At 39.6% G+C, this 246753-nt stretch overlaps 1 protein-coding gene and 1 long non-coding RNA gene across 4 annotated transcripts; one reads left to right on the top strand and one right to left on the bottom strand.

Moving 5' to 3' along the window:
- Window positions 1-10643: 10643 nt before the first annotated feature.
- Window positions 10644-120752, bottom strand: PARM1 (prostate androgen-regulated mucin-like protein 1). 3 transcript variants are annotated; one of them, XM_028848067.2, is made up of 5 exons: window positions 120465-120719; window positions 100031-100098; window positions 44245-44970; window positions 24150-24228; window positions 10644-14622 (listed from the first exon to the last, which is right to left on the bottom strand). In XM_028848067.2, the coding sequence occupies exons 3-5, from the start codon at window positions 44906-44908 to the stop codon at window positions 14538-14540; spliced, it is 828 nt and encodes a 275-aa protein (XP_028703900.1). In that variant the 5' UTR covers window positions 44909-44970; window positions 100031-100098; window positions 120465-120719; the 3' UTR covers window positions 10644-14537.
- Window positions 118977-203047, top strand: LOC114678321 (uncharacterized). The gene is made up of 4 exons (XR_003729665.2): window positions 118977-119260; window positions 121058-121238; window positions 121328-121378; window positions 202396-203047. It is a non-coding gene; the product is annotated as an uncharacterized LOC114678321 (long non-coding RNA).
- Window positions 203048-246753: the final 43706 nt, after the last annotated feature.

Consider the following 246753-nt stretch of genomic DNA (forward strand, 5'->3'; position numbering starts at 1 on the left):
ATTTATGATTACCTAACAGTTGAAACTGATGTTCTCTCAGAATAAAGTCAATGCAAATAATTAGTGATAAGACAATGTGATGTGCTAATTTGAGAGGTGGAAAAATTGTGATGATATGGATTCATGATTGGCTAAAGAACATGCCCTTGAACTAAGCTATAAATTTTGGCAAGGGCAGTAATTATCTCTTTTTAAAACTCTTACAAACAGAGCTTGTGAAAACATCACAGAAACATGATAAATGGAGTAAAAGATGGTTTGAACATTCCAAAAGAGAACCGATTATCAAATTATCAGATTTTAGCGCAAGCTGAAAGGGTTGATATAGAGAAGTTAGCTGAAGTCTTTGAAAATGAGCTACTGTTCAAGATGGGTGTTTAATTTTTGAAAAGGAAACAGGAGATCTCTGTAAGAGAAGTCACCTGAAAACTCCTCCCTTAGAATTGGCCATTCATCTTCACTGGCTTATCAGTGGAAAATTTTGCCCCAGGCAATCCAAATATTGAACATTTCTAGGTCCCTGGAGCAAAGAGAATTTGCGGATTCTGACTATTTAGAAACCTAGCAGGAAAAGGTGGCCTCTTTAGTCCACTGGACTCTCATTTTCAGGAACTAAACAATTAGCCTATATCCTCCCTCATCACAGATATTTTCAAATGCAGATTTATGTCACGTGTTTGGTTTTACATACTAAATATATTTTTATGAAAGCGTGTATACAAAGTGTAGGGGTTTTTCTTTTCATGAGTATTTGGCATTTTAATTAAGCGAAATGGGATTTTAGGGACAAAACTCAAATTTATAAAACTTCAACTAATTTAGCTGTCATCCAGAAACTTTATTGTAAATAATTTGTCAACAAGATCTGCATTTCTAATTTCAGTTTGTCATTCCTTCTGAGGCACAGAGAAAGGAAAAGAAAAATGACGGTTAATGTTTGTTGAGCGCTATGCACAAAGGATCTTATTTAGTCCTTAGAAACAACAGTGCCAAATAAGACTTATTATCTGTGGATTTTTAGGTGAGGAACTGGAGGCTATGGGAGATTGAGTTATGTGCCCAAGGTCATTAAAGACAGTAACTTGCAGACCTGAGACTTAACTGCGGTTTTATGTTCACACGCCAATTTGCCAATGATCTATCCAACACGAAGATAAAGGTGTGGCATGAAGTTATTAGTTTGAAAGTAAACGTTGTGAGTCTAGACTGGGCACGGTGGCTCACGCCTGTAATCCCAGCACTTTGGGAGGCCGAGGCGGGTGGATTACCCGAGGCCGGGAATCTGCGACCTGCCTGACCAATATGGTAAAGCCCCGTCCCTACTAAAAATACAAGAAAATTAGCCGGGCGTGGTGGCGGGCGCCTGTGATCCCGGCTACTTGTGGCTGAGGCAGGAGAATCGCTTGAACTGAGAGGCGGAGGTTGCGGTGAGCCGAGTTGGCGCCATTGCACTCTATCCTGGGGGACAGAATGAGACTTCGTCTCAAAACAAACAAACAAACAAAAATCATTGTGAGTTTTACTTTGTTTTATACTACAGGATGCCTAGCTTAGGGCTGGATACATAATAGATGAACAATAGGAAGGGGAGGAGATGGATAAAGCATGGACTTGGGAACTATAGCACTCAGGCTCCAGAGTCAAACCCTTGGGCTGAAATCCTTGATTCACCACTAACCAAACAGGTTACCTTGGGTGAGTAACTTTTACTTCCTAGCTGTGCCTCAGTTTCCTCCATGGTAATGTCATGGGATCCTTGGGGTGTTGTTTTGCCAGCTAACCTCTGTGGCTGGTGGCACCTTCTGCCTGAGCATTGCTCACGCCTGCTGGGCTTGTTCCGCCCACTCGGCCTAGTGGGCTGCGCTTGGCTCATGCTACTGGCTCAGATCCCACACCTGCCAAGGGTGAGCCAGGCATGGAGCTGCAAAGAGTGTGTGGGTGAGTGAGTGCGTGGTCTGGCCACTGTGCACAGCCAGGCATGCTGGCTGTTGCGGCAGGGCAGGCTGCTCCTTGCGCCAGGACAGGTGCCAGCCCCGTGCAAGACTGCGGCTGGAGATGGACCCCATGCAGCTTCTGCTGTGGACACCTGCATCTGGACGAGCGGGATGTGTTGATGCCCAGAAGCTTGGAAATGCCAGGAACTGCAGGGACTCAAAGAGGGTGCCACAGTCCTGGCTCATGGAGCCCCTAGGTCTGGGCTCCCTGAAGGACCCCAGCTCTTCTCTTCTTGTTGCCCACAGCATGGTGAGGTGGCAGGGATATTTCAGTCCTGTTTGTGTTATGATTCTTTCAGTCCTGCCATTTGACAGGTCCTGAGTTCTTGTCCTGCATCCAGGAAGAAAGAGCTATGTAGAAAACTGGAGGGTGAAAAAGGCAGAAAGGAACTTCATTCAGAGGCAGAACAGCTCTCAGGAGACCCACAGTGAGTAACTCCTTTCCACAGACAGGTCGTCCCATTGAGTGTCCAGTTCTCCGTAGAGAGGAGACCTGCAGTGGGTAGCTCCTTTCTGCAGGCAGGTTGTCCCCATACCTGTTGGATGCTGGTGAATCCAGGGTTTTTATAGGCTCAGAAGGGAGGAAGTGCATGCTGATTGGTTCATGGACGGCCATGGGTGGGCCTGGAAAAAGTATAAATTCTCACTCCTGGCCGGGGACTTCACCTGGAACTGGCCGGCCCTCAGGCTTCAGGCCATCCCTGGCTTGAAGGTGGGGTTTCACAAGGGACCCACCCTTTTCAGCCCAGGAACCTATCTGCCTCCTGCCATCAATGTGCCATCCATGGTGCCCAGGCTGTTCCTGCCAAAGGGTGCAGGCCCACCCCAAGCAGCCCTCAGCACCCCGTCATCCTCCCTCCCATGCTGGTTAATGCCCAAAGTCCAGAGGAGGCTGAGGTGGCAGGGGGCTAGTGTTTCAGTGCTGCCCTGAGCACGTGCACACCCAGCCAGGTTGCAGTAGTGCCTGGGCTTGGCCACAACTTTGCTCCAGCCCAGAATGGGCACCAGGAGCCGGAGCAGGCACTTTCAAGCCTGTGGGGGGAGGGAACTTCCTGGATTCCGGAAAGCGCAGTGATGCCTGGGTCCAGAACCCTGGCTGGGCGGCTGCAGCTGTGCCAGGGATTGCGGGGCTCCTGTCCCACCAACTGGATAAGGGCCGGGGCTCCCGCCTGTTCCCAGCCCTGCCAGCTCCGAGAGCACAGCCCGGGCCATGCCTCCCAGCCTGCAGTTAGCATCCCCACAGGGGCTGCTCCAGACAGGCCAGAGCCGCCATCAGTAGAATGGGGATAAAATACTTATCTTTTAGGGTAGTTGTGAGGATTGAGTTGATCCTGATAAAACACTTAGAATAGTATCTGGCACATAATAAGTGCTCAGTGAATATTAGCTTTTATCATGATTAATCAGATTTTACTACACTGTGGCTGTGTTCAACTTGACTGTCTCAGTTTCGTCATCTGTAAAATGAGGAAAATCATTTACCTTACATGGCAATTTTATTTGGCAATAATATGCTTTTATTATTTCTAAATAAAATATTTTATTATGCTGTGGATCTAATGAAACAATATTTGTACATTTGCTCTGTGCCAGGTACTATTCTATTCATTTCATAACAGCCTAATAAGGCAGATGCCATTCTGATCCCCATTTTACAGATGAAAAAACTGAGGAAACAAGAGATTAAACAAATTTTTCAGGGTCACACAACTGGCAATTAGCTCAGCCAAGATTCAAACCCAGACACAGTAGCTCCACAGTAGTCTAAGTCTATGATGACTACACTATGCTATTGAGCTAATGAAATAACATTTGTAAAGAACCTGCCCAGTTCCTGACGCAGAGAAGAAGCTTAGTAGATGCGAGCTCTTTGCCTATCTTTTCAATAAATACCCTTTGAAATTCTCATGGAATGCAAAATGATATAAATTTTTCAGCTGGCCTACATGGTTTATTAAAATGTCCGATTTTAAGTAATAGTGGCTTCCCTGTACTCTTGGAAGGCACACAGACATATGTGAACACACCTCTCTCTGATTAGGCCCACCTTGGATCATCTTTTCTGTTGACACTTACGAATTTCAGTTAGCAAGACATCAACATGCACTCATGTGTGTGCAGTGATATCCTGCAGAGCAGCTGTCAATGATGACAGTTTGGAACAGAACAGCTGGAGGGCAGACCTGGGTTTCTAATGACTGAGAACAAGTCATGGAAATAAGGCAGCCAAAGGGCTCGTGGCTGACAGTGGTGTGCACCTCTCCACGTTGCTGTTCTGGGTTTCTTGATGGGGATGCTATAAAAATTGTAGGTGGTACAATTCTGGGTTGTGCAGGACTGTCCTGAGCAAATCAACCTGGACTATTTCTTCCACTGTAGCATTTGCAGCATCCTTGACTCCCAGATACTAAATGCCAGTAACTACATCAGTCATAGTAACAACTGAAAAACACAACTAAGAGATGCTGCCACACTTTGTTGCCCTGGGGGAAGATATGGTGTTATCACCCCTATTAAGAACTGAATCCTGTGGGGTCTTTTGGGTTTACCTAGGCTTATGTGTAGAAGGTTGCGTCTTCAGTATTATCTCCCTTCTCAAAATTGGGTGCAGTATCCCAGCATTAGCACCACCTGGGAGGTTATTACAAATGCAAATCTCAGACTCCACCTGAAAACTATGAATTAGAATCTGCATTTTGACAAGATCTCCAGTAATTTGCATGTGCATTAGAGTTTGAGAAACATTTCCATACTAGGTAGAACATAGATTTTGGAGTAAGAAGGTCCAGGGTTAAAATTCAGACTCTGACTCTCACTAGTTGTGTAACCATGGGAATGTCACTTAAACTGTCTAAGCCTCAGTTTTCTGCTCTCTGAAAAGATCTTAATTTCTCATGTGTAGGCACATAACAGGCATTCAACAAATGTCATTTCTCTTCTCTTCAACCTTTCATCAGAAAACATAGTCAAGAAAACCACTCTAGCTCTTTGGATATCATTAGGGAATTATTACCATAGGATAGTGTGGCAAGATAAAGAAAGACGCCTACTTTCTCTCTTTTTCCACGAAGACATACTATATATCAAGTTCCAGTTGTGGCATTGCAGACACTGGAAGAGGGGTTCTTCTGGCTGTGACCAGGGTTAGAAAAGGCCAGTACACCTGGTTCAAACAGGTCAGTTAGGAGGAACAAATCAAATTTCCCAGATGAAATCTGAGACTGATGGCAAAGGATAGATCTTCACAGGGAGAGCCCAGAGAACAAATTCAGGCCCAGGAAGTCAGTTAGGCAGATGGTGGGGCATGAGTATCAGAGAGACATCTGGAAAAAAGGAAGAGAGGAAACACTTATCAGGACGCTTTCATATCCTTTGGCCTTAACCTCTTCTTGTTCCTTGTGTACCCTGCACGTTGCTCTACCAAAAGGTGCCCATTATACACTACAGAATTGTAGATTGGACTGTTTCATTAACAGATTCAAAGCATTTTGAGGATGAGTTTTTGAGAGGTCATGTCTTGTTTTATTGTTTCACCTAAATATTGTATGCAATGTCTAAGAAAGTATCTAGAACGTGTAAAATAATACTGTTTGTTAAGTGATTGAATGGATGAATGAATGTATGTTTTACTTCCAACGTTGTAATTTCCATCACAGGCTGTTCCTTAGAGAAATCCATGGGGCTTTTAGGAGAGTAAACATTGAGACTCTGTGAACAAACGCATCCTTGTTGGTTTCAACTCGCATTTGCCTGTAATCAGGTAGCAGCCTGGATTTCCCACCGCCCCCTGTCTTCTTGCATCTAGTGTCTCAAGCCTACGCTTCTCTATAGGAGAAACCAAGGGAAAAAGGATATAAAGTTGTCAGAATTTTCAGTCTACCAGTTTTTCTTTGCTCATGGTTTTGGCTATGGTTAGATTTAGAGTCTGTTACTTTTCAAGGACCAGCTGCCTAAGTTTCTAGGAGATCAAGGAGACTAGGAAAGAATGATTGTGCCATTCTTTACTGAAAAGCCACCTGCCAGCCCCCTGGGATTGCTCAAATGGTCAGTGCCCCAAATTCTTGCTCAGGGATTTACCTGAACTGTGATAGATGAAACATTGAAACTGGCCTATAGGAGACAGACATGAAATCCGGCCTCTCCACCCTTTGGAGGAGAAGCCAGCAGCCAGGTTACTCTGGAAACCCTTAGAAGGGGACAGGTAAAGGCCTCAGGTTGTGTTCCCTTGAGTAGAGCTGCTTGATGAACTTGACTTCTTTCTAGAAATGGATGTTCAGAAGGAGGATGCGACAACCCCTCAGACAGTCCCTGGGCGTAAGGACATGAGATTAATTGTCATCGAGGATTACTCATCCTATAAAAGTTAAGTGTATTTCATTTCACTGCTTATCAGCTCCAGAGCTTGTTATCAGTGGCTCAGTAAAAGCATCTGCAGCCTGACATGTGTATGAAATGGCTCATGGCACTTCTAAGTTGAAAGTGAATACATTGAAGAAAACCTTGTTCTTTCTCTCCCCCACACTTCCTGGCATGTCTTTTATCAACTCTTCCCTGTTTGAAGGATGCATAGGTCTTCTCAGAAGAGCTTAAGCAGAGATAGGAGAGCTGGGGGGAGTTAGTGGGCAGATGGGGGCTTGGAACGGTCCATGGTTCTTCAGGCAGCAAGCCAAGGGCTGAGAATGGTTCTGAATCCCTTCTCTATTTTCTCCCCCACTTTTTCTTTACCTTTTTGATAAGGGTTGGTGAGGTGGGCTGGAAGGATGGGGGAGGAGAGAGAGAAAAAAACAATGAAAATAGGAAGGGGAATATATTTGGAACATTACATGCAATGTGAGCTGGTCTTTCTTTTCAGTGGTAGAAACATTATTCAGTTTACTAACTCCCTTTTTCTTTCCTAGTACCCAAGTGTTAGCTGTATTTTGAAGACAGGTTTGAGTCACCCTGCCACATAAAGAACCAGGACCAAATGAAATGTCGACTGAGGACAAGAGGAACACGCAATGATTAATGGAAGAAGAAAGTTATAAATACCAATATGGTCATATGACTAGGGGTAAAAGGGAATTTTTAGTAACTATGCATATTCTCTTGCTTGCTTTGATATGTATATGTGTGTGTGTATAAATCAGTTCTTTTTTCTGTCCTTTCTTATCCCCCCCTGTCCAATATAAAGTGAGTTAAAGTGGCCAACCCTATAATTTGGTATCAAAGGAAGATTGCATCTGAACTGGGAAAGGCATGAATATTCCTGGAGATAAAGCAACAGATGGAATGATGTGTCTTTCTTTTTAGGGAGAAGGTGTGTGCATCCTCAGTTGTGTAAGGAACAGTTGCATAATGTTACAGATAACATATTGTTGTTATTGACTTTTTGCCAAGTTCTCATTTGTGGTAACAGAGGTGGCCTGTGATTATTTGCTTACTTTTAGCTCAGCATTATCACCTTTCTAAGATCTTTGTCATACAGAGGAGAAGCCAGATATTACATTTCTCGGAATGCTCTTTCCCTTATGGCTCTGGCTAGAGTTTGTCTATGAGAGGTTCTCAGGCAAGATATGGAAGATGGAAAAAAGGCAAAGCCATTCTTCTTCAGAAACAGTTGCCATCAGGTGTGTGGGCAGGTGTAACTTTCCAGTGAGCTCTTGAGAACCATTCACTTTACTGTTGTAGCCTGAGATGGTGGCCGTTTTCCAGAAACCCTGGCATTTTAGCAATTATCTACCGGTGGTTTCCCTAACCTTTTCTCCTGCTCTCTCAGTGTCTGTATAAGAAACTAAGTTTTATACCAAATCCACAACTTTGTATCAATACTTTAACATATATTCCAGAAATACACAGAGCAGTGTCTTGGTTTCTCATGTCAAACCTCTGAATGTCCTGGCACAGGGGCTGGCAGTGAGCATTTGTCTCTTACCACCTGACAACACTTGGCTTATGACCGATGTGAACTTTTCAACACTCTTCTCAGTGGTGTTTGTGGCAGCAAATTCTGTCCAAATGCCAAGGGAGAAATGGCTAGTGGGAGAACAAGACAGTAGTCTAGACTGTCTCATTACAGCTGCTGTATGGATCTGGTCACAAGGGAAGGGTCAGCCTGGAGTGCCCTGCTGTTGAGCTGGTGGTTATCGGATCAGTGACTTTGACTGGAAGTGCCATGGTGTAGACAGAGACAAGTCAGAATCTGCCAGGTCATCGGTTCTGAGGGTGCCACTGTTTTCAAAAAATCCCAAGCCACCATCCTGACAAACATGAATGTGTAAAGGCTCAATCAACCACAGAGCTGCCCAGTTGTGGGTGCCCTTAAAATAGGCCCTTTGGGCCACTCTAGAAACCTTTCTTCAGGGAGAAAGCTGCTTCTGCATTGGGTGCTCAACTTTGGCTTCAGGTTATCTCACATGGCTGGGCATGTTTGATGGGCAGCAGTACGTACATGTCAAGCATCTCTGGCATGGAGGGAGAATTTGGCTTGGGAGTGGTCCAGAGCATGGACCCTGGAGACCCACTGCTCCCATTTCAATTCTGTCCCACCGCTGTGTGACCTTGGGCAATTTTCTCCACCTCTTTGGCCCTTAGTTTTCTCTTCTGTACAATGGAGATGTTAATAATATCTATTTCACAGGGATGTTAAGCCAGGTAAAGTTCCTACAGCAGTATCTAGTTCATAGTAAGTGATATGTAAGAATAAGTTGTGATTATTATTACTACCTTGAGGAAAGACAAGTTGGCCCAGTGATGGAATCTCAGGGTAAGATCAGGGAGTGACTCTGAGGGCAGCATCTCTAGCCTAGGCTGTCATGAATTCACATCTGATTCCTGGGAAGAGCAGGGAGGCTGTAAGTTGAAATTAAGAGAAGTTTTCACCAAAATTCTGTGAGACAATGGGGCTCTGTGCTGGCGTCCTGACAGGAGGGAAAGCAGTCTCCCCCTTTGGCAAAGAACACAGCCATAGATGTGGGAGTCAGCAGAAAGCGACAGTGTCTGGCAGGGGATATGTGCTTTAAGAGCTGACTGGGCTTGCTCTGGACTGCATGCTAGACACCCTTGAGACTGCCTGAAATAGCTGAGAGGGACTTCAGCAATTTCTGCAAGGGGTGGAAGGTCTCATATGAGCAGGAGGTATGAGGGTCTTAATACCCAGATAAGATTTACATTGGACACTTGTCCTTTGGGTGATAAAAGACCAAGGGCTCTGGTGCCAGATGGACATGGTTTGAACCCCACCTCTGCCACTTACTAAACTGTAAATACTTGGAGGGTAGGGACTATTTTGTTCATTACAGAGTACATAGAAGGATTTAGTACGTGGATGAACACATTTAACATTCTGGAACTTCAGTTTCCCCATCTGTAAAATGGAGATAATGTAATGACCACTAAAGCAGATGCAAGGATTATACTAGATAATGCTCACAGACACCCAAGTTCCCTAAAGAATATTATACTCCTTTTTTTTTGTAGTAATTATTGACTATCTTGCTTAGGATAAAAATTCAGTACATTTGTTGAGTCAAACTGATTAATGGTGTTTTGGTGCAGTAAATGTAGTCTACATCTGCCAAAGACTAGATCCTTTAAAGGAAGCGATCATGCCTCTTATAGGTTTTTCCCAATATGATCAGTGCTTTTAAAAGTCATTTATGATTCAGTGCTTTCTGACAAAAGTCAAAATGTAGCCAGCTATTGTAGAGTGCTATCGAATTTTGGGGGAGTAAAAGATCACAGATATGTTACTAAATAATCTAAATAGATTATTGTCTGACCTAGAAAACCTATCCTATAGGAAAAATTAGATTTGGACACAAAAATTCATAATATGTAAACACCACACATTCTTATTAAGCCTTTGCTTTCTATGCCCATTTAAGGTAACTTTCTGACCAATCCTCATTCAGGCAAGCTTGGAATAATAGGGTTTTTAGTTGCTTTTGTGCCCATGAAATGGCCCTCAAGAAATGACCAAATAATTAATGGAAAGGGCCTGTTTCATGCTCAATCTTCATTCCCTATCTTGACTCTTTCCAGTCAATCCTCCATGCTATGTCACTGAAAGCGAGTAACTAAACTTATGAAATCTGACCAAGTAACTAAACCTATTAAACTAATCAACAAGTTCTAGTTTGTAGGTGATCCATTCCTTTCCTATGGAACAAAATGAATGGGTTTTGCTGCTGCTCTTTTCTTTGGAATCAGAATCATCTTAGCTTTTGGGGGTTGAAATTATATTTTGGATGACTGAAATTGCCTGCTATTTAACTGTCAGATAAGGATGAGTATGCTGAATTTAATTTTTAAAGGGGAGTGAAGCAAGTGTCAAATGTGTCACTAGTGCCAATATGCCTTAATATGACTTGATTATGTATTGCTATCAACTCATTGAATCAAAGTGTTTGTTTTTACATCTATTTTATAAGGCCCAGAGTATATTTGGGAGTAAAATCACTGCTTGAAAAGTTTCTTCAATTCTGACATTCTTCAATTCTGTTTTAAGGTCAGAGAGCCCTTTCTGCTATGCAGAAAATATTTACTGGTGTGGGATACATTTTCTTTAAGAACAAGTCAGAACTACTTAATATGAGCAGTGTTGAGCATATCAATCAAGTGGTTTAAATAACAAAATATATCAAAATGTGAATCACCCACAGCCAGACGGAAGCTTTTATCAACTTTAATTGATATAATTATAATTGGTATGCAATATGTCTTACAACAAATGTGGATACAATGACATCAAATATCAAAGAAGTTTCCCATCTTTCCATCTTTAAATGACTTCAGCTAACTCACCCCAAGAGAGAAATCTGGCATTGATCTCTTGGTTAGCATTATTACCAACATCAACTAGCACTATTAAAATCAAAGATGAAATGGTACATTCATTTGCCAAAAAAAAAAAAAAAAAAAAAAAAAGGTTAAAGGCAAAGAAGGTGAATCAACGTGCAAATTAGCGTCTGGCCCAATTGGAAAATTCATTTCCTGGATGCGAGGGATTGAACCATGCACACTTGCAACAAGATGAAGGGCAAACAGATGACATCAAATCAAAATCAACCCCACAAATAATCCAGAAGACCTCAGATGGTAAAGGCCAGAGGTCTACGTCTACTGCTGTTAGTGCTCAGGTGTCCATCCTGTTTTCCCTAATCTCCTGATTCTGATTCAAGAGTCTTTGAGACCTATGTCCTAGGCCATCCTTTCATCTAGAAATGGAAACCATTGCTGTGACCCCAGGCATGGTCAACCCTGCAGTGATTCAGCTGCACAAAGGGGTAGTCCAGAGCTTAGATAGCTGTCTGATGTGGCTAGGACACAACTGTCATGTTAGAGAATAAGTAAAAACAACACACTAGTATCATAGCAAACAAGAAACTGGGATCACTTATACATCTACGTAATAGTCAAACTGTCTATAAGTATTTTTCTCCAGAAACTGAAAATACCGTAGACGTAATTTTATTAATCCTCACAACACATCTGTGAGGTAGTATGGGGTGAGATCAACCTGAAAGCATCACCCCCATTTTAGAAATGAAGACACAGACGTGCAGGGAGGGCAGGAGATTTCACTGTGGCCACAGAAAAAGAAAACAAAGTAGAATCCCGCTCTTTCATCATCTGCGGTCGATGGTCGAAAAGAGGCAGCTTGCCTCCCTCCTGCTCTGACATTCTCTCTAAAGTGTTATGACTAGACCTATCCACGGATGGGACATGGTTGTATAGACCCACTGGAGCCATTTCCCTTAGGTAGACCTGAACAGGTGCTCTCCCTGAGGTCAAGGACGTCGATTTTCGGTATATATTTCAGATATGTGTGTGTGTGTGTATGTGTCTGTGTGTGTGTGTTTTAAGTAACATTTGTAGAATATAGTTGCTAAAATCCTTTGGCCAATTCAAAAGCAGAAAAGATACATTTGGCAAAATAAGGTTCAACCCTTACATATTTTACACTCACATAACATAAGAAGTGTTAGAATTGTTATGGGAAACTGTCGCCTTGCTGAATACATCTGCTCTAGGCCCACATCTCTCTCTTTGCCACACACATTTGGAAGCCAATAAGAGCAACAAACCCATTATGTGCCCTTGCACAGTAGCAGCCTTCAGTAAGAAAAAAATGCCTGCTTGAGTTCACGGTTTATAGAAGGCCGTGGTTCCTGGGAAGAGGCTTGCCCCAGCATTGACGGCAGAGGCAGCCATCAGAAGTGCACCTCTCCAAAGGTGTTTCACAAACACTGTGTCAAAATGTTTTTGGCCAAGGGAGAAAACAACACATGGAATGTCTTGTTTTTATCTGCTTTTCCTTTGCCAAACTGAAAGCCCTATGATGGGGGTGGGGAAAGAGAGACAGTTACTCAAGCCAAGCACGGCCAGAAGGGGCACCCTTGGTCATTTGCTGCCCTTTTTTTCTGACAAGGTGACTTTTTTGGTTGTTGTTTTCAATATTCAGAGATATCACGATTCCAGTAAGCCCCCTCCTCATTACCCACTCTGGTTGTTGTAAAACACTGCTGGGGCTTGCTCATTCTCCGTTTGCACTTACAGAATTTAGGAATAATTTTTTTTCAGAATTACTCCAGTGCGTGGGTTGGCAGGTTGTAGAAAGTGGCACTGCCCCTATTGTCTCTGAGACCAGAGGGGTTTAGAAAAGCAAGGGTGGTTTTCATGTCAGTGCTTTGCCGGGCCACAGCCAGAGACAGGACGAGCCGGGGTCAAGTTTCTGTAAACTAAACAGTCATGACAGCATGGTCCAACTTGAGAAACAAAAGTCCATTTTCAGGTTCTTTATGACACCGTAGGACAATATAACACATTTTGAAGTCAGACCCAATGTTTGTTTTCTACTACATGAAATCAGGACATAGATGCTGCTTGCTAATGTCAGCTGTTACAAGAAGACAGAGTTGTAGCCACGAAATAAAGCTCTCTAGGAAGCACACAGAAATAAAAAGGTCACCATGCATACCAAGAACAACCCACCAGCCAATAAACTAAACGCTTTGGAGATAAAAACTTAACAGATCATTTCACTTCATTAACAGTAAAACGTATCACTGATCTGTGAGTGTCTTGTTCTGTCACAGTGGGCACTGTGATAAATCAGGGCTTCTCAGTCTCAGCACTATTGATATTCTGGGGTGGATGATTCTTTGCTGTGGCAGGTTATGCTGTGCATGGTAGGATGTTTGGCAGCATTCCTGGTCTCTAGTAGCACCCCCAAGTCATGACGATGAAAAGTATTACCAGACATTTTTGAAAGTCCCTAGGGTGGAGGCAGGGGGCAAAATCACCTCCTGGCTGAGAATGATTGCAATACACGGATGCCAACAAAGAGGAACAATTCTTTCTCAAAATTTATTGTGCAGAACTTTATACCCAGAGTTGCTCATTTATTAAAGGGAAGAATTAGTAAGGTCAGTGTGTGGGAAGAATAAACGGATTAATCATAGTCTGTTTCCTATGAAAATGCCTCATTGAGTAATTGCAGATAGACCAGTGCCTCTTTTTTGTTTTGTTTTGTTTTTAAGCAGTTTACAGCCATTATCCAACAGACAGGAAAGCAGTGGACCAGTTGCTGTGTGGGTATAAAGCAAAGAGTTTCTGGGCTCCTCCAAGCTGTGGATGTCTCCGGCCATTATCGACAGCTGATTCTCACTAGTCCTAATGAGGTACTCTGCAGGTTAGCCTCCTTCTCCCCCCGCCAGCTTCTCTTCCACTTCCCCACAGTGTACATGCCTCTCCCTTTCTCTCTATAACTCAGCTCATCTCATAGCCTTTTTCTTTGGAAATGCAACTCTGCTGATCATTTGTGGGCTGGGATCCCAGCTGCCTTTTGAACAGAGCAGACATCCTTTACAGAGACAGCTGGCCTGGAGGGGAGAACAGGTAGGGGCACACTGAGATCCCCCAGCAACCTGCGAGATTCTGCCCCGTGACCTGCTGGCCTCCTCCAGGGCACTTCCTATTTTCATCTTTCATTAATTAGGCAGCTAAGAAGCTGCTTTCCAGCTTGTAGAGCCAAGCAGGCAGCATCCTGTCAGAAACAACCAGATAAATAGAGATGAAAAAGGAATCTGAGAAAACCCTGCTCTCTCCCATGCAGGGTGAAATCCTCATAGAGCTCATTTCCTTTTCCCTCATTAATATTTAATGTAATTTCCTAAATAGAAGTTTAAGAAATAACACAAATGAAATGTTCCCCTGAAAGTAACCCCTGACAAAACAACCCAAATCCTCCTCCTCGGTCCTTCTCAAAGTGGGTCCTGCAGTGGGGAAAGAAGCCTCCACCATGGTGGTCTGGCCTAGCTGGTGCAAGGCTGGCCCACTTCAGCGGCAAATCAGCCTCCACTCACCTTTAAAGAATGGTTTTTTGTACCAGAAAGGGGAAGTTGTAGCAGCCAGAGGAGAGGGAGGAAAACAAAAACAACCATACCAACAAAACAGGACTTAAGATTGTCGTTCAATGCGCATCAGGTACTTATTAATTCTACTGGATAAGCACTTATAAATAAAGAACAGTTCATCCTCATCCCAGGCCATATTCCGTTGTTAGGAGTCATCGTACAGGGGGTTGTTGTAGTTTCCCCAGGACCCGTAGTCGTGGTCGTCCAAAAGCCTTCCATAGGAGGAATGCCTGGTGGAGAAACAGAAGAGGGTGGTGATTACTTGGAAAATCATCCATCTGAGGACAGCGTAATGCCCTGCACTGAACTGGGGATGCTTACGGGGCAAAAGAGAGGCAAAAGTGTGATGCTGTCACTAGGACAACAGACCAACCCACTGTGGAGGTCCCGGTCTACCAAACACCCTGTCAGTGACAACTCTTCCTGCTAGGATCCCGACTGGCACGTTCTCTTGGGATCATCTGAGTCCTTGTCTTCTGGATCTCCAGTGCTGGGGAAGGAAGAGGAGGCTCCATTTCCATAGTAATTTAATAAGAAGAGATGGGAAAGGGAAGCTTGCATTCCTAACATTCTCACATAGGTTCTGGGCTTAATTTTCCCTGAAATAATGGTGACACAACCACAACCACTGTTGCTATCACCACCTCTCCTGACATTTATATTGTCTTATAATTTATGAAGTGCTTCTATATTTAGTTTTTACTTGATCCTTAGAATAAAGCCATGGGGCAGGTATAGTTTATACTTATTTCTCTGACAAGGAAAATGGGGCTCAGAGATGTTACTTGAAGAGCCCAAAGTCATCCAACTAAGCTGTCAGCCAAATCCCCATCTCCTGTATCTAAATCCAGCACTCAGAGTTCAAGTTCCCAGAGTCTCATTAGCACCTTAGTTGCATGGTAATATGGGTTAAGCAGAATTTGATGGATAATTAATTGTGAGACCCTCTCTCATAATTAATAATACATCTATAAGAAATGAAATCAGATTGTTATCACTCCTCTGTTCAAAACCTTTGAATGGATCCTCCTTTCAGAGTAAAAGCCAAGTCATTAAAATGCCTTGCAAAGCCCTATGGGGTCTGGCCCCAGGTACTTTTCTGAGCATACCAGCCCCTATTAAAGGACCCTTGCTCCCTCTGCTACAACCATACTTGTCTCCTTCTCCTCACTCTCATGCCTGACACAACTTTGTCTCAGGGCCTCTGCACTGACTATTCCCTTGGCTTGGAACAATTGTCCTCCAGTTCTCCACACAGCTCATTCTTTCATTTCCTTCAAGTCTTTGCTCAAATGTCATCTTTTCAGTGAGGCCTTCCTTAACAACTTGATATGGTTTGGCTGCGTCCCCACCCAAATCTCATCTTGAATTGCAACTCCCACAGTCCCCACATGTCGTGGGAGGAACCTTGTGGGAGGTGATCAAATTATGGGGGCAGGTCTTTCCTGTGCTATTCTCATGATAGTCAATGAGTCTCGTGAGATCTGATGGTTCTGTAAGCAGGAGTTTCCCTGAACAAGTTTTCTCTTTTTTTGACTGCTGCCATCCACATAAGATGTGACTTGTGCCTCTTTGCCTTCCGCCATGATTTTGAGGCTTCCCCAGCCACATGGAACTGTTAAGTACAATTCAACCTCTTTCTTTTGTAAATTGCTCAGTCTCGAGTATGTTTATCAGAAATGTGAAAACGGACTAAAACACAATTCAATTTAAGTTTTCAACCCCCACCCCAGACTCCCAGCTTAGTATTTCTCATAGTACTCATCACCTTCTAACACATGATATAATTTACTTGTTATTGCTTCTCTTTCCTAACTAGACTATAACCTCCATGCAGGTATGGATTATTTGCCTGTTGTGTTTATTCTTAGCTCTAACTCCAGCACCCAGAAGAATATCTGACACATAGTAAGTCCTCAATATGTGTTTATGAAAGAAACAGTGATTGTAAAAAATAAATCCAGAGTTCCCCTCAAAACTGATCTGTTCATAAGACGGGAGCTTCCTGGAAAGGAATATGGTCATTTTAAGACTAAAACCAATGGCAGGATTAGAAGAACATCACAAAATGAGCATTTGTTACCTCTAAGGCTCATGCTAGCATATAAATTATTATACCTTGCCAATGGAAATCATGTATGCTAGATACAGCACAAAAAATGACCACTCCCACTAATTTTTATCTCAGCTAGATGTGAAAATTAAACAAAATGAAAACACAATTCGAAGGTGCAAAAGCATTTGGTGTACTTTTGTCTGTGCTAAAATAATTGCTACTGCACTTTTGAAGCTTATTTACATCTGCCAGGTATTTGCAAAAAGATGATTTTTTTTTTTTTTTTGCAAAGAACTAGACCTTGGCTGTGCTCATTTCAAACTCTTAGCCTTCAAAATTCTGATTTATGTCCTGAAGGCTGACTCTGCTGACCTAATCTAAGTACCCGAAAACCTGAAGATGTTCCACAATTTACTTTGCTTTCCATAAAGGCTCACATTCATTTCTGTGGGTGTGGGAATGAAAGAGACCACAAATAGAAACCCAGAAACACTACTGCTTCTTTGATCTATAGAAATAAGGGAGGTCGTTTTGGTAAACAAAGGTCATGGGCTGTCTATGGCCCAAATTTAAAACCTCCAGTTCCAATCAAGTCCTTTAGCAGGATAGTTGAGAAATGGAAACTATAGAATGAACAAGTTAAAACCTTGTAACTAAAGCCCTGGAGCCCTGCCTAAATTTCAGCATAACTTACTGCTGCAAGTCTGGCAAACATCTACTTAATAAACATGCTGCTTTATTGATAGGGTACTCCTGCTTCACCTTTGTATGGTAATTGAACTTCTCACAGAATTTTTATATCTATCACATAATTTTATTCCCATAAAATTTAAGTTTGGTCAATAAATGTATGTCCTTGAATAAGTTTTTAACCCCCTGTTTCTTCATCTATATAATGGAGAAACTTTTTAAAAAGTTGCTTTATGGTTGTTAGGAGGATTAAATAAGGTAATTAATATAAAAGGCTTGCCACATAGTAAATGCACACTGAATGTTGGCCAATATTGTTTTTTAATTTTTAATATGATAAATCTTATACAAGCACATGGTGAATCTGCCAAATAGTAAAAAATGTCATTGAATGAAAAGTGAACCTCCCTCCCAGTAGGAACTCTTGAAACTATATCCCAGGCATAGTTATAAAACCAGTTTCTTACATGATTGTTATTGTATTTGAATTTTTAAAATTTATTAATATGTTGGAATGGGGATTAGAGGTTTAAAAATCTTCGGGCTATCAGGTTTTACTGGCTATGGTTATCTTAGGCAAGACTATTTGGTTAATGTTATATCTGAATCTCCTATATTGTAAGACACATCTATACAAACACTAGTAAAATAAAGGAGAAAGACTGGCCTTTACTTTCCATTTTTTTTTGTTCTTGTTGTTGTTGTTGTTTTTGTTTTTTGTTTTTTTTTGCCTTCCCATTGAAGAAACAGTGAGTTGAGTAAAATGCTGATAAGTGAGGAAAGATATACAAGAGATATGGATGAACCAAAATTGGGAATGTACTGAACCCATAGGGCTTATTTACCACATTAATGAGCTTAAACAGGAAAAATTGGGTGTGCAGGGATTCCAGCCAGGTTTGGATAAATTGGATACTATTGTAGTAAGAGTAAGACAAACACATTTTTTTTGTATGTGTGATAAGAGGACAATAATTAGTGAGCATGTTAAACTTTCTCTCTAGGTCAGATGGCTTACTATTGGCAGACAATCATCACAGAAAAGGTCTACACATTGGCACATCTGTTTATTTGTAAACTAGTTCGGTGCCACGAGGTAGCTAGTAAAAGTCTGTGTGGTTTAACAGATTCCCATGGCTTCCCCTTCCCCAAGCCCTGGTTCTTCTTGATTAGGAGTAAACAAATGTTATTGCTGCACCTCCAAACTTTCCTATTCAGACTCATTAACTCATCCAATAAATGTTCATTAAGCAACTACTATGCCAGGGACTTGATATTGTTCTAGTGGAGGAAACTGGTAGAGAATGCACTGATTCCAGTACAGGGAAGCACATGGTAAGAGAGAAGCATGCACAGCAAGGAACTCAGTATGGAGAGGTGGGAGAAGGCTTCCCAGAGAAGGTCTCTCTTGAGCTGGACAACTTCAAAATTAGCCAGATGAGAAAGGGGTGAACCAAACACCTCTCACAGAAGGATCAGCATGTTCAAAATTACAAAGGCGATATATCTGAAACAGGGCAACATATCTGAAATATATACGAAACAACAAGGCAATCTCTCTGAGAAACTCTACAGCAGAGAGTGTGTCTGGAGTGGGTAAAACACTCAAAGTGTGATCCTTGGACCAGCAGCACTGGCATCACCTTTGAGCTAGTTAGAAAAGTAAGTGCAAGGGCCCCACCTGGACCTACTGAATCAGAATCTATGGGGATGAGACCCAGGAAATTGTGTTTTTAATAAGCTCTCCCATTGATTCTTATGCAGTCAAGTTTAAGAACCACTGAGGGAGAAAATGGAGTAAACAAGACCTACAGAACTCCAAAAGGTGACCTGAAAAAATCAACTGTGTATAACAAATTCTAGACGATCTCGGCCTTTATGGCTGGCTGGGCCTACTCTAACAACCAGAAGAAATCCAACTGTACAACATGCAATCACTAGAAGACATAAAGTAAAATAGGTGACGTCTAACAAGAGATCTTAAAAGACAGGTCCTGTTGTGTCTATAAATCAAGACTGCATTTATTTTTGTGAAGAGAACACCCCATGTAGTCTGTCTGGGTCACTAGCACACCTAATTATAGCAACATCCACATCACCGGTCTTAGCAGATATGGTCTCCTGTGCAGGGAGATTATCTCTTGGTTGAACAGTTTTGAGCCAATTTAAACAAATCAAAACAGACTTATCTCATTCTTCAATCATCACTAATTAAAGACACTTCTGCAAAAGGCAGGCAGGGCCTTTGCTTTCTTTTAAAGTTGCAAACAAACCCTGGCATAAAGACTGCTCAGAGATAGTTTCCATTTATAAATGTGTAACATGGATGCAACTTCACAGGCGTTTCAGAACAGCACTAACGAAACTGCCAAACTGGAACATGGAAGACCGCTATATCAATATTCAATTAGGAAATGAGCTGTTGTACCATCTTTCTCCTCCTCCTCTCCCCTCTCCTTTGAATTCCTATGCCTACTGAATGGAAATGGTAGGATGCACACTGCGCTCCCAACCTCACAGCCTATGTGTTGGTGGTTACCAGTTTACTGAGTCCCTATTTGCTAAGCACTATTCTAACAATGACTACAGCAGTAACAGTAATTGCCCTTCCATCATCCTCACCTCATACCAGGCACTGAACGTTTATATGTATCATAATTTAATCTTTGTAACAATCTTGAGTTAGGTACTACTATTATTATAGTCTCATTTTACATGAAGAAACTGAGCACAGAGTGATTAAAAAACTTGCCCCAGGCTGGGCGCGGTGGCCTACGCCTGTAATCCCGGCACTTTGGGAGGCTGAGGCAGGCGGATCTCCAGGTTAGAAGCTCGAGACTATCCTGGCCAATATGGTGAAACACTGTCTCTACTAAAAATACAAAAATTAGCTGGGTGTGGTGGCGTGTGACTATAGTCTCAGCTACTCAGGAGGCTGAGGCAGGAGAATTGCTTGAACCCGGGAGGCGAAGGTTGCAGTGAGCCGAGATCACGCCACTGCACTCCAGCAGCCTGGGCCACAGGGTGAGACTCCATCTCAAAAAAAAAAAGAAACTTGTCCCAGAGTGCATGTTCTTAGTCACCATGCTACAGTCACTCCAGTTACTCTGCATTCATTACTTCATTTCATCTTTAAAACAACCTTGAAAGATACATATTATTAGCTCTCTTTTTTGCAGATTAAAGAAACTGAGGATCAAGGAGTTAATAATTTGCTCAAGGCCGCCTAAATAGTAAGTAGAAGAGTCAGCATTAAACTTGACTGCAAAGCTCACATTTTTCCCTCCACACCACACTGCTGCAGGTTAAAAGCTGGGGTCATAAACCAAGAAGGACCCTGCATTCAGGGCAGTTCATTTTATAAGTCACATCCAAAAGTGGCTCAGGTTACAAAAAGATGTGGTTCTCCAGGCAGGGGTCACTGTGACAAAACTAGGGGTCATGGGTCCCTGGAGAAAGGGAGTATGAAAAGCAGATGGCTCTTAAGTTTACAATGTCTTTAGAGGAAATGAGGATTTGGGAAGAAAGGTGAAAAGTCCCAACCCACTGTTAGCAGAGCTTGCCAAGCATTCTATTTTTCTGGTCATGAGGCTGCCTTTTCAAGCAGATTCTCCCCTTGCATTTGCAGAGAACTTGGCTGGGCCAGGGCCATATCCTATGGTTGCAGGTCAGAAGCTAATGGCTCCCTATGGGTTGTGATTTTAGTCACTTGCTGCTCCAGCCAAACCAGCTAAAAGACCACAGAAAACAAACTTTTTGTTATGTTATTGTTTTTAGAAATCTGGAATGAAGAAAGAAGAGTAAGTTCCCAGCCAAAGCAAAGCCTATCCTTAGGAACATACATGCACACACACATGTCAATTGAAGTATTTTTGATGAATGATTAATGGGGCTTTCCGACAATCTGGCAAAATAACAGTTGAAGGGGTTTTAGCATAGCCTTAAGATTCATAACAACGATTAATCTCTTTATGTCATCATTTTACCGAAATAATTAATAGAGAAGCAGAAAGGGGCTTTCCTTAGGGGGTTTCTGAAACCCCTTAAGGGTCTAATAACTGTATCCATTCATTCTTAAGTTTATAGTGCTTAAACTTAAGTAGCATAATAGATAAATAGCAACCTTATATTTATGCCACTGTGGATCTTACTATATTTAGGAGACAGAAGCTGAATGGGGAAGAATAATAATGATTTATTCAATTTAATCATTTACTTAATTTATCTGGTGCTCTGAAGGCCTGGGGAAAATATGGCTTAAAATAAAATTTTAATCAGCACTCATCAGAGCAAATTGTAATGGCCTGCTAACAAAATTTTCCAAGCATGGTAAGTTCTGTGATGGCAGAACTGTGTCACATCACTGATGTGGCCTGGCACATAGCTGACGCTCTACAGCGGTTTATCAAGGACTGTCTTCCCAGGGCTCCTTCCAGTCTACCACTTTGATGATGATGATGATGTTGGCAGTGCTATGTACTTGCTTCCAAACAAGGCTACGCGGTAGAAACTACTGCCCTTATTTTACAGGTGAGGGAAATGAGGGTGAGTGGTGCTCTATGACATGCCTATGTCACAGTGCTGGAAATAGTAGAGCTAGGATTTGAACTGAGGTCTCCCTGCTTGTGGAGTCTGAATTGTTAATCACTGTTTTAGACTGCCTGCGTATAGCCAGTGTGGGTTTAGAGGTGGTAAACTTGAATTCTTGCCAAAGTGAAGAGGAAGAGTCCTTCCAGTTACTTCCGCACCGTTTTGGGGAAGTGTGTAGCAAGAAGGAAGTGTTTCTATTTCACTCCACACGTCAGTGAAGGTTGTATTTTTGATACTGTAGCCCGTTAGGAACTCACCATTGGTGAGTCTAAAATGACTCTAAAATGTATGTGTAAGTTCCTTTTTGGGGAGGAGGGGCAGAACATATTTTTCAACAGATACTTTGTTATAAAATGGAAACGAGGTTCCCAGAGTAGTTCATAAAAGCCAATTTAACTCATAATTAAAATACGGTGTATCTGCAGCAATAAACTAATAATTAAACCAGATGGAAAAAGGTACCATTCAGTAAGACATAATTTATAAAATTAAGTTGAGTGCTCAAGGACATGCAGACTTAATGAAGAGAAATATTTTTTTAAATCTGGGGGAAACTTCTGGATGCTTTTATAAAATGTTTTATTAGAAACAGATCATGTGGGCCCTTTCATTCCAATTTCTCTTCAAAACCTGGCTTTCCTGTTCTTTGTATCGTTGATGCAGGTGATATTGCAAGGCACTCTCATACTTGACATTATCAAGATTGATTTGGTGCACATTTAGAACACAAGATGGAGGGAGATGAAAGGGAAGGAGGAGGGAAGCGCTCCCAGTGGGCACTGGGTGGGGCTGGGCGATGAGTGGGGATGAGACGAGGCAGCAGCAGAGTGGATGTGTGGTCTGAGATGAGGAATCATATCCATGAGCTCTACATGGGAACAAGGGCAGGAGGGAAGGACAGGGTGGCACAGCTTCTTGAGGAAGAAGCATGGCTGCTGGGGGTACAAGTCACGGGTGTCTGTGTGTGTGCCACAGTGCCCATGGGATTGTGTATCTTTATGTTTCATTGCTTATTTGTTCAATATATCAAGCACCGTCTTGGTCCCTAGCACTGTCCTCACAGACAAATCCAGGTCCTCAAGGGCCATACATTTTTTGTGGGGAAAAGAGACAATAAATAAGCAACACATATGCAAAAACAAAATGATAGCTAGAAAATAAAATAATAGACAGTGGTCATAGCCAGGATGGACTTAACAAGGCACTAAGAGAGTAAATAACACGGGCCCTAAACTGGAAAGGATATCTCTCAAAGGAAATGAGATGAAAGTCAATGTACACAGCATGAGAAGGAGCTAGAAGAAGAGCATCTCAGGGAGGGACTAGCAGGATCCCAGGGCCTGGGGAAGGAAGGACAGAACCTGATGTGTCCTAAGAATTGGAGGGAGCTGGAGTGACTGGAGCTCAGGGCTTCTGAGGGAGAGAGGGATGTGATGATTGGAAAGAGGGAGGCAGGCATGGTCCAGGATGACTGAGGGCCATGCTGAGGAGTTACAATTTAATTCTCAGTGCAAGGGGAGCCACTGGGGTTTTTCAGGAAGGGAGTGACAGGGCAGAGGAGCTTACATAGAAATAGTTCTGGCTGCTGAGAGGAGAACGAATTGGAGGTCAAAGGTGAGTGTCCTCACCATGCAGCCTGTGTCTTTCTGTCCTTTGTTATGGGCACTGCACAGACTGGGAAATAAGACAGTCACTTGCCATCTGGCATATTACAGCTGGAAGGACACTCAGAGACTGTGAGTAATGTGGTATTGAGACTTGATTTCACAGAGCAATAGAAGACATAAATGGAGGACTCACAGAGTATTGCAATTTCCTATTAGGCTAAAGAAAGTAAAATCTCAGCTACTATTACTTAATTTCATAGGAGAAAAGATATTTTAAAACCAAAAATATAAAGACATAATCACAGGGGAAAAGATAGTTTTATAGGAAAAGCCACACCTTCCTTATATTTTTTACATTTTGCATGAGAATCAGTGGAAACCTCATTAACAGATTGGGTACAAATCCACAGTTCGGTATTCAGAACATCAGAATTTAGGAACCATTGATCCCACCCTTCTACTCCCTTTCACAGATGAGAATAGGTGAGCTTTAGGAGGCATGTGGCTTTCCCAGGGTAATGAGGTACATTCAGGACAGAGAGCCTAGGCTTCAGTCTCCCGACTCCACGTTAATTCTTCTTCCATTGCATCATCATGCTGTATATCTCAGCTTACTTCTTCTACTTTGCCAAGGTACATCTATACCTGTGTTGTGCGAAGTAGGAGAACACCCACCATTTTTCACTTCTCTGCCAATATTTCTGAGGGCTCAGATACCTATTAAGGAACAAGTATCCAGCAAAACAGCGCTCAGAACCAGAGCCCAATAACACAGAATCCTTTTCTTTAAAGAGAAGACTAAGCTGCGTCTCACCTGATCTTTAGGTAGGCCGCAACTCCAAACACCAGCAGCACCACGGCGATGACTGTCACGGTAATGGCGGCGATGCTGCCTGTGGGGGAGGAAGGGCACAGAAAAGAAGATACATGAGGATAAGGGCCATCACGTGACTTTGGCGTGCATCGTATCCACCTTCTGCCTGATCCCATCTTTTCTTTGAAAGGGGAAAAAGCTACTTCAGATCATTCTGTATGACATTCACAGTTAGAATAAAACCCAGGATCTTAACTCTGTTACCAAAACACTTTTTATGCAGGTAAAATTGGGTAAATGATCAATATTTATCAAGACTTTTTGGCTGACCTGGAATTCAGAGAGGAGTACTTAGTCATATTTTGATTATCTTTTTAAGAATGACATCAATCTGTTGTTGTTGCTGCTGCTGTTGTTTGCAGGGGTAGTGGGTTTTACATTTCTTTTTGTCCTATTTTCTTCTTTTATGGGCTCTGCCTCTTCTTTCTACTACTTGTGAAATATTGAGAGACTTAGGATGTTTTATTCAAGGGTCACTACAAAGTAATGTGGTTGGTTTTTTCATAAAAATATCAGCAGTATCCACTTTAAAAGGGTCGCCTTGGTAGGAAATACACTAATTTTCATGAGGCAATCAAGTCAAAGCATTTTAAAACATTCCTCTGTGGGAAATATGTTCAGTTTTCATTCTTGAATAGTAAACTTGGTTTTATAGAGAATAAAGCAAAGTTTGATATATAGAATAAGGTCAGGTCTGATAGGTAACACTATTTTGTGTTTGTAGAAATATCCTGGTGCGATATAAAGTAACGTGAATGTTTTATTCTGTAGTTTGAAATCTGGTTCCAAAAGCAACTTTTAATGGGCAGTTTAAAAAAACTCTTTGAGCATGTACCCATGTAAGAATAACCATACCTCCTTCAAATACTACTTTGAAGCACAACATGCTTTTTGTGTGAGCTTTGCATTAATAATGAATATACTTTAGTATTTCACCTTAAAAATGGCAAGAATCAATTGGGTTCTTGTCCCCTACTACTTAAAGTGAGTTTTTGGCACTAAAGCTGGTGTTAGGGACCCCATTTACTCTTTTAGGCAACTGGGAAATTATTTACTAGTACTTCAACAAATGAATTGGACTCTTTTAAACACACTGCAAAGAGCACAAGAGATTTGGAGTCTGAATATGTGGATTTGAGTGTGGTCCAACTATTAGTAGCTGTGTGACCATGAACTATTTACTTATCCCTGATGACTCTTACACTACTTACCTGCTGAGACAGAGGAATAAGAGTGATCTACCCATCTTGCATGATTTTAAGGGGATTAATTGAGATGCCAGGTGCACCAGTTTAAAGCACTATGCAAATATATGATCCTGGACCAATTCTCATCTCTCGTGTACTAGGTCTCAAAAGTGATGACTCTCCCCCACATTTTTGGAGATTTATCACTGTAGATTATTTTAGTATCTCTTCTTTTATTTATTTATTTTTGTCTGCTGGTTATGAATGGCTCCTGTTACTGTTCGCTTTATTAGCCTTCCCACCAAAAGAATTGTAGCACAGTTAAGAAGCCAATCAGTCCACTTGTTAATTCTTTAGTAAGTTCTCAAAAGCTTTGGATGAAAGAATGCTACATCAGACATCTATGCTCCTGTTGGTTATAATTTCTAAAAGAGAGATTAAAAAAAAATCATTGCTAACATTAAAACTGAGACGAAGACTTATCATATTTAACCATTTCAGAGCTTACAAGCTTCTGAACACTCACAGATCCATTTCTTTGCTCCTGGAATCATTTTGAGCCAGATTAATATAATTATCATAATAATTCTCTTTCCCTTTTTACTATTGTAAAGACAGAATTACGGCACTGAATGATCAAATGTGCAGACTGGGTCAAGTAGAGAACATCCGAGGTCAGTTCCCCTTATGGAAAACCTCCACTCCTACTTCGAAAGACTCCTCTTGGCTTCTTGGCCTCTAAACTGTGTTGAAATTAGAACAATTCAAAGTTCACTGAAGCCTCGTAATAGCTCTTTTAAAAGCTTATGAAAGGAGGGTTATAACCACAGGGTAAGGTGATAGGAGTATTTTAAGATACAAAAAGATACAGTAATTGCAATTAAGAGAAGCGTAAAACACTGACCTTTTAATTTAATTTTTCTTTTTTAAAACTGGAAGAAAAAAGAAGGAATATAGCTGATTTTCCTGCAAGACTCTTCTTTCTTCCTCCAGGGATAGCTTAATATAGGAAATCACAGGTTTGGCCTTTTTCAGAGATTCTTCTCTAACTTTAGCAGTTGGGTCCCCTCCAACTTTGTGATTTACTGAGTTTATTTATATACCACCTCTTTCTAAAGATAAATCAGGCAGGTTCTCCAACTAAAGTGCATTCTTTTTTTTTTTGGATTGTAAGTGATAGAGTGACCACTTCTCCTCCATGTAATGGGTGGCTCTCTAGCTCCAAGTTTACCCCCAATCTTCAAATGGGGCTCTTCCACGTCACCCTACCATGTCCATAGAAGACAGCCTATATGACCAGAGCTGGAATTAGCCAGTTATTTTCCTCCTGATGGGCCCTTGAGGGCAGTTAGGCAAAGGGGCACTTCTAAGAGTTTGTACAGCCCAATATAAGGCCAAATGGTATAAGATAAAATAGAGAGTACTTAAATATTTGAACCACTGTATTAACTATTCTGCTACCCACTGACTCTTCTCAGTGGATGCCAGCCATGGGAACAGGAGTCCTCCAGAAGCAGAAAACCTTTATCTGGCCCTGAGCCTAGGAGATCTTGTATCCTGAGCTTGCTGTTTACCTCCACAGCAGTGGCTACTTTCAGAAGCAGCTGGTAACATCAGCCCTGGGAAGTTCCACACCTGAGGGCATCACAGTTTGAGAACATGAAGGGGTTGCTGAGCCCATGTTAGCACAACTTTATAGGGTGACTGAAAAGGCTTTATTTCCTCCTTGTGAAAACAAATGCCATTTCCCCCTGAGTTCTGTTTAAACTAAACTGGAATTCCCCTCCTCCTCCTCTTACATTTTTCAATATGAGGAAGGGAGAGAAAAAATGAGGAAGGTGTGGCTGGGGGGCAGGGGAGCCTCTGCCTTATGAGGAAGGTGCGGGACACTGACAGGCAGTGCACTGGGAGTGGAGACACGGGGAGGGTGGCTCGCATTTCATTTCTTCCTCATTGGGATTTGTAAGTTAGAGAGTGGGTGTGACTCATGTGATAAAGCCCTGGAATGGGCAGAAATGAAGAACTGGAGGAAACTTATCTATATGTTTTATAATCCAAGATACAAGAATATTCCACCGTACTAGCACATTTCACTCTACCAACATGTTCTGCCTATCCAAAGGGTTGGTGAAGGCCTGTGAACCAAAGCCTCTCTGAATTTTGGTCTCCCTGAAGTCTGGAATTCCTCAGGGTTGCATTTTGCCACTTTTTTTTAATGGCCCAGGACCAGAATAAACGGGCTAAAGAATAATCATAGCTACCGTTTGCAGGCGATTACTTTGGGCTGAGACTGTGCGCAAAACTGTACAGCTATCATCTTATTTAATTCTCTTTACAAGGTGGAAGAATTGTTCCCATTTTATGGATGAGGAAGTTAAGGCTCAGAGAGATTAAGGTTTTACATGAGGTAAATGATTGAACTAGCAATTGGACCCAGTACTATTTAATCTAGGTTTTGCATTTTTAATCATTAACTTTTCTTAGCTTGGCCAGTTCCTATTCTTCTTCATCATCTAGCTAAATATCAACTCTTCTGAGCTGTTTTCCTTGACACCCCTGAATAAATTACAGTGTCGTGTGTTCTCAGATCTCAGCATCAACTTCTTTCAAGCATTCTGTGTTATGTTCATATGCTTCCCTAGGTCAATTCTATTCATGGCCATCTTGCATCTCTTCCCATTTCTTTGTGCACCGTTAGCTTAAGGCACCATCTTTGTCCCACAGAGGATACTTAACTGATTTATTTAATGTTGAATAAACAAATATAATTTTAGCTTAAAAAAGATTACTGGAAATTTTTTTGTACCCTAATAGTTGTGCTAAGAAAGTTTCCACACAGCTGACTCACCACATATTCACCTTGGAATCACCTGCTCCAGTTCTTACCTGAGTACCTACTCCTACGACTACATCTGTGGTCCCACCTCCCCAGCCCCTGCCCTTCTCACTGTGCACTTGAAAGTCCCCATCAGTGACCAAGGTGGTTAGCTGGAGGAGAGTTCATTTAGGAATGAATCAGTCCATTCTCATGCTGCTAATAAAGGCATACCCAAGACTGGGTGTCATATATATATATATATATATATATATATAAAGGTTTCATGGACTCACAGTTCCACATGGCTGGTGAAGCCTCATAATCATGATGGAAGGTGAAAGGCACATCTTACATGGCGGCAGGCAAGAGAGCATGGGTAGGGTAACTCCCTTTTATAAAACCATCAGATCTTCACTATCATGAGAATAGCATGGGTAAAACTCACCCCCATGATTCAATTATCTCCCACTGGTTCCCTCCCATGATGCATGGGGATTATTACAATTCAAGGTGAGATTTGGGTGGGGACACACAGCCAAACTTTATCAAGGAATAATTGTCTAAATAGAGTCAGATAACATCCTTGAAGCAGCCAGAGTAAACTCCTGGTCAGCCTGGTCGGCCACTACTCCACTCCCCTACAACCCTGAGGAAGGAGGCTGCCTTCGGGGTTATTCCTTTCCCTGTTTTAGCTCTGTTCTATACCCTGAGGCAGTCCAGGAATGTGTGGCATCATTTAAGAGTCTCTCTCCCCACACTCACACATCCCCATGGGCCCACACGCCACACACATGGGCCCCTTTTCTTTCTCACACACTCAGAAGGGGTTCTGTTCACATCCAAGCCTCCTGCCTCTCACTTGACTAAAAGGGTCCTTCTGTATTCCTGGGCTTAGCAATATTCTCAAACCTCAAATGTTCCTCTAGGGACTCTTCTCATTGAGGGATTTTCTTTTTATTTCACTTTAAACATGAAATAAACATTTTATTTGAGCTCTTTGGAAGAAATATTAGTATTTGCCCAATTGTATCAAAAATGTAAATATTAGGACATGATGGGATGAACCCAAACAACCTCTGAAGAAAGAACTTTGCTGGGCTCTTTAAAGAAGTTTTTGTTGCTCTGAGAGAGCTAGGGGTGGAGGAGGTGATGGTGGAAAGTTTCCAGAGGTGAAAAAGAGGTGAGTGTCTCACTGCTATCCATAGATGACTCCTGAGCCACATTCTCCTTGAAAATTCACCAGTCAGCTTATTTAGAAGGTACATGTAGATACTTGACCAAGTTCCTGAGTATGTGTGCATGCCTCTGATCTATTTTGAGAAGAGTCTTTAACAAACCTCTTGACTGTTTTTCAATATTCTTGCTCTTTTCTTTCCACTTCCTGGTCCAGAGATTAGGTAAGAATCGGAGAAGAGGAGCAGGTGGCCACTTCAGAGTGTGTGGCGGCTCTTTCAGTCAAGGTCACCAAGAGGGAAGGAACATTTTGTGTCAGAGGAATTCTTTCTCTTTAAAAGCATGTGTCTGTGGATGTGCTGGAGGAGGGAAGTGGGTCACTGGCGAGGGCTTGACAGTTAGAACTCTGTGCCTGCTGAATCTCTATATATTATGCTAGGCTCTTCATTTTCACAGCAAGAGTATCAGATCATGTCTCCTTCCTCCAAAGAACAACAGTAATAGCAAGAGAAATAAACAACAACAAAAATAAAAGCAACTAACATTTTCCAGTTACTTACTGTGTGCCAGGGACTGTTCTATGAGCTTCACTTATTTCAGTTCATTTAATCCTCATGAGAACTCCATAAAGTAGGTATTCTTGTTATCTCCATTTTACAGTTGGGGTAACTGAGTCACAGAGATGCTAAGGACCCAAAGCCACAGAACTGCTAAGTAGAAGAACTGGGATACAAGCACAGGTTCGAGAGTCCATGTGTTACCCACTAGGCTCTCCTGCCACCCTGGGCTCTAGTACTAAATCTTCAACTGTTTTAAAATAAAACCTACAGCTCTGGTGCATCCTCTGTCTGCTTTCTCTTAGCTGCCCTGGAATCAGGGCTTGCCTTAGGCTGTGTGATGACGTGGGTCCTCTTGTACATACTGGTGAAGGAAGATTGAAACTCAATAATTCAAATTAATTGGAAAGAGGGCTAGTTAGAAGCAGACTACAGTTCTAGAACAGCAGCCTTAGATTGTTCGGGTCATTGGTTTCTAGTGTGTGTTGTGGTGCAAAATAACTGCTCAGAATGCTGCCAAATGCTGTTCATTTCAGTATATTAAATAACCCAGGGTACATGGTAACTGCAATTTGCTTCTAGTGGGGTGGTAGTGGGAGCAGGGTGTAGTTTGTGAGATGGAGAGAAAGTTAGAAAAGAAAACCTCAGTTCTTAGACACTGCAACCTAGGTAGATCCTAATTTTACCATTATTGAAAGTCTCTTTGTCTTCTGGCCTTGTCTGCTTGGATTTCATTCCCATTCTTCTTTCCATTCTACCCCATGCCAGGGGAAGCACATCTTGCCTCCTCCCTCTTACCCCAAATCCACCCTATAAGCTTCTCCTGAATGAACTCCATGGGCTCACCTTAAGCCAGGACAGTGTGGGGTACAGAGACTGAATAGGCCAGGGCTCTGAGGTGTCACCACTCCATGGCAGAGACAAGTGTCAGGCCCCAGGAACCATACTGGGGTGTGCAGGATTGGATGGATAGACAGGCAGGGAGGCAAGAGAGGTGAGTAGTGCCAGCCTCTGTATTTCTGCCTGTAACTAAGGTGGGTGGGCCTGTAAAGTCTGGAGCAGTCTTGGAAAGAGCTGGGAATGAAGCTGTTCTCTGATGGATGGGGCAGGACTTGGACAGACAGCAATGGAGGATCAAGGCGGGAACCACCTCAGAGGAGAGCAGACACCCAACATTTATGGGCCTGAAGGGTTTGCACTGGTCTTAAAGACAGAGCACCTTGACTGGTGTTCTTATCTAAAAAATGGACTAATCCCTGTCCTCTCCACCTCACAGGGCTACTGGGAGGATCAAATGAGATGAAATGCTTTGTAAATTAGCATGAACAAAGAGGGCTGTTGAGATCTTTGTAGAGGCCAGTGCCTTCATTTTATGGATTAGGAGACTGAAAGGCTGCAGGACTGACTAAGTGACAAAACGAGGACCACAGGCTATATAAGAAGGCATAATGGAAACTAACAGAGATCATGTAAATGGTTGAGTACTCAGGACCAAATCATAAAAACTCTGAAAGCCAGGGATCATGGTGTTTGGCTTGATAGTTTGGGGAGCAGGGACCATGGAAATGCTTTGGGAAGAAGGATGCACCTTTTATGCAAAATCCTTCTCAAGTCCAGCTTTCTCTTGGAACTCATCCCTGATGACAGTCACTATCTTGAGTCCTCTTTTTCTAGACATTTGCTGTCTTATTGTGTATGGGACAATTTAGTAAATTTATTTTAGTATGTAACTGATACTGCCATATGTAGCTGTGGGTGGTTATGCATATTATACATATAAGACGTAGATGTATGAAATACACTGTCATATCAGTGGTTTTATGGGAATACGTTCTGCCTACTCTCTAGACTGAAAGTCTCTTAAAGCCAGGTATACTACATTATACTTTATTATTTGTCTAGGCCTAAAGTAAGTGATTCACAAAATAACTCTGATTTCTTCTGAAGCACAGCTACTTTTAAAAACCTGAACTTTATTAGTAGTTACGTTGCAAAAAGAAAGCATCTTTATGAAGAAAACAGCTTGCATACAAGTATACTACAGAAGTGTTTTTAATTAACACAACCTAAGCTTGTCCTGTAAATAAGTAAATTAGCCCTTTTCCCCATTACTCCTCTCTCAAAATATTTACATCATTAAGTTACTAGTCATTTGTTTACACAGAGTGGCAGAGGTAAACTTTATCAAAATTAGCCAAGTATTATCACAGCTGGAATATTTTACCTCATGTTTGTACTCTTATCTACATGCTAGTTAGTGGGCAGAATTGGGATTCGAACTGTGGGGTAGGATCCCAACATCTATGTTTCCACTTCATGTTATCAGAAGACCTGGTTTAGAGACTGGCTTCACTTTTATCTAAAAGGATGTTACCTACCTAAAACCTGTAGTTAAAAATGTATGCTAGAAATATTAATCTTGGTTGAGATAATAAAATACTTGCTCTTGCACAAGCCCAGTGCTTGTTTCCTCTTTCTTCATTCCTCTCTCATAGGGGCACATCAGCTGTATTTTAAGGACCTGGGAAGCGTACGTTTGCAATTAATGCAAACCAGGCACACATGTCGGCACAGTTCTTGGTTACCATGGTTTTAAAGTTTCTTCACTTCACTTAGAATTACAATCTTTTCCCACACGAATGAAGCCTCTTTTCCACTTGGAATTTATTTTAACTGTGTGTTCAGGTTGTTCAATCTCAGCTCTCTTTTGACACCTGTAATGTGAACGATACTGGTTTTCTAAGAATAATGAGAGATATTCTTCATTGCCTTTTCTCAAGGCAAAGCAGCCATTTTCCACCTTAGAACAACCGATTAACACACAGCAACTCCAGCTAAGTGTCCAGGATCAATCCCCTCATTCAGTTGTGCTAATAGTGCTCCCCAGATCAAAAGAAGTGTGCCAGGAATGAGGAACATCAGAGGCCAGGCTGGGGAATCTCAACTCCTAGGTCATCTCTGTGAAGGAAGCTTAGAGGAGTGAATATGGACTGCAGGAAGCATGCCACCATCTTGCTCAGTAGGTGCCAGCATCTCCGTGAACAATGAGAGAGAAGAGCTTTTTGTTGTTGCTGTTGTTGTTAACTGTCTCCTCTATCTCTTTAGTATTTCAGTGATGAAAACAAGGCATGACCATGGATAAAATAATACTAAAGGGGCTGGGAGCAGTGGCTCACGCCTGTAATCCCAGCTCTTTGGGAGGCCAAGGCGGGTGGATCACCTGAGTTCAGCAGTTCGAGACCAGCCTGGCCAATGTGATGAAACTTTGTCTGTACTAAAAATACAATAATTAGTAGTGTGTGGTGGTGAGCAGCTGTAATTCCAGCTACTTGGGAGGCTGAGGCAGGAGAATCCCCTGAACCCGGGAGGTGGAGTTTGCAGTGAGTCGAAATTGTGCCACTGCACTCCAGCCTGGGCAACGAGAGCAAGCAAAACTCAGTCTCAAAGAAAACAAACAAACAAACAAACAAGAAACTAAAGGGAAAAATAAATGAGAAAAGTTAGCGTATGTCCTTTGCAAAAATCATCCAGTCTGCTAAGGTAAAGGCTCAGATTCTTGTGGAGTTCACCAACCTTGGCAGGTGAGAGCTTCCACACTGGTATTTTCTTGGTTCAGAGGACATAAGCAAGAAGGAAGAACTTCTAAGAGCCCAAGACAAAGTCCTAACCCTGGTTGCCAAGCAGTGTGCAAGTTTATCTTTTTTATCACAGAATATGGGCAGGGAACAGAGAGTCATAGTTTCAGGTTACCTATCCTGACACCTTGGCCAAGGGCAGTGACATCAATATAATTACTACAGTCCCAAGGACTCAGGGATCTCCTAGGAACCACAAGCTAAATTTAGCCTCACTCCATGTCATTAATCAGCAAGGCCACGCAGGATCTTGCTTTTGAATACTGTATTTACCAAGTGTTAATTTCTCCCAGACTCAGGAATTCAAAGTTTTGGAGTTAAAAACATTGGAAAGAAAAATAATTTCCAAACTTTGATGCAAGTTAAGGGAAGAGTACAACTTCTAGGTCTCAATTGTCTAACCTTGGGGGCAGATGGGACCCAGGCTAAATCCTGCAGCTCAGCTTTTGTTTCCCCCAATGCCCCAAGATTGCCTTTCTCTTAGCTAGAAACCTTCAGTTGTTTGGACTCCACTTTTCTTTGGATTTTCCAAGTTTTCTGAAACTGTTATTGTTTCAAATGTGAACATAGCTATTTTTCTCCTTTACACTTTTTGGATTATGCTTTTCTGTATTATGCTATAGGCGGGTACTTAAGTGGACTTTTATTATCTAATGGTCACAGTAATAATCCCTTTGGGAATCTTAAAGTGTTTTTACAAACATTCTAATTCTTCGAGTTAAGAAAATCAAAGTCTAGAAGAGTCAAAACTCTTGCTGGTTGGTATCCACACTGAGAATTAAGGACCCAACTGTAATAATACTAGCTAACATTTACACAGTGCTAACTATGTAAGAGGCACTTAATATACTTGTCTCATGTAACCCTAATAAGAATCCTGTAAAACAGGTACAGTACTATAATTACCCTCATCATCTAGATGAGGAAAATGGAACACCTGTGATAAACAAACTTGCTCATTTCTCCCATTTAGCAAATATTTTAACCAGGCAGTCTGATGCCAAAGCTTGTGCTGTTACTACCATTCTTGCCTTCCTAGAGCCTGTCTTTGAAATGACTCCATGATTTCTCCACATGGAAATATGGCAAAGTGTTTTTGATGGCCCACATCCATGGACCTACTGAGATTTTATAATTTTAACATTTGCCTTCATGAGTCTGACAATAAAAGCATTATACTGTTAAATAAAATATCATCTCTTTTTGGCCAATATTTTTGTATCCTAGGACCCGAGGGGGAACGAAGCATGCTGAGGACAATATTAAGTTAGCATCCATTTTATGCACTCTTAATGCAATATTCCTGACTTGACTCTCTGACATGGGATTTTTAGAACCTTTCTGATAAAGATGATGGGAGGGTGTTCATCCATTCTCATTTCCCTGCCAAATTATTTTATAACTAAAAAGACAAGCTTTTTTGAGTTGGAAGATTAGAGTAAGGGTTCAGTCAGGGTATGGAATCAAGCATATCCATATCCGACATATTAATGGTATCAGCTGTGTTTATAAGTTAAATCCCACCTTCTCAGTAAACCATTTCCACAGCCACTTTCATCATATGCGATTGGTGAAAGCGTTTGAAACAGAAAAAGAAAATTGCTCTGTAAAGACAAAAGCTTTCCAAATGTAATAAAAGGTGATGTTGGGACAATTAAAATATGTGATAGAGTTATATTGCTACTACATGACAAACTAAATAGATAGTAAATAGCTGATTTTATTACCTTGACATATATATCTCAAAAGATATTTTGGAAACATTTCAAAACCAGATTAAGATTTAGGTAATATAACTGAGCCAAAGGAGAAATATAAGAAGAAGAGACAATAATTCGGAATAATTTTTACTTAAATTAAAATCTGACAGTTGGATCCCCTTATGGGAGTTTATCTGGCTTTAGGAAACTTTGAGGTTTAAACTAAGTTTAAAGAATAGGAAAACAACAAGTATATGAAGAAGTGCTCAACACCACTCATCATTAGAGAAATGCAAATCAAAACCACAATGAGATACCGTCTCACACCAGTCAGAATGGCTATTATTAGAAAGTTGAAGATAGATGTTGGTGAGGTTGCAGAGAAAAGGGAATGCTTATACACTGCTGGTGGAAATTCAAATTAGTTCTGCCACTGTGGAAAGCAGTTTGGAGATTTCTCAAAGAGCTTGAAACAGAATTACCATTTGACCCAGTAATCTCATTACTGAGTATATACCCAAAGGAATATAAATAGTTCCACCATGAAGACACTTGCACATGTATGTTCATCACAGCACTATTCACAATAGCAAAGACACGGAATCAACCTAAATGCCCACCAATGGTGGATTAGATAAACAAAATGTGCATATACACCAATGGAGTACTATTCACCCATAAAAAGAATGAAATCCCATCCTTTGCGGCAACATGGATGGAGCTGAAGGCCATTAACCTAAGCAAAGTAATGTGGGAAGAGAAAACCAAACACTACATGTTCTGACTTAGGAGGAAGGTAAACCTTGAGTACACATGGACACAAAGAAGGGAACAACAGATACAGGGACCTACTTGTGGGTGGAGGGTGGGAGGAGGGTGAAGATAAAAAAACTATAGGGCACTATGCTTATTACTTCAGTAACAAAATCTGTACAACAAACCTGCATGGCACACAATTTACCCATGCAACAGACCTGCACATGTACCCTCCAAAACTGAAATAAAAGTTGGAAAGAAAGAAAAAAAAAGAACTGGGCACAAAAGAAAAAATATGAGTGAGAGTTTATAACAACCCATAGCGTTGGCAGCCCTGGAGTCTATGGGAAAGCCAAAGAAGGGAGTCAGAATGGTGAGAAGAGAGGTGGGCTGGGCTTGGGGTGGGCAGCAGAAAGTCCTTTAGACATCTACACTTCTTAAAGGCATCCGAAGGGATGTCTCTGTAGACACAGTGAGGATGTTCAATTTTTCTTCATTCTCATTTCAAAGCACAGGATTAATGAGGCTAACACAATATATGAATTTATTGTCTAAAGATTGATATTGTCACCAAAAATCACTGATTGATTTGATTGATTCATTGGACATTTATTGAAAACCTACCCTGAGCCAGACACTGTTAGGTGCTGGGAATATATTTGTGAGCCAAAATAGACAAGGACCCACTCTCAGGTACTTTAAAAGCAGTGAAGGCAATGAACAAAGAAATATAAGTAAAATGTGTTCTCCACATGCTGTGAAGAACAGATGTGATTGACTTGTGACAACTTGTAACTGGGAGGCCAACACTGGACAGGGGACCCCATAAGAGACTTTCTGACCAGGTGCTATTTGAGCTGAGACCTGAGGAATGAGCTAGAATTAACCAGGTGAAGTGATGGGTTGTGAGAAAGTCCCAGGTAGCGTCCAAGTGAGTGAAGGCCCTAAATCAAGAGGGAGATGTAGGCACTCATGGAACTGAGAGACAGCCAGTGTGGGTGGTGCAGAGAGCGAGGGGAGGGTTGTGGGATGACACTGGGGTGACAAGTGGAGCCCCCATAAAGTGAAGTTGTCTGGACTTTACCCTAAAAGCAGTGGACTGCCCCCAGAGATGGTGGTGGTAGTAAGGTTATGTAAGACTTGATCAGATTTGTGTTTAATTGTCACTCTGGCTGCTGTGTGGACAACAGGGAGTAGGGAGATGGGTGCAGGGGGGAAATGAGGGGCAGTTGGGAGGCTATTGCAGTGGGATTATGGGAGCTCTGAGATAAAAACAAAGAGCAGTAGATGAATTTGAGAGCTACCAAGAGTTCAAAATCAACAGTACTCAGTGACAGAGTAGAGCTAGGGAGTGGGAGAGAAAGAAAACTGAAAAGATGGTGGCAGCACTCACCATAAGAGGACCAGGCCTGGGCATGTACAATGATCTAATATTTGTAAAGTTGAGCCTAAGATACTATACTTGTTAGGATTATTGCTTTCTGATACATTCTGGCCATTTAAAAAGAATTTGACCAGGAAATGTTTACCATGGTCTTCTCACACCTATGTTGTTGTTGTTGTTTTTTTTTAAATTAAACAATTGTTTTCCCCTTTAACCTATTTTTAATATGTCAGTTAAACATGATGGTCATTAACATACTACAATATACATTTTTTCACTTCTGAAATTTTCTACATATCCTTTTAAAATTATTGTTTCATCGTTTCTACAAGTTGAGTCTTTTTTCAAATCTAAGGTTGATGGGTGTCTTGTAGAGCTGAAAGTCCCTTGCCGGTATGGACATAGAGATGTCTAGATGTCTGTGCCTGCTTAGTGCCCTTTATTTAAAGGTATTTATTGGCATAGCTTACACTGAGTAAATACTGCGGTTCAGATCAGCAATTTAATGTTCAATGGTCTTCACCAATTTTCACGGTTGTGTGTGCTTCTCTTCATAATGAAAATAATAGGATAGTGAAAGACCAGTGTACATGTGGATTTTACAGACAAAAGAGAATATCCACTTTACAACAAGCACAGTGACTATAATTTTAAAGTTTGCATATGCAAGAACTGATGATGTTTTGAATATTACTTGTTTTGCAATGTCAGTTAATCCCTCAAGCATGTACTGAGCACCAAATTGTTCATAGCACCATTCAATTTTGTTCAGGGAGTCAAAAACACACTGTAGTCATAGTTTTCATCCTTGAAGAGCTCTGATTTAATAAAACAAAGTGACCCAAATTTAATACATCACATCTTTCTCTCTTCCTTTAAGAGCCAAACAAAAGCTAAAAAATGAAAATCCATCAAAACTCTTCTTCTGCACAGCCAATTTTGCATGGCGGCTACCACCATCTGCTTCTCTTCTCACTGGGCACCTCCACCCCTGGGACCCAGCTGGCAACATCTGGCAACTAGCCCATCTAGCTCATTTCTGCAGTAATGCTGAAGCCCATCAGTTCTTCCCTAACTCTGTGTTTCTACTAATTCAGGTAGGATGAGCATTGTGAAAGGAACACTTGACTTAGGGTCAGTCAGAGGAACTGGATTTCAATCCTGGTCTGGTCACTCAAGTGAGAACTTAGTCTCTCTGGACTTGTTTTGTCACCTGTAGAACAGATACTGCTGAGCTCACGCTACTGGGATCAGATGAGGGCTACCTGTGTCAGTCCCTAGCCCAGTTCTTGGAACATACATATTCTCAGTACGCTTCATATGACCATGAACCTCATGTCTTCTGTAAAGGATAATTGTAATAAATAATTACCATAGTATAAAAAGCCAAAAGGACCTGAGAGATTGCTTCTCCTGTATTCAGTTTACAACCAAGCCCTTTTAAGTTAGAGTAGTTAAGTGATGTGCCTACTATCAGTGCACAACAATGACAAACCAGAAAACAGTTATAAACTGGCATACATGGTTCCAATTCTGAACTCCCTGCAACTTGACATACATATTACCATCAGTTGAATACTTTTAATATATGATTCTCAATATGTTCTTCCCCTGATCAAAAGCCCTTGGTGACTATCAATGGCCTAGAAAGTATAACCAATTGTCTTAGGCTGCTCCCTAGGGTTCTCTAATGCTTGTCCTGAAGGCATCTTCCTACATCTGCAGTGTCTCCCTCCATGTAGCTTGGGACCCAAACTAGGTTACTCACTATGCCGTGCACCATGTGCACACTACATTGTAATGTCCATGAGTAAAGTGACTGTATTACTCATGGCTATATCCTTAGTATTTAACCAGATGCCTGGCTCATAGTAGAAGCTCAATAAATATTTGTTGAAGATGGTGGGCATTCTTCAACATGATAAATAAAATAATAACAATGATAATCACACCAGCAGAATAGTAATAATGGTAAATAAATAATAAAGTAGCAACCATAGCCATTGATTGAGCTATTGCTCAATAGCCATATGCTATAAATTTATTATCTTACCTGAACCTACCAATAACCCCATCATGTGAATACTATCCCTATCCCATTTTACTGATGATAGGATCAAGGCTCAGGGAGATCTACTAACTTCCCTAGTATCAGTTGATTGACTGTTTTATTCATGTATTCAACAGATGTTATTGAGGGTCTACCATGTGTTGGGCTCTGTTCTAGGGGTTGGGGGTGTAGCCCATATCTTCCTATTTGCAAACAAGGTCCTCGCTTTCATGGTGACATGAAAACAGACACTGACTCTGTCTAGTGGCAGAAAACAGACACTAACTTATCAAATAAATCATATGATGTCAGAAAATGGTTAAGTGATAAAAAGAAAAATTAAATAGGGAAAGGGATCAGTAGTGCTGGGGTTTACTATTTCAGATGGGGGAGTGAATAAAGGCTTGCTCAGGAGGTGACAGGTAAACAGAATCCTGACTGATGAAAAGGAGGGAGCCACTGAAGATCTGGAGGGAGAATGTTCTAGACAGGGGGGATGGTAAGTGCAAAATCCCTGAGACAGGAGTATCTCCGGTATGTTCAAGAAGCAGTAAGACTGCCAGTGTGTCTGAGGGTGAGAGTGGAAGAGGTGAGGGTAGATGTCCTATGGTCAGATCCTGCTGAGCTTTGTAGGCATGGTAGAGACTTTGGCTTTTACTCTGATTCAGAGCGGGGAGTGACTGGAATGTGAGAGCAGACGAACAGTGGAGTCTGTTCTGAGTTTTGAAAAGATCTGCCCGACAAGGGTGCAGTGAATAGTGAGATCAGTTGCAGGAATATTAAAGTGACACGCGTGAAAGATGACAGAGGGACGAGAGGCGATCAGCCCTGATCTCATGGACTGGATATAGAGTAAATGAGAAAGAAGGAGTCTAGGATTGCTTCGAGGGTTTTGGCCTGAAGAATTGACAGAAGACAGGAAATGATCAAGGGGCACAGGCCGAGAGTTAAGGAAATCAGTAATTCGCCTTAGACATATTAAGTGTGAGATGCCTATGAGCCACCCAGTGGAGACGATGAATTGGCTGACAGCTGGCTATTCATGTCTATAGTTCAGTGAAGCAAAACAGGGGGAGAATTTTACATCTCAGTGTTATCAGTACACAGATGACACTGAAAGTCATGAGTCATCCACTCAAGAGTGACAGTGGAGAGATCAGGGAGAGAGGAGGCCCGAGGTACTTGACCTGGATAGTGAAGGAAAATGAGGAAGTGAAGCAAGGCAGCAGAGACAGAAGGTAGTGAAGATGCACACCCTGAACGTTGAGCAGAGCCAGTGCTTTAACGATGAGGGCAGTGATCATCTGAGTCAGACACTGCTCCAGGTCAGGTCAAACCAGGTCGAAGCACCAGAGAATACAAGAGCAAGGAGGCAGAATTGGGGAAGGGCTGAAAAACTACCTATTGGGTACTGTGCTCGCCAGCTGGGTGACGGGATCAGTTGTACCCCAGACCTCAGCATCACGCAATAAACTCACGTAACAAACCTGGGCATGTACCCACTGATCTAAAATAAAAGTTGAAATGATAAACAAATAAAATAGGTCTAAGAATTTACCATTAGACCTGGCAATGTGGAGGGCACTGGATTATTCAACAAGAGCAGCTTAAGTGCTTACAGCTTCTGGGTGGATTCTGAATGCAAGTGTGTCCAGCCTTAACGATCGTGCTCCTGGTTCCTTGCCTTTGTAAATGAGCACCTGAAACTCCCTTTGCCCCAATCTCCTTCATCTCCCTTTAGGCCCAAATTTGCTTTATTTCCTGCAACTCAGCTCCCTGCTCTCTCCATCATGGAGCCCTTCCTTAACATCTATAGTTAAATTTAACTCCCACAATATTCACCTTGTTTCAGAATTATTCATTGGTGACTATGTTTAGATATTTGTTGAGTGGGTGAATCCTTGGATTAATAGAAACATACTATGTGAACCCACACAGGATAAGACAAGATGCTATGCAAAATGTGGTGTTATTACTGCCACTACTAAAAGCAGTATAAAGAATCTCTAAATAAGAGCATCCCAAAATAGTAACCTGAAGCGCAAACCCACAGAATGCTGCTTGGTCTGCTAGCTAATAAAGGAGCAGTGCAGCAATTCAGAGTGATGAGAGAGGACTTGACTTGGCTTAGAGATCTGGGCCCTGGGCACAGGGCCCAATGCTGCCACTGAGCCGTGTGATCTTGGGTGAGGCACTTCAGACTTCTGGGACATAGTTTCTTCACCTTTGAAGTGAGCAGGTTCTATCATATCATCCCAAAGATCCTTCTGCCTACCAGGGTTCATTCTCATATTAGAAACTAAGTAGTGATATTAAGAGTTACTTGTCCTGTGTCCTTTCTCTCTACTTAAACGATAAAATCTCAAAGGATAGGTCTCGTACTTGTTTGCATGAAGAAGAGGGTCTTGGTAGATGCAATCTGAAGATTTTTTCATTTAGTAGATCATAGGGATAAACACTCTTTGGTCTGTGAAATGTGCACTGGTCAGTGATGTCCCTCTAATCTGCCACACGTCTCTTCCCCAGCCATTTCAACATTCTGTCGTTTCTTCTGAGTTTCTGCTGTATATGATATTCCCATGAACTGCAAGGTTTATGAGCCAACTGCCACCAATTTGGGGCCTCTTGACCCTGCTGGCCTAGAGTTGAGGAAATCAAGATATAGAGCCTAAAATCAAGCCAAGATATTAGAACAGAACTGTCTTGAATAATCCAGCCCATAAAACTAGGGTACTTGTAGGAAGGAGTAGATGTGTCAGTTTAGAGATTCATGTATGCTAAGCTTAGATTTTGTGCTCAGGAATATCAACCTGCTATGTCTAAGGTATCCTGAAGGGGACAGAAAGTGAAGAGAGGGTGGCCGGTTAAAAACTGAAAAAGTTGTACAGACAAGTGGTGGTGAGGGCCTGAACTAGGAAAGAAAAGGGATGGGGTCACTGTATTTTGATGCTCCCTTTGTTTAAGATGGTTCTTAAGATATCGCATCAAGGTTAACACCCACTCTGCTCCAGGTACCAGTGTCAGAGATGTTATCTTCATGCTGGGAGCCTGGGGTGCAGGGGTTGGGACAGAGACAGACTGAAGATATATATTCAAGCTCAATGTTTTAAGTGCTGGCCCGGAGATATAAAAAGGGTGCTAATGGGGTGATGGGCTGCACAGAGGAGTCAACAGATTTCCCTCCTTCACCTCTGCAGATCCACTCTCCACCCTTCTCTGTGTGGTTCTCTGACCAGCCCTCTATGAGGTCAACCTGCATGAACCACACCAGTGCGTCTCCTTGTTGGCTTCTGGCTGCGTATCAGAGGAGCTGGGAGAGGGAGGGCACAGTAGTCATTCCCTTCACTCCAGGGAGGTTAACCTTGAGATCATTGTGTCCGTCAGCCAAGAGTCACTGCTCCTGCTGGCGTGGTCAACTCTACTGGGCCTCTCCTTCTGGGTTCTGGTTACTACTCTCTCCTTTCCTCCTAGGTCTGGCCTGTAACAGCCCTGTTATCACGACCCCTGTGGTTCTCCCATTCCCCAGTCAGACCTTTGTCATTAGTTCCTTTATCCCAGTCTGAGTGTCTCTCTTTTTCTTGTCGAGATCCTCAATGATATACTGGACCTTTGAAATAAAAATGTGCAATTCTTTGGGACTTCTTCCCTTACTAAATTGTGAGCTCTTCCATGAGGAATCACATCTTAGTTAATCTTAGTTCTGTCTCTTCCTACCTCTGCTGTCAAGCACAGTTTCCATTCATGATGGATGTACATCAATTGTTTGTTAAAAGTTGTGATTCTCTCCTCAGTGATGGCCATTCCTTTGACCCCAACTGACCATGCAGGGTGCTGTCTGGAAATGACCTTCTCAGTCCACATCTCTCTCAGGACCACCCAGTGGAGGGGCTGCAGCTCCATTTCCCCCGCTAACTTCTGGCTCATCTAAAATGAGCTCATCTCCCTCTTTCTCAGCTAAGTGGCCAAATGCTCCCATGAAAGCCTCTTTCTGCCCAACACGCTAAATTGTATAGTCTTCACATCAATGTCAGATGCGGGTGACCTCAGAAAGAGCCCTCGATTTCTCTCCACCATAATTTCCAAGATTACAAAACAAAGATAAAAATAATACTAACTTCATAGAATTACTGGGAAAATAAAAGCAGATGTGACATCTTGTAAAATTTATTGTCTTTCCCTTGAAATACATCAGTGACTATAAAGAATAAGTAAGTTTTCTCCACTCCTACTCTACTTTGACTGGTTTCCAAAAGGGAGACACTACTTTAAAACGCTGAGCAGAATAATACAAATGACTTTTCCTGAGCATTTACTCCCTGCCAGGAACTGTTCTAAGTGCTTTATGTCATTTCAGTTAATCTCCACAAGAACTATATGCAGTAGAACCTGTTTTATCCCATTTTACAGATGTGGAAAAATAAAGGCACAAAGAGGTGAAGTAACTTGCCTAAGGTCAGGAGCCAGAGTTGAAACCTAGGAAGCTTGGCCAAAGCCATGCTGTTAATCCCTTTGCTATCTGGTCTTATGTGCTTACCTTCCCTGTAGCATCATTATGACTTGTGAAAACAGGCCATAAAGGTGCAATTGGCCACAGTGAATCATGAAAATTGTTAAGTGACTAAAAGTTTGCACTCTTGTGGAAATTCTTGTGAATTATAATTCAACTTACGTGTTACACTGCAAAATTCAAATTTTCCATTGTATTTGGTTCACTGAACTGCATTCTTAACGTGTGGATGTAGTAATGAAAACTAGTGGACTAGACAGAGACTCACCTGAACTTAATGCATGTTCTACTTCCTGCATGATCACCCTGGGAAAGGTGGTGGTGGTCTCCATGTCTATAAGCTCACACATCACTTTGCCTGACACAGTTGTTGGGGATGTTTTCTCCTGGGGCACTGGCTCAGCTGTGGCATGTGAGGTGGGTGTGTGATCAGAGTTGGACTCCTCTGTCGGTGACTCTGATGCAGTTGGAGCTCCAGTAGGTTGGGTGCTGGTCACAGTGGAGCTGTGGTTGGTAGTAATGGAGGCAGAAAAAACCTCAGGTGGTGAGGTTGATAGGGATGAGGGTGATGAGGCTGGAGCTTGAGGGGAGATGAGTGTGGGAGGCTCAGCAGCGGAATGCGACACTGTAGCTGCCACGCCTGCTTCAGGAGTGCCCGAGCTGTGTTCCTCCGAAGTGGTTGTTAAGTGGACTCCACCGCTTGTTGACGAGAACCCAGGAGGTGAGGGGTCTGTGTTTGTGCCTTCCCAATTCGAACCTGGGCTGGTGATCTCCTCTTCTCTGGACTCTGTGGAAATGTTCTTAGGAAGCAGAGATGTTGGGGCTGATGTTGTAACTGGGAGCACTGAGTTGCTGTGAGTGCCATTGGATGGGGAGGCAGTGTCTGCATCAGTGTTTTGTGGAGAGCTAGTCCAGATGGTGATCGGTGGCATAGTGTTTGCCGGAAGAGAAACAGGCAAAGGAGCTGATGTCGGCAGACTCTGTACCCTCCATCCTGTGGAAGAGCCAGTACAAAAGTGGTTAATACATGAAACACGGTAATATGTGAAATAGAGGCAACGCTCTTACTCCACAGCTGTTTTGCAGTATTTTCACAGGTATTTCTCATTTTGCATTATGCCCGCCGCAGTTGTGAAGGCAACTTTTAACGGATTTTCTTCCCACCAATTGCTCTGCAAGTCTCAGTAGGAACCTGCCCCAAACTCCATAAGAACAATTAGTAGGACTGTCAATTCAAGACTAGCCAATGCATGGTATGAACTAATCTTGTCCCCAACTTGCTTAAAATCATGTCCTTAGAGAGTAAGACCCTCTGGGGAATTGATTTATGGGAATTTGTCTGGTCTGTCGAGCAGCCAACTCCACAGCTCCAGTAGGAACGCTGTGAGTGTGGACACTGGGAGTGGGGAAGGAGTGGTTGGTGATGAGTGTGGTCGCTGGCAGGAGGGGGCTTCAGTCTCGTTCCATCCCACAGCTGAGGAGCTCACTGATTAGCTGTTCCATGTCTTGGGGGCTACCCATTCTGCACTTACGCACAGGGATGTAAGGGATATGGACCTGCTGGCTGGGATGAATAAATATGTGAACACATTTCCTGCAGAGAAAGAAAAAGGGAGAGGTCCCAGAATAAAGGCTAGAAAGAGAAATCTGAGCTTTGGAAATATTTTCTGAGAACCCAGTTGTCTGAAATTCTAGCCCAGGGTCCTTACCATCATATCATTTGCCAAATGCACTCCTTCATATGTAGTAAAATTTAGAGCTAGTTTCCATTCTTCCTTTCTCCTTCCCCACGCTTACGCATTTGGTTTCATTCACTGACTCATTCAATGATTATTTAATAAAGGGCTTTTATGTGCCAGTACTTTCCTGGACATGGGGTTTATGGTTTCACTTTTAGGTAACACATCTCTTGATTGCCTCCCCACACCCCCTTGTCATTCCCTGACTAGTATTTCCCCCAGTCATTTGCATCTCAGTAGATGGGAACCCCATTCACTAGGTTGCTCAGTTAAAAACCAAGATGTCACCCTTCAGGCATGTCTTTCCCTCACATCCCACATCAATTCCATTAGTGAATCAGGATGAGTCTACCTTGCTAATACAATCCTGATTCAACCACTTTTCACTATCTCTCCTATTATTTCCCATCCCCTGAGCCATTATAGTCACTAGCCTAGATGACTGCTGATTAGTCTGGATGTGCCCTCCAAATCTCAGGTTGAGATCATCAGCGTTGGAGGTGGGGCCTGGCGGGGTGTTTTTTTTTTTTTTTTTTTGTCATGGGGGCTGATCCCTCATGGTTTGGTGCTGTCCTCATGGTAGTGAGTGAGTTCTATCAGGATCTGGCTGTTTAAAAGCATGTGGCACCTCCCACCTACACTCCCTTGCTCCCACTCTCACCATGAGATGTGCCTGCTTCCACTTCCCCTTCCACCATAAGTAAAGCTCCCTGAGGGCATCACCAGAAGCTGAGTAGACTTGTTGCTATGCTTGTACAGCAAGTGCTGCAGAACCATGAGCCAATCAAACCTCTTTTCTTTGTAAATTAACCGACCTCAGGTATTCCTTTATAGCAATGTGAAGAATAGCCTAACACAACTGCAACAGTCTCTTAACTGGTCTTCTAGCCCCCAGGTTTCCTCCCTTTTAGCGTGCTTTCCACTGAGCAGCCAGCATGATCTTTTATAGCAGTAAATCAGCTCATGTCCTTTCACTGATCAAAACCCTCCAAAGGTGTTCTGTTGTACTTAGAACAAAATCCAGAATTGCTTCCCTATGTAATTTCATGTTCTCATCATCAATTTGATTGGTCTCTAATCAAATGTCACCTCTTCCTCAAAGGAATCATCCCAGACAAGTCTAACTAATTCTTTTCTCCTCTAGCCCATTGTCCATTTAAATGTTTTAAAAAATTTTTTATTGTGGTAAAGTATGCATAACACTTTACTATTACAATGAATTTTAAGTGTACAGTTCAATGGCAGGAACTATATGCATATTGTGCAACCATCATTATTCATCTGCAGAACTTTTTCATTTTCCCAAACTCAAACTCTGTGCCTATTAAACAACTCCCTTTCCACATTGGAATGGCATAAAAACAACCAACCATTCTACACTCTATTGTCTGTATGAATTGGACTGCTCTAAGTACTTCACATAGAATATTTGTCCTTTTATGACTAGCTTATTTCACTTAGCATAATGACTTAAAACTTCCTTTTTAAGGCTGAATAATATTCCACTGTATGTATATGTCACATTTTGCTTATCCATTCATACACTGATGGACACTTGGGCTGTTTCCATCTTTGGGTTACTGTGAATATTGCAGCCATGAATGTGGATGAACAAATATCTGTTTGAGTCCTTGCTGTCAGTTCTTTGGGGCATATTCCCAGAAGTGGAATTAATGAATCATATGGTAATTTTTTGCTTAATTTTTTGAGGAAATGCCATACCTTTTGCTCATTTTTGTTTTTCACAATAAGAGAAGGGTTTTCCTGAAATTATGTATTTATTTATTCACTTATGTATTGTCTCTCTCTTCTACTAGAATAGAAGCTCAATGAGGGCACAGTGACCTGGTCTTACTCATGGCTGTTTCTCCTGAGCCTAGGACAGCATTAGGTCATAGTAAGTGCTTAATAAGGACCTGTGGGAGAAATGAAGGAAGAGTAGAAAAATGAATTAACCCAAGAACCTTATTCATGAATACTCCAACATCTCTCCACTCTTTTCCACATGTCACTTTAGTTATGGCCACATCCATCATGGCTTCCTCAGGGAGGGCTGCCTACCTGGTACTATTTGAGGGCAAGATTCTTGCTTAAAGATCAGCTTTACTCATTTTAATTCCAACATGACATATGCCTATGACTGATGTCTAGTTAGGTCTTCAACTATTTAACTCTACGTACCCTGAGGATATTTCCTTGAAGGTGTCAAATAGGTAAAGGCCAATCATAATCAATATTCAAAAGGAATAGAACACTGCCTAGATGCCAGTCAGAAGAAGGGAGAAAAAATCAAAAGGGAAACATTCAGGTACTAGGGTAAAATCTGTTTACATCATCATTTGCCACTCAGCTGACTCAGGAGCTGATGGAAGGCTGTGCTACAGAGTTTATTCTGAATTTAACATATGGGTTATCATCAAAATAATTGGCTTTATTTTATTTAAAAGGAGTTCATTAAGGCCATAAGCTTAGGAGAGTTAATTTCCTGGTAAAGAAGAGGACAGACCTCCCAACTTAGGCCACATGCTATTCCATGCTGTTATAGTGGTCTTTTGGCAGCTGTGAACTGTCAACAGTTTTAGAATGAATCCAGATCAAGAAATCTTTGAAATATGGACAAAACAACAGTTGGAACAAATATTATTAAAACATGGGATCTTGTCTATGACCTTTGGAGCTTACTGGCTTCGCATCCTGGCAGCTGTCATGGCTGATTGAAGATTCTAAGGGCAAAAAAAAAAAAAAAAAAAAAAAAAAAAGACACCATTTACCATGCATAGCATCATATAATAGATAGGCAGATGGAGGTAGAGAGAGCCTCAGTCTGTTAGTTGAGTCAAAGAGTCTTGCCAAGCCTGAGATAAATGAGAAATCAGTCATCTACAAAGGAGAACCAATTCACTCGTTCATTCATTCAAGCATTTATTGAGCTTTTCCCTCAGAGAGCTCATACTCAGCTTCCTGTAATATGACATGATAAGTGCTATATAAAAGTAAAACCAAGTTGTAATGGAAACCCTGAGGAAAGATTAATAAGTTCTGTACTGATACCGTGGAATGTAAAAATATACAAATGTCATTTTTCGAATGACATTTAGAAAAGTCACAGAAGAGATGATATTTGAATTCATCCTGAAAGAATAAGAATGGAGAAGATACCACTTAAGATATGTGATGTTCAGAATGACACTTGCATTGTTGTTTCCACTGGAGCTAAAAGCTGTACCATGGAAATCATTATAGTGCTGAAAATGACAAGCTCTGGGAATTGGTTTTGTTGCTGGAAATATCCATTTTCTTGTTTAATTTTACTAATACACTTTTATAATTCCTACCTCGCCTGCTTCCAAAGAAGACTGGAAGTGGTCATTCATTTCCCATAGCTATCTACTGAGTACTTATTTAAAGAACTTTACTTTACAGCCTAGTTCAGGCAATTTCTGCTCCTATAAAACTAACAATGCATGAAATTGTGTGACAATGTTGGTTATCTTCGTTTGAATGAGGCTTTAGAAGCCTCTGCTTTGCCTTATTTGATGGTACATTCCATAATGCACTGACTCCTGGGGTAGGTCTTTTTCCAATGTAAAGATAGCCAAGGCTAAGGCACCACGATGATCCTAGAGAATGCTTGCTGTCTTAGTCTGCTTGGGCTGCTATAACTAAATACCAGATGGGGTGGCTTAAATAACAGAAATTTATTTTTCACAGCTGTAAAGACTGGGAAGCTGAAGATCGAAGTGCTGTCTGATTCAGTTTCTGGTGAGGGCCAACCCCTTGGCTTGCAGATGATCGCTTTCTGTGTCCTCACATGACCTTTCCTCACATGGCATGCGAGTGAAGACAGAGAGCAAGTTCTTTAATGTCTCTTATTATAAGGGCACTAATCCCGTCATAAGGGCCTCACCCACATGATCCCATCTAACTTTAATTACTACCTAGAGGCCCCATCCTCAAATATCACACTGGGGGCTAAAGCTTCAACATTCAGAATCACTGTAGAACTCGTGTCTCTGCAGGAATAACAAACTGCATAAGTCAAACCAGCAAGAATGTACCCTTTCTCAGTATTTCAAGGAAATTTTAGAGCTAGAGAGGGTCTAACTAATGAGTGAGTATAACCCTTCATTTGATAAATGAGGGCGCAGACACAGAGAGAGGAAGTGGTGTAACTGACCTTACACTAAGAAGAAGAATTGGACAGTGTCTACCTGGAAAGAACTGTGCAGGGACAGTCAGAACTAGAACTCCTGCTCTCTGATCCCCACTGATACCCTGTGTCCCAGCCTCAAAAAGGCTAGTGGAACTTACTTTAGCAACCACTATTACAGAGAATGCAATGAGGAGCCTATGTGAGACTGGGCAGCTAAAGAAGTTAAAAAAATGTCTACAGTCCAACCAACAGTGTAAAAGTGTTCCTATTTCTCCACATCCTCTCCAGCACCTGTTGTTTCCTGACTTTTTAATGATCACCATTCTAACTGGTGTGAGATGGTATCTTATTGTGGTTTTGATGTGCATTGCTCTGATGGCGAGTGATGATGAGCATTTTTTCATGTATCTGTTGGCTGCATAAATGTCTTCTTTTGAGAAGTGTCTGTTCATATACATTGCCACTTTTTGATGGGGTTGTTTGATTTTTTCTTGTAAATTTGTTTAAGTTCTTTGTAGATTCTGGATATTAGCCCTTTGTCAGATGGGTAGATCGTAAAAATTTTCTCCCATTCTGTAGGTTGCCTGTTCACTCTGATGGTAGTTTCTTTTGCTGTGCAGAAGCTCTTTAGTTTAATTAGATCCCATTAGTCAATTTTGGCTTTTGTTGCCATTGCTTTTGGTGTTTTAGTCATAAAGTCCTTGCCCATGCCTATGTCCTGACTGGTACTGCCTAGGTTTTTTTTCTAGGGTTTTTATGGTTTTAGGTCTAACATTTAAGTTCAACCATTGTGGAAGACAGTGTGGCGATTCCTCAAGGATCTAGAACTAGAAATACCATTTGACCCAGCCATCCCATTACTGGGTATATAACCAAAGGATTATAAATCATGCTGCTATAAAGACACATGCACACGTATGTTTACTGCAGCACTATTCACAATAGCAAAGACTTGGAACCAACCCAAATGTCCATCATTGATAGACTGGATTAAGAAAATGTGGCACATATACACCATAGAATACTATGCAGCCATAAAAAAGGATGAGCTCATGTCCTTTGTAGGGACATGGATGAAGCTGGAAACCATCATTCTGAGCAAACTATCACAAGGACAGAAAATCAAACACTGCATGTTCTCACTCATAGGTGGGAATTGAACAATGAGAACACTTGGACATGGGATGGGGGCCATCACACACCGGGGCCTGTTGTGGGATGCGGGGAGTGGGGAGGGATAGCATTAGGAGATATACCTAACGTAAATGACAAGTTAATGGGTGCAGCACACCAACATGGCACATGTATACATATGTAACAAACCTGCACATTGTGCACATGTACCCTAGAACTTAAAGTGTAATAAAAAAAGTAAAAAAGTCATGCCTCCATACACCTTCCCACCCAAAGCACAGCCACTTTTCTTTGAAGAAAAGAATTAGTTTTAGTATTTCCTTGAGAAGATAGGATGAAGAAACTGAACCCATTAATTTCTCAGTTAGAGGTGAATGAGCATTGTTTCAAAACACAGTGACATTGCCAGGGATGGTATGCCCTGCCCGGGCTGTGATAGGCCCACAGACGTGAAAGGGACAGATTCAGGGAAGGGCATCTCTTAGACTTAGCCCACGTGTGCAGCTGAAAAGCCTGATGACCAATTCAATCTGGAATTCCTCCTTGTAAGCTTACAATTAGCAGTGGTTCCTGAAGTTTGGTCAGGTTCAAGCTTTTTTTGTGGCAAGAATAGCTGACAAATTGTTGCTCTGAAGAAAACCAGATTCTTAGTGAGATAGAAAATTATTTGTTTCCATGTGTATTGTCCTCTATGGGGAGACCACTATTATAGTTTACATCTCTTCGATATTTAAAAGAGCTAGTGTGTGGCTTGGTCCTCAGTTTCTAGACCTGCTAGGAGGGATGTAGGGGCTGATTGTTGAGATATGCAGGCAAGTTCTTACCATGCTGAGAGGAGTTAAAGGCATTGTAGCGTACAGAGTCTGCCTTCTGTGCCTCCTGACCTGACTGCGTGTCAGGAATATAGGCAGTGAGTGCTCTGAACTCTGTCACCTTTTCTTGGATTCCATGAGCAACAACCTGGGTCAGTGGCAGAGTTGCAGACAGACTGATTTTCCGTGTTGCTCACCTATTCTTTTTTTTTGCCCCGGCCATGTCTTCCCCTGCTCTTAGCTTGTCAAGCACGTGAGAAAACATGTGACAAAGCTTTGGCAAACTTGGTGAAACTTGATCAAAATGCAGTCAAGCCCTTTCCTGTTGCTGCCAAGTTAGCCGGGAGCATTGCCTGTGGTCCCCTGGCAGAGGCCCCACGGCTGCTGAAGGTCTGTGTGCTGAGTAATTGCTACCAGTTTCTCCACCTGTTACGGCCACCATAGTGAACTGCTGAAAAGGCCAGCGGGACTGTTTAACATATATATTAACAAGTGTACTGAGCACTTTACATGCATCATCTCATTTAATCGAAATATAACCTCTGTGAGGTAGGCACTATTGTTATCTCAAGTTTCACAGATGATAAGACAGAGGCTCAGAAAAGTTCAGTAATTTTCGTAAAGTCACACTGCTAGTACACGGTACAGCTGAAGCTTGAATGCAACACCATTTGACTTTTAACCATCAGCTTTTTAATGATTCTATAGTATTGAATTGGGAAAAGCAAAGGTGTTTTCGAAGTCTGGGTTCCATGTTTGTGAGGCAGTCGGTAACCAGTTTGCTTCTATCTTCCCTAGTACATTCCGTAGTGTGGGCAACTAAGTGACTTTTAAAAAGTTATTAGACTGTATGAACCCTTCCCCTCCTCTTTAATCTGATCACAGAATTCCTACTGCCTTTGGGATAAAATCTGAGCTCCTTGGCACAAGACATGCCACCTTTCATAGTCTGTCCAGTTTACCCCTCATGAGCCTGTGGTCTTGTCAGTCTGAATCACCGTAAGCTCCTGAAGTATCCCATGGCCATCTGCCTCCCTGCCTTTGCACTGCTGCTCTTTCTACCCTGACTCCGCTCTCCAAGTCTCCCCTCTTGCCATCCCAGTTCTGAGAAATCCAGAGCCTTGCCTTCTCTACGAAATATTCTCCAACTTGATAGACCCTTCCTCCTGTGTGCAGCCACCTCACTTCCCACAGACTCTAATGGCAGCACACATCATATTGAGCCATAGTCTTTCTCCACGCTTGTCCCCATTCAGGCTGGCAGCCCTGATAATAAAAACTAAACTTGTTCTTTGTGTCTTAGTGCCTGGCACAGAGAAAGTGCTCAATAAATATTCATTGAGTAGCAACATGGATTTTCTACCCTTTGAAAACAGAAATGTTCTCTGGCTTATATGCTGAGTCATGGTAACAGAAATGTATCCTCCCTTTGAGTTGTCTGTAAGCTCCATGAAAATGACCTGTTAACACAAAATTGTGGATGGGCCTCCAGACAGACTTTTGTTATATTTGTTTGCTTGTTTTTACTTTGGAGACTGCATGGATTTCCTTTCTTTATGCATGATCTAGACCAAGGTCAGCAGCTTTTGGTGACCACCTATCAGTTGGGCCAAACACAGGCTAGTTTTAACATCTTCACATTGAATGAATTGAATTTCAGCAGGTATTTAAGAGAGAGAGAGAGAATGTTAAAATGATAATTATTTATTTACATTTCAAAGCTAGGTTTTAGTGTGTTTTAGGTTGAATCACTATTAGGGACCTACAAAAGTTTCGCACCTACAACGTTTCCCATGTTGTCTTTGGTGGGGTCTGCTGAGGGCAGCCAATGCTCCAGAAGTCTCATCTAACATCTGCAAAACCATTCCTAATTAAAGTGTGGTCCAACCATATGGTATTTGAAAGCTATCATATGTCAAAACAGAATGCGTATGCCCCAAAGCCATCAAACTGTGTCTAAGAAGATACTTGTTTGAAGTAGGAAAGCCATATTCTCCTGAGTATTTTGCTTATGGAAATGAGACATAATTCAATCCAAAAAGAGGAAAGAGCTTCTGTTTTCTAGCCACCGAATCACAACCTGCAGACCTGGTGAATGACTCAATTTCTCCATCCATAAAATCAGTTCTAATGATATCAGCAGGCTCCCCATGGTGCTGTGAATTCTAATGAAAGAATAACATTTGTGAAGAATGCTGTACTTCCTGGGAGAAAAATATGCCATTTTTCTTTCTTTCTTTCTTTCTTTCTTTTTTTCCTTAGATGCAACATCTGTCTTTGTCAGTCCCTTAAACTTACTGCTTCTAGGTTGGGAGGGACTATGGTGGTCATATCAGAAGGAAGCCGAGCTGAGCAAGGATGCCAACGAATGCCTGAAATCTCCATATTGGGGTTTCTCAGGGTGGGGCAATGGAGATAAAGAGAGACTATGCAGGAGGGCAAGTAGCTTCTCTTCCATCACTTTGTGGCTGAAGGTGGATATGGGCATGGTGGTGGGGAGTGGGAAGGAGATTTTCTGAAGGACAACATCAGGTTCTCTGATTCTTTCCTTTCATAGGCCCGGTCCCAACATTTGTGGGGCCCAGGGCAAGAGTACAAACAAAGGCCCACACAGAGCATGTCTAAATATGTAACTTACAAATTAAGATGTGCCCATGGCTCAGCCTGTGCTCCATCCTGGGCCCTGCAGCCCACTCCCAGGGTAACCCTCTGCAGACCCAAGGCTAATGGGACAAGGGATCTGCTGGGGCAGGGTAGGCCAAAGCTGCGGCTGGGTCCACCAGGAGCCAAGATGGAGACTGACCTGGACATGCTTCCTGGGCAGCTTTGGTGGGCAGTCTCCCTTCTCTATGCCTCACTTTTCTGGCAGAATTTTCAGGCATTTTCAAGCAGAAGGGAGGGAGAGAACTCAGGCAGCACTTTGAATGCTTTGCCAGTGACCAGCTTTAAACAAAGACAGACACTCTGATTCTCTAGAGCCAAGGTGGTGATTCTTTCCTTCCTACCCTCACTCCTGTGCCTGCAGGTCACACACACTGGCCTGGGGGACCAGTTTACTCCTTGTATACTTCTCCTGTTTGCTCAATCATTCACTGAAATTCAAAAAAAATTATCATGGGTTCAAAAAGATAAAAATTCTTTGAGTTTGGGTGTTTGTAAAATTCAGGTATCTGTTGCCTAGTCGAGGGGTGGCATACCCTTCTAGAAACCCACCTCTTATAAGCACAAACTGCTATCCAGTCATTTCTCAAGCCCTATAGCCCCTGGCAACAACCAGAATTTAAGAAAGCCCACATGTTGCCTTGTTTTGATTCTGAACCTCTTCCTTCAGAGGATCTTTTCTAGGCTTAGAATTGCCCAAATGGCTGAGGCTGCTCTTGTAGCCTAATGCTTTATTTGTAGCCACTTGTCCACTTCTTTTCCTGATGTCTCTACTTCAGCTAATTGCACCATCCATGACTCTTTGTTCCCCAGAGAGCTGGAGCCCTTTAAGTGGTCAGCTCCATGGCAATTTGCCTTTGAAAGGACAGTTCTCAGTGGCATCCCAGGCTAATGCATCCTGGCCTTCTTTTTGGTGAATCAGTAGGCAATTTGACTGATTACAGGATAATGTTCAGAAAATGCAAGCAGGCTTTGTATTCATGTTGGCTTCACTGCCAAAGTTCACTGCTGACCATCCAGGGAACAGGGAAGGGGACAGAGATGATTCCAGTGCAAACACATCTCCACAACTGGAAAAATGGCTCAAACTTAGAGGGTGTTTCCTCTGATGGGGGAGAGGAAACTAGGGACTTTCTGAGAGAAGGCAAATAATCTGTAATATTGATGTGCCCCTTTCTCTTCTCTCTGCCACCATTTTCTTCTAAGGATTTTCACCGAAGATGCCAGTCAGCATGAATGGGTATACTTCATGGTTTCTTTCCTTTATTTTTATTTACTATTAAAAATAAAATATAACTTGCATGCAGTGAAATGCACACGTCTTAATTGTACAAAACAATGAATTTTTACAGGTGTATACCTGTGCTACCACCACCAAGATCAACATACAGAACCTTTTCATCACCCAGAACACCCCATCATGTCCTCTCAACACTTAATTCTCCAAAGGTAATGCTTATTCTGATGGAACATTATGACTTTTAATACAATAGATTAGGTTTTTCTGTATCTGAACTTCACATAAATGGAATTATACAGTGTATTCTCTTTTGTCTCAATTCTTTCACTCACTGGGAGACTTACCTGTGTTGCTATGTGTATTACTAACTCATCATTTATCATTGATAACTTGTACTTGGTTGTATGAATATGCCTCATTTTTTTTCACATTCTACAAATGATGAGCATTTAGGCTGTTTTTGATTCAGGATTATTACAAACCAAGCTGCTTGCTTCATGGCTTCTTAGTAACTCTTTTCTAATGCTTATTACATGCCATGTTCTGTGTATTTTATAAGTAATAAGTCACTTAATCTTTACAATAAACCTATGGGAAGTATTATTATATCTCCATCTTACAAGAACCAACTGAGGCACAAAGAGGTTAAATAGCATCCCAAGATATACAGCTAGAAAGTAGTATACCTTGGACTAAGTAGTAGTATACCTTGAATTATCTCTTGCCCTCTTAACCACCAAGCCATATAGCTACCTGCAATGGTTAAAACTATAGGTCAAACCACTTATTAGCCTTGTGATCTTGGACAAGTTCATTAATCATTCTGCTTCCTCATCTACAAACATGAAATAACAACAATATCTCCAGTCAAAGCGATATTTTAGGAATTAAATAAATACTAAGGCAGATACTATTGCTTGGGTAATCCGACAGCCACTTCCAATCCATTTCCAAGCTAAATGGTCTCTTTGTGGCCTTCTTTGCAACTAAGGGCGTCTACGTGCCCCAGTTCTGTAAAATGAGATTGATGGAACATATGCTATAAGACATCTAGAAAAGTGTTTGCCTCTTTATAAAAGCAACGTATAAGAAAGGACACCCAAGAATAGTCTTGGTGACTATTCTTTCCTCCTCCTTCTCACAACCATGTCTAGCACAGTGGCAGCCATTCTGTGAAGCCAAGGATGCCAGTAAACGCACTAAGAATGATGAGAATGAAAGACAGAAAGAGACTTCCTCCTTGATGATATTGTTGCTCCACCAGGCCAGGCCTGGGATGCCTATCTCCAGACTTCCTGTTAAATACATGCTATATACCTTGGGAGCTAAGGCGTGGTTCATCAGGTTTCCCATTATTTGCAATATAAGTAAATGTTAGGCCATGTAAAGAGTTAATCACAATGCCTGACACAAAGAGCTCAATAAATATGAGGTTACTATGTTAACCTCTGTCTGATTGGAACCTGGGCCCAAAGACTCTCACCTCTTGTAATCTGCTAATGATTTTCTAAAAGTGCTTTGCGGCCACTATCAGAGGGAGATGATTACTCCTCATGGTATCAGCTGTGAGCGTCAGGAATGGAGTGCTTTCCACATCCTTCAACAAAGCAAGAGGCAGCTGGACCCGTCAGTGTCCCAGAGGTACTCTCTAAGCTGATGCCCAGGAAAGCCAAGCTGCTGCACACACCCACAGATGCATCCAGGAAGAAAAAGAAAAAAACCCAGATAAATATGATTGTGTTTTTCCACCTTATTAAAAAAAAGTTCAGAAACTTCTGGGGCAGTTTTCAAAATGAGTCATGGTATGACATGCATCAGGCTGAATGGCTCCTGGAGGCTGAAGAAGCAGAGGAAACAGCACTCAACAACAATCAGGGACCACACTTTGTTTTTAGAAAACCTGGCCTGAATTTATCAGTGCTGTGAGGCATAAGCTTGCACACACTGATTAGAATGGCATCCTATTATACTATTTATTTCATGCATTGCTTAGTTTACTTTTTAAATATTCTTTTAGATTTTCATTTGTTTAAGTTCAATTCAACAACTATGTATAGAGTGCCTGCTGTGCACAGGGAACCCAGGCATCTAAATTATATGAGGGAAGGTATACTGGAAAAACATATGCATTTGTTTTATTATATATTTCATACAATCTTTCCATGATTGTTGCAATTCGGCCCTATTTACCCTTCATGGATTTTGATGCTTAATGTCTCCTGCACCTGACCTCTCTGAATAAAGGTCTCTGATAGTGGAATAGTCATGTTTTCTCTTCTCCCACCTATTCTCCCCACAGATGGTCTGTTTCGTCAAGCATGCTGAGAGGAAGGGATTGGTAAGCAATTAAGTAATGCACCAGTGTAAGGTTCAGCTCTTTTTCTTCCTCCTAAACTGTCTTCTAAATAGCAGCTTTTAAAACTTACAGTGTTGGGATGTAGTTCTTAGAATCCGAGAGTCACTGTCCTCTATAGACATCTAAATGAGAATGAAGTTGGTTGCTCCCTTGAGGGTACCAGGCTGAATGTACTGAGGCAGAGTTTGGATCTCTGAAGTCTCCATCTGGCTTTGTGGGTCTTTAGGTAAGCAGCTTCTCGTCTATGAGACCCAGTGCCCCTGATAATTAACACTCTTTCCCGCCACAGACACTCTATGCTGTGTGGTCATTTTAAAAACTAGGATTGAGTGGAGGAAGGAGGCTGTGGATGGAGCCACAATGTACAGCAGGACCTAACTTATCACCAGGGACTCCAGGAGAGCCTTTGGGTTTTCCTTTCTTGTGGAATATTTCCTAAGTCCTGATATATCATCAAAGATAGGCAGGCAATCCGAGGGGCGTAGGAACCATGTATTCATTCTTTCCCTGAATAAAGAAAGGGGGCTAGAGAATGGAAGTCAATTATTGGGAGATTACTGTAATGCATGCATGCTTGTAGCTCACACCAAAATATGAATAGCATAAAGCTAAGCTGGAACAAATCTGATTTCCAGTTCAGATGTTATTAAGGTAACCTATTAATTTTGTAGGAATGAATACCCTCTGCAAAAATGTTCCTCATAATGAATTAAATCAGTTGAAATCAATGTGGGCAGCCATACTTTATGTAAGAGATGTTGTGGGTAATGAATTTTAATCAAATACTTTAAGTGACAAGGGAAACTGGACGTTTGAAGAAACTCCATGGTGAATCCTCATTTCGTGTAATTAATTACCTTCCAATTTGTCTCTTGTGAAAGAAGCTTTTAGACTTTTAATTTGCCTAAAAGTCCAGACTCTCTTATGCTTTTGTTACCTAACACATTCACTATTCCAGAAAGAGGCAACCTGCCCTTACAGAGTTTGCATCTCTGCTGAAAATAACATAAATCACTACTTGGGTACACATAGACACATAAACACCATCTTCGGTGTTTCATTTGTTAACCAACCTCCAACTGCTGCAACCGTCAGTATCTCTCAAACGCCTGCAGCATGGCCACCTCTGCTAAAGAAAGTGTTTGCAACGCCAACTGGGGAGTTGTCATTGGCACTGTGATTGGAGTACAGCACATTCTGATGAAAATCTGTGGGAACTATTAAAATGCTACTCTGCAACCATTGCTGACAGATGCTATTAAACACATCAATCTGGAAGGACAGAATCTGGCGACATGAGCTAACTTGGGTGAATTGCGGAAGCTGTATAAAAATTGGCTCTGTTGAGCTCAACTCAAAGAATAATTTTACTTTTGGTGCACTTATTTAGAATAAATCTATATGTGTCGCTGCTTAGAAAAAATATTCAAAAAATAACTCTGCCCATTTTAAACCTTATAAACCACTTTTTAATATATTCCTATGTTCCCTCTGGCAATGTTGGGAATATACAGTGACACCCCAAATATACACATGCTTCATCTGAGGCAGAGTCACCTCTACTGCTTGACTTTATTTTAAAGGTGAGTCTCAAATCTGGATATCCAGCTTTGTGTTCTCTCTTGTATTCCGGTCCTCTGTCTTTTGGGCTGTATATTCAAAGTCAGTAAATCTAACATATCTGGCTTATCTTTCCCTCATCATACCAGCTCCCTTATTTCTGTCATTATCCTGCACGTTATCCAAGTTCTAATTCAAAGTCAAACAGCTCACAAGAGGCAGAGCTGGGATTTGGGCTCAGATAGGTCTGACAATTCCAGTAATCCCTCAGGTCTTTTTGAAGGAGGATCCTACTTCTATAAACATGATGCCCATTAAAGAAAGCACTTCTTTTTCAGTGGGCTGAAATATTATCCACATATATACCCTTCTAAATGATCCATCAGAGAGAGAGAACTTTTTCTGTCCAGCCAAATGTGCACATTCTTCATATAGCTACCCAGAAGGCAATGGGTAAGATGATGTGATAAGCGTGATGCTTTTGGAAGATCACTCTGGTGAGGGCAGACAACTGATTGATGGAGGAGGATACATCTGGAGGCAGAAAAAGCTGCTAGGGGCTGACGTTGAGAGAAGACATTGTCCTGGCCTAAGGTAGTAGCCATGGAGAAAAGTGAATGCACTCAGGATCTCTCTTGGCCTTGGCTCCTTCTTTAATGGCACTCTGAGTACTTCTCATAGGACCCATGCAGAGTGAATGGATCCTTAAGAGGGCACAGAGTATGTGTGAAACTCTGGAGCCAGACTACCCCATTCAAACCCTGACCGGGTTCCTCACTAGCTCTCTCTTGTGTCTCAGTTTTCTCAAAAGTGAAGTAGGGATAATAATGGTATACATTCCATAGTAAACACTTAGTAAATGGACAGTTAATACATGTAAACATGAAGAACAGTGCCAGGCACATGAAAATACTCAATAAATGTTAATTAGTAGTAAATGTGTTCAGGATTGTACTGTCATTTCCTTTATACACAATCTCACCACATCTCACTCAATCTACCCCATGATGGCCTCTTAAATCACCTTTCCTTCTATTTGTACTCTGTCTAATTCTACTCTGCACATGACTTCTAGATTAATCTTAAAGACATCTTTCATGATGTCACTCTCTTTATTCAGATCTTATAAGACTCCCAATTAAGCTCCAAATCCTTAATCCAACATTGCAAACACTTCTCCAGCCTGGTCATATTTAATCTTCTCTAAGTGTATTTCACTTTACAGTTATATCCCAGGATATGCCCTTTAGTTTGCAAAAATTTAAATTTGTGAGGAGTTTTATATAATATCTGCTTTGGCCTATGATGCATGCACCCACATTTATGAGAGCTGTTTTGGATTGTGTGTACCTCCCAAGTAACTGAGCACCAGGAAACAACAGCCCTTATGAGGTCATCTTCCCAGTTCTGAAGTGTTCCCAGTATTTTTGGTTTTTAAGTTTATTGCAGTGACAATCTTATGCATCATTTACATTGTTATTTATTTATTCATATTTTTTGAGATGGAGTCTTGCTCTGTCACCCAGGCTAGAGTGCAGTGGTGCGATCTCAGCTCACTGCAACCTTGGCTTTCTGGATTCAAGCAATTCTCCTCCTGCCTTAGGACTGTAGGCAGCTGTCACCATACTTGGCAAGTGTTTGTATTTTTAGTAGAGACGGAGTTTCACCATGTTGCCCAGGCTGGTCTTGAAGTACTGACCTCAGGTGATCCACCTGCCTCGGCCTCCTAAAGTGCTGGGATTACAGGTGTGAGTCACCGTGCCTGGCCAGCATTGTTTTTTAATTGATTTATTTAGCTTTTTGTGGTCTAAAAAAGGACAGCAAAGGTTTAAGTTTATGTTATGCAGTAGCCATAAATGAGCTGAGCAAATACATTCAGACTTATTACAAGATAATTAATGAAGGGAAATTGCTTGGGAAGGCCATGCCATGCCGAGGAATGTTATCTGCTGAAGCAACAGTCTCCATTTTAAGGCAATTTGGTGTTGTTTTAGTATGAGTGGCTTAATTTGGGGTCTCAGGATGCATCAACATCTCTTGAAAATAACAGTAATTATGTTTTTGATTTATAAGAATTTGCCTCTTGGGGGTTTTCAGGAAAAAATTATCCTTGCAAGCTGGTTTTCTTCAGAAGGCATGCTTTGCTCAATGTTCTTTCCCTCTACACATCACACCAATTCCTCCTTCTTGGCCCTGTTAGTCTACTGTCCTCCACTTTAATTCCTTCCTTACATTTCTTCTGCCATTTTATCAAAGCCTGATTCTATTGGTGTGTCCTCTGTGAAGTCTTTTGTAATAATTACACCTACATCAACTTCTCTCTTTTGTAAACTTCTATTGTCTGTTCCTTAGACTTTTATTTATATTTTTGAGGTATAATTGATGTATAATAAAGTACATATTTGGAGTGTACAAAATGGATGGGATTTGACATATGTACCTACCTATGAAAACATCACCACAATCAATAATGAACAGACCCATCACCTACAAAGGTTTTCTCATACCCCTTTGCAATTCCACTCTTCATGCCTAGCCTTGTCTCAGACAACTAGTTATCTGCTTTCTGTCATCAAAAATAAAAAATGGTCATACATGTCACTTCTTCGTTTGTTATAAAATCATAATCCATTGTTATTATTTTTATCTTAAACACTCAATTATCTTTTAAAGACAGGTAAAAAATAAGGGAAAATATTTTATTTTGATCCTCATATATACATTCATTTCACTTCTCCTGGTGTATCAGTTATATATGGCTGCATAACAAATTATCCCAAATCTTAGTAGCTTAAAACAACATTTATTATTTCACAGTTTTTGTGGATCAGTAACTTGGGAGCAGTTCAGATGGATCCTCTCTTGGGGTCTTGCACAAAGCTGCAAACAAGGTGTAGCCAGGGCTTCAGTCAACTTTAGGCTCAACTGGGGAAGAAACTGCTACTAAGCTCATTGATATGGTGGTTGGCAGAATTCAGGTCCTGGTGACCTTGGAATGGAAGACCTCAGTTCATGGCTACTGGACAGAGGCTACCCTCAGTTCTTTGCCACATGGGCTTCCGTATAGGGCAGTACACAAAATGGTAGATGGCTTCATCCAAGCAAGCAAGCCAGAAGAAACAGGGAAAGAGTTTAAGCAAAATGAAAGTCACAGTCTTTTATAACCTAATCTCAGAACTGACATCTTAATACTCTTGGCATATTCTATTCATTAGAAATAAATCTCTAGTCTATCTTACACACAAGGGAAGGGCATTATATCAGGAGGTGGGGATAATTAGAAGCTATTTAGAAACTGTCTGCTACTATGTTTTATTCGTATATATGTTATAAAGTTTACAACACACTATTATTATTTTTATTTTTAAAATACACTTTCTGGAGCACTTCATTCCTTTGTTTAGATCCAGATTTTCATCTGGCGTCACATTCCTTCTGCCTGAAGAATTTCTTGCATTGCTTATCTGATAACAGTGCATTCTTTCAGATTGTGTATGTCTGAAAGAGACTTTGCCTTTGTTTTTAAAAACACATTCTTGCTGGGTATAGAATTCTAAATTGAATGTTTGTTTTCTTTCAGTACTTTAAAGCTGTTGCTTCACTTTCTTCTCACTTGCATTGTTTCCATTGAGAACTCTGCTGTTATTTTTCTTTGTAGCTCTATACTGTGGTTTTATTTCTCCTCTGGCTGATGTAAAGACTTCCCCTGCCCCACTGGCCTTAAAAAATTTCATTAAAATGTGCCTTAATGCAGTTTTCTTCATGTTTCTTTTATTTGACTTTGTTGAGTTTCTTGGATTTCTAAATTTATAGTTTCCATCAAATTTGAAACGATGTAAGCCATTAGATCTTCAAATATTTTTTCTGCACTGCCTCTTTCTTTGAGGATATGTGTCCTAAGCCTCTTGAAGTTGTTCAGCAACTCATTGCTGCTCTGTTGTTTTGTTTTTTTTTTGTTTTGTTTTCTTTGTTTTATTTTGAAAACGTTCTATTACTTTGCCTTCAAATTTACTCATTTTTTATTAGGTGAGAGACATTGTGACAATGCTGGTTGGTGTTAATTTTTTTTGTTTGTTTGTTTTTGCATTACTTTTACTGTTTTTGAACTTTGCTCTGGGACATGCTTAAGTTACTTAGAAACATTTTGATTCTCTCAGCTTGCAGTTAAGTTTTGTTATGTGGGGACCACAGCAGCTTTCATTAATTTGTCCCCTCTACTTATGTAATACCCTTTTGAGTACTCAACCTAATGCCCCCTGTATTACAAGGGTTCTTTCCTCTGGCTGCTGGAAATGTGAATTATTTCCAGTCCTGAATTACTGTCATGAATTGTTCTGTTAATTTTTTTCTGGTGATGTCTCTACATAAGCATGCGCTAATCAGTACTCAGCTTTGGACTTAAAAGGAATCCTCTTCAGGTTCTGGAGCTCGCTATCTCTGCATCTCTGGTATTCTGCCTCAGGAATCCTAGCTGCTTTAGGCTACCTTAAAATTCTCAACTGTGCCTCTCAACTCAGGAAGCTTGCCTGGCTCTGCCTAGATTCCTTTTCCCTGAAACGCTAGCCTGGAAACTGTCTAGGTATCAAGTTGAGGCAATTGTAGGGCTCACTTTGTTTTTCTTGTTAGAAATTGCTGCCTGTTGACCAATAGTGGAAAACCACTGATTCATATATTTTGTCTGTGATTTGTTTTTTGTTTAGCTGTTTAAGGTAGAAAGTTGAATCTGGTTTCCATTACTCCATCATGTTCAGAGGTGGAAATCTTTCCCATTTGCTTTAATAACCTGTAACACAACTTACCCCCCAAACTTTTTATATATCCTTTATGCTCAAGAAAAGGTGCTTCTGTAGGGCAGAACCCATGTTATCTGACTTCTTTTACACTTAACACAGTGCTATGTACATGTTGAAAGTATATATTTATCTTTACTTGGTCTCTTGGAAAAGTTGGCTGTGAAGTCTGTTTCCTTTGCTTCAAAAACACTACATCCTTTTGGTCTTTCTCTTATCTCTGTTTTCTTCAAGTCTAGCTCCTCTTACCATTCCATAAATACGAGAAAACACCTTGGAAATGTCATCCAATCTGACGGTTTCAGCTATTACCTTTGTCAAATACTGACCAGTGACTTTATAACACCGGAGGACCTCCAACTGGCATTTATGTGCCAAATACAGTGTTTTAAAGGTGAACTCAAGTGAAAAATTTTGCCATCTGGCAAAATTAGTCTGATTATCCTAATTTACTATGCTTGGTTGACACACATTATTTTGGCCAACTCCCTATTTTCTGATCCTCACATCCCACTCTCTGCTGGGATTTTTGGTGTCTTCCCAACTCAGCCAGTAGCAACTGTGACTTTCCAAGACTTTCCCTGGATGGTCCTAAGTTCTTGTCTCTTGGATCACAGACAGAGCCTGAAGTCCATTTGCTGTTTCTGGTACTGTGCCTGCATATCTAAGTTTCATCTCTGGCCAGCTCTGTGTTGTGCTGAAGCCAACAGTATTTTGGAGGAGCTCACTAATCCCTATTTACATTGCAGCTGCAAAACTCTTCCTCCTTCCGGCTGGAAACACTGATATTGTAGATGAAGATATCAATGAGATTACTATCTAATAGGTGAAAGTCACTCCTTCAAGGACCTACTGCAGTTGCTCCTAGGCCTTGCTTGCTTGAATAAATAACCCTGTGTAATGAATGTACTACACATTTCCATGTGCATACTCTGCTCTCATTTCAAGCCTAGTATGTCCAAAATGCATCTTCCCTGCCAATCTGATCCTTCCCCTGTGATCCTTATTTTCATTAGTGGTGCCTTCAATCTCCTAAACAGGTAACTGTGAAGCTCAGGAATCATCTATGATGCCTTGGTCTCTTATTATTACTTGATATGTCCTCTAGTTCCATAAGTTTTACATGGAAACGTCTCTTGTATGTTATAGTTTCTAACCCTCCAGTGTTTATCATATTCATATTTTTTTCTACATTCCCATGATCACTCCCTTGCTGCAAGGCCTCATTCCTGGTGAGGCAACCAATACAATCCACACAGCATTGCTAGGTGAATTCCTCTGTGATATTGTGATATACATACTTGGCCTTTATCCCATTTTCTGACATACATCTCCTAAAACACTTTGAATCTCTAGAGTGATAACAGTGTCTTTTGTATGCTCACGAGATGACTGGTGGCTGGCAACTCTAGACAGCAGTCAGCATGGGGGCTGGTTACCAAAAGACAAAGGCAGGGTTAGTGGGTTGGGACTTTCAGTCCTACTCTAAAACTTCTACAGAGGGTAGAAGGGCTGGAGGTGGAGTTGATCATCAATGGCCACTGATTTAATCAATTGTGCCTACCTAATGAAGTCTCCATAAAAACCCAAAAGGAACAGGTTTGAGGAGCTTCCTGACAGCTGAACACAGGGAGGTCCCTGGAGGGTGGCTGCCGGAGAGGGCATGGAAATTCCACATCCCTTCCTAAATACCTTGTCCTATTCATCTCTTTACTTGGCTGTTCATCTGTATCCTTTGTAATATCCCTGAACATAAGCTGGTAAATGTAAGTGTTTTCCTGGATTCTGTGGGCAGCTCTAGCAAATTAATTGAACACAAAGAGGGGGGATAGGAATCTTGATTTATAGCCACTGGGTCAGAAATATAAATAACAACCTATTTCCTGGGATTGCTGTCTGAAGTAGGGGCAGTCTTGTGGGACTGAGCCCTTAAGCTGTGGGATCTGACCCTACCTTCAGGTAGATAGTATAAGAATTAAATTGAATTAGAGGAGACCCAGCTGGTATCTGCGGGAGGGTTGGTTGCTAATGGGGAGAAATGCCCGCACATTTTGGTGACCAGAGGTGCTGTGTTGTGTTAAGACATAAGAGAGAATAGGAAAAAATACTTTGGTTTTTTCCTCTCTGTCCTTGGACACCCTCAAAGACAAACAGCTTATAGGACTTCTAAGTTTCAACAACTCTTCACTGTGCACAAAACTAAGTCCAAACTAACCCTTCAGCACCAAATGCCCTTTCCTCAGTGGTTTTGGCTTATACTACCTTTGTAATCTTAACTATTGTGCCTCACCTTACATCTGCCATCTCCAGCCAAACTTAACTTTGATCCTGGAATTCTCTCAGGCCCATTTTGCCTGTTTAAATCTATGAATTGGGACTTTAAGGTCTAGCATACCAACTCTAGCATGCCAACTCCTTTGTCATTTTCTAAAAGTTTCTAACCAGAAGTAATAGCCATATAGTTATGCTTCAAACAGCACCTGATATATAGTAGGTATATAAGAAATGTTTATTTAATGAGTGAATGGCTCTCTTTTGCACTTTTATGATATTTTGTGCTTGTCCAATAAAACTTTTATCATCCTGCCTGATGCACTAGTTAGTTTATTCACTCAACAAGAACTGAGCACCAATGATGTGGAAAGTTCCATGCTACAGAGTTTACAGAATTATGGTCATCTTTCCCATGTCTCTCTTATCTCTCCCACTAATCATCATCTCTCCCATATTTACACAGCAGCATAACTATGTATACTGCATACCTGCCATCTCTCCCACCATTATGTAAATGTGTCTACTCTATACGTGGCCGTCTCTCCTACAGTTGTGTAAATGTGTCCATTGTATAAACAACCATTTCTCCTATAGTTGTGAAAAGGTCTACTGTATACACAGCCATCTCTTCCACCACTGGGTAAATATGTATACTGTGCACATGACCATCTCCCACAGTTGTGTAAATTATCTGCTGTGTACATGGCTGTCTCTCCTACAGTTGTGTAAATGTGTCCACCATACACACGGCCATCTCTCAAACAGTTACATAAAGGTACTCATTGTATACACAGCCATGCCTACCATAGCTGTGTAAATAAATGTATCCCCTGCATACACAGCCATCTCTCCCATAATGAAGTCCCCAAGGGAAAAGAGCACATTTCATTCCTCCTGACCTCACTCACAAGCCTACTAGCCCAGGGCCTCACATGACACACAGTAAAAGTGAAATTGAGCAGAAATAAACTTTTCTGAATAAATGAAATAACACAATCAAGAATCAGAAGGATACTGATGATCTATTTGCTTGTATCTCGAATAATTGAAAGGAGAACAAAGATCACGTAGTATCCTCAGAGGAAGTAGGTGCCAACTTGTTTCTTTACGTCTGATTTTAATCTCTTTCAAAAAAAGAACAGAATTCTGTCCTTCTTGATCAACCATAAGAAAATACAACAAACAACACAGGATCCGTCGAGTTTAGTTACTTTAAAAGGAGATAAAGCAAACTGCATGGCAAACTTTAAAACTTCACAATTTCATCTCTTGACGTTGACATTACCTGTCTTAACAAACACCTTGAATATTTTCATTTTTAATATACAAAATAAATATTCAGTATGTTATTTCAAATTTAAAAGAAGTTTTTACAAATAATTTTACTTGATGATCTTCTTAGACACCATTTAGAACAGGTTTTGATTTACACGCATCTTTCCTTATATATTAAGATGTTCTACCATTTATAAACAGTAGAACATTCAATATCAATAACTATTAATATCTATACTGAATTCAAAAGTACCAAGGAAGTTCTCTGTCTCTCCTCATGCCCCCAGCTAACAAAGAAATGGGTCTCTGTAGTCACACCTGAACCCTGTGATCCTGTCCTCCAACCACAGCTGATTGGACCAGGAATAGAACCTTACCAGTGCCGGACCAGATTCTTTCCTCTAGGAAATTGTATTTGTGACTGAGGCACTAGGTAGTCTGTTAGAATCAATGATTAAATTGGGAAGACATCTTATCACATGCATAAAAAGAAGGGGAAGCCAATTTGATGATGGAAAAGGATAAAGCAAATATCAAAGAGAAGCGCTAATAATATTGAACATTTAGTATGTGTTAGGTCCTAGCTCAATTAATTCTCATAGAACTCAATTAAACTCAAGTGCTTACAGTTAAAGAAACTGACACAAAGAGAGATCAATGGAAGTGCACAGCAGGGGTGTGAATCTAGCTGTCTGACTCCAGAGCCCAGCTTTTGACTGACATTCTACTACCCTGGAGCAGTAGAGCAGGTGTGAGGGACCACAGGATCACAGAGAGTTGGTAGGCTTCCTTAGCAAGAGGTTTCCTGATCTTGTCTAAGACTTGTCTGAACTTTCTGCCCTGGATATTACAAGGAAGGCCATTTTTTTTTCCATTGATTTTTTTTCCCTTTGCTTAAACAATTTCACAGGTTTCAGTTACCTGAAACCCCAAAGTCCCCTGCAACAGCCCTGCCCCCTTCTTTTCCACCCCCTTGTGTTGGACCTAGCATTGCCACTAAGTTTCATGTGTATGTGCTGTCATTCTTGTTTTCGGCAACCTCTTCTGCTGTTTGTATTAGTTTTTCACAGATAGACACATATGCACAACGCCTCTCTGCACCTGTTTCTATACTGTGCATACAAATCAGTTACTGGTTTGTGGAAATGTAGAGACAGTAACACAAAGGGTATGGAAGAAGATGTCTGGGACTTCATTTAATTGATGGGCCTGGTTAAGTCATGAAGAAATATTTTATTGTGAGTTGCAATTTGTAATATCTGTAATTGGCACTTTGAGTATAATTAGGCAGTTCAAACATTAGCTAGAGAAAGATAATTAAATCTGTGTTTTGCCTTTCATACTGCAAAGGAAACTTTTCCAAACAACTGGCAAAGGTAAAATCTAGCCAAATCCTTTTATTTGTTAATCAGGAAAGATTTTAGCAAGCTTTTGCTAGTATCTGAACATATATAAATCTTAAAATTATTATGCACCAAAGACTCCATGTATTGTCAAAATGCCATCTCTCAGCATTATTATCATTAAAAGAGAAAAACAAAACAATGAATTATTCTAGGGCTGGGTGCAGTGACTCATGCCTGTAATCCCAGCACTTTGGGAGGCCAAAGCGGGTGGATCATGAGGTCAGGAGTTTGAGACCAGCCTGGCCAACATAGTGAAACCCCGTCTCTACTAAAAATATAAAAATTAGCCAGGCGTGGTGGCAAACACCTGTAGTCCCAGCTACTCAGGAGGCTGAGGTTGGAGAATTACTTGAACCTGGGAGGTGGAGGTTGCAGTGAGCCGAGACCATGCCATTGCACTCCAGCCTGGATGACAGAGTGAGACTCCATCTCAAAAACAAAACAAAACCACCAAACAAAAAACCCCAATGAATTATTCTCTCAGATACATAATTTAAGTCTGTTCCTTGTGGTTCTCAATTTCCTGCCAAATGGAATGAGGCAGTTGTATGTTGTCTGGGCCCTGCATTCAGACAGAGTAGGGTTAAATCACTGCTCACTCTCTACTAGCTTTGCAACCTTAGGAAAGTTACTTTTGACCTTGGGCAAGTTGCTTATGACCTTAAGCAAGTTGCTTTGTTACTTCCCTTTCACTGAACCTCAATTTCTTCCATTGTGAAACTGGATAATAGTAGTATCTTCTTCTCAGGATTGCGATAAGGAAGAAATGGACAGCCCAATGTTGGAAAAGGCAGTCTGTCATGGGCCCCAGCATCTGCACCCATCCTTGCTGAGTATGCCAAAATGCAGGGCCTAGCTGTCCTATGATGCTGAGCCATTTCTGTAGCTAATCATGTAGCCAATTAAGTAGGTCATGGTGACACAGACGAACAACCATATGACTACTAACTCCTCAGGGGAAAGATTCTGGCTTGTTCATTACTTGCCGTAAAAGGTACTGAGGGCTTGGTCCTAGATTCCTCAGCTGCAGCACAACTGCCTGCATAGCTGCCACCTGGGCCTTTTGTGTTATGTGGGATGTAATGGCAGAGGAACTGGCAGTATCATGTGATGTTCCTGCTGCTTTCTGTGCTGTAAATAAAAATGGTCTTGCTCAGATCCATTGAATCTCATTGTCTACTTTTGGAATCTATGGGGCTGTGGAAAGCCAGCCTTCCCGATTGCTTACTCATGTCCTTTGGATCTTTTTTGGAGCTTTGTCACTCCCTGCCATCCTCTGTGACAAGGGTTGGCAAACTTTTTCTCTAAAGGGCCACAAGGTAAATATTTTAAGCTTTGGGGCCACACATAGTCTCTACTGCATATTCTTCTTAGTGTATTATTTCTTTAACAACCTTTTAAAAATTAAAAAAAAAAAAGTTTAATTCACAGGTTGAACAAAAATAGGCTGAGGGCTGGATTTGACCTTAGCTCTTAGGAGGCTGGTATCTTCCCTGATATCCATGTAAAACACTTAAAACAGTCTATGCTATGTTAATGACATTTCAAAAAAACATTAGCTATTCTTACACTTAATGCTTTTTTATTTTGTTAATCTCCAAGCCTAAGGAAACCCTCCTAGTACTCCAAATAACGTTAGAAAACAATACAGAACCTTTTGGAAAACATACAGTGCACAGTGACTAGTTATTCTCACTCCTTTAAGTAAATTCTGTGTCTTTGGAAACAGGGCAACTCCTTATGTCAGGCTTCCCGACATGGTGCCAAGAATAGGTTACAGGTATGTGTGTAGATATTGAACTCCTCCACCTTCAGGGCAGATGGTCACCTTCATCTGTTTATTCCAGAGCACTGTGCAAATATTATCATTTTCTATGTGGGTCAAGGCATGAAAAAGGTTGTTAAACCCTGTTTCAGGTCATTAAGTTACTGCTTAGTGAAGTACAGTTGGGTGTATAACAGAACAGTTTTCAATTTTTAGACCACTATCTTCAACTAGAGTGTGGTTGGTGTGGAATTCAGAGGAGCATGCAGTTTCCTTTACTGATTCCAGGTGACTGTAGAATGATTTCTCCTCACAGGACAGGAGATAGTAAGCCACACTAATTGGTTAACTCTTAATGGTCCAGACACCCTCTGAGGAAAAAGATGATAAAAATAGCCAAGAAAGCCAAGTGTGGTGGCACACACCTGTAGTTCCAGCTACTTGGAAGGTTGAGGCAATTTTTAGAGATGGGGTCTTGCTATGTTTCCAGGCTAGACTTGAATTCCTGAAATATTTCAAGTGATTGATCACTTGAGCCCAGGAGTTCAAGTCCAGCCTGGCAACATAGCGAGAACCCCATCTCTAAAGATAAACTTTAAAAAACAGCCAAGAATACATCAATGATACAAAGAATAAAGACAACAATAAGTTTTGAAGGACTGCTGAACTGGAAGGTGAAGGGGTGAGGTGGAAAGGGAAGCCAAAAGGAACTACAATAATAATTGAGTGTCAAAAACTGTCCAAGCACTCGTTCTGGTTAAAAAGGTAAACTCTCCAGGGCCAAATCTAAGAAGAGAGGAAAAGTAGTGGAATAAAGTACATGGGAGCAGGAGGGGAAGTTGAAGGAATAGAGCCATGGGCTGCAGAAGATACAGAAGAGAGAAGCATTGACAGGGATGATATAAATCAGGTCCAGTCACGGTCACCAGAATAGCCAGCTTTCCAGATAGGACGAGAAACTCCTACTGAAGTCTCATAACTGGTAGTGCTATCCACTGTACCAGCATCCTATGACATCACTCCATCACTGAAGTTCTGTGACAATGACCTTGAGTCATCCACAGATGCAAGAATGATGCACAGTCTGTTTCGTCTCCTGAGTCAGAAAAGCATACGTTTAAAAGATCTCCCCCTCAAAATAGTTATAAGATTTCAGACATTCTCTCCATAAAAGGATATTTTAGTTTTCTGAAAAACCTATTCCCAGACCATATTCAGTGACTGAAGCCACAACAATCCACTATCTACTGAGATATATAATGACTCTCATAGTACATGAGGGGCGGGTCAGATGAATGCTCTAGAGTCTCCTTGTAAGACCTGTCCTGGTCGTGAGTTGAAATCAGTTCCTCTAATTTTCCCTCTAACTTAGTATAAGACTCTGAGTTGTCACTATAGATACAAGGCAATATCTGGTCCCTGGAACAATTTTTCAAATGATGTCAGTGGTGAGGTAAGGCCGTAGATATTCAATTTTTTTTTTCCTTATTGCAGTGTTAACATAAAAGTATGAAACTAGGAAGTGTACTTCATGGGGTCAGGGAGCTGTCCTCTGAATAGTGAGCTGATTGACTGAAGGAGTGATAATGATTTTGTGTATAAAATGAATTAGGACTAAACGGTACGTGTCATGGAATAGTGACAACTTAATTCAAGCATATCACTAAGGAGACTGCTTTAGAATGTTTTCTTTTAAAGAACTTCTCTGAATATGTTCCCGGAGGGAACTGTTTCTGAAAGTTACCCTGGAAATAAAGAGCCCTGCCTCTGGAATACATCCATATTCAACAATGGTGGCACAGTTTCAAACCCTAATCTTAGGAGTCTCTGACTTCATTTTAAAGATATACTCAAGAACTAAGGTTGTACAGTGGTGATCTTTGGGTGGTGAGAAGAGAAAGTTGCTACTAAAAAAAGTTTGTTGCTTGAATTTTCCTTTTTAAAAAAGTTATGTGAATGTGTTTATTATTTTATTTTCTTAATTTTAATTTTATTTGTTTTAAGTTCTGGGGTACATGTGCAGGATGTACAGGTTTGTTACACAAGTAAACATGTGCCATGATGATTTTCTGGACCTACCAACCCATCACCTAGGTATTAAGCCCGGCATGTATTAGCTACTTTTCCTGATGCTCTCCCTCCCTCTTCACTCCTGACCCTGACAGGCCCCAGTGTGTGTTGTTCCCCTCCCTGTGTCTATGTATTCACATTGTTCAGCTCCCATTTATAAGTGAGAATATGTGGTGTTTGGTTTTCTGTTCCTGCATTAGTTTGCAGAAAATAATAGCTTCCAGCTCCATCCATGTCCTGGCAAAGGACATGATCTTGTTCCTTTTTATGACTGCATAGTATTCCATCATGTATATGTACCATATTTTCATTATCCAGTCTATCATTGATGGGCATTTGGGTTGATTCCATGCCTTTGCTATTGTGAATAGTGCTGCAATAAACATATGAGTGCATGTATCTTATAATAGAATGATTTATATTCCTTTGAATGTATACCCAGTAATGGGATTGCTGGGTCAAATGATATTTCTGGTTTTAGGTGTTTTTTTTTTTTGTTTTTTTTGTTTTTGTTTTTGTTTTTGAGATAGAGTCTCACTTTGTTGCTCAGACTGTTGTGCAGTGGCACAATTTCAGCTCACTGCAACCCTCCACCACCCAGGTTCAAGCGATTCTCCTGTTTTAGCCTCCTGAGTAGCTGGGATTACAGACGCCTTCCACCACACTCAGCTAATTTTTGTAGTTTTAGTAGAGACGGGGTTTCATCATCTTGGCCAGGCTGGTCTTGAATGCCTAACCTCATGATCCACCTGCCTCAGCCTCCCAAAGTGCTGGGATTACAGGCATGAGCCACCGCACCTAGCCCTGGTTCTAGGTGTTTGAGGAATAGCTACGTTGTCTTCCATAATGGTTGAACTAATTTACATTCCCACCAACGGTGTAAAAGCATTGCTATTTCTTCCCAGTCTCACCAGCATCTGTTGTTTCTTGACCTTTTAATAACTGCCATTCTGAATGGCGTGAGATGGTATCTCACTGCGGTTTTTATTTGCATTTCTCTAACGATCAGTGATGTTGAGCTTTTTTTCCATATGTTTCTTGGCCACATATGTTTCTTGGCCACATAAATGTCTTAAAGAAGTATCTGCTCATGTCCTTTGCCTACTTTTTAATGAGGTTGTTTGTTTTCTTCTTGTAAATTTGTTTAAGTTCCTTGTAGATTCTAGATATTAGACCTTTGTCAGATGGATAGATTGCAAAAATTTTCTCCCATTCTCTAGGTTGTCTGTTCATTCTGATGATAGTTTCTTTTGCTGTCCAGAAGCTCTTTAGTTTAATTAGATCCCGTTTTTCAATTTTTGCTTTTGTTGCAATTGCTTTTGACATTTTCATCATGAAATCTTTGTCTGTGCCTATGTTCTGAATGGTATTGCCTAGACTTTCTTCTAGGGTGTTTATAGTTTTGGGTTTTACATTTAAATCTAATCCATCTTGAGTTAATTTGTATATAAGATGTAAGGAAGTTTCAATTTTCTGCATACGGCTAGCTAGTTTTCCCAGCACCATTAATTAAATAGGGAATCCTTTCCCCCATTGCTTGTTTTTGTCAGGTTTGTCGAAGATCAGATGTTTGTAGATGTGTGGTCTTATTTATGAGTTCTCTATTTTGTTCTATTGGTTTATGTGTCTACTTTTGTACCAGTACTACTTTGGTACCAGCCATTTTGGTTACTGTCACCTTGTACCATAGTTTGAAGTCAGGTAGTGTGATACCTCCAGCTTTTTTCCTTTTGATTAGGATTGTCTTGGTTATATGGGCTATTTTTTGATTCCATATGAAGTTTAAAATAGTTTCTTTTTAATAATTCTGTGAAAAATGTCAAAGGTAGTTTGATGAGAATAGCATTGAATCTATAAATTACTTTGGGCAGTATGGTCAATTTCGTGACACTGATTCTTCCTATCCATGAGCATAGAATGTTTTTCCATTTGCTTGTGTCCTCTCTAATTTCCTTGAGAAGTGGTTTGTAGTTCTGCTTTCAGAGATCCTTCACTTCCCTTATTAACTGTATTCTGAGGTATTTTATTCTCTTTGTAGCAATTGTGAATAGAAGTTCATTTATGATTTGGCTCTCTGCTTGTGTGTTGTTGGTGTATAGGAATGCTTGTGATTTTTGCAAACTGATTTTGTACCCTGAGACTTTGCTGAAGTTGCTCATCAGCTTAAGAAGCTTTGGGGCGGAGATGATGAGGTTTTCTAGATATAGGATCATGTCATCTGCAAACAGAGACAGTTTGACTTTTTCTCTTCCAATTTGAAACACTTTATTTCTTTCTCTCGCCTGATTGCCCTGGCCAGAAAATCCAACACTATGTTGAATAGAAGTGGTGACAGAGGGCATTTTGTTTTGTGCCAGTTCTCAAGGGGAATGCTTCCAGCTTTTACCCATTTAGTATGATGTTGGTTGTGGGTTTGTCATAAATGGCTCTTATTATTTTGAGGTATGTTCTTACAATAGCTAGTTTACTGAGAGTTTTTAACATTAAAGGATGTTGAATTTTATCAAAGGCTTTTTCTCCATCTACTGAGATAATCATGTGGTTTTTGTCTTTAGTTCTGTTTATGTGATGACTTAAGTTTATCAATTTGTGTATGTTGAACCAGCCTTGGATCCTAGGGATGAAGCCGACTTGATCACAGCAGATAAGCTTTTTAATGTGCAGACGGATTTGGTTTGCCAGTATTTTATTGAGGATTTTTGCATTGATGTTCATCAGGGATATTGGCCTGAAGTTTTCTTTTGTGTTGTTGTTGTGTCTCTGCCTGGTTTTGGTATCAAGATGATGCTGGCCTCGTAAAATGAGTTAAGGAGAAGTCCCTCCTTTTCAAATTTTTGGTATAGTTTCAGTAGAAATGGTACCAGCTCTTCTTTGTACCTCTGGTAGAATTTAGCCATGAATCTGTCTGATCCTGGGCTTGCTTTGGTTGGTAGGCTATTTATTTCTGCCTCAATTTCACAGCTGGTTATTGGTCTATTTAGGGATTCAACTTATTTCTGGTTCAGTCTTGGGAGGGTGTATGTGTCCAGGAATTTATCCTTTTCTTCTAGATTTTCTAGTTTGTTTGCATAGAGGTGTTTACAGTATTCTCTGATGGTTGTTTGTACTTCAGTGGGGTCAGTGGTGATATCTCCTTTATCACTTTTTATTGTGTTTATTTGATTCTTCTTTCTGTTCTTCTTTATTAGTCTAGCGAGTGGTCTGCCTAGTTTAACATTTTTTTTCAAAAAACCAGATCCTGGATTCATTGATTTTTTGAAGGTTTTTTGTGTCTCTATCTCCTTCTGTTCCTCTCTGATCTTGGTGGTTTCTTATTGCTGTTAGTTTTCGGGGTTGTTTGCTCTTGGTTCTCTAGTTCTTTTCGTTGTGATGTTAGGGTGTCTATTTGAGATGTTTCTAGATTTTTGATATGAGCATTTTAGTGCTATAAATTTCCCTCCTAACACTGCTTTAGCTGCATCCCAAAGATTCTGGTACATTGTCTCTTTGTTCTCATTAGCTTCAAAGAACTTCTTGGTTTCTGCCTTAATTTTATTATTTACCCAGGAGTCATTCAGGAGCAGGTTGTTCAATTTTGATGAAACTGTGTGGTTTTGAGTGAGTTTCTTAATCTTGAGTTCTAATTTGATTGTGCTGTGGTCTGAGAGACTGTTATGATGTCAGTTCTTTTGCATTTGCTGAGGAGTGTTTTACTACCAATTATGTGATCAATTTTAGAGTAAAGTGTCAGGCAATTCTGAGAAGAATGTATATTCCATTATTTTGGGGTAGAAAGTTTTGTAGATATCTATTAGCTCCACTTGATTCAGAGCTGAGTTCAAGTCCTGAATATCTTTGTTAATTTTCTGTCTTGGTGATCTGTCTCATATTGACAGTAGGGTGTTAATCTCTCCCACTATTATGTGTGGGAGTATAATTCTCTTTGTAAGTCTCTCAGCACTTGTTTTATAAATCTGGGTGCTCCTGTATTGGGTGCATATATATTTAGGATAGTTAGCTGTTCATGTTGAATGGAACCCTTTACCATTATGTAATGACCTTATTTGTATTTTTTGATCTTTTTTGGTTTAAAGTTCATTTTGTCTGAAACTACGCTTGTAGCCCTTGATTTTTTCTGCTTCCATGTGCTTGGTAAATTTTCCTCCATCCCTTTATTTTGAGCCTATGTGTGTCTTTGAACATGAGATAGGTCTCTTGAATACAGCACACTGAGAGGTCTTGACTCTTTATCTTTATCCAGCTTGTCATTCTGTGTCTTTTAATTGGGGGCATTTAGCCCATTTGCTTTTAAGGATAATGATGTTATGTGTGAATTTGATCCTGTCATCATGAATCTAGCCAGTTATTTTGCAGACTTGTTAATGTAGTTAATGTAGTTAATGTAGTTGCTTCACAGTGTCATTGGTCTGTGTACTTCAGTGTGTTCTTATAGTGACTGGTAATGGTTTTTCCTTTCCTTCAGGAGCTCTTGCAAGGCAAGCCTGGTGGTAACTAATTCCCTCAACATTTATTTGGCTGAAGAGGATTTTATTTCTCCTTCACTTATGAAGCTTAGTTTGGCCTGACATGAAATTCTGGATGGGAAATTCTTTCCTTTAAGAATGTCGATGTTGGCCCCCAATTCCTTTTTGCTTGCAGGGTTTCCGCTGAGAGATTTGCTGTTAGTCTGATGGGCTTCCCTTTGTAGGTGACCTGGCCTTTCTCTCTGGCTGCCCCTAACATTTTTTCCTTCATTTCAACTTTGGAGAATCTGATGATTATGTGTCTTGGAGTTTATTTTTCTCATGGAGTATTTTACTGGGGTTCTCAGAATTTTCTACATTTGAATGTTGGCCTGTCTTGCTAGGTTAGGGAAGTTCTCCTGCATGATATCCTGATGAATGTTTTCCAACTTGGGTCCATTCTCCTTGTCTCTTTCATGTACTCCCATTAGTCATAGGTTCAGTCTTTTTACATAATCCCACAGTTATCAGAGGTTTTGTTCATTCCTTTTCATTCTTTTTCTCTAATCTTGTCTGCCTGTCTTATTTCAGAAGATAGTCTTCAAGCTCTGAGATTCTTTCTTATGCTTGGTCTATTTGACTATTGATACTTGTGGTTGCATTGTGAAGTTTTCGTGTAGTGTTTTTCAGCTCCATCAGATCATTTATGTTCCTCTCTAAACTGGTTATTCTGGTTAACAGCTCCTGTAATGTTTTATCATGGTTCTTAGCTTGTTTACATTGGGTTAGAACATGCTCTGGTAGCTCAGTAAAGTTTGTTATTATCCACTTCTGAAGCCTACTTCTGTCAATTCATCCATGTCATCCTCAGCCCAGTTCTGTTCCCTTACTGGAGTGGTACTGAAATAATTTGGAGGAAAAGAGGCACTCAGGGTTTTTGAGTTTTTGGCATTCTTGCATTGATTTTTTCCCATGTTTGTGAGTTTATCTACGTTTGATCTTTAAGGCTGATGACCTTCAGTTAGTTCAGTTAGGGTTTTTGTGGGGTCTTCTTGTTGATATTGTTGTTGTTACTTTATATTTGTTTGTTTCTCTTTTAACAGCCAGGCCCCTCTTCTGTAGGGTTGCTGTGGTTTTCTGGGGGTCCACTCCAGACCCTATTCACTTGAGTCCCTCCTGCACCTGGAGGTGTCATCAGTGGAGGCTGCAGAACAGCAAACATGGCTGGCTGCTCCTTCCTCTTGGAACCCTGTCACAGAAGGGCACCCATCTGATGCTGGCAAGAACACTCCTGTATAAGGTGTCTGGCAATCCCTGTTGGCATGTCTCACCCAGTCAGGAGGCACCAGATCAGTGACCCACTTAATAATATACTCTGGCTACCCCTTGGCAGGGCAGGTGCCCTGCAATGGGGGAAGTCCTCCTCATCTGGACTGCCCAGATTTTTCAGAGCAAGCAGGCAGGAAAGACAAAGTCCACCAGACTGTGGAAACTGTGGCCACCCCTGCCCCCAGGGTCTCCATCCCAGAGAGTTCAGAGTTCTGTCTGTAAAGCCCTGGCTGGAATTGCTGAAATTCCCAGGGAGGCCCCCCACTGCGAGGAGGAATAGATTCAGGTCCCACCTAAAGAACCAGCCTGGCCATGATCTGCCACAGCTGCTGTAAAGAACTGTGGGAATTCCTCCCAGTCCAAACGGCCCAGCTTCCCTGGCATCAGCAGGGGAAAATGACAGACTGGAGCCACAGTGATGGCCATCACCCCTCTCTCCAGGAACTCGGTCATCTTAGGCAGTCTCTAGCCTGCTGCCACTGGCTACAACTCAAACAGCCACAAAGAGTTTATATGATTCTGTGCTTGGGACCCAAGGCCCTGGTGGCATGGGCTCACAGGGGAATTTTCTGATCCACAGAAAAAGCATGGTTTCCCTGATGAGGTAGCACAATCACTCACCACCTCCCTTGGCTGGGGGTAGGAATCCCCTTACCCTAGGTGGCTCTCAGGTGGGCCGTGGCTCCACCTTGCTTTTTCTCACTCTCTGGGTGTTGTACCAACTGTCTAGTTGGCCCCAATGAGAAAAACCTGGATACCTGTGCTGAAGGTGCAGGATTTACTTGCCATTTTCATTCTTCTCCATGAGAGCCACTGATGGCAGCTGCTTCTAGTCAGCCATCTTGGCCCCTCCTCCCTATTGCTTCAATGTTCTACTTTTCTACAATATCTACATACTGCAACTATAATAATGCAAAGCTTAATTAAAAATTATACTCAAGCCATTGCGAGGTTGATTATATAATTATGCAGAAGTTGTTGAACTACCAATTTACTTGTCTCTCCTAGCCCCATGCATATAATTAACATAACAAATGTAGTCAAAGGCGACTACATGTTTACAAAATATACCTTTGACTTCATGTTCATGAAATACATGCATTTTATAAACTTCTCTGGTGTGCATGTTCTGGTAACATTTCTGGCAAATGCCAAAACCTAGTAAAGAATATGCTTTCCCTTCTATTCACAGCCATAGTTATGTCTTTCAACTACTCAAAAACTCAAACAAAGTCAATTAAAGAAGTTGAAATCACTGAACTACTTCTAGGTGGAGCTTCACATCCTATGCTTTTGTTTTGTTTTACAGAAAAAATAATACCACACTCTAACATGATTGGGAAAAGCAAAACTCTCATTAACTGCAGTGTCTGGTTATGACTAACTAGAGTTCATGTAATTCTAAAGCCAGGCTAAAGATACTTTGGTTTTTAAAGAGTGATACATCAGAATGTGTAATACATCTAACAGAGGATGGAATGTTTCAAAAACTGGATGCCAAAGTCCACTTGTTTTAGCTTTGCAGAGACTGCACTGATATCCAAAGGTTAGGTGAAAGAGGGAATGTGCAATGTCTGATGCAGTGTCTGATGCTGTCCATATTACTTGCTTTGGCTGCCATAACAAAATGCCACAGACTATGTGGCTTAAACAACAAAAATTTATTTGCCCACATTTCTGGAGGCTGGAAGTCTGAGATCAGGGTCTCAAATGGTCAGGTTCTGGGGAGATACCCCTTCCTGGGTTGCTAATGACCACCTTTTGCCTGTGTCCTCACATGATGGAGAGAGACAGAGAGCAGGCTCTCTGGTGTTGCTTCTTAGAAGGGCACTACTCTCATTACAAGGGCCCCATCCTCATGACCTCATCTAAACTTAATTACTTCTGAAAGCCTTATCTCCAAATACCATCACATAGAAGGTTAAGGGCCTCAATATCTGAATTTTAAGGGAACACATTTCAGTCCATAGCACTGCCCCTGAAAGTCACCCCCTCAGGCCAAATTTTGGGAGGTCACAATAACATTTGCATTCACATTTACCTTTCTCTACTATGACTGCAATCACCTCTACATTCTATAGTAACAAACCATAATAGAGAATAGAAAACTTCTGACAGGCTAGTGCTGGGAATAAAATCCTTATATGTCTCCATGCCTCCTGAGCTTGAATGAGTCAAATTATATTGACAAAGATACAGGAGTCTGAAAAACTGGACAAGTCTTCTGTTGAAAGCTATTTAACAACTTCCAGTGGCTCATCCTCCTAGGGCGTCATTGCTATGACAGTGGAGACCTGGGGACCCATGATGGGTAATTCTTTGTGTCAACTTGACTGGGACAAAGGGTGCCCAGGAAAAACATTATTTCTGGGTAAGGTCTGTGAGGGTGTTTCTGGATGAGACTAGTATGTGAATCCATGGACTCAGTAAAGTAGACTGCCCTCCTCAAAGTGTGTGGGCATTATCCAATCCATGGCAAGCCTGAACAGAGCACACACAGAGGAAGGAGGGATTTGCCTCTTCTTTTTCTGCCTCATGGCATAATGTGGGACATCTCACCTCATCTTCTCTGGTCCTTAAACTAAATCACGCCATCAACAACCCTGGTTCTAAGGCCCTCAGATTTGAACTAAATTACACCACTGGCTTTCTTGAGTCTCCAGCTTGCAGACAGAAGATGGTGGAACTTCCCAGCCACTGTAATTACTCATCCGAGCCAATTCTTTATAATAAATCCCTCTCTCTCTTACTCTTTCTCTCTTTCTCTATGCGCGCGCACACGTGTGTGCACACACACACACACGGAACATATTTTATTATTTGATTCTCTAATCATGATCAATATAGGATCCCAGTGTCCTAAAATCTGAGGGTGGTGTCCTGGGTTCCTCTGCAGGAATTTCTGTCAAGAGAGAGAAGACAACCAGAATCTACAGAGTGTGAATAGTATGGGTTTTATCTACCTAAAAAAATGGTCTATTTAACTTTATGGCCATCTTAAGGCTTGTGCCACTGCAAGAGGGTCCTGGGAAGGATTCGTCCGGACAGGACTTTGTATTCAACTTGTACTGCCTTCCAGGAGTCAGATGCAGATGAGGAGACCGGATGTCTCCAGTTCTATCCCTGGACTGTGATATACAACTCGGGGGCAGGCAGGGGGGTGGTTGGGAGGGAGAGTTTCTTGTTTACAAGTTGCTGAGATCTTTATGGGGAAAATAAAATTACTTTTAGGAAATAAAAGCATTTTATATGCTGAGATCATTTATTCTTTTAAACACCTTAAAAGTCTGTTCATATTTATTGGAAATTTTTTTATATATTCATATGTACTGTCCAGTATCTTCAGATGGCAGGTTTCACTAATTTTTCTATTTTAAGTTTATATTATATATGTGTACCACTGTGAAAATATTCGGATTTTATACTTCATTGATGGAAAAACAAAATCAAAAATCAAAATTCAAACCCAAAAAATGTTAAACAAGGCTCCTAAAGGCAGTGTGGACATGAGAAAGAGGAGTAAATCTAAATACCTCCCATGGGATGGGGTTGTAGAAAATCCATTCTTATGTTATTTTGTTTAATCTTCAGAATAACACTGTGAGGTGTGATTGACTCATTATGTTCAAGTGAGGACAATGAGGCTCAGAGAACTAAACATCACATGGTAGATAAGGGGCAGAGCCAATGTTTTCAACTGTCATCTACTCAAAAGCAAAGCCTTGCCTTCCCCACTGCACTGTACCAGCTTGCAGATGTCCTCAAGCCTCCTGTCCCCACAGTGTAAGTCTTCATTTCCTCTTACTGCCTGCACACATTGAGGCATCAGCAAGATGACACCGTCAAGGACTTAACATTTAAAATAAAATAACCCAAATAATTTAGAGGCTCACCTGTTACTAGGCTCAGATTGAGCTTATGTTACTTTCTGCTGACCAGAAAAAGAAATCATGAAGTACGGCCGGGCGCGGTGGCTCACGCCTGTAATCCCAGCACTTTGGGAGGCCGAGGCGGGCGGATCACAAGGTCAGGAGATCGAGACCACGGTGAAACCCCGTCTCTACTAAAAATACAAAAAAAAAAAAAATTAGCCGGGCGCGGTTGTGGGCGCCTGTAGTCCCAGCTACTCGGGAGGCTGAGGCAGGAGAATGGCGTGAACCCGGGAGGCGGAGCTTGCAGTGAGCCGAGATCGCGTCACTGCACTCCAGCCTGGGCGACAGAGCAAGACTCCGTCTCAAAAAAAAAAAAAAAAAAAAAAAAAAAAAAAAGAAATCATGAAGTACTAGTTTGTGTATTTACCAGAAGAATTTTCATAAGCATGCTAAGAAACAAGTCTCTCAAATATAACTTTTGATTCCAAGAAGCTATTTACAGCAGAATGTCAAAACTCACATATTACTACCGAAGAGCTGCACTAAGACATAATTTTGAGAATATTCAGATCCATCTGCAGATGTTCAAAAAGGTAAAGATTTCAGAAACGTGTTGACTTAGATTTGTGCTTCTTTCTGAAGTTATTTTATTGTATGAAGCATATAAACACGTAACTCAGTGCCAAATAAAGGGATTCTAAAAGAAACAGAAAGAGGTTTCAAAACTAAGTGAATGAATATGAGTGAAAGGTAAGTATTACCACAGGCATTTTCTTTGTGCCTTATAAAAAACAAAGCAAATCCAATGTTTAGGGCAAAAATCAGGGCTCCCCAACAGTACACTACAATCTTGCAGATGCTCAGGCAATCCCAGAGCCATGTGGCCCTGTTTTCAGCTCATGTTCCCTCTGTCCCTGTAGTTTCATGGTAAGGTGACGTGGGCAGCACTGCTCCACTGAGCATTCTCAGGAATTTCAGTGTTTTTACCCCTTCCCTGCTCAGAGACAGGGCGTGCTTGTTGTCAACATCCTTGCTCATCCTTGCAGACTTCCAGCCATACCCTCACTACCAGCAACTTCAAGGAGCTACATATGAATAATAAATATGTATGATAGAAAAGTATTATGCTTATGGCTGTGAAAGAGGTCCTCTGGTCTTGTTAGGAGCAGACACCATCCAGCTAATCAGTGCTGCAGGAAGAATGTGTCCCAAGACCTTGAACTTCTCAGAAACCTTGAAAACTTTCTTCTAGAAAGAATAGTCTAGACTAGGCTGGGAAAAGATTAGGATCAAAAGTAAGGTATTAAAAGGTTAAGCCAGCTCTTCATTAACCCCACTAGTGTACCAAGTAGGTGACAGAGTATGCAATTCAGCAAAGCAAGACTCAGAATCTCAGACAGGAAGGAGATCTGAGGACTTGCCTCGCCCACATGCTTTATTTTCAGATAAGCAAACTCAGCTCAGAAACATAAACATAACTGTATTTCATCAAGTCTAAAAAGTGCCAACTATCAGACACATTGTTATTTTATGTAGTGTTAAGAGTGACACAAAATGCTGTTAATAAAATAGGCTATGCCACTGATTGTGAAACACATCTCATTTTTAAAGTGGTAAAAGCAAAAACAAAAGAACAAAACAAAAGCTGGGAAAAAACCCCAAACATCTGATATGGTTTGGCTGTATCCCCACTCAAAACTCATCTTGAATTGTAACTCCCATAATCCCCATGTGTTGTAGAGGGACCGGGTGAGAGGTAATTGAATCACGGGGTCAGGTTTTTCCTGTGCTGTTCTCGTGATAGTGAATAAATCTCACAAGATCGCATGGTTTAATGAAGGGCAGCCTCCCCACCCCCGCACACACTCTCTTGCTTACCATCATGTAAGACATGTCTTTGCTCCTTTGCCTTCTGCCATGATTGTGAGGCCTCCCCAGCCATGTGGAACTGTGAGTCCATTAAACCTCTTTTTCTTTATACATTACCCAGTCTTAGATATGTCTTTATTTGCCCTGTGAGAACAAACTAATACAGTGTCTTAGAAGGGATATCTTGATGAGACATAGTAAGCAACTTGCCTCCAAATGTTCACTTCTCAGTCCTTAGGTCTCCTGTTGTTCCCCACTATGCTCATGCTGCTTCATTTCCAATGAGAAACCTAAAATCCAGGCGTGGGGAAACTATCCCAAAGTCACTGAGTGAAGAAGGAGCAGAGCCAGGACTGACACTAGGCCCCTGATTCCTTTGTGCTGGCTCCCACAACTCTATATTGCCTCTCACTCTAAGGTATTTATCTCTTGCTCTGGAAAACAGAGCTAAATTAGTCAGCAGAACATTTGCCTCCTGATTAGGTTTAGCTTATGATAACATAAAAATTAAATTGCTGCCCTGAATACATGCAGGCAGGCTGGAAGCAGCCTGGGTAGACATTTGCCAGGGTAACAAGACAGGGTCTCTGGATTTGAAACATGCTCAGTAAAATCTATAAAACAGGTAATCCACGTGCCAGGCAATTGAATAGCTATTTATCCAGTTAGATTAGACGTTTTACTCTATCTAGACTTACTGGAATATGGGAGAGAGGCTGAGAATAATTTTATTTTCTCACAGACCTGGCCCTTCCCTCTGTCACACAGCTGGAGCTCTGGGACTTCTCCACAACACCTGTGCCACTGCTTAAATGATGGAAGTTTGCCATGTCTGTGACTAAGAGCCTGGCAGCTGACATGTGAGCCGTCCAGCCTCACGTGGTCCACAAACCCCTCAAACTTGAAAAGAAGAACAGAGCCACACAAGAGGATAGCTCCTTCTGCAGTGCCTCCTTTGACCTGCCTGGTGAGGCACAAGTTAGGCAAGGAGGAGAATTATCTGGAATGTCTTATCTGGCTGGTGCCCCAGGAAACCTGAGATACCGTATATCTCCTGTTCACATACTAACACTTCTAAATTTAGCTTAAGGAGCTGTGGCCTCTAATTCTTCATATGAAGATAAGCTTCCTTTAACTCAGTGTTTCAACCTCTGCATCGTGACTAGATGACATGTGAGTGAAGATACTGACTACCCCCTGTCCCGCCTCCATCCCTAGGCTGATCATCTGGTTGTGAACCGCTGTGATTTTTAAGTCTGACAGTGACTTAGACAATAACAAAAGGTTGCATCCAGACTAACTTGGCCCATGTTAAGAACCCTGGGAGCTTGGCCCACAGATCTCAAGATGAGAGTGTAGTGCGCTATCAATTTCTACAATCTCAAAAACAGTGAAAAACAAAACCCCTGCTGCTCCTCGGCTACTTTATTCTTATCCACTGGGTGACGGCTGATAGTAAGGTGTTGAGGGCACCCAGAAAAGAAGGAACAGCCCAGCTGACCATGTTGGGAGGGGAACAAAGACATCTGCTTTCTCACTAGGTATTTAGTTTCATTGCAACACTACTCAGTCTTTTAACTTTTATTTTCTCTGGCTTCCCTGCCTGATGAAGAAAGGAGACAGCCTCAGAGCTCTGCCTCCAGACCAGGTGCTTGAGAAACACATCATTCCTCTTGCAACACTGACTGTTTTCACAGCAAGATGGGCCCTTTAGCCCTCCTCATGAAATGTGAGGCCGTGTGCCCTCTCCGCCTTCCTCTGACTGCAGGGGACCACTGGGTGAGTCTGGAAGACATGACACATGTCCTAGCCCTGGATACAATGGAGTGGCAACTACATTCAGACTTGGTTGTCTGCAACTTGGGTGATACAACATTCTGAGTGCTGTACTATATATTCTGGCATGTAAGTCCCTTCTTACATGTTAAATAGAAATTTGGGTTCATGCTTTCCCTCTAAGTGCCAACAAACCCTCCTTAAACAGCTTACCACAGCCATAAAAGGGCCTTGGACACCTGCCCCCCAACACAATGACAAGGGACCCATGAGCTTGGCTCTCTCTGGGTACTTCTGTAAATGAGAAAGAGCAGCAGGGGATGTCAGCTGCCCTTCTGCACCCTCTCCCTCATCATCAGGAGAAGCCCTATGCACACACCATCACCTACCGTCACAATGTCCACCTGCAAGGAGAGAGAAGCAGCCAAAACTTGGTTTACCATGTGCTTGTATTTAGTCCATTTTGCTTCTCTGTCAGAAGGTTATTTCCATTTTTGAACATAAACTCTGGCAAACCAGCCCACAGCCTACTTTCAAAGCCTGTCTTTCAAAACATTTCTTAAATATGGGAAATCACCACTATTCTCAGAATGACTGGAAACCAAAAATCCTACAGATCTACCCGTATTTCTAGAATTTAATTTTGACACCTTCCCAAACTCAGGCTTGTTTTAATTCTGTTCAAAGACGTTTCATCATGTATTTTGCCACCTTTGAGCAAAGGGGAACAGAAGTAAATGGCCAAAAGGAAAAGTTCTTTCATTTGTTTTGAATGAATGAATAAAAAATGCAATGAATGAGTTAATGAATAGGACAATCATTGGCAAAAGAAAGCACAATGGACAACTGACCCCAAACTGCCTTATCTCTGCAGTCAACAAGACCACGTCCAGGGGCTGAGGCTGGTTTCACAATTAATTAAGTTCCAGAATTATTTTCCCTTCCTCTTTCTTCTTCTATGCACACTGACAAATAATCAGGGTGTGACATGTAAAACTTTTAAATCTCATTTGAAGTTGAAATGATATAGAATTCAGGAAGTGCTGAAGTCTTATTAGCATTACAGCATCCTTATAAACAATAATGCTTAAAATCAGAATAATCAACTTTTATATTTCCTGACCTGTACAGATTTAATTATCTAGACCTAATGTTTTAGTAATCTTATTTTCAAATGATATAATTTTTTTCTCTTAATTTTATCTTGAAACAAATGCTCAAGTTTATTTGTAGAAGTTGGGGAAAGTAAAGTTCAATGTCTAATTTCTCTGATAAATTTAGAGCTCTTTTCCTCTGCTTTCCAGGAGACAAAATAGAGAAACAGAAATAGGATCAAGTTCTATAAATAAATAGTGGTTGGCTTGTCCTTAAATATCATAAACTGTTGAAAAGAAATGAAGTCATAAACATATATTAATTTTATTTTAAAAGCTGGCTAAGAGATGGTGTTAAAATTAAAAAGTTTTGCGAGAAGGAAAATGAAAAGGGGAGGAACCTGCAAACACTTCAGAAATAATGAAACACTTATATTTTCTGGTCAGTTTCTTCTAAGGCAACAGAATTCTGTGTTTGCCACTTTACCACTGTGCTGGTGGGATACTTAAGTAACCCACCAAAGCAGTGAGGTATTGGCTAACAATCCATCTATGTGTTGCTTATTAATAATAGTTACATTTTGCCCAATATTTTAACCATGGTTTCACCTTCTCCCTATATTAAAAGATTCCCCAAGGAAAAACCACAAGTTTAATAACAGCAGAACAAGACGTTACAGGTAGGCATGTATTTGGTTGGATTTTGTGACCTTCTTTCATGTCTTTTCAGAGTTTATTTATGAAGTTGGGAAAGTCAGAATGCGTTCGCCTATGAAAATTTTTTTTGGAACTGAAACAAAACAAAACAAGAAAATCCAACCAACTTTGAACTTGTTTTCACTAGCCCAGCCCATGTGCCACTATCAGCCTCCACTGGCCCTACCCCAACAAGGCTTCTGCTTTGGGGCTCTCCATGACGCAATCTGTGTCTCTGCAGACAGAACTCTAAGGCGTCTCGAGAGCCAAAGTCAGGTGAAGAAATGGGGTTATTGTGCAGATTATTTTAGGTCAGAATACAGGCCAAAAAAACAAAACTGGTTCCATTTGAAATTGTCTGACTGCACTCATTTTGTCACTTGGTTTTACATGGAGAGACATTGCTCCAGGAACTACCCAAATGACCAAAACAAACAAACAAGCAAGCAAGCAAACAAACAAACAAAAACACTCATTCTCAAGAATAAATAATGCAAAGTGGAAACTGAGCTTATTAATTTTTTCAAAGCCTTCCATACCTCAATATGTTAATGTGAATTAATGTGCTGGACTGGCCCAGAGGAAAATAAAGTCCTTCTGTAGTTTATCTTTTATACCTAAATTGGCAGATTTATGGAATTCATGTTTTCATTACATGTAAAATTCTTACAGTTCTTATACCTGGATAAGGATCTTTTGACTGGAAAGTTCAACATATTTCAAGGGCTTTGGCTCTGAGAAAGAACGGCTTGGTGGATTCCAGGTACCAAATCATCTGTAAAATCACATGCCAAATCCCAAAAGTTTACTGTCTCCAGGACCACAAACCAATCAATTTGGGAGGAAATTGGCTCAAATAACATCAACACTGGTAACGCCAATGGCCAAACTCTAGATGGTGAATGTGAAATCTTTGGTGGAATCTGCTCCCAGGCCAAGAAAATTAATACAACCAAATCATCTGGATACAAGTCAAGCTATGAGGTGAATGTGGGTAGGATAGTCACCACTCAAATTCAAACAGTGTGACTGATGATGACAAAGACCCTCTCCTTGACTGAACTTCAGCTGGGTTACCCTCAGCCCTCTTCTTGACTAGGCCTCGACCTTGGCGCCTCTCCTGTCTGTGGCTTGCCTAGCCCAGTCTCAGCAAGAATTCTGCCAAGTCATTTTAGTGAGAATTCCCCCACCTTTGATATCTGATCAAGTTCCTCACCCCACACTTTTGATGTGTAAGTCCTTGGCTTGCCTTCAAAAAACCTCTTCAGTTGGTTTAGCAACTTCCCCTTACCCTGGATGTCTCCTGTCAGTGATCTGCCGTCCATTCGCCCCTCACTCTACTCATTGGTTATAAACCCCCATTTGTCATTATTGTATTTAGAGTTGAGCCTGATTGCTTTTCCCTCTTAAAATAGTCTTGACACATATTGCAATAGTCCTGAATAAAGTCTTTCTTGCCATTTTAAGAATTAAAACATTTTTTTTAACATGATAGCTATGTTTAATAGGAGCCAAAGGTCAAGGGATTTTGGTGACAACCACTGTCCACTTAGCAAAGAGCTTAAGTTCAGCAAGAAGCCAAAATTGACTATTTTAGTTTTGAGGCTTTACCTGTAGACAAACTATTTATTTTGGAATGATTTTAGATTTATAGAAAAGTTGCTATGTGCCCCTCACCCACTTACTCCCATTGTTAACATCTTACTTTTGTCGAAACTAAGAAACCAACATTGGTACATGGCTATTAACTAAATCTAGACTTTATTTGAATTTCACCAGTTTTTAAAATTAATGCCTTCATTCTGTTCCAGGATTTCATCCAGGAACTCCATTGCATTCAGTTGGAATGTTTTCCCAGTCTACTCTGTTATATAATGATATCTTAGCCTTTCCTTGTTTTCAGCACCTTGACACCCTTCAGAATCACTGGTCAGGTACTGGGGAGACTGTCCCCAGTCTGGGTTGGTCTGATGCTTTTCCCATGATTAGATGGGCCATGATTTTTTGAAAAGAATACCATAGAAGTGAAGTTATTTTTCTAATCACACGGTCATGTTTTTGAGATGACTTTTTGATGTGGCAATTTTTGCTCATTAACCTTACAGCAGGATTCTTCATACCTCATTGCTAACCAAAGTGAAACTCACCTCTCAAGGCTTTAGTGAAGAATTTTACTAAAGATTTCATACTGGAAGGTGGGAAAAGGAAAAGAGGAGAAAGTTACACCACATGTAACAGAGCACAAGTTAATGAAAATCCCTTCTAATATCAGTTTTGCCCTTTTACAAAGGAAGGACAGCACCTGTATCCTCCACTTGCCCAGGAAGTTTCTGGAATCCACCTGCTCTAGCCCATCTGTACCCCAGATCCCCACTTCTTCTTGCTATGCATCTGCATGCCATCATCTAGTTCAGCAAAAGACCTTCTGAAGACTATCTGCACAGAAGACACCTGAAGATAGTATTAATAACTAAGAAATAGTTTTTCAATCTCAAATAACTTTTTTCGTTTATACAAAAAAAAGTTTATTAAGAACATTTTTACTCCACAATTTATCAGTGAGAACTGAGTTCTGAACAATGCCCCTCATCCATGATGAATTGGAAGGTTGAAGTGAATTAGAAGGTTGAAGCAAATTGTCTTGCTGCTGGAATCTGGGGGGTGGAATGAGTGAACAGGAGCTTACTTTGATCAAGTGTTAAACATTGGGCTTTCTTAACAGTCATATTCACAAAGTATCACAAATTCACTTATTATTTTGCTTTACTAGTTTGAGTCTCAGTCTCTTTCTAGTTCTTGGTCTTTAGGCAAGTCTATTCCTAAACTTTCAAGAGAAGTAGAAACTAACCTAGATTTCTCATAAGGACAGGTAATTTATCCATTTACTCACTTAGCAAAAAATTATTCATTGTGTTTAGTTGATAGTCACTACCCATTAATAGAGTTTTTCTTTTATTTACCTATGTTTTAATTCAACAGATATTTACTAAGCTCCTACTGAATGTCTGAGAACAGATTAGACCCTAGAGATAGGGTCTCTACCCTCATAGAATCTATAGTATAAGGAGGAGATAGATATTAAACAAATAATAATAAAAATGAAGTGTATTAAAAGCTGTGAAGAGAATCATAAACAAAAGATCAAGGAAGGATGCAATGAGTGACAGTGTGTGTGTGTGTGTGTGTATTTTGCCATGTGTGGAAGGAGTTGATTTACTTTTTAAGAGTAGGGGTCAGGAAGGCTTATCCGAGGGAGCAATATTTGCAAATGATCTGAAGACTTGAGTAAGCATTAGCTAAACTGGCTAATAGGAGGAAAATTACAGACCAATGCTGAAAGCAGGACCTGCGGGAATGTTCTAGGAACTTAAGATGACAGCGTGTCTGAAGTGGGGGGACTAATGTGACCTCATCAATCACGCAGGCCAGGCTAAAACCAAGTTTAAGATTGTGAATGCTGTTCTCCAGGTAGAGCTCACTGGTAAGTGCTCAGGAAGGCAAGAGCTAAGTATTAATAACAGCTCCTTCACATAAAAGAAGAGTATTATTTGAACTGTGAGTATAACGCTAATTGACTTGTCCCTCTCTTCCTTAGCTATCCCTCCCTGCTTCTACACAACCATGCCCATGTCTTAAGCAGAAAGCAGCAAACTTTCAATGTCTACTCAAACTCCCTGACACCATGTGCCATTCCCTAACGAGGGTCATTTACAGCTAAAGAGTGATATTTCTCTTTGCAGAAGGGAAGAGATACACTTGTGTAGATCAGGTACAACAGTCCCATTAGCACATCTGACTCTTAGTTTAAGGATAACTAACTACAATGATTGCTGCAAAGATCTTGTCTTTGTCTACACCTGATTATCCCATTTTTATTTTTATTTTTTGGCACATAGAAAGATTTGTAAATTTTATAATATGTAAACATATTACAAAATTTGCCATTTTAAACATTTTTAAGTGCTTAATGGGGTGGCATTAATTATATTCACAATGTTGTTCACCCATTGCCACTATCTATTTCCAAAACTTCTCAATCATCCCAAACAGAAACTCTGTACCATTAAGCAATCACTCCCATTTCTTTCCTCTCCCTAGCCCCTGGCAACCACTTATCTACTTTCTGTTTCTTTGACTTGCCTATTCTAGATATTTCATATAAATGAAATCATACAATATGCGACCTTTTATGTCTGACTTCATTCACTCAGCAAAATGTTTTCAAAGTTCATCCACATTGTAGCATGGATCAGAACTATATTCCCTTTTGTGATTAAATAATATTTCACTGCATGTATATACCATATTTGATTATCTATTTATCTGCTAATGAACATGGGTTATTTCCATATTTTGGCTATTGAGACTAATGATGTTAAGAACATTAGCTAAAAGTATCTGTTTGAATTATATGTTCAATTCTTTTTGGTTTAATATACCTTTTCAAGAAATAACACATTTTTAAAAATTGAAGTAAAATGCACATAAGATAAAATTGACCATCTATATTAATCTGTTTTCACATTGCTATGAAGAAATATCTGAGACTGGGTAATTTATAAAGGAAAGAGGTTTGATTGACTCACAGATCCGCATTGCTGGGGAAGCCTCAGAAAACTGACAATCATAGCAGAAGGCAAAGGAGAAACAGGCACCTTCTTCACAGCATGATAGGATGGAGTGAGTGCAAGCAGAGGAAATGCCAGACACTTATAAAACCACCAGATCTTGTGAGACTCACTCATTTTATGAGAACAGCGTGGGGGAAACTGCCCCCATGATCTGATTACCTTCACCTGTCCCACCCTTGACATGTGGGGATTACAATTTAAGATGTCTTAATTGTTCTTGAGTGTACAGATCTATGGCATTAAGTATATTCACATTTCTGAGCAATCATCACCACCATCCATTTTCAGAACTCTTTTCATTTTGCAAAACTGAAACTCTATACCCATTAAAGAATAACCCCTCATTCTTTCTCTTCCCAACCCTTAGCAACCACCATTCTACTTTCTGTTTCTATGAATTTGACTACTTTAGGTACCTCAAATAAATGGAATAAAACAGTATTTTTCTTTTTGTGACTGGCCTACCTATTTACCCCTGCTCTCTTATTTGCATGGCATACTTTTTTCTGTGTTTTCACTTTTAACCTATTTGTGTCTTTAGATCTGAAGTGTCTCTGGTAGATAGTATATAGGTGGATCATACTGTTATAAAACCCATTCTCTCATTCTGTTTTTTGATTGGGCAGTTTAATCCATTTAGATTTAAAATAATGACAGATAAGAAGAGACTTACTTCTGCAATTTTATTTCTATTCTATATTCCTTATAGCTTTTTTGTTCCTCATTTCCTGCATTGCTGTCTTCCTTTCTGCTTAGTTGATTTTTTTTGCAGTTAAATGCATTAATTCTTTTCTCCTTTTTCTGTGTATCTGTATATTCTTTAGCTATTTTCTTTGTGGTTTTTATGGTATTATATTTAACATCTTAATGTTATCACATTCTAATTTGAATTTATACATCTTAACTTCAATAACATACAAAAACTCTGCTCCAATACAGCTCCACTCCCACCTCTCTTTAGTTATTGATATTACAAAACTGTATCTTTACACATTGTGGGTCCAAAGGTATAAACTAATTTTTATGCATTAATCTCTTATATAATGTAGAAAACAAAATGTAGAATTAAAAACCAAAGTTAAAATAAGACTAGATTTTAAAACTGATAATAGTTTTAAAAATAAGCATTAGTCTCTTAAATCATATAAAATGCATAAAGTGGAGTTACAAACCAAAGTGTTAAAGTTACCAGATTTTATAATTGTTCGTGTATTTACCTTTATTGAGATCTTTATTATTTATTCACATGTCTTCAAATTACTGCCTAGTGTTCTTTCATTTCAACCAAAAGGACTTCTTTCAGCATTTCTTTAGGGCCGGTCTAGTGGTAATATACTTTTTCAGGTTTTGTTTTTCAGGAAATGTCTTAATTTCTCCTTCTCTTTTGAAAGCCAGTTTTGACAGATACAGGATGTTTGGTTGACAGGTTTGTTTGTGTGTTTTCTTTCAGCACTTTGTATATATCAGCCCTCTGCTTTCTGGCCTCTAAAGTTTGGAATGAAAAATACGCTGATAATCTTACTGAGGATCCCTTATATGTGACAAGTTGCTTCTCCCTTGCTGCTTTCAAGGTTCTCTCTTTGTCTTTGTCTTTCAACAGTCTGATTATAATGTGCTTTGGTGTGGGTCTCTTTGAGTCCATTTTAGTTACAGTTTGTTGAGCTTCTTGAATGTTTATATTCTTGTCTTTCATCAAATTTGGAAAGTTTTCAGTCATTATTTCTTTGAATAATCTGGCTTCCCTTTTTTCTATCCCTCTTCTCCTTCCAAGACTTTCATTATGTGTATATTTGTCTGCTCGATGATATTCCACAGATTCTTTACACTCTGCTCACTTTTCTTTGATATTTTTTTCTGTTTTCTCCAGAATTGACAATTTCCATTGTCCTATCTTCAAGTTCACAGATTCTTCAGTCTGCTGAAATCTGTCTTTGAATCTTACTGGCAAATTTTTTATTTCAGTTATTGTACTTTACAGCTCCAGAACTGCCTTTTGGTTTTGTTTTAGTTTTTTTTCTCTCTTTATTAATCTTTCTGTTTTGTTCATACATTGTTTCCTTGACTTTCTCCACATCATTTTTCAGGTTTTTGAGCATCTTTAAGACAGTTGTTTTAAAGTCTTTGTACCACAGATCTTCCATTGGGTATTTTTTAGGTATGTTCCTATTGGGTTATTTTTCCTTTTGAATGGGCCACACATACTTTCCTAAGTTTTTGTGTCTTGTGATTTTTGTTGTTGTTGAATGCTGGACTTTTGAATATAATAATGTAGTGATTTTGGAAATTAGATTCTTCCCCTTCCCCAGGGTTTGCTAATTGTTTTTTTTTTTTTTTTAATTGCTATAGGCTGTGTCAGTGCTGGTGATAAGCCCAACATGTAAACTTAAGGTCTTCTCAGTTAGTTTTTAAGACTGTGTCCTTCCCTGGGCATATGTTGTGACTTTCTAAATGCCCCATATACGTGGTTGTTTTTAGAAGTCTTAGACTTTAAATGTCTGTCTTCCAAAAGGGGAAGAAGAGAAAAATAAAGTGGGAGGAGGAGAAGAAAAAATAAAATAAAATAAAAGTGCACTGGTCCTTTAGATCTTATGAAATTTGCTTTAGCCAAAGGGAGAAGGGCTTGCAACAGTGAAGAAAGGGTTGCAACAATGGCTTCCTCCTATATGTGTGTACCTCAAAGATTAGACACAGCAATCAGCAAACAGAATATATATCTCCAGTTTTTGTAGGATTCCTTTTGCTCACCCTGGCACCTACAAACTGCCTGCAAGTTACATATGAAACATGTGCACAACTGCCTGCCATGGGGCTGGAAAATGAATAGCTGCTGCCATGTTGCAAGCTGAAATTAACCAAAATTTACTATTACCAATCATTTCCCTGGAAGTTACAATCATCCTAATAGATTCCAGAATTCCAAAATAGACCAGACAGATTCTGCAACTGCAATTTTGTTTAGATGGGGAAACTGGTGCTTCCTATTCTGCCATATTCCCATAGCGCTCTGATCAATCCTTCTTAACCGATGACTCTGCTAACTGGTTTGATCATCCTAATTTCTTAATGATGAATAATCAGAACTTAAGTTTTGTAAATGCTAAAAAAGATCAATGTTTTTGTTGACACAAGTTTAATACTTAGGCAAAGTAACAAAAATTAATAATAGTATAACAACAAAAAGAACAAAACACTAGTTATGAAAATAATGGTGCTGAGAATTTTGTACTAAATGAGCTGCTGCTGATACAAAATGTTCCCATGAGCAGGAGCTAAAATATCTATCAGTGAGTTATGGATCACTTGGGATTTACTGGATGTAGCATGCATATTATATTATTAAAAAAAGAAGTAGAAATGAACATGGTGAGGGGAGGAAAGGTGGCTGAGTGGAACATCAGAACCCATGACGCATTTTGCAACAGACACTTTCTAAGGTGAAAAGAATAATCCAACCAGACTTCATAATAATGAGAACTTTGCCTAGGATGCAAGAAGAGCTGCTGGGTTCTAGCACCAGGTTTGTCATTAGTTATGCAACCCTGTGCAAATCAATTTCCCTCTGAGAAACATTTGTAAAATGGTGATGGGGGGAGGATAAGAGCTTTATATCAATTTCTGAAGTCTTTTACAGATAAAACATTTTATGATTTTATAAACCTAGATCTCTAGTGTCTAATACAACAGCCACTAAGATGCATGGCTATTTAAATTAAATAAAATGAAAACTTCAGTTCCTCAATTGCACTAGCCATATTTCAAATGCTCAGTAGTCAGACACAGTAGTCAGATAATGACTAATAAGTTGGACAACACTGATAGAGAACATTTTCATCATTACAGAGAGTTTTGTATTGGATAGCCCTATTCCAGATCTTTTCCTTTAAAAAGACTCTTGAGAAGCCTAATGTGGACATTATTTATGTTCTTAGATAGTGCTATTGATTTTATTATAATAATTGACTATTGCTATTAAAAATACTACAAAGAGTTGGCATTTATTGAGCATGACCATGTGCTAGAATTGTCCAGAGGGGTATTTTGACTTAATCCTCATAACTCTTGGAGATAGGAACTATTATTAGGCCCATTTCACAAACGAGAAAAACAAGATTCAGAGTGACTTAGTAAGTTCTTCAGCGCCACATTCTAGAAATGGCAGTGCTAGGGCTTAATCCCGTTAACTCTCATTTCTCAGAGTACCAGATATTTCACTTTGGCCCCAACCTTGGTCTCTGGTCTTACTGTCCTATGGCCGAGCCTCATAAATTCCTCACAATCTTTCTTGTGGACACTGGACCTTTCTATATACTTTGTCAGAGTACTCCTCTACCCCCCACTTTTCATTTTCTTTGCTTGGCAAGTTCCTATTTATCTTTTAAAAAGTAACTCAAATATTACTTCTTCATCAAGTAAAATAGTCACCCTGTCTGCTTTGGGTTTCTGCTATATCCCATTCATACCTCCAGCACAGAGCCTACCAGGCTGCCTTATAGTCTCAGTACACATGTCTGGTCCCCTACCAGACTGTTAGTACATTAAAGATGAAGGCTATGCCTTAATTATTTTTGTATATCCCTAGTTCAAGGAAAGTGCTGAGTCAAGGTTAGCTGAATAAAAATATCAAAATATCTTCCTAGGATTAAGCGTCATCACCCTTTTCAACCACTCTGGTTTATATAGATGCTTTCCATTATTCTTGGAACATGCAGTTTTAGATTGTTATCTGTAAGCAGAGAGCTCCAGCACCTTCATGCCAGGAGCAAGGTATAAATAAATAAATAATCATTATTTCTGAGATAAGTAGTTATTCCCAAGCCTCTCTATGAGTAGTTGTCTGTCATTTACAGGCAAGAAAATATTGCCATTCCCTACCAATTCTCATGAAGTTCTGTTCACATTTCCTACCATGCACCAGGCATGGGCAGCACTCTGGGCTACCTGCCTGCAATAAGAGGCCATTTGGAATACTGCAGGCCTATTAAGGTGCAGCTTGGCCATTGTCTACCTTCAACCCCTCCCTGAAGTGACAGACTGTAGCTGCTTAAGGAAGGAATATTAAAGTTGTGCACAAAGGTCTTGGTGCACAGTTAAGAAGACACCTGGCAACCCCACACATTCTCCCAGGGTGCAGAACAGCACCACCCCATTCCGGGCCTGCAGCTCTTTACTCTAGATAAGTGACAGAAGAACAAAATGTTATTCTGGTTCTCCCTGTCTTCTAATGCCATAGAGGCACCTCTATATTGAATCATCTCTTTGCTTCTGCATCTTAGAAAAAGCTGAGGTAGGCCCAGATCTTTAAAAAGAACAAAAACCCCTAATCAATCAAGCTAGCAAACAAACAAATCAAACAACAAAATCAGAGCTATTACCAGAACAAAGTATAGGGAGAGAAATACTATTCATCCAAGACTTCCTGTATATTAGGACTGTTCTTGATAAATTAATCTCTTATAATCCAGCAGTCTTAAAAGGTATGCTTACTGATCTTATTTTACAGATGGAGACATTAAAGCCCACATAAGAAGTGCTGAGTAATAGAAAGAACATGAATTTATTGGCAGAAACACCTGAGTTCAAATGTGGGTGTCAGTAACTCTGTGGCTTTGGACAAATTATTAAACCTCATTAAATCTCTGTTTTCTCATCTGGAGATTGAAACCAGTAGTACCAACTTTCCAGGGCTGGTATAGAGTAGAAATTTAAATGTCTGTAAAGTGCCTAACACAATGGTTGACACCTTATTAGATTTAATAAATGTTCGTTCCCTCTTCCCTTGCCCAGTATATGGCAGAGATGTAATTCAAAAGCAGGGAGGTGGGTCTCCAAACCCAAGTTCCTGGCACATCTGTAATGAGAACTTGTCTGAGTTGCTCCTCCACCACTCTGGTGATACAATCAGATTGGCTGAACTTGAATGGTTCTTTCCTTTATAGTGGCAAACCACTATTAATTTATGTATTCAGCCCAGATGTAAATCTTGTAGAAGTCAAAATCAAAATATATAAATCATGCATCTCCCAGTGCATTCTAATGTGCCTGCAGTACAGCTTGATCATAAAAATATATACCAGCTACTTAAAGTCATAGACCTACTCGGAAAAAAAGCTTAACATTGGCAAAAGATTATAGAGTAATTACTGGGCTTCAGGTTCTAGGGAATTCGCAAAAAGCCAATAAGACATAGGGAACACCAATAGCCTTTCTTGTGCTAAATCTCTCCCACAGTCCCCCTGTTTTGAATCAGGCCATGTCATCCCCTGGAAAGAAAAGAAATACAAGTTCACAAAAATTGGTCTTGTAAAAAGTTGTAAGCTGCATTTACAACGGGGAAGATTTCAGTCTCAGTTGTTTTCTTGCTGTTCATAGATACATTTGTCCTTTGTTCGGTATGGAGAAAGATTCTGAACTTTCAGAAAAAACTTTCAAATCTAGACTCCAGAAAATGTAGTTTATCTTACTATGGCATTTATTTTGCAGACAGTTCCCTCTCCAACACATGAGTCTATACAAATGGTCTCACCTGGCAACATATTTCCCAGCCCATGCACCCCTCCCCTATCCCTGATGCCCTAAGGACACTGCAGAGACAGCTGTGGGTGCAATGAAAAAGTGCAAACTTGGAGTAATGAGATCAGCATCAAGTTCTAGGTCTGCACTTTTCTCTCTGACTTTGTACATGTCACCTCAATTCTATGAGTCTTGACTTTTGTCATCTCTATAATGGGGACATTAGCTGACTACCAAGAGCTTTTGATGACTGAGTGTTCCACCTGAAAGCTCTGTAAAAGAAATCACATTGTGTTATATAAATTTTTAAAATCAGAATTTAGAGAGCAGAAACTGAAGAACTGTATGTTCAGCTGGTATTTTCCATTTTTAAATTAAAATTCATACTTGCTACTAGTCTGATTTCTTTTGAATTAGTTTTTTTTCTTTTTGAGGTCTAAACTTTGGAGACCTTTGCATACATAAGTAGCTTCCAAAATACTGAGCTTTGTGCATTAAAATGTAAGTTTTATGATACTCTACATAATGGACTGTAATGGGAAAAGCACCAGACCAGGAAACCAAAACATCTATAACTGACTCCTATGTTTACTGACATACCTGAACATTCTGCCCCTCCATTTCTTCATCTGTAACTTGAGAGGACAATGTCTTTCTTCAAGGGTGATCTGAGGGTGAGATGAATTTATGCAAGAGTCATCTACGTGATGGAAGCTATGGCCACAAAAAACTAAAGCCAATACTAGAATATCCTGAGAAGCCTTATGAATTTTCAAAGAAAGGCTACATCACTTAACAGTTAAGTTAATCACAGAATGAATGTTAGATATTCTTAAACTTACTAGGGGCACAAAGTTCAGGTCTTGGATAAAATTTATGGATCATCCAAGAAAAAATGCAAATAAGTACATACACATAATGTTTTATACAATTTCGGGTGTTTTGTGGGCTTTCTGTTGCTCATTTGTGGTTCATTTATGTTTAGATAGACCTCAGGTTAAGAATCCGTTTCAGATCATAAAGAAGAGCAGACACTAATGATCATCTCATTTCATCCCCTTATTTAACAGATGATAACTGGAGGTATGGAGCTTATCAGTGACCTTACCACTGCTAAATATAGCTTTAATGAGTTTTTTTTTTCATTTTTCAAAATCTGCAGCCTACATTATATAGAGTAAGCTTAGTTATTTGGAATATGTTCATTAGCAGAACATTTCATTTATCCTCCCTGTTAAATCAAAATAAACTTACGCATATCTTATACATTTTCAACAATATAAATGGAATTTGTATCTTGAAATGATGTCGTACGGCAAGAAAGCACAGACTGAATTAATCTAGTGCTCCTTTTAAAGCCAAGTTGCCAAACACTTTTAGAAAGAAACTTTATCCACCATGGATTAAGCCTAAATTCCTAGGTGAATTATGATCTGTTAATCAGGTTTCCTGAATTTACACAGCTCCCAGATAATTGCCTAGGTTCTGCCAAATTCCTCATTAAAAAGAAAAATCAAGTGTTACTGAAGTCTGATGCTAAGAAAAATGCAGTTTTATAACAATAAGATCAAGAAAATGCATAAACAATATAATTTGCACATTTAGAAGCCTTGGTGAAGAGGGCCAACATTCTCATTGCAGATAGGATTTGAGACCTATTACTTTTCCACTGTCATTGAAACCAGCAGAAATTGCTCTCCCACAGGTGCAGGATTGATTGGTGTTTTCTTAACATGATGCAGCACGATGCTAGAATAGGCCATCAGCATCATAAGTGAAAAGAAAACGAGCAGGTAGAATCACTGAGTGTACAGCAAGATTCAAGCTACACTTTGCTATCTCTATAATTTCAAAACAGCAGTATTTTTTTGTTGGGCATTGTGAGTCAAACACAGGTCAAGTTTACATTGCTAGAAACCTTGCAGTAAGTGCTCAGCAAAGAACACAAGCACACTTTCAAATCCTAGGTGTCATTCTTGGTAAAATTGGAACAGAATAGACATGGCTTAAGAAGGAAGATAAATGTCATCATTTTTACTAGTAAAGACTTAGTGAAGTATCAACGGCCACATGCCAATGAACCTTGCTTCTCCAGTTCAAGTTTTCTGTGCCCTCCTAGAAACACCAAAACCCAACATTGATTAAGTAAAAGAAAAATTGGGTCTATTCCCTAAATTCCTGTCCCTGAACACACCATCTCAGAAGGCTTTTGGTTCTTCCTGGGTAGTTCTTGCTGAAATAGTGAATTTTCTCTTCTCACTAACTTAAGAATAATTTACTGTGGATATCAAGCCTTACAGCTTTAGAAGATTTATTCCATATCTACTCTTAGTTTTTGCTTCAGGTGCCGTGTAATGTCTTAAGCTGCAGTACATGTCACCTTTGGAGAGGAGGTTGTGAGGTGGCCAGGCCAGCCAAGATAAAGTCTGTAGTCTCCAAATCACTCAGCTTGACTTGCCAAGAGAGACAGGCCACTTCACCAGGCGTGACCCACTTCCCTTCCTCTTCCTGGGGTTGGAGCCCAAGCTGGCTCACCTGTTTCCCTCAGTCAGATGTCTCTGGAGAGGCCAGGATGTTCTCAGATGTCAGTGGTGGTGGGGATCGCTTTTCAAACTTTAATGTTTCTTGTCAGTTCTTTCATTCTGGAAGAATTATCATAAAGTACAATCTTCCATGGAAAAGTTTGGTCATCCAAAGCATGTGCCCCAAACCAGATATATGAGCTGGTTGACCTGTTCACCTCTTACATAACCTCAGATTTCCTGATTAAGTCCTTTAATCTTAATTGTTTTAGAAAAAGATTCAAAGCTTCTAAAGCTCTTTACTCCTACCCTCCTGGGCACCAATGTTGGGTCCCAGGCTGTCTTGCCACATTGCTTTAGCAAAACAATGATTTTCCCTGGAATTTTAAAAATATAATGAGGCTGTTCTCTTGCTTTGTAACTTTTTATCTCAGCATGAACTCAGTTCTCATCAAGGAGCTTTGTTTGCAGCATCAGAGCTTTAATTTTTTTTATTCCTTAAATAATAACTCTCATCAATAAAGGCTTTAGACAGCAGACCTCTCATTTTTTCTTAGAATATTTCTCTTGCCTATATAAGCAGAACTATTTAAGTAGTTAAATCTCCTATAAGGGAAATTACATTTTTTTACAGAGGAAGAAGTTTCAAATATTGATTTTCACTATGACATGTAAGGAAAGCTGTGATTCCAAAAGAACATGAAATAGGTAGCTACAGAGCCAAACAAATGTCCCTGCTTACCTAATAAACATTGTAGTTACTAATCAGAAGAAATGGATGTATATGATTATGGGTCTTCAATATATAGACTATCTTATTTTTGTGGGGAGGGAAAGTGAATTTTAGATGCTCCAGAAAATGTATTAATCTATTGAATATTAATTTTCTCTTAAGAAATTATTTCAATGCTATTTGGTCTCCTTTTAAAGACTTCTAATTACTTTAGTAAGGAATGAAGCAGGTAAGGAAAGAGGAAAACATATATCTCACTCATGAATATATGCATATACACATTTTGCATACGCACACACATAAACACACACTTTTCACATTGGCGAACAGAAAACCACTGTCCTAGAAGGTCACATTTTCTATATTTTTTAGTGAAAGATTCTTGTAACTTCTTATGTTCCCATATCCAGTAATACTTACACAGAACTGAGAAGATACTTTTAATGGTGTTGGGAAAACTGGCCAGCCATATGTAGAAAACTGAAACTGGACCCCTTCCTTACACCTTACACAAAAATTAACTCAAGATGGATTAAAGACTTAAATGTAAGACCTACAACCATATAAACCCTAGAAGAAAACCCAGGCAGTACCATTCAGGACATAGGCATGGGCAAAGACTTCATGGCTAAAACACCAAAAGCAATGGCAACAAAAGCCAAAATTGACTAACTGGATCTAATTAAACAAAAGAGCTTCTGCACAGCAAAAGAAACTATCATCAGACTGAACAGGCAACTTACAGAATTGGAGAAAATTTTTGCAATCTATCCATCTGACAAAGGACTAATATCCAGAAACTACAAGGAACTTAAACAAATTTACAAGAAAAAAAACAAACAACCCCATTAAAAAGTGGCCAAAGGATATGAACAGATACTGCTCAAAAGAAGACATTTATGTGGCCAACAAACATATGAAAATAAGCTCATCATTACTGGTCATTGGAGAAATGCAAATCAAAACCACAATTAGATACCAACTCATGCCAGTTAGAATGGCGATCATTAAAAAGTCAGGAAACAACAGATGCTGGAGAGGATATGGAAAAACAGGAATGCTTTTACACTGTTGGTGGGAGTGTAAATTAGTTCAACTATTGTGGAAGACAGTGTGGCAATTCCTCAAGGATCTAGAACTGGAAATACCATTTGACCCAGAAAGCCCATTACTGGGTATATAGCCAGAGGATTATAACTTATTCTACTATAAAGACACATGCACATGTATGTTTATTACAGCACTATTCACAATAGCAAAGACTTGGAATCAACCCAAATGCCCATCCATGACAGACTGAATAAAGAAAATGTGGCACATATACACCATGGAATACTATGCAGCCTTAAAAAAGGATGAGTTCATGTCCTTTTGCAGGGACATGGAGGAAGCTGGAAGCCATCATCCTCAGCAAACTAACACCAGAACAGTAAACCAAACACCGCATTTTCTCACTCATAAGTGGGAGTTGAACAATGAGAACACATGGACACAGGCAGGGGAACATCACACATTGGGGCCTGTCAGGGAGTGGGGGACTAGCGGAGGGATAGCATTAGAAGAAATACCTAATGTAGATGACGGGTTGATGGATGCAGCAAACCACCATGACACATGTATTATAATGCCTTTGCTTTCTCCTTCCTTCCTTCCTTCCTTCCTTCCTTCCTTCCTTCCTTCCTTCCACTCCTCCTCCTCCTCTTCCTCCTCCTCCTCCTTATTCCTCTTCTTCTTCCTCTCTCTCTCTCTTTCTCTCTCTCTTTCTTTTTGACAAGGTCTCGCTCTGTCTCCCAGGCTGGAGTGCAGTGGCATGATCTTGGGTCACTGCAACCTCCACCTCCTGGGTTCAAGCAATTCTCCTGCCTCAGCCTCCCAAGTAGCTGGGATTACAGGCACCTGCCACCATGCCTGGCTAACTTTTTGTATTTTTAGTAGAGACAGGGTTTCACTATGTTGGCCAGGCTGGTCTCGAACTTCTGACCTTGTGATCCGCCCACCTTAGCCTCCCCAAATGCTGGGATTACAAGCATGAGCCATGGCGCCTGGCCTATAATGCCCTTTCAAATTCCATTTGCTGACGTGTAATCACAGGAAACCGGCCAGCTGGATCTCCTGGAACCTGTCATCTCTCCCGTGTTTCCTCTGTGTCTTTTTGATGTCCAGTGCATTCACCATGCCTCTCACTGTGCAATTTCTGATCCAAGTGGTTGCAGGTTCCAGGCTACTTCCTTCTTCCCTATAAGATGTATTTGTCTTATAGGCCACTCACCCAGGGCCTTCCTTTTTTCTACACGCCAGTACATGGTAATGGATAATAACTTTCAACTACTCTAAGTTAATGTGTTACTTCTCTCAGAGATCATAAAGCCTTTAAATCTTAACTCCCAAGGAAAGGAATGCTGGTGAACAAGCATGAAGAGTCTTTGGAGGTCCTGAAGTCAAGGGACTAACATTTACATGAGATTTTTAGTTAAGTTCTTTCACTAACTAGCTGTGAGACCTTGGAGTCCACATTTTGAGCCTCAGTTTCTGCAGTTCAATTTGACAAGCACAGAGCACTTACCACATATGTGCTCATACCTGGGAGGAAGGGACATGAAGCTGAGACATGATCTCTGTTCTCTAAAAGCTGAAAGACTAGTAGGGCTGACATGTGAAGAACACAGGGAAAAATTTGAGCCTGAAAAATGAAGAGACTTTTGGTTGGCAGAGAATGGAGGACTGTGGCATTCTAGAATGAGGAAATGGCATGAGCAAAGGCAGAGAGGCCTGAAAGTGTCCAGCAGTCTTCTTGGGGAAGACTTTCCAAACAAGAATGACCTCTGCTTCTCTGGCCTTTCACATCATGATAAGAGGCACCTCCCTTGTTTTGTTCCACCTCTAGTTCAGATCCCAAGTCACTTGCTAAACACTGTGGACTTGTTTTGCAAGCAATTAGGGGGTCTAGAGGACTTGTTTCAAAACTTCTTATAATGGAAGAACGTAATCATCTGCAAAGTAGGAGAGAAGAGTATAATGAATCCCCATGTTCCTTTCAGTCAGTTTCAGCAATTATTAACTCACAGTCATTTTTCCTATAATATTCCCACTCCCATATTATTTTGAAGTAAATTCCAAGCATCATAGCATTTCTTCTGTAAACAAAATAGTATGTATCTCTAAAAGATAAGAGTTGTTGAAAACATAAGGGTTATATTATCATATTGAAAATATTAATACCTTGATGTTATCATATATCTAGTCAGTGTTCAAATTCACAATTGTCTCATAAATATCATCATTTTTTTGGTTTGATTCAGGATCCAAATAGGTTCATAATTGTGATTGGCTACTATGTCTCTTAAGTCTCTTTCTTGACTATAAATTCCTCCTATCTCTGTCAATCTTTCTCTCAATCTCTTTTTTTTTTCCTTGCAATTTATTTATTGAAGAAACTTGGTTATTTTTCCCATAGAGTTTTCCACAGTCTGGAGTTTGCTGATATCATCCCCACAGTGTGATTTAACATCTTCCCCAGTCCTCTGTATTTCCTGTGACTTTATTGTTGGAAGTAGAAGCTTGATCAGATGTAGGTTTCTTTCAATTTGGCAAGACTGCTTCATAGGGGATGGTGCATTCCTCCATTAGGAGATGTAGTACCTGAGAGCATCATACTCCATGGTGGTGGCAGTCACTGATGATTAGTACCCAAACCCACTAACTCAGTAGGTCATACAATATGGTGATATTCTATTTTTTTCATGCCTTCTTCATTTATTAGCTGGAATAATCCTATAGAGAAAATTATCCCATCATCTAATATTTGGTCACTCAATGGTACACTTCATAAAATAAAGGCAGGCTTAGATAAATAAATCAATAAAATACTTGATTTTTTTTTCTAGTCATCTATTATGTATTCAAAATAATGTGTTGCTTATTAGCATTCTCCAATGAAGGTCAATGAATTTTGTATTATTATTGTTTTGTTTTTGGTATTATTGTGAACTTACGAGTTTAAATGTATTTAATGTGTTTCAATCTATTACAATTATAATCATCATCAATAATCTAATTGTCCCACCTTTGGCCAGCTGGTGCCTCATTAAGTGGTTTTGAGTCCTTCTGACAGGATCCTAGTATTCTTTGAGAATATGTTTACTATCTGGTCTAACAAGATATTCCAGATTCATCTTACGTATTTCCTAACCCAGACCTGGAATTAGCCACTTCTCCAAGGAGCCTTCATTCTTTTTAGCGGAAATAAAATTTACAAACCATAATCTGAGCACCTATAAGATTATCCTCTTCCTTTGGAAAAGAGCAGGCAATTTGGCATGGCCTAAATGAATCCCAAGACTGGCAAGAGACTGTGGGAGGAAAAGGGGTGACCGTTTAGGAGTTACTGATAAGAGATGATAAGGCTCTCAAACAAGGCTGTGGGGATGGGGAAGAGAAGCAGAGTTGGCAAAAATTCTGGAGGCTACATTTATGCAAGAGAATTTAGCAACTGATTTGGTAGTTCAAGCGAATGGGGCAGAGGTGGGTAAAAAGTAGAGACCTGGGTTCAACGTCCAGTCCAGTTCTGTTACTTATCTACTGTGTGATCTGTGGCTCATTACTTGACTTCTGAACCTCAGTGACCTGAACGGCAAAATGGGAATAACCTACTTTCTAGGGTGCTGAGAGGATTAGATGAAGTGGCAGATGAAATGAATGTAGCACAATGTGTGATACCTAGCAAAACTAAAAATTTTAAAATGTGACACTCCCGAATATCTAGTTTTATCTATAATGTGAGAGGTTGGCCTAGATCACCCCTAAAACTTCCAGTCAGTTCTGCTCCGGCTCTCTCCCCAGTCACACCTGTGCTGCTCTCTGATAATGTCATAGGGTATTAATAATGTATCCTCCAGCGTAATTTGCCTACACCACATTTTATCGATTATTTTATTGAAAAGATTATATAACAAATTTAACGTTGCCAAAGGAAAATTAAATTGTATATTCTTCTGAGGGCTGTTTTTCCTTTTTCTTTTTTTTTTTTTTTTTTTTGAGACAGAGTCTTGCTCTGTCACCCAGGCTGGAGTGCAGTGGCTGGATCTCAGCTCACTGCAAGCTCCGCCTCCTGGGTTTACGCCATTCTCCTGCCTCAGCCTGCCGAGTAGCTGGGACTACAGGCGTCCGCCACCTCGCCCGGCTAGTTTATTTTTGTATTTTTTAGTAGAGATGGGGTTTCACCATGTTAGCCAGGATGGTCTCGATCTCCTGACCTCGTGATCCACCGGTCTCGGCCTCCCAAAGTGCTGGGATTACAGGCTTGAGCCACCGCGCCCGGCCTGTTTTTCTTTTTTGGTATCTGTATTGGCCACTTTCATTTTAGAAGAGCTCAGAATAATGTTTTAAGAAATTGCTCCCATATATGATGAAGAGAGGAGACCTGAAAAACTAACAAAGTATATTAAATACTGATCAGTTAGGACAGAGTCCCTTAAAATACTATGCAAGATGGTTATCCTGATCAATGACTTACGCAGCATCTGGTTTTAGAAAATGGGATATTTCTTTAAGTCAATTCCTTCCCAGAACCTTCTCTGACCATTACATCAGTGATGCCCGGTAAACGTTTTTGAGGTTATTTGCTTCTCTAAAATCTTATTTTTGAGGGCTCCAGTAGAATGAATTTTGAATCAAGATTTTAAACATCAAAATAGCCATCTAGCAGTCACTATAACCACATTAACTGTTGCTAAAGACGGATTAACAATATTCATAATATCTCTACTTTTAAAATTGTAAAGGGAGTACAAACTGTTTTTTGAAAGTTCAGGGAATGAAAGAGAGAGGGAGAGAAAGTAAAAGTGACCCAAGTTTCACTTATCAGATACCACTGTATCCTTCTAAACTCTTTCTCCACAGGCACACACAATGCACATTTAATTTTGTAGTTTGCTTTTCCAATGTACTGCGAAATATAAAGCTACAATATATTATGTCAATATATTAAATTCATTTTTGCATGTCAGTACATCATGGACCATTTCATTATTCTAAGCAGTTGCCTAATATTGCCCAGTATGAATGTTGAATTTATGTTGGTTGATCTAACCAGCACATTATTGTTAGACATTTACATTGTTTCTAACTTATTTTTATTAAAAACAGTTCTTAACCCAAACAGGCAAACAAACAGGACTTTGAATCAGGTATGGGTAGGTGACAGACACGTTCTTATCTATTTCTGTGTAATGTGGCTTTAAAAAACCGTTATAAAACAAGAGACAGCTGTTTCTTATGACATTAATTTTTTTTTAACCAAAATCTTGGCTGTAAATTTCTGAATCTCAAAAACCACACTTTCCTCTTTTCTGTTACTCCTCCAATCTGAAACTCTATTCTCAGTGATGGAACCATTTTCACTTCCTGAGCAGCCACACTTGTCTTTGAGATTGGAGGCATTGAAAGCCTGCCTGCTCTTGCTGATGTGCAATTCTTTTCCTTCTGGTGAGAAATTAGGCCCTGCTTTTCATTTCACTCGGAGAACATGGTGACTCCCATGGGAGAAGAGGTGGGGCCATGGTCACCTGTCCTCCAGCGCCACAAGCACAAGACCAGACACAGCTCCCTGCTGGGCCTCCAGCACAGGTCAGAGCTACTCTCTGGCAACACACCTGTGTTTACAGTCAGGGCTGCTGACATCAAGATGGCTGAGAGCCTGCCCTTCTCAAGAATGGAAAAATGGACATATCATGGAACAAGCATAGCAAATATTTTAAATAAACACAGAGTGCCATCCTCTTCTTTGGTTTGTTTATAGGTTGCTCTTCGAGTTGATATAATCTTAAATTTTACCATGATTACTAAGGCTGCAAGGCAAGCATGTTATTTTTTAAGCTCGTATTCTTTTTTGTCAGCCAAAAAATAATTAAACATTCTTATTTTGAGTAAGTCAGTGTGTACCATGAGGATCTGTTTCATGATGAAGCTGGGGGATATGCCAACCTTGGGGACTTTAACACCAGCCACATCAAGAGGTGTCAGCCCTGCTGGGTAGATGACAAGTGCTTCCTTCTCCAACCTCGGCTAAGGTACAGGTTTTATTTGAGGCAAGACTTCTGCATCCCTTCTATCCATTGCTTAGTATAAAACACAATTCATATTTCAGAATAACCAAAGACGGTAGCACAGGGTCTCTAAGGTCAACAAAGCTCCCATTCTGTTCTTGAGCTTATTAGTGACTAACTTATAACTTTACCACTCATCATCTTAATTTACTTAAATTTCTCAGACTTAACTGGGTAACTTTCAATTGTGCTTCCCTTAGACTCAAATCACTTTTCATCACCAGGTTATTTTTAGTTATTTGGAATTCTCAAAAATGCTCAAATGGTGAAGGTATCTTTATCTTCCCTAGCTGAGCTCAAAGGTGACATTTTCTTAATTGTCCAGGGAGTTTATAAAGTTTCAGCTATTTTTAAATGATGTCTATGGCACCAAAGAAAGCTTACATTTTAAGAAGAAGAATTTTGTGTGTGTATAGCTCAAAAATAGCTGATTTTCAAAGTTTAGCTTCTGTAATCCTCAATGAAGACTAAAGGCCTGACTCATTTTTTTTTAAAGCTTTTTGGAAGCACTAGACATAAGCACCTGATAGTAAGCAAGTTTGCCAATGTCTCATTTTTGGGTCATTTAAGGCAAAATCTGAATTAAGTCTTCATTTTGCCAGCCCTCAGAAATGTATTTTAATCATCCAATTCAACAAATAGATTTTTAGTATCCTCATGTGCCCACACAGTGTTCTAACACAGTGGGATACCATAGCAAACAAGAGGGACAAAAATCTCTGTCCTCCTAGAGCTATGTTTTAGTGAGGCATAAGGAGGGTTGGAGGGCGATAGACTTTAAAGAAAAAGTAGAGGCAAGAGTCAGATAAGGGGCACCAGGAATATGGTGTTGGCAAGTGGAACAGACTACAATTTTAAGAGGTCGGTCAGGGTTAAGTCTCATTGAGAAGGTGACATTTGACAAAAGTTTTAAGGAAGTGAGGGAATTAGTCATGTGGGTATCTGGAGAAAGTACATTCCAGACAGAGGACTTGGCTACTATGTGCTACTAGGTGGTCCTGTGGCTGGTGCAGAGTGAGCAAAGAAGAGTGTAGAAGATCCGATTCAAGAACCAACGAAGCCCCAGCTCATGGAGGTCTTGACGGTCACTCTAAGGGTTTTGGCTTTTACTCTAAAAACAATGAGGAGCCATTACAGGACTCTGAACAGAGCAGTGACTGACATAGTTCCAATGAATTCGCTGTTGCTATGCTATGCAGAAAACAGACCTGAGAGGGGAGGGGTGAAAGCAAGTAGATCTGAGAGGAGGCCACTGCAGTGCTCTTAGAGAAAGATAGTAGTAGCTTGAACCAGAGTGGGAGAAACTGAGGTGGCAAAACGTGGTTGGATTCTGTACATATTTTAAAACAAGAGCAGACAGACTTTCTTGAAGGTTGGGATGAGGAGTGTTGAGAGAAAAAGAGGACTCAAGGATGACTCATGATTTTCAGTCTGAGCAGCTAGAAAGGTGGCATTTCCATTCACTGATATGGAGAAGGCTTTAGGTAAGCCCCTTAGGGGAAGAAAGTCTAGGAGCTCAGTTTTGGACATGTTGAGTTTGAGATGACTATTAGATATTCAACTACTGATTTCCTTTTGACTAAGTCAAAATTTATCATCCTCAAAGAATGTAAATTCCCTGAGGGCAGTTTTGTCATTGTTCATTAATGTATATCCAGAGCCTTGGACAGGGTTTAGTACATGTCGATTTTCAACTAAAAATTAACTGAATGAAAATTTATAAAGCACACATTATGTTTCTTGCTCTGTTCTACATGCTGGGGATACAACAGCGGAAAAAAAAACCACCATCATTTCTGTTCTCATGCACTTTACAATCTCGTAGTGGGAGACAGAGAAAGCAAATGAAGTAAAATAAAATAAATCCTTTTCCTGTTGGTGTACATACTCGATAGAGACTGGTTGAATGTCTACTCCCATGGCACTCTATGTCTATTGTCATAACCCTACAAGGAAGGAAACTGAGAGCACAGAGTTGGCATTGCTTGCTGGTCTATCTTACTCTAAAGCCTCTGTTACCACACCATATTGCTTCTCATATAAAATAACACAAATCCCTTCATCACCTGATAAATATCAGGGCTATGTTTCTCTTCATATGAGCATCTAAAGGAGAGTCTTCTCATAATCAGTTTGTTTTTGAAGAGCAGTTCTAGGAAGGATACCTGGAGGTAGGCAACCCTAGACCACTTTGCCCTCCTTAACTGAGTCAAACCGTGTAGCTGCTTTTATCTTTACATCACAGGGCATTTTCTTATTCTTCACTCCCTTTCATGATGCCAAAGTTACCTTAATTACCCACCATAAAGTCTAACACATCATTTCATCTGAAAGGCTCACTTTGTAACTTTTCACAGAACTAAGGAGGCATACTAAAACAAATATTATATTCATATAAATTTGAAGAGGTATCCCTTATTCCTTTAAAAATGAAATCAAATGAATTTTTCATATCTAGAAGTAGCATCTAGTGTTGGTTTCAGACTTAGTACTCCAAAATAATTTTAATCCTCCTCCTCCCCTGATTCAGCCATTTGATGTTTTCTTGGTCTCATGAAACATTATGCCCCCAACTTCTCCTCCGTAATCTGTGCAGAAATTCTGAAACAGCCACTGCCCCTTCCTACTGCGCATTTCTTACCATGTTTCTGCACGTAATTTGATATCACACTTCCTGCCCCCAGCAACATTTCCTATCATGTAAATGATGAATATTTTTTCTTCTGGTCTGACCTATCTGAATAGGTCTCCAAAAAGGAGACTATCTGGGCTCTCCTCCTGAATGTCATTTCCATCAACATTGTAATTTTTAAGATAAAACATCCAGGGTTCCCCACTAGTTGAATGTGGTAAAAGTATATGTCTTGATGTTGCCTTTCAGGCAGCAATGCTCATTAATAGCAAGAATTCCCATGATCAGTAGAGTGTGTGATCTACCAATAACTTGCCTCTTTTCAAGGCCAAGAAAGACATCTTCAATCCACCAGATTTTCTTTAGGACCCTCTGATGAACAAGTGGCAGTGAGGTCACCTCATGTTGTAATTCTGAGATACACTGAAATCCTCTCCTAATATGACACATTACATTAACTTAATAGAATGACTGGGATCTTAAACATCGTCCTAAATACATATAGTCAGTGCATTGTAACTAACATACTAAATAAACAGACCGCCTTTAACCTTTACAATAATTGTTACTGTTCTTCCTGAAGAATCCAATTACAGTACAAAGCAAGAGTCCTACAGTATGGAGTGTTCTAACAATCAAATAATGGTCAACACTAGTTAGTTATGGTATCTATCTGCTGTCTATCTGTGGGATCATGCTATGGCTTCAATATTTGCATTCTGAAAAAATTCATATGTTGAAATCCTAGTCTCCAAGGTAAAGATGGTATTAGGAGGTGGAGACTTTAGGAAGTGATTAGACCATGAGGATGGTGCCTTATAAAAGAGGCCCCAGAGGGCTGCCTTACCCCTTCCACCACATGAGGAGGACACAGCTAATGAACCAGAAAGATAGCCCCCTCCAGACACAGAACCTGCAGATGCCCTGATCTTGGACTTCCCAGTCTCTAGAACTGTAAGAAATAAATATTGTTTATAAGCCTCCCTGTTATGGTGTTTTGTTATAGTGGCCTGGACCAACTAAGACAGATCACAAAAGCTTTTCCAACAAAACTAAAACCATGTCATAAAGGATAGAGGACCAATAACTATCCATTATGGATACAATAGTGGGTGAATGAACTCTGTAAGTAATGAAGTTATGCTTGTATACTACCCCTGGTAAAAATATCACAACGTAAAAGGTAAAGTGTATTTTGTTAACTTCGTATTAGGAAATATAAGGTGTTCTAACCTCTAGGAAGTCTGAATGGTAGCTCCAAGTTTATAACCATGGCCAAAACAACAACAACAAAAAAACAAATAAACAAAACCCTCTGTCATCTAATTCCTTTCATGTTCAACACCTGCACTGAAGTTCCCAGGTCCTTATTTCCTTGTTCATTGAAAAGAAAATCAAATGTTGGAATTTGAAATGTAAGTGGAAGATGTTATCATCAAAGGTGTATTCCACCACTCACCTTATTTTGTATTGAATAGACATGTTTTCTAAATATCACACCTGGTCATTTATCTTAATATTTTTTCCACTTAACAGTAAGGTATTCACAGATTTTTGCCTTAGGTATAAAAGGTACAAATATCCACCACAGTTCAATTGATCAAAGGATTTTTTTAAACATCTGTCTTAAAATTCTATCTAATATGTTGCTTCAGGCTCTATATAGCCACAGCTTCCAAGTGATACCAAGAGACTTACCCAGCAGGGATTATGTAAACCTTATATAATTAATATTTGTGAGATTTCTTAAGATCCTGGCACAAAAGACAGCAATGAAATTCAAAGTTTTCAGTTTTAATCATAACTTTCCTTTTAAATTAAATGCCAGTTAGAGTCCGGAAGGCTTCGAGTCCCAGCCCCAAGAGCAAGACCATTGCTACCATTAAAAATATACTTTTTTATATAAAGGAAGAGTCAAAAGGGGTTAAAGTTGTTTAGGGAGGCCATATAAATCCCATCAATGTTCAGAAATACACAGTTAATGGATATATAATCAGAATCAAAATATCTCATTGGCGTGAGTGCTGCCTCTAAATCCTAATCCATATAGTTGCTAACCCAGAGAGCTTCTCCTAAATCTCCATGTTTTCCCATGAACAGATTATTTCTAATGAAATGGTGCAGGGTAACTAAAGCCCCATGAGGCAGCCTTCAAAATAAAGCTAATCCTGTATCAAAGTCTCTGCATAAATGAACTGCAGATGAAAGGCCAAAAGTATGGTTGGCAGTTAAAACACAAGACAACCAGTTGAATTTGAATTTAAGATAAACAACAAAGAAAGATTTGGTCTAAGTACGTCCCAAATATTGCATGGAACGTACTTAGAATTCACTGTTCATGCCGGGCGCGGTGGCTCAAGCCTGTAATCCCAGCACTTTGGGAGGCCGAGACGGGCGGATCACGAGGTCAGGAGATCAAGACCATCCTGGCTAACACGGTGAAAACCCATCTCTACTAAAAAATACAAAAAAAACTAGCCGGGCGAGGTGGCGGGCGCCTGTAGTCCCAGCTACTCGGGAGGCTGAGGCAGGAGAATGGCGTAAACCCGGGAGGCGGAGCTTGCAGTGAGCTGAGATCCGGCCACTGCACTCCAGCCTGGGCGACAGAGCCAGACTCCCTCTCAAAAAAAAAAAAAAAAAGAATTCACTGTTCATTTTACATTCAAATTTGACCGGACAACCTTTGTTTTTTATTTGCTAAATTCGGCAATACTAACCAAAGGAAAATTAAGACTATTTTCAATTGACACTATACCATCCTGTACCAATGAAAAGCACAGATGAGATGAATTCTATAACTGTCTATTTCATTTTAATGATTTCTATTACTTACCCAATGGCAAAGTTCCCAACATCTATAAGCCATGTTAAAACAGGTGAAAGAAATTGGTTATGCTGGTGTAAAGGGTTGTGAGGAACATTTAAAGATTCACACATCAGAAAATACAATGTTACATCAACCCTGTCATTTAAATAATTTAAGCTGTAACTAAAAAAATAAATGTCATGAACTACATACACAAATCAGTCTTACTGAATAGTTGCCCGGCTTGCACATTAACTAGATGACAACCTATTAGCTCTGTATGTCTAAGTAAAAAGCAAACATTGGATAAAGCAGACATTCACTATCTGCCCACCTCTTCTCAGAATTACCATGTCTTCTACATAAAACATGAATTTTTCCAAGAAACTGCTTCACTTGATATCTTATGAACAAGACAAATAAGTTTGATTTCTAAACTAATGTGCCCAATTTTAGTGATAGATACTTCTTTTGGAAGCAAACAGTCTTAACTGCTATTGCAGGATTCCTTCATTTAGATTTAAGACAGTCAAATTCGTTTTGAAAACACTTAAAAAATGTTGTTGTCCATTGCTTCCGGTGGGGTGCTATAACCCCCTTAGGGTAAATTACTGCTTAAGAAAGTCTGCTTAAACAGTATAATATTTGGCCAATGTTTTTCTCATAAAAACCCAAGCACAATTAGACTGGGGTCAAATGCTGAAGTTAAATTAGAGATGTGGAAATTATTGATGATTGCCCTTGTTTTGGAGCATTCGGACAAAATGACCTGTCTTTTCCTAAGTTGTTAATCTGAATTATCTCAAGTTTGCAGCTCTGGGGAACTGACCTTTGAGGTTTAGCTGAGTTGAGTTTTTGAAACACACCAGTTTGCAAACGTTTCTATGGAAGAAATAAAAGTCCTTGATGAGACTTTACATCTATTTGTTACTGAGAATTTTTTGGACTCTTGTGCTAAATCTGAGTTGGCACATTATTAACCTTTTCAAATTAGGCATTTGTAGGCTCAGCTGAATATTTTCTTAATTTGCACATTGGTTTGCTGGAACAGCTGGCACTGCACTGGAATATTAGTTGAGATCTTTGATTTACATAGTCCAAGTACAAACATATAAACTCTGCTTTTGGAGAGAATGACCTAATTAGTGCAGAATATAGTACACTTCATTAATAAGAATAATAGCAACAACAACAGCTAACACGTATTGAGCATTTGCTATGTCTCCAGCACTGTATACCTATAGGTATATTCAGTTATTGAACACTTTCAATAACTCCAATTTTTTATTCTCCAAATTTTGTACATAAGAAAATGCAGAGTGGTTAATGTACTTGCCCTCAATCACACAATTAGTAAGTAGTAAAGCTTAGATTTTTACCTAGGCAATCTAGCTGCAGAATCTACGCACCTACCATCTTGAAACACTACCTCTGTAAATGCATCCGTTAACAACAAAGAGAACAACAAAGAGTGTTCATGCACCTTCTCAGGTCAGTTTTCATGTGAAGGAAATGTCACATCTTTGACTGTGACCAAAGATTTCAGGGGAATAGGAGTTTCTCAGGCTAAGGAATGCAAGTGACTCTTCACAACCACCCCCAACAAACCATAATCAACCTTCCTGTTCCTTTAAATGTGTGCACAATTTTGTGCATTTTAATGTATGTGTGTTAAGGCTACTAAGCTGACATATATCAAGTACAGAGTCATAAATGTGCAGGCTGAAGTCAGTCTTCCTTCAAGGATAAGGACATTCTAGGTGTTAGTTACCTGGAGAAGAGGTACCTACCAGAACCAGAACACAAATAGGATCCCTAGCTGTGTGGCAGACTGGGAATCTAGCTCTCTGGTGATCTACGTCTTAATCACCAAGGGACCAATATGTCTGCGCAGGGTGGCTGGGTAATGGGGGGAAGGTCCTGAGAGGAAACAGGGGCAAACAGAGCAGATCCAGTGCAGGAGAAATAGGACCAAGAGGTTTGTGCCTCTCTTACCTAGTGTCTTTCCTTTTTGTCCTTCTTGAGTATTCAGAAAATGCCTTTGAAAGTTCTAATATATCTCATACTTCACTGAGGGAGTTTTTAAATAAATAGGGCCATGAAAATCTTGAATGTAACAACCATGGTGGCAAGAACAAAGGAAGAGAATCCAGATGGGGAGCAGGAGAGGGATAAAGGTGGAAGCTACCAGGGGCCTGCCATTCTCGTTCCCTTCTTGGTTTTGGGGACAAACGCTGGAGGCTCTGGTTTGTATTTTAATCTGGAATCAGTACTGCAATATGCCTTATACTGGCATAAGAAGTGTTTGATAATGGTTTATACAATAGACATGCTAGTTTTCTACTATAATCAACCTTGAGAGAACTGAAGACCATCTAAGATTTCTCTCTCCTTTTAGAAATACAAATGAGGCTGGGCACAGTGGTTCACATCTGTAATCTCCGTACTTTGGGAGACCAAGGTGGGAGGATCACTTACGTTCAGGAGATCAAGACCAACCTGGGCAACATAGGAATACCCCTCATATCTACCAAAAAATAAAAAAAAAAAAAAAAGCTGTTTATGGTGGTGTGAACCTGTAGTCCCAGCTACTCGGAAGCTTGAGGTGAGAGGATGGGGAGGCCAAGGTTGCAGTGGAGCTGGAATCGCGCCATTGCACTCCAGTCTGGGTGACAGAGCTAGGCCCTTTCTCCATAAATATATAAATATGTTTATATATACCCGAGTGAATAAATGTGGAGATCTACCCTTGCTGGCTTGTTGACAATGCACACATATTTGCAAGTGTCCATTATATGTGCTGGAGGAAATATTATGTATATTTTGAGAGGATTTGTTGAGCCAAAAAATAAGCCCCTGTGTAACGCTTTTCCTGGCTCAAGAAAGTATCACCTTAAGAATTTTACAGAAATATTTTTGAAGCCTATGGCTAGAAGGGGAAAAAGAGAAGGAAACAGAAAAGAAATAAGGCCTGGTGAAACTAACTAGAGGTTTGCTAGGGAGTTCTGGGATAAGCCCCCAAAACACATGTGCCACTTTCACTTCAAGAGTCCTCATCTCTTTCTTCTTTACCAGCACGTCTATTTTTTTCTTTAAAAATTATATTTTACATTCTGAAAACACCTTAAAATTAAGGTGCAAAGAATCTCATGAGGTATTTATGCCAATTTTCATTTTTTTTCATGAAATTTATTGCAAAGTAGCTCTAACAACAAACTGATGTCTTAAAGAGATTCCTTCAGAGGCACAAACTTCAGCGGGAATGCAGCGTCCATTAGCTTCATCATTGTCCGCTTGGGATATGCACATCGAAACATAACTAGGGAAATGAGGCAGTATGTCTTCCCGAGTCTCGAGCCTCACAGCTGGAAGGCTGTGACCATCTGGAATCTGATCCTAATTAGTGCATGGGGGTAGGTGTGGTGCTCAGCCGGTCCCTGGCCCACCAGTCCTCACTCTGGTGGTGGGTCAAGGGTGATATTCCTCCCGCAATAGCGGAGTTAAACTAAACTGTAACGCTGAACCAAAAAAAACAAAAAAAAACAAAAAAAAAACAAAAAAAAAAAACAAAGAGAAAAAAAAGAAAAGAAAAAAAAAGCGTCTTGGGGGTGGGGGTGGGGAAGCTACAATACAGTGCTTGTTCGGGTTAATCCCGGTTTTGACAACTGCCAGAGCTGTTCAAAAAAGGAAATGATTAAATAAATAAGACAAACCACTAAATCAAATTAGCAAACGAACCCCTCTACTGACTCACTCAAGGGTTTCTTAACCTCAAGAAAAGAATTTTGAGTGAGGAGAAGTAAAGGTACCTTCCGTGTCATTACGTAAGCATCTCCTGCTTTGAGGATTACGGGAATTACCACCGGCAGCCAGCCAGGAGCTCCGCTGCCTATTACACCTGCCTGACCCAGGCTCTCTGAGCCCAGCCCGAGGCTGGGCAGCCAAAGCCCAGTGGTTCGGGAACTGTCCGCGGACTCGTCTCCAAACCGTGCCGAGATACCAGCGCGAAAGAGGTTTTCTCAGACGGACGTTCAGTAAGTAGAGAAAATACGCTATAGTTTCAAATTGGGAAACTTTTCCTTATAACTGCATTACCCATTGTGAGCTGCCAGGAAACCTCTAGCTTCTTTTCAAGGGATTGCGACGACTCGTGTCCACAATTGCAGGAACCCGACGAACTCAGAGGGAGGAAATACAGACTCAAGCATGAGTAGAATCGGTTTGCGCTATGTGACTTTGGTTCACATTTAACTGAAAATGCCAGTGGCCGCGCAGTCGGGCTACCTTTTCCACCAGCACCATATCCACAGCCAGTTGTCCCTTTGCGGGAGACATTTTCTGGAAAAAATGGGTACCTGAACTCCAGATTCAAAGCGTCTTTCTGAATCTTTCCCCGGTCCCCGCCAAGCCAAGCTCAGTCGTCTGGCTCCCCTTTTCCCCATCCCCGCTGCCAGAGGTCGCTGCCGTCTGTGGTCTCGAAACCCGAGAGTGGCTCCTAGGAAGCCTTTCAGAGGTGGTGCAGGGGGAGGGGAGAGGATGCTAGTTTAGCTAAGTTAATAGCTTCTTCCATGAGATACGTTTTTGGGGAGCTCTGGGGCAGAAGGTAGCCTTGCAACCCCCAGTGACGACTGCGAGCCTGACCAAGGCCGGGCCGCTGCTGTTAGTGCCACATCATCCTAAGCGTAACTAGGAATGGACGCCGGAGATCAGAGACCGCCAAGACTCCAGAAAGCAAACCTGCCCCGCCAGGCGCGCAGCCGCTGCTGAAGCCTTCCCAGATGCGAACCTCCCACCCCCACTTCCCCGGTTTTTTCATCCCTTCCAGTGCCGAACCGCAACAGGAAGTCTGGTCCCGTACTCTGGCAGAGTGCGCTCCGAAACCCTGGTGAAGAAAGAGAAGCCTTGAGGCGCAGTCCGTGTTGCCCACCCTGGGCTCGAACGTGCAGCTCAGCCAGCCACCTGTTCCACAAAGCTGGAGTTTGAGCGGGTGCGGGCGCGGGCTGCGGCAGGAAGGACCCCATCGTCCCCTCCCTCTGCACGGTTCGGGACGGCCAAAGGCGCACATCACCTCAAATCTAAGTGCGCACACACCTGCGCACTCAACCCGGAGACTCGCACCACTCGAGGCGCCGGCGCGCGGCGACTAGCTGCCGGGTCTCCTAGCTTCAGCCCCGACCCCGCGCTCGCCACTGGGGCCCACCCCGCGACCTGCCCTTCCGGGAGGATGGCGCCAATTACCTGACGTTAAGATGCAAAGAGCGAAGAGAGTCTTGCAGACCATGGTAGCCTGGTGTTTGGTGCCAAGCCCGGAGCGGGCGGCAGGGAGTTTGCGGACTGACAGAGCGCACTGGGCGCCGGTAGTGACTCCTCTGCCGGGTGGGCTGCGGTGGGAGCCGGGAGGCGCGGACAGCTACAGTGGAAGGCGCGAGGCAGACGAGGCGAACGCAGCCCGGCTCCGTCAGCTGCGTGCCCTCCAGTGCTCCGCGCGCTTCTGCTCCATCCCAGCCGCCCGAGCCCGGGGCCGCCTCCGCCGCCGCCGCCGCGCCTGCCGCTGCCAAACCCCTCCCACCCGGGCCCCGCGGCAATGACAGGGCCACCCCCTGGCCTTCCATCTCTCAGCCCTCAGGTCCCGAGAGCCCCGGCCCAGAGCGGCCTCTGCTGGACAGTCAGGACGCGAGACCCTGGGTTCGGTAAATGTTTGCAGCACCTTGCACTGTGCTGGGAACTAGGGATACAAAGAAGTGTGAGCACATCTCTGCCCTTGGGAATCTAGCTCAGCTTTTCTTACATGAGCTTACAGCCTTTAGAGAGGTGACCTTATGTCATTTTAGGTGTTCCCTCGGAGAACCGACGCATGTTCCAAGAATGAGGACCTTCTTCATTTGTCCAAACACTTCTGCATGTACATAGTAAACCCTCATCCACATTCAACCCGGCTGAGTTTCCTGGGGCCTGAACCGGCATGTCTGCCGCTGTATTCAGCTTCTTACTAGAAGAAAATACTAATGTCAGGTAACTGATGGTGGAATAACTAAGCCAGACACCCTACTAGGCGTTGTTTCATGAATCCTTCCAAGAATTATTATTATTCCATTTTACAGGTGAGAAAATGAAGGCACGGAGAAGACAGTGTTCTCTCGGTCGCATAACTGGTAAGAATAGTTTGTGCACTAGGCCCATAATAACAAAGGCTGACATTTCCTGAGTGATTGCTATGTGCTAGGCTCTGGACAACGGGCTGTTCAAGAATCAACCAAGTCATTTAGTTCTCACAACAATCCTTGGAGATTATTTCCTCGTTTTCAGGGGAGGAAGTGGAGGCACAGAGAAGTTTAACTTGCCCGAGTTCAAACAACTCGCAAGTAGTGATGAGATGCCTGCCCGGGCACCCTGCTCAACCTCTGTACTCTACTCCCTCTCCAGAGCCCAAAGCTTCTCCAAAGCCTACAGATTAGAACTGACCTTTCATTCAGTTCCCTCCCTGCTCCTGCTACACTTTAGGCTTGCTTAATTCTCACACTTCGATCAAAGCAGATGGCAGGTTCTCTCCCAATTCTGTTATTAATGAACCTGTTGGTCCCCTAGTCACCAGAGCTAGGGCACTGCAGGAGTTAACAAGCCTTTGTAAAGAAATTATTTGCGTGGAAGACAGCTTTCTTTTTTCTGTGATATCTTCTTCATATGCCATGGGCTCTGTTCTCACTTCTTTCTCACATACCAGAAGCTGACTCTAGGAGGCCTGAGCACCTTATCTATGGTCAATTCCTCTGCCTGACTCTATCACACTACCACTTGTAGATTTTGCTCACACTTCCACAACAAGATTAAATTTGGATCACATTTTTTTCTCTTTGTGTTGGTAAATTTCTGTTGGCATGAGAAACAAAAAATACTCAATGCAAGTGCCCATCCCCTCTCCGTCCTCCCTGGCCAGATAAACTGCAAATTCAATTTGTTCAACACGTTCTCTGAATGCTTTTGACTTCAAGGTACTTCCGGTTTCTAGGGTAATCTATGTGATTATGAACAATTTCTGCATCTGGGTTTTAGTTGTCATGGATGCAGGGACCACACACAGATGGAGTTATGTAGCGACATTCTATCAGGCACTGGCCGCTTTAAATAGGGCAGGTTAAGTAAGTGACTGTATGGCAGAAATAAAGATTTCTGAAGACCACTTCACAGGAAAAATTTATTCAATTGAAATTCAGCAAAACTTTAAGGAGTCTTTCCGGAGTGCCAAGCATGTGCAACTCTAACCTTGATATCTAAGATACTGGTTTGGTTCTCAAAGAATCATGACCCCTACACACTAATCAGTGAAAATTTCCAACACTTTTCTATTGTATGCAGGATAGAGTTGAAATAATTTATTTGATTAAAATAGTTCATTTTAATTGCTGATTAAAAATTTTAATTTATTAATTTAATGAGAGCATATTTAATCACTTATTTTATGCCAGCCCTTATGCTAGGCAATGGGAATATAATGGTTGTAATAGCCAGGGTAGTGTAGGTTTTGCTGCTGTAATAAACCAGCCCAAAGTCTCCCAAGCTTAAGCAATAATGGTTTATATCTTGCTCATCAAAATCTGCTATGGATCTAAGTTACTCCTCAGAGTAGCTGTCCTCAGGATTCAGTGTTGTACCACCATATGGAAACCTGCTTTTGTTACAATAGGTAGCTAGCCAGGCATGAGTGGGGCAGGAGAGAGCTCCCCCGACACCCCACCAGGAAAATCAGGAAACCATCATGTGGTGGCCAGGCAGTTATTAACTATCACTCTAAAATAATAATTGGTTACAGCTGGCACGAGGGAATGGCCATCTCCCCATAAATAGGGAACACCTGAAACTGGTAATCAGCAGCTTCCAATAAGATCTCAGGAGTTGGGCAACTGAACTCAAGTATGTGCATTAAGATGCAAAATGGTGGAGTTTAACTGGGATATGACTTTCTGGGGGCATTAAAGGAATGCAAGATGCCAGAAGTAGGCCAGCATGTAAAACTCTTAAGTCCAAGGTCAAATGGGGCACTTGACCTCCAAGATGCCCGCTTGGGCCTCTTCCAACTGTACTTCCTTCCTTGCTGCTCTAAAGCTTTTTAATTAACTTCCACTCTTGCTCTGAAACTTGCCTCAGTCTCTTTTTCTGCCTTATGCCTCTCAATTGTATTTTTTCTTCCGAGGCAAGAATTGAGGTTGCTGCAGACCTGTACTGATTCCCCACCAGTGACTTGGATAGCTTCCACCGCTAACAGTTTCACATCCACTGAGTTAGGGGAAGAGAGAAGTGGAGAATTAAGTATTCAAATCTCCCATCTAAAAGTGACACTTCTGTTCATATTTTATGGGTTAAAGCAAGTCAATGGTCATGCCCAACTTCAGGAAAGCAAGAAAGCATGTTATTTTTGTGTGCTCGGATAGAGACGAGAACTCTATAGCAGGGAACACTGTGATGTGTGCCACAGGGGCTAATTGTCTCTGCACCAGGAAACTTACTTTCTAGTAGTGGGGAGTTAAACATTGAATGAATAATCACAAAGACATATGCAATAGCATTATATTAAATGCCACAATAATAATAATAATGAAAATTTGTTAATTGTTCCAAGCATTTTATGTACAGTCATGTGTTTAAATTTGTACACTCTGACTTTGTGAGATAGATACTGTAGAAGACCAGAATATGCCACTTCAAAATATGTCTTTTTGGTGTAAGTATTTGTTTGAGAAACAGCAGCTATAGGAGCAACTCTGAGAATAGAGTGGAATTACCTTTTTGTAGGGTGAATTTAAATCTATAAAGGGAATATTCATTTGTAAGAATGTCTTCCTCTGAGTACTAGGAAGAAAAGGATGGCACTAAATTACTAGAAACTCTTATTAATGGAGAGGGCACTGACTTAAATCTGCATAACAAACTTTACCTTTGTTTACCATGCTTTACCTGGTCACTTCCTCATAACTGCACCCCTACCCCGATACTCCTCTTTCTTTGTTTCAGCTGAAGATGATATTTAAGTTTGAATTCAAAGCCACCTCTTTGAAAATTACTAATTCCCTATCTCATATATATATATATGAAATATACATGTTAATAAACTTGTGGGATTTTTGTTGTTGTTGTTAATCTGTCTTTTGTTATAGGGGATCCCAGCTTAGAACTCATAAAGGATAGAGAGAAAACTTATCTTTTCTCCCCCCAAATACTATTATTATCCAAATTTTACAAAGTAAGAAACTGAGAAATACTTATACAGAATAAAACTTTGAAGGAAACTAAGGGATGCAATGAGATATAATAGCAGGGGAACTAGTACTCCTCAGTGCGGTCAGGGATGGAATTTGCATGTAACCCATTGACTTACAGCAAAAGTCATTTTTTTCTTAGTAGAATTCTTAGTTCTTTCATAATACTCCACTGGGATAAAGTTTCAGATAAATCTACCTTTTACTGACTTTGACTCTTTTTTGATCATTGATAAAATGAATTTTTAGTGTTGTGGACTTTTAATATTTTACCAAAAAAAATTACTCTTGGCTGACTTAGATTTTTACATCCTGAATATATTATACTTTATAATTTTAGATAATATAGAAGTATTATTTCTGGATTCTTGATATCATGAGATGGTTTCATCTGGTCTCTTGGCTTAAGTGAGAGAATAACTTGGCTGAGAGAGCTGCAGTGGTTAGAGGTTGGGTCCTAATCCCCTCTGTCATCTACTAACTGAGTGATTCTAATTAATTATTTGGCACCTCTATTCCTTTGTTTCTGTATCAGTCTGCTAGGGCTGCCATAACAGAACATCGCCAACTAGGTGGCTTAAACAACATAAATGTATTCTTTCCCTTTTATGGAAGTTGGATGTCTAAGGCCAAGGCGATACCAGTGTTCAGGCTCTTGACACCATTGCAAGAAGGAATTCAAGGATGAGTCAGAAAATAGTGACAGTAGGAGATTTATTGCGAAGTGAAAAGCATATACTCGAGAAAGGGGATTGTGGGGGTACTTAAGACAGAGCTGTTCAATGGAGTTTGGAGTTTCCGTCTTTATGGGCTTCTTTAACCAAGGGGTGGAGTATTCATTAAAATTCCTGGAAAAAGTTCGGGATTTCTCAGAACTGTGGTACCACCTATTTTTTACACCAAATATGGGTGTTCTCAGACTGTCCTGGCACTGGTGGGTATGTAATTGCTAATGTTAACAATAATATAATGAGGTCCCAGAGAAATCTAGGTCAAATCCAGTGCCATGTTGGGTCCAGTTGGTCTTAGCCAGCTGGGTCCATACCTCGGGTTTTCAGGGTCTTATCAGTTCCTAGCTTCTGCAGCTATTTCAACAGTTTCCTTTTGCTAGTCAGGCAAAACTGCTGTCTGGAATTTTCTAATCTCCTGCTACCACCCTGTATTATTCCTGTCTCAAAGGTGCTGGCAGTATTGGTTTCTGGTAAGACCTCTCTCCTTGTCTTACAGGTGGCTGTCTTCTCACTATATTCTCATTTGACCTTTTCTCTGTATGTGCACACTCCCGGTATCTCTTCCTCTTCTTATAAGGATACCTGTCCTGTTGGATGAGTCCTGTCTATATAACCTCATTTAACCATTATTACTTACTTAAAGCCCTATCTTCAACTATAGTCTGTTGGGGGTTAGGGCTTCAGCATATAAATTTTAGGGGATACATTCAGTTCATAACATTTCACCCTTTGGCCCCCTCGAAATTCATGTCCTCTCACATGCAAAATACATTCACTCCATCCACCCCAACAGCCCCAAAAGCCTTAACCCATTCCAGCATCTAAAATCCAAAGTCTCACTGAAATACTATACAAGTCAGATATGGGTGAGACTTGAGGTATAATTCATTGTGAGGCAAAATTCCTCTGTAGCTGTGAACCTATGAAATCAGACAAGTTTTGTGCTTCCAAAATATAAGAGTGGTACAAGCATAGGATAGTTTCCTCCTGGCATTATAGGGAAGATTGAAAGGATTATATATGTGAGAGGCTTGGTGTGTTCTAAGTACCAATGAAAATCAGCCATTATTAGAGGAGAAACTTTGGAGTACGTTAAAACATTACATGCTCTAAAATACAAGGAGAAAATGGCTGGGCACGGTGCCTTATGCCTGTAATTCCAGCACTTTGGGAGGCTGAGGTGGGCAGATCACCTTAGGTCGGGAGTTCAAGACCAGCCTGGCCAACATGGTGAAACCCCATGTCTACTAAAAATACAAAAATTAGCTGGGCGTGGTGGCACATGCCTGTAATCTCAGGTACTTGGGAGACTGAGGTGGGAGACTCGCTTGAATCCAGGAGGTAGAGGTTGCAGTGAGCTGAGACCGCGTCTTTGCACTCCAGCCTGGGCAACAAGAGCGAAACTCTGTCTTACAAAAAATAAAAAAAATTTAAAAAAAACAAGAAGAAAACATTAGTACCTGCTGTGGCTATTTCTTGACACACAGTACTATGTGTCTTGGGGTCTACCTCTAGTAATCACTCTCCTGCTACAACTGAGCTGCAGTGGAAAGTTCTAAACTATCTCTGTCAGCCCCTTCCCCACCTCACCCTCCTCCCCAAAGGCAAAAATGCAGCTGCCGCAAGACCCTGATATATTTTGTCTTGGCTTTATTTCTCTCTCTCCAAGCTGCATTGCAAAATACTTTCTTTGGGTCTGCCATACGTCTCCCCATTACTTTGTTTTTCTCTTCTTAACTCCAATTTTTAATTTTAATGGCAAAAAAGATTAAAGGAAGAAGTGCAATATGTGCAAAAGGGTAAATTTGGATCTCAATTAAGACATATCTGCTTGAATGGGGCAGTTTTAAAAGAGCATGATGAAACATGATAATGTCCCTGATTTAAATAACATTGTTCATTGTTTGAAGCTGCATGAGGTACTTGAGGACAATAAACCATGTGTCAGTAATTTTTATTTTAACTAAGAATAAAGCCCTCTAAACCAAAAATAAAATTCTAAGTCCCCCAACCAACCCAATGAACCCTTCCTCTTGGCCAAGGGAATTCCACAGTTAACCGGAAAAACTAGTTCAGGCCATGATGGGAAGTGGAGGTCAGACATGCCTCATTAATCCTCCTCCCTTTGGAACTCAGGCATAGATGATCATCATTAACATTAAAATGGAGACCTTAAGACTGACAGAATAGACTCTTTAAGTCTGACAAGAAACATTTATAATCTATTTTCTCTGAAGCCTGCTACACGGAGGCTTCATCTGCATAATAAGAACCTTGGTCTCCACAGTCCCTTATCTTAACCCAGATACTCCCTTCTCTTGATTCCAGGTCTTTGGGTCAATTCTTTCAACCAATTGCCAATTGGAAAATCTTCGAATTCACCTATGACCTGGAAGCTCCTAGTTCAAGTTGTCCTGCTTTTCTGGACCAAACCAATGTACATCTTACAAGTATTGACTGATGTCTTTTGTCTCCCTAAAATGTATAAAACCAAGTCATGGCCTGAACCACTTTGGGCACATGTTCTCAGGATCTCCTGAGGCTGTGTCATGGACATGTCCCTAACCTTGGCAAAATAAACTTCTAAACTGATGAAGACTTCTCTCAAATACTTTTTGGTTTACAGCCCTGACAATATTTCAGGAAGGAAGAAACTCCTTCTTAGATGTGATGCACATAATGAAATCTCTATTTAAACTAGTGTAAAACTTAATTGAGTTGATACAGTACTATCCAATAGAAATAAATTACAAGCCACATAGAAATTTAAGCGTTTCTAGTAGACACATTTTTAAAAAGTAAAACTAAGTTATATTAATTTTAACAATATGCTTTAATTCAATATATCTAAAATATTATTTTGACAGGTAATAAATATAAAAAATTGAGATATTTTTCATTTAAAAAATTCAAAATCTTCAAATTCTAGTGTATATTTTATACTTGTAGGAAATTGTAATTCAGACATGAATTCATCTCAATTTCAAGTGTTCAAAAGCCAAACATAGCTAATAGCAATCATAATGGACAGTGCAGTTTTAGAACCTGGACCTAGTCTTTTGCCATGCCTCTGAATATGTTCTATAAAAGTAAGAAACAGTGCTACTGAGGCTTTCCCAGCTGACAGTACTGTATAGTAGTTGAAAGCTTGAAACTTGCTGATTGCATGGCCTGAGGCAATTTACTTAACCCCTGTAACCCCCAGTTTCTCCATTTGTGAAATGGAGATGATATTAATAATCCATTACTTCAAAGCATTGTTTTAAGTATTAAATGCATGGAAGTTATTTGGAATTGAGCCTAAACAGAGTAGACTCTTAACAAATATTTGCTGTTATTTTTGGTAGAAATGATTATGATGATGTTGAGAAATTATAATTAATAGTAAAATCAGACTGGGTGTGGTGGCTCATGTCTGTAATCCCAGCCCTTTGGGAGGCCAAGGTGGGAGGACCTCTTGAGCCCAGGAGTTCAAGATCAGCCTGGGCAACATAGGGAGACCCTGACTCTACAAAACACAAAAAAATTAGTCAGGTGTGGTGGTATATGCTGTGGTCTTAGTTACTCAGAAGGCTGAGATGAGAGAATCACTTGAGTCCAGGAGGCTGAGGCTGCGGTGACCTGTGATAGTGCTACTGCACTCTAGCCTTGACAACAGAGTGAGTACCTGTCTCAAAACAAATAAATACATTTAGTAAATAAAAAATAAAAGTAGTAAAATCATGCCAAATATTTCTGTAATATTTTGAAGAATTAGATTCCTTACTACTCAAAGACACTGACAATATCCCTTATCCTTAGAAATTTACATATGCGTAGTTTGGAGTAGCATTTCTCAACCTTTTTGGTTTTAGGACCAAAAAACCTTTATACCCCTAACACTTATTAAGAACCTGCCCCTGACTCCTGGCCAAACTGTTTATTTAGGTTGAAGGAACGTTTTAAGATCCCCTTCAGATAATTGGAATCTGTCCTCTTTTATACTACATGAATACTCAACAAGTAGTAGTTTCTTTAAAGTTTGTTGCAATACAGAATCCAAAAGCATTTCAATGTAATTTTCATATTCTGTCAAATTAAAATCCATTGATCTATCTTATATATTGAATATATCTTTTGTCCATGCATGATTTTATATCATAATGCATTGGTCACATAGAAAATATTGGTTCACTAAGTTCATTCAAATTTTAACATATTTCATTATACAATATCAAAAAGTCACATTTGTTAACATCTTCACCTATATCATCAGAAAAATCTTTAATCATTGGAAACTGTCAAACTAATAGTAAAAAATACAAGTTTCCCAGAATTCTAATATTCCCTTGAAAGCTTGAATCTTATTGGTACCAAACAACATCAATTATATTATTTCCTTCCTTCCTTCCTTCCTCCCTCCCTCCCTCCCTCCCTCCCTCCCTCCCTCCCTCCCTCCCTTCCTCCCTTCCTTCCTTCCTTCCTTCCTTCCTTCCTTCCTTCCTTCCTTCCTTCCTTCCTTCCCTTCTTCCTTTCTTTCATTTATTTTTCATTGCTTTCTTTCTTTCTTTTTTTTTTTTTTTGAGACAGAGTCTTGCTGTGTCTCCCAGGATCCAGGATGGAGTGCAGTGGCATGATCATGGCTCACTGTAACCTTGAACTTCCTGCTTCAGTCTCCCGAGTAGCTGGAACTACAGGTGTGCATCATCATGCCTAGCTACTTTTTTAAAAATGTTTTGTAGGGATGTGGTCTCTGTGTGCTGCCCAGGCTGGTCTTGAACTCCTGAACTCAAGCAATCCTTCAGACTCAGCCTCCCAAAGTGCTGAGATTACACGTGTGAGTCACTGCACCTGGTCACACTTGTTTTGTTTGACACAACATGCTAACTTCATAGAGAAAACGTGTCAAAAATACTGAAGCCTAAATAATCATAGTTTGTCTGTTAGTAATGTTTTCAAGTGAGAATAGTGTTTCATAAAAAAGTGGCTAGTTTAGCTTTCAATTCAAGTCATCATGCACATACATTTCCTTGGAACAACCACTTACGTTGGTATTCAGCAAAAATACTTTATGCATACTTTTCATTCATTTATATGAAAATGATGTGTGTTCAAGATCAAGATTTTATAAAAATTAAGAATTTTTGCTGCTTCATCAAGGACATTCATAAAGACCTGAATGGTGGTGAGTAATACAATTACTACTAGTATAGTTTGGTGTCACTGCCTACATTTGTGTTAAAGCACCAGAAGTTTCATCCAGAATTGCTTTTGTGGTATCAATGGGAAAATCAAAATGCAGAAATAAAGATAAATAACGTCTTAGTAATATTATGAAAATAGCTTGGACTTTGCAGATCTAAAGGATCAGACTCCTAGGAGTTTGTGAACCACACTTTGAGAACTGCTGGCTTAGAGAAATATGTTAGAAAATTATGAAAGACATTAACTGTTTTATCTGCCTAGAGTATCCCTTTCTTCAGGTAAGTGTTCTTTCCTCTGCTTTAAGCAACTAGTTTCAATGGTGGTGGCTATTTTCCTGTGGAGGTTGCCTCCTACCGTGTGGGTAACTGTTATAGGGTAGACACCAGACTCTGTATATTCAGTATACTTTCTCAGAATTCTTAAACTTGGAACCAGAAAATGCCACTAATAGTTGCTTTCTGAGAACAAAGTTATGAAGTTCTGGCATTTTGGTGAATTACCCAAGCATGTAGAAAAAGCTAGTCTAAAATAAGATAAAGAAACCCAACTCTCAGAGAGAATCAGAAATGGCAGAAGGCTTGGTACCATTCCAATTCCTGGTTCCACTTGTCCCTGAGGCCCGACCACACTCTTGCCCTTCCTGCTACTCTGTGAGCATTTTGATAAATTTCCCTTGCCTCTAAACACTTTATATTTTCACAAACTTTATGAATTTGTCCAACTGTCTTTTTTTCTGAACATTTTTACTAGCATCAGTTGTTACACATTTTAGTAGATTCCACCTCAGATTACACTGAATTTGAGTTTTCTCAACTTTGAAAATATTCCTGACTGCAGTTTTACTCAGACCATTCATAGAGGCTATGAATTCATGTTATTCACTTCAAAGTCAGTATTAAATTAGCAAATAAGCATCAGCAACTGAATAGTATTTGATAACAACTGTCAACTCATCAAGAGTCAAAGAAAAACATTCAAAATTATTTTCCTTGTTTCTTAATTTATCCAAAATTGACTCCCAGCATCCTCAACTTATTAAGCAACTGTTCTCACAGAAAGATTAATAATCTAAACAAGTTTATTTTCTTTGGACATCTTATTTTTGTTGTTGTTGCTGCAATTGAATAAAATTTAATTAACTTACATCTGGTAAATGGCTGTTCTTGCTTGACTAAAAACTAAACTACTTGGAAAATTACTTTGGTTGAAGATTCATTTCAGACTTTTGTGGGAAAAATCTACTGAGATATTTTGTTTTAAAGTTTCAAATTTTTCTGACTCAGGGAGTATGTACATCAAAGATAGTGTGGCAATTATTTGGTCTTGTACTGTAGACCTGTGTTGTATTCCTTTAATGTAGTAATGATGTAATAACATGTATAAAACACAATGCTTACCATTGATTTAGATAACAAAATAATCTACTTTCCATTCTATTTTTAAAATGTGATATTCAAAATCTGTTTTTCTCTTCATTTTCTTGTTTGTTTTATTTTGGCAGGATGGGTATGCAATAACAATAAAAAAAATAAGATAAAATGCAGTGGTATGTGCTGAATGTGTCCTCCAAAGAGCATGTATTGAAATTTCAATTCCTAGTACATTGTGTTGGGAGATGGGGCCTAATGAGAGATGATTAGACCATGGGGGTAAAGTGAATGAATTAATGTTATTATCATGAGAGTGGGTTTGATATAAAAGATCAACCCCTTTCTCTCTGTCATGCCCTCCTTTGCCCTTAGCCATGAGATGACACAACAAGAAGGCCTTCACACAATGCCAGCCCCTTGATCTTGGCCTAAGTCTCCAGAAACATGTGCCAATAAATTCATGCTCATTATAATTTATGCAGTGTCTGGTATTTTGTTGTAGCAGCACAAAACAAAGACAGGCAATACGTGTGATGCTCAAAATGCTTCCAACCTGTGCGTTTTTCACTGTAATTTGTAGTGTACCAAAAAGCAGTGCAAAGCCCTGAAAGTGCCACAGTCTCTGTCAAAACTACTCAGCACTAATGCTGCTGTTGTGGTATGAAATTTGCCACAAGCAGTAAAGACATGACTGTAGCTCTGTTTCAATATAATTTTTGTTATAGAATCTGAAATTTGAATTTCAAATCATTTTCAGGTGTCATTAAATATTCTTTGGCATTTTTCCAACCATTCTGAGGTCACGGGTTGTACAAAAAGAGATTTGGCCTGCTGGCCATAGTTTATCAACCCATGCTCTAGAGATTTCCATTTGATTTTGCTACATATTCTGGATTAGTTCAATCCTATAACAACTTCAAATTATTAGCTTGGGGTTTCTTGAGCTAGTTAGTGTATATTCAAACTCCAAATCCATGTGAGATTAGGGCTATAATTCTGATTTATGAGATAGACTATTTTCCTTATTTGTTTTGTTTCCTTTTTCACTATGGAGCTTAGTTGAGATTTTTACAAATTATCTTCTATGTCTCTTTTTGCCATGAGGCATATTTTTTTTCCTAACATAGCTTTTCATTTAAACTCTAGCTACTTTTCAAAGGCCCTGACTTTATGCAAGTTCAGTTCCGTTTTTCCAGCTTATTGAAGCCAAGTAAGTGCTTATCTTTTGTATCTCATATGGCCATTAAACCTAGGGCATCTACTGCTTCAACTACTGCTGGGCACTCTAATTACAGCTCCATTCCCCATCTTTTTGATAGCCCTAAAAATTTCCCTTGATTGTTTTCAAGTGTTTCTGTATGTTTATAAAAACTGATAGTTTATCCAGCACTTTAAAGATCTTTTATAGCAGTAGATATGGTTTTTCAGAATAGCCACGCCTCTATATTTACAGAAGCGAAAGTCCCTTGTGTTTTCTTAGCCCTGTTTTTTCTTTCTCTTTTTTATTTTTTGTTTACTTTCTCTAACACAGTTTCCAATTTCAGCTTCCCATATCATTACGCAGGTTGAAAAGTTTAACCTTAGTTATTATAAGTTACTCCTATCTTTCTGGATTTTTTATTAACCGTAGCTGCAGAATCTTATGCAATACTAAAATTTGGAGTTTAAGTGAGAGCATTTGGTTATCGAGTTGTCTGTTCATTCTGAAACCCCATGTACTTCTAAGAATTAGTTATTCTCTGTAATATGGCTCTTCAAATCCAAGGGCTCTCTGCTAGGGTTCAAGTATAGAATTCTTTGCAAAGTTGCCTAGATTCCTACCAAACAGTCATTTTATTACTGAAGTATTCCAGCTGCTATAGGGGTTATGCTTACAAAGTAGATCACGGGTCTCCTCTGCATTTACACACTCAGAACTCTCTGTTCTCACTATTCAACCTATCCTTCTAACATCAGGGATTTCTTGTTTTGGGGAAATCATATTCCTATCATGATTCTTGCTTAAATATGCCGTCTATACCCTAATCTTCTCCCACCTTTAAGAATTAGCTGTTTAGAAACAAAGGCCTGAAAGATTTCCAAGCAATTTCTGATATTTTGCTCTTCCACAACTCTTTCCTCCACACCCCTCTCCTCCAGGATGGCAGTGAGAACTGAATCAATTTATTTGAATGAAGACAGGATAAGAAAAAAGTACAGCAATATTTAAAAAGGTATTTTAGCTTAAAATATTTTTCTGCCACACATTTGAAAGGTAATGATAATCATTCTGACAAAAGTTGAGGGTGGTTGAAATAGGTCAGTGGCAGTCAAGATAGAAAGAGAAAAACAGATTTGAGATACATTTTAAGGATAAAAACAACAGGACTACTAACTAATGGCACGATGTGCAGTTGAGGGAGAGGCAAGAATCAAGTATGACTTCCAGATCATGCTGGACCAATTCTGGAGCCTTATTTATTGAGCTGTGGAATTCTGTAGAAATAAAGTATTTTGAGAACCCTTTTATATCCATTTTCCTACTTAAATTAGGGTCATATTCTAAATGATTCAATAAATAGAGCAAATAACAGTTAAAGATGTAAATAACTAACCCTTATTCCTACCTTATGCCATCGTTGATCCTCTACAAAATTCCATTGAGCACTCAGTTTGTATTTCAACTCTCGAAGATTTTGAAATGGATGAAAGAAATTGTTAAATATCCTTCAACTGAAGACATGCCAGTATGCACTTTTGCTTTTGACTGAACTATTTAAACTATTTTACAACTTTGTAGAGTTGTAAACCTGTACAAGATTCATAGTAATAAAAATTGTCTTAGTCTACAGATATGCAAATTTTGTGCAGTGGAGTAAAATTAATTATCACCCTGTGGATACTGACTAGTTTTTGCCAATTTTGCATCCATTTGTAAGTTTATTTCAGCATTTCTTCTCTGCCTATAAATGTATGATATTACGTGTTCTTTGAAGCACTTGTAATATCTCACTGGTTGCCTCGTTTAACCAAGGAGTTAAATAAAACCCTTGACATGTACTATTATTATTTTTCTGAGACAGCGTCTCACTCTGTTGCTCAGACTGGAGTGTGGTGGTGTGATTATGGCTCACTGCAGCTGTGACCTTCCAGGCTCAAGAGATTCTCCTTTCTCAGCCTCTCAAGTAGCAGGGACCACAGATGTGGGCCACCACACTGGCTAATTTTTAAAAACACTTTTGTAAAGATGAGGCCTCACCATGTTGCTCAGGCTGGGTTTGAACTCCAACTCAAGTGATCTTCCTGGACTGTATTCATTTTCCTTTTAGTTTAGCTATTATTAGTTTATTACAAAAGAGAGACATAATGAAAGATTTCAGAACTTTCAGATTCAGAATGGGCAGCTTCACGATTATGCCATTTCAAGAGTGATTTATTTCAGTCTGCATACTTTCCAAGAATGTCACCATCTCTAAACTATCTCTAAATGAGAAATAATCCTTGTCTAAAGCACTTTGATGCTTCCATATTCTGGGAAAATAACTTTATCTCCAAGTTGGATGCTAACTGGTTGAATCCCTCCACCCTTTCTTTTAGAGACCAATCTAACAGCTACTACTGCTGGAGGTAATACTTTTCTTTGAGATTTGTTCTGGAAGCATCATGCCTCTTTTGGCTAGAGTTTCAGCTACAGTTCTTTCAACCAATACTCGGTCAGACAGAGAAATCAACTTTCTAAATATTTGTTCTGCCAAGACTCCTGCACCAAAGCTCATACTCTACATTCCTACTGCAGCTGCAAGAAAAGATCTGAAATCAGGTCCTTGGGACAGGTAAAAAGGCCAGCCAGCCCTGCCCTCTGAAATGAATTCAATTTTTGGATCATGATTTTTTTCTTTAAAAAGTGTTTTTTGACAGATCAATCATAGTTTAAGATATTAATATCTTCAGTCTAAATTCCATTTAGAACAATAGAATTTTATATTAGGGTGGGCAAAAATTGTAAAGAATTTTATTGTTTAATTTCTCATTTCACAGAGTGGTTAAGTGATATATCCAAAATTGTAGTTAACTATGTTCAGATTAAAATTCATAGTTAACTCAAACAACGACTAGTTCAGTACTCTTTTCATGACACTCTTTAATTTAAAGTAATTTCTTCTCCTTGCCTTTGTGAGTTTAGGTAATACATAAAGAAGTAGTAAACCAGGCGTGGTGGCTCACCCCTGTAATCCCAGAACGCTGGGAGGCCGAGGCGGGTGGATCACCTGAGGTCAAGAGTTTGAGACTAGCATGGCCAATATGATGAAACCCTGTCTCTACTAAAAATACAAAAATTAGCCAGGCATGGTGGCACACACCTGTAGTCCCAGCTACTTGGGAGGCTGAGGCAAGGGAGTCGCTTGAACCTGGGAGATGGAGGTAGCAGTGAGCCGAGACTCTGCCACTGCACTCCAGCCTGGGTGACAGACTGAGACCCCGTGTCAAAAAAAAAATATATATATATATAGAGAGAGAGAGAGAGTAGACCAGTTCCTTCAGAAAAATAAATTTAAGCTCTAATAACTTTATGTATGTGTCTTCAGGATAAATTATGTATTTGAAAAGCACAGGAAAAGTTTCACTTTGAGGCTGAGAAAAACAAAACCAAACCAGCAGATCAAATAATATATTTTCATTGTAGGAAAACACTTACTGTTAACATGGCTAACACAACAGGTTTAGAGACTCTGAATTCTGCCAATGTGACCTTTTTGTTGGTTGTTTTTGAGCAAAAAAAAAAATCGAATAGAGTTATAAATGCTGACATTTTTATAGTTGATTTACAAATTTTATTCTATTTGTTAGTCAAATTTCATTAATTTTTAAAGTTTTTGGATAATATTTAGACCCATATACAGAGCAAGTCAAACATATTAGGACATTTAAAACTGTAATATTGGAAAAGAGAAGATGGCTGAATAGGAACAGCTCCAGTCTGCAGCTCCCAGTGAGATCAATGCAGAAGGTGGGTATTTTCTGCTTTTCCAACTGAGGTACCTGGCTCATCTCATTGGGACTGGTTAGACAGTGGGTGCAACCCACAGAGGGGGAGCTGAAACAGGGTATGGTGTCACCTCACCTGGGAATCACAAGGGGTTAGGGAACTCCCTCCCCTAGCCAAGGGAAGCCATGAGGGACTATGCCATGAGGAACAGTGCATTCTGGCCCAGATACTATACTTTTCCCACTGCCTTTGCAACCTGCAGACCAGGAGATTCCCATGGGTGCCTACATGACCAGGATTTCAAGCACAAAACTGGGTGACTGGGCAGACACTGAGCTAGCTGCAGGAATTTTTTTTTTTCATACCCCAGTGGCACTTGGGACACCAGCGAGACAGAACCATTCACACCACTGGAAAGGGGGCTGAAGCCAGGGAGCCAAGTGGTCTAGTTCAGCAGATCCCGTCCCCATGGAGCCCAGCAAGCTAAAATCCACTGGCTTGAAATTCTCACTGCCAGCACAGTATTCTGAAGTTGATCTGTGATGCTCAAGCTTGGTGGGGGCAGAAGGGTCCACCATTACTGAGGCTTGAGTAGGCAGTTTTCCCCTCATGATGTAAACAAAGCTGCTAGAAAGTTCAATCTTGGTGGAGCCCACTGCAGCTAGGCAAAGCTGGAGTAGCCAGACTGCCTCTCTAGATTCCTCCTCTCTGGACAAGGCATCTCTGAAAGAAAGGCAGCAGCCCCAGTCAGGGGCTTATAGATAAAACTCCCATCTCCCTGGGACAGAGCACATGAGGGAGGGAGTGGCTATGGGCACAGTTTCAGCAGACTTAAACTATTCCTGTCTGCCAGCTCTGAAGAGAGCAGCGGATCTCCCTAGGACAGTGCTTGAGTTCTGCTGAGAGACAGTCTGCCTCCTCAAGTGGGTCCCTGATCCCCATGTCTTCTGACTGGGAGACACCTCCCAGCAGGTGTCAACAGACACCTCACACAGGAGCCTGGAACGCCAGTGAGACAGAACCGTGGCTGGCATCTGGCAGGTGCCTATCTGGGAAGATGCTTCCAGAGGAAGGAACAGACAGCAATCATTGCTGTTCTGCAGCCTCGGCTGGAGATACCCAGGCAAATAGGGTCTGGAGTGGACATCCAGCAAACTCCAGCAGACCTGCAGCAGAGAGGCCTTACTGTTAGAAGGAAAACAAACAGAAAGGAATAGCATCAACATCAACAAAAAGGATGTCCACACAAAGACCACATGCGAAGGTCACCAACATCAAAGACCAAAGGTAGATAAACCCACAAAGATGAGGAAAAACAAGAGCAAAAAAGCTCCAAAGGATTACAACTCCTTACCAGCAAAGGAACTGGATGCAGAACGAATTTGACAAATTGACAGAAGTAGGCTTCAGAGGGTGAGTAATAACAAACTCCTCCGAACTAAAGGAGCATGTTCTAACCCAATGCAAGAAAGTTAAGAACCTTGAATAAAAGTTAGAGGAATTGCTAACTAAAGTAACCAGTTTAGAAAAGAACATAAATGACCTGATGGAGCTGAAAAACACAGCACGAGAACTTCATGAAGCATACACAAGAATCAATAGCTGAATCGATCAAGCTGAATAAAGGATATCAGAGATTGAAGATCAACTTAAAGAAATAAAGCATGAAGACAAGATTAGAGAAAAAAGACTGAAAAGGGACAAACAAAGCCTCCAAGAAACATGGGACTATATGAAAAGACCAAACCTACGTTTGATCTGTGTACTTGAGAGTGACAGGGAAAATGGAACCAAGTTGCAAAACACTCTTCAGGGTATTATCCAGGAGAACTTCCCCAACCTAGCAAGACAGGCCAACATTCAAATTCAGGAAATACAGAGAACAACACAAAGATACTCCCCAAGAAGAGCAACCCTGAGACACATAATCATCAATTTCATCAAGGTTGAAACGAGGGAAAAATATTTAAATCAGCCAGAGAGAAAGGTTGAGTTACCCACAAAGGGAAGCCCATCAGACTAACAGCAGATCTCTCTGCAGAAACCCTACAAGCCAGAAGAGTGAGGGCCAATATTCAACATTCTTAAAAAAAAAGAATATTCAACCAGTAATTTCATATCCAGCCAAACTAAGCTTCATAAGCGAAGGGGAAATTAAATCCTTTTCAGACAAGCAAATGCTGAGGGATTTTGTTACCACCGGCCTGCCTTACAAGAGGTCCTGAAGGAAACACTAAATATGAAAAGGCAAAACCGGTACCAGCCACTACAAAAACATACCAAATTGTAAAGACCATAGGCACTATGAAGAAACTGCATCAACTAACGAGCAAAATAACCAGCTAGCATCATAATGACAGGATCAAATTCACACATAACAATATTAACCTCATATATAAATGGGCTAGATGCTCCAACTAAAAGACACAGACTGGCAAATTGGATAAAGAGTCAAGACCCATCAGTGTGCTGTATTCAGGAGACCCATCTCACATGCAAAGACACACATAAGCTCAAAATAAAGGGATGGGGGAGTATTTAACAAGCAAATGGAAAGGAATAAAAAGCAGAGGTTGCAATCCTAGCCTCTCATAAAACTGACTTTAAACTTAACCAAGATCAAAAGAGACAAAGAAGGCCATTACATAATGGTAAAAGGATCAATGGAACAAGAAGAGCTCACTATCCTAAATATATATGCATCTAATACAGGAGCGCTCAGATTTACAAAGCAAGTTCTTAGAGACCTACAAAGAGACTTAGACTCCCACACAATAATAGTGGGAGACGTTAACATTCCACTGTCAATATTAGACAGATCAATGAGACAGAAAATTAACAAGGATATTCAGGACTTGAATTCAGTTCTGGACCAAGTGGACCTAATAGACGTCTACAGAACTCTCCATCCCAAATCAACAGAATATATATTCTTATCAGCAACACGTAACACTTATCCTACAATTGCCAGCATAATTGGAAGTAAAATACTCCTCAGAAAATGTGAAAGAACAGAAATCATAACAAAAACTGTCTCTCAGACCACAGTACAATCAAATTAGAACTCAGGATCAAGAAACTCACTCAAAATCACACAACTACATGGCAACTGAACAACCTGCTCCTGAAAGATGACTACTGGGTAAGTAATGAAATGAAGGCAGAAATAAATAAGTTATTTGAAACCACTGAGAACAAAGATACAATGTATTAGAATCTCTGGGACACAGCTAAAGCAGTGTTTAGAGGTAAATTTATAGCACTAAATATCCACAGGAGAAAGTGGGAAAGTTCTAAAATCGACACCCAAGCGTCCCAATTAAAAGAACTAGAGAAGAAAGAGCAAACAAATTCAAAAGCTGGAAGACAAGATAACTAAGATCAGAGCAGAATTGAAGGAGATAGTGACACAGAAAACCCTTCAAAAAATCATTGAATCCAGGAGCTGTTTTTTATAAAGATTATCAAAATAGATAGACCTCCAGCCAGACTAATAAAGAAGAAAAGATAGAAGAATCAAATAGATACAATAAAAAATGATAAAGGGGATATCACCAACAATCCCCACAGAAATACAAACTACCATCAGAGAGTACTATAAACAGCTCTATGCAAATAAACTGGAAAATCTAGAAGAAATGGATAAATTCCTCGGCACATAAACCTTCCCAAGACTAAATCAGGGAAGAAGTCGAATCCCTGAAGAGACCAATAACAAGTTCTGGAATTGAGCCAGTAATTAATAGCCTAACAACCAAAAAAAGTCCATGACCAGATGGATTCACAGCCAAATTCTACCAGATATACAAAGAGGAGCTGGTACCATTCCTTCTGAAATTATTCCAAACAACAGAAAAAGAGGGACTCCTCTCTAACTCATTTTATGAGGTCAGCATCATCCTGATACCAAAACCTGGCAGAGTCACAATGAAAAAAGACAATTTCAGGCCAATATCCCTGATGAACTTTGATGCAAAAATTCTCAATGAAATACTGGCAAACCAAATCCAGCAGCACATCAAAAAGCTTATCCACCATGACCAAGTTGGCTGCATCCCTGGGATGCAAATCTCATTCTACATATGCAAATCAATAAATGTAATCCATCACATAAACAAAACCAATGACAAAAACCACATGATTCTCTCAATAGATGCATAAAAGGCCATTGACAAAATTCAACATTCCTTCATGCTAAAAACTCTCAATAAACTAGGTATTGATGGAACATATCTCAAAATAGTAAGAGATATTTATGACAAACCCACAGCCAATATCATACTGAATGGGCAAAAACTGGAAGCATTCCGTTTCAAAACTGGCACAAGACAAGGATGCCCTCTCTCACCACTCCTATTCAACATAGTATTGGAATTTCTGGCCAGGGCAAGCAGGCAAGAATAACAAATAAACTGTACTCAAATAGGAAGAGAGGAAGTCAAATTGTCTCTGTTTGCAGATGACATGATTGTACTTTTAGAAAACTCCATCATCTCAGCCCAAAATATCCTTAAGCTGATAAGCATCTTCAGCAAAGTCTCAGGATACAAAATCAATGTGCAAAACTCACAAGCATTCCTATACACCAATGATAGACAGACAGCCAACTCATGAGTCAACTCCCATTCACAATTGCTACAAAGAGAATAAAATACCTAGGAATACAACTTAGAAGGGATGTGAAGGACCTCTTCAAGGATAACTACAAGCCATTGCTCAACAAAATAAGAGAGGACACAAAAAATGAAAAAACTTCCATGCTCATGGATAGGAAGAATCAATATTGTGAACATGGCCATGGTGCCCAAAGTAATTTATATATTAATGCTATCCCCATCAATCTACCATTGACTTTCTTCAAAGAATTAGAAAAAACTACTTTAAATTTCATATGGAACAAAAAGCCCATATAACCAAGACAATCCTAAGCAAAAAGAACAAAGCTGGAGACATCAAGCTACCTCACTTCAAACTACAAGGCTATAGTAACCAAAACAGCATGGTACTGGTACCAAAACAGAGATACAGACCAATGGAACAGAACAGAGGCCTCAGAAATAATACCACATATCTACAGCCATCTGATCTTTGACAAACTTGACAAAAAAAAAAAAAAAAAAAAAAAAGCAATGGGGAAAGGATTCCCTAGCTAATAAATGTTATGAAAACTGGCTAGTCACATGCAGAAAACTGAAACTGGATCCCTTCTTTACACCTTATACAAAAATTAACTCAAGATGGATTAAAGACTTAAACATAAGACCTAAAACCATAAAAACCCTAGAAGAATACCTAGGCAATACCATTCAGGACATAGGCATGGGCAAAGACTTCATGACTAAAACACCAAAAGTAATGGCAACAAAAGCCAAAACTGACAAATGGGATCTAATTAAACTAAAGAACTTCTCCACAGCAAAAGAAACTATCATCAGAGTGAACAGGCAACTTACAGAATGGGAGAACATTTTTGCAGTATATTCATCTGACAAAGGGCTAATATCCAGAATCTACAAAAAACTTAAACAAATTTACAAGAAAATACAAACAACCCAATCAAAGAGTGGGTGAAGGATATGAACAGACATTTCTCAAAAGAAGACATTTATGTTACCAAAAAACATATAAAAAAAAAAGCTCCTCATCACTGATCATTAGAGAAATGGAAATCAAAACCACAATGTGATACCATCTCACACCAGTTAAAATGGCAATCATTAAAAAGTCAGTAAACAACAGATCTGGAGAGGATGTGGAGAAATAAGAATGCTTTCACACTGTTTGTGGGAGTGTAAATTAGTTCAACCATTGTAGAAAATAGTGTGGCGATTCCTCAAGGATCTAGAACCAGAAATACCATTTGACCCAGAAATCCCATTACTGGGTATGTACCCAATGGATTATGAATCATTCTACTCTAAAGACACATGCACATGTATGTTTATTGCAGCACTGTTCACAATAGCAAAAATTTAGAATCAACCCAAATGCCCATCAATGATAGACTGGATAAAGAAAATGTGGTACATATACACCATGGAATATTATGCAGCCATAAAAAAGGATGAGTTCATGTCCTTTCCAGGTACATGGATGAAGCTGGAAACCATCATTCTCAGCAAATTAACACAGGAACAGAAAACCAAACACTGCTTGTTCTCACTCATAATTGGGAGTTGAACAATGAGAACACATGGACACAGGGAGGGGAACATTAGATACTGGGGCCTGTCAGCAGCTGGGGTGCTAGAGTAGGGATAGCATTAGGAGAACTACCTAATGTAGATAACGGATTGATGTGTGCAGCAAACCACCATGGCATGTGTATAGTATACCTATGTAACAAACCTGCACATTCTGCACATTTATCCCAGAACTTAAAATATGTATTTAAAAAACTATAATATTATAAGCTTAATATTTTTCTTTTTCTTTTAGGTATTTCTGTTTTCAGGCTTACTGAAAACAAAAAACCTCCCTGAATTCTTGAGTAATTCCTTTAAATATAAGAAATTAAATTCAACTTATTCAAGAGCTCAGAAAAATTTTTGTTTTTTAAACTACATAGTATATAAACTAAAATCTTTCCATTTAAAATCACCAATGTAAATTACAAATCCTTGTATTTTAAAATAGAATTATAAGAATTATTTTACTAACAGGTCACATTTTCTGAAGTGCTAGAAGTACATAAATTATAAAATATGAAGAGATTACCAAATCACAAAAATATGTTTATTATGGATTTTTTTAATAGTTTTGGTTCTCTGAAGTATTTTTATACTTAATTTTAAATCTTCCTGGTTTTAAAATATGCTTACCCACCACAAAAACATTTACCAAATTCCAAGACATTTTGGGGATATTTCCTCATATATGTAATGACTAAAAGATATTAGCTGAGGTAATCGCTGGATTCTTGTCTGCAATACTGATGAAACTTCAATTATCTGAAGGATTTCATAATGTAAATCTTAGTCTCCTAGTCCATGCAGTTCACTTCTCTGCTTTGTTCTTGGATGTCTCTATTCCCACTGAAGAGGGCTCCCGAATTTGGCTCTTCTTTGGCAGTTAAAATGGCTGTAAATCCTTTACACTCGAGAGGCTTTCTTTCATATTTGTCTATGTGGCAAAAGTGCTCACCTATAAAACGTGACATCCAGTTGTATCCTGAAAATCGTGACTTTAAATGACTATTTAATCACAAATGTTAAAGTCTTTCTATTGCCAGATTCTTGAGTTTCAAGCCACAGAAACTGATCCCAGTTAATTTAAGCAAAAAAATGTGTTCATTTGACAGATAGTTCAAAATGGAAAGAAAAGTGAAACATCAAGCCTCAGGAACTAGCAACCCTCCAGGAAAAGGACAGCAGGAGCGAAAGGACCATTTTATTTTTTAAAGAGTCCTGTCAGAATATTCAAGAATTATCTTCATCCATTTTAGTTGCTAAATTATCCACATAAGATTAAAAATCTTGAGCAAATGAGTCTGATTGGCCTGACTTGTGTTAAGTGCCACCCCTAACCCAAGAAGGTCCCCAAAGGAAAACAGATGCCAATACTAGACGAATAAGAAACTGATGAGGCCAAAGAGCCTTCCTGGGATAGAAATTGTTTGCATATCTTTGTTGCCTTCAAGCTAATGAAGATATACCCTTTTGGGTAATCACTGGATGCCAGTAGTGTTGTAAACCCAGTCTCAGTATGTAACCAATTTTGATGTTATTTTCATCCTAGACAGATCTTATGGTAGAAAGCAAAGTTATAGTGGTGTAACTTTTCTACTAAAATTGACTCCCACATCACTTAATCCTTAAATTAGTAACAAGTCACTTGTCTGGAAGGAAAATAAGGCTACGTAAATTATTGGGTCAACCCATCTGTGCTGATGAGCACAATAAATCTGCACCCTGAAGCAATCAGGGTGCAAGAGGTCACTGGTGGTGAAATGAATAAATGTTTCTTCGTTGCATCAACAGCCATTAGATGGGAGCAGAGCATATTGATTATTCAGGAGAGCAGAAATAGTCAACATAGTAGTCACCATCACAGGATCAGCATCCTCACTACAAGTTCAACTTATTAAATCAGTGTGCCCTCACAAGAATATTATCTTGTGGAAATATAATTCTACTGGCATTTGCATTAAAATAGGAATCCATTTCCCTATAGTACTTCCAAGTAAAGATTATGATCTTCTGTGAATTTGTTTTGACTGTTACATGCAAAATTTTTTTCTGTTTATTCCATCTGTCATTTGAGTATATGCTTGCAATTATTTAGGTAATATTCTGTGCTTATAAAACATCCAAAGAGATTAACTAGTAATCCTTGTCTTTAGATGTGGCAAGAATTCCTTAAAATCAATTAGAGATCCTTGTATTATTTCTTCCCTTTGATGCTAATTTTTAAAAAAACCCACTAAGCTATAGTTTAAAGCCCAGCACTGTTCTATTTTAAATTATTTATATTTAAAAATATTATTTCAGAGATATTTCTGAATATGCAGTCATGCTACCTTAGATTATAATACTTATAATTAAATAGGAGTAGGCTTGGTGATTAGAAGAGAATTTTGGCAGTCAGGGCAACATTAAAAATACTTAGATCATTTTGTTATATGTAAAATTTTGACATACTATTTAATAAAGCTATATAATAATGTAAGAAAGCTATAAAAACTTCAAGAAATTTAAGAAGGGGTTTGTAGACTTTACTTTTAATAATTCAAATCAGTGCAAGAAAGGTCTTATTAGGGCCATAATTTGATAGGCAAAATGAAGTAGAAGTCTGCATAATTAACAAGTGATGTACAGATCAGGGGACTGGAGTGTGCTTTAGTTTGAGTTATCTGGATTGGTTCATTATATATATTTGTGGCCAGTTTTATGTAAGCTGTCTAGTAAAAGTTTGAACTCTCCTTTTCACATATGGTATTGTCACTGGAAGGAGGGTGTCCAGAAAAATACTCCATTTTTCAGCACCTCCTCTTTGCCTCCAGATAATGATTAGTGCTTTTGAAGGGAATGTAACCAGAATTTGTCTATCTGTGTCCCTCCCAGACTGAGACTTGTAAGAAGCACAAGAGACTTCTCTACTTTGTTCTGTCCCTCTCTCCCCAATATAGGAGGAGTCTGGGCTATCTTTTCCACGGAGAAGATAGCGTCTCTCCCCAGCTAAGAAAACCTGTAGTAAATTATCATATGACCAAGCAAGCAACATCTGTTGTGTTAAGCCTCTGAATCTTGGGATTTGTTATCAAAACTAGTGTTACTCTGATTAATATAGCATGTTTAGCAAGATACGTGTGTGATCTTTCAGTCTGTCTCTATATCCATTTGTCTATCCATCTATTCATTCAACAAATATTTATTTTGAGTTTTTTTTTTTTTTAATGGTCCAGGCACTATGCTAGGCATCGGCAATGAAAGATGAGCAGGATCCTCTTTTGTTTATAGAGTAGGGGTTGGATTAATTGGAATGAATGAGAGGAAGGGGCATGAGAAGACAGATACCCCAAAACATCCTTGGTAAATATGATGAGTAAAAAGAGGAGTACAGGAATCTCATTCAACTTAGGGAGTCAGAAAGGCATTTCTGTGAATTAGGCATTTGAGTAGGAATGAGCCAGACAGGAGCTGAGAATTGAGGGGGTGGGAGTAGATGTGGGGAGCCAGAGAATTCTAAGCAGAGTGAGCAGCATGTGTAAAAGCCCTCCAACTAGGGAAAAATGTATGAGTCAGCAACCAAAAGAATATACTGGCTAAAAATCATTTACAGCATTCTTTAGTAAACAAGCACATTAAAACACCAACAGTTTCAAAGTTGTTTGGCATAATGGCTCTTTCCAGTCAGACGCTGGTTTCAGTGCTATCCGAAATGTGAAACTAATGAAAGAAGCTGGTATGGACTGATTAGCTGCATCTTTCTTCTATAAGCCATCCTATTGCTGTGTCAGGCTAGGAACAAGCCAGCTAATTATGAACAGACTTTTAGCAGCTGTCTTTTATTGGTGTGGCAATGTTGCATCTCTGATTCCCCAGAAGTATCTGTTTTAAGTATTTTGTCCTATTATTTTTTCATATAAATGCACCTCCACATCAGAAGCCAAATTGGTCATGTTGATTTTACTTTCTTCTTCCCCTTTCCCATCCTTTGCTCCTCCTCCTTCTCTCCTTTCTCTTCCTCCTTCTTCTGGAAAGATTTCTTTGAGAAAAAATTACTATAGGCCAAAAATACATTGTAATACTGTATTGTACATCAATCGAAACTCATGAGGAACAAAAACATAGTAAACAATGAACCACAGAAGTCCTTATTTCACCTAGTATCTAGGAGCCTTGTATGACTGTATATCAGATATAGTAATAAAAAATACTCCTTCTTGAGACTTCTCTTTCTCTTCATTGACATATTGTCTTTTTGGGCATTGATTTCCTCATGTACAAAACAGGCATAGAACTCAAAGTGGAAGCAAGTCCATTTGGCAAACATCTGTGCTGAATACTGTACTATAGTATTTAGCATATAGTATTTGCAACCTATGGAAGCACAAGGTAGCTGAAAGATTTGTCTCTAAGAAGATAGTCAAGATGAATTTTATTAGATGTGGATTAGGTTTGGGTAATGAAGAGACACCAGTTGAATCCCTCCTGCCAGCCTAAGTGAGAACTACTCACCAGAGAGGTCTCTTCTGTTTCCTTCTAGCTTTGTACATAACAACAAAAACAATAATTATAACAGCTACCAGTGAATTACATGCTCCCAGAACCCATTGCATTGAATTTCTCCAACAAAGCAGGTTGTTTAGATAGCACTGTTTTGATGCAGTTTGGGTCAGGAATAGGCTGAAGTCCAGTAACAGGAGGACATCTTCTGCTCTAGCTACTTGCAGTCAATGTTACTATTTTTGGTTGCATAAAAAATGCTTTTTTTTGTTTTATTATTTCCATTTTATAGATGAAGAAACTAAGGCTCTGAAAAGTTAAACGGCTTTCCCCAAAGTCCCTCACCTAGTGAGTAACAGAGCCCAGAAAGTTCCTGATATGGTTTGGCTCTGTGTCCCCACCCAAATCTCATGTTGAATTGTAATCTCTAGTGTTGGAGGGGCCTGGTGGGAGGTGATTGGATCATGGGGGCAGACTTCTCCCCTTGCTGTTCTTGTGATAGTGAGTTCTCATGAGACCTGGTCGTTTAAATGTGTGTAGGACCTCCCCACTTCTTCCTCTTCCTTCTGATCCAGCCATATAGGACATGCCTGCTTGGTCTTTGCCTTCTCCCATAAGTTTCCTGAGGTCTCCCCAACCATGCTTCCTGTACAGCCTGCAGAACTGTGAGCCAATCAAAACTCTTTCCTTTATAAAGTACCCAATATCAGGTACCCAGTAGTGTGAGAACAGAATAATATAGTTCCTAAGTCCTTGCTCTTTCCTTCAGAAGTTCTGCTTCCTGCAGCTGCCGTTTTCAAGGGCCACCATTTATCAAGGTCTCCTGGTACCACTCTCCCTCTGTTATGTGCTCCATACATATGCAGTCTGATTTAATTCCTCCTCATCTGGAACTGCAGGAGCTGGCAGGAACCAGGGCAGCCGCCTGCTCTGGAGTTATTTCTGTCTTCTCTGGGCCCCTTTGTTGCACTCCATGACCTTACAATCTGGGATTTTAAGTCAAATAACCTTTTCAACTTGGCTACTTTAGGTTTCTTTAGCTGGGATTTGACAATATAGCTTCCGCCTTAGTTTCTTCGCTCTCTAACCCATGGTGTGGTTGCTTTGGATTTGATTTTGGATCCCCATTTGTGGCTTGGGAGGGCTTGTCTCATCCCAGAACATGGAGACAGGACTCCCAGTCCCAGGTCACTGTCTCCTGTCCACCATCCTAGACCCCAAGGCCCCCTTTTTTCCTTCCCTGGATTTGCCAGAGGAGGGAGCAAGAACAGACTGGTAAAATAGAAAGAGAATGAACTTGTAGTCGAAGTATTTAATCTTTCTGGAATTCCACTTCTATTTATAAAAAGAAAATAATAATACCCAGTTTGCTAGATTATTTTCAGGATTAAACAGACAATAATTTTACATGGATTCAGCATATAGCAGGCACTCAATAAATAACTATTATTGTTAGAATCACACTAAAAGAGTTCACATTTTTAAGGTGATTAACACTGAGCTTGGCACATAATAAACTTTACCCAAAGGTGAGCTATCAATCAAACCCCAGGGTCTAAAAGAGATCTTTGAGGTAACCAAGTTCAAGTCTGTTTTATTATACTGGGAACTATTATTTATGCAAATCTAACTACAACCCTTACTTCTCTGTTTTCAGTTAGTAATTATAGGAAGAAAATGTCTGTATTGTTGAATAGTGTAGAGTTTCATAGGGAAAATGTCATACCAAATTGTGAGACTTATGTTTACACTAAATGCAGTAAGATTCAGCTACCTCAATAGAAACTACTTCTTTACTTACACCATTATTAAAGGCACGTGATTTTTCACATTTGCGCATTATTTTACTTAAAGCACAATATGTCATATTTATAAGTCCTCTTTATTTAGACTAGTGAGGTTGGGAGCTGATCAGCATTAGTGAAAATTCTGGTTAATAACTTGTCTAAAAAGAAATAAAAATTTTTTTTAACTTACTTTGACTTACGGGTATACATTATGAATTACTTAGCAACACACTTCTTTGTGGATTTAAAAGCTTCAGTATTTTACTTATTCAAATTATCGTATATTTTGAATTTAATAAGTCAGTTAATAAAGTTTTATTACATATTCTTAAATTTCGTAGTGCTGTGGCTACTCTGAATTTTGGCAAACATAACAAGAAATTTAACTATCAAGAGCTTGGTTTAATAAATATCATGTTACACGAAAATTATATCTTATAGTCTGAAAGGCCAACCAACCTAGTTTTAACTGGAGCAACTAGAAGTAAACCTCTCAAAGATGAAGTTTGTTTTTAATCCCATTTTACTCCCTCTTTAACTATTTTAACAAGAAATCTTCACTGCTTGAATTTTGATATCTGTGGTACAATACCACACTTTTTATGAAAAGACAGGGAGTGATACAAGAAAATAGATACTTTAGCTTTGAGACATTGAATGTTTGAAGGAACAATGACCAAGTGATATATGACAGCAGAACACTGACCCACAACCTCTGCAGCAATCAGTCCAGAATAGTCAGGACCTGGTCAGTCACTGCCAGCTTCTCTATTTTTTGTCCCTGCTTCCAAATCTGTACCAACCAAGGAAAGACAATGTACCCCCCAAAACAATCACATAAAATGTGTCACATCCAGTTATCCTTTCTCCAGTTTCCCCATCCAAACAGCCTCCAAACAAATCATAGCTGAAGCCATCTCTTTACTATTTTACTGCAAAACTTCCATATTCCCCCCCTCTGTCTTTGAGTATGTCCCAAACATGTGATGATGCTGAGTTCTTTGCTGTAAGCTTTGAATATATACTCTCTGCTTGTTCTCATCTGGGCAGTCTCTGTTTATTTGTGTTTTCTTTGAAATCCCACCAAGATTCAGTATGCACTGCTCAATGCTGTGGACCCAAGGCTCTGACCAGGTGCAGTGCTCACAGAGGCCTCTGTGCTTTGCTGCTCATGGCTTGTCCAATCCATTCTGACTCCGTAAGTCTGCACAGACCTGAACTCTGTTTCTTATGCATTGTGTTCCTTGCATATTTATTCACGGTTTGATGCCAAGCTGTTTTATTGTTTTCTGTTTGACATCTTTGGTAGAATCAAGTCATTCCTTTTTATCTGTTTTTGCTCTTTTTGTGCTTTCTGTTTGTATTGTGTGATCTAATAGTGTTGTCTGCCATAAGGAGAATCAAACAGTAGAATACTGGCATAGGAGCTCCAGGCCTATTGTTCCAGTTGGCCTTACAGATTGGTGAGCTTGAAATTCTCATGGGACTGGCATCTGTTTGGATGTACTATGCTATGAGTCTCCAATAAAACTGGATAAAGTTTTTCTTTTGCCTTGATTTCTGTTTGGAGAACTTGACTTTGATTCAGAGAAAGCACTCTCGCTAGCTTTCCACCTGCCAGTGAGAGGAAGGGGGAAGGTAAGTTGTTGCATCTGCATTTAAAGGTGGTATGATGGGTCATTTTTTGTGTCAAAATGATTGGACTAAGGGGCGTCCAGATAGTGGTAAAATATTTCTGAGCGTGTCTGTGAAGTTGTTGCTAGAATAAATTAGCATTTGAATGGTAGACTGAGAGTAAAGATTTCCATCACTAATGTGACTGGGTACTGTCCCATCCATTGGGGAACTGAATACAACAAAAAAGTGGAGGAAGGATGAATTCATTTTCCTTTCCTGAGTTGGGCCATCCATCTTTTTTTGCTACTAGACACTGGAGTTTATGGTTCTCAGGCCTTTGTACTCCACAGCTTACCCAGTAGCTCCTTTCCTCCACCCATCAGTTCTTAGGTCTTTGGCCTCAGTCTGAATAACACCACTGCTGTTCCTGTTCTCCAGCTTAAAGACAGCAGATCACAGGGCTTCTCAGCCTCCATAATTGTGTGAAGTAATTTCTACACTAAATCTCCACATACATATTTATATATAGTATATCCTATTTGTTCTGTTTCTCCAAAAAACCTTAAAAATACAGGTGGGACAACATCAGGTTGGAAACCTGAGACACAAAGCGCATAAGCATCATTTTTGCCTGACTGTTGCTAGCTGTCATTGAGTTGTCTAGGTTTAAATGCTTTTCTCTTACAGGAAAAATTTCTGTGTCTTACCTGTACTCTCATTATTTATGTTACCATATCTCTAGGTTGTATAACTTCATCAAGGATCCTTTGAACCTTCAATGACCACTTTGGGGAATATTTGATGTGAACAAAATTGTTTATTTAAGGAGTAACTTAGAAAAGAAAGGAAATAAGATTATTCAGGCACAATGTGCAGTATTTTTTATTATTATGTAACAACATATAGGGCATGATCTCTTTAAGGATGGAAAAACATCTTCTCCTGATAAAGACTATCCAAATGTATCCTAGATTGCTCATGAAATGACAATTGGAGGACTACTAGGTTTAACTGGATATTGCAGACAATGGGTGCAAAGATTTTCCGAAATTTTGACACTTCTTTGTGAAGTGAATGAATCCTTAGTAAGAGACTCTGTCCCCTGGGAGCCCAAATAGGAACAGGTCTTCTGTAACCTGAGAACTCTTCAACAGTGTCCTTTCCTAGGCATCTTTATTAGTTTCCTAAATATTCCATAACAAAAGTACCACAAAATACTTTGGATGGCTTAAAACAACAGAAATTTATTATTTCAGCCTCTTGTCTGCAGGCTAGAAGTGTCAAATCAAGGCATCAAGGCAATATGCTCTCTGAAACCTGTAGAGAGGACCTTTCTTTGCTTATTCCTAACTTCTGGTATTTTCTAGCAATCCTCGACATTCATAGGCTTGTAGAGGCATCACTCCAATCTCTGCCTGTGATGTCATATGGCCATATTCTCCCTTTGGCATCTCCTTATCTTATAAGGGCTTTAGTCAGGTTGGATTAAAGGCCCACTGTATCCCAGTATGACCTCATTTTAATTTAACTAATTACATCTGCAACCACTGTATTTCAAAGTAAGGTCATGTTCTGAGATAGAGAGGTTAAAGTTTCAACATATCTTTTGGTGATGGTGGGAGCAATTGTACCCCTATCAGCATTCCTAACTACAGAAATCTCCTTTGTCTGCTGGGCGAGGTTGCTCACACCTGTAATACTAGCACTTTGTGAGGCTGAGGCAGGCAGATTCCTTGAGCCTGGAAGTTTGAGACCAGCCTGGGCAACATGGCAAAACCCTGTCTCTACTAAAAATACAAAAAATTAGCCAGATGTGAGGGTGGCACACCTGTAGTCTCAGGTACTTGGGAGGCTGAGGTGGGAGGATCACCTGAGCCTGTGAGGCTGAGGCTGCAGTGAGTTTTGATTATGCCACTGCATTCCAGCCTGAATGACAGGGTGAGACCTTGTCTTAAAAACAAACAAACAAACAAACAGGCAAAACTCCTTTGTCTATTTGTACATAAACAAAATAGATGAGCCCCTGTGGCTTTAACTAAACTTCATGTAAACCACGAAAACCATTCCTTACAGCCTCAATCCTGACCTTGTTGCAAAGTTCCTCTTGTCTCAGGACGATAGCAGCAAACTGCCAAATTTGTTGATGCTTCTGGTGAACTAGTCCTCTGTTCTCTACTTGGTTCCTCAGACAGTATAGACATTCCTACTCACTGAGATTTTGTTACTGTGACTCTCTTACATTACAATTCACTGTTATATCACCCTGAATCCTGCCACTCTACTATCTCTACCAGAAGAAGTGGAATCTCACAATCCTTTTCCTTTTCACAACCTTAGTTAGAAAACTTTCTGTGCCTCACTAAGATTTACTAGAGACTCTCATTGAGAACCCCAATCTAATATTATTTGTTGATGGATTCTACCTCAAAATTAAAACTAAAACTGGAAGTTATCAAACAGGGTATGTTATCATTAATTTAAGTTATCCTTTAGAATATAGTCTCCTGAAGTAAAACCGGGCCAGCAGAAATTATTGTACTTTTTAGAACCTGTCAATTAGTCAAAAACTAGAGAGTAAACAGATATGTAAAGTATATATACAGAGATTCTCTGTATATATATATACACAGAGAACAGGTATACCTTTGAAGTGGTATCTGACTTTGGGATGCTTTGGAAACAGAAAGGATTTCTCACCACTGCTAGAACCTCTATCAACAATGAACACCAAGTTAAGGAACTGTAAATGCAGTCCTACTTCCTAGAGAGGTGCCTATTATAAAGGTTAAGACCCGGGCCAAAAGTGATCACAGAGAAGTGAAAGGAAATGCTCAGGAAGATTATTATGCCAAACAGGTAATCTTAACCAAGGTTGTGATATTAACTAAACTCTCAAAGGAAACTTCTGGAGGAAATCAGAGATCATTATAAAATATCAATGTTTAGTTCCTGGTTTGTAAGAGGAAGAGTGGAAAATACGTGGTTATACCTTTCGCTAGGTGATCTCTGATGCTCTTAAGTTTGCTGTTTGGTAGCATTAGATGATTTTAGATCTATACTGTTAAATTTCTCCATGAGACTACTCATCCTGATGTGAACAAGTTGGTTACTAGCATCCTAAATCAACATTAATTGGGAAGCTTTAAGAAGATAGCTGGAGGTCATTTGTCATCTGTCAGTAACATAACCCTGGGAAAGCTCTAAAGGTGAGACATGGTCAGGAATAGAACTTTAATGGCCCTTTGAACTCCAGCAGATGGATTTTATCCAACTCTCCTCCTTTTTAGGATTCAAATACCTTATTATTGTTGTAAGTTTATTTTCAATATAGGACGAAACAGCATTTCCTTGCCAAAAAGTTATAGCACTTGCAGTTGTTAAAAAGCTGCTAATGCTTTCAACTTGGAGATACCAAGTATATATCAAATGACCAACCTACACGTTTTATGAGAACTGTTATAAAATAACTCAGTAAGGTTTTACCCCTTACTCAGAAACTACACTGCTTTTACTACCTATGATATTCTAGAAAGGTTCAAAAAACCAGTGTCATCTGTAAATTAAAATTACCAAACCTTTCAGAAAAAATCCTGCAGCTCCCACAGCCAAAATACCTTCAATGGCCCTTACAGGCATATGACTGACTCCTTTAGGGACACATTGGTTTTCCCTCTGTGAACTGGTAAGTACAAGGCCCATACATTGAGGAATTTCACCTCCAGTACTAGACCCCACCCTGCTTCACATAGAGGTGACAAAATATTGAAAGGAGTGCCTATGCTTTATTCAATCCTGTCCTTAATAGGTTAAGGTCACCTTCCCACATCTTCCTAAACAGTCTCTTTGTGATCTTCAATCAGTAGGTGTTTTTCCATTGGAAGAGATATGAGAGAAAAAATGCCCTCAAAACTTATGGAATTGAACATTATCAGGTATTGTTAGCAACAACCACAGCAGTGAAATGATAGGGAGCCAATCTTTAGGTTTATATTTCATAACTAAATAAGCAACCAGAATTCCACACAATAAGAAGTCTACTCCAACAGGGGATCTCAATAATGAGGGTTTTCAGAGATCCTCTAGAAGCTGCTCATCTTCAGCATCTTCAGAAGCTGACTGCTGACATAAGACTTTCAGAAGAAGCCAATGACCTCAATAGTAGACAGATTCCAAACAAGATCTTGAACCAGATCCCCTGAATAACTTGTTTGGTTTGTCACTGCTTACTTACAATCATTCTTCTTCTCATTTTCTATAGATCTCTGATTGTCATCCACTCATAATAGCCTCTTTTCACTTTTCTTTCTTTTTTATGATAATTGTCAGATCAGAATATAATCATTTTAATTCATTTATTAGGTTTACCCCAAAGAGTAGTCATTGTCCCCATTCTTGTTGATTGCTGGACATCCCACTCATCACTGAATCCCCACAATACTGAATCCCCACAATAAAACCTCTGGGATAATTTCTGGCTTCATGAAATGAAATCAGAGGGAATTTTAGCTGATGGTATTTCCACCTACACTGCCATGCACAGATAACTTTAAACAAATCAACCTATGACATTGCTGAGTCCCTTTCTCTAAGAAAAATGACTAATTATTATAATCTACTGATAAAATCTAGGTTATTCTAAACTTTAATTTAACAACCTTCACAGGGTGTGGGCCACAGGGCAGTGGGCCAAATGCTTGGCCACCTTATGAGACAAAAGGGACCCAAATGTGTAATGCAATTAACATAAGGCCTGGTTCTGACCTCATGTCAAAACGACTCCGTTTTCCTGGTTTTCCCTGTGCCCCTAACTGAATACCACTTCCATTGTGCTAAGGATGCCTGATCCTGTTTGCCTCAGACTATCACCTCATACACTTTAGGAACAGTATTTGGAGACTTGTTTGTCTCCGAACATAGAGACTCTGATTCTATAAATCACCAAGACTGTAAATTCTGATTCACACACAAGCTTCAAAACAATGCCACCTTTGATTATTCGGATTTCCTAGCTGGGGAAATTATTGACTCATTGTTTATGCAAACAATCAGAGTAGTGTTCCCACACATGGGAATCATACAGACATGAAACACTGTAAAAAACTGATCATCAAGATTGGCAAAAGTTGTTAATGATATCACCTTTGCTTTAGATGAAATACAGACCAGTCTCAACTCATTGCCATGAGTAGTGATGGACAATCACATTGCTCTAGATCTCTTATTGGCTAGTAGTGGTAGCATCTGTGCCATTGTTAATTCTTACTTTACTTGTATCAGTGAAACAGACAGGGTAGTACAGGCCATACATCAACTTAATGAAAAAGCTACTTGTTTCTCTAAGACTGATTCTCAGGTCTATGAAATTTGTTCTTGGCCTTGGTTGGGTAATTGGATGGCATTTCCGGTTCCGTGCATCTTACAGGAACGATTAATTATTCTCGATTCTCCCATAGTGGTCATTATACTGGTTCATTCCATTCTGCCCAGAAAAACTGCTCTCTTCTTACATGATTGCCATGATGATATAACAAAAAGGGCAAGACAGTTGATTTTGCAGTTGATTGTGGAAGTGGGTGAAAAATCCCTGAAAATGAAGGTTTAATATATAGCCTTTTGTGAAGCAGTCAACCTTTTACAAGTGAGATACTGATCAAAAATGAAGACTGAGAAACTGACTACAAAATTAGATGGTGGACAGACCATATATCACAATAGAACTCTGACCCCCAATCTCTGCAGCAAACAGCCGAGGAAGCTAAGCCACAACTCTGCAGCAACTGCCCTGCAATGATCAGGACGTGGTTAATCATTGCTAGCTTCCCTATGTTTGCTTTTGCTTCCAACTCAGGAGCAATCGGAGAAAGCCAAACACTGTATATTCTGTGAGCCATATGATGCATATCATACATATAATGTCCTTATTTTAGTTATCCCTCTTCCAGCTTCCCAGTGCAAGAGTCTCCAATCACATCATACCTGAAGCCTTCTTTTTTATTCACTATTTAAAAACCTTCTAATTTGTTCACTTTCCCACTTCCTTGTCCGGTTTTGAATTTCTGCTAAATGCAAGTGATGGTGGCTGACTTCCCTGCTAGAGCAAACTCTAAATAAATTGCCTCTGTTCTCATTTCAGCAGTCATCGTTTATTTCTACAGTTTCTAATCATTGTGACTTAGCTTTGTTTTAGAATATCTGTAACAATGCTCATAAAGGTAGTAAAATACCAAGTCGGTTTCAGACATGAAAGGTAACTGTGAGGGGATAGTGAGAAAAGGTTCTTTTGTTTAAAATAAAGGAGAAATAATTTTGGAAAATTGCCTAGGAATCTTCTGAAAAACATAAAGGAGAGGAAAATAAGTGATTTGTTTGGCTTTGTACAATGACTTGATGGGCTAGATGGAGTCTTTATTTTTTACAAGTAAAGAAAGAAGAAAAGGTTCAGTGCTTTGTATCTGAGAGCGATCTTCTTACATAGGTTCTAAAAGCACTTTGAAAAAGTCATTTGGTATCAAATATTATAAAGTCTTTTTCAAAAATGAGAAGTGCAAGCGTTGTTGGTTTTTCTAGGAGAATAGAATCAAGATTTGTATTTTCTCATTAAATATTATGATAATTATTCTGGCTAGTCTGTATGACAGGTTTTTATATACTGTGTATGCTATGTCAACTCCTAGCAATAAAAACAAAATCCCAATAAATAGTTGCTGAATTTTAAATTTAGACTGTTTTTCCCTACAATGTAAAGAAAGCTACTACCAAAGTTACATATTTATATGGAGTAATTTTATGGCTTGAAGTAATCCTCACACCAGCCCCCCAGTCCTGTTGGCAGTACTTTCTATCATATTGAATTTAGTCCCCTTGTCTTGATTTTATAAAAAGAAAAACTGTACCATACTCTTTGTTCTTCTGCTTTAGTATGGAAGAGTGCCTTAATATTATAAATATGGCCTGTAAATCTAATTCTTCGAAGCCAAATTTATTGTTTTAGATCTACCAGAATGGTACTTTTTCTGCTCATTTTGGAAAAAATGACTTAGGTGTATGAAATTCAAGTTGCAATACATTATTTTAAAATCACTACTTACCACAAATACAGTGATTCTTAACTTTCTAAAATGCCTCCAGTGTTATCTAAAAATTCTAAAAGGTTATTATTCAAAATAATAGCAAGCGTAGGGAAGGTGTGGTTCTTTCAGCAGAGAGATGGGGAGTGAAATAAAATTCCCACAGGGCTTTATAATTCCAGGGAGGTTGGCAGAGAATCTGGGGAGTGGTCTTTCCTTTGAGGTCTTGGTTTCCTCACTGCCAATGTGGAATAGGAAACCGGGTTTTGAGAATGTCATAGACTAATTCAATTCTGGTTGGTTTTTTTTTTTTTTTTTTTTTTTTTTTTGCCTCTGGTCTCTTGTTTGTATAACTGTTGCTGCTGTCTGCTCACAGAGATGATATAAGAAATGATCACCTATGTAACACTGTAATGTTGAGGCTAAGCTTTCAACTTGATCGTTAATTTTTTCTATAGTCTTTGCACATCTTTGCACATCATGAGGACTTCATGTTCCTCTATATTTTGCCTTCTCTTTTTAATGACTGCAGTGTTACACTTCCAGTTTTATTACTCATACTTTCCAAGAGCAGAACATGACATGAGCCCTTTCCTATTACAGGTCTTTGAATATGACTTTACTGCTCTACTGCTTCCACACTCCTTTTTTCATTTTGATACTTTTCTCATACCACCAAGACACTATCTCATCTTGCCCTAATAAAAAAGAATTGATTTCTTTATATTTTTATCCTTTTATTTAACAAGTACTTATTGACTACTTACTACTCTGCTAGGCACTGAGGGTGCAATGATGTTTAAGATACATTTCCCTACCCTGAAGGACTCACTCTTGTAGTGGGGAACACAAGGTCAGCTAGTGGACACCAGATGGTACCTGACAACTCCTTTCCTTGAACATTTAAGAAACATTGTTCAGATACTTATTGCTTATCCCAGAGGAAGCCCATGGCCCTTGGCAAGGTTTTGTTGTTGTTTCCGACTCTATGGGTTTATAGTCTTATGGTCACCTCATTCTACAATTGATTTTACTTGTTTTTCCCCTTCCATGGCTATCCTATTTTCTATGCCATGCACACACCATATGTGGAATTCAGCCCCCTTTCTTGATTTCCTGTAAAACGTAAGGCATTAATGCATGTACTATGCATTGTTAAAGGTTTCAGGTGATGTGATGACAAAGGACACATGGAAAATAAACATAAGTGTTACTCTCTTTTTAGAATTTCTTAGGTCAATTCTACTATCAGGAGTTGGCCAATTTTGATCTAATGACCTCCCATATGTGGGTGTTGTCTGATCCTTTGCTCGCTCTATAGTGTCCTTATATTTGGAATTTGCTTCCAATTCCCTAAATTCTTGCTCATTTTGAATGCAAGGTAATTTTATTCTTTGTTTCACTGAACCATTCCAAATCATACTCTGGAGGTCTCTTCTTTTACAGCCACAGTAGACTGGGAACCAATTTTGTTAAGTAGAAGACTTTCTACTCTACGGAAAAATTTTTACACTTCCTTAGGGGGTGAAGTGGCTGCAAGTCAGTGTTGGTTTTAAATAGTGATGTAGTTTTCCCCTCCCTTGCATGTGTGAACTATATACGGTGCTGGGAATCACTGTGGAGATCTTAGACCATGCTATGTGCTGTGGGAGTGAGAGAAGGTACTTCAGAAAGTCAGGAAAGCTTGTCAGAGATGAGATCTGAACTGGTTTTAAAGTATGAGGATGAATTTACCTGTCAAAAAATTGGGGGAAAGGATGAATGTTTTATTTTAGCGTACTGTATAAATATTGGTGTAATTAAGTGAATCTATTATTTGTAATTAGCAAAAAGTATAATACATCATTTTTCACTTTATATATTAAAATGTTGTTATCCTTTCTCAGCCTAATTGTCTATTATTTAATATTTTCAGATCCTTTCTTTCTTTGAAGCTACAACATGTTATCAACCTCTGCTCCTGCTTTCCTACCCTGCAATCCACTATTTCAACTATGTCCTCTGGATCTGGCTTGACTGTTCCCTTTTTCACCATTATCTAATTCAGCTTGTCAATTATTAATGCTAGATAATCCCCACATTTCCCTTTTCCTCTGGCTCCTTTCTTACTATCCCCAGATAAAATTATAAAATGAGAACTGAAAGTAAAACAATCTCCTGTCCCTACACTAAACAATAACTGTTGGCTTTCCTGTCTCATGTTAAATAATGCCAAGAACAAGAATAACTTAGCTTCTTGTCACAGGAAATATTTACTCCTCAAAATAAGACTCTGAATCAACTAAATTAACAGCTTAATCATCAAGATTTGCTTTGAGACCCTTGCCTTACTGTGCACATTATTCTAAAGCTGCTGGGTCATGATGCTCCATAATCCCAACCAGTGACCTGCCTTGCAAGACCTGCCTAAAAACCACCCAGTCAGATCTTAAAGCCTATACATCTCCCCTTCTGATTTCCTTCTTCCAGGATGCTACTAAGACTGTATCAAGAGGCTCTTCTCTGTCACTGAGGAAAGTCTAATAAACTTAGTTTTGCTTGCTACATTTTCCTGGTGTCTTTTAGGGGAGTCCACAAGAATCATTCTCATTTGATCTCCTATAGCTTCAACTGTAATTTCAGCTTCATCCTTCCCACTGCTCTGCAATTCTTTCATTCTCATCTATTAAATAATAGTATTTGTAAAACTTTTCTCCTCCAGGTGTCAATAGCAACACTGTATCCCTCAATTTCAGCAAATGCTTTAACTTCATTCTCTCTTCCCTATCCTAAAAAAATAGAAAATGAGCTATATAAAGTTTCAATGTAGAGCTATTCTTATGCTCTCTGTTGGTGTCTATAGCTCCTGGGGTGGTCACCTCACTGACTTTTCTCTTTCTTATTCATCTTCAGCCATTTGCCCTTGAAGTGAACTTGTCCCACAAGATTATCTTTTCTTTTTACTTTTTTGTGAGGCCAGTCTCATTCAGTTCTACAGTTTCAACAATGGTCTTTATGCAGATAATTTTACCAATTAGTGTTTCCAGTTCTAACCTCATATGAATTGCAGGCATAAAATCGTGATAAGAATGAACCCTGGACTTCATACTTTGATCTTTTTCATTATCTTTCTTTCTTGTCCCAGATCTGATCTTTCTCTTATATTTTTCATCTCAGTTAGTAAATATGCTAATGACCATTCCTTGACAACGATGACCATTCCTTGACAAGGAAAACCAATAATAAATTAATAATAACAATAATAACCAATCTAGTTGTGGTAAGAGTTTTGGTTACACAGAGCTCATTTGTTTTTCTCAGCAGTTGTAAAATGAAATCATAAAGCTTTTCTGCTCTACTATTCAGGTATGTAAGACAAAAATAGACTTTCTTTATTTTCTATGTTGGATCAGAAGGAATGAGAGCTAACACTTAGATATATGTGCATAAATCCGTCATGAACTTTAAAAGCTGACTTGCTTCTTTTCCCTTAAACCCCCCAAATTGCAGATGCCTATAAGTCTTCTTTCTGCGCATTCCCTTCCTCACTCTTCCCATTGATGGGGAGCAGAAAGAGTCACAAAAGACTAATATTGTGATAACTTTGCCCAGGAAGACTAACTACCCTGTCTCCTGTTGGAAAGATAAAGTAAGACATTAGTCTTGTGTGACTTATTAGTCTTCCATTGTAAATGGCAGCTTTGGTGGATGAATAAATTAGGCAACGCAGGGAACTCAGGTTAGAAAGCTATTGTGACTGGTTTCTTGGATGGAGAGGTTGCGGCCAGGGAAGTTGCACCTCCATTCACCCATGGCCCTCAGGTTGTTTTGTGCAGCAGGGCTGCTGAGTTTTGTCTTAGCGCTCTTCTATATGAGAACCAAGCACTTTGGCATGCTGGCTTGGATGGTTTATCTCTTTAAATACGTTGTGCTATCATTTTTCACTGTGCTTTTTTGGTATCATGTTACTGTTACCATGAGGCTAAACTGCACTTTCGTCTCCTTCAGGATTTCAACCAGTACATGTCACAAAAATTATTTAACCTTCACCCCTATTAACTTATATGCTGGAACAGAGAGATTTTCTGCCTGGGGCAGTGCAGGGTCTCCACAAGACATGCTGGGCTGACTCCTGCTTCTGTTCCTCTCTGTTCATTCTCCTTCACAGATATTCCTGGGCTGGGACTGAACAGATTTTCTCTTACATCCCTTCTCATCCTTATTCCTATTCTTAGAGGGATTTCCTTCACATTATATTGGATTCATTTTCATAGTGGAATGCAATGCCCTCACCCTTCCCCAAAGGTATAATGGTAGAATAGTTACCAGAAACATGCTTCCTGGGTGGAGCAAAGTCCAAATGAATTTAACTCATTTAAAGTATTATCCCTGTTGTCACAAAATTTGTTGATATATAGAAGTTTTGTGGGCAGGATATTGACAAGTTTGCAAAGGGTCCTGGTGAAATTCCAGCAGAGAAAGGACTGAGACTCAATCCTTTCAGCCTGAATTCAAAGTTACAGACATCGTATTTGTCAAAGTGAAAGGGATGTCTCTGACTGAGGCCCAGTGTCAGAGAGAGGCACTCAGGCCAGGTGGAGCAGATGGAGAGAAAGAAGCCTTGGCCTCTGGCTAATCAGTTTCTCAGAGAGGCTCACTCCAAGAGGAAAGAGATACTTGGCTCGACTGGAGAGAAGCACACATGCAGGGGAAGGGACATAAAACAGCATGTTTTGCCATCACTGTTTACCTCACCCAGAAAAAGAATTTCTTTAGGAATGTAAATAGCTGTGAAATAAATTTTAATCATTTGTTGCTCTCAAAATTTAATAAAGCTGATCTGTTCAGTTTGCTTTCTGGCCATCTGTCACTGACAATCTATTCTTCTGTTTTGAAGAAACCTCCATGGCCCAGACATTCTTTGCTACTCTGTCCTGCCCTGTTTCCTGAGCCTGGGGACATGAGGCTGGTGCTGACATGTGGGTTCCCTGACAGTGATGCTGCCAAAATCAGTGATGCAGATTAGGGAAACTGCCAGGCTCTCAAGCCTGTTCTGCTGGACAGTTTGGCCAATCACAAGTTTGTCACTTCATCTCATGACTGTGTACTTGTTAATGCAGCTGTTAGGATTTTAGAAAAGTGGGGGTAGCCCACATAAGGGGCTGAAAGGCCAGTACTTCCTGATCAGGCTGTCATGTTTTATTATACAAATATGGCCCATGCAGTTTCTGACTTGGTGGTGGGGATGGAGTGCTAATGGACTGTAGTGTCTTCTCTGTATTACCGTATTTCTTTTATTCCAAGGCTCACTATCAACTTAATAACTCATTTCCAGAAAGAAAAAAGTCACACTATTTCCATAATGTTAAATGTATGTATTAATTGCAAGGTGTGAGTTCTGATTTCAGAAACATTTAACTCACAGGGAATACCTTCATTAAATGATCAAGAAAATATAAAGACTTAATGAATATGTAATGATTATGTTGGCCAAGCAGGACTCATGGAGTGTGATGAGAAAACAACTTTACCTTCTGTGCACCTCATCAAGCCCACTTTGACGTTTGTAGGGGTAGCTCTTTTTTGGTTACCCTGCATGGTTCCAAAATGCAGTTTCAATTCAAGACCTAATACGTCCAAACCAACTGAGGAGACTGAAGACTTAAATGATTCTCTTACTAGGATCTTTTGCCTGAAGTCCATTTGGCACAAGGGAAGGCAATGATTCCATCCTTCCTTTATCCCCAAGCACCCAGTGGAACCTTTCTAGGTTCCTTCTGCTGAGGTCCCCTTGGACCTTCAGGTGTTTTCTTAGACAGCATCTTAGAAGCTTCACACCAGCTTTCTCATGCATAATCCACAGGAAATACCAATGCTTTTTTCACCCTAAAACCCTAGGAACACAGGACAATCCCATTGGAGCTACCACACCCTCACTTCTGTATCAGAGATATCTCATCAAAACTACTGTGCTGAGGCCACACACTGCCAAATTCTGGTGGCCATTTACTTGATATTGCCTTGTCTTAGTTGGTACAACTGTTGCTCTGTGGGCATCCCAACTTCTTTGTGTATAATTTTGGGCCTCCATCAATGACCCATGCAAAAACATAGGAGGACTTTTGATGCCAGGATTCTGCTATGACTGAGGCAAAGTGAAGAAATGCCGTCTCTCCTTTTGTGTCAGAGTTTGTTAGAAGGATCACAAAATACTGTTTTTTTGTTTTTTTGTTTTTTTTTTTAATTTCTAGATTTATGGGTACAAATTAAATTGTGTTACATGCATAGATTGTATAATGGTCAAGTCAGGGCTTTTCAGGTATCTGTCACCTAAACAATGTACATTGTACCCATTAGGTAATTTCTCATCATCCATCCTCCTGGTATTCCCTCATCTTTTCAAGTCTCTGTTGTCTATCTTTCTACTCATTATGTCTATGTGTATACATTTTGTTTATCTCCCACTTATGAGAAGATGTGATATTTGACTTTCTCTGTATAACTTGTTTCCCTTAATATAATGACTTTCAGTTCCATCCGTGTTGCTACAAAAAACAGAATTTTATTCTTTATATGGCCAAATAGTATTCCATTATGTATACATACCATATTTTCTTTATCCAATTACCTGTTGATGGATACTTATGTTGATTCCATGACTTTGCTATTGTGAATAGTGCTTTGATAAATGTGAGTACAAGAATCTTTTTGTTATATTGATTTCTTTTCCTTTGAGTAGATACCCAGTAGTGAGATTGGTAGATCAAATGGTAGTTCTATTTTTAGCTCTTTGAGAAGTCTCCATACTGTTTCCCATAGAGGTTGTACTAATTTACATTCCTAACAACAGTGTATAGGAATTCCCTTTTATCTGCATCTTCATCCGTGATTCTTATTTCTTGATATTTTATTAATAGCCATTCTGACTTAATTTGCATTTCTGTGATGATTAGTGATGTTAAGCATTTTTTCGTATACCTGTTGGCCATTTGTATGTCTTCTTTAAAAAAATTTCTATTCACATTCTTTGCCCACCTTCTTTTTTTTTTTTTTTGACAGGGTCTCACTCTGTTGCCCAGGCTGGAGTACAGGAGCACAGTGACACAATCATGGCTCACTGTAGCCTCAACTTCCCAGGCTCAAAAGATCCTCCACCCTCAGCCTCCTGAATAGCTGGGACTATAGTGTGCACCACCATGCCTGCTTAGTTTTTTATGTTTTGCAGAGATGTAGGGGAAGGTGGGTGATCTCGCTATGTTGCCCAGGCTGGTCTCACACTCCTGGGCTGAAGCAATCCTCCCACCTCAGCCTTCCGAAGTGCTGGGATTGCAGGCATGAGCCACTATGCTTGGCCTCTTTGCCCACTTTTTAATCGGATTATTTCTGGGATTATTTTTTGGAGTTGTTTGAGTTCCTTATGTATTCTGTATATTAGTCCTTCATCAGATGAATAGTTTGTAAATATTTTCTCTTATTCTGAAGGTTATAGGTTCAGTCTATTGATTGTTATTATTTTTTTGTTGTGTGCAGAAACATTTTAATTCATCTAATTTGTCTATTTTTGCCATTGTTGTGTGTGTTTTTGAGGTCTTAATTACACGTTCTTTGACTAAATCAATGTCCAGGAGAGTTTTCACTAGGTTTTCTTCTAGTATTTTTATAGTTTTGGGTTTTATGTTTTAGTTGTTAATTCATCTTGAGTTGATTTTTGTATATTGTGAGAGATAGGAGTCCAATTTAATTCTTTTGCATATGGCTATCCAATTTTCCCAGCACCATTTATTGAAAAGAGTGTCCTTTCCCTAATGTATCTTCTTATTGACTTTATCAAAGATCAGTTGGCTATAAATATGTGCCTTTATTTTTGGGTTCTCTATTCTGTTCTATTGATTTATGTGTCTATTTTTATAATAGTACTATGCTGTTTGGGTTACTACAGTCTTGTAATATAATTTTAAGTCAGGTAATGTGATGCTTCCAGCTTTGTTCTTTTTGCATAGGATTGCTTTGGCTATTTGGGCTCTTCTTTGGTTCCACATAAATTTTAGGATTGATTTTTCTAATTCTGTGAAAAACAACATTGACATTTTGATAATGATAATGCACTGAATCTTTAGATTGCTTTGGGCACAATGGTCATTTTTACACTATTAATTCTGATTCATAAGCATGAAATGTTTTTCTGTTTGTGTCATGTATAATTTCTTTCATTAGTGTACAAAACAGTTTTGACCCTATATTTTTAAAAAGTTGTTTAGCAAACCCAGTCTTTCAGTTTTTATTAATTAGTGTGCTCTTCCTTGAACTTAGACATGGAGTTAGGAGGCAAATAAGAACCAAAATCACTACCTTTCTGTCAACTAAGGCTTTGTTGCTGTCAGACTTCTGGAGTTTGTTTTTCTCTTCCTTAAACCTGAGTTATCTCAGGAAGCATCTGGGTCATTCTGCAATGGCCAGCAGGCTGGTTGCCACAGTAGTTAGCCAAACATGTCCAGACATGTTGCATACTGAAGCTGGGATCTCAGCCTCTGGTGATGAAGTAATCAAGTGTTGTAACAGAAAAAAAGCTGATGTATTCAGATGTCTATCGTTTGGCGGATGGAGCAACCAAGGTTGAGAGAGGTAAAATTATTTGGTCAAGAACATACACTGGTTAGTGACAGAACTCAGACAAAGCCCTCATCTCCTGATATCTTGACAAGTGCTCTTTCCACTTCAGAGTTCTGTCTGTCTTTACCAGAGGAGGATATACTGAAATTATATATAGAAAGTATCATATTCAGAAAACTACTTTCTGGTTTCGGAATCAAGTAACATTATATATCCCATGTGTTAAAAAGAGGCAGCAGAGTTTAATTCAGGACAATTCTATATATGTGGAATGTCTGCCAGTTCTAGATGGTAATGTTGTCAGTTGAAAAAATATTACAGAAGAGAAGATTCACTCGTTTTTCCTCCTTTCTTTCTTTCTTTTTTTTATACTTCAATTACAGTATGGGTTTTCCCAGTAGTTTCTTCAAATCTGAGGTAAAGCTTGGCAGATTGGGATTGATTGTTTTCTTTATTATTAGTCTAGATGAGTGGAAGCTCCTGTTAAATTATGGGGATTTTCAAATAAAATGGACAACTTTTAGCCTTCCAAAATTAGTCAAAAAGAATGCTAGTCTTGAAGATTAACCCAAAGACTTTCCCATTGTAGAGTAACAGAAGCTATGAAAAATGTCTAGGTGGATGATGTTCAAGGCATCTCAATATTGTATGGAAATGCAGATTAGAATTCTTGAGTCCCTAAGGAGGATGCAGAAGTGGCTAGTCAGGAAAGACCTCAGCAGTGGAATTAGAAAGACAGAGAATGAGAATGAGTGGACTGATATGTAGAGGACAAGGTAGGCTGAGGTCCTCAGCATCACGTGCTAAGAGGAAAATGACTGAGGCCCAAGACCAGTTAAGATGAACTGTGCCTCAATGGAGACTGGCAAGGACTGACAAAGACTACCTCCTTGACCAAACTTAGGCTCCTCTGAACCCTCTTTTTGACTAGGCCTTGACCATAGAACCATCTTGTCTTTGGTCTGCCTAGCTCAGTCTTAGTGAGGAATCCTGCTAAGTTGTCTCCCCACCCTTGATATCTGATCAAACACTTTATCCCCTATCTTTGATGTATAAGTCCTTGGACTGACTTCAGAGTAAGAATTCTGTTATGTTAGCTTAGCAAGAAGCCCCCTACTCTTGATCTCTCCTCTTAATAATTTTCCATCTAATGACTCCTTCACTCTGCCCATTGGCTATAAGTACTTGTCCTTGCTATATTCAGAGTTGAGCCCAGTCTTTTTCCTTTATTGCAAACCTCTATTGCAATAGTCTTGAATAAAGTCTTCCTTACTATTTTAACAAGTGTGAGAATAATTTTTTTCTTTAGTAGGATAGGGGAGGGCACACAGACCCCATGCACCCTCTTTACCCACCAACTGGGGCTGGGATGCTATCCAGATGCTGCCTGAAAGTAAGGGAGAAACAAAACCCTGAACCAAAGAGAAATTAACCAAAAGAGCCACAGAAGTAAACCACAAGAACCAAGGTATCTTAAAATGGTACAATTAAGCATTTCCGTTTACAGTAAAAATTGGGGCTGGTAAGTCTGGAATTAGCAAAGTAAAATTGTATGGCTTGGTGTATCTCAGCTACTTTACTTCATTTAAGAATTATATATTTCTAAAAACTATTGCTTTTAGGGTAATTTGATTTTTTTAACTCCAGAAAAATAAAATGTACCTTTTGCAGAAAATGATTAATGTGTATTAACAGAGATATTTCCCTTATCACATTAACCCTCTGTGCTTCAAGGAGAGTCAAGAGAGCTGCTCAAATTTTGTTATTTCTGGAAGTTTTCTTACCGTAAAGCTTTCCCACTTAGTAATTTTTAAAAAGTGTTTATAGTTTCAGGTATGCCTCTCCACCACATAATTTGCATGTACTTAATCATGATCTTACTTTTATTATTAAAAAAATCCAATCCCTATGAATGTCAGTGTTTATGAGCTCTCCTTCTAATAGCCAGAGAGGTCTGTCTCATTCAGTCTAGCTCTCTGCAAAATTTAGCGAGTGGCTGTTCATCAGGCAGTAAATGTCAGGGTGACAAATTGCCAAATCCAGGGCAGCTTCTCCTCCCAGCAGTGAGCACTTTTCAGATCATTTTGCTTTTAAGTGTTTTTCGCCTTGTTTCTAATGGAAGAGAGAGAAGGGGGAGGGGGTAACGATAGTAATGCACTTTGTTCAGTCACTTAGTTCTAAGTCAATAGTTTTCCCTAATGCAAAGAGATGTTATTCCCTTTATAGCTCCAGGTCTGGTTAGATTTCTGAAAGGTCAGGGAGCACATCAAGCACATCAAGGAATCATGCCCCATTTTAAAGGTACAAATTTTTTCTTTCTTTATCTCCTGAAGGATGATAATAATATTTCAAAAGTGTAAGGAGTAAAATGATGTGTAGTAAACATACATTTATTACTATCTTTTGCAATTTGTGTAATGGTAGCTCTGATATTCTGACCTATTTGCTGAAGCATTCGGTATGCAATTTGTCAGCTGATATTTATAGCTACAAGAGCTCTTTCTTTAGAGAGAGATCCCTTTGCACTGGAATCTGAAGAAAAAAAATGGGAGTGTAAATTGGGTGTATTTAAATATAACCTGCTGAACCAACATACTTGGAACAATGTGTCATCAACCATTCTTTCTCTCATTCTATTCTCTAATGTATGGTTATATAATCAAGAGAAACTGTGTGGCCAGGACTGTACCTGCAACTTGAGATGAAAACTTGAGGACGAGTACCCTTGCAGTCGTATGAGTTTGAACTGAATACCCACAAAATCCCTTCCAAATTTGAAACTCACTTATATAATTTACGCTCTTAAATTTTCTTTGGCATCAATTATTTGAAAAATTCAGGTGATAAGGTGTATGTATTATCCAAGTTCAAGGCCACTCTTTTACTGGTAGCTTTCTTGAGATGAATGAACTTTATTTCCCATATTTCATCTACCATGGAGTCTGGCAATGGTGTTGGAATACTATCAATCATCAAATACTATGATTGCTTCTAAACTATTACTTTTCATCCTTCAAGCAAAATTCTTCTCTCTTCATGAGGCTCCTACCTTCAGATTATATCATCTTCCTTGGTATCATTCAAGTTAGCTCACTCCTGGTCTTTCTTTATAGTCTCAGACTCATCTCTTCACATTATCATCATCATGTGTGATGTCAGGCCCCTTGGCTTTTAATAGTGTACCAACCTGGCTTTAGAGTTTCCTGACATCCTTAACTTCACTAATTATCATCTGATGACAGCAATCTATATCCATGGGCACACCTATTAACTTATTGTTACATACAACTGTTCCACTTCTGGAATTCTGAATTCCATTTTAGTCTAACCTCTAAACCTAATTTATATTTGCCTTTGACCTCGTTGACATACTTGACCCAATCATTTCATCCTAGCTTTCATCCCCTTAATAACTCAAAATTCCCTCCTATTTAGATCTCTTTTGCCTATTTATATCTAGCTGAGATTGCATTCCACTGTAAGAAATAGAAAATTCAACCAGTAGTTTAGTTTAAATAAATAGTTGCTTATTTTTCTCATGTAATAGAACATTTAGAGGTAGGAGTTTACTTTAGGGGTTTTAGATGCTCTGGAGTGTTTTGTTAGGGATTCTGTAACAAAGTACCACAGTCTGAGTGATATAATCAGCAGAAATTTATTGCCCCAGAGTTCTAGAGACTGGATGTCCAAAATCAAGATGTCAAGCTGCATTTCATTGCTTTAGGGCAAACAACAACAACAACAACAACAACAACAACAACAACAACAACAAGGTGTAGATAGGGTTGGTCCTTTCTGAGCTTGGTGGGGAAGAAACTGTTCTGTCTCTCCATTAGCTTCTGGTGGTTTTCAGGCAATCTTTGTCATTCTCTGGCTTATAGAAGCATCACCCTGGTCTCTGCATCCTCACATGGCATTCCCTGCATGTGTGTCTGTCTCTAAATTTCCCCTTTTTATAAGAACAACAGTCAGATTGGATGAGGACTCACCTCAATGACCTCATTTTAACTTGCTTAGCTATGTAAAATCCCTATTTGCAAATAAGGTCACTTTGTGAGGCACTGAGGGTTAGGGCTTCACCATTTAAATTTTGAGGGGACACAACTCAGCCCATAACATATTCCATAATGTCGACATGGCCCCAGGCACTTTCTACCTTTCTTCTCACTACTCTCACCCTGTTGACTTTGATTCTCATGGTTTTTGCTCAGGCATAACAGATAGCTGCTACACCTCTAGGATTGCTCCATACTCCAGACTAGGAGCAGGAGGAAGCAAAAATGGGCTGTATATCATCCACACCTGCTCCTTTTCATCAGGAAAGCAAAACCTGTCATGAGATCATATTCAGTTGAAATAAAAACTGGGAAATAAGTATTTCTAGCTTCAGTAGGAGGGGAAGACAAAGGAGAAGAGGGGTGGGCCTGCGTGTTGAATTAAGTCTGCCTATATTGTCTACCACACCATCTTCAGCCACTTCATAACAAGCCCCCTAGTGTCCTGACCACAACTCTATCTGTTGCATCTACTTTGGTTGCCCCCAACCTTGGTTTATGTCTGCCTTTCCTATTATAGCACCCAGGACTGGTGAAAGCTCCTGGAAAAAAAACCGTCTTCCAAACTGGAACCACTGCTACATCATGGTCTCCATCTGAAGGGGTCTTTAGCATTATTTTGAAACAGTTTTACATACCTCTGATCAGCTCCCTCATCTGTCGGCCATGGCAACTCCAAACGTTCACCGTCTTCTTCTCTTGCTGCCTGCTGGCCATACTCTCTCACTATAAAACTTGTGGTAATTAATTGTAAACAGTTTCAACTACCCTTTCTCTTACTCCACTGGTTTTCACCTTCCTTCTATCCCATTTCATTTGTTCAAACATGATTCCCTAATATAAGTGCTTCATCTTGTTTCCTCTGCCTCTCCTGGGATTCTGCTGCATGGAGGACTCCATTATCCTGTTTTCATCCTTTCTTTCTCTACTATCTCCTTCAGCCTTAAGTATATTCAAATTTCTTCCACCAAAAAATAAACAAATAGATAAATCCTTTTATCAACACATATATACATTATTCTCTGGCTACCATTCTTACCTTTTCTTCTTACCTTTATGATAAACTTCTTAGAAGAATAACCTTTATTTGTTGTCTTCGTTTCTTTACCTTTCAATCACTCTTAATAGTACTCTAGTCAACACTTTGCTAATCTACTGAAATTTCTGTGGTGGTAATTTCCAGTGACTTCCAAAGCACCAAGTCCAACAAACTTCTTTAGTTTCCACTTCCCACCTTATTTGACTTAATTTGGGCACTGGAAATGTTTAATACCATGGCTTCTGAGTGGTATCTCCTGGCTCTCCTCCTCTCCGATTTGTCCTTCTTTCTCTACTTCACTGGCTTCTGTTCTTTTACATGTACCTTGAATGTTGTGTTCTCCTTGGAGGTTGTTCTTGGCTTCCTTCTCTGTTCTTCATTCTCTCTCTGGGCATCTACTTCCCTGTTTTCACCATGACTCAAATCTTTACCCAACTCTCCCCTGAGTTCTGATTATTTTGTCAAAACTACCCACTGAATGCTGGTTCCTGGTATTCCACAGGGATCTTAAACTCAACTTACTCAAAACAAAATTTATTATCTGCTTTCCTTCCTGTCTCCACCATCTTTCTTTTTTCTTTCTTTCTTTCTCTTTTTCTTTCTTTCTTTCTTTCTTTCTTTCTTTCTTTCTTTCTTTCTTTCTTTCTTTCTTTCTTTCTTTCTTTCTTTCTTTCTTCTTTCTTTCCTTCTCTTTTTCTTTCTTTCTCTTTCTTTTCTTTCTTTCTCTTTCTTTCTTTTTCTTTCTTTCTTTTTCTTTCTTTCTCTTTTTCTTTCTTTCTCTCTTTCTCTCTTTCCTTTATCCCTACACTAATAAAAATGAATCCTACATCATCCCAGAGATTTCTTTTTTTGCCCCCCACTGAGTAGTCACCACGTTTTGAAGAGTTTCTAAAGCTGAATTTCCTTCATTTCCATTGCTTCTTTTGGTTCATATGATTTTTTGCCTGGTTTAGAGGAACAGGCCAAATTGATGTCCCTATCTCTTGTCTTACACCCATACAATCCATTTTCCAATCTTCCACATTACTAACGTCACAATACCCATCAATTCATATACATCCATGCTTCAGAAAACTCCTATTAACAGGACACAGCTTCCAGTCTTTGCTTTGCTACGAAGGCCCTGCATAGTCAAGCCCCTGTCTCTCAGGCCTTATCTCTTGTTGCCTCTCTCATCTCCAATAACCCTATGCTTTTGCTATATCAAAATATTTGCATTGTTTTCTATATATCCAGTCTTTTTCAAATATATAGGCCTTTGGTAATATAGCCACCTTGGCCAGCAATATCCTCTGCTATCATTTGACGATTACTTACCTATCTGAAGTCCTTCTTTTATATAGACATTCCTCACCCCTTCACCATTCTTTGGAGAAAAATGTCTATCCTCTTTTGTGTTACTTGCATATACTTATGTCAAAGTTTCTCCACACTTTATTACAGTTTCTTATTTACATGTCTGTCTCTCCCTTTTAGACTCTAATGCGATTGAAAGATTGGAGGTAGGGATTGAACCTCATGCATCTGTAAATTCACAGCATCTACAAAGCTTGGCATGCAGTTGTAGGGATGTATACATGAACTCCTGTTTAGTGGAGTGCAAAAACACTGAATTTAAATTTAGAAGATGAGGCTTAGGTGTTAACTCCACCGTTTATCAGCTGTGTGACTTTGGGTAAGTCATTTGACCTTTCTGATTCTTAATTTTATATGAATATTTAAAAACTCTTATTATGTACTAACCTGTGCATTTAACCAGAGGGTCTCCCTGTCCTACCCCTCTGTGTTGAGCCTCAGCCTCACATGTATTGGAAAGCACACTGTAAGCTGTTAAAATTTATTCAAATGTTGGCTGGTATTATTACTGTGGTCAGTGCTTAGATATTAGCAATCATTGATGAAAATAAGAGCACTGATGAGTGACTTTCAGGCAACAATGTGCATTTGCTATAATTGGGAACAATGACATGCATTTATCCATCAGCTGAGTAGTGTTTGAAACTCAAGATTAATATATACAAAGTCTCGCTTTTTGTTAATGCCTGAGCAGGCTGGCATATTTTGTTAGTTTTCTGTCTAGAATAACAATAGATTAAAAGCATTGAGAATACTCTTGAAATGCTAAATTACATTTAGGTTCTCTTTTTGGAAGTGTGCAAAAATTGTTTCTTATGTCTCTTAACTCATTTGAACAGACATACTTTATCAAAGCCAACTTGGGGTAACATTGATACTGGCCATGAGTGTGCATCTTTACATATTTTGTATGGTGTTTTGTTCATGTATCAGGCTTAGGGCCACCCTGTTAACATTCTGGCCTGTGTGCCATAATCCCAGCCTAGTTGGAGAAGCTGCTTTCCTGCCTATTTTATGTTCTCCTGTTTCGTTTGCTCATGAGATTGTGATATTCTCTCTTCATATCCTTTTTGACAATTGAAAGCAGAAAGCATTCTTGAATATTCTTTTCAGCAAGCTTGTGCGGGGCGGGGGGGGGGGGTTGGGGTTGGTAGAATTTACTGATAATTTTACTGGTAATTTTCATTCCTTTCTGTGTTGATGTTTCTTCTACTACTCTGCCCTACCACACCCTCTTCCCCTGACCAACCCTCTGTATCCTCACTCTCTGTCATCTTTAGCAAAGCCTTTATCAAGCAGAGGAGAGAGTAAGTGTGCAGTTTTTTTGTTAAGAGCTGAACTGTGTTGTCCCAAAATTCATTTGTGGTAGCCCTAACCCCGGTACCTTGGTATGTGACTATATTTGGAGAAAATATATTTAAACAGGTGGCTAAGTTAAAATGAGGCTGTTAGGGTGGCCCCAAATTCACTCTGACAAGTGTTCTTATAAGAAGAGTAAATTTCTCTGATGGCCAGTGATGATGAGCATTTTTTCATGTATCTGTTGGCTGTATGCATGTCTTCTTTTGAGAAATGTCTGTTCATATCCTTTGCCCGGTTTTTGATGGGGTTGTTTGTTTTTATCTAGTAAATCTGTTTGAGTTCTTTGTAGGTTCTGGAGAAATGCAAATCAAAACCACAATGAGATACCATCTCACACCAGTTAGAATGGCAATCATTAAAAAGTCAGGAAACAACAGGTGTTGGAGAGGATGTGGAGAAATAGGAACACTTTTACACTGTTGGTGGGATTGTAAACTGGTTCAACCATTGTAGAAAATAGTATGGCGATTCCTCAAGGATTTAGAACTAGAAATACCATATGACCCAGCCATCCCATTACTGGGTATACACCCAAAGGATTATAAATCATGCTGCTATAAAGACACATGCACACATATGTTTATTGCACTATTCACAATAGCAAAGACTTGGAATCAACCCAAATGTCCATCAGTGACAGACTGGATTAAGAAAATGTGGCACATATACACCATGGAATACTATGCAGCCATAAAAAAGGATGAGTTCATGTCCTTTGTAGGGACATGGATGCAGCTGGAAACCATCATTCTCAGCAAACTATTGCAAGAACAGAAAACCAAACACTGCATGTTCTCACTCATAGGTGGGAATTGAACAATGAGATCACTTGGACTCTGGAAGGGGAACATCACACACTGGCACCTATTATGGGGAGGGGGAGGGGGAAAGATGGCATTGGGAGTTATACCTGATGTAAACGACGAGTTGACGGGTGCTGACGAGTTGATGGGTGCAGCACACCAACATGGCACAAGTATACATATGTAACAAACCTGCACGTTGTGCACATGTACCCTAGAACTTAAAGTATAATTAAAAAAAAAAAAGAAGAAGAGGAAATTTGCACACAAAAGCAGATGCTAGGGATGCGAGTAAACAGAGAAAAGACCATGTGAGGACACAGCAGATAAAATTCAGATGAAATGAATCTGAAAAGTTTAGGGAACCTAGAATTCATGGAACTTGATACTTGGATATAGGAGATGAGAAAGATGGAGGAAAATTAGGAAGTTTAGATTGTTAGCTTGAGTGGTTAGTTGCATTCTGATGTCCTTAATGGAAATGGTCACTATAGAAAGAAGAGCAGGTACGATAGTGAAGTGCGAGGAAGGATATTCTGCCTTTGTTTAGGGACATGTTGACTTTTGCTGGGACCATGGGACACCGTAGTGGAGCTGTTCAACAGGTGCTTGTTTATATCAGTCTGGCCTGGGGATTTAGAGTTGGGAAATTACCACCATTCAAAGGTTAGTAACACCTAAGAGCAGTTTTTGTTGTTGTTGTTGTTTTGTTTTTTGTTTTTCACCCAGGGGTTGCTTGTGAGAAGAAAGAGCCACAGGCAGAAGATGGAACTTAGTGGGACATGAGTATTTGGGGAATGACCAGTGAAATAGGAGCCTAGGAAACAGATAGAGCACAATTGTAAGAGATCTGGGTAAGTGCACAATCATGAAAAGAAAATGGACAAAGAAAGTTTCAAAATGGAGCTTTTTAAAAGCTTCAATTATTGACATTCAGTTATCAACAGTGATATAAAGAAGTTTTTAAAATGTATATGGCTTTTCCTAGTGTTCCCAAGTCATATTGTGGAGATGGCTTGGTATCCTTCTTCATTCTTGGCTCTTAAAACCTGATTCTGGCTGGGCATGGTGGCTCATGCCTGTAATCCCGGCACTTTGGGAGACCAAGGTGGGCAAATCACCTGAGGTCAGGAGTTTGAGACCAGGTTGGCCAACACAATGAAACCCCATCTCTACTAAAAGTACAAAAATTAGCCGAGTGTGGTGGTATTCACCTGTAGTCCCAGCTGCTTGGGAGGCTGAGGCAGGAGACTCACTTGAACCTGGGAGGCAGAGGTTGCAGTGAGCTGAGATCATGTCATTGCACTCCAGCCTGGGCAACAAGAGCTAAACTTTGTCTCAAAACAAACAAACAAAAAACAACCCCCAAAAACTTGATTCTACTTGACTTCAGCGTGGCCCTTCCTGCCTCTTAGAAAGTCAATCAATACTGTTTTCTTCAAGCTGCACAAGGTCCCTATCCTCATCTTTACTCCTGAAACTCTTGGCTTAAGATTTGGTCTTGCATTAGGAATTGAAGTAGCTGGTATCTTAACCTAAGCCAATGTAATAATAATGTTCTCCCTACTGACTCCCAAATCACATTTTAAAACTTCATTTAAAAAATCTTCCCTTGAGACATACAAGTAGCCAACAAACATATGAAGAAATGTTTCACATTACTAATCATCAGAGAAACGCAAATAAAACCACAATGAGATATCATCTCACATCAGTCAGAATGGCTGTTTTTACAAAGTAAAAAAGCGACAGATGCTGGTGGGGCTGTGGAGAAAAGGAAATGCTTATATGCTGTCAATGGGAATGTAAATTAGTTCAGCTGCTGTGGAAAGTAGTTTGGGAATTTCTCAGAGAAACCTAAAACAGAACTACCATTTGACCCAGCAATCTCATTACTCGGTGTATATCCAAAAGGAAACAAATTTTCCTACCAAAAAGATACATTTACTTGTATGTTTATTGCAACACTATTCACAACAGCAAAGACAGAATCAACCTAGGTGCCCATCAACTGTGGATTGGATAAAGAAAATGTGGTATATATAAACCATGGAATGCTATGCAGCCATAAAAAAGAATGAAACCATGTTCTTTGCAGCAACATGGATGCAGCTGTAGGCCATTATCCTAAGATAATTAATGCAGGAACAGAAAACCAAATACCACATGCTCTCACTTACAGGTGGGAACTAAGCATTGGTACTCACAGACATAAAGATGGCAAACAATACAAACTAAGGACTACTAGAGTGGGGAGGCAGGAAAAGGGACAAGGGTTAAAAAGCTAACTATGATACTATGCTCAGTATCTAAGATACTATGCTCAGTATCTGCATGGTGGGATCATTTTTACTCCATACCTCAGCATCATGCAATATACCTAGGTGAAAGGCCTGCACATATGTCCCCTGAACCTAAAATAAAAGTTGAAAAGAAAGCTTCCCTTGAATATGTTAGCTTATTTTTGCAATTCCTGACTTATTTTTGGTTTTTAAGGAATCACAGAATCTTAGAGTTAGTAGAACTTTCATGGATCATCTTTCTCCATGAAAGTCTTAAACCCTGAAGTTTAAGAGCCCCTTTTAGAATATTCTTGCCAAAATAATTACTCAGGTTACTCAAAGCCTTTCATGAGCTCATTGCATTCCAGGCAACCCTTCCATTGTTGATTGGATCTCATGGTAATTTTTGAACATGGCCTTGATTAGCCCGCAGTGTACTTTTGTGGGAATTGGAAACAGGCGCTCCCTGTGGGTATATGCAAATCCTGGTAAGTTATGACTTTCACTCATTGAATCTAGTTCTGTGAACTACAGAGGGAGGGATAAATTCCATTTTTTAATGTAAGAGTCATTCAGTATTCAAAGAGAACTATCATATTGTTACCTAAGTCTTCTCTTCAGGGAAACCTTCATTCCTTGTAGAAAGGACATAATTTTGATACTCTACTGCTCTGTTCTAGATGGAGTCCAGTTTGTCATTGCTCCTCTGAATTGAGCAAAATATTTCAAATGTGTTCTGATTGTGAGGTAGAAGTTTCCTGTAACTACATTCACTGTATTTCTATGAGTGTAGACCAAAAGAACACTCACTTTTTCTATTCTGCTAGCTACATTGCCCAGTTGTTTAAAGGGAAACTTGAAGTCATGTAAAGTACTTGGCTTAATGAACCTCATATATTGTACAATTTAATTTATGATTGTAGGTTCAGGACTTTTTCCTGATCTCTGTTTTCTTCTTTAATACGTCCTTATTAGGTGTTTTAAGAAGGGGTTATTATTCAACAGATGTTAGTATCCTTACTCTTAAATAGTAGACTACTCATTTTTTGTTTATATTTTTGTTATACATAAAGATGTTTTTATGATAAGAGCACTAGTATTTTTAAAAATTCCTTCTAATTGGCCTTTGCATATTCTAGACTAAAGTCTCAGTTCAATTTCATAACGGTGATGGAAGTATGAGGCACCCTTGTGTTGTTACTTCCTTTTTTTCTATCCTTTGCTCAGGTAGCTGCACTAGTAAACTGAATAGAGACTCCAACTGCATTTGACTCGTGCAGCTGTGGCATCACTGTGCAATCATGAAGCTTTCTGCATGTCTCAAGCATCTTGAGAACAGCTCTACCATATCTTTGGAAACTCCAAATGCATTACAGTCTGGAATATCCTTCCCTCAGAGACAGGAAAAGGAGGCAAAGAAGTATTCTTTCCGCTAAAGTCAGAATAAATAATAATGACTGTCTAAGGTCAATGTGGAGGGGTATCTCACAGCAACCACTCTTCTTTGCTTGGTGACTTCCTGTTTAGCTACTAAACAGGCAAACCCAAAGACATTAATGAAAGTATTCATTTTACCCAGACTTTGCTTCATTGTGAGCTAGTGAGCAAGTACAGGAGTTCACATAAAATGTTTGGCTGCTTCCAGAGAAACCAAAACCTACTTCAGAAAAAGATCAGCAGTGAGACCAATGTGTGAAGAGAATTTTAAGAAAACATAAAGCAAAACAGATTAGTGGCTCTTAACCCCAGGTCCAATGAAAGGCATCTGTTCCTCCAACGTCTTTGTGCTTGATCTGATTGATAGTATTTATTTTTTTGTTTATATGATAGGCCCAATCTTCCTAGCTGCCTAAGAAAAAACCAATGGCTAAGTATATAAGGCTAAGTAAGAGTGGATTCCTCTTCTTCCCCTCTAGGTCTTGTTCAGTTTGCTGTGTTCTAGACTGCCATCTGGTGGTCAAGAAGGATCAAGCACTGCCCTTGTGGTGAAGAACTCATAAAAGCAAAGGCTTGGCCATTTTGTGTTCAGCTCTTTCCAGTAAATACTCCACGGCATGATTATTTATTTTTCCTTTTCTCTTATTCATAAATCAGAGTGGCTGTTTGAACCTAACCACTCTTATCAAAATCTTTAAAAATAGTTAAAATATTTTGACCCAGTGCTTCCACTTTTATAATCTCAAAGAAACATATGCAGACAGATTTATGTATGAGCATGTTTCTCAAAGTGTTATTTATAACAGCAAATTTGGAACTCCCACAACTGTTCAAAAATAGGAATTGTTAAAATTGGAGTGTTCTGTACCACTATTCACTTACGCATTCACTTATGCTTTAGAAGAACATTTAATGACATGGGAAAATGTTTATAATATATTATGAAGTGAACAAAAACAGTTAAAAAGCAAGTAAAACTTCACAACCTCCATTTTGGCTTTCTGTGTATTTCCTCCTTTCAAAGGCATGAACATATAATACTTTGGGAAGCAGAAAGCAATGCCACCATAAATATTTTATAAATATGGTTACCTGCATAGTAGAGTATTAGTACCAAGTTGTTTTTTTTTTTTTAAGTAACACGTCTTTTAAGATATCTATCCTAGAACTTTTTAAAAAAACATATTCCTATAGAATATTGGTGCAAAACGTCATGAACAATTGCTTTAGTGTTCTTGGGATCAGGAATAATCCATGAAGCCAGAGCATGCAGCTACCACTTCAGATTTGCTAATGAGTCTTGTGGCTGAGACAAAAAGCATGTTATTTGTTGCATGACCCTAAGGAGTTATTAATTTGTTCTAAGGCTTATATTTTGCTTCCAAGAGTTGTTGGTGGGGATGTGGAAGATGATGCAATTCAAATCACTGTGTGCTGTAACCAGAGCTCTATTTTGTAATTGGACACAGTCCATTTCTTAAAGCTTTTTGAAGGCATAGCTTTGAGATTTTTCTTTGTACAATGAAAAGGTACACATAGACTGCTTTGCTTGCTTCACTGGGTAATTAGCCCACAAAGAGAAGATTGAAGGCGCTTTCACTGGTTTCTTTAAATGTAGCTAGGAGCAGCTGCCCTTGGGTCCTAGGAGCAGCTGTGTGGCTAGCCAAACCTAGCTAGAAGGTGTTCCTCCTACAGAGCTTTCTGTTTCACATTTGTTCACTTAATACATTTGGACACGATTTCCATATACATGGTTAGCATGTCACTTCTGTCTACCCTAAGGGCACCAGGTGGTAACTCCAAGAAGAGGAAATCATTTTCAGAGCTCCCTGCTGGCTCAATCAACACTTTTCAGTTCTCCTAATGAGATGGTTAACCTGTTTTTTTCATTTAGCCATTTGGTCAACAAAACTTTAATGGCTGTTATAGAGTAGTTTATAATTTTCACACTTACAGACATTAACACCATTACTATTAGACTGGGAAACAGAGATTCAACTAATCCTCCAGCTTTAGCTGGAAATATATCTCCATAGAGATTTTTCACTGAATTAATTCTGCTAAATTCTACAGTCAAACATAGTTAATGTTTCTGCTTAGTCATTTTCAAAGAAATAGAAATGAAATCTGGCTGGTGTACATTAACCTGTGTGTGCTTCTTAAATAAATGTACAAATATAAATGGGCTCAAACATTAATCAGACTATTATCTTAGCATATTAAAAAATAAATTTACATAGCACACTGTGTTAAAGAGAGTATTATAAACTTTTAGTTATAAGTAGTTGTTTCTCTTTGGCATGTTTCATTGGGCATGTTTCAAGAATTCAGTAAGTCCTCAAAGGCTGTTTTTCTGTATTGGTGCTACTTTCTTTTATCTAAGTAAAACATATTCTCAAAATAACATGCACTGGGAAATATGATTCAATGCACAAATACTGCTATACACATAGCTTTTGGGGACGATAATACCAGTTCTGTGATTGTCATAAAGATCTTTAAGATGTGGTAGGTGGAGTACATCAGTGTCAGAGTTACAGAAAATCAGAGACAGAAGAATTTGCTTTTTGAATTTAGACCCTTGTTAGTAAGCCTTATCTATTTTGACTTCAAATATAATTTCAACCTTTAAGAAATTGCTTCCATTATCCTTTCTGCCTACTGCACTTGGCTACTTTCTGAGGCTTATCATTCATCAAAATTTTAAGTAAATAATTTTCTTTTTTTTGGATCAAGAAACCTATGCAGAAAAACATACTTTTCATAAGTGTCTTGGGCTTAAACTATTAACCTAGAACTTTATATATTAGTAGTCCATAAATTGGAAATAACAAATTAGCTACATTTAAATGGATTTATTCCAAACCTTTATAAATTAATGAATAAAGTGGGAAAAAGTATATAGACTCATAAGGTATGTTAACATAATAATAGTTCCAATATATTGGATCCCACTACAGATTGTTTCCTGCATTGAACTAGCTATTTATATACATAAACATCATTTGAAGTATTCCCTTGCCCCAACCTCTCCTTATCTAGTTAACAGTGCTATCCAATAAAACTTTCTGTGATGATAGAACAATTTTATATCTAGTTACATATGGTCATTGAGGACTTAAAATGTGACTACTGCAACTGAGAAACTGAATTTTTAGTTTTATTTAATTTTAATCAATTTCAACTTAAATAGCCACATGTAGCTAATGGCTACTATATCTGATAGCACAGTTTTAATGCATTAGCTGGCTTTATTATCTTCAGAGTACTAGGCACAAACTATGATTATCTTTTTAGTTTCCTTGTTTCCTAATTATCTGTCTTCTCCTTGCTAGGCTATAAACTCCCAAAAGGACCTGGTCTGTCTTTTTCACAGCTATATTATTATAATCTAGGACAGAGCGTGGCATGTTATAGACACTCATGTTATTTATTTAAAATGCACACATGTATTATTATTATGTGTATGCTATAGATGGTGAGGAACAAAGAGGGAACGACTTTTAAAAGATGACAGGGATTCAAACCCGGAACTATTTGACTCAAGCTCCAAATCCTTCCATTCTACTAGTTGGCTATAACTACACCCATGACTGCACTTCAGACTCCTGATAACCAAGCCCCAAGAATGGAAACTGTTTTAGTGGGATTGATACCCAAAGCTGACTAGAAGTTCCCTGATCCACTTTGGTTGCTAGCATTCTGGGCAGGAATCTTTCAAGCCATTGAGTTAAGGCATTCTCCCAGAAGTTTGAATGTACACATATTACTGCCAAGGAATAATACTTTAACCTATAATTTCCCAGATTGTTCACAATACTTAAGAATTCTAGTGCTCTTTCAGGCATGGTGGCACACGCCTGTAGTCCCAGCCACTTGGGAGCCTGAGGTTGGAGGATCACTTGAAAGCCCAGGATTTCAAGGTTACAGTAAGCTATGATCCTGTCACTGCACTCCAGCCTGGGAGACAGAGACTCTGTATCAATTTAATAAGAAGAAAAAGAATTTTAAGGCTCCTTAAGATATAGTGAATTGCTCTTCTAGGAAGAGAGAAGTTCTGAAAATGTTTTTTTCTAAAATGTATTTACAATGTATATGTAAAAAAACAAATTACATACTTTTTCTTGGCTGTTCTCCTTATTTTTAGATTATCTGCTTTAAAAAAAATGTGCGCCAAAAGTTTTAGGAAGCTACCTGTAGAAACCCCTGAAGTTTGATTTATGCACTGATGCAGAGTGAGGACTTACAAATACCTCTTTAGGTTAATATAGGCAATCCAATTAAGATTTCTTGTCTATGTTGCCTGGAGTGGTGAACTTTCAACAAATTTGTGATATTATCACAATGTAATGAGCTAAACACTCATACTATACAAATGTATTCCTTATGAGGTGTAAGCCCTTTCAGAAGCCTTTAAATAAAGAGCATTCAAGTTTATTTAAATAAACAAATCAAGTCTTTAGAAAGTGAACAATTGTAGCCTTTGCTTCCTTAAAAGGCGAGAACTGTGCTCTTTAATATGAAATAGATCTTATCCATGGCAAAATGTAGAATCACCTAAATATTGAGAAACCTTTGTTTTATGTTATCTTTGCTATCGCATACCTGTGCAAAATAAGGTTTTCATAGAATGTTATATTGGAAACAAAATACAGGATAGGCATAAGGCTAGATCTGACAAATGCTCTGACATGGCAACAGCATTTCTAATACTAAGCAGTATATATATATACACACATACATATATATATATATATCTATCTGACATAAAATGTATTTTCATTTAAAAAATAACAAAAATATAAAAATATTGATGCTTTGATGTGACATATATTGTCTTTGACATTTCCTGGTGGGGGTCTCGGATGCTAAGGGCACTGAGGAAGGTTTGGTCTGGCTCAAGTCCTAATCCTTCTCATGAGGGGGCAAGAACCTGATCCAGGGTTAGAGTCATTGATTGCTAAAATGGAATATCTTGCACATGGTCATCAGGAGGGCTTTTCAGTTTGGAGGCTGAGTGTCAGCCAAAGTTCTTAGAGTGCATAAAGAGTCAAGCAAGAGAAACCAAATTTGATAACATCAAAGGTCAGAGCAGTCTCAAAAATTGGAGAGAGCTGGAAGTGGCAATTTATCGTAATGAGAGCACGCCTAGAAACAAAGTAGACTGTGCATGAGCTGAGGGTGTTTCATTTTAATTGAAATAAAGATGTAGCAATTGGCAGCACTGAGATTTGAACCAATCTGATAATTTAAACCCTTCCTCCTCTTCTCACTATAGGATTCAAATCCTTCCATTTCTCACTGTAGAAACCTTGTTGAGACTCACTTTCCTTTTGCTGATAATAGTAGTCTCCATCTCATAGACAGACTGTGAATATCAGATGATTAAAATGTCATAAATCATTTAGCCCAACATCTGTTACAGGTTGGTACTCCATAAATATTGGCTGCTATTACTAAGGCAAGGAAAATTCTGGGCTGTCATCATGAATAGAACCAGATGAATCTAGGCTAATGTAATAGTTACATATGTGCTTGGAATCAGACATATCGCAAAACAGAGATAATAATTACCTCACTGGTCTGCTGCAAAGGTGAAGTTAAATAATGTATATAAAATGCTTAACACTTCACTGCCTGTTACAGGCCTAAAGATCCGTGAATGAAAGGCCCATGGCCTGATTTCACTGGCTGTCAGCCATAGGGTGGACGGGCTTAAATGTAAAGAATTAGACCAACACTTTACAACTTGGCAAAAGTCAATGTGTGCTGATCCATGGCTTGGAAAACCTCATTTTCAAAGCTCTTCAGGCTGGTATGTCAGTGCTATACAAATGTACAAGAGACTTATGATTCCTATAGCTGTAATAACATCTCATTATTGGAGTTGTTTTTCCTGCTGCCCCACCTTAATGCAGTCTGAACATTTATTTGAGTTGCATAAAAACAACAGCAACACCATATTATCAAGGTCACAATTAAGTAAGGTTTTCAGATATGCCAATATTTTATTTCAAATTCCACAAAAAGCTGATTTTTCATAGAAAACAGCTAGGGGAAATATAGGGTCTCTCCCTTTCAGACAATTGCTATTTTTTCACTTTCATTTACTTTAAGAAGTTTATGACTTAAAAGAATAGAATTAGTAGAAAAGGAATCCAGCAAAAATGTGATGAGCCGTTTGCTGAATGTTGAGAATTCTCTGTGGTTAATTAAGGGGAAAAAGATGTTATGCTTGATGTTACACTTCAGAACTTTTGCATCCTTGACTATGTAAGAATTTTGGACATTGTAAAGGGCATGCCACTATTACACCATCCCTCAGCTGAGAAAACTCACTCAGTATCTGAAGAGATATTCTCAAAGCATCCAGCTTGTATATATTTTGTTTGTTTTTGATTGTTTACATAAATCATTAGAGTGAATGTTATCAGTGTCATAATAGCCTTAAAAATAAATTATTGATTTTTTGTTTATATGACATAGTTTAATGGTTTAGATTTGATTTATTTTTAAAAACTCTAAAAAAGTCATTTTGAGTTTTTAAAATACCTTTGCCCTCCAAAAATGTATTTAATAATATAAATTAAAGCCCCTGTGGCGGCTTTGTAATGTGTCACATTTGTAATGTGATTAGGCTAAATTACATTTCCTAGAATTTGCTTTCCTTTATGTTTCTGCTTCTGGCTGTGTCTGTAGATTCCAGAATGTTTTTGCTGTTCCCCCTTTTCCAGCCATCTTTCATTCCCATCTACCAGGTAACATTCTTGTAAAAAGAAAATTCATATATGTGTTTGTGTGTGTATATACATGTATAAATTTTCTACATATACTTTATTCTTTCTCTAGTGGTCTAGTTGTCTGACTAAATTTTGAGAGAATCCTCCTTCACCAATTCTAGGCTTTTCTCAAGAGAGATCTACAGCTACTAGTGTGGTGCATCCATATAGATTTTTCTTTCTGTGCATATCCCTAAACATTGTCCAACATGTTCCTCACTGTGCTGGGTGCTTTCATGTGATTTAGAAAAGAGGATAAAAGCTAATCTTGTTTATATTATCTTTTTGAAGTGCCATTTCATTGATATCAATCTGTACTTATATTTTTCAGTTTTGTGTACTGAGCTGATAGTTCCTCTTTTGGCTTGAAGTTAGTCTAATTAAGATATTCTCTTAGTTAAAGTTTCTTCTCCATTTTTTAGGGATTGTTTATTCAGCTACCTTTGAAACCACTGAATAGATAGGTCATCTGGATTCAGAATGAGCATTGAAAAGATGCATCTGCCTATTAATTAGCTTTCTCTTTTTGCTAAGTGATTTATACTACTTCTGTTCATGTTTGGGTTTTATATTTCTCACTCCATTGTTTAGGTCAAGAGTGAGCATTCAAAATTTGAGATATGGAAAAATAGCCATTCATATATTTCTTACTTTCTTTGATTTATCTTGTTTCCAGCCTTATCAGCCTCAGTGGAGGTCCATGGTTTGGGTATAAAATAAAATCATATTGTTGAAAATCTAAATTATGTAAGACATAGGAGTAAGTACTGTGGGGAATTATAGGAAATTATTTTAAAAATCTCTGTTCTCTAGTTTATAATCTAGTTAGGAAAAATAAGGCATAAATATACAACAATCTAACTCTTAGCAAAATACCTAAATTACAGCTACAAAAATTAATGAGATGTTACACAATCACATATGATGAATTGCCACATTACAGCAGAAGATTTAGAGATGTTGTTTTCAATTGGTGTGGGGAATATGGGTATGAGAACAGAGGGTAATATAGAAGAATAAGCCAAGAAACTTCTTCAAGCTCTTCATTGCCATCTTCTATCCCCCAGCTGACTGAAAAGCACTGGTTAAAAGAAAAGCATATTAATTTTTTTTCAGCAAAACCAAATATCTCCTGTTCTATTATGCCTCATCTTTGTTCCATATCTCTCAATAGCTTTCTCCTTTATCTTGAGTTTCTTTCCAACTGTCCAAACTCCAAAGACTTCAAGTTTCAAAACCACATTCACTTATATTCAGTAATAGAGCATCAATCTACTTGCTTTTTTCTAATGATATTTTTTTCACATTTTATTTTATTTTATTTTATTTTATTTTTTGAGATGGAGTCTCACTCTGTTACCCAGGCTGGAGTGTGGTGGTGCCATCTCGGCTCACTGCAACATCTGCCTCCCTGGTTCAGGCGCCTCCCAGCTCGGGCGATTCTTTTGCCTCAGCCTCCTGAGTAGCTGGGACTACAGGCACGCACCACCATGCCCAGCTAATTTTTGTATTTTTTTAGTAGAGACAGGGTTTCATCATATTGGCCAGGCTGGTCTCGAACTCCTGACCTCATGATCTGTCCACCTTGGCCACCCAAAGTGCTGGGATTACAGGTGTGAGCCAATTTCCCTGGTCTCATAATTATTTTTAATTTTACTATTCAAACTTAAATGTGCCTATGCTCCCAAACTTGATTTAATTATATCTGGGGTGTGGCTGTGGCATTAATATTTTTACAAATTCCTGGGTGACTTTTACTTGCAGCAAGGATGGAGAACCATTATACTAAGCGTGCTTTAAGAAAAGTTGACCTGATTATAATTGACTGCTTACATACTTGTTACCCCATTCCCCCAATTAGATTGTAAGATTGTCAAGGAAGAGATCGTCTTTGTGATAAATAAATGTATTTTGGGTAAGGGAGTTACTTTGTTAGCCCAGGTCTACAATCTATTACCTGCAATTCCAAAATTCCAAAGCTCTGAAATTGAAAAATGTTTCTTAACTCGTTTGGAAATAAAAATTGACCTCAATTAAGATAAGGCTGTTTATAGTCTTAATTGATTCCATGTAGTATGGATGTTTGTTTCACTGCAGAAGGTTAATGTTTGATTATGAGGTGCTGCCCTAGACTCTTCTGAAGGTATTACATATTTACACACATAGAGAATGAAAAAAAAAATCTGAATTCTGAAACACATCTGATCCCAGAACTTCAGAGGAGATACTATAGAGCAGTATTTATTAATGGGGGTTTAAGAGAGCTAAGGTCTTAGGGGACAAGGTAGAATTTAGAATTTAGGTCAGTGGTTCTCAAACCTGATTGAATCACCCACAAAGCTCTTAAAATCCAGCAGTGCCTTGTATCACCTTTAAGATACTTATTCAATGGATCTGGGTTTGGGACTGGGTGCTATTTTTTTTTCCCCCCAACTCTTCAGGTTATCCTCTTGTGCAGGCAGAGTTGAGAAGCAATTATGTGGACTAATGATTCTAAGTTAGGAACTTCCCTGACCGTTCCCCGAGTCTGGGGAAAGTTTTCTAATGACATATGATCCTTTAGAGATGTGCCTCTATCACTCACACTACTAACGTGAGCCAGCATCATCTGAGATGAGTGTTGAAGCCCTTGAGGGAAGAGACAAAGGCTAGAAAACATGGAGACGTAGTAGAAGAGAAAGTAGCCTGGATTTTTTTGTTTGTCTGTTTGTTTTTAATTTTACTTTAAGTTCTGGGATACCTGTGCTGAACATGCAGGTTTGTTACATAGGTATACATGAGCCATGGTGGTTTGCTCCACCTATCAACTCATCATTTAGGTTTTAAGTCCCACATGCATTAGGTATTTCTCCTAGTGCTATCCCTCCCCTAGGCCCCCAGCACACAAAAGACCTGGGTGTGTGATGTTCCCCTCCCTGTGTCCATGTGTTCTCACTGTTCAACTCCCACTTATGAGTGAGAACATGTGGTGTTTGGTTTTCTGTTCCTGTGTTAGCTTACTGAGGATGATGGTTTCCAGCTTCATTCATGTCCCTGCAAAGGACATGACCTCATCTTTTCTTATGACTGCCTCATATTCCATGGTGTATATGTGTCACATTTTCTTTATCCAGTCTATCACTGATGGGCATTTGGATTGGTTCCAAGTTTTGATATTGTAAATAGTGCTCCAATAAACATACATGTGCATGTGTCTTTATAAGAGAATGATTTATAATTCTTTGGGTGCATACCCAGTAATGGGATTGCTGGGTCAAATGATATTTCTGGTTATGGATCCTTGAGAAATTACCACACTGTCTTCCACAATGGTTGAACTAATTTATGCTCCCACTAACAGTGTACAAGCATTCCTATTTCTCTGCATCTTTGCCAGCATCTGTTGTTTCCTGACTTTTTAATGATCGCCATTCTAAGTAGTGTAAGATAGTATCTCATTGTGGTTTTGATTTGCATTCCTCTAATGACCGGTGATGATGAGTTTTTTTCATATGTTTTTTGGTCACATAAATGTCTTATTTTGAGAAGTGTCTGTTATATCCTTTGCCTACTTTTTGATTTTTTTTTCTTGTAAATTTGTTTAAGTTTCTTGTAGATTCTGGATATTAGACCTTTGTCAAATGGATAGATTGCAAAAATTTTCTCCCATTCTGTAGGTTGCCTGTTTACTCTGATGATAGTTTCTTTTGCTGAGCAGAAGCTCTTTAGTTCAATTAGATCCCATTTGTCAATTTTGGCTTTTGTTGCCATTGCTTTTGGTGTTTTAGTCATGAATTCTTTGTCCATGCTTATGTCCTGAATGGTATTGCCTAGGTTTTCTTTTAGAGTTTCTATGGCTTTAGGTTTTACATTTAAGTCTTTAATTTATCTTGAGTTAATTTTTGTATGAAGTGTAAGGAAGGAATCCAGTTTCAATTTTCTGCATATGGCTAGCCAGTGTTCCCAGCACCATTTATTAAATAGGGAATCTTTCCCCATTGCTTGTTTCTGTCAGGTTTGTCAAAGAGCAAATGGTTGTAGATGTGTGGTGTTATTTCTGAGGTCTCTGTTCTGTTCCATTGGTCTATATCTCTGTTTTGGTACAAGTACCATCTGCTTTGGTTACTGTAGCCTTGTAATATAATTTGAAGTCAGGTAGCGTGATGCCTCCAGCTTTGTTCTTTTTGCTTAGGATTATCTTTTATCACAATATACAGCCTTTCTTAATGAAATTTAAAGTAGTTTTTTCTAGTTCTGTGAAGAAAGTCAATGGTACATGGATGAGAATAGCATTGAATCTATAAATTACTTTGGGCACTATGGCCATTTTGGTGATATTGATTCTTCCTATCCATGAGCATGGAATGTTTTTCAATTTGTTTGTGTCCTCTCTTACTTCCTTGAGCAGTGGTTTGTAGCTCTCCTTGAAGAGGTCCTTCACGTCCCTTGTAAATTGTATTCCTAGGTTTTTTACTTTCTTTGTAGCAATTGTGAATGGGAGTTCACTCATGATTCGGCTCTCTGTTTGTCAGTTATTGGTATATAGGAATGATTGTGATTTTTACATACTGATTTTGTATCCTGAGACTTTGCTGAAGTTGTTTATAGCTTAAGGAGTTTTTGGGGTGAGACAATGGCGTTTTCTAAATATACAATCATGTCATCTGCAAACATAGACATTTGACCTCCTCTCTTCCTATTTGAATACCCTTTATTTCTTTCTCTTGCCTGATGGTTCTGGCCAGAACTTCCAATACTATGTTGAATAGGAGTGGTGACAGAGGGCATCCTTGTCATGTGCCGGTTTTCAAAGGGAATGCTTCCAGCTCTTGCCCATTCAGTATGATATTGGCTATATGTTTGTCATAAATAGCTGTTATTATTTTTTGATATGTTCCATCAATACCTAGTTTATTGAGATTTTTTTAGCATGAAGGGGTGTTGAATTTTGTTGAAGACCTTTTCTGCATGTATTGAGATAATCATGTGGTTTTTGTCATTGGTTCTGTTTATGTGATGTACTACGTTTATTGATTTGCATATGTTCAACCATCTTTGCATCCCAGGGATGACTTGATCGTTGTGGACAAGCTTTTTGATATGCTGCTGGATTCGGTTTGCCAGTATTTTATTGAGGATTTTTCTCATCGATATTCCTCAGGAATATTGGCCTGAAATTTTCTTTTTTTGTTGTGTTTCTGCCAGGTTTTGGAATCAGTATGATGCTGGTCCCATAAAATGAGTTAGAGTGGAGTCCCTCTTTTTCTATTGTTTTGAATAATTTCAGATGGAATAGTACCAGCTCCTTTTTGTACCTATGGTAGAATTTGGCTGTGAATCCATCTTGTCCTGGGCTTTTTTTGGTTGGCAGGTTATTAATTACTGCCTCAATTTTAGAACTTGTTATTGGTCTACTCAGGGATTTGACTCCTTCCTGGTTTAGTCTTGGCAGGGTGTATGTGTCTAGCAATTTATCTATTTCTTCTAGATTTTCTAGTTTATTTGCGTAGTGGTGTTTATAATATTCTCTGATGGTAGTTTGTATTTCTGTGGGATCAATGGTGATATCTCCTTTATCATTTTTTTATTGTGTCTATTTGATTCTCTTCTCTTTTCTTCTTTATTAGTCTGGCTAGTGGTCTATGCATATGTTAACTTTTTCAAAAAACAGCTCCTGGATTCATTGATTTTTTTTTTTAAATTTTTTTTTTGTGTCTCTATCTCATTCAGCTCTGCTGTGATCTTAGTTATTTCTTGTCTTCTGCTAGCTTTTGAATTTGTTTGCTCTTGCTTCTCTTTTAATTGTGATGTTTTAATTGTGATTTTAGGATATTTTTAATTATTATTTGTACCCTAGTGATGCTTGGAACTCCAGCGAGGCAGAACCATTCATTCCCCTGGGAAGGGGGCTGAAGCAAGTGAGCCCAGAAAGCTAAGAACCACTGGCTTGAAATTATCACTGATAGTGAAATTGTCACTGACCCCTTTTAATTGTGGTGTTAGGATGTCGATTTTACATCTTTCCCACTTTCTGATGTGGGCATTTAGTGCTATAAATTTCCCTCTAAACATTGCGTTAGCTGTGTCCCAGAGATTCTGGTACATTGTGCCTCTGTTCTCATTAGTTTCAAATAACTTTGTTATTTCTGCCTTAATTTCCTTATTTACCCAGTAGTCATTCAGGAGCAGATTGTTCAGTTTCCATGCAGTTGTGTTCTTTTGAGTGAGTTTCTTAATCCTTAGTTCTAATTTGATTGTATTGTAGTCTGAGAGACTGTTATAATATCTGTTCATTTGCACTTGCTGAGGAGTGTTTTACTTCCAATTATGTGGTTGATTTTAGAATAAGTGCTATGTGGTGCTAAGCAGAATGTATATTCTGTTGATTTGGGGTGGAGAGTTCTGTAGATATCTACTAGGTTCACTTGGTTCAGAGCTTAGTTCAAGTCCTGAATATCCTTATTAACTTTCTGTTTCATTGATCTGTCTAATGCTGACAGTGGGATGTTAAAGTCTCCCACTATTTTTGTGTGGGAGTCTAAGTCTCTTCATAGGTCTCTAAGAACTTATTTTATGAATCTGGGTCATCTTGTATTGATGCATATATATTTAGGATAGTTAGCTCTTCTTGTTGCATTGATCCCTTGTCCATTACATAACACCCTTTTTGTCTTTTTTGATCTTTGTTGGTTTAAAGTCTGATTTATCTAAAACCAGGATTACAACTCCTGCTTTTTTCTTTTTTTTTTTTTTTTTTTTTGCTTTCCATTTGCTTGGTAAATATTCCTCCATCCCTTTACTTTGAGCCTATGTGTGTCTTTGTATGTGGGATGGGACTCATGAATACAGCACACCGATTAGTCGTGACTCTTTATACAATTTGCCAGTCTGTGTCTTTAATTAGGGCATTTAGCCCATTTACATTTAAGGTTAATGCTGTTATTTGTGATTCTGATACTGCCATCATGATGCTAGCTGTATACTTTGCACATTAGTTGATGTGGTTTCCTTATAGTATCCTTGGTCTTTATATTTTAGTGTGCTTTTCCAGTGGCTGTTACTGTTTTTTCCTTTCCATATTTAGTGCTTTCTTCAGGCACTCTTGTAAGGCAGACCTGGTGGTGACAAAATCCCTCAGCATTTGCTTGTCTGTGACGGATTTTATTTCTCCTTCACTTGTGAAACTTAGTTTGGCTGGATATGAAATTCTAGGTTGAAAATTCTTTTATTTAAGAATGTTGAATATTGACCCCCAGTCTCTTTTGGCTTGTAGGATTTCTGCAGAGAGATCTGCTATTAGTCTGATGGGCTTCCCTTTGCAGATAACCTGACCTTTCTCTCTGGCTGCCCTTAACATTTTTCTCCTTCGTTTCAACCTTGGAGAATCTGATGATTATGTGTCTTAGGGTTGCTCTTCTTGAGGAGTATCTCAGTGGTGCTCTCTGTATTGTCATTGGTTCTGTTTATGTGATATGTTATGTTTATTGATTTTCATATGTTCAACCATCTTTGCATTCCAGGGATGACTTGATCGTCGTGGACAAGCTTTTTGATGTGCTGCTGTATAAAGTGTAAGGAAGGGGTCCAGTTCCAATTTTCTGCATATGACTAGCCAGTGTTCCCAGCACCATTTATTAAATAGGGAATATTTGAATTTGGATGTTGGCCTGTCTTGCTAGGTTGGAGAAGTTCTCCTGTATAATATCCTGAAGTGTGTTTTCCAACTTGGTTCCATTCTCTCTGTCACTTTTAAGGACCCTAATCAATCATAGGTTTGGTGTTTTCACATAGTCCTGTATTTCTTGGAGGCTTTATTCATTCCTTTTCATCCTTTTTTCTCTAATCTTGTCTTCATGCTTTATTTCATTAAGTTGATCTTCAATCTCTGGTATCCTTTCTTTCACTTGATTGATTCGGCTACTGATACTTCTGTATGCTTCACAAAGTTCTCGTGCTTTGTTTTTCAACTCCATCAGGTCATTTATATTATTCTGTAAACTGGTTATTCTAGTTAGCAGTTCCTGTAACCTTTTGTCATGGTTCTTAGCTTCCTTGCATTGGGTTAGAACATGCTCCTTTAGCTCAGAGGAGTTTGTTATTACCCACCTTCTGAAGCCTACTTCTGTTAGTTCATCACACTGATTCTCTGTCCAGTTTTGTGCCCTTGCTGGAGAGGAGTTGCAATCATTTGGAGGAGAAGAGGCATTCTGGTTTTTGGAATTTTTAGCCATTTTTTTACTGCCCCCCCCCCCGCCCCCCCATTTTCATGGATTTCTCTACCTTTGATGTTTGAGGCTGACAACCTTTGGATGGTAATTGTTTTTGTATGGGTTCCCTTTTGTGGATATTGATGTTATTCCTTTCTGTTTGTTAATTTTTCTTCTAATAATCAGGCCCCTTTTCTGTAGGTCTGCTGAAGTTTGCTGGAGGTCCACTCCAGACCCTATTTGCTTTTTTGTCTGATGGAAGCTGCAGAACAGCAAATATTGCTGCCTACTCCTTCCTCTGGAAGCTTCATCCCAGAGGGGTGCTGGCCTGATGCCAGCCAGAGCTCTTCTGTATGTGGTATCTGTCAACACCTGTTGGGAGGTCTCTTCTAGTCAGGGGCACAGGGGTCAGGGACCCACTTGAAGAGGCAGTCTGCCGCTTAGCAGAGCTTGAGCGCAGTGCTGGGAGAATACTCCTTGTCAGGATCCACTGCTCCCTTCAGAGCCAGCAGGCAGGAATGTTTAAGTTCACTGAAGCTGTGCCCACAGCTGCCTTTCCCCCCAGGTGCTCTGTCCCAGGGGCTTTATCTATGAGCCCCGGACTGGGGCTGCTGCCTTTCTTTCAGAGATTCCGTGCCCAGTGAAGAGGAATCTAGAGAGGCAGTCTGGCCACATCCACTTGGCCGCGACGTGTTGTGTTCCGTCCAGTCCTTAGCACTGTCAGAGGAAAGCTGCCTACTGAAGCCTCACTAATGGCGGATGTCCCTTCCCCCACCAAGCTCTATTGTTCCAGATTGACTTCAGACTTCCCTGCTGTCAGTGGTAATTTCAAGCCAGTGGTTCTTAGCATTCTGGGCTCCCCTGCTTCAGCCCCCTTCCCAGGGGAATGAATGGTTCTGCCTCGCTGGAGTTTCAAGCATCACTAGGGTACAAATAATAATTAAAAATACCCTCCTGCAGCCAGCTCAATGTCTGCCCAAACAGCTTCCCAGTTTTGTGCTTGAAACCCAGGGCCCAGATGGTGTAGACACACGAGGGAATCTCCTGGTCTGCGGATCGCAAAAATAGTGGGAAAAGCATAGTATCTGGGCTGGATAGTACAGTTGCTTGTGGCTTCCCTGGGCTGGGAAGGGGAGGCCCCTTGCTCCTTGCACTTCCTAGGTGAGGTGATGCCATGCCCTGCTTCTGCTTGCTCTCTGTGGGCCGCACCCATTGCCTAACCAGTCCCAGTGAGATGAACAGGATACCTCAGTTGGAAATGCAGAAATCACCTGCCTTCTGCACTGGTCTCACTGGGAACTGTGGACCGGAGCTGTTCCTATTCGGCCATCTTGCCAGATCCCCCCAAGTAGTCTGGACTGACTGAAGGGCAGGCTGAAGAGGCAGTTAGGCATCTGACGTTAGAACTGTGAATGCTTATTTTCTTGTTATTAGAATTATTGTGTTTATGTAGACACTTTAAACTGAACTTTTCTGTATTTATTGTGCAAAACAAACTTTTTATTCATCCTTGTCTTTTCTGCCAGTAAACAAGGTCGAATTTTCAAAATTCATTTTGCAATATTTTCTGTTTCCATGGTGGTCTCAGTGTAAGTATCTTTGGTGCCACGTGTGGGATTTGATGAAATGCCTTGAAAATCCAAAACAGATGAGAGCAAATCACCTACGGAAGAGGGTGGTAGAGGTGTCTATTGTGAAGTAAATCTGCTGCATGCCAAGGAACACGAGAAGTTATCATACATAAGGTTTTACATGTCATGCTGGCTGCTTTCCATCTTTGAGCATTTGTGCTTCATGGGTGGAACGTCATTCCTGTGAGTTATATTAGACATCCACCCTGTTTTAATTTATAGTGTAATGTCAGAGCCATAAATTACAAGCCTTAAAAACCAGCCTCAATAATGACAAATAAATTGAGTCATGCCATGTGCATTATTAATATGTTCAGCCTGTATATGTCTCCTGAAAGTACGCAAAAGAAAATCTAAGATGAATTTTTCTTTTGGAATCTTAAAACAATAAATCAATGCTTATAAAATGTAACAAAAGTGCTTGGCACAGAGTAAGTGTTCAAAAATGTTATTCGTTATTGTTAATGGTATTGTCACTGCAGTGTGCGAAAGTGTGGGGAGGTTGGTGGCCTGAGCTGCATGCAGCACTAGATGCCTTGCAGACTTGATAAAGTGCACTTCACAAAAGAGACATCTCCCTTCCCACAACTGTCATGTCGTTTGACTCGTTTGCCATGTCATTTGCATTAATCTTTGAGTTGAGACCCAACTATGTGATCAAGCCTAGCCGAGGCAGAGACACTTGAGTATTCAAGCTTGAGTACACTGGTTTGGGTTATTTGAGATGAATGAACCTGTAAGAGGCATCTTGGTATAGAGTACAAAGTCCTGGAACCCAGGAGTTAGAACCTGAGTTCTTGTATGGGTTCTTCTCTAGATGAGCCCAAGGACCACAGACATGTTGCTTCACATCCCTGGGTCTTAGTTTCCTTATGGGTGAAATGAAAAAATCAAACTAAGATGGCTGGTGGAGGCTGGGCCTGGTGGCTCACACCTGTAATCCCAGCACTTGGGGAGGCTGAGGCAGGTGGATCACTTGAGGTCAGGAGTTCCAGACAAGCTTGGCCAACATGGTGAAACCCCATCTCCACTAAAAATGCAAAAATTAGCCAGGTGTGGTGGCAGGTGCCTGTAATCCTAGCTACTCAGGAGGTTGAGGCAGGAGAATCGCTTGAACCCAGGAGGCAGAGGTTGCAGTGAGCAGAGATCATGCCACTGCACTCTGGCATGGGTGACAGAAAGAGACTCTATTTCCAAAAAAAATAAAAGATGGCTGTTAGAGTCTTAATCATCTTTAATGTTATTTGGATATGAATTTAAAGAAAACCAAGATTATGCCTCAATGGGAGACTTTGAAGGTTTGCTGCCTGATGGCCTACACCAAGGGTTGGCAAGCCATGGCCTTGTAGAGCAAACCCAGCGTGGAACCTGCTTTTGTATGATCTGTAAGCTAAGGATTTTTTTTCTCTTTAATATAGTTTTAAATAACTATATTAAAGATGGTTATATAAATACTTCCATAGTACCTCAAATTTTTCTTCCTTTAGGCTACAAATCCTAATCTATTTACATCTGACTTTCCATAGAAAAATGTGTTTACTCTCATACTATTCACATCCTACATAGAGAGTTCAAAATAAAAATCTCATGGTGACCTTTTGTTACCAAAGAGAGGTTCTTTTCTACCCTTCTCTCCAAGATGGATGGATGCCTGTCATATTGTCCCATCAGTTAAATGAATTGTTCCTTTTATTTTCTTCCCAATGCTTTAAAAATTCTTAAATTGTTATTTTATTAGAAGAATGACAGTTAAAAACTTACAAATCGTTTTCAAAAATTTTAAGTATAAACATTTCTGTTTGACTCTTTAGATTGGCAATAGGTGCAGCCCTTTCTATTCCTTTTTGACCATCTGAGGAGAACTTTCTTTTTCTTTTTAAAGATTTATATGGCATGGCCATTTATTAGGGGAAAAAGCCTACACAGTCAGTTCTTCCCTGAGATTTTTTTTGTGCTGGAGCTGGGCAACCTGCCCCTTTCTTTTCTGAGCATGTAGATGAAGGGCATGAGTGCTGATGCGGTCAGTGGCTGTATTAGTCTGTTCTCACACTGCTAATAAAGGCACACTGAAGACGGGGTAATTTATAAGGGAAAGAGGTTAAATTGACTCACAGTTCTACATGGTTGGGGAGGCCTCACAATCATGGTGGAAGGTGAATGAGGTGCAAAGTCACATCTTACATGGCAGCAGGCAAGAGAAATTGTACAGGGGAGCCCCTATTTATAAAACCATCAGCTCTTGTGAGACTTATTCACTAACACAAGAAAAGTATGGGGGAAACCATTCCCATGACTCAATTATCTCCACCTAGCCCTACCCTTGACACTTGGGGATTATTACAATTCAAAGTGATATTTGGGTGGGGACACAGCCAAATCATATTAGTGGCCCTGTCTCCAGCCTTATGGAGAGGCTGTCTATGGGGAGAGAGAACGAAGCTGACATTGAGATAAGCCAGGATGAATAAGCAACAAATTAGGAGAAACGATTTGGCAGTATTGAGCCCCTGCTTTATGAAACAGCCCTTTTTGCTTATGTGAGTTCCAAATTTCCCCTTGGCCTTGGTTAGCTTGTGTTGAATTTTTCTCACTTGCTACCAAAGTTGTTCCTGACTAAGAAGAGCTTTCTTTTTTCTCAGAATAAGAACTTCAGAACCTAGAATGTGATCTTATTTAGAAATAGGGTATTTGCAGATACAATTAGTTTAGGATTTCAAGAAGAAATCATCCTGGACTTAGGGTGGCCCTAGTCATCCAGCAACTGATGTCCTTAAAAGAAGAAGACAGAGAGACACACACAGAAAACAAGGCCTTGTGAAGACAGAGGCAGAGATTGGTGTCATGGTTCCATAAGCCAAAAAACACCAGGAGCCACCAGAAGCTGGAAGAGGCAAGGAAGGATTCTCCTTTAGAGCATTCGGAGGGCAAGTGGCCTTGTTAAGACCTTGGTTTTATACTTCAGGCTCCTGAACTGTGAACAGGATACATTTCTGTTGTTTTAAGGTATCTAGTGCATGGTAATTTTATGATCTGAGTCCTCGGATGTCCATACATCCATACTAGAAGAATGTTTCTAGTATCCGGTCAAAGAGAACAAAAGCATGTCTTACTTTTCTGAGCACCTGCTGTGAGTCACAGCACTTCTGTTGTTTTAAGCTACCCAGCGCATAGTAAGTTTAAGATGTCAGTCCTCGGATGTCCATACACTCTTCTAATACCTGGTCAAAGGGAACAAAAGCATGTCTTACTTTTCTGAGCACCTGCTGTGAGTCACAGCACTTCACTTCTATACATCTGTCATCCCAGCACACTGTAATGGTGAACTTATATCTCTGGCTTTTCCACTACAACCTGTCCTTTCACAAGTGAAGACCTTAGGTTATCCTTTGTATCTTCTCCTTCTAGCACAGGCCCTGCTCCATCATTGGAGCCCAGTAAATATTTGTTTCATGGATGTGTGCATGAATGAATGAATCATGTCTAACATTTTGCTAAGCAGTCAGAGTGATTAATCAGAATATGGAATTTCTCCAGGAGCTTAAAACCAGGATGGAAAGGAAAGACAAGCCAGAAGCAGATAACTTGCAGCAGTTCCAATGATAACCAGTCTAAGTGTGACTAAAGGAGAAGCCAAAGATACATTGACTTCATAAAGCTCTGTACACACTCCCCCAACCTCTGGCCTGTATAGCACTGCTCTAGAATCAGATTGGCTGGCTCCATTAGCCCAGCTCTGCTACTTTTGAGCTGATGTCTCTCCAAGACATCCATACTTAAAACCTAAAAGATGTACTTTTTTTTCTCCTATGTAAGAATTCCAGGTAATGTCTTTCTCATTTCTCACTTGTCCCTTCTCATTAGTGTCTAACATTAATATTGTAATTGAAATTAGAGTTGCCAGCAAATCACACAGAACTCAGTATATGTAATCCTTAAGGTAGATATAAATTGCAGTTACAATTGTGTGTGTGTGAATATAGGTGTACAAATCTACATATACATGTAAACAATGCAATTTCTTATATAACACGTTCTTTGACATCTTCAGCATTTAATATACGATTTGAATTTTATTTTGTCCAAACCAAAGGCTATTTTAATTTAAAATTCATAGGTTATTTTATAAGGTTTCAGTACATGAGAACCATGTCTTTTGTTTCTTTTGTCTCCCTTAGAGCATGTAGCAGTTTTGGAAAAATACCAGGAAGTTACTCAGGCCCAAACTTTAGGGACCTCTGGACCACTTGATGCCTCCTGACCCGCAATTTCACCTCCAAAACCTAGCCAGTCCTGCCATCTCAATCTTCAAATATGTGTCAAATAGAATCACTTCTTCTCCACTGCTACATTCTGGGTCTAATCATCATCATCTCTTGCCTAAACAATTTGCAACACCTCTTAATGGTAGCTCTTCTCTTTCTTGTTCCTTCTAAATCTATTCTTCATACAACATCCAGAAGTTCTTTTTAAAGCATAAGCCTTACAGTCTCCTCTATCACACTTAGAGAACATTTCAAACTTGAACCCCTTCTAGTGGCATCCAAAGTCCATTGTTATTTTTTTTTACCAACTTTTTTTCCATGAATTCTTCGTGCTATGTTCTCTGCTGTAGCCATGCTGGCCTTTTCTCATTCCAAAGATATTCGAGCTCATTTCTGTTGTACTTGTCATGTTTCTGCTATAATAATTCTGTGTAACACCACCTCACTACGCCAATTCTCAGTAGCTTAAAACAAAAACGTTTTTCTTGCTCATGGCTTTGTGTGTTGATTGGGGTATCTCTGATATATGTCAGAGTCAGATGGGTCCATGTGTTTCTGGGAGCAGCAAACTCTCAGGGCATACTCTTCTTATGGCAGGTGGCAGAAGCATTGGAGGCAAGGCTAAACCATACAAGAATATTCAAGTCTTCTAGACATATGTGATTATATTCACTCCCATACCATTGGACTCAAAGCAAAACACACACCCAAGCCTAAAGTTTGTGGGACGTAACTCTGCCCGGAGTGAGTCATGAACAGGAGCAGAGGGGAGAGTTGTGAATAAGTAATACTCTCTACCCCATTGGCCTCAGGGACTTTGCTGCTGCTATTTATTCTTCCTGGTCCTCTTTCTCCCATCTCTCTCTCTCTCTCTCTTTTGTTTTATCTAGGTTCTTGTTCAAATATTATCTTATCAGAAAGCCTTCCTTGACCTCCCTCTGAGATAGATTCCCAGAAAACCAGTAATTCTCTAGTATATATCCTGCTTTATTTTTCTTCCTGATGCTTACCTCCCCATGAAAGGGTATGGTGTATTTAGGTATCACTCTTGTCTTTGGTGTGCCTTTTAGAAGGCAGAAGCCTGTCTGTGTCTACCTCTGTATTTTCAGCATGTGGGACATTGCAGGACCCAAGACAATACTTTTAATAATTATTGGTTGGATTAAGCAAATGAAGCAATACTATGATTGCTTTTCTTGGAAAGAAGATTAATTGAATTGATGAAATTACAATCAGAACGTGTCATGCCAGGAGGAGTACATAAATTTTTATGTTTAAAGCTGTGTGTATGTATACATGCACATGTGCTCAAGTACATATGTTTTCTACTTTTATTGGAAGGTCACTTTCATGCATTCTAAATTCACATCTAGACTTAGATGCCTTTTGCTTTAGATATGCTCAATCAGTAAGACATTTTAAACTTTGCAAGATCTAAAGATATATTAGAATTCTTTTCATCAAATTCAGCCTTTTCTTCTGATTTTCCCTATTTTTCTCAAGTGGGACATATTCTTCTTAGAACTCTAGAGTTACATTTGACATTTAATTTTCTCTTTTCTTCCTCATTTAATAATGGTTGGCCATGTAGACTCATCACCCACAATGTCTCTCATACACTGTTTCCTTTCTTTTCTATTTCTGTTTCTGTCGCTTGAGTTTCAGACTTCTGTCTTTCCCTGAACAAGAAAATCTTAAATGGATTTGCTTATCCTCATCTGTTGTACACACTATGTGCCAGAACGCTTGTCCTAAAGTTCTGATTATGTGACTCCCATATTTAAAACATTCAGTTTCTTCCAGTTGCAGGCTATACTAAGAAAAAATCTATGTAGAAAGTGTAAGTTTGTTGTTGCCTTAAAATATGAGTCGTTTTTAATTTCCCAAATACAACTATAGACAACTATTTCCTTTGGATTAAAACAAAAATCAGTGATCAACTCGCTATAAAAGGCAAATAATTATTTGTTGTTTGTTCGAAACTCAAATTTTATTAGCTGTATTTTCTCTCTCTTCTTTTTTTTTTTTTTTTTTTTTTTGAGATGGACTCTCGCTCTTTCACCCAGGCTGGAGTGCAGTGGCATGATCTTGGCTCCCTGCAACCTCTGCCTCCCAGGTTCAAGCAATTCTCCTGCCTCAGCTTCCTGAGTAGCAGGGATTACAGATGCCCACCACCATGCCTAGCTAATTTTTTGTATTTTTAATAGAGACGGGGTTTCACCATATTGGTCAGGCTAGTCTTGAACCCCCAACCTCGTGATCCACCCGCCTTGGCTTCCCAAAGTGTTGGGATTACAGGCATGAGCCACAGCTGTATTTTCATTTGTGAAATCTGGCAACTCTACCTTGAAGGCAAAAGCAGGAAATGCTTCAAAGTTCCTTCAAAAACAAAATAAAAAAATACAAAAAACTACATAAATGTATTATAAAATTCCAATCCCAAAGAATCCATGATTATTTGATTTCTGAATTACTCATAATGGGTTTAATATTTATATTGAATTAAATACATAGCACACTTTTATTCATGTACACCTGAGTAACACATGGAAGAAATGTTGGGGATTGCATTGTCAACATGGTTTTTTGCACTACACAACCCATTCAGATTTAGTAATGTCTGCAATTCCGAGTTGTCCCTAGGATGAAAGTAAAGATGTCCTTATGCCACCATACAGTGTCTTTTGTATGAAACCATTCCATAACTTTATAAATGGAACATTCACATAAATTGTCCCCATTTTACAGATGCCAGGAAGTCAGAAGGGGAGCCCAGAAGTCTGGCTTAATCCATCTTTCGGAGGCTTCCGAACACATCACTTCATGGATTGTGCAAAGAGTACCTTTTCAAAGCATACAGTGAGTGTGCACTCTGAAGTGAATCAGCAATCACAACAGTAAATCTTACATTTGTGTGTTGCCAACAGACATTATCTCATTTGATCCTCATAAAATGCTTGTGAGGTAGTAGTTCCCTCCTTTTTACAGAGGAGGGAATTGAATTAAAAATGAGAGTAATATAGTTAAAAGGTCACTTGAATAAAGGCCTGTATTATTTTGTTAGGGTTTGCAATTAAGTCATGTATACTAATTTCCTTGAAGCTGATGTAAGCTTTCCCCCATATAATACTAGTGACACAACTTGAGTGCCTTGATGGAAGATGTCCAACTTTTTAATTTGTCAATGAGGAGTAACTGAGAAAATTGTATTGTCATAGTGTTTAACACTATGGTCATTTAAATGTAACTAATATTTTTCAGGTGCTCTAATAGTATTGCCTAGTTTTTGAACACTTCTGTGTGCTGGACACTGCTAGGTACTTTGTGATTACAGGTTTTCCTGGGAGACATTGAGAGTTAGGTTCCTGACCATCACAATAAAGCAAATATGGTAATAAAGCAAGTCATGCGAATTGTTTGGTTTCCTAATGCAAATTAAATTTGTGTTTACACTATAGTGTAGTCTATTAAGTGTGCAATAGTATTATGCCTAAGAAAACAATGTACATAACTTAATTTAAATATACTTTATTGCTAAAAAATGCTAATGATCGTATGAGCCTTCAGCAAGTTGTAATGCTTTTGCTGGTAGAGTGTTTTAGCCCAATGTTCATGGCTGCTGACTGATCAGGGTGGTAGTTGTTGAAGGCTCAGCAGGCTGTGGCAGTTTCTTAAAATAGCACAACACTAAAGTTTACTGCATCAATTGACTTTTTAAAATGTTTATTTCTTAGCATGAAATGCTGTTTCCAAGCATTTTATCTATACTAGAACTTCTTTCAAAACTGGAGTGTCAATCTTTTCAAACTCTGACATTTCTTTATCAACTAAGCTTAGGTAATATTCTAAGTTATTTGTTGTTATTTCAACAATGTTCACAGTGTCTTTACTAGGACGAAATTTCATGTCAAGAAATCACTTTCTTTGTTCATCCATAAGAAGGAATTCCTCATCCACACGAGCTTGATCACGGCATTGCAGCAATTCACTCCGAATTTTTAGGCTCCACTTCTAATTCTAGTTCTCTTGCTATTTACACCATATCGATAGTTACTTCCTCCACTTAAGTCTTGAACCCCTCCAAGTCATCCATGAGGGTTAAAATCAACTTCTTACCAACTGCTGTTAATATTGATATTTTGACCTCTTTTGAGGAATCACAGATGTTCTGAATGGATCCCGAGTGGTGAATCCTTTCCAGAAGGTTTTCAATTTACTTCACCAATATCCATCAGAGGAATCACTATCTATGGCAGCTATAGCTTTACAAAATGTGTTTCTTAAATAACAAGACTTGAAAGTCAAAATTACTCCTGGATGAATGGGGTGCAGAATGAAAGCCATGTTTGCAGGCAGAAAAGCAACAGGAATATTCTTGTACATCTCCATCAGAGCTTTTGGGTGACTAGGTGCATTGCCAATGTGCCGTAATTTTAAATGACTTTTTCTGAGTAGTAGGTCTCAACAGTAGGCTTAAAAGATTCAGTAAATTATGTTGTAAACAGATGAGCTGTCATCCAGGTTTTGTTTTTCCATTTATCAAGCACAGACACAATAGATTTAGCATAATTCTTAAGGGTCCTAGGATTTTCAGAATGTTAAATGAGCATTGGCTTTAACTTTAAAGTCACTAATTGCATTATCCTCTAAGAGAGTCAGCCTGTACTTTGAAGCTTCAAAGCCAGACATTGACTTGTTCTCTTTAACTGTAAAAGTCCTGGATGACATCTTCTTCCAATAGAAGGTTGTTTTGTCTACACTGAAAATCTGTTGTTTGGCATGGTACAGGTACAGAAACAGACACATAGACCAATGGAACAGAATAGAGAGCCCAGAAGGAAAGCTGCACACGTATAACCATCCGATCTTTGACAAAGCTGACAAAAACAAACAATAGAGAAAGAACTCCCTATTCAGTAAATGGTGCTGGGATAACTGGTTAGCCATGTGCAAAAGATTAAAACTGGACCCCTTCCTTACACCATATACAAAAATCAACTCAAGGTAGATTAAAGACTTAAGTGTAAAACCCCAAATTATAAAAACCCTGGAGGCCAAGGTGGGCGGATCACAAGGTCAGGAGATTGAGACCTCCTGGCTAACACAGTGAAACCCCATCTTTACTAAAATTACAAAATATTAGCCGGGCATGGTGGCGGGTGCCTGTAGTCCCAGCTACTTGGGAGGCTAAGGCAGGAGAATGGCATGAACCCAGGAGGCAGAGCTTGCAGTGAATCAACATTGTGCCACTCCACTCCAGCCTGGATGACAGAGCAAGACTCCATCTCAAAACACAAACAAAAACAAAAATGATAAAACAAAAACCCTGGAGAACAACCTAAGCAATACCATTTTGGACATAGGAACTGGCAAAGATTTCATGTCAAAGATGCCAAAAGCAATTCCAACAAGAGAAATAATTGACAAATGAGATCTAATCAAACTTAAGAGCTTCTGCACAGCAAAAGAAACTATCAACAGGGTAAACAGACAACCTGCAGAATGGAAGAAGATATTTGCAAACTATGCATCTGACAAAGGTAGGATAGGCAATACCATTCAGGACATAGGCAAGGGCAAAGATTTCATGATGAAAACACTAAAAGCAATTGCAACAAAAGCAAATATTGACAAATGGGATCTAATTAAACTAAAGAGCTTCTGCACAGCAAAAGAAACTATCATCAGAGTGAGCAGACAGTCTACAGAATGGGATAATTTTTTTGCAATCTATCTGTCTAACAAAGGTCTAATATCCAGAGTCTACAAAGAACTTAAACAAATTTACAAGAAAAATCCAAACAACTCCATTAAAAAGTGGCAAAGGAGATGAACGGATACTTTTCAAAAGCAGACATACATGTGTCAAACAAGCATATGAAAAAAAGTTCAATATCACTGATCTTTAGAGAAATGCAAATCAAAACCGTAATGAGATACCATCTCACACCAGTCATAATGGATATTACTAAAAAGTCAAAAAACAACAGATGCTGGCAAGATTGTGGAGAAATGGAATGCTTACACACTGTTGGTGGGAGTGTAAATTAGTTTAAAATTGTGCAAAGCAGTGTGGCAATTTCTCAAAGAGCTAAAAGCAGAACTACCATTTGACCCAGCAATCCCATTACTGGGTGTATATCCCAAGGAATATAAATCATTCTACCATATACATGCACACATATGTTCACTGAAGCACTATTCACAATTGCAAAGACATAGAATCACCCTAAATGTCCATCAGTGCCAGATTGGACAAAGAAGATGTGGTACATATACAACATGGCATACTATGCAGCTATAAAAAAAGATCAAGATCACGTCCTTTGAGGGAACATGGATGGAACTGGAGGCCATTATCCTTAGCAAACTAACACAGGAACAGAAAACTGAATACCACATGTTCTCACTTATAACTGGGAGCTAAATAATGAGAACACAGGGACACAAAGAGGGAACAACAAACACTGGGGCTTACTTGAGGGTGAAGAGCGGGAAGAGGGAAAGAATCAGAAAAAATAACAACTGGGTACTAGGCTTAGTGCTTCAGTGGCAAAATAATCTGTACAACAGCCCCCATGACGGGAGTTTCTCTATATAACAAACCTGCATATGTGCCCCTGAACATAAACAGAGGGTTAAAAAAACAAAAAGAAAAAAAAAGAAAAATCTGTTACATAGTACAGTCATCTTCATCTGCTATTTTAGCTAGATTTTCTGGATAACTTGCAGCAGCTTCTACATGAGCACTTTCTGCGTTACCTTGCACTGTTATGTCATGGAGATGGCTTCTTTTCTTAAACCTCATGAACGAATCTCTGCCAGCTTACCGCTTTTCTTCTCCATCTTCCTCCCCTATCTCAGTCTTCACAGAATTAAGCAGAGTTATCCTTGCTCTGGATTCGGTTTTTGCCTAAGGAGATGTTGTGGCTGGTTTGATCTATTCAGACCACTAAAACTTTCTCTTTATCAGCAATAAGGTATTTTTGCTTTCTTATCATTCATGTCTTCACTGAAGTAGCACTTTTTAAATTTTCTCAAAAACGTTTCCTTTGCATTAATAACTTGCCTGGGTGTTGCAAGAGGCATAGTTTTCAGCCTACTTTGACTTTTGATATGTCTTTCTCACTAAGCTTAATCATTTCTAGTCACTGATTTACAGCAAAACATGTGACCCCTCCTTTCACTTGAACACTTAAAAGACACTCTCAAGTTATTAACTGACCTAATTTCAGTGTTATTGTGTGTCAAACAATACGGGCTTCTGATAAGTTGGAGAGAGAGCTGGTTGGTGGAGCAGTCAGAACGTATACAACATTTACTGATTAAGTTTGCTGTCTTATATAGGCTTGATTCATGGCTCCCCAAAACAATTTTAATTGTAACATTGAAGATCACTGATTATATAGATCACCATAGCAGATATAGGAGACATAAAAAGTTAGAAATATTGTAAGAATTACCAAAATGTGACACAGAGACACAAAGTGAGCACATGTTGTTGGAAAATTGTGCCCATAGACTTGCTAGACACAATGGTGTCACCAACTTTTAATTTGTTTAAGAAACCCACATTATTTGTGAAGCACAATAAAGTGAAGTGCAAGAAAAGAATATATGCCTGTGTTATCAGAGGAAGTCTAAAAGACAGTTAATAATCTTCATCATTCTATTAAATACATAATACTCTAGTCATCATGGCTTGTTTCACCAGCTTTATATAAATAACTGGCCTAATCTCTTTTATTTCCAGCTTAATCACTTTATACCCGGGTATAAAGAAGTTCCCTTTTGATTGTTCCAGAATTCTGAGGGCTTATTTGGTTTTAAGAAGGTCAGTTCAGCTGTCATAGGCCAAGCAGAAAGAGGAACTTGCAGAGCCTTGTCAGTTCACAAGCACTATTGTTTTGCTTTCAACCCTATGGTGTCTACGTTGTTGACTATTGGTTCTGAGTGGTCCCATGTGTAGGCACTTGCTCTGCAGCCACACTGTTGCTGAAGCTTGAGTGAATGGTTCTGAATGGATCCTGAGTGGTGAATCCTTTCCAGAAGGTTTTCAAACTTACCCCATGTACTGAATACTGTACTGAATACTGTAGGCAATTGGTAATACAATAGTAAGTGTATTTCTAAACCTGTGGTCTTATCCCATGCTTATTTCACAGTTTATATTCACATGGTTGGCTAGTGTTCTTTTTGTTATGATGCCATGTAAGGAATGCTAGGTAGTTGATTTGGAGATGTTTTCAGTCTCAGGCATATGCCGTGCTGGAATCAGCTTCTCCCATAAAATCTTAGGGTCTTATGTTGATCGTGGGCTTGCCCTTTCCTTTTGGGAAGTTCTCACTTCTCGTTTGGGTTATGTTCTAGCAGTGACTTTGGTTAGGGCCACCTTGTGCTATCTGACAGCTTTTCCTAACTAGAAATCTCAAAGAATAGAAGTTGCTCATTCACTCATGAAACAAATATCAATTTTGCACTTATTATGTTCTAGGCACTATTATTAGCAGATTACAAAAGAGATTCTGTCTTCATAGACTTGTATTTTGAGGGAAGGTGGAAAATAAACTATTAAAAATCGAATGCATAGAACATTAGGTTGTCATAAGTTCTATGGAGGATAATAAAGCAAGTGTCAGGGGAGGAGATGGGGGCAGCAATAGTTGCTATTTTAAACAGGGTAGTCAATGCAAGACTCATTGAGAAAGGGTTGTTCAATGAAATGCTTGACGAGATTGAGAGAGTCAGTAATGTAACTATCTAGGGGAAAACATTCCAGGAAGAGGGAACAGAGATTTAAAAAAAAACCTCTGAGGTGTGAATGTGCTTTGTGTGTTGTGAGAAGAGCAAGGAGGCCAGGTGGCTGGAGCAGAGTGAAGGGGAGGAGTAGCATGAGCTGTGAGTGAAGACGCAGTGGGGAGGTAGTAGGGAGCCAAATTGTGGGACTGTGTAAACGTGATAGGGATTTGGATTCTACCCAGAGTGAATTGGGAAGCTACTGAATGATGCTGAGCACAGAAAGATACAATCAGACCTAAGTTTCAACAGAATTACATGGGTTCTTGTGGAAAATAAACTGCAAGAGGATGTAGAAGAAAAAAAAAAAAGGAACAGACTTCTCATTAACCCCAGTGGACTGAATATATGCATTTACCTTGTGTGTCCCCTGAAATTCCACTAAAATAATAGTATATAAATAAAACTATTATAAACCCATAAGGAGAGAAAGAGGTGGGGAGAGAGAAACTACTTCAGCCGTCAAGATGCATACTTAGATAGATTATATAGACACACACGTATATACATAGTCTTATGACTAACAGGTACACTTTCTGAGACATGTCATTAGGCAATTTCTTCATTGTGCAAACACCCTAGCATGTACTTACACAAACCTAGATGGCATAACCTACTACTCATCTAGGCTATATGGTATAGCCTATTGTTCCTATGCTACAAACCTGTACAGCATGTTACTGTACTGAACACTGTAGGCAATTGGTAATACAATAGTAAGTGCATTTCTAAATATATCTGAACACAAAAAGCATACAGGAATTGATGAAATAAAAAATTTTCATCTCCATTATAATCTTATGGGACCACTGTTGTATATACAGCCCATTGTTGACTGAAACATCATGAGTCCCATGGCTTTAATGGAAAGCACATACAAAGTACTACCAGCCACTCTTCTTAGCAGTAAACAAAACAGAATTTCTGCTAGTTTCCATTGACTTATATTTTGAAGGAAGGTGGAAAATAAATTTTTTTAAAAATAAATACAGATCAGATCCTGAAACTTAATATAGATCTTGCAAGTTGGCATCTTTCAGGGGAGGATAAAGACCAGGAAACCTATTCACTCCAGAGAGCCCCAGAAGGGCTTAGGAGTTGGAGTAGCTGTTATTTCAGACGTTATGGCAAGAGATGGGATTGGAAGTAGGGGAATTGATTGAAACACTCTATATGGAACAAGTGGATCCTTGGATTCCTTCCTTTACCCTGAAAGGAAAGCATGAGCTTACTTTCTAGAGAAATTAAACCTGAGGACATTGGTCATGTCAGAAAGCAAGTGTGAAAACTGGAAATTAAATAAATGTCTACCCACTGAGTGGTGAGTTCCACAATCCTCTTTTCCCAATTCCGCTTTCAAAAAGCTGCAGCCAGATGTACTCCCCCAGCCAGAAGTGTGAAAAGTTAGTGTCTGAAAGAAACTTCCATGCCTGAGAAGACCTGCAGATACTGCTGACATTTGGGAACCTTTAACCAACAAGCCCACCCACTTTCTGATTATCCTAGAGTTAGCTCGAATAGTCATTAAGTCCTGCCTGAGCATAGAGAGTTTCTGCTTGGCTGTTATTGAGTGTCATTGCTGTATGGAAAGGAACAAAGTAGACCAGTGCTGTCATGAATGGATTTATGAAGAAGTTTATCCTTGGTCTGGATGAAGGAGGATAGATGGCATCTTACTGGCATCTCCACAGTCAATAGGAGGGTGTTTCAGGGAGAGGGAGCCATGGGAATGAAAGGGTGTGCAGTTAGGACTATGAGGAGAACAGAGAGCCTAGAGCTGTAAGGTGCATTCCATAGAAAAGGGAGGAGCGGGGGAAACTTTGGATTGGTTTGGATGGCCAAACAATAAAAGGCTCTATGGGGGCTAGGCATAGTGGCTCATGCATGTAATCCCAGCACTTTGGGAGGCTGAGGGAGTGGGTTGTTTGAGTCTAGGAGTTCAAGATCAGCTTGGACAACATGGTGAAATCCTGTCTCTACAAAATAAAAAAAAATACAAAAATTAGCTGGATGTGGTGGTGTGCCCCTACAGTCCCAGCTACCCAGGAGGCTGAAGTGGAAAGATCACTTGAGCCCAGGAGGTGGAAGTTGCAGTGAGTCGAGATCACATTACTGCACTCCAGCCTTGGCAAGAGAGCAAGACTATCTCAAAAAATAAAATAAAATAAAATAAAATAAAATAAAATAAAATAAAATAAAATATTAAAATGAAAAAAAAGATAAATGAAAGGCTCTATGGCAGCAGTCCCCAACCTTTTTGGCACTAGGGACTGGTTTCATGGAAGACAATTTTTCCACAGACCAGGAGTGGGGGTGGGGATGAAGGGTGAGGATGGTTTCAGGATGTTTCAAGTGCATTACATTTATTGTGCACTTTATTTCTATTGTTGTTACATTGTAACATACAATGAGAGAATTATACAACTCACCATAATGTAGAATCAGTGGGAATCATGAGCTTGTTTTCCTGCAAGTAGATGGTCCTATCTGGGGGTGATGGGAGACAGTGACAGATCATCAGGCATTAGATTCTCTTAATGAGTGCACAACCTAGATCCCTCGCATACACTGTTCACAACAGGGTTCGTGCCACTATGAGAATCTGATGCCACTGCTGATCTGACAGGAGGCGGAGCTCAGGCAGTAATAAGAGCAACGGGGAGTGGCTATAAATGCAGATGAAGCTTTGCTCGCTTGCCTGCCACTCAATTCCTGCTCTGTCGGCCTGTTTCCTAATAGGCCACAGACCGGTACAGGCCTCGGGGTTAGGGAATCCTGCTCTATGGGCCACAGAGGAATTGATGCTCAATGTAATGTAGAGTTAAACGAACATTTTTTTGAGCAGCCAATGTGCTTGTGTAGATGTTGGGGGGGAAATGAATCAGGCATGTTTAATGTCCTAAAAAGTTCAAACTCTAGTGAGGGAGAAAGATCCATAAGTATCTGAGGAAGTTTCAGTGCCATGTAAGCACTGTAAGAGGGTCAAGGTACCATGGTCAGAATTCACATAGGATGCTTCTCTGAGGCTGGCAGTTCAGAAAAGGTATCCTGAGGTTGGAGGTAGAGCTTATACGAAGCTTTGAAAGATGTTGTGATGGGAGGTTGAGAAGAAGGTATTCCTAGCAGAGGAAGCAACATGAGTAAAGGCAGGGAAACATGAAGAAGTTTACAGACCCTTTAGATGTGCAGTCTCACTGCTGAGTATTGGAAGGGGAGGGCCAGGAGTTGGAACTGCAGAGGATATGGGGGTCAAATCAAGGAGAGCCAGCTATCATATTTAGGGAAAAAATGGAAAGCCCTAGAAGGGTTTTCGGAAAAAGAATGACATGATCAGATGGAAGATTAGTCTACACAGATCCTGGGGAATGGATTTCAGCAGAGATTGATCTGGGGAAATAGTAATTATCTAGATGAGAGCCTGAACAAGGCCAGAGGTAACCCAGCAGGACTCACTGATGGACTGAACATGAGGAGCAGTATTACAATAGTTTGGCAGGGACCTGGGTCCAAACTCTGGCTCTGTCATTTATGCTCTGTGTCTATGTAACCTTAGACAACTAGCTTCACCCTCTCTCCATATGCCTCAGTGGCTCATCCCTTTCTTGTTCACTTACTTGATTTTTTTTTTCAAGCTTCTGTTTGTCTTCCTTATACTGTTGGTACAAGTTTCCTTATTGTCCGATATTCACCCTCAATCCTGAGCACCCCTCATGTCTCTCCTTTCTTTAAACCCAGGCTCACTGACATACTGTTTGAGCAACAGGAGTTTCCTACTAAGCCTTCCATTTCTTTCTTCATATGGATTATTTATAATTAAATGCTTAGAACTTTGTTTCTTAGAGTTTATTTTCTGATGTTACCCTTTGGAACATCTGGCTTCTCTAAACATCTTTGACTGTTGTATGCACTTGTACCCACTCTCTGAGAGATTTGTAGAATTCTGGACACTCAGTGCCACATCCTGGACACCAGAAACTTGCACACTTTTTCTGCACCAACTGTGAGATGACCAGGGCAGGTTGGCATGGTGTTGGGTAGGAATGAAGACTCTTAGAGTAGTGAGCAAGAAATGTAACTTCAGGGAACACCCAGAGTGAGCTCATAATAAGGCACAGTCATACACATATGTGTGTGCTACAGCGTGTGTGCATGCATATTCCCCCAGATATGTGCATGACCACAAGTGTGAGTGTGGGTTTATGTAAAAGGATGTCTTGCCTGCTGTGGTGGTTAATACTGAGTGTCAACGTGATTAGATTGAAGGATGTAAAGTATTGATCTTGGGTGTGTCTGTGAGGGAATTGCCAAAGGAGATTAACATTTGAATCAGTGGGCTGGGAAAGGCAGACCACCCTTAATCTGGGTGGGCATAATCTAATCAGCTGTCAGCATGGCTGGGGTAAAAGCAGGCCAAAGAACGTGAAAAGCCTAGGCTGGCTTAGCATCCCAGCCTACATCTTTCTCCCATGATGGATGCTTCCTGCCCTCAAACATCAGACTTCAAGTTCTTCAGCTTTGGGGCTTGGGCTGGCTTCCTTGCTCCTCAGCTTGCAGACAGCCTATTGTGGGACCATGTGATCGTGTGAGTTTAATACTCCTTAATAAACTCCCCTTAATCTATCTATCTATCTATCTATCTATCTATCTATCTATCTATCTATCTATCTATCTATCTATCTATCTATCTATCTATCTATTTATCTATCTATCTTATTAGTTCTGTCCCTCTAGAGAACCCTGGCTAATATACCTGCTGATCCAGGATTTGGCTATTAGGTTAAATCTCTACATTGGCTCACATGCCCTCAAATGTTATCACGTGTCCATGATGTGAATGGTGCTCCCATGGTTGTGGCATACCTGAACATAACACCTGAACAGAGCACAATCTGAACATATGTACCAGAAGGAGAGTGGATTTTTAACATATCCGAGTAGGGGGTCCTAACAAAGTAGGCTTTGGGGTATATTAGGTCTGATACTTAGCATATAACTACTAGTTCCTGAGAAATAAAAATTATTCTAATATCCATCTTTTCAGTGATGACAGATCATGTGACAGATTAGACCTGGCAGCCCATGAGAAGCACACGTGGACTCTTTTTCTCCACTTGGATATCTTTATAGTGTACATTTTCTCCATCGTGTTCAGACATTTTCAGAACTTGACAATCCCAGAGGCATTTACCGAGGTAGTTGAGTAATAGCCTGCATTTCTAAATTTAAGGCACAGTAATCAGAAAAGGCCTATGACCCCTAACAAAAAGTGTGGTTAGTGACCTGGAATCATGAAGTTTTGTCCAGTTTCCTTGGCCGAGATAATTCAGTCTGAGATAATTCATTGCTTAGTGCATTTCCCTCTTGGCCACTCTGTGGCCACTCAGGGGCCACACCTCTCGGATGCAGTCAGCTGCCTTCTGCAAGGACTGTCAGTCTAGAACCATAACATAGCTAATGACATACTGCTGTCCCGTATGCTACGCGAATCAGCGTGACTTTAATTATTTCTCCTGGGATGAGTTCAAGGGTTCATAGATTCTCAGAAAGCTTCGACTAAGACTGTGACTTAGTCTCAGCCAGACAGGGCATGATAGATCCCTGGTAAAGCTTAGCAGCTGTGGCCTATCCGTACTAGAGCAGTGATGTACACAGATGTTGCTATGGTGACTTCCATAACTCAGAGGGTGTGAAAATCTGGGGATTCCCAGGGGGAATACTGTATTTCCTCACACCAAACTCTGTAACCTGGCATTCACAAGCCCTCAAATACAAGCTGTACCAATTAAGATCCCTAAAAATCTGGTCCCTTGCTATTTATATGTAAAAGCCATGTGAACTTTAATGGAGGAGCTTGTGTGTGTGTTATAAAAATGTGATGGAAATTTTCTGGTATTTGTACTAATGTCTTACAAGGCAGAACATGACCCATGTACCCCATCTTATTTACTCTTCCTAGAATTATAAGTTTCCTTGATATATCATTAATCACTAGAAGTCTAAAGTTTTATTCTCTTTACACTCTGCTGTAACTGTCTTGCAACAATCTCAGCTTTAGTGTCTAAATTTTTTAAATAATACTTTAAGTTCTGGGATACATGTGCATAATGTGCAGGTTTGTTACATAGGTATACACGTGCCATGGTGGTTGCTGCACCCATCAACCCGTCATCTACATTAGGTATTTCTCCTAAGGCTATCCCTACCCTAGCCCCCAACCCCCCGACAGGCTCTGGTGTGTGATGTTCCCCTCCTTCTGTCCATGTGTTCTCATTGTTTCACTCCCACTTATGAGTGAAAACATGTGGTGTTTGGTTTTCTGCTCCTGTGTTAGTTTGCTGAGAGTGATGGTTTCTAGCTTCATCCATGTCCCTGCAAAGGACATGAACTCATCCTAATTTAATTGGTGTGTTTTACAAAAATTATTGAATACCTACTCTGTGTATAGAATTATACTTTATGGTTATACCTCCTTTATGAAAAAATGGTATGGAAAGAGAAGAATTAATTTCTATTGAAGGTGTGATATCTAGTGTTTTCTTGTGTAGTTTCATCATTGAAAATCTCTAAATACCTTGAAAAATCAAAGGGTCTAATTTAGTAACGTGGATATGCAGAAACAATGTATATCAATGTTTAAGTCTTTAAAGAAAATTCTTTATCTGGTTGATAATAAATTGCCCCTCGGACCTAGACATTCAATTAATCAAGAAACTAATTCATTCAGTCAACATGTATTTATTGAACACTCTGTCCTGGGTGCAGGTCCTGGGCATACATTGATGAATGAAACCATTAGAGTTACTGTTTTCATGAGCTTATGGTATAGAGGAAGAGAGAGAAAACATTGTGTAAACTAACATGAAGGTATAATTGCAACTGGAAAAATGCACGCAGGAATTAAACAGGGCAAAGTGGTAAAGGATAGCTAGAAGGCTACTCAAATGTATGTGAAATATCAAATGCAATTACATGTATGACTAAAAATAGGGCATACACAGAGATTTATGTCTAGAATGGAGAAGAAGGGCACTTTTGTATCTGTACTTCAGTGATACACGCCTGGCTAAAGTCATAGTCATTTGTATTCAGGGCCTGATGATTTAGTAGTTGAATGATATAGTACATAAGGAAGGGGAGACGTCTATCTGCAGCTTCTTCTGGGATGAAAATGAATTTTGTTTTGTCACCCTGGGAACAAGAGAGCTGACTGTGGAGCTGGGATGTGGGGTGTTGAAAATGAGTCTACCTGTATGAAAGGTGCTGGGGAATGACAGACTTAAAGCATTTGCATAGGACTGATTCCTAGGAGAAAACCGGAGAAAAGGGAAGGAAAGCTGCATTTACTGTACACCTACCATGCACCAAACATTTTATACGTCATCTCACTTATGCATGGACATTGCTTCTATTTGGGAGATTAGGAAATTCAGGCACAAGAGATTAAGTAATTTGCTCAACATTTCATAGCCTGTGAGTAGAGTCTGGAATTCAACTCCTTGTCTGCCTGTCTTCATAACTTTCTAGTCCATGTTTTTTTTCCCACTATCTTTATGCTCTCTAAGTCATAAACAAGCACAATCCCTGTGTACAGTTTACAAAGAAAAAGGGTGACAATAAATTACATTTATGTTTGTATCTTTCCCATAAAACATTGTATTTACTCCTGTGTATAACAGTAGGTACTATAACAATTTAACACACTATTATAAAATGTCTTCAGCTAGATCTTAGAAAATATAATGTAGAGAAAGACCATATTCATGGATTGAACAATTTATACTGTAAATATGTCAATTTGACTAAAATTATTCTATAAATTCAATATAATTCCAATACCAGTACTAGTAGGATCTGTTTGGAAGAAAGCTGACCAGTTTTTTAAATTTATATGGGTGAGTAAAAGTCTATAAATAGCTAAGAAAAATCAAAGAGTAGAAATTCTCACTTCTAGTTATATTTTATACTTAAAGTGGCACTAGTGCAGGAATAGAGAGTCCAGGAACAGATTTATATTTGTTTGAATATTTATTACATGTCAGAGAGCATCACATATCAGGAAAAATTAGTTCACTATATGGAGAGAAATAAAGTTGGATTCCTTACACAATACTGAAAAAATGGATTTAAGATTTAATTATAAAAGATAAAACTGCAAAGCTTTTGTTGATCTAATGACTGGTTAAGCATTCTTACATAAGACCTCACAAGTTCAAACACTAAAGATGAAAGAAAAAAGAGAAAAAAAAAGAAGAGTTTTACTAAATAAAGTCAAATTAAATGTTTGTGTGTGTGTAATAAGGTACCCCCATAGACAGTTTATATTTGGAAGGGAATATTTTCAATACTAACAAGTGATTCATATTTAGTATATATAATACAGTTATGCAAATCAACTTGAGAGAAAGACATTCAAAACAAAAATGGCAGAAGACGTGAAGAGGCAATTCACGAAGTAGAAAACCAAATGACTGATAAATACTTACGTGCTCCATCCACCCCAAAAAGCTTCACCTAACTATTAATCAAGAAAATATGAATTAAATGAGAAAGAGATATCACTTGCCACACACCATTTTGTCAAGAATTAGAAAGTTAGCTAATACTAAGTGCTAGCAAAGGTATGTAGGATATGCAGCCCTCATGCATAGTGCTGGGAGTGACAACTGGTACATTCACTCTGGAGACCAATGTAGTACAACTCTATGAAAATACTCTCTAAGCAAGCAATCCCACATCTGAGTGTATATTTCAAAAAGAAACCTTTACATCAGACAGATCTATAATTCCCCTCGTAGGTAAGTAAACAGCAAAAATGTGTACGTAGGTTCACCAAAAGCTTTGTTCAAGAATATTTATATAGATACTATAAATAATAGCTGAAGATAATATATATTTCCAATTATAGTATGTAAATAAATAATGATATATATTTATATAATAGAATATGATAAAGCTATAAGAATACATAAACTACAAGTACAGACAATAGTAAGGAGGAATCTCACAAATATCACGTGAGAGAAAGAAGCCAGACCCAAGAGAGTATACACTATATGATTCAGTGAAAAAAGGTCTAACACCAGGTAAACTTAATCTATGGTATTAAAGATCAGGATAGTGGTTACTCTTGCTTGAGAAAGAGGTGTCTGGAAGGAGGTACAGAGGGCCTCTTGGAGGAGCTGGTGGTGCTCCTTCCATGGATGCTGATATGCCTGTACCCATTTTGGAGACTTCACTGAGCTGTACATCTATGATTTGCATGCTTTTCAGTATGTATGTCGCATGTGAATAAAATTTATGTTAAAAATAATTACATATATAAAATACCATTACATAATCTTCAAGTATACATTTCAGTCTAAGTAACCATTGCCTAGTTAGAGAATTAGAAAATAGTGATAATTTCCAGTGATGTCAAGTAGCAGATTACATACAAAATACAGCAAAGTTGATGTCTTGCCAGTAGTTAGAAGAAGGCAGGTAGGTGTGGGGGAAATGTGAGTAAGAACAAACTAATTGAGTGGGAAACTTGAGGAGGATACACTAAAGGAAGGCCTGCATGGGCCAGCATTGATTGTGCTTCATGAGCAGAGAGAAATGATTGATCCAGTTGTGTGTACCTGAGTCTGAAGGAAGAAAACTGTATTTATCAAAACACTACGAACACCAATCTCTGAAATACAACATAAAACAAGGAAGACACAGCCTCTGCCCTCAGAGACTTAATAGTCTTGTAGAGAGACAGACATTTTACAAATAAGAGCCCAAATAATAATGATTTAACATTCTGATAAATGAGATAGCAAAAAGATACAGGTTGCAATGGAATAAGAGGGAGGGAGAGAAAATGTCAAACTGTGCCTGCTTCTTCAGTAGACCTGGAATAGATAGGTCTACAGAATGGAAGAGTAAGGTAGGTGATCTGGGAAATGGCCAGAAATGTAGGAATGAGCTTAGGAGTGTCATTTGCACAGCAGAAGAGGCCGAATAATTCTAACTACAGCGTATTAAAACTTGAGCCATCTCTTGCCAAATGGGATTTCTATGTATTTTGTTTTAGAAAACATTTAGATATCTGCCTATGAATTTTGCCGATATGGCAAAATGATTTGATTTTAATTTGAGGTTGGGAGTGAGCAAGGAGGATGTGACAGTAGAGATACTATCTCATTTAAATGCAGATTGTCTCTCCCTTGTCTGTATTTGATAAATATAGACTCACAGTGAACTTTTTTTTTTTTTTTTTGAGACGGGGTCTTGCTCTGTCACCCAGGCTGGAATGCAGTGGCGCGATCTCAGCTCACTGCAAGCTCCGCCTCCCGGGTTCACGCCATTCTCCCGCCTCAGCCTCCTGAGTAGCTGGGACTACAGGCGCCCGACGCCACGCCCGGCTAATTTTTTGCATTTTTAGTAGAGACGGAGTTTCACCGTGTTAGCCAGGATGGTCTCTATCTCCTGGCCTCGTGATCTGCCCGCCTCGGCCTCCCAAAGTGCTGGGATTACAGGCGTGAGTCACCGCGCCCGGCCCACAGTGAACTTTTAAAAAATTCTTGACCGGGTGCGGTGGCTCATGCCTGTAATCCCAGCACTTTGGGAGGCCAAGGCGGGGCAGATCACAAGGTCAAGAGATCGAGGCCATCCTGGCCAACATGGTGAAACCCCATCTCTACTAAAAATACAAAAATTAACTGGGCATGGTGGTGCACGCCTGTAGTCCCAGCTACTTGGGAGGCTGAGGCAGGAGAATTGCTTGAACTCAGGAGGTGGAGGTTACAGTGAGGCAAGATCATGCCACTGCACTCCAGCCTGGGCAACAGAGCTAGACTCCATCTCAAAAACAAAAAACAAAAAAATCACAACAAACAAACAACAACAACAACAACAACAAAAACGATTCGTAAGGAGACTGATTTAAAGTAATAATAACTGATTTATAATTTAAATATTTTCCTATCTCTTCACTGTATACTTTATGGAAATTTTCCATAAAATATACATGACCCGTGGTCATAATCTCAAAGTAAAGGCAAACACTAAAATGTGTAAGATGCCCATATTCCATTTAGGAGCACAGAATTTTATCTTAACCTCTGTGAATCTTTTTCAGTTGCAGCAACATTAATAGACTGAAAATCCAAAGTCATTAAAAATGTCTGGTATAATGCAAGGTGTGATATGTGTGAGTAGTACTTAACAGACTGTTTCTGTAGAGATTTCACGGGCTGTTAAGCTGTGATATGCTAAACGGCATCCAAAACAAGTACTTAGCTTTTCATGCTTGGAAACAATTTTCATTTGGTTATGCAGGGGTGATGGATCTATTGTGTGCCGATGCTTCTTAAGGAGAGTGAGTAGGCAGAATGAACCTCAGTTCTTCCCTAGCTCCATGATTCTGTGATTTAGGTAAGTGAGTTAACCTCACTGTGGATGGGTTTTGTCAGCCGTATAATCAGGAAGTGACCCAGTAGCCATGCTGCTGGGATGGTCTATTTGTTCATTTCAGTGAGCAGTCTCTTTCCCTAGTGATGTTATTCTTTGAATTGGCTTTCTTGATTACTTGTTTTCTAGTATTAGGGCACCTACTAAACAAAGAGAGCCAACTGAATGCTGCTCTATGCACATGAATCCAGGACTAAACGGAATTACTTGGAGATACTTCCCCTTGGATGCAGCAGATCCTGAGGAAGAGCTCCTACTCCTTGCTGAATACACACACCTTCTGAGACAGCTAAGGGCTGTCCCACTTGGGTCTCCTTTCATGAAATATTTTGCTTCCAACTGCAGAGAGGGCAGTTATCTGACAGCCTCCAGTTGCAGCACACTGAGGATCCACCAAAGCTTTTCAGCTGAGGCCAAGCTTTTTCTGGACAATACTGAAAGCATTGGCAGAATGGAGTCCGTAGGGCCAGGTTGCTTCTGCCCAGTGGTTCTGAGTGACTCATTGGGTTGGCAGAGCCTTGTCAGATCTGCATCACGGCCTAAGGCTGCCCCAGTCCAATCCTGCTTTCTCGTCCCTTTCTTTTCGCAGAGGACTGGTAAGCATCAGGGCTGAAAGGTTTTTCTGCCATTCCTGCTTCTTTGCGCTGTGTTTCAAGGGTATTCTTTCCCTCCACCAGCTTCCCAATGAACCTCTTGCGTTTCTAAATCTGTCTCGGTGTCTGCTACCTGCAGAACCCAAACTGATATTCCTTTCTAGTGACTAAACAGTATGCCTACTGGATTTCATGTCCCTGTATCGTGCCTAATACAAGAAATGGTTACTTTTTCACTAATTACAATATTAACCTTGCTCTAGTCTTCCCTCTCTATAGATAAAGGTTTATTAAGAAAGCCAATCATAGATTTATACTCACTTTCTGAAAACACCGAATTCAGATCAAATTCCCACTTTCTTAAACCTTTCTCCAAAGTCTCCTAACCCAAAGCCTGAATCCTATAAGTTCGTTCTAACACTCTTACTGAGGTGCCCCACTGTTCCCCATGGTATACATTCCTCCCAACCATGGAGATAAGAAATCCAATTTGTTCAGCTACAGGTGTGTTCTTTGTGGTCTTTGCCTAGAGGACATTGAAAACAGTATAATTTATTTAAGAAATTACTATGTTTCCTGTATCCATTCATTTGCTCATTTATTCATTTATTCATCCCACAAACATTTTCTGAGCACCTCCTTTGTGCTGGAGACCGCTAGACACTAGTGATTTGAGATGGACTGTATACTGCTGGCTAGAAAAGTCCGGCTGAGATAAGAGCTGCCATGTATTACATACTGATTATATGTCCGGCACTGTTCTCAATGCTTTACATAGATTACCTATGTAAGGGTGCCGTACCTTAGCTTCCACGGTGAGAATTGTTATTTTATTTCTACAGATGAGAAAATTCAGACTCAGAGAAGATAAATCAACACAGCTGGAGAGTGACAGAAACAGGATTTGCAGAGCCTCATAGTCCTCCGTGAGTTCTTTCAAGGAGGTTGAATTCCCTGAAATCAGGCTGTGCACAAAACTGCCTCATTTTACTCCAAGTAAGGTTGGCCATATGTAGAATGAAACAAAAATAGCTGAAATTTATCATTTAAAAACTTTTTTTTTCTTTTGAAATGGAGTCATACTCTGTCGCCCAGGGTAGAGTGCAGTGGCGCAGTCTCGGCTCACTGCAGCCTCCTGGGTTCAAGAGATTCCCCTGTCTCAGACTCCAGAATAGCTGGGACTCCAGGCATGGGTCACCATGCCGCCTAATTTTTGTGTTTTTAGTAGAGACGGAATTTGACCTTGTTGGCCAGGCTGGTCTCGAACTCCTGACCTCAGGTGATCTATCCACTTCAGCCTCCCTATGTGCTGGGATTACAAACTTGAGCCATCGTACCCAGTCAAAAAACTCAGCTTTTTTTTTTTTTAGGAGGGATTTGCATATATTCAGGACAATGAAATCCATGGAAACATACCCTGTTTCTGTGTAACTAATGATAACGACTTCGTTATCATTAGTCAGTATACCAACATAAAGTTTGTCATTATATTAATATTTTAGCATATTAGTATATAATCAGTCATTATATTAGTCAGCCCAAGCTGCCATAACAAAATACAATAGATCAGGTGGGTTTAACAACAGAAATTTATTTTCTTACAGTTCTGGAGGCAGAAAAGTCTAAGATCAAGCTCCAGCAGAATTCAGCTTCTGGTGAAGGTGGTCTTCTTAATCTATAGGCGGTTGCCTTCTTGCTATGTGCTTATATGGCCTTTTCTTGGTGCATGTGGAGAGAGAGAGGGAGAAAAAGAGAGAGAGAGAGAGAGAGAGAGAGAGAGAGAGAATGCACAAGCAAGCTCACTGATGATTCTTCTTATGAGGGCACTAATGCCACCATGGAGGACTCACGGTCACGGCCTCATCTGACCCTAATTCTATTGCAAAGGCCCTATCTCCAACTATCATCACACTGGGGCACAGGGCTTCAACATGTGAATTTTGGGTGTTACAAACATTTCGTCTGCAGCACATGGTCTCATCTCTGATGAAGCACCTGAGATTTTAGAGTATCTGTTTTACACATGGCACCCAGAGTTCACAGGGGTGTTGGGAGAAAGCCTGCAGAACAGAATGCCCTTCAAACTTTCTTGTTTCTTCTTTCTAAATCCAAAGCAACTGCACAGCACCATAGATTCTGAAATTGTGCTGTATTTAGTGTAGGCCTTTCCTGAATATTTCATAAGCAGTCCCATTGCCATGGGTGGTGAGGAGACCACTGGAGAGAAGGTGGTGGCATGACTGTCTAATTCAGTTCCCGCTTTATTCATGGAATTGGGCAGGTTCTAGCAGCTAAATAGAAGGGAAAAGGTGAAGAAAACGCAGAGCGGTGGGCCTCTCAAATAGCTCCTGCAAATTATATGATATTCTAGCCAAACCACACTCCTTTTAAACTCTGTAACTCCTAGTTACAAAATTCTCAAGTTAAACATGTTAAATTTTTTTCTTTAATTTCAAAAATTAAAATTAAATACTCCTACAATAATATTTGTATAATAACATATATAAAACATAAAGAGTAAGAATAAAATGAATATCCATAGACCGTGTTTGAAAAATGGAATATCAACATCATTTTTGACACTTCCTATGTGCCCTTTCTGATCCAATCCCTCCTTTGTTCTCTCCCCAAAAGTAATCACTGCCCAGAATTTTGTGTTTTTAAAAATCCCCTTGTTTTTCTTCATAGGTTTTACTGCATAAGTATGTATACTAAATCATATACTTTTAGTTTTACATGTTTTTGAACTATATAAAAATAAGAAAGAAGATTTTTTTAGCTGTTTACTATGATTCCATGTCCCATTTCAAAGTGTTACCGCAAACGTAATTTTTAGAAAACTTCAAAGACATCTCATTTCAGAAAATGTTCTTGTCTTCTGCTTCTATTAAGTGTAAATTTGAAGGAAAAAAAGGCAATAGCAATGCTGAATGTTTTTTGTTGTAACTATGGGCTCATCAAGTCCGTGGGGTGTGTGTGTTGCAGGGGGTGGAGGGATGATGAAGGTGGGAGAGGGAGAGGGAAGGAGATGGGGAGGGAGCACACCTCTTCCTTGACTCTGTGCTTGTGAGATGATACAGGACCAATAAATCAGAGTGTTCCATCCCCCAGCCACAGAGGTAGGTTCAAGGGTAATCATATGACCCAAGTCAGGTCAGTAAGCATCAAACCATGGCCTTTGCCAGAACTATTAGAGAGGCACATTGTTTCCACTGAAAATATAATTATGCTTTATTTTTTAGACTTTTGAAACCATGTCTCAAATAATTAAAGAAATCTATGACTAACAGAAATTCTTGAGTTTGCAGGATGGTAAATAAGAGAAGAAACAACTCGCTGTAACACTGAAACTCCCTCCACTTGTGAAATAAAAGAACCTGCCGAAATTGAACCAAGATGGCCACCTGGAGTTTGGGCAGAAGGAGCTTGTTGATGTCACAGACTGAATTTCCACCGCATGTTTTATACTAACTCCTCTCACATTTGCACATGAAACCCAGGAAGTAACATGAAGAAATAACTGTGCACACTCAAGGACTTTCCGTACTTCTCCTTTGTTTCCACTAATTACCCACTAATCTCAGAATCCACCCTCTAACCTTTTCCAATAAAAATACTGCCTCAAAGCCAGCAGAGGGAGATAGATTTGAGCTTGACTCCTGATCAACTTGAGAGTTGCCTTTCTTTCTTGTCTTTTGAGCCATACTTTTTTTAAAAAAAATCATTTATTATAGGAATAAAACAAAGATGTGTGAGACCTATATGAAGGAAACTGTAAAAATTTGCTGAAATTCTTTTTTTTTCTTTTTTTTTAAATTATACTTTAAGTTCTGGGATACATGTGCAGAATGTGCAGGTGTGTTACATAGGTTTACACGTGCCATGGTGGTTTGCTGCACCCATCAACCTGTCATCTACATTAGGTATTTCTCTTAATGCTATCCCTCCCTACCCCGCTACACCCCGACCAGCCCCGGTGTGTGATGTTCCCCTCCCTGGGTCCATGTTTCCTCACTGTTCAACTCTGACTTATGAGTGAGAACATGAGGTGTTTGGTTTTCTGTTCCTGTGTCAGTTTGCTGAGAGAGATGGTTTCCAGCTTCATCCATGTTCCTGCAAAGGACATTAACTTATCCTGTTTTATAGCTGCGTAGTATTCCATGATGTATATGTGCCACACTTTCTTTATCCAGTCTATCATTGATGGGCATTTGGATTGGTTCCAAGTCTTTGATATTGTGAATAGTACTGCAATAAATATACGTGAACATGTGTTCTTATAGTAGAATGATTTATAATCTTTTGGGTATATACCCAGTAATGGGATTGCTGGGTCAAATGGTATTTCTAGTTCTAGATTCTCGAGGAATTGACACACTGTCTTCCACAATGGTTGAACTAATTTACACTCCCACCAACAATGTAAAAACGTTACTATTTCTCCACATCCTCTTCAGCATATTCTGGATATTAGCCCTTGGTCAGATGAGTAGATTGCAAAGATTTTCTCCTATTCTATAGGTTGTCTGTTCACTCTGATGATAGTTTCTTTTCCTATGCAGAAGTTCTTCAGTTTAATTAGATCCCATTTGTCAATTTTGGCTTTTGTTGCCATTGCTTTTGGTGTTTTAGTCATGAAGTCTTTGCCCATGCCTGTGTCCTGAATGGTATTGCCTAGGTTTTCTTCTAAGGTTTTTATGGTTGTAGGTCTTATATTTAAGTCCTTAATCCACCTTGAGTTAATTTTTTATAAGGTGTAAGGAAGGGATCCAGTTTCAGTTTTCTGCATATGGCTGTTTTCCCAACATCATTTATTAAATAGGGAATCCTTTCCCAATTGCTGATTTTTGTCAGGTTTGTCAAAAGATCAGATGGTTGTAGATGTGTGGCATTATTTCTGAGGCCTCTGTTCTGTTCCATTGGTTTATATATATGTTTTGGTAACAATGCCATGCTGTTTTGGTTACTGTAGCCTTGTAGTATAGTTTGAAATCAGGTAGCATGATACTTCCAGCATGTTCTTTTTGCTTAGAATTGTCTTGGGTATGTAGGCTCTTTTTTGGTTCCATGTGAAATTTAAACTAGTGTTTTCTAATTCTTTGAAGAAAGTCAATGGTAGCTTGATGGAGATAGCATTGATTTTAGGCTGAGATGATGGGGTTTTCTAAATATACAATCATGTCATCTGCAAACAGAGACAATTTGACTTCTTCTTTTCCTAATTGAATACCCTTCATTTCTTTCTCTTGCCTGATTGCCCTAGCCAGAATTTCCAATACTATGTTGAATGGGAGTGGTGAGAGGGCATCTTGTCTTGTGCTGATTTTCAAAGGGAATGCTTCCAGTTTTTGCCCATTCAGTATAACATTGGGTGTGGGTTTGTCATACATAACTCTTATTATTTTGAGATACGTTCCATCAATACATAGTTTATTAAGAGTTTTCAGCATGAAGTGGTGTTGAATTTTATCGAAGGCCTTTTCTGCACCTATTGAGATAATTATGTGGTTTTTGTCATTGGTTCTGTTTATGTGATGTATTACATTTATTGATTTGCATATGTTGAAGCAGCCTTGCATCCCAGGGATGAAGCCAACTTGATCGTGGTGGATAAGCTTTTTGATGTGCTGCTGGATTCGGTTTGCCAGTATTTTATTGAGGATTTTCGCATCAATGTTCATCAGGGAAATTGCCCTGAAATTTTCTTTTTTTGTTGTTGTATCCCTGCCAGATTTTGGTATCAGGATGATGTTGGCCTCATAAAATGAGTTAGGGAGGAGTCCCTCTGTTTCTATTGTTTGGAATAGTTTCAGAAGGAATGATACCAGCTCTTCTTTGTACCTCTGGTAGAATTTGGCTGTGAATCTGTCTGGTCCTGGGCTTTTGTTCATTGGTAGACTATTAATTACTGCCTCAATTTCAGAACTTGTATTGGTCTATTCAGGGATTCGACTTCTTTCTGGTTTAGTCTTGGGAGAGTGTATGTGTCCAGAAATTTATCCATTTCTTCTAGATTTCCTAGTTTATTTGTGTAGAGGTGTTTATCGTATTCTCTGATGGTACTTTGTGTTTCTGTGGGATCAGTGGTCATATCCCCTTTATCATTGTTTATTGTGTATATTTGATTCTTCTTTCTTTTATTCTTTTTTAGTCTGGCTAGTGGTCTATCTACTTTGTTAATCTTTTTAAAAAAAACAGCTCCTGGCTTCACTGATCTTTTGAAGGGTTTTTTGTGTCTCTATCTCCTTAAGTTCTGCTCTAATCTTAGTTATTCCTTGCCTTCTGCTAGCTTTTGAATGTGTTTGCTCTTGCTTCTCTAGTTCTTTTAATTGTGATGTTAGGGTGTCAATTTTAGATCTTTTCCACTTTCTCCTGTGGGCATTTAGTGCTATAAATTTCCCTCTAAACACTGCTTTAAATGTGTCCCAGGGATTCTGGTGCATTGTATCTTTGTCCTCATTGGTGTCAAAGAATGTATTTATTTCTGCCTTAATTTCCTTATGTACCCAGGAGTCATTCAGGAGCAGGTTGTTCAGTTTCCATGTAGTTGTGCAGTTTTGAGTGGGTTTCTTGATACTGAGTTCTAATTTGATTGCACTGTGGTCTGAGAGACTGTTTGTTATAATTTCCATTCTTTTGCATTTGCTGAGGAGTGTTTTACTTCCAGTTTTGTGGTCAATTTTAAAATAAGTGCGACGTGGTGCTGAGAAGAATGTATATTCTGTTGATTTGGGTGGAGAGTTCTGTAGATGTCTATTAGGTGCGCTTGGTCCAGAGCTGAGTTCAAGTCCTGGATATCCTTGTTACTTTTCTGTCTGGTTGTTCTGTCTAATATTGACAATGGTGTGTTAAAGTCTCCCACTAATATTGTGTGGGAGTCTAAATCTCTTTGTAGGTCTCTAAGAACTTGCTTTATGAATCTGGGTGCTCCTGTATTGGGTGCATATATCATATATATTTATGATAGTTAGCTCTTCATGTTGCATTGATCCCTTTACCATTATGTAATGGCCTTTCTTTGTCTTTTTTGATCTTTGTTGGTTTAAAGTCACTTTTATCAGAGGCTAGGATTGCAACCCCTGTTTTTTTGTTTGTTTGTTTGCTTTCCATTTGTTTGGTAAATAATCCTCTATCTCTATTTTTAGCCTAATTGTGTCTTTGCACGTGAGATGGGTCTCCTGAATACAGCACACCAATGAGTCTTGACTCTATTTAATTTGCCAGTCTGTGTCTTTTAATTGGGGCATTTAGCCCATTTACATTTAAGGTTAATATTGTTATATGTGAATTTGATCCTGTCTTTATGATGCTAGTTGGTTATTTTGCCTGTTAGTTGATTTAGTTTCTTCATAAGACCAATTGTTGATGGTCTTTACAATTTGGTATGTTTTTGGGAAAACATACCAAAAGGTACCGGTTTTTCCTTTCCATGTTTAGTGCTTCCTTCAGGAGCTCTTGTAAGGCAGGCCTGGTGTTGACAAAAATCTCTCAGTATTTGCTTGTCAGTAAAGGATTTTATTTCTCCTCCACTTATGAAGCTTAGTTTGGCTGGATATGAAATTCTGGTTTGAAATTTATTTTCTTTAAGAATGTTGATTATTGGCCCCCACTCTCTTCTGGCTTATAGGGTTTCTGCAGAGAGATCCACCATTGGTCTGATGGGGTTCCCTTTGTGGGTAACCCGACCTTTCTCTCTGGCTGCCCTTAACATTTTTTTCTTCATTTCAACCTTGGTGAATCTGACGATTGTGTGTCTTGGGGTTGTTCTTCTCGAGGAGTATCTTTGTGGTGTTCTTTGTTTTTCCTGAATTTGAATGTTGGCCTGTTTTGCTAGATTGGGGAAGTTCGACTTTTAATATAAAGATTTTCTTTTCTCAAAAACCTGATGTCATAGTATTGACCTTTTTTTTTTTTTTTTTTTTTTTTTTTTTTTGAGACAGAGTCTCACTCTGTTGCCCAGGCTGGAGTGCAGTGGCGTGATCTCAGCTCACTGCAAGCTCTGCCTCCCGGGTTCATGCCATTCTCCTGCCTTAGCCTCCCGAGTAGCTGGGACTATAGGCACCACCACGCCTGACTAATTTTATTTTTCTTTTGTATTTTTTAGTAGAGACGGGGTTTCACCGTGTTAGCCAGGATGGTCTTGATCTCCTGACTTTGTGATCCGCCTGCCTCGGCCTCCCAGAGATATAATACTGACTTCCAATGCATTGGGCAGTGAGCACCTTTTACTCCATAACACTTTTAGATGGTCACCGTTAATAGAACCCAAATTATGTAGATAATCTTGACTATAACAACATAATGATTTTGGTGAAACAAAACAAATAAGTATAAACAATTTTAAAGAGCAGATATTAATAACATAAAAATTTTGTCTTTATTTTATTACTCAATCGCACATCACTGACTCACTCAGACTGAGCCACCATCTACCATCTACAGAACACCCAGATTTGTGCAATAACAATTAAATTCAGTCATCCTCAGTCATATTCTAGACATAGCTTCACATACATTTTTTATTTTGTTGTTATGAATCCATATTTATTGCGATAGGAGGATAGAACATATTTTATTTGACAGCATTTTGGCTTGAGTTCTGTTTTCATAATATTTGGACATACAATGTATGGGTCTCCATTTTTACTTTTGCCCTGGGCCTATGAATTGTTAAGTCCAGCTGACTGGAACCTGTTTCATCACTACGGAACCCCTAAATTCAATCCTTAATTTTTCTGCAGTTCTTCCTTCTCATCTCCCTCTATTCCTGTAAGCACTTCCTGGTTTTTCACAAATTTAGCTGTGTGTCCACTCCTCTGCTTCTGGTAGCTTCCCACAGGAATCTGTCAGGTCGTGCTCTCCCCTGTGATCACTGCTGCCTGTGCAGAGACATCGGCCTTCATCTCTGGAGGGCAGAGGCTGAAAAGGATTGTGTTGGGGGCACCAGTGTGTGTGTGTGTGTGTGTGTGTGCGTGCATGTGTGTGTCTGTGTGTGTGTGTGTGTGTCAGTGAGAGACAGAGAGATAGACAGAGAGAATTGGAAAAAGGTGGGTATGGAACAAAGCTAGAAATAATGAAAAGAAAATGATGATGAGGAGATACCTTGAAGGAGTAAGTGAAAATAAAATGCACATATATACAAAGTGATGATGGATGAGCATTTGTCTGTCTTAGAATTTCAAAGTGAAAAAAAAAAAAAAGATGTGAGTATAGGGTTTGGAGCATAATAACAAAGGTGGCATTGAGAGCTATCTCTACATCAGCAGTCATGGGAAGCTCACCTTTGGAACTGCAGATATTCAGACTCAAAATTTCTTTAACTTAAAGGGCAAATGTCAGCCAATTTACTTTAATGGACAAATCAGAATTTTACTTATTTTTTAGCTAAAGCCCAGTCAGATTCATTAAGAGGGTATAACCACTGCTTTATGAAACTTTGACCCCTCTTGGCTTTCTCCCCTGCCTTACTTCAGGCTAAGATTCCTAATGATGTGAAATCCTCTCAATCGATTGGTCAAGAGAAGTATGGTCTCATCAGTCCTGATGTCCTTTTGAAAGACCTTTAATAATAAAAATCAGAGGTTGGCTGGGCGCAGTGGCTCACACCTGTAATCCCAGCACTTTGGGAGGCCAAGGCGGGCAAACCACAAGGTCAGAAATGGAGACCATCCTGGCTAACATAGTGAAATCCCGTCTCTACTAAAAATACAAAAAATTAGCTGGGTGTGGTGGCACGCACCTGTATTCCCAGCTACTCATGAGGCTGAGGCAGGAGAATCACTTGAACCTGGGAGGCAGAGGTTGCAGTGAGCCAAGATCGCGCCACTGCACTCCAGCCTGGGCAACAGAGTGAGACTCCGTCTCAAAAAAAAAAAAAAAAAAAAAAAAAAAAGAAAAGAGAAAAAAAAAGAGAGAGATCTGAGTAATGGCTTGGGTCTTCAGAACATTAGTAGGCACTAAAGGCATTTAAAGATGAAAGGAAATCCCTACACTCTCTTCTTCACAGCTATACTCCCAGAATCAGCACTCTGCTTCATAAACAGAAATGGGGAGAAATGAGATAAAATAATGTAAGAAAAAAAGTTCAGGGGAACAACAGAAATAAGAGGAAAGATACAAAGCAGGGGGTTGCGGAAGCATCCTTACATTGTAATCCTAGTGGTGTGACTGCAGTGTGGGGACAATTAGAACCCCAATGGACACTATTCCTGGACCAGAGAAAATGTAACAGGATAATTATGTCACACACTATGTTGTATGTTTAGAATTTCTGCTTAGGAAAGGAGAAACAGGAGTGCATGGAGAGCTTTCCTACTGTGATCTGAGAATCAAACACCTGCATTAGCATCACCTGGGTACTTGTCACCATTATTCTTTGGCCCCACCTGAGACCTACTGATGCAGAAGCTCTGAGATCAGTCTTGGGCTATGCATCTTAAACAAATTCCCCAGGAGGTTCATATGCACAATGAAGTTTGAGAATGACTTGCTTAGAGGATAACTAAGAACACAGATATTATTTTACCTGCCTCCTAATATCTTTTCTTGTGTTTATCTCCTTGTGCTTTGACTGATGAGAAATCAAGTAGCACTAAAGGATTCCATGGTAATCTCAGAAAATCTCTGAGAAACAGAAGTTTACTTTCCCACTGTGTTTTCACAGAAGGAGCCAGCTTGCCATATGGAGGTCTGTTTGAATATCCTCATTGACATGATCTTATCTAATTTTGAGTTTGAAGAATTACAAGTTACAGGCATTTATTAAGCTCACGAGCATGGAAGAGCAATGACTAGAAGTAAGATATGATGAAGTATTTAGTAAAAATGCCAATATAAGCTCTGAATCTGTGATGTTTGGATAAGGTAACTATGGTCACTCTTATCTGTTCATTAAGGCCAAACTCAGCTGAGCTATTCATTAAAGCTGGATCCAGCTATGTAATGGTTGCATAACAGGATATTGAAATAGAAGCATCAGATAACTAAGTGACTTGTGAAAGAGAACAGTGATTGAATTTGAAAAATGTAGGTGGCCGAGAACTAGTTGACATATGGCCAGATAAAAGAGGATTTGAGGGATGAAAGCCCTTTTTGGAGAGAACTGTTTATGTGTTGTGAGCCCTACCTTCCTCCAAAGAAGAAGGATGGATAGGGTTTTCCTTTTCATTTCAATGCAAGGGAGGTATTGCAATGGACTGAATGTTTATGTTCATCCGAATTCATATGTTAAAGTTCTAGCCCCCAAGGTGATAGTATTGGGAAATGAGGCCTTCGGGAGGTGATTAAGGTCACCCTTATGATAGGATCAGTGCCCTTATAAAAGAGACCCAAGAGAGACCTCTTGCCGTTCTGCCATGTGAAGTTAGAGTGGATGTCCCTCTGTGCAGAGGCAGGCCCTCACCAGACATTGAATCTTTCAGCACCTTGATCTTCGACTTCCCAGCCTCCAGAATAGTGAGAAATAAATTTCTTTTTTATAAGTCACCCAGTCTGTGGTAGTTTGTTATAGCAGCCTGGATAGATGAACACAGGTGCTCTAAAGAGATCACTGAGAGTCTATCAAGATTACTATGAGTCACTGGTAGTTTCAGTGGCTCACAGTTACTATTTGGGGACTTTGCCTGAAAATACAGTGAGCAAAAGTCTAGCTGCTGATAGATGAGCTGATGGATCAATGTTCTAGAATTGGCCTGCTACAACAGGGTTGCTCTGAAACATGCCCATGTGTTTCCTTTGCTTCAGATGTGCACCACATGCAGAAAAATTGCTGGACTAGAGTGGTCTTAGGTCCAGAAGACCCCCTGCTGACTAAACAGGCCTCAGATTTTTTGAAAAAAATGCAGAGGATATGGTCAAATTCCTAGGATCTAAGTGACTAAGTGGACTAGAGATGTACCCTCTAATATCAGTAAAACTTCAGGGAGACCATCCTGGTAATGGAAGTTTTCTGAACAATCAGTGAATGTGCCCAACAAAGAAAAAGGCAGCTCCTGTGATCTTCCAGGCTCTGAATGCTCTAGGCCAGTTTATCATCAGGCCAGTCAGGTGAGAACTTTGATGTCTTCCTTCTGTTTTCTCCCTCTCACTCCCCACACCTGTATTTGCAAAGCCAGAGGCATCAGTAAGAGCAGCTGGCTGTTGAGGGAGAAAACGAGAGAGGAAGGGAGGAGCCAACCACACTCTCCCTCCCCAGCTTCAGCCCTGCTTCTGGCAGCAAGATCTGGCTACAGGTGAAGGGAGAAGCCGCACCTTTGAATGAGGATCAGATATCCTGGATTTGAACCAGAACTTCGCTTTGTAACTTTAAGTAATCATCAGATTTCAAATTATTTTAAGAGACCTACAGGAATATAAAAAAGGTTTCGATTTATCATCCAGGAACAAGAACAACAAAAGAAAACAAACAAAAGCAAGGACTGTAAAAGACAAGAAAAAAAATAAAGTAGCTTTGTAATTCCATCTCCTGAGATGCTCTTGATTGGTGCAGTGGTTGTATTTGGTTAGTGTAGCTCTAGAAGTTTTGTGCTTCAAGTGTAGTTTGAACAACTTTTTCACTGTTAGTGTTATCCTTTTAATTTGATTAGTCAGGCTGAGACATTAGAACTAAGGAGGATTTAGGTTTTGTAGAGCTTGAAGTCTTAGAGGTCTTTTTTTAAAAATAAAGGTTATGAAATTACAAGTACAAAATTGCCAGCATCCCTCTGAAATGCTTGAGAAGTGTCCTTTCAAGTGAATGGCCTTGAAGTTTGAGCTTCTGTAGCTTCAGAGCACAGTAGATCCACCTCTTTCTGGAAGTCAGCTTCTCTCCGCTGCACCCCATCACTAAACCGTCAGCAAGGCCCGTGGGCTTTACTTTCAAAATACATCCAAAATCCCATTACATGATAATATCTCACTAACTCTCAAGCAGACCTACCCCCATGCCTCTCCTGGACTGTGTGGCCACCTCTGACTTGCCTCCTGAGTCCACCTTTGCCCCCTTTTGCATGTTCAATAGTCAGAGCTATCTTGTAAAAACATACATTAGATCCTCATATAATTTCTCTCCTCCAGTGGATTCTTATCAAACTTTGAAGACAACCCAGAGTCTTTCCTATGCCTTAAGTGGTTTTGTGTGACTTGGTCCCTGGATATTTTCTGACCTCATCTCCTGTCATTCTCTCCCTTACTCACTGTGCTCCTGCCACCCTGGCATTCTTGTTGTCCCTCAAACACACCAAGCCCATTTTCACCCCCACGGCCTTTGCATTTGCTGTTTCCTCTGCCTGGAATATTCTTCTCTTGGATTGTCTCAAAGTTTGAATTCCAGATTTGGTTATCAGGGCAGCCCTGGAGATACAGTTGAGAAAGTTCACTATTTTCTTAAACAGTAAGTAGCTGAGAAAGCTCATATTTCTTCTTAAGCAGTTTTTTCTAGTCTCTTTATCTATAAGTGTGCTTGCTTAGAAGAACTCTAGATGGCCCGAGAGGCCACTGGAGTTTCAGGACACTTCAACAATTACCAGAAGAAGAGAATGCCAGTGTGAAACGGGCGCAAACCAGAACTGGGGACCCCTTGTTACCTTTAGATCATTAACATATCATCATAATGTTAAAATCCCTGCCCATAAAGAAAATCACCACCTTTCTGAACATACGTTGTATGAAAAGGAACACTTGTTATCTGTGCCTGCGTGTCTGGAGTTCCTCCCTGCCTGTGTTTACATACCTCCTTGCCCCACATCTAACTCCTTAAAATTCACTAGCTTCCCACACCTGGGAAGAAGGTGAGAGCAGGAGCTCTCTCCTTCTCCGCTACTGGCCAGGAATAAACTTGCTTGCCTTTTGTTCCCAATAGGGTATTCTTTCTTTGCAACGGATAGAAAGTAGAGGAATAACTCAGTTTACTGGTGACAATTTCAGCTTCTCAGAAAGGCCTCCCCTGAGCATTTTTCCTATAGGTCCAGCCCCTGCTCACCCCGTTGCCTGATCTCAGTCTCTACTCACCAGTGCTGCTTTAGTACCTTCATGGCATTTAACATGGTCTAAGAGTGCATTAATTCAAGTTCATTGTGTGCATCCCTGTATTGGTCAGTGTTCTCCAGAGGGACAGAACTAATAGGATAGATGCATATAAAAAGGGGAGTTTATTAAGGAGTTTTGACTCACACGATTACAAGGTCCCATAGTAGGCTGTCTGCAAGCTGAGGAGCAAGGAAGCCAGTCTGAGTCCCAAAGCTGAAGAACTTGGAATCCGATATTCAAAGGCAGAAAGTATCCAGCACGGGAGAAAGATGCAGGCTAGGAGGCTAAGCCAGTCTAGTCTTTTCACGTTCTTCTGCCTGCTTTTTATTCTGGCTGCACTGGCAGCTGATTAGATTGTGCTCACCCCGATTAAGGGTGAGTCTGCCTTTTCCAGCCCGCTGACTCAAATGTTAATCTCCTTTGGCAACACCCTCACAGATACACGTAGAATCAATACTTTGTATCCTTCAATCCAATCAACTTGACACTCAGTATTAGACACTCCTTCATTCTTCCATGAAGTAGTGACCTTGTCTTTTTTAATGCTCTATTGGCACTTGATTTGAAACTTCAGTACACAAAAAATGGTCAAACAAATTTGTGAAATAAACAAATACAAGTCTTAAATACATTCTAAGATGGAGACTTTCCACTAATATGGTAGACTTCCCATCCAGCAGCCTTCACTGAATAGATTTCACTATAATGAAAGAATTCTTTAATTTTTCCCAGTTGATTATTAAATTAGAGGTGCCTAGAGGTTAGTGCGGAGAGAGCACGGAACTTGGGCATTCTAACAACAAGCATTTAAAACTGAGTGAGGCTCAGCCTCCCTTCTCACGGAGTTTATAATCTATAAGCGCATAGATTCTCCCTGTCAAAGAGCCAAGTTCTCTGGGCCATCTCAGGACCACGATGGAGGCCAAACACTTCTAGTGGGCTCAGAATTTATCTGCTGCCCTTGGGACCAGAGTGTGACTCAGTGGTCATCCAGACCTGAAGAGGCTGTTCTAGAGAGAAGACCCTTCTGTTTACATCCTCACCACCTAAACCTGTAGAGTCTGGTCATTCTGTAAGCACCTGCTGGCAGGCAATGAGTTTGACAGCAATTTACCTATAACATCCAGATCTCAGTGATGATACCAGAAGGGCACCTGACCACACAAGAAGGAGCCTCTTTCCTGTTGCTGCAAGATGCTGAAAAATCCTAGTCCACACTGCAAGTTACATATATCTACTGATTGGCTACTGGGGGTAGTAAAGGTAAAGAGTAGTGAGTTAAGTGATTTCTCCCTGTGAAGATTTGCCATGTTGCTATGGAGACACATCTGTATCCTAGCATCTGCATTAATGGTCTACTAATAAAGAACATGTATATGCTGAGGACACAGAGTAAAAACAGTGATCAAAATAATGTATTAGTGAGGGTGCTCCAAAGAAATAAAACCCATTGGAGGAGAGATATATATAAAATATATAATATACATTGTATATATTATATAATGTATATATTATATACATTATATAATATATAATATATAATTGTATTTAATTATGTATATAATACAATTATATAATATATATTATATATTATATATGTGTGTATATATGTGTGTATATATAGTCTATGTACATGGATATAGGCATATCTTATTTTATTGTGTTCCACTTTATTGCACTTTGCAAATACTGCATTTTTTACAAATTGAAAGTTTATGGCAAACCTGAATCGAGTGTCTATTAGTGTCATTTTTTTCCAACAGCATGTGCTCACTGTCTCTTTCACAATTTGGAAATTATTGCAATATTTCAAACTTTGTTATTATTACCATATTTGTTATGATGACCTGTGGTCAGTGATCTTTGGTGTTACTGTGGTAATTGTTTTGGGGCACAATGAACTGCACTCATAGAAGACAGTTAACCTGATAATCTGTGTGTGTTCTGACTGCTCCACTGACTGGCCCATCCCCCATCTTCTTCTGTCTCTATACTCAGGTCTCCCTATTCCCTGAGACACAACAGTAGAGGCATCAGACAAATTAATAATACTACAATGAGGTTGAAGTGTTCAAGGGAAAGGAATTGCTGCATGTTTCTCACTTTAAATCAAAAGCTAGAAATGATTAAGTTTACTGAGGAAGGCATTTCAAAAGCTGACACAGGCCCAAAGCTAGGCCTCTTGTACCAAACAGCAAAGTTGTGAATGCAAAGGAAAAGTTCTTGAAGGAAATTAAAAGTGCTACTTTGATGAACACACAAATGATAAGAAAACAAAATAGACTTATTGCTGATATCAAGAAAACTTAAGTGATCTGGATAGAAAATCCAGCCAGCCACAACAGTTTCTTAATCCAAAGCCTAATCTAGAGCAAGGCCTTAACTCTTCAGTTCTATGAAGGCAGAGAGGTGAGGAAGCTTCAGAGGTTTAAGGAAAGAAGCCATCTCTATAACTCAGAAGTGCAAGGTGAAGCAGCAAGTATGGATGCAAAATCTGTAGCAAATAATCCAGAAGATCCAATTAAAATCACCGATGAAGGTAACTACACCAAAAAACAGATTTTCAATGTAGAAAAACAACCTTCTATTGAAAGAAGACTCCATCTAGGACTTTCACAGGTAGAGAGGAGAAGTCAATGCCTGGCGTCAAAGCTTTAAAGGACAGGCTGACTCTCTTGTTAAGGAATAATTCAGCTGATGACTTCATTTACCATTTTCAAAACCATTTGACTCTGAAGAATGATGCTAAATCTACTGTGCCTCTGCTCTATAAGTGGAACAAAAAGCGTGGATGACAGCACATCTGTTTACAGCATGGGTTGCTGAATATTTTAACCCTGCAGTTGAGACCTATTGCTCGAAAAAAAAATTCATTTCATATTATTACTGTTTATTGAAAATGCACCTGGTCACTCAAGAGCTCTGATGGAGATGTACAAGGAGCTTGATGTTGTTTTCATGACTGCTGACATAACATCCATTCTTAGTCCATAGATCAAGGAGTAATTTTGACTTTCAAATGTTATTATTTAAGAAATACATTTTGAGGTTGGGCGCAGAGGCTCATGCCTATAATCCCAGCACTTTGGGAGTCTGAGGCAGGCAGATCATAAAGTCAGGAGTTCAAGACCAACCTGACGAACATGGTGAAACCCCATCTCTAGTAAAAATACAAAAATTAGCCCGGGATTACATGCCTGTAGTCCCAGCTACTCAGGAGGTTGAGGCAGAAGAATCACTTGAACTGGGAGGCGGAGGTTGCAGTGAGCTGAGATTGCACCACTGTACTCCAGCCTGAGCGACAGAGCAAGACTCTGTCTCAAAAAAAAAAAAAAAAAAAAAAACCACACACACACACACACACACACAAAACAAAACGAAACAAAAAAAACAGAAAGAAAAGAAAAACACATTTTGGAAGACTATGACTATAGCTCCCTAGATAGTGAATTATCTGATGAATCTGAGCAAAATAAATTGAAAACCTTCTGGAAAGGATTCATCACTCTACGTACCTTTAGGAACATTTGTGATACATGGGAGGAGGTCAAACTATTGACATTAACAGGAGTTTGGAAGAAGTTGATTCCATCCTTATGGATGACATCAAGGGGTTCAAGGCTTCTGTTGAGGAAGTAACTGCAGATTTGGAAACTGAAAAAGGACTAGAATTAGAAGTGGACCCTGAAGGTGTAACTAAACTGCTGCAATCTCATGATCATACTTGAATGGATGAGAAGTTGCTTCATATGGAGGAGTAGAGAAAGTGATTTCTTGTGATTGAATCTATTATTGGTGAAGATGCAGTGGACATTGTTGAAATGACAACAAAGGATTTAAAATATTACCTAAACTTAGTTGATAAAGCTGCAGCAAGGTGAGAGGATTGACTCCAATTTCGAAAGAAGTCCTATTGTGAGTAAAATGTTTTTAAATGTTATCACATTCTGTAGAGAAATCTTTTATGAAAGGAAAAGTCAGTTGATGTGACAAACTTCATCATATTATTTTAAGAATTGCCACAGATACTTCAGTTGTCAGCAACCGTGATCAGTCAGCACCCATTAACATCAAAGCAAGACCCTCCACCCACAAAAAAATTTACAACTCCCTGCAGGCTTAGATGAATCCTAGCATTTTAAAGCATTTAAGTACTTTTAAATGAAGGTATGTACGTTTTTAAAGGTCAGAAAACAACAGATGCTGGCAAGACTATGAAGAAATAGGAAAGCTTTTACACTGCTGGTGGGAGCATAAATTAGTTCAACCATTGTGGAAGACAGTGTGGTGATTCCTCAAGATCTAGAACCAGAAATATCATTTGGCCCAGCAATGCCACTAATGGGTATATACCTAAAGGATTATAAATCATTCTACTGTAAAGACACATGCACACTTATGTTTATTGCAGCACTATTGACAATAGCAAAGACTTGGAACCAACCCAAATGCCCATCAATGATAGATTAGATAAAGAAAATATGGCACATATACACCATGGAATACTATGTGGCCATAATAAAGAATGAGTTCATGTCCTTTGCAGAGACATGGATGAAACTGGAAACCATCATTCTCAGCAAACTAACACAGGAACAGAAAACCAAACACTGCATGTTCTCACTCATAAGTGGGAGTTGAACAATGAGAACACATGGACCCGGGGAGGGGAACATCAGACACCAGGGCCTGTCGAGGGGCCAGGGGCAAGGGGAGGGAGAACATTAGGAGAAATACCTAATGCATGCAGGGCTTAAAACCTAGATGACGGGTTGATAGGTGCAGCAAACCACCATGGCACATGTATACCTATGTAATAAACCTGCATGTTCTGCTCCTGTATCCCAGAACTTAAAGTAAAATAAAATAAAATAAAATAAAATAAAATAAAATAAAGAACGTGAAAGGAAAGACACAATTCTATTGAATACTTCACAGTGTACGCAATACGGTATAAACATAACTCTCATATTCACCAGAAAACTAAAGAAAATGTGTCACTTGTTTTATTGTGATTTAGCTTCATTGTGGTAGTCTGGAACAAAACCCACAATATATTTGACATATGCCTAGTTGTGTGTGTGTGTGTTTGTGGGTGTAGACAGAGAGACAAAGGGAGAGAGAGAGCTTTATTACAAGGAATTTGTTCACATAATTATGGAGGCTGAGGAGTATCACAATCCATCGTTTGCAAGCTGAAAACCCAGGAAAACCATTGTTGTAGCTCCAATCTGAGTCTGCAGGCCTGAGAACCAGCAGAATCAATGGTATAGGTTCCAGTGCAATGTCTCAGCTCAAAAACAGTCAGGGAGAAAGAGGGGTTTCTTCCTTATCCCACTTTTTATTCTATTCATGCCTCCAACAGATTAGGGATTGGAGGAGGCTCACCCATACAGTCTCATTTACCCAGTCTATTGATTCCAATGTTAATCTCATCCGGAAATACCCTCATAGGCGCACTGGGAATAACGTTGAACCAAATTTGGGCACCCTGTGTCCCAGTCAAATTGACATGTAAAATTAGCCATCACACAGATTAAGGGGGAGACTTCTTGAGAAAAATTTTGAGGATGATTTTGAAAGAGAAGAAAATTGTTTAAAGAAAAGTAATGAGGATGCAATATGCCCAGATAACAAACCTGCATGCGTACCCCTGAATCTAAAATAAAACTTGATTTTTTTTTAAGTGGCAAGGAATTATGTCTGCCCTGAATGTCTTCCCAGAAGTCCTTCCTGCTTGTGGTTAGGCAAACTCCTCCCTTGTGATGTCCTCTGTAATCCTGATCACAGATACATGTCTACTCGCTGCCCTCTGCCTCTTTTCTACCTTATTTATACCTTTCTTTATGGACAAAGTGCACCATTTCAGTATTATGTCTTTACATGACTCTCTACTCCCCTTCAACTGTGAATGTTTTAGGCAGGCTTTGTGTGTGGCACACAGTGAGTCGTTTGTGTGCCACAGAAGTGATTGCCAACAAGTCTAGAGCAGAGGTTGCCGGATAGATCTATCAATCTAGGGTAGAGTTAAGGAATGGGGTCCTGGGTCACTCAGTCTAATTTCAATGCCCAGGATATGAGTAAGATTGTCGGGGTTCAAATCAGGGCTTGAGTTAATACATAAAACAGAATGCCTGACTACTATGTAGTAAAAATTCAAAAAATTTTAGTGACTCTAATCATTCTTGTTATTATTACTATCATTCTGTTTGTCAGATCTTATGAAAACCTTTGATTTGCTTTTCTGTTCTTTCATTACACTGCCTTTCTGAGAGCAGAGGCTAGTCTTATTTAATACAAGATGCCCAGAACCTTTCAATATACTGGCACATAGTGGATGCCTTCCTCTGACTGTTGAGTAATTTAATTGAATGTATCCAGGTGTGAAGGAGGTACCATGGGATGAGAGGTCAGAGGCCTCTTTTGGACCGTTTGCTCCAGATGTGTATTTTGCTAGAAGAGTTTGGGCAGAGGAAGCAGAGCTCGGTTGGGTGTGTTATAACATGTCTGGCAAGATAAACTGAGGGTACAACTGGATCACATTTGGGAGAAATTTTTCAGCAGTAGTACTCATAGTACTTTTATTATTCCTTGTCTCTTGGCATACAGTTTGAAGTTAATTGACCTTCACACACAAAATCCTAGTAAAGAATTCAACTCATTTTTGAACAGAAGGTGATAAAAGTAATACTGTGCATCAGGAAAGTAAGAGAATTAATGAAGTAATTAACCTGAGTCAGCATGTTATATGTCCCTGGCCCAAGGAACAGATAACAAAACAAGGAAAAGTGCCTGAGCCAAGAACTTAGTTTATGATCAGCAGAAAAAAAAGAGATACTTGAAAACCATGCTAAAAGGGCACTGATAGAGAAAAAGCCTTATGGGATTAGTACTCAGCAACTGTTCCCATTGAAAGGAAGTGGTTTGAAATTTGAGCTAATGACAACCAGAGCATTGCAAGGGCAGTTCTGGTAGAAAAACCATGCCCCAACCCCCAACTTCAAACCCAATAATTCTTTTTTTTTTCTTCTCTTCTTCTTTTTCTTTCCTCTCTCTGGTTTTTCTGCTTGTTCCAGCTTGAATATTTTATCTAGCATACAATATTGGAAGCTCTGTGGAGTCATCCTCTTATGCGTGATCACCCTTCCCTGACTTCTACACCTCTGCTGGCATGAGTCAAGAGAGACTCGCTGAAGTTATTGTAATTCAGGAAATATCCAGAAATCTGGGTGGTCCAGATATGACCCTCCTTCGACTTCCATGTTCCCATCAATGAACAGGAAGACAGTACCGCTGGGCTCTGTGTGTTCCTAGCTAGATCCCTGACCTTTCTCTACCTGTCTCTTTCTGCCTTACCTCTGTTATCTTCCTTAAGAGCATCCTCAGTAGTCTTGGGTTCATTTGAACCACATAGGCAGAATATTTGACCTGGAAGAGCTTTGACTTTCTAAACTTTCTGCTGTTATTAGGTAGTATGGGAATCAGCATATCCAATAGACATCTTTCAGGCATTCCTATGACTATTCAACAATACAGATTGAGTATCTATGATCCATATGGCCTATTTTGCACAGAACATAGTGCTGGGTATATGAGTAAGTTCTCTGCTCACGTGTTGCCTACAATGTAGTCAAGAGAGATAGGCATGGAAACAAATGAAATCAATACAGTGACTTTATTGCTGAGCTAGAAATCGCTTCAGGATATACCAGGGGCACAGAGCAGGGAGAAATACCTTCTACAAGGAATTGGAAGGTTAAGAAAAGCTTCTCAAGTGAGGTGACATTCTGAAAACTGGGAGTTGTTTACCAGCTGAAAAGGAGAGCGCAGGCATTCAGGTCAGCAGGAGATGTTTGGCTGCATGGCTGGGAAACTTCAAGTAGCTCAAATAGTTCAGTGTGTTTTGAGAGTGCACTGTGTGTGAGTCACCACTAGAGATCGGGGTAAGGGATGGGCAGGGGCTGGATCATTAGATGTAGCTGGCTAAGAAGTCTGGACTTAATTTGGCAGTGGGGAGATACTGAAGGGTATTCAGCAGAATGGCAACATGTTCATTAACTTGTTTATTCATTGCTTTATAGGATAAATGTATATTAAATATGTTACATGCCCAGGATTCTTCTAAGCATTAAGGATACATCAATAAACAAACAGATAACAATCTCTGCCCCTGTGGAGCTTACTTTTTACTGGGGATGGGGGATATATGTTATCAACAAGTAAATTATATAGCACATCAAAAGGCCATATGTGCTATGGAAAAATATAGAGCAGGTTAAGAGGTATCAGCACTACTGGGGTAGAGGAAGAGTTGCAGTTCTAAACAGGGCAGCCAAAGATTGGAAAGAGATAAAGGAGTAAATGATGGAAATTGTAGGGGAGAGGGGAGAAGATGTCACAGGAAGAGGGAACTGCTGGTCCAAAGAATCTACAGTAGGAACAGACTTGGCATGTGTGGAGTATCCTGAAGAGGCTTGAGAGGCTGAGTTAAGTAAACTGTAAGAAGTGGAGGTGGAGGTGATGTCAGGAAAGTAAGGGAAAAAAGGTCATGGACTGTTCAGAGCCTTGGAGACCACTGTAAGGACTTTAACATGTACTTGTGATGACATGAAGAGTTAAGAGAAAGAGGGAAAGAGAGCACAGAGGAGTGACATAATCCAACTTGAAATTCAAAAGGATCACTTGGCCACCGGGTTAACAGACCAATTTGGAGTCTGTTGTAATAATCCAGGGCAGGTGATGATGGTGGCTTGGACAAGAATGGTAGCAGCAGAAGAGATGGGAAATGGTGGATTCTGGATGCATCCAGATTTTCACTGTAGAATGTTCAGCCTTGGAGAAGCATAGAAGATAAAATTTCATATGGGGTTAATATTTATTGAGTGCTTACTATGTGCCAGATACTAATCTAACCAGTTTCTATGTAGTCACTCATTTATTTTTCTTAGCAATTTATAATAAAGAAGGTGCCATTATTATTCTCTACTTTACATACAAAGGAAATGAAGCAGAGAAATAATATTGGAGTCAGGAAAATCAGCTAGCAGACTATTCCATGCATGAGATGATAAGGGTCTGAGTTATTGCAATAGCATTGGAAATGAAGCGGGAAGTCAGGCTGTGAAGGGGTCGGGGCGGGGGACATCATCTTTTCCATCTTTAGTTATTTCTTTCTTCCTGAGCAGGACATTTCATAAGCCCCTATTAAGATGGTGCAGACAGCTTGAATCTCTTCCCCGGACAGAAGGGCTTTTGGAAACATTTTTTCTGAAAAGTCATGAGAGATATTTATTGTTGGCAGAGCTATCATTTTGATTCATAAGGAAAAGTATTTTAGCTGTTAATAAAGGAGATAGTTGAAAATAACTGCAGTGTAAATAATACCCTTAAACTGAGAGAAATGATGGAAGTATAAAAATTGAGAGAGTTGAGGGAAGTTTTTTTAATAATAAATGATTTAATTTCTTTACGACACTATCTTCTGCTAAGTAAATTTCTAAAGAAGGGCATAATTTTTTTCTTATCCCTGAGATGTTAGGCAATGACAATTTGCAAGTCTGGATTGACTTGAAGGGTTTTATTAATGAAGTTGTCAGCCTAAGGTAGGAGAAGATTATAGTGTGCTACATTATATATTGGGTTTGGTCACAAAAGACCTTGATTCTGGTTCTAATACTGAGATTTTGGTTATAAAACTTATTTATGTCTTATTTATAAAGCAAAAGCCAAAGACAGCAATAGAGATGAATGCTTCCCAAGGCTTATTGAGGATGAAGAAGATGTGAAATGAATAAAAGGTACATAATGAAAAATTAAAAACTCAAATTATAAATATTTGAAGGTAGAGAATTAAGGTTATTTAGTCACTCGTGTATATTCTGCTGAATTTACCATTTTGACAAGGGATATAGCAGTTAGAAGTTATTTAGAAAAAAGGGATATAGCAGTTAGAAGTTACTGAGATCTATAAATGCCATTTGTCATCACAGCTGGAAGTCTCTCTCAATAACAGCTTTTCAGTGTAGACTACATTTAAAATCTCATCCTTCATCTTCCTAGGGCATTGATTGAAGTTATTATAGAAAGAATCCTTCCTTTAGATTCCTTTGTTCATGGCAATATTTACTCTGCTTAAATGCAGTCTTGTGTTCTTATTATGGTTTCAAATCTCCATGTTGTGCCCTCAGTCATACATTTAAAAATATATTCTAGATGGCTTAAAGATGTTGATATGGACTGCATCAAAATTTAATGTGATCTAACTCACATTTAAGTGCTTTAATAATTGATATTAGCCTGTAATTGTTGATAGGTTACAGAATGCAGAAATTGTTAAATTGTGTCCTTTATGAGACCAATAGACCACAATTTGTAATAAAAACACTTTAGAATTTATTTTATATTCCTTTAGGAGCAGATGAGCATATGAATATTACAGAATATTACAGACGATAATCATAAGTGCTAGTTTTAAAAAAAGTTGCAGTTAGAAAATAGTTTAGAACATAGGAAATTATCAGCCATTAGTATGTTAATGAATTTGAAAAATTATTATTATTTTCCTTTATTTTTAAAATTTGTGTAAGTTTAAGGTGTTCAAGTGCAATTTTGTCACATGGTTATCTGGTGTATACTGGTGAAGTCTGGGCTTTTAGCATGTCTGTCACCTGAATAATGTACATTACACCCATTAAGTAATTTCTCATCATTCATTCCCCCAGTCCCCAAAATTATTTTTTCAATGGCTGGTTCATGGGATATTTAAGCAGAAATAATTTATTAATGACCATTTGGTCAGTTTAAAACTATGTTGAAGGAAGAAATCTTGACATGCATTAGCATTTTAGGACTGAAAAGGCTGTTTGAGGTCCTGTAGTCTTGGAGCATCCTAATGTCAATTTAGGAGGGAGATGAAATTATTTGAATTTCCTTTACAACACAGAGCATGTGCACTTCCAGTGCCAGGGAACTTACTATTTCCCAAGGGAGTCTATTCTTTCATTAAAATTTTAGACAACTTTCTTATATTGAATCCAAACTCATCTGCCTCTAAGCGCTAGGTCCTTGTTATAACCACTGGGACTCAGCAGTTACGAATGTAATTCATTTTCCATGTGACAACTCTTCAAATATTTGAAGACATCTGTCATGCAAGCCACTTTCCCCCGCTCCTTGCCCCTGTCCTCTCTGCTTAAGGCTAAACAACCCAGAAAGAGCTGTTACTTGTGAAACAGAGGCAAGAATCCACCCCAGTCTGGTTAAGTTTAGCAACCTATCATTTATAAGATACATGTTCTTCCCTTTTGGGATCACTAAAAATATATTTCCTTATCTTCAGTCTTTTGGAACTGATTTCACATAGATTACTAAGAGCTTCTCACCAGCACCCCCCTTCCCCAAGTGTCTTTGGAATGTATCCACAGGAACAAAAAATACTTGAATTCATTAAGGGAGCTGAGAACAATTTTAAAATCTCTACATGCATCGTGATGTTTCATACCACTTCAGGTGGTTTTTTCCTGCCCCTTTTTTTCTCCTTGGTAGAAAAAATAAAATCACAATACAGGTGAAAAGTTAAAAAATGTATGTGATTCACGTATGTTGTGCCATTGGCATAAAACAGTAGCGTTAGGCCTTTTTTGGATTTTTTCATTATGAACATAATTAGGACAACCTTTCTCTGGTCCTGAATCATTTTCACACACCTCAGCCCCTTTCGATGCTATTTTTAGAGGTCTGTGACAGCCTGTAACTGAAATTGTTAATAATTACATAATTGGAATCATGTTTTCTCAAGCATTTTTAACTCTTGAAACATTCATTCACCTCTTTTAGCTTTGTGTGCCCTATTAATTTAACATGCCTGTTTTTCCCTGATATGCTTTTGAAAATCTGCCTTCTTTCAACTGAAGCTGCAGAGTGGACTCCAGCTTTACCCTATGTGGCCATCACTAATTCTAGGATTGTATAGTCATTTTTGTTCTATGATTTATTTCACCTTCACTGTACAACCAGTTCCTCTTGTGAGTTAGAATTACATCCACAGCAGTAATTGTCCCATCTCTTCCCTATAATTTGAAGAGATACGATTTTTCAGGAAGGAAAGTGAATAATTCATTAGATACACTGTTGTTCCCAAATGCGGCTTCCAGTGGGTCGTCAGAAGACTGACCTCACCCCACGCTATTATTTGAGGTCTTCAAAGCCAGAGTCAGTGATTTACTACTAGGTCACTGGATTTGAAGTGTGTGTTCAGGGTTCAGAACTTGCACAT

This window comes from Macaca mulatta, chromosome 5, assembly GCF_049350105.2.
Source record: "Macaca mulatta isolate MMU2019108-1 chromosome 5, T2T-MMU8v2.0, whole genome shotgun sequence".
NCBI classification, from domain to species: Eukaryota; Metazoa; Chordata; class Mammalia; order Primates; family Cercopithecidae; genus Macaca; species Macaca mulatta.

Coding starts and splice junctions, on each gene's coding strand:
- PARM1 (XM_028848067.2), bottom strand. CDS start 44,908: ATGCCACCGATCACCATCTGGACTAGCTCTCCACAAAACACTGATGCA. Junction 24,229..44,244: donor AGAACATGCATTAAGTTCAG/GTGAGTCTCTGT, acceptor CCTCCCCCACAG/GCAGCATCGCCGCCATTACC. Junction 14,623..24,149: donor GCGGCCTACCTAAAGATCAG/GTGAGACGCAGC, acceptor TTTCTCCACCAG/GCATTCCTCCTATGGAAGGC.